The sequence below is a fragment of the Pan troglodytes genome, chromosome 4, assembly GCF_028858775.2.
Source record: "Pan troglodytes isolate AG18354 chromosome 4, NHGRI_mPanTro3-v2.0_pri, whole genome shotgun sequence".
Taxonomy (NCBI): domain Eukaryota; kingdom Metazoa; phylum Chordata; class Mammalia; order Primates; family Hominidae; genus Pan; species Pan troglodytes.
The window spans coordinates 124022651-124304811 of record NC_072402.2 but is presented as its reverse complement, the minus strand read 5'-3'; the positions used below and the strand labels follow the sequence as shown (position 1 = coordinate 124304811).

Below are 282161 nucleotides of genomic sequence, written 5' to 3'. Positions count from 1 at the left end.
CTACTTTCTCTTTCAGGGTGGGAATCTGTTAGGCCTCCTCTCTCTCTTGCTCTGCAACCACAGAACACTTCTTTTTTTTTGGTGTCTCAGTTTTGCCCACACTGGAGTGCAGTGGTGCAATAGTGGCTCACTGCAGCCTCCAACTCCTGGGCTCAATCTATCCTTCCACCTCATGCTCCCCAGTAGCTGGGACTACAGGTGCATGCCACTGTGCCCAGCTAATTATTATTATTTTTTTTGTAAAGATTGGGTCATACTACATTGCTCATGCTCGTGTTGAACTTGTGGCCTCAAGCGATCCTCCCACCTCAGCCTCTTGAGTTGTTGGGATTACAGGAGTGTGCCACCATGCCCAGCTCTGTGGAAAATTCTCTGTGGCATTCTGTCTCCTGAAAATGCTGAAGGGACGAAGAGGGCTCTGTGTCCTTCCTCTTCTCTTCCCTGGCACTTTCAGACCATTTTCTTGTTGCCTTCATTCTAACAAAGGTTGCAGATTGGAAAGCTGATTTGGAATGTTTTTTAAGTGTTTTCAGTTTCAATATTTTAATGAAATTCCTATGGTCTCCAACAAACTTTTTTTTGTTTGTTTGTTTTTTTACACCTGGAGCTTATCCTGCAGAAGCTTCCTGCCAATGATTGTTTTGGAGGAAATTAAAAGAAAACCAAACCAAACCTCTCCTATCCAAGGGGAAGAACTTTATCCCCATATTGATTGAATGTAGGATTCTAGATTTAAAATGTTGTAGGCAGTTAGAGTTTGCTCTTTTTTTTTTTTCTATTGGAAAGGTCCACAAATGTTTTATTGACATTTTTGTCTTTAATCCATTTGGATTTGGGGTACATGTTATGATTTGTCTACGTTAATTTCCCTTTTAAAAATAAAAATAATTCCTCAACTCCAATTAGACAATTGGGTTGTCCTTTTCACACTGATACCTCTTTTATAGTACACTGCATTCTTACATATAACAGGATCTGTTTTTAGCTGTGTATCCTGATTCAGTAATTGGTATATGTGTGTGTGTATATAGATAAATAGAATGCCATTTCCATGTGCAGACTGAAGGGCGAGCTTATTCCTTTTTCTGCGACTACATCTCCTGTCAGGTGTCCCCTCTGCTGTGGCTCTATAGGATTCTGTTAGATAGTGGTGGTCATTGCACAACTCTACAGATATACTAAATGCTACTCAATTGCTCATTTTAAAATGGTTAAAATGGTGAGTTTTATGTTGTATTTTACAATAAGAGAAAAAAACATACAAAGCAAATTAAGCAATAAAAAGGGCAGTTACTAACTCCAGGGAAAATAACATTTAATTCTATTATCTTTTAAATTTCTTCTACTTAAATTGTTTTAGAGTTCTACATATATTAGCCATGTGACCTGCAAAAAGTAACCTAATCTCTTTGAACTTCATTTTCTTGTCTGTAACGTGGGTTGTATCAGTTCGGTTTCTTTGTGGCAAGCTGCGGAAACCAATTATGGCTTTAGCAAACATGGTCTGTTTTGGAAAGCCCAGATCCAATTTGCGTCTCCAGAACCACTCTCTGACATTCTCCTGCAGTGTGTCCTTAGGGACTGATCTCTACGGTCCGCTTCATCTGGGCTTGCTTTATCCTCTGGCTTCTGATTGTGTTTGGCCAGTGGTAGAAAATCAGAGCAGAAAAAAAAATGTCAGAGTATTAATTTTCCCACTCCTTCCCTGCCAGTCTGTGGTAGTTACTGTCTTTTTTTTTTTTTTTTTTTTTTAAGGAAAATGTACACAGCATGTTTATTGGGATGATTTCTCATTCATCCTGATTCACGGTTGCTGCTTCCTCCTAAGGAACATTCTTCTGTAAGCTTTGCTTGTCCTTCTGTAGGCTGATAGGACAGTGGAACAGCCAACACACACAACTTTGGGCATGGCGAAAGAGCATGGTGACTTGATAGCATTCTGGTCATTTCACATCCATGAAGAAGGAATTGGTTCGTCACCAGAAGCTTCTCATGTTTTCTCTTCTGGAGAGGCATGAAGGAGATCCTTCTCTAGAGACATCTCGCTGGAAAGCTTATTCCTTTTTCTGTGTCTACATCTCCTGTTAGATGGCCCCTCTGCTATGGCTCTGTAGATTCTACTAACATGACTCCTTTTTTTTATTCTTTAGTCTGCAAGTGGAGATGGAATTCTGTTGCTATTTTCTGAGTTTGTCTCCTTACCTCTAGGGACCTAGCTAGGTAACAGGTAAAAATCAACTGTCTTGTGGAAACGCCGCTGCTAGAATGAGTGAACTTCAACTGTTTTTAGGCTTTTTGTTTCTCAAAATTAAAACTGCAGGAAAGGACCAAGCAATTTGCCTAGCATGGATCATTTACCTTTAAGGTAATTTACCTGCCCCTTGGCAAGGGGAGAGCAAAACACCTGGATTAATAGTCCTAATGCTGAAATCAAGGACAGATAATTCCCCTAAAAGAAATGAGAGTTGTTATCCTAGGTAAGACACACAGATGCTGCTAAGCTTAAATAATCTATTTCCACTGTATGAGGATACTGATAATATCTGTCCCATACAATTATTAGGATTAAAGCGTAAAATTATAAAAGTTAACAGTGCCTGGTAAGTTCATGATAAGGGCTCAATAAATGTTGGGTACTGTTATTAAGATGTTTTCCACATTCGTTTTCAGCTTTTAATATTTTAATTATTTTCCTAAATAAAATTTAGAAACATTTTCCAGGTTTTTAAAAAAGAAATTTCTTTGGGATTTTTATTGGACTCAAATTTATAAGTTAGGAAGAACTAATATATAATACTCAGATCTTAAAAACATCAATGATACGTATTTTGATCACATTTTTATGGTTCCTAGCAAAATTCTGCGGTTTAATTCATGCAATGTCTTAACAACTTTTACATTTATTCCTATGTATTTTATGTTTTTGGATTTTTTTTTTTAAGTCTCTGTTGCCCAGTCTGGAGTGCAGTGGTGCTATCTCAGCTGACTGCAACCTCTGCCTCCCGGGTTCAAGTGATTCTCATACCTCAGCTTCTCGAGTAGCTGGGATTACAGGTGCGCACCACCATGCCTGGCTAATTTTTGTATTTTTAGTAGAGACAGTGTTTTGCCATGTTGGCCAGGCTGGTTTCGAACTCCTGGCCTCAAGTGATCCACCTGCCTTGGCCTCCCAAAGTGCTGGGATTACAGGTGTGAGCCACCGTGCCCGGCTCAGTTGTTACGGTGAATGGGATTCCCCATCTTATGCATAAATTACTGCAGAGACCAGTTACTTCCTAAGGTAGATTAGGTTTGAAAATAGAAATATAGATCCAACAACTACTCAATGTTTGCCATTTGCTTGTTGAGAATCCTTATAGCCTGGCAATTCCAGGGTTATAGAAATCTGGCCCACATTCAGATATAATCGAATTGTCTTTACAGTGTTGACCTGTAGGTGTCACTGTTGGTCAAAGCAAACGTCTGTTTAGCAGGGAAGTGAGTTGTGTTGACTTTGTATCCAGGAGGTCACCATGGAAAAGTTTTTGCAGTCAACAGACAATGCCCCACATTTATGAGCTGCTTTACTTTCCAGCACCATTGGTAACTTGCCTTTCCTACTGCCTATAATTGCAGGTTTGTATCTTTTAAGTTAAAAATGTGGCTGGACGTAATGGCTTATCCCTGTAATCCCAACATTTGGGGAGGCTGAGGAGGGAGGGTTGCTTGAGCCCAGAAATTTGAGACAAGCCTAGGCAACATAGTGAGACCCCGTCCTAACAAAACAAAACAAAACAAAACATTTTTTAAAAAAATTTTCCATCCATTCTTCTTTCCCTGCAGTGAGCATATGTGTGAGGTTATTCCATTTTGAATAACTCCATGGGTCATTCGTTTTATTTACACTTAAATGATGCTTACTGTGTTCCAGGCACTTTTAAAAGCACTTGGCAAATATAAAACCATGGAATTCTCATAACCCTAGGAAATAGATACTATTATGATTTTCACTTTATTGATTTGGAAACTGAGGCACAGAGAGGTTGAGTAACTTTCCCCAAGTCACACAGCTGATAAATGATGGGGCTGAGATTTGAATCCAAGTAGCCTGGCCTCAGAGTTAGTATTCTTGTGAATGTGAATAGTGTCCCTGAAATAGCAGAGTTCTTATTTGCTCGCCTTCCCTGTCTGACTCTTAATTGTTGACTTTTCCTTTTTTTTTGCAGTGTCTTTTATTGTGACATAATCGTAACTTAAAGAAAAGTTGCAAGTACATAGAACTTTTCCCCCTAAATTATTTGAGAATGTTGTTGATCTGATGCCCTGGTACTCCCAAATGCTTTAGTGTATATTTCCCACAGACAAGGACATTTTCCTGCATAACTACATTACAACCATCAAAATCAGGAAATTAGGATTGATGTGTGTATTAGTCTGTTCTCACAGTGCTATAAAGAACTACCTGAGACTGGGTAATTTATGAGAAAAGAGGTTTAATTGACTCACAGTTCCACAGGCTGTACAGGAGGTGTGGCTGGGGAGGCCTCACGAAACTTATCATGGCGGAAGGCGAAGGGAAGCAGGCATGGTCTTCACATGGTCGGAGCCGGAGGAAGAGAGTGAGGGGGGAAGAGCTACACACTATTTTTTTTTTTTTTTTTTTTGAGACGGAATCTCACTCTGTCCTCCAGGATGGAGTCCAGTGGCGCGATCTCTGCTCAGTGGTGCGATCTCCGCTCACTGCAAGCTCCGCCTCCCCTCCTGGGTTCACGCCATTGTCCTGCCTCAGCCTCCCGAGTAGCTGGGACTACAGGCGCGTGCCACCATGCCCGGCTAATTTTTTTGTACTTTTAGTAGAGACAAGGTTTCACCGTGTTAGCCACGATGGTCTGGATCTCCTGACCTCGTGATCCACCCACCTTGGCCTCCCAAAGTGCTGGGATTACAGGCGTAAGCCACCGCGCCCGGCGGCGCTACACACTTTTAAACCACCAGGTCTCTTGAGAACTCTATCACAAGACAGCGCTATGGGGATGGTGCTAAACCATTAGAAACCACCCATATGATCCAATCACCTTCCACCAGGCTCCACCTCCAACAATGGGGATCACAATATGTAAGATTCGGGTGGAGACACATAGCCGAATCCTATCAACGTGTTACTAATATCTAATCCTCAGATCCCGTTCAACTTTTGCCCCTTGTATGTTGTCATATCTCTTTAGTCTCTTTTAGTCTTCTCTTGACTTTCATGCTTTTGGAATTACACGCCACTTATTTCATAGATCATCCCTCAACTTGACGTTTCCTCATAATGTAATTCAGGTTGTGCATCTTAAGCCCTACACTCACAGAAGAACACCGTATTCTCACCTGCATCCTATCAGGCAGTGTGTGATGTGATTTCCGTTTGTCCATACCAATGATATTAACTTTGATTCTTGATTAAGGTGGTGTCTGCCAGCGTTCTCCCCTGTGAAACATCTCTTTTACCCTTTGTAAATTAATAGGTCTTTGTGAGGGGAGATACTTTGAAACTATGTAACCTGTCCTGCTCGCCATCAAACTTTCCATTGATTCACTTATTTATATTTGTATGTACTTAAATTTTTCTATTTTATCCAATGAGTTATAATCCATTTATTACATTACTTACTTTGATGCTCGAAATAAATTTTTATATCCCTGATTTGGCCAGCAGGACTCCCTTCAAGCTGGCTTCACTGTCCTTTGAACACGTTCCTGTCCTTCTCTGAGCACTTCCTTTCTTTTTGGCACAAAATGTTCCAGGTTCAGTTTGTACTTTTCCTGCCCAAGCCCTAGAATCAGCCGTTTCTTCAAGGAGCCCAGGTCTTTTTTGGTAAAGCATCATGTTCATAAGCCAGGGTCTACTGTAGGGATGCCTGTTGATGTGGGCATGTCACTGCTCCCAGGCCCTTGCAGCTGGCAGACATTTACATCTACATTTATTTATAAATCTGTTTATATGGACAAGTGTGAGTTTACATAAAACTTCTGAATCCTATCCAACACCACAGCGTTCCTTTTTAGTTTTTCCTTTCACTATCTGCAACTCTTGTCTCTGATGAGAAACTTGCCTCACTACCCTTGATGCATTTTTTTGTAGATCACTCCTTGTGTATCACTTATCTCCCATCTCATAAGGACACCCTCCCCACCTCTCTCCGGTTCTGATGGTGCTGGACTTGTCCTTACATGAGTGCCCTCATCACCTAGTTGAGGCTCTGACACCCATGTACAGCTCCTCTACGTGGAGGCACTCTTCTCACCCATCTAATGGCTTCAGGACTGAATTGTTTGGGAAGAGAAGAGGTAGAGAAAGAAGAACTGATCTTTCCTTAAATGCAGAATTTTGAGTCAGAATCAAAATAGTACTTGACTGTCCCATGCTTGCTCTGGGGCAGAAAGGAGAGATGCCTGGATTTAAGCTAGAAGAGTGGAATAGGCAGGGTGGGCACAGGTCCCGGAGGTAGAGCACCTGCATTCCAGGCACAGCTCTGTTTCTAAGGGGCCAAATGATCTTAGAGAAGTAATTTGATCTCTTTGTGCCCCAGCTCTTCAAATAATGAATTGGACCAAATCTAAGTCAAAGACTGGTGCCCTATGGCCAAAATTGGCCTAAGTGCTTTTTTTGTTTGGGAGTCAACTTCCTTTCTTTTTTTTTTTTTTTTTTTTTTTTTTGAGACAGGATCTCCCACTGTTGCCCAGGCTGGAGTGCAGTGTTGTGGTCATGGCTCACTGCAGCCTTGACTGCCTGGGCTCAAGTAATCCTCCCACTTCAACCTCTCAAGTAGCTGGTACCACAGGCGCATGCCACCATGCCTGGTGAATTTTTGTATTTCTTGTAGAGATAGGGTTTTGCTATGTTTCCTAGGCTGGTCTCAAAATCCTGAGCTCAAGCAATCCACCCACCTCAGCCTCCCAATGTGCTGGGAGTGATACAGAGAGGAGGCAGGGAGATACTGCGTAGAAGAGGGTGGTTCCCTGGCAAAGTCCCCACCCTGAAGCTTGGAAACCCACGGCCCTAAATGGGAACAAGCATTCCTGTTTTTGTGCCCAAATGTTGCTTTTTGGCCCACCATGCCCCCCGTCCTGTACCCATATAAATCCCAAACCTCAGGCTCCACGAGCAGAAGAGCAGAGGAGCAGAAGAGCAGTGCAGCAGAGAAGGAGAGAAGGGAAGGAGCATCTGAATGTTGAGAGGAGTTTGCCTGGGGATGGTTGGAGAGGAGATTGGCTGTGGGTCTGCCTAACTCCAGGGGAAGATCATCTTCCCACTCCATCCCCTCGCCAGGTCCCCATCCATCCCGCTGAGAGCCACCTCCATCTGGCAATAAAATCCCCCTCATTTACCATCCTTCAATTTGTCCGTGTGACCTGATTCTTCCTGGATGCCGGACAAGGACCCGGGTACCAAGAGGGCACTGAGCTAGTTAACACTTAAGCCATCTGTGATGGCAGAGCTAAAAAAGTACTGTAATATGCCCACTGGGGCTTCAGAAGTTACAGGCACCCACCCCTAGATGCTACTGTGGGGTCAGAGCCCAAAAGCGCTTGCCCCAGCTCCTGCGTGCTCCCCCCTGCTCTAACGGGTTTGAGTGCACAGTGGCCGAACAGATGAGCCACATTCGGTCACACGTCTCTGAGCGGGGTCAGGGAACTCTCCCATTTCAGGATTATAGGCGTTAGCCACTGCACCAGGCCAGGAGACAACTTTCAAAAAAATCAAATTTAAGTTTCTTTAGTTGGAGGTTGTGCACTCCAATTAGCCCCAGATGGGTGACAGCTCAGACCATCTTTCCCAACTTTATAAATTTCTCTCTCCGGGCTAAGTTACATTTCAAGCCTCTTCTAGCTCAGCATGGCCTCTTCTCCATTTGCTATGCTCTGGCTCAGCAGATTCTTAATCTATGGCACCAGGCCTGTCAAGAGACCTGCATTTGATTCCCAACTTTTAGCCAGGAAACACTGGGAAGGCCACATCTGAGTGGGTTGCTGCTGCTGGCTTGGGTGGCCAGGTTTTATTCCCTCATTTGGCCCTGCCCACATCCTGCTGATTGGTCCATTTTACAGAGTGCTGATTGGTCCATTTTAGAGTGCTGATTAGTCCATTTACAATCCTTTAGCTAGACACAGAACACTGATTGGTGAATTTACAATCCTCTAGCTAGACAGAAAAGTTCTCTAAGTCCCCACTCCACCCAGGAAGTACAGCTGGCTTCACCTCTCAGTGTTATTGATGGAAGCGCTTAGAGCTCCCTGCTTTCTGTGTGGAGCTGGTCTAGGCCTGGACCATCCTTGGGGCACTCGTTTAATTAAGCAAGGCTGAGAGGTCTGGACTGATGGGTCACCCTGATTCAAAGAGTATTTCTTCAGTAAACAGGGTCTAGAGGAAACCACATAGTCTGGGGGCTAGGCCCCCGTTTGGCAGGTCCAGGGATTGAGCAAGAATGAGCAGAGAAAGGAGATGGGGCTGTGTCTTGAGTCTATAGGCTGGGTCACTGGAGGTATGGTAGGATCTCTAGAGCTGCCTCTAATGACAGCGGAGTCTCTTCAAGAAACTTTTGAAAGGGACCAAATTCTTTTTCTGATTACCTTTCTAGCCTCTCTGGCTGAGCCCCTATGCATTGGATTGACATAGACAGATTAACAAAAGAAAGCAATCAGAATTTTATTAGTATGTGCACTGCAATTACAAGCGGGAACACTCAGAGATGAATAAACTCAAAGGTTTGGTTGGAACATGGGCTTATAGCATTTTAGCAAAGGACCAATACATTTTTTTTTTCTTTTTTTTGAGACAGAGTTTCACTCTTGTTGTCCAGGCTGGAGTGCAATGGCACAATCTCAGCTCACCACAACCTCTGCCTCCCGGGTTCAAGCCATTCTCCTGCTTCAGCCTCCTGAGTAGCTGGGATTACAGGTGTGTGCCACCTCACCCGGCTAAGTTTTGTATTGTTGGTAGAGACGGGGTTTCATCATGTTGGCCAGGCTGGTCTTGAACTCCTGACCTCAGGTGATCTGCCTGCCTCGGCCACCCAAAGTGCTGGGATTACGGGCGTGATCTTCTCAATTGCCTTTAGCTCAAAATAATCCTTATGTCAAACTGTCATATTTTGAGGTGGCATATTCTGCCAGCCTACAGACCCAAGAACCTTGGCTAGAATGGATTGGTCTTGGATTGCAGTGAGTTGAACCACTGTACAGAAGTGTAGAAGAAGGAAACATCTTCTAGTTGAGTTTTAACTTCTGTCTGTTTTGAGCTGGTGAACTCAAATTGTTCACTGAATATTTAAATTCTTTGACTTTCACCTGTGAAAATCTCCTGAATGAAATGAGATATTTGATCCTATTTAGTGGGTCACTGAACATGCTTCTAACATGAAAACATTCAGCTTTGAGCTAGGAAGGTGAGCTGTGCTCACAATCTCAAACAGGGTCGGGGAGAAAAGATTTACATGTTCTGTGCCCTGTGCCCTTTCTTGGGGCCTAGAGGACACATTGACTTATCTTTTCTGGGGATAGTATAAAGGAACATCAACTTGCTCCTATTTTGTACTAGAGAAGCTTAGAGAATCAGATGCTAGTTTTATACTACATCCCTCAGTATTAAAAGCTTTAATTTAAAAAAGAAAAAATAACAGCTGGGCACAGTGGCTTATGCTTGTAATCCCAACACTTTGGGAGGCTGATGTGGGAGAATCGCTTGAGGTCAGGAGTTGGTGACTAGCTTGGGCAACATAGCAAGACCCTGAATCTACAAAAACTAAACAAATTAGCCAGACGTGGTGGTGCGTGCCTGTAGTCCCAGCTACTTGGGAGGCTGAGGCGGGAGGATAGCTTGAGCTCAGGAATTCAAGGTTGCAGTGAGCTATGATTGTACCATTGCACTCCAGCCTGGGTGACAGAGTGAGATGCTATCTCTGAAAATAAGTGAATAAATAGATAAAAATAAAAAAGGAAAAAAGTTCATCTTTGGCCCAATGTCAAAAAAGAAAATAAAAGGAGAAAAAAAGAATTAACGCTTCACTGAAGATTTTTTTTCCTTCCTTGAAGAAACAATTTGTTCCAACCTAAAAAATTATGCAAAATCATTGTAATGTTTCCCCGGTGCTTTAAATCCAGATTTCAGGTGCCCCAAAGAGAGAGATAAAGTGATTTTAACCACCTGAAATGAAAAAATAATAATAATAATAATAAAAAAGAGGCCGGGCACAGTGGCTCACGCCTATAATCCCAGCACTTTGAGAGGCCGAGGTGGGTGGATCACCTGAGGTCAGGAGTTCTAGACCAGCTGGCCAACATAGTGAAACCCCGTCTCTACTAAAAATACTAAAACAAAAATTAGCCGGGTGTGGTGGTGCACATCTGTCTGAGGCCGGAGAATCGCTTGAACCTGGGATATGGCAGCGAGCTGAGATCACACACTGCACTCCAGCCTGGGAGACAGAGTGAGACTCCGTCTCAAAGAAAACAAAAAACATAAATAAAAAGCATCAGACAATTTTCTATAGCTTTTAGACCATAGAACCTGCAGCAATAACTCAATGAGTTTTTATTTTCATGTTTGCCCTGTGCAAGGAGCAGACCAAGAGAAGGGATTTGCTTGCCCTTGACTTTCTCTGCCATCCACCCCAGCTGCCAGGTAAATCACAAATCATGTAGTATTTTCTGTGAACGCAGGTAAGCTTAGCACCCCTGGCCTCATTCCCTTCCTTTTATTTTTTGACCTCTACATTTAACTATGACTTTTCTGGCGAACACATTGCCTTCTTTCCTCCTCAAGGGATTTCATTTTATTCTTGCTCACCGGAAGCACAGAACCACCCCAGCTGTGGCTAGTTTAGCCTTCCCAGGGCTCTCTCCACTGTGGCCTCCCAGAACTTCTAATCTACACAAGAAGCCTGCCCTACTGTTGACATTTTATAACCTATGTGCCTCTGTGACTAAATGGCTAGAGTTATCACATCCGCTCAGTCCTGCATCTTTATAAAAAAACCTGGGCAATGTGCCATCCTCTCTGTCCACCAACAAGAGTTTTCTCTGTGAAACGCTTTCTTTAAAGTCTGTGCACAAAAGCATAATTGTTCCCTCAGAGTTGCTAAAATGACTTGAAGGGCTTGAGTTTCTTAGTAGCTTTCAGAAACAAAAGGAGCTTTCTAACTGGACAAGCTATTCCCTCCAGCAAAGGATCCTTGGCTGAACTTTGTTTACCATATTAAGCAGCATAGCGCAAGCTGCACTGTGGCTTATGGTTAAATAGTCACTACAGAAAATTCACTTCAGGGTTATTTCTGGTTTGTTATAACATGTATTTCTTTTTTCTTGTCTGTATCACTTAATAACAGTAAGGAAGGTTACAGAAAGCTTTTTATGACTGTCCTCACCCCAAAGTCAAATTAACTTCTCCCTCTTTTTATCCCCAACAGATGCAGTGCACCCTGATTTTTTCATGTCTGTTTCACTCACTCAGTGGACGCTCTGTGAGGGCAGGACCTTGTCTAGTTTGTTCACGCTCTCTTGCTTTCCTGTGTTCATTGAGCAAGATGCCTGGCATATAGTGTGAAATTAGTTAACATTTGTGAATAAGCAAATAAATGGATGAATTTGTGGAGGTATTGGCTTCTTTTTATATGTTTGGTAGAATTTGGTGATGGTAGAGACAGCTATTTCCTACCCCATATCCATCCCCTCTGTTCTAGGGTGGGCACAAAGCTGCTTGGAATAAAGTCAGCCTCTTCTGCCTTCTGACTGGAGGTATGGCCAGGTGAAAAAGTAGACAGGGTTCCTGAGGACTTCTAGGCATCGCCAGACCAGCTCCGAATTGCCTACCTGTAGGCTCTTAAACTTCCATTTTGTTCATTTTTTAAAAAATCACTTGCAGCCAAATCTAGTCATAACAGGTATGTTGGTTTAACATGTGTGTCTGTGAAGACCAGGGAGAGATTGGGATAAAAAAATCTAAATCCAAGGATGGATACAATGGTCCATGCCTGTAATCACAGCATTTTGGGAGGCCAAGGAGGGAGGATAGCTTGAGCCCAGGAGTTCAAGACCAGCCTGGGTAACATAGTGAGATCCTGTTTCTATGAAAAATGAAACAAAAAAAAAATTAGCTGGGCATGTGGTGTGTGCCTGTAGTCCCAGCTACTTGGGAGGTGGAGGCAGGAGGATCGTTTGAGCTCAGGTGGCCTAAGCTGCAGTGAGCCATAGTCACGTCAACTGTACTCCACCCTGAGCGACAGATAGAGACCCTGTCTCAATCAATCAATCAACATAAATAAAAATAAATAAAATGAAAATAAAAATCTAGATCTAGCTAGGATGACCATAGAAAACCATGCCAGTTTAGAGGTGTTTAGAATTAACTAAGCTTATATTCTTTAATTTATTTCATATCTATTCAGTTACAAATGTGGGGCATTTCCCCTTTTTATCTTCTTACTCATTGGTTTAGGAATAGTAATAATATTATTAGTACATTAAAATGTTGATATATTTGAATGCATCATGCTAGGCTCAAAATATCTATGTAAGTGCAACTGGCAACAAAGCAGGAAGTTTGATACACCCACCTTGGTATTTTTTTCACTCTCAGACATAAGGGGAAGGCAGCCAATTGTGATTTTTTTATAAGTTTTTCTCCTATTATTTTTATGTCACAGAAGCCAATTTCTATTTTATCTTAAAGAATTTTATTATTATTATTATTATACTTTAAGTTTTAGGGTACATGTGCACAATGTGCAGGTTAGTTACATGTGTATACATGTGATATGCTGGTGCGCTACACCCACTAACTCGTCATCTAGCATTAGGTATATCTCCTAATGCTATCCCTCCCCCCTTCTCCCACCCCACAACAGTCCCCAGAGTGTGATGTTCCCCTTCCTGTGTCCATGTGTTCTCATTGTTCAGTTCCCACCTATGAGTGAGAATATGCGGTGTTTGGTTTTTTGTTCTTGCGATAGTTTACTGAGAATGATGATTTCCAATTTCATCCATGTCCCTACAAAGGACATGAACTCATCATTTTTTATGGCTGCATAGTATTCCATGGTGTATATGTGCCACATTTTCTTAATCCAGTCTATCATTGTTGGACATTTGGGTTGGTTCCAAGTCTTTGCTATTGTGAATAGTGCCGCAATAAACATACATGTGCATGTGTCTTTATAGCAGCATGATTTATAATCCTTTGGGTATATACCCAGTAATGGGATGGCTGGGTCAAATGGTATTTCTAGTTCTAGATCCCTGAGGAATCGCCACACTGACTTCCACAATGGTTGAACTAGTTTACAGTCCCACCAACAGTGTAAAAGTGTTCCTATTTCTCCACATCCTCTCCAGCACCTGTTGTTTCCTGACTTTTTAATGATTGCCATTCTAACTGGTGTGAGATGGTATCTCATTGTGGTTTTGATTTGCATTTCTCTGATGGCCAGTGATGGTGAGCATTTTTTCATGTGTTTTTTGGCTGCATAAATGTCTTCTTTTGAAAAGTGTCTGTTCATGTCCTTCGCCCACTTTTTGATGGGGTTGTTTGTTTTTTTCTTGTAAATTTGTTTGAGTTCATTGTAGATTCTGGATATTAGCCCTTTGTCAGATGAGTAGGTTGCGAAAATTTTCTCCCATTTTTTGGGTTGCCTGTTGACTCTGATGGTAGTTTCTTTTGCTGTGCAGAAGCTCTTTAGTTTAATTAGATCCCATTTGTCAATTTTGGCTTTTGTTGCCATTGCTTTTGGTGTTTTAGACATGAAGTCCTTGCCCATGCCTACGTCCTGAATGGTAATGCCTAGGTTTTCTTCTAGGGTTTTTATGGTTTTAGGTCTAACGTTTAAGTCTTTAATCCATCTTGAATTGATTTTTGTATAAGGTGTAAGGAAGGGATCCAGTTTCAGCTTTCTACATATGGCTAGCCAGTTTTCCCAGCACCATTTATTAAATAGGGAATCCTTTCCCCATTGCTTGTTTTTGTCAGGTTTGTCAAAGATCAGATAGTTGTAGATATGCGGCGTTATTTCTGAGGGCTCTGTTCTGTTCCATTGATCTATATCTCTGTTTTGGTACCAGTACCATGCTGTTTTGGTTACTGTAGCCTTGTAGTATAGTTTGAAGTCAGGTAGCGTGATGCCTCCAGCTTTGTTCTTTTGGCTTAGGATCGACTTGGTGATGCGGGCTCTTTTTTGGTTCCATATGAACTTTAAAGTAGTTATTATTATTATTTTTAGATGATGTCTCATTCTGTCACCTAGGCTGGAGTGCAGTGGCACAATCTGGGCTCACTGCAACCTCCACCTCCTGGATTCAAGCAATTCTGTCTCAGTCTCCCCAGTAGCTGGGATTACAGGCACTAGCCACCATGCCCAGCTAATTTTTGTATTTTTAGTAGAGACAGGGTTTCACTATGTTGGCCAGGCTGGTCTTGAACTCCTTACCTCAAGTAATCTGCCTGCCTCAGCCTGGGATTACAGGTGTGAGCCATTGCACTCGGCCAAATTTTTATTACTTCACTTAACTTAGCTCATATAAATATGAGCTTCCTTATTTGGAAGGAAAAACACTGGAATGTTCCTATATTTCTTTAACTGGTGCTTTCCCATATATACTCATTGTCTAAACTATGCTTTACTTACCGTCTTAGCAATAAAGGAACAAGGAAATTCTATCTTTTTAAAAGGGGTGATAACTGTGGGTGGCTGTGGCAATATGAGCAGACAGTGGGGAGGTGGTGATCTATGAGCTAAGATAAACAGATTTGTGAACCATGGCTTTATGGGAAAATTCTTTTTCTTCAATTTTAAGTGAGTCATACTTTTTTTTTCTCTTCTTATAGAAATTCTCATGAAGCACAGACAGTCATGAAGTTGGGAACTTATCAATCTAGCTGGAGCCATGGGACATTAAAATAATGTTTTCTCCTCAGTGCCCCTGGACCTTGAACTAGTAGGAAGCAAAAAGCAGAGGTTTCCATTGAGTTGGGCTATTTGGGGAACTTCCATTGACTTGGACAATGGAGGTTCAGCTATCCATCAAACTATTTGCAGAGTCCAAATTTTTATGCTTCCCACTGAACCCCCAAGTCAAAAAAACCATAAATTATGTTGTACCATATCAAATTGTCATTTTAAAAAAAGTTTAAAAATAATCAAATATTGGCAGTTTTATTTGGTTCAAAGGATAGATGAGTTTTCAATTTTCATGATTTTTTGAAGAGTTAACTTCTAAAAATAGCAAGCAAGAATATTACCAGTAACAAAATGTTAAATATAGAGCAATAGTTGAAAATTGATATTTAAAAAATAATTTATATATAAGAACACTAAGGCTTGGAGAGTTTAGATGTTTGCCCACATGCACACAGCTGGGAGCTGGAAGGGTCATAATGAGAACCTGGATCTGGCTGAACCTGAAACCCAGGCTGGAGTGCAGTTGTGTGATCATGGCTCACTCCAGCCTTGACCTCTCAGGCTCAAGTGATTCTCCTGTCTCAGCCTCCAGAGTAGCTGAGACAACTACAGGCCTGTGCCAACACACCCAGCTAATGTGTTTTTATTTTTTGTAGAGATGAGATCTCACTATGTTGCCCGGGCTGATCTTAAACTCCTGGGCTCAAGTGAGCCTCAAGCCTTGGCCACCCAAAGGGCTAGGATTATAGGCATGAGCCACTGTGCCCAGCCTCAGCATGTTGTTAACATTAACAACCATCTTATCTTATTTTCTTGTTATGAAACAGGGCATTTGAAAAAAACCTAGAAAATATAGGTAGGCAAAAGGAAAGAAATTTGGAGAATAAGCAGATATCAGTTTTTGCCCTCAGTCTAGAGAAGGGGAAAATCAATAAACAAGTAAATCAGCAAATATATTGACCACAAATTGAGATATTTGAAACAAAATGTCATTAAAAAGAGAAAAGACTTTTAGAATATAGAATAATGGGGTCAGGGAGGTGTGGGGGAATATCCTAACTTAAGGAGGTCAGCAAAGCCCTTGTTGAGGAGATGACATTTCAGCTGAGATGAGAATGGAAGGAGTGATGCAAGCAGCTGAGTGTCCAGGCAAGGGTCAGTCAGGGCAGTGTAAAGGATTAGAATGTACCATCTCAAAATATGCTGCTTTGGCATATTCATTATTTTCAGATGAAGGCAGTTGAGAAACAGCATATGCAGGAAGGGCTCTCTGCCCTCCCCTTTTCTACCTAAAAGCAGAGCATTAATTTCCCATAAGAAAAGTACCCTCCCCGTACCAGGAAGAAGAGTAGAACATTCTTATCATTGGAGATGGAGAGTTGATACTGAGATGAATCTATAAAAACAAATCTTACTAAAATAACTTATATCTTCCATTAGTTTCTTTATACTCACTTTATACTCACTTTATACTCACTTAGTTTCTTTATGATCACTTTTCCACAATTCACTACCCCTAGCCCAAGCCTTTTTTTCCTTTGTCTTGCCACATCTTTACAATTTATTGCCCTTTGTTAAAATGGTCTATGAGCCCCTAGGTCTAACGGTCCTTTGGATTTTCATTTTTTTCTATGAAGCCTCTCATGTTATATAAAAATATTAATTAATATCAAATAAAATGTGTATATTTTTCCTCCTGTTAGTCCGTTTTTTGTCCGTTCAAGCTATCATCTCCAGACTCAGAACCTAAGGGGGTGGAGGAAAAGTCTTTCCTCTTCTACAGCAGGAAGGAGGTTGGCATATTTGATATTCTTTCCAGGAAGAGGAAAAAGAGGAGGAAGCCAGTGGGGCTGGCTTGGAGTGAAAGAGGGGATGTGGGTGTGTGCAGGATCCCTGCTGTTGTAGGACTTTCTCCTTAGTTCAGCTAACAACGGGGTTCTTGTCACACAACCATGAGAGATTAGGCTTGCAGACACTTCGAAGGTTTGAGAAAAATTGAATTTATTAGGCAAAAAAGGGAAAAAACAGGAAACAGGGACTCTCAGCAAAGCAGAAGTCCTGCTAGTTGGCTTCCTGCCTCACGGACTGAATCCCGGGTTCCACCCTGGAACAGGAGAGGCCAGGCTCCTCCCACCTGCAAATGACATGAACTTCCTGAGGCTCCACCCCATCCTCCCAGTGTGCAGGCTGGTTGAAGTTTCTGCCAGGGGGCCCTTTTTACTTGGCTGTCTCACTGCCACACACTTTTGTAGATTTTGGAAGACAGTTGAAATTCTGTCTTATGAGGAAATTAATTATTTATGTAATTAAAAAAAATGGAGGCCCAGCGTGATGGCTCATACCTGTAATCCTGGAACTTTGGGAAGTTGAGATGGGAGGATCACTTGAGCTCAGGAGTTCAAGAACAGCCTGGGAAACATAGTGAGACCTTGTCTCTACTATTATTTTAAAGAAAAAAAAATATTTAAAATGGAATAATTCTAGGTACATGGTGATTTGTAACTTTTCTTAATTGCCAATACATGTATATTGGGTACTTAGTCCTTTTGATATGTCAAGTGCCCTTACCAGCTGACCCTATTATAGATAAAACTGTTAAATAAACAATAACTGGGTTTTGTTTTGTTTTGTTTTTTTGAGAGAGTCTCCCTCTGTTGCCTAGGCTGGCGTGCAATGGCGCAATCTTGGCTCACTGCAACCTCTGCCTACTGATTTCAAATAATTCTCCTGCCTCAACCTCCTGAGTAGCTGGGGTTACAGGCATGCACCACCACACCGGGCTAATTTTTTTTTTTTTTTTAATTTTTAGTAGAGGCCGGGTTTCACCATGTTGGCCAAGCTGGTCTGGACTCCTGACCTCAGGTGATCTGCCTGCCTTGGCCTCCCAAAGTGCTGGGATTACAGGCGTGAGCCACTGCACCTGGTCCAACAATAACTGTTTATTGTTAATTATTCTCTTACTGCCTTTGTAGGACAGAACTAGACTTTCTATTCCTACTACATGAGGTAAATTGGAAACAGAAAAACTGCCACTTCTCTATATATGCATCTTTAAAAGCAGTTCCCCTGGGACTGAGTAAAAAAAATGCCAGAAATGGGCATTTCTGTGGCAGGAAAAGATTCTTTCTTGTTACTGGCTTGTCTGCTGTTCTTTCTGAAGCCCTGGCAGAAGATAAAATCTAATTTGTACACAATGTTAATGTCATTAATTAAACTATGACACCTTACAAATCACATTATGTACCTACTCTTATTTTCTCCAGAATCTGACATAACTTAGCTCAGTATTTAGCCAGAATGATACTTTGGTTTCTCCAAGCGCTGATGTTGATGTGCCTCTCTGCCCTGCAGCTGGTGGATGAGGGGGATCTGGGGAAGATACTTTGTTTCCTGCCTCACTATATGCTCTTTTTGGTCACTATCGCTGTTTTCAGTTGACATTTCTGAATGACCACAGGGAGTGTAGCACATCCCAGTGCTGAGACATGAGTTGCTTTTAGAGTTTTAACATTGAGAATCACAATATCCAGTCCTGCCAAGTCAAACTTCATAGGCTCAAGTGAGAAATTAACGTTTTGAGAGTCAAGTACAGCAAGAATGCTTTGGCATATTTTCAGTGGTGCTTGATGACAGGCTTACCCAAGACAGAGCAAATAAACAGAACAAGCCAGGGACCACTTTAGACATGATGGGTAATTTTCCATGGCTTATAGAGGTCTCGGAGAAATTCTTTTCAGATTTGTGTACTGAAAAGCTTCACTCGATTAAGCGTGAGCAGACACCTCCAGAGTCTCACCCAATCTGAGGGAAAAACCACCTCAATCCGCACCCAGCTTGAATTCCCCACTTGATGCACTTCACCGTAAAACCTAAGATCTGGGATGTGACAGCTGGCTATAGCCGCAGTCCCATGAGCCCAGAACATTCTATGTTTGTGGTGTGTGTGTGTGTGTGTGTGTTGTTGTTATCGGTGGTGGTAGCAGCCTTTCTATCCACTGCAAAATTATGCCAGTCTGAGATTTAGAAGATTTGGGACTGTTACACTGGGCAGTTGGTTTTCTGAAATATAAAACAAGGAATCAATGGAATGCAAATAGGCTGGGCGCAGCGGCCTGTAATCCCAGCACTTTGAGAGGCCGAGGCGGGTGGATCACCTGGGGTCAGGAGTTTGAGACCAGCCTGGCCAACATGGTGAAACCTTATCTGTACGAAAAATACAAAAATTAGCTGGTGGTGCATACCTGTAATCCCTGCTACTCTGGAAGCTGAGGCAGGAGAATTGCTTGAACCCGGGAGGCAGAGGTTGCAGTGAGCCAAGATGGCTCCACTGTCTTCCAGCCCTCCAGCCTGAGTGGCAGAGTGGAAAAAAAAAAAAAAAGAATACAAATAGATATTACTTTTAATAGATTTTCTTTAAATAAACATAGTTGTCACATGTAGAGGGAGAAAGACACATGAAATATATTTTACTTACGCAAGTCTGATGCACAGAGAGAGGATGGAAAAACTGCCATATGTGAATCAGGATCTACGGAGGCTGCAAGTAAACATAGGTGTTCTTGGGTACAGCATTTGAATGAATGGATGGAAGTCAGGGCTTAGATTTTCTCCACAGAATGGCTTCCAAAAGCACGGGAGATTTTATTTAATTGCACTAACTTCGAAACAATGCTCACTGGCACAAAAGTAAAGTTGTCATTAAAAAAAAATCCTTGGGGCCAGGCATGGTGGCTCATGCCTGTGATCCCAGCACTTTGGGAGGCCGAGGTGGGCGGATCACCTGAGGTCGGGAGTTTGAGACCAGCCTGACCAACATGGAGAAACCCCGTCTCTACTAAAAATACAAAATTAGCTGGGTGTGGTGGTGCATGCCTGTAATCCCAGCTACTTGGGAGGCTGAGGCAGGAGAATCGCTTGAACCTGGGAGGCGGAGGTTGCGGTGAGTCGAGATCACGCCACTGCACTCTAGCCTGGGCAATAAGAGTGAAACTCAGTCTAAAAAAAAAAAAAAAATCCTTGGAGTTTTTACTGACCTTTGGAATCTTAAGCACTTTAATACATTTACTCTCAGGTGATTATTAAGCAATTGAAAGTTTGGACCCCTAAAACTGCTTTGTGCGAGGTTCAAATGATAACTGATTTGAAATGGTCCCTGATATCTTTGGTTCCAGGGCAATGGGTGCTAGCTGGGCAGGTCCTGGCTTGAGACAGAATTAGATGAAGGTCACTGTGCTGCTGGGGCTAACAGTGCCTATGCTGTCCTCAAGAGCTGGGGCCAGAGGCAAGTGGTAGAAGGACCTGGTCCAGCCTCTGAGGCCTATTGAAAGGTCCTGGGCAGCCTTGTGCGAGCTTTTGTTCCTAGGAATTTCAATTTTCTATTCCCTTCTCTGAAAAGGAAACTTTTTCTGTGAATGTTTATCTTTAGGAAGCAAATTAATGGTATTAGGACATGATTCCCAGCCTAATAAGAAATGCCCCCCAGTATTATTTACCTGGTTTCTCATTTTGATTTTGGCCTCCCTTGGTTCCAGATGGTGAAAATACATTTCAGGTATTATAAGATTGGAGGGACCTGATGAAATAGTAGAGTTTACTGATGTTGTGCTATTAAAAAGAAACAATAATAATCTCAATTATCCCACATTCTGAGCTCAGAACTCAGTCTGGGCTAGGTGTGGTGGCTCATGGCTGTAATCCCAGTACTTTAGGAGGCTGGAGTGGGAGGATCACTTGAGGCCAAGAGTTCAAGACCAGCTTGGACAACATAGAGAAACTCCCATCTCTACAAAAAATTGAAAAAAATAAAAAATTAGCCAGGCCTGGTGGCATGCACCTGTAGTCCCCACTACTTGAGAGGCTGAGGTGGGAGGATTTACCTTGAGAAGCTGAGGTGGGAGGATTTTGCTTGAGCTGAGAAGTTCGAGGGTGCAGTGAGTTAGGATTGAGCCACTGCATTCCTGTCTGGGTGACAGAGAAAGACCCTGTCTCTTTAAATAAATAAATAAATAGAAGTCAGTCTGGATATGTAATTTTTTTCAGAGTGCTTTGTAGTTACTAGACTTGGAAATTGATCTAATTTTGGTCATCTGTAAACACGTTGCAGACTTCCTTTTCTTACACACTGTATACCAAGTGTAGCACTTTGTTAAGGACACTTCTGTGAACTTCAGTTTCTGGAGGTGCAGAAGATGTGGGTTTAGACAGGACACAGCTTAGCATAGTGGTCAGAAGCAAGGCTTCTGGAACCAAAGCACCAAATCCTGGTTCTGCTATTGACTAGCCCTGACTTTTGATAAGTTACTTTATTTCTCTGTGACTCAGTTCCACCACCTACAAAATGGGAATGTGTGGTGGTCACTAGAATGTGCTTTGCAAATCTTCAACTACAGGGAGTATAATTGACTAAGGGCCCCAGCTGCTGTGCTCTAAATCTATCACTGTGTGGAAGGGCCTGCCTGGCTGCTTCTGGCCAACTGAGTGCATCAAGGATACTAAGGCACACCCAATCCTGGGCCACACAGAGCTCCTTTGATTGCCACTTTGGCTTGTGGACTCCTTGATGGCTTTTCTAACAAAAGCTTTATCTTGTTTCCACCCTACCTTCTCTCCCTGTCTCCTCACTGGGATTAGACTTGCATCATGGCCTGAGGGCTCTCCAAGCCTAGCCAGCTCTTTCCCTATTTTCTCTCACTCAAGGATTTCTCCTAAGACAGAGTTGTCAGTTTAGAAACAAACAAGCATCAGGATGTCCAGTGAAATTTGAATTTCAGATAAACAACAAATAATTTTTTATTATAAATATATTTATACTTTCATTTTACTTATTTTCCATCTGGAAAAAAATTCAGACATCTTTATTCTCATCTAGGCATTTGCTTCTTGGAGGACCTAATCTAACAGTGGGTGCTAATAATTGTACCTACCCCATAGGTAGAATTAAATGAGTAAAAGATATAAAGTAATTAGAGCTGGACTTGGCACTTAATAAGTGCTCAACAAATTTTAGTTACTATCAAAGACACAGGATGTGATCAGTACTGAATGGCTCTCCTTGGGTTGTTGTGCCTTTCCCCTAGAGGGGAAGGAAAAAAATCTCTGTCTTCTACTCTCCTAGATTTAGTGTCTGGGGTCTTGCAAATTGAACCAACAAAAGACAGATTAACAGGAGAAAAAGATTTATTTAATATGCATAATGGGGCCTCACAGAAATTAAATGAAAACCCCAAAGAGGTGACCAAAGACTTATATAGCATTTTAACAAAGGATGATAAATTTGTGGAGAAGTTGGATCTCCTAGGCACCGTACCTTGTGGGAAGGTAAATATATGGGTAATGAAAGATAAGGGTTATTTCAGCAAGGTTTATTTATGCAGATTCAAGCCAGTGCATCTCCAGTGATAAGAATTGTTTCTTTTTCCCGGTATGGGAGAGGAGAGAAAAGTGCCTTCACAAAGAGAAATTTATGTCCTGCTTTTAGGCAGATGGGGGAGGGTAGAGAGCTTTTTCAGCAGTCTGTTATTTCTCAATTGCCTTCAACTCAACACAATCCTTTGCCAAAGTGGCATATTTTGGGGTGGCATATTCTGATCCTGATCATTCCCAAAGGTGTCAGTGGGACTAGTTGGCCTCCAGGCCTTGTGCCAGCTTCAGGGCAGCCCCCACACGGAGTGGTCTTGTGTTGGTGCTTGCAGGGTGGGTAGAAGTGAGAATGATCCCTCAGGAAAGCAGCTCTGTTCTCTTTTCTGCTGTCTAAATGAACGCTGCTGGGCTCCCTGCCTGTCAGTGTTTTTCCTCTGCACGGCAGCAGCTGTTTCTTACCTCTTCTGCTGTTTTTCTCTTATGATCTTGTTTCTCCTTTGCTTTAGTAGCCTTCATACAAAGAATCAGGCTTGGTCATCAGAAAAGCAGAATGCTTTTTTTTTTTTGGCAAATCTCCAAAAGTTGTGTTTCTAGTTAGTCTTTCTGGCACTTCTCTTTATAGTTGTTTGATTTACTTTTGCCTTACAAGTTCCTTTATCACCAATGATGTTTTCTTCTTTTTCCCTTGACTATCAGGTTCTGCAGGAGTCTGGTTGCTTGAGAATCCTGGAGGGTTGAAATCTCGATATTTGAGGTGACGTGAATAAATTGTATAGAAGTGGGTGGACACTAATGGAACAAAGGAGGAATTTCATGGCTACCTGGGAGAATTAAAAATGTTAAAGCTCGGCCAGGCATGGTGGCTCACACCTGTAACCCCAGTACTTTGGGAGGCTGAGGTGAGCAGATCACCTGAGGTCAGGAGTTCAAGACCAGCCTGACCAACATGAAGAAACCCTGTCTCTACTAAAAATACAAAATTAGCCAGGTGTGGTGGCACATGCTTGTAATCCTATCTACTTGGCAGGCTGAGGCAGGAGAATCACTTGAACCTGGGAGGCGGGGCGGAGGTTGCGGTGAGCTGAGATCATGCCATTGCATTCCAGCCCGGACAACAAGAGCAAAACTCTGTCTAAAAAAAAAAAAAAAAAAAAAAAGTTAAAGCTCAAAACAAAATGCCTTGGGTGTTTCAAATAGATTCTGGAAGTTTGACTCTTATGTGTTAGGACCAGAGGCATTTGAGAAATTCAATAGCAGTAATACATTATTGATTTACATTTTCCTAAAATCCAGAAAAACAGTTATTTCAAAATACCATGTGGACATCAATTAATTTTTATCAGTTAACTTTGCGATAAATTTTTTTCCCCCTTAATAGCAGCCTTACCTTGTCAACAGAGTCAAACACTGCAAAATATTTGAAAAGATTTATTCTGGGCCAAATATGAGTGACCAGTGGCCTGCGACACAATCCCAGGAGACCCTGAGAACATGTGCCCAAGGTGGTTGGGCTACAGCTTGTTTTTTTTTGTTTGTTTTTTGAGACGGAGTCTCGCTCTGCCACCCAGGCTGGAGTGAAGTGGCACAATCTAAGCTCACTGCAAACTCCACCTCCTGGATTCAAACAATTCTCCTGCCTCAGCCTCTCAAGTAGCTGGGATTACAGGCGCTCATCACCATACCTGGCTAATTTTTGTATTTTTAATAGAGACAGCGTTCCGCCATGTTGGCCAGGCTGGTCTCAAACTCCTGACCTCAGGTGATATGCCTGCCTCAGCCTCCCAAAGTGTTGGGATTACAGGCGTGAGCCACCACACCCGGCCTACAGCTTGGTTTTATACATTTTAGGGAGACATAAGACATCAATCAATACAGGTAGGATGTACATTGGTTCAGTCCAGAGAGGTGGGACAACTTGAAGTGGGGGCTTCTAGGTCACAGGTGGATTTAAAGATTTTTTGATTAAAGACCTGGAATCAATAGAAGGGAGTGTCTGGGTTGAGATAAGGGGCTGTGAAGACCAAGGTTCTTATTATGTAGATGAAGCTTCCAGGTAGCAGGCTTCAGAGAGAATAGATTGTAGCTATTTCTTTTCAGGCTTAAAAAGGTACCAGACTCTTAGTTAATTTTGTCCTGGATTAGGAAAAAGACCTAGAAAGGGAAAAGGATTCTCTTCAGAAAGTGGATATTCTCCACAAGAGACAGCTTTGCAGGACCATTTCAAAATATGTCAAAGAAATATATTTTGGGGTAAAATACTTTGATTTCTTTCAGAGCCTATCTGTCATGTTGATATCTTATTGCTACAAAGACTCTGTTTTGTCAGTGTTAAGGTCTATTTTAATATTAATACTGGTCAGCTATGCCTGAATTCCAGTGGGAGGAGGGCATAATGAGGCATGTCGGACAACTCACTCACGTCATGGCATGAACTACGTTTCGGGTTTACTTTTTATTTTTTATTTTCGAGATGGAGTTTTGCTCTTGTTGCTCAGGCTGGAGTGCAATGGCATGATCTCAGCTCACTGCAACCTCCGCCTCCTGGGTTCAAGTGATTCTCCTGCCTCAGCCTCCCAAGTAGCTTAGATTACAGGTGCCTGCCATCATACCTGGCTAACTTTTGTATTTTTAGTAGAGACAGGATATAATTATGTTGGCCAGGCTGGTCTCGAACACCTGACCTCAGGTGATCCACCTGTCTCGTCCTCCCAAAGTGCTGGTATTACAGGCATGAGCCACCACACCCAGCCCAGACCGACTTCTGAGCTCAGAATGTGGGATAATTGAGATTATTATTGTTTCTTTTTAATAGCACTGGGCCCGGGGGTTTACTTTAGAGTGCCCTTAGCAGGTCAGGCGTGGTGGCTCATGCCTGTAATCCCAGCACTTTGGGAGGCCGAGGCGGGTGGATCATGAGGTCAGGAGTTCAAGACCAGCCTGGCCAAGATGGTGAAACCCCGTCTCTACTGAAAATACAAAATTTAGCCCAATGTGGTGGCAGGCACCTGTAATCCCAGCTACTCGGGAGGCTGATGCAGAGAATTGCTTGAACCTGGGAGGTAGAGGTTGCAGTAAGCCGAGATTGCACCACTGCACTCCAGCTTGGGCGGCAGAGCGAGACTCCATCTCAAAAAAAAAAAAAAAAAAAAAATAGAGAATGCCCTCAGCTGACAGGAGGAGTCCATTCAGTTGGTTGGGGGGGGTCTCAGAATTTTATTTTTGTTTTACAACATGTTGATTAAAGCTCTTCATACTGATGCAAGTTATTAGTGGCAAAATTGTAATCACAAATGCTGGTCTTAAAACTAATTTCAATTTTAGGTGTCATTAAAAGTCATAGAATCATAGAATAAAAACTGATTTTGAAAGGCTGTTGAGTCCAAAGCTTTGCCCTTAAGCAAAGGCAAGTCATTCCAAACAAGATAAAAATCAATCTTATTTCAAAGTTCCCAGAGCAGGCTTTGCATAACCTAAGGCAAAATTTAAATTCTTGAGCTATGATATACTTAACAAAAAAAGCAAACTGAGTTATTTAAAGAAGTATTGTGCCAATAATGTCTATGTAATAGCTTGTTTGTGATGTTTGCTGGTTAATGGAATATAACATGTAATCTACAATTATTTTAATTTCGGGAGTCTTTGGAATTAATATTTTCTTCTACTAGTTATAAGGTTCCTCAAAGGATTACACTGTATTTAGGACATTCATGAGGTATATAGTAGGAAGGTGCTGGGATTTTGAATCAGAACACCTGGATTTAAGTGTGTTCCCCTACAGTTTAGTCCCTTGGGAAAGTCATTTAGCTTTTCGGAATTTATCTTCTTCATCTGTAAAATGTTAATACAAATTTGTGTCTGGACTTTTTTTTTGACCAGATTTTTTTGTGCCTTGAAGGTGGGGTTGTATAAACAAGGCTTTGTAACAAGTTCTTGTTACCATTTGTATGAATAACATAATGTTCATATAATTTGTCAATCATTAGAAGAAACTGCAGGTTTGTTGTTAATTCCATTCAATTATGAGGTGCTCATCTCCAACACAAGTGATCCTTAACCAAGTAAGAAATCCCCCTAAAGAGGGAATGTGTATGTGTATAATATTCATTGTAAGTGCAGTTCTGGCCCTCTTCCAGTGATGCTACCAGCAGCAGCTGCCCTGGGCACATAACAACACTGTTACTGCATCACTGTGCTCTACTGTGTTTATTATCTCATTCAATTATCCCAACAAGCCTGCAGAATTTTAAGTCATTATTCTCATTGCAGGTGATGTGACTAATGCTTAAAAACTTAGGAAACTTTGTCAAACCTCACTATTAGTAAGTCACAGAAAAAAAAAAAATTGAATCCAGAGACTTGGGCTCCAGAATCCATGCTCTCAAACTTGAAAAATTTGCCTTCCAGCTTACAAAAGTCATTGGGTTTGGGAGCATCGTCTTCACTGGTATATTTCTTCTTTCAGGACTTCTGGAAATATCAAGAATATCAAGGTTCTTTGGCTTGGCCAGATCTGACCTAAGAATACAAAATTCTTTTTTATTTCTTATGTTTTTGGAAATTTTCATAAAATGTATGAGTCAAAGAAAATGCAAAATTCTTCTCGTTGTTCTAAAAGGTGAATGGCACAAATGGTTCACATTTCCACAAACTTAGTATTGTAAAAAAGAAGAAACTGTTCCTCTATTCTCTTAAGTTTAGTGGCTGGGGCCTGTGAGTTAAACTGACAAAAGACAGATTAGCAGGAGAAAACATATATCGATTTTACTGATGTTAATTTTATGTGCACAGAGGGCCTTATAGAAAAAAGTAAAAAGCTCATATAAGTGGTTAGATGTGGGGGCTTATACATACCTATCTTAGTAGAGAAAAGGGAAGGGGAGAAAGGGCACTTGGGGAAAAACAAATGACTTTTTGGAAAGATAAGTGGGCTCTTGGGAGAATAGATGGGAGATACAATAGTCTTGTGAAAGTGTCCCAATCCTCTAATCATGCCTCTGTCTGGACTTCTTATCTCAGAAAAGATTAAAATTGCTCCCAGGGGAGGAGATTTGAGATTGAGTTCTTTTGAGATGCTCTTAGGGAGATCAGGGATTTCAGCAGCTCAAATGCTTTTAGCTCAAAATAGTTTTTATGCCAAAGTAGTATATTTTGGGATGGTATATCATGATCCCTGAGATATGAAATATATGTATAGGTTTTGTCCATGGTACCTGGCTCCCAGCACCCATAATCCTTGTAATTTCTTAAATGATTAGAGAAATAGGAGTATCTTTAATTAAAATATTTAGCCTTTGGTTCTTGGTTCTTGAAACAGCTCCAGAACACCTCCAGAGTGATAAAGGTCAACGATGTTGTAGTGAATGCTTATAATTCTATGTTGCCTCTGCATCCATTTCGAATGTAGTTTGGCTTTCTTGTGCCCGAGACAGGGCTCAGTCACCTGTGATGCAGTTTCCAGTTTTATATCATGTCCAAATGCCTCAAGCTGGTGGCCAGAGATAAGAACATAGAGGCATCTCTCCTGCCTAGCAGACTGGGCTCCCCATGATCCCTCCTCTTCCTTTAAAGGGACCATTCAGACATTTATTTGTCTGTCAAGTTAAAGTGACCCACACCCTATTCCCTTATATACATTGCTGGTTGCCACCACTTTGTTTTCTCTTCTCTCTTCCTGTCTATGCTCCCTAAGGCTTTCTTCCGTGTGGCCTCCAGGAGTGCCATGTTCCTTCCTGGGTCTGTAAGCACTAAAATCTCTTAGACTTTCACATTGTGATTATGCAATTGAAGCCCACAATCCAACCCTTGTAGACCATCCATACAGGTGGATTCCTTCCTGATGCTTTTTGGTCAGTCAGGGTTGGGGACGGTAACTACCAGCTAAGTTGACAGAGAAACTCAAAGACTTTCATTGAAAATGTCAGAGACGTCTGAACAAGAGCAACTCCACCTTGAATAGGGGCTGGGTAAAATAAGGCTGAGACCTGCTGGGCTGCATCCCCAGGAAGTTAGACATTCTTAGTCACAGGGTGAGATAGGAGGTCGGCACAAGTACAGGTCACAAACGCCTTGCTGATAAAACAGGTTGCGATAAAGAGGCTGGCCAAAACCCACCAAAACCAAGAGGATGAGGAAAGTGACCTTTGGTCATCCTGACTGCTCATTATATGCTAAAAATAATGCATTAGCGTGCTAAAAGACACTCCCACCAGTGCCATGACATTTTACAAATGCCATGGCAACGACAGGAAGTTCCTCCATATGGTCTACAAGGGGAGGAACTCTCAATTCCAGGAATTGCCCACCCCTTTTCCTGAAAACTCATGAATAATCCACCCCTTGTTTAGCATATAATCAAGAAATAAGTATATGTATACTTAGGCAGCCCATTTCAATGCTCTGCCTATGGAGTAGCCATTCTTTTATTCCTTTACTTTCTTAAAAAACTTGCTTTCACTTTATGGACTTGCCTCGAATTCTTTCTTGTGTGAGGTCCAAGAACCCTTTCTTGGGGTCAGGATCAGGACCCCTTTCTGATAACAAAAACAGACATGTTATTCATAACAAGGCTGTTTTGGAAAAAACTCCAACAGTGTTTTCTTCCCCTCTCTCTCACACAACATCAACGCAAAAGACTTCTGTGACCCTAAAAATATGTGGGGATTTCTCTGCACCAGTGAGCAAGCAATCAATTCGGCAGCGGATACCAGCTGGGTGTCCTTCAATTCAATTCCAACACTGTCTACTCGGAGATAGCTTCAGACTGTTTCCCCCTCAGACACCAGTCCCAAGTCTGAGCCTCTGGAACTTCTGACCAACTGCCTTCAAATTGGAGTTCCCTAGGCCCTTCTTTGTGTTCGATTAATTTGCTGGAGTGGCTCGCAGAACTCAGGGAAATACTTATGCTTACTGGTTTATTATAAAGAATATGACAAAGTATACGATGAAGAGATTCATAGGGTGAGGTATGGGGGAGAGGGCGTGGAGTTTTCATGCCCTCCCTGCTTGTTCCCCTCCCCCCATCCAGGAGCCTCCATGTGTTCAGCTATCCAGAAGCTCTCTGAACCCTGTCCTCTTGGGTTTTTATGGAGGCTTCATTACATAAGCATGATTGGTTAAAACATTGGCCATTAGTGACAAGCATGGCCTTCAACTCCTTTCTTCTCCCTGGAGGTTGGGGATGGGGTTGAAAGTCTCAACCCTCTAATTATGCCTTCGTCTTTCCCCTGACCAGCCCCATCCTGAAGCTGTCAGTCAACATTAGCATACAAAAAGACAGCACTTTGGAGATTCCAAAGATTTTAGGAGTTATAGCCAGGAAAAAGGGATGAAGACCAAATGTATATTTCATAATATCACAAAGCTCCTTTCAACTACATCTGAGTTTATGTTAATAAGGTGATTTGGGAAAGTTCCTAATCACAGGATGGGAGCTGGTTGCCAGGGGAACCAAAAGTATGATTGGAGGGTTCCAACTCACAGCCCCAACCCTGAGAAAGGGAGAGGAGCTGAAGGTTAGGAGATCTCCAATGGCCAGTGGTTGAATCAGTCATACCTACATAATGAAGCCTGCCTGAAAATCTGGAACGACCAGGTTTGAGGAGCTTCCAGGTTGGTGAACAAAAATATATCCACTTGCTGGGAGGGTGGCATACCCCAACTCACGGGGACAGAAGCTCTGGCCCTTGGGACACTTCCAGACCTCATCCTATGTATCTCTTCATCTGGCTGTTCAATATGCTTTGTAATGAATGGGTAAATGTAAGCAAAGTGTTTTCCTGAGTTCTGTGAGCTGCTCTAACGTAATCAAACCTGATGAGGGAAGCATGGAAACCCTGATTTATAGCTGGTCAGTCAGAACCACAGGTCACAACCTGGGATTTGTCATTGGCATCTGAAGTGGGGGGCAGTCTTGTGGAACCGAGGCCTCAACTTGTGGGATCTAATGCTATCTCCAGGTAGACAAGAGTTGGAATTGGATTGAATTGAATTGAATTGAATTGAATTGAATTGAATTGAATTGAATAAGAGGACATCAAGCTGGTGTCTGCTGGAGACTCTGATATCAGAAGTGTTGTGTTGAGTAACAGTGAGAATAGGACAATACAGCTTGGTTTTTACACTTTGCTTTTTTCCTATATATCTCTACAAATCCCCTTCAGCATGTTTGAGAACTACCTACAAGTTACCTAGTAAGTGTGATATTTAGTTACTATCATTTGATACAGTCTATGAAGACAATCTTACTCACTTTGCAGCTGGTAAGCAAATTCCTTGCAGGGAGGGCTGCCTCTTTCGGGGAGGCTATGCACGGACAAGCCCCATCAGGGATGAAGGTGGCCCCCAAGGTAGGGGGTGCTGACTGGCTGGAGGGGCTGCTACCTGTGGTGCATGCTCAGGAAAGCTCAAATGGTATGGGTAAGGACCTTGGCAAAGGGCAGACTCTGAGAGATCAGGGTGAGGAGGAGGAAGAGCAATGTGATAGGTGTGATAGCCCAAGGCTAGGTGAAGCATGGTGAGTGCTCTCCCCAGGACCCCTCATATCACTAGTCAATTTATACATTCAGGAACCTGCACCACATCTTTTGAAAACTGATGAAGATGGTGGTATACAGGTCACCAGCACCTACAGACACAGAAGTGGCAACATGGCCACCAGGAGGATGTAAAAAGTGGGCGCGGTAAATGCTTTCTTTCTTTTTCTTTTTTTTTTTTTTTTTGAGACAGGGTCTCACTCTGTCACCCAGCTTGGAGTGCAGTGGTACGATCTGGGCTCACTGCAACCTCCACCTCCCTGGTTCAAGAAATTCTCCTGCCTCAGCCTCCCAAGTAGCTGGGATTACAGACATACACTACCACGCCCAGCTAATTTCTGTATTTTTAGTAGAGACAGGTTTTCACCATGTTGGCCAGGCTGGTCTCGAACTCCTAGCCTCAAATGATCTGCTTGCCTTGGCCTCCCAAAGTGCTGAGATAACAGGTGTGAACCACTGTGTCCAGCTGATGCTTTCTTATTGAGCAAAAACTAAATACTAAAATATATAAAATATATAGATATATACATATATGTGTACACACACACTAGGCCACATAGAATTCCTCAATAAATTCCAAAAGGAACAATATCATTATATCATCTAGACTATGTTCTCTGACCATAATTGTCAAAAAAATTAGAAATCAATAACAGAAAACAGTCATTATGTATGGAGTATGAAGGTCCCTCAAAAAATTAAAAATAGAACTACCATATTATCTATGAATCCCACTTCTGGGTATATATTCAAAAGAAATAAAATCAGTATGTTAAAGAGACATATGTGCCCTCAGGCTTATTACAGCACTATTCACAATGGCCAAGATATGGGACCAACCTATGTCCATCAATGGATGAATGGATAAAGAAAATATGGTACATATACATGATGAAGTATTATTCAGCCTTCAAAAATAAGGAAATTCTGTCATTGGAACAACATGAATGACCTTGGAGGATTTTATGTTGAGTGAAATAAGCCAAACACAGAAAGATAAATACCACATTATCTCACTTATATATGCAGCCAAAAAAAAAGTCAAACTCATAGAAATAGAATAGAATGGTGGTGACCAGAGACTGGGGATAGTGGGGATTGGGGAGATGTTATGATTTGGCTCTTCATCTCCACCCAAATCTCATGTTGAATTGTAATCCCTAGTGTTGGAAGTGGGGCCTGGTGGGAGGTGATTAAATCATGAGGGTGGACATCCCCCTTGCTGTTCTCATGATAGTGAGTGAGTTCTCCTGAGATCTGGTTGTTTAAAAGTGTGTAGCACTTACTCTTTCTCTCTTCCTCTCCTGCTCCACCATGTGAAGATGTGCCTGCTTCCCCTTCACCCTTCTAACATGATTGTAGGTTTCCTGAGACTTCCCCAGCCATGCTTCCTGTACAGCCTGTGGAAGCGTGAGTCAATTAAACCTCCTTTCTCAAAAATTACACAGTCTCAGGTAGTTCCTTACAGCAATGTGAGAATGGACTAATATAGGAGATGTTGGCCAAAGGGCACAAAATTTCAATTACACAAGAGGAGTAAATCCAAGAGATTTATTGTACATCATGGTGACTATAGTTAATAACAATATATTGTATATTTAAAAATCACTAAGAGAGTAGATTTGAAGTGTTCTCACAAAGAAACAAGTCAGTGAGGTGATGCATCTGTTAATTTGCTTGATTTAGCTGTTCCACAATGTATACATATTTCAAAACATAATGTCGTATACCCTAAATATATATAATTTGTAGTTGTCAATTAAAAAATAAAGAATGAAGGAAATCAATAACAGAAGAATAGCTTAAACATCTTATATGTTGGAAATCAAATAATGTTACTAAAGAAATTTTGGGCAGAGTGCAGTGGCTCACGCCTGTAATCCCAGCACTTTGGGAGACTGAGGTGAGTGGATCACTTGAGACCAGGAGTTTGAGAACAGCCTGGATTACATGGAGAAACCTCATCCCTACAAAAAACAAAAAAGCCCCAGAACATAAAAATTAGCCAGGTGTGGTGGTGCATACCTGTAGTCTCAGCTACTTGGGAGGCTGAGGTGGAGGATCCATTGAGTTTGGGAGGTTGAGGCTGCAGTGAGCCATGATTGCACCACCGCACGCCAGCCTGGGCAACAGAATGAGACTCGGTCTCAAAACAACAACAAAAGAAGTCTTGGAGTTAAAAAGAAGTCATACAAAATTTTTAAATATTTTGAACTGAATTAGAGGTGAGGCAGTCCCAGATGTGGATCCTAATGGACTGAAGTCAGGTTGACCTAAATCTCTGAGATACAGAAAGTCCACAGCTGTCAGGAGTGTCTGCGCACTAGAATTAGTGGGTTGCTAGATAATCCTGAGGCTACGTTCTCAGAATTTTACTGCCAATAATGTTGCAAAGTTCTTACTGAGCAAGTGCGTATCTAGATGCTTGGAATTCCCACACTTTTCTTGAAGGATGTGTTGTTTGTGAATTATCGCTTGGGTGACCATATGTACTAGATTGCCTGGGACAGTTCTGGTTCACGTTGGCTGTCCTGATAAAATTATTAAGGGCACCACCTTTTACTTTCAGAAGTGTCCTGGTATGAGTGATACATTATGTCATCACCCTAATTATCAGTTTTAACTTAAGTTGGCCATGATCTTAAAGGGTTGATATTTTTGCATTAAATAATGTATTTGTAAATATCATCACAGTATTCTTTTGGTCATTGTTTTTTTTCTTGTATAATTACTGCATTACTACCATTTTGATTGATTTGTTCCTCTCCTCTAATTCTTTGTTATGATGCTTTTTGTCCCATGGGAAAGTTAGAATGGATGAGATGGGCAAGCTGTGGGGAACATTGTGTCCCCAAGTGGAGCACATTCAAAAGACTATGTGTCACATTTCTTTGAGGTCTGCTTCCTGCTGTGAAGCTGACTTCCTGTTTCAGTACATTCTCATTTCTGATCCAGAAGTAAACACATTTCAGGACACTTAACATTTAAATTCTATCAAGAAATTTATTTTCTTTGATGTGGATGCAGCCAATTTAAATTTCATCACAGGTGCAGAAGAACCAGAAGCAATAGAAAGAGGAGCGAATCGATCATCATCTAGTGTCTGTGAGCTGGATTTGGGTCACCTGGGTGCCTCCCTGCTTCGAGAGCCAACAGTGTGGTGGTTTCAAGGACCTCGGCTTCTGGTTTGGGACCACAAATATTTCCTAATCTCTAGAAATGCTCTCAGTTTATGATCTGCTTTAGACACGCACTACTAAGTTTATATCAAAGGACACTCTGGTTTGAAATGTGCTCTGGTATCCATCAGTGAACATTTTTCTTCATGCTCAGTAGCAATGATGGTTTAAAACTGTTATTGCCATTAATAAATCTGGAATAGGGGCGAGGTGCGGTGGCTCACACCTGTAATCCCAGCATTTTGGGAGGCCAAGGCAGGCAGAATACTGGAGATCAGGAGTTTCAGACCAGCCTGGTCAACATGGTGAAACCCTGTCTCTGCTAAAAATACAAAAATTAGCTGGGTGTGGTGGCAGGTGCCTGTAATCCCAGCTACTCAGGAGGCTAAGGCAGGAGAATTGCTTGAACCTGGGAGGTGGACGTTGCAGTGAGCCGAGAACGCACACCTGCACTCCAGCCTGGGCGGCAGAGCAAGACTCCATCTCAAAACATAAGTAAGTAAGTAAATAAATTTATCTGGAATAGGCATAACCAACATATTTTGCAACCATAAAGACAGTCCTAAGTTATGTCCCCAGGGCCGAAAAGAAATCTGGGGTGGCATAAAGCAATTCAAAACAAGCAGAAAATAATGTGAGTTGCTTCTTCCTATTTCCTTTTCTGCTTGGGTCTCACAAAATTCACAGCATGTCTGCTGTATGGCTTTTTGTTCTTTAAGGTTCCTGCAGGGGAAAGGACAACCTATGGGCAAGATGTGTGGAGGCCAGGCTTGGTTGCTCATGCCTGTAATCCCAGCATTTTGGGAGGCCGAGGCAGGCAGATCACATGAGACTAGGAGTTCTAGACCAGCCTGGCCAACATGATGAAACCCCATCTCTACTAAAAATACAAAAATTAGCCAGGCATGGTGGTGCACATCTGTCGTCTCAGCTACTCGGGAGGCTGAGGCAGGAGAATCGCTTGAACCCGGGAGGTGGAGGTTGCAGTGAGCCGAGATTGTGCCACTGCACTCCAGCCTGGGAGACAGAGCAGGACTCTATCTCAAAAAATAAAAAAATTAAAAAAGATGGATGGAACATGTATGAAGTTTTAGGGTATGTATGTTGATACACTACTTTGCTAGAGGGTAGACTTATAGCAGTCTGGAATATTTAGAAACATGGGTAGAAACTGGAGGTTACTGGAAAGGATCTTTGAACTCTGGAAATTAGTGCTATGAAGCACAGTACCAAAAAGCCACCAACTCTCCTCCTAGGAAAGACCCTTCGGTCATTTTCTCATAACACCTTGATATGGTTTGGATGTGTGTCCCCTCCAAATCTCATGTTGAAATGTGATCCCAGGTGCTGGAGGTGCGGCCTCATGGGAGGTGTTTGGTTGTGGAGGTGGATCCTCATGAAGCTTGGTGCTATCCTCTTGGTAATGAGTGAGTTCTCGCTCTGGGTTTATGTGAGATATGGTTGTTTAAAAGTGTGTGGCATCTCCCCCACCTCCTCTTGCTCCCTGTCTCACCATGCGCTGCTTCCCCCTTCGCCTTCAGTCATGATTGTAAGCTCCCTGAGGCCCTCACCAGAAGTAAATGCTGGCATCACACTTCCTGTACAGCCTGCAGAACTATGAATCCATTAAACCTCTTTTCTTTATAAATTACCTAATCTCAGGTATTCATTTATAGCAACACAAAAAATGGACTAATACATACCTAAACTCGAATTTTGCTCATAAGTTTCCCTTACACTTTTAAAGGGCCTGACAGTTTATAACCAGGGACTAGTGAACCAGTTTGAATTCAACCATTTTACTTTCTTCTGATGTACACTCTCCTAAGTGGGTGGCATTACAATCCCAAACCCACCACTAGAGATTTTAATTCAGGAAATCTGATGGAGGGGTGGGTCTAAGGATCAGTTTCAGCAAACATCTACCTCCCTTGGATTCTCTGGTGGGTGTTCCTAGGACCACACCGTTGTGGCGGGAAGGCCACGTTCTGTGGGACAGCTGGGGAAGCACAGGGTACCAACTGGAAGAGCCCAAGCTGGGATCCTCCTCAGGCTGAGTCCACGGTCTCGGATTTGTGAGATTCAGAGTCCAGGGCAGATCTGTTGCAGCAGGTCTGTGTTTTCTCCACGGCCAAAGCAAGTCAGGTGAGCAGTGCACCTGTGACAGCTGGCAAGGCAGGTGAAACTTGCATACCTAGGAAAATGAGCACTTATACCTTCAAGTGTTTCAACCTTGGGAAGGTTGTATGATGGCTGCTTAAATTAGGATGTCTTTGGATTATTGCAGTGTCCAGTTATTGTTGGGTGCTGTATTCATTATTGGTGCCAAATACCAAGAAATAAATAATATTCTCAAACATGAAATAAAAATGTTTATGTGATTCTAAATACTTAATACAAACCAAATTCATGGGAGGAAAAAACTAAGTCCCGTGCTTTTTCATTTCCTCAAACCAGTCTAAATAGCATGGGTATGTAGGAGGATAAACATCCTCATGACACGCTTCCAGGTTGAAAGGAAGCAGAATGGCCTAAAGTCAGTCCCCATTGTTCTATCGTGGCTGCTTGGCCTCTGGAAAATTACTTAATCTTGCTGTCTCAGGTATTGTTTGTGAAGTTGGAAGCAGGGGATGGGAGTGACATATTTTGTCCTTTATAAACATCATGGGCTGATTTATTAAAATTTACCCAAGTGACAGGATGTCTTTCAAATGTACAAAGCATGAAGGTATTAGAACAAAAGGCTAGAAAAATATTGATTTAGAAATGGTTGAACTTCCTATGTTTCCAGGAAGACCATGTGCCTGGTTCTACACATTCACTTGAGTAGCTGGTGTGGTCACGTGGAAATATTTACCAGGAGGAGAACCAAGTAGAAAGCTGACACTTTTCACACAAATCTACCTAAGCCATTGTGCCTACATGTATTGGAGAAAATGCAGTTCCAGCTCTCTAGGTGCCATCGTCAGAATATGGTTTTATGCTTTAAGTGTTTATGGTTGTCCTCATTTCATATTCATCACTACTTCCTCAGACAAAATTTAGCAAACTTTAATCTTTATTAAGGTTTCATATAAAAATGGAGGCCAGGTACAGTGGCTCATGCCTGTAATCCCAATACTTTGGGAGGCTGAGGCGGGAGGATTGCTTGAGCCCAGGAGTTCAAGAATAGCCTGGGCAAAATAATTAGATCCTGTCTCTACCAAACAAAAAGAAAAACAAAAACAAAACCCGAAATTTGCTGGGCATGGTAGCATGGACTTGAGGTGGGAGGATCTCTTGGGCGTATAGGGAGAGTCTGCAGTGAGCCAAGATTGAGCCACTGCACACCAGCCTGGTAAAAAAATAAAATAAAATAAAAATACATAAAAAATAAAAAAAGTAATGGGACCAGGCTTTGTCGCTCACGCCTGTGATCCCAGCACTTTGGGATGCCAAGGCACGCAGATTACCTGAGATCAGCAGTTCAAGACCAGCCTGGCCAACATGGTGAAACTCCATCTCTAATAAAAATACAAAATTAGCCAGGCATAGTGGTGCACGCCTGTAGTCCCAGCTACCTGGGAGGCTGAGGCAGGGGAATTGCTTGAACCCGGGAGGTGGAGGTTGCAGTGAGCAGAGATCGTGCCATTGCACTCCAGCCTGGGTGACAAGAGTGAAACTCCATCTTAAAAAAAAAAAAAAAAAGGAAGATTCTAGTTCTGAGTGAACCCAGCCATTTTCTTTCCTTCCCTGACTACATCATGAGAGAACATATTTCCAAGATCCTTTTTTTTTTGAGACTGCACCTGATGTAGAGTTTGAATTCCCACCTAATTTAATACTTTGCCCCTCAAAAGGAGAAATGACCCAATTGTTCAAGGCTTTATAGTTATTCCAAATGACCACCAAATTCATGTCATTTTGGAGACCTGCTTTCATGTCATTTTTCTTTGAAATTAAGATTATTCTAGACATTGAAAATAGAAGGAAAAAGATAAGTAACCTAAGGGAGCTGAAGCCCCTCCAAGCATCCATATATACTCATTTTTTTAATAAACCTTAATTCAAAAATCTGTTTGGGCAGTAGGATCAATGCAGTCACAAGCCTATGAGACAGAACTGCCTTGGGCTTAATTTGTTGCAGTGTTAGAGAAAATAATGTTAGGGGAAAGTATCAACATTCTATACTACACACTGATTATACAAAAGGGTATAAAATACAACTGACAGTATCTTTTAAGGTTTCCCAGGAGTTAAAAAAAACAATGACAGCAAAAGGATATGTATGTCGACCCAAAGCTTATTCACTTCTTTTACCGAGACTGCCAAAAGGATTCTGTTCCTGGGGAGTCGTTTGAGCCAGGATGGAGACCGATTTATTGGGTTTGGCACACTAGGTCACTGGTGGACCAGGAGAGGCAGATAGGAAGGTAGGAATCACCTTGTGTTTCATTGCTGAGTGAATCCCTTTTCCTCCCTGTTATTTAATTTTTTTTTCTAGGGTGACTTTAGGATTTATATAACATTTTATTTGGTTCAGCAGCCACTTGGCTTTGATTGTGCAATCAGTACTCTGCCGTCAATTTTCTTCTATCAGTAAACTACTTCTCTGGAACAACTGCCTGGCAAACAAATTGGGTCACAATATGCTTGTCTGTAAAGCTGACAGCACATCACATCCTCCACGCAACGTTACCCAGATCAACTGTGTCAGAGTCCCAGCATTATCACGTGACTGTTGTTCTTCTCAGTTTAGCAAGAAATGACTTAATTTTCTATAGATGAGCTTAACCCTTGAATGGAACTTTGCCAGTCTTAAACGTGAAAGAATGTGCAGTGGAGGAAATGCAGATTTCTCATTCACCACTGTCCTCTCCTGAAGTAGTCAGCATAACCATTTAACACCAAGCAATCCAGGAAATATTTTCACACCTTCCAGACTGCTGACTGGCTCTTATGACTTCCTAACTGAGCAATCACTAAATAAATAACTTTTAAACAAGTCCAATTTTGACAGGCAGACTGTGAATATCTTAAATTTTTTGGAAATGTGGCTATAAGAGATAGAGTCTTTGCTTTGTCTTCAATCTAAAATAACTCAATCAAATGTCAATTTTCTGGTGTTTTTTTTTTAGACGGAGTCTCACTCTGTCACCCAGGCTGGAGTGCAATGGTGATCTTGGCTCACTGCAACCTCTGCCTCCCAGGTTCAAGCGATCCTCCCATCTCAGTCTCCCTAGTAGCTGGACTATAGGTCTGTGCCACCACATATTCTAGTTTTTGTATTTTTAGTAGAGACGGGGTTTCACCATGTTGGCCAGGCTGGTCTCAAACCCCTGACCTTAGGTGATCTGCCCACCTCGGCCTCCCAAAGTGCTGGGATTATAGGCATGAGCCATTGCACCTGGCTTTTTTTTTTTTTTTTTTTTTTTTTTTTTGAGACAGGGTCTCACTCTGTTGCTCAGGCTGGAGTGTAGTGGCATGATCATGGCTCACTGCAGCCTCAACCTCCTTGGCTCAAGCAATCTTCCCACCTCAGCCTCCTGAGTAGCTGGGACTACAGGCGTGTGTCACCATGCCCGGCTAATATTTGTGTTTTTTGTAGAGATGGGTTTTTTCTTTGTCTAGGCTGACCTGTAACTCCTGGGCTCAAGTGATTCTCCTGCCTTGGCCTCTCAAAGTGCTGGGATTACAGGTGTGAGTCACTGGGCTCAGCCCAAATGTTAATCTTTAAATAGAGAATAAATATGATTTTTACCAAGTTTTGTTCTGGATTCACCCATACAGACTTCCCCTAAGGAAGGCTGACTCGACTGAGTGCCTAATATGGCAACAGCAGGCACTGTCACTGAGCCCGGATTTGGTGCCACTTCCCTGCAAATCAACAAGCCATGTGGTGGCAAGGTGATTACATTGGACCTTTCCCCATTGGGGAAATAAATTTGTCTTATTTGGGATAGACCTATGTTCTTGGTATTGATCTGCCTTCCTTGACTGTAATGTTTCTGCTTTACTCGCTATCAATAGTGACTTCATATTCCACATCATATTGCTTCTAATCAAGAAAGTCATTTCACAGCAAAAGAAGTGTAGCAGTGGGCTTGTGCCTACTTGCAACCACTGTTTTTACCACATTCTCCATTACCCAGAAGCTGCTGGCTTAGGGCAGTGGCATGACCTCCTGAAGACGCTGTCAGGCCATGAGGGTATGCACCCCAGACGCATGGAATTCTATCTTAGAGGATGCAGTAGGTGCTATGAAGCAGAAACCAATATTTGTGTGCCCTTTATCTAGCCAGAATGTATGGACCCAGGAGTCAAGTTTGGAGGTAGGAACGGCTTCTCTCACTATGGATAGGGACAGGAGGCAGAGAAATTCGAGGCAGAACAGGGTGGGGTGCCTAGCGAGGGCCCCACCCTCAAGCCTGGAACCGCGGTCCACAGTGAGAACTTTACATCCTTGTTTTCCTGTTCAAATGTTGCCTTTTCCGAAACCACTCCTGGCCTGCCCCACCCCTCATCCTGTACCCGTAAAGACCCCAGGCTCCACTGGCAGAGAGTAGAGAAGGGGAGAAGAGAAGAAACGGCTGAACGTCCGAGAGAAGCAGCTTGACTTCAGAGCGATGGCTTGATGGCGGAGCAGGACTTCGGAGAAGAGCTGTCTGGAGGTGGCTGGACTTCAGGGGAGGAATATCCTCCCGCTCCATCCCCTTTCCAGCTGAGAGCCACTTCCATCAGCAATAAAATCCTCTGCATTCACCTCCCTTCAATTTGTTTGTGTGACCTGATTTTTCCTGGACACTGAACAAGAGCTCGGGTGCCACAGTACAGATGTTAAAGGCTGTCACACTGACCCTCTGTCCTCGCTGGTGGAGAGCAACCACCTCATGAAAAGGCAGAAGGCCCACTGAGCTGTTTAACACCTAAGCCATCTGCAGACAGCAAAGCTAAGTGATTCACTGTAACGCATGCCCTCTGGGGCTTTGGGGGTCACAGGTACTCCCCCACTGGTCATTGTCCTGGGCCCCACATGGAGTTTTGCTCCTGTCAACACCCAGAAGCACTTGCTCTGGCTCCTGCACCCACTCACCCGTATGCTCCCCCTCCCACGAGGGATTGAGAGCTGTGGGCCTAGTAAGCGAGGCAGTCCTGTCGTGAGGCCTGCAAAAGGGTCAGGGAAGACTCCCTGTTTCACTATTACAACTAAAAACCCATTTGCAGAATTCTTGCTTCCCATCTGTACAATTCCGAGCTCTGCTGGTTTGGAGGTTTTCATTTCCAAGGGAAGAATGCTTCCATGAGGGGACATAAATGTTTCCATTGAATTGGAAGCTGAGACTTCCAAATATCCATTTTGGTCTACTTATGCTCTTGAACCAACGGAAAACCAAATACTAGAAGAAGAAAAGAAAGAAAGAGAGGAAAGAAAGAAAAAGACAGAACTGCTGAGAATCCATACCCTTCAGGAATAAAGATTTGGGTCATCCTTGTCAGGTAAAGAATTGTGACAAGCTGAGCTGTCTGAGGGCAAAGAAAAGATGAAATGAGTAATGGAAGAATAAAGATGGAAGAAGAAACATTTTGTGATGAGTTACAGAAATAAGAATTATAGTGGCTATGCATATTCTCTTGCTTTGTGTGTGTGTGCACATGTGTGCACAAGCATGTGTATGTATGGTATATAGATCCTCAATGAATGTATGTTAGCTATTTTCTCTTTTCCTTCCCTTTAGTGTTTTATACAAGTTTTATTGATGGCTAACTTTACAATTTAATCATTAGACTACAGAATATTCGATGGCATTATACCAAATTTGAAGAATAACTAATATAGCTGAGAGATGAATGGTATGACTGCCTTCCAGAGACGGATACAATGTATGTTGGGACTTTGCATATCTTCTTTAGGAAAATGTGAGAATGTCTTCTTGCTCTGCTGCCCAGGCTGGAGGGCAGTGGCATGATCTTGGCTCACTGCAATATCTGCCTTCTGGGTTCAAGTGATTCTCCTGCCTCAGCCTCCTGAGTAGCTGCCATTACAGGCGCCCGCCACCACACCCAGCTAATTTTTTTTTTTTTTTGTATTTTTAGTAGAGACAGGTTTTCACCATGTTGGGCAGGCTGGTCTCAAACTCCTGACTTCAGGTGACTTGCCCTCCTCAGCCTCCCAAAGTGTTGGGATTACAGGCATGAGCCACTGCGCCAGAGTTGTGTTTCTTGTTGCATGAGAGTTCAAATATTTGTAGAAGGGTGTGTGTGTGGATGCTGAATAGTCAAAGGGGTGGGTAATAGCCAGTTAACTAAGCTGTTATTATCTCTGCTTGAAGCCCGCCTTTCTACATTCTGTTTTGTGATGCTAATGCTGAATCTTCAAACTGTATTTTCATTTTGCTAGTAGCTCTGTTAGATTCTGCCAATAGGGGGCACTAGAGAGAGAGAGAGAGAGACCTGGCACCTGTGAGGCTGGAGGGGAAGAAGGGGTTGCTCTTGTTCTCTGCTTAAGAACTTTTTGACTTCTTCCTGTTCTGGTGAGTTTGTCAGTCTGGCAATGGCAGCTTATTTCTGTAAGCTGAATCCAGTTTGCAGTCTCCCCAACATTTGCAGAACCAGCCTCATTATGCCTCCTCTGCGACTTTAACACCACCTGGCTGTGCCCCTTCTTCAGAGGTCTGAGCTTCAGCTGCAGGAAGCCCCTCCGCTGAGCTTCTAAACTGTTGTAGTTTCAACCACTTCTCTCTTGTTCCCCCAAACCTAGATTTGCCACTTCCATGCTTTCTTCGTGTTCTGTTTCCCTTTTCTGTTACCAAGTTAACAATCTTTTCTACTTGGTTCACAATTCTGGATGTTGAGTTTTCTGTGATGTGGGACTTCCATCTCCACTCAACATGGAGTAGCAGGTGCTAGATTTGACTTCTTATCTGAAACAACCAAAAAACCCAGACAAAATATATGAAACAAATGGTGTACAGGACACTGGAAATTAGCTAGTGAAGGACAGTGATGCCTGAGAGAAGGAAAATAGTGGAGATGAGCCTATGATTGCCTGGCTTACTGCCTTGAGGGCTTTCAGGCTGCAGTGTAGGGAGGGGAACCCAGGCAGAGCCCAGGGATCTCCTTGAGCTCCAGAAATGGTGCTGGGAGTTGGCCAGGTGGTGGAGTTTGCATGATAGAACATCAGAAAGAACTTCTCTTCGAAAGACATAAAGGGAATAAAAATACAAGCCAAGGTCTGGGAGAAAATATTTGCAAATTGAATATCTGATAAAGGACTTTAGTCCAAAATATATAAAGAACTTTCAAAGCTCAATAATTAGAGAATAGTCCAGTAAAAAATGGGCAAAAGATTTAAACAGACCCTTTACCAAAGAAAATATACAGATAGCAGATAAGTCCATGAAGAGGTGCTCAACATCAACAGTCTTTAGAAAAATGCAAATTAAAACTACAATGAGATACCAGAACACACCTATATCATTATGTCTAAAATTTAAAAGACTGATTATATCACATGTTGGTGAGGATGTTGAGGAACTGGTGCCCTCACCCTGCTTGTGGAAATGTTAAATGGTATACTTTGGAAAAACAGTTTGGCAGTTTTCTCTGAAGTTAAACATATACTTTTTTTTTTTTTGAGACCGAGTCTCCCTCTGTCACCCAGGCTGGAGTATAATGACACGATTTCTTGGCTCACTGCAACCTCTGGCAATCAGGTTCAAGTGATTCCCGTGCCTCGGCCTAGCAACTGGCTGGGACTACAGGTGCGTGCCACCATGCCCTGCTAATTTTTGTATTTTTAGTAGAAATGGGGTTTTGCCATGTTGGCCAGGCTGGTCTCAAACTCCTGACCTCAAGCAATCTGCCCGCCCAAAGTGCTGGGATTACAGACATAAGCCACTGAGCCCAGCCTTGAAGCTAAACATATACTTACCATATGACCCAGCAACTCCACTCCCAAGAGAAATGAAAGTGCATATCCTTACAAAGACTGGTGCCAAATGTTCACAGCAGCTTTATTGGTAACAACAACAACAACAACAACAACAACAACAACAACAACAACAAAACTAGAAACAACCCAAATATCCATCTACAGGCAAATGGATAAACAGTCTGTGGTATATACATACAACGGAATACTGTTGAGCAATAAAAAGGCATAAACTATTGAAACGTGCAAAAAATGGATAAATCTCAAAATAATTATGTTGATGGAAAGAATCCAGACCAAAAAAAGAGTACATATTATATGGCTCCATTTATATAAAATTCTAGAAAATGCAAACTAATCTACAGAGACAGAAAGAAGATCAGCAGTTCCTTAGAATGGAGAATGTAGGTAGGGGCACAAGAGAGGGATTGCAACGTGATTTCTCCAAGGGGTGATGGATGTTTATTATCTTGATAGTGGTGATGGTTTCTCGAGTACACATGTACATAAAAACTTATAATATTGTATACATTAAGTGTGTAGTTTACTGTATGTAAATTACACATCAACAAAGGTATTAAAAATGGAAAATAAAACAAATCAGAATGCTGTTAGGATGGTGCTGTTAGACAAAACTGTACAAATATTCCTTTTAGGAGCCAACAAATCTACTTCTCTCCTGCATCTATGGCCTTGAACTGCATTTTCACTAGAGAACTTTCAGCTTGGGGCAAAAAATATTTAGCTCTGGGTGTGGGGGAAGATTTTTGTTACTTCCTCCTGTAGCCTATATAGGTGCAGAGAGGAAGAAATACAGTTCACAGTCACAGTCCTCAAATGAAGGAGCAAAGGAGTAATAGGGTCACAGCCTGGACAGAGCCCAAGAATAAACGGGCAAGAGCTTACATAGGCAGATGGACATCCTTCTGTCTATAATATGCTTAGCATAGGTGCAGTGGTGGCAGGGCAGAGGGATGCATGCTTCTCTGTACAACATGTTCTCTCACTTCCGTGTTTCAGAAGATGTCTTATAATCATGGTTGTTTTCAGAAAGAAGAAAATGAAACTTTCTGGTGGCATTCATAAAGACATAAAAATAATGGTTTGCGTAGCTCATCAAGATCCATTGAGGCGGGGCGCTGTGGCTCATGCCTGTAATTTCAGCACTTTGGGAGGCCGAGGCGGGCAGATCACTTGAGGTCAGGAGTTCGAGACCAGCCTGGCCAACATGGTGAAACCCCGTCTCTACTAAAAAAACAAAAATTAGCAGGGCATGGTGGCAGGTGCCGTAATCCCAGCTACTCAGGAGGCTGAGGCAGGAGAATTGCTTGAACCCAGGGGCAGAGGTTGTAGTGAGCTAAGGTTGCACTACTGCACTCCAGCCTGCGCAACAGAGTGAGACTGTCTCAAAAACAAAACAAAACAAAAAAACAAAAATGATCCATTGAGATAGTGAGTTTGTCTGTGAGAAGCAAGGGCCATTTTTCCCTTCCACTTTTCATTACCACATACTGTGATTATTGGTATGGTGGATGCTCCGTGTGTGTGTAGACAGAAAAAAAGAGGCACTACATAGAGTGGTTAGAAACAGAGATAAGAGAAACTACAAGAGATAAACAGAATCAGGTCTCCAGTTTTTTGTTTTTTTTTTTTTCAAATTAGAAAAGGGCTTAGCATCTAGACACAACAAAGAAGTGCTGGAAATTCAGTGATCAAAGATACTTCATGTAATGACTCTGGTGTTTTTTTTTTTTTGGCAAGAATATGGTAACATGATGGTAATTAGCAGGGAGAGGTGTAAAAGAAGCATATGAAAATATTATATCACTGGGCTTCTTTGTCAGTGGGTCAGGTTATGACCTCAAATGGCAGTATAACTATTACTGATGTGTAGAATTTTGACTTAAAAAAATGCTTGAGAGTAAAATCACCTGAGCTATCCATAATGCATTAGTGTCCATATCCTTTAGATCACCAGAAACAGAAAAATAAGAAAGCATCACCTGAATTTTACTATTGTTAGGATATACAAATCAAAATAGCATAAAAGATAACTCATATTTAAGTCAGAATTTTTGTTTTGGCCTGACTCCATGAATTTATGAAATTGTGTAAGACAAGGAAAAGGCATTTAAAAAATGTCTCTGGGCTGGGCAAGGTGGCTCACGTTTGTAGGTGGATTGTTTGAGCCCAGGAGTTCAACACCAGCCTGGGCAACATGGAAAAACCTGTCTCTACTAAAAATACAAAAAATTAGCTGGGTGTGGTGGTGTGCACCTGTAGTCCCAGCTACTTGGGAGGCTGAGGCGAGAGGATAGGTTGGGAGATAGAGGTTCCAGTGAGCCGAGATTGCGCCACTGTACTCCAGCCTGGGCGATGATAGAGTGAGACCCTATCTGAAAAAAAAAAAAAAGTCTCTTGGTTGGTTTCAAGGAATTGCATAAATGAATACCTGGGAAATGCTTTGGAGTATTGTGGAGTATATATAGGAAGGTATCTTAAATGTTTACAAAGTTTGAGAGGGCAACAATAATAATAATAGCATTTCCAGCTTATGGAAGATTGGTAATTTCTATTCACCAAAATAGTATGTATTTAACTATATTATAAAATATTAGAGTGCATAGAAATAGTATTACAACTGATAATCTTTTTAAGATTACACGTTTTGAAGGGCTAAATATATGGTGGACATTTGCTATTACTTTGGCCATTCAGCAGCATCTGAAACCCCTATGTTAGAATTCCCATTTATAACCTAGTTGGTAGAGGCATAAAAATCCCAGATGCTTGCTTTCCCTCGCTTTGTAGTTAGTATGCAGGCTTATAACCTGGATTTCACCATTCGGATCTAGCTGCACCAGATTTTCACTTGGAAGCTAGTAAAGGAAAACCAAACAAACAATAGTATCCGCAAAGAAACAATAACTAAATCTAGGAATGGTGGAGCTGTCTTTCGCTTTGGATGAGTCAACTGTAGTGGTTGATGGAAAATAAAGTTTCAGTTAAAGAACTAGCAGCCATGTTGTGGGGGGTGGGAGTTGTGAGTTCTGATTCCTTGCAGAGAGCCACCTAATCTTGTAAATTAACTTATCTGATTAAAAAAAGGTAATGACTTCATTATACAAAACCTGTAGGATGCAGAAAAGGTGTGTGGGCTTCTGTGTGTATGTATGTATGCATATATATATATATATACACATACATATATATATATATACACATACATATATATATATATACACATATATATATATATACACATACACACACATTGAGGGTTTTCTTCTTAAAGTTGGGATCATACCCTATAGTTTTATGTCTTTTAATGCAATTTTCGATATTTTCTATGCCTTTCTTTGACAATGCAATTTTAAATAACTACATCATTTAACTGTTCTTCTATTGAATATTTAGACTCTCTAATATTTTGCTGTCAGAGGTTTCAAAGAATATTCTTGTATATAAACTTTACTATACTTCTGATTGTTGCTTTAGGATAAATTCCTAGATGGCAGATTACTAAAACTGAGTGAAATCTGAGGCTTTTTAAAGCTCTTGATATGGTTATAAAGTTGTTCTCCAGAGGTGGCTGACCCACTCTTGAATCACTAATGGGTTTTGAATAGAAAGTGCTGACACTGAACTTTAATAAAACTGTAATGTCAGACATAATTTTTTTTTTTTTTTTGAGACAGAGTCTCGCTCTGTCGCCCAGGCTGGAGTGGCAGTGGCATGATCTAGGCTCACTGCAACCTCTACCTCCTGGGTTCAAGTGATTCTCCTGCCTCGGCCTCCCAAGTAGCTGGTACTACAGGTGTGCAAAAATATTTTTTAAAATAATGACTATTGTAGCTGTTATGAAAGCATACTACTTGCCTGACATGGCTATGTGCTTTAGAGACATCATCACATTGACTGATTGATTGACTGAGACAAGGTCTTGCTTTGTCACTCAGGCTAGAGTGCAATGGTGTGATCGTGGCTCACTGCAGCCTCAGTCTCCCAGACTTCAGCAATTCTCCTGAGTAGCTGGGACTATAGGCATGCATCACCACACCTGGCTAATTTATTTTTATTTTTAGTAGAAATGGGATCTTGCTGCATTGTCCAGGCTGATCACAACCTCCTGAGCTCAAGCAGTCCTCCTGCCTTGGCCTCCCAGAATGCTGGGATTATAGGCATGAGCCACTGCACCTGGCTGACATTATCACATTTAATCCTCACACTGATACTTTTTACTGGTACTTTCAACCTCATCAATAAAATGGGTGGATATGGCCAAATATTTTGCTAAAGGTCACATAACACATAAATGTGGACTGAGGAATGAAGCATTGTCTTTTTTTTTTTCTTTTTTTTGACTTCAAAGTTCATTTTCTTTCCTTTAAACCATTGTAACCCAAGAACTTAAATCCTTTTTTAGTTTTGAAATGATTACTTGGGAGGAAGGAAGTATCAGTGAGTTGGTAGTAGTAGATGGCAGGTGGAAAAAGAGTTAAAAAGCATAGTTAAGTCTTGGTTAAAGGAATTTACGAACTGACAAAACACAGTGTTAGCAGGGTGTTTCAACCAATGAGTATTTATTAAAAGCCAGAGGTGCACCAGGCACAGCTGTCCACTAGGCCAATAGGTACAAACAATGTAACCAATTCGCTTATTAGCTTATCTGATTAAATAAAATACATTTCATAGAAATGATTATCAAATGCATTGCAGATAGAAACAGAATATCCTTTGTACTTACAGATCTTATGATACCCTAAACAATTATTAATAAAAACCAGCCAACCCATATGGTAAATAGTTAGCAAACCACCAGTTATTTTATTTTAGTCAGCAAAGGATAAAAACATACAAATTTCATGCTGAAAGGGATTTTAGCATTATTGAATGCTGAATACAGACATCCTGCTTGAAAACTACTAACATAGTCCACCTATAGTCTTAAAAATTCAGTGTTTTTCATCCTGTATTAAATCACTATTACACCTTTTGGCTTAAAAATTAGGTTTGGTTTCAAAATAAGTTTAATTTAGTACTTCAGTCACATGCCTTACAGATTCTTGACCAGGGCTGGGTAAGAATCAGTCCAATTAACTATTAGTTACAGCAACAAAACAAAACATAAACATAATGTTAAATCCACCTTGCTTGATATTCTTGCCAAAAAGGAATTGAGAAATTAAGACACACAGGTGATTTAAACCAGAACATAAGAGGAGAACTAAAAAAAAAAAAGACAAAATGTAGATGTTACTTGTTTGAAGCAAACCTGTCCACTTAGAGCCATTTATTGCCTTTTTGAGACTCATGGCTAATTCTTGAAAGGACCACATTGAGTTTGTCAGTATATGATGTATCCTTTAGTTTGAAAGTCGTTAAGAGGGGTGTAAGGGAGAGGCAGGAGGGCGGGAAGGACTAAAAAGGCACAGGGTGGAGTGTTTGCTGACGCCATCATGGTAATTATCCAAGAGAGTGTGTTCGCTGGGCCCTTCCTGAGACCTCCGGAGATGGGTCTGTTTTCTTCAGGCAAAAGCAGCAAAATCTTCCTCAGAGAGTCAAGGTCAACTTTTATTGCACAAGAACCAAAATTATTTCCCTCCCCACTTTCCTGAGCTGGAGTCCTCCACATGCAATGTCTGGATTCTCATCTGCTTGCGCCTCTGACCAGCAGGGTGCACTCAAACAAAACGCCTCAGGAAGCACCTTCTTCAAAGGGAAACATGAGGTATTCCGATGGCCCGAGCAATCTGGTCGATCAGTCACCATTCTCAAGCAACTTCTGTAAGTTATTTTGTATCTTGAAATAAAAGAAAAGAAGTTCCTATTATTAAATAGAATGGAGTATATTAAGGGCATATTTGTTATAGTCTATATAGCGTTCTAGATTATTCCACCTTGAATAAAAAGCTACAAAAGGGTTAAATTTAGGTGAGGCAAATAGATGCTTTTTCATAAACTAGAACTCTGACAATCCACTTTTTCTTTGGGACAGGGTCTCACTCTGTCACCCAGGCTGTAGCAGCTGGGACTTCAGGCGTGCACCATCATGCCTGGCTAATTTTTGCACTTTTTGTATACACGGAGTTTCATCATGTTTCTCAGGCTGATCTAGAACTCCTGGGCTCAAGTGATCCTCCTGTCTCAGCCTCCCAAAGTGTTGAGATTACAAGTGTGAGCCACCATGTCCAGCTGACAATCCACTTTAAAATAAGGGAATATAGGGCTTAAAAAAAAAAAAGAGAATGGCAGAAAGATGAAAATGTCAGTAGAGAGTGAGATAAATGAGATGGAAGAAAAAGAACAAGGAACTGGCAACACCAGTGTGACCCAAATGCATTAGAAGACAATGGGAAATTGGTCTTTATACAACCCATTTGATGGTTTTAATCAGAAAAATGCCACGTAATAATGTTTAACACTCCTGTTACTCCAATTAGATATTATTATTTAACATTTCCAAGAAGGTTGTGGATTTCACAGGGACAGAGACCAACCACGTCAGATGTTTGGATCTTAAGACGGGTCCGATGTTGGACATCAAAAATGTTCTCAGTAGATGACTGTTGAATAAAGGAACTTGTAAGAATTCATAGCGGCCAGGTGCTGTGGCTTATGCCTGTAATCCCAGCACTTTGGGAGGATGAGGTGGGCAGATCATGAGGTCAGGAGTTCCAGACCAGCCTGGCCAACATGGTGAAACTCTGTCTCTACTAAAAAAATATACAAATTAGCTGGGTGTGGTGGCAGATGCCTGTAATCCCAGCTACTTGGGAGGCTGAGGCAGGAGAATTGCTTGAACCCGGAAGGTGGGGGTTGCAGTGAGCCAAGATTGCGGCACTGCACTCCAGCCTGGGTGACAGAGCAAGACTCTGTCTTGGGAAAAAAAACAAAGAAGGAAAAAAAAAAGAATTCAGAGCAAGGAATTCTGAACAACCAGCACTGTGATGGGAGTAGAAACCTTGCAGATGAAAAGAAAGAACATATTGTTTTTTAGAGGAACAGTCTGTGATGTCCTATGGGTGTTCTCAGGTGAGTGAGGAGGAAGGGGATCTGATACGTAAGTGCCAGCAAAGGCATGCCTGCTCCTGAGCCATACAACACCACACAAAGACAGGCTTTACACATGAAACCAAGGGCCAGGGAGCTGAAGCAGCAGGATGAGTTATGTGGGTAGTAAGCGGTGGAGCAGGGATAAGAACAAAGGCCTGACTCCAACATTTATGCTCTTTCTACTATACTGTTCCACCATTAATTCCACTTTCAGAACTAAGAAAATAAGTGTTTACTTCAGTTCCCGTAAGAGACATTGCTTTCTTCCCCAACTTTCTTGCTTTGTTTCTTCCTCATGTATCCCTCAGGACCAAAGATAAATGGAAAAACAGGAGTGGGAGGTAGAAAAAGGAATAAAACAAAGAACTGACATCCCAAATCCACAAAGTTACCTACGATGACACACACACAAAACCCAAAATTAAAACAAAGGAGAGAATTAAGCAATTTACAGAGGAAAACCCAAATGGCCAGTAAATATATGAGATGTTCAGCCTCAGTAATAATTAGGAAAATACAAGCAAAAACCACAATGAGATCCAGCTTCACACTATCTGACTGGTAGTGGGAAGGCTGAATGGACTAGGATGGTACCTGTGGGAAGAAACTTTGAGGAGACATTTGAAGACAGACTTCACTGGATTTGCCAACTAGTCAACCAGCGGCAGGTGGAAAGAGGGAGTTAAAAATTATTCTTAGATTTCCAGTGAGGATGACTGAAAGAGCAGTGATGCCATGAACAGAAATAGGGAGGTTATAAGCAGAGAAAGATCATGAGGCTTAGACATCACCGGCCCCCGAAGGCGAGAAGAAGGAATTGCTGGTATGGAGTATAAGACCTTCAACGGCATGGAGCTGCTATTTCACCGGCAGGCTGTGCTGCGCTAGTGCCCAGCTGCCTCTGAGGAAAGGTGCAGATGAATCAAAAAGAGCACGGGTGTGGCCTGGTACCTCTTTTTTAATACTTAGTTTCTTTTGAGCAATGTGTGCAACTTCTAACTTTTTAGAACATCAACACGTGCATTTTGACCCCAAATCCACTTTTTACTGAATCAGTTTCTGCTTTGAGACAAAGGTGGTCTCCACTGGTGCTCCTGTAAACCTCCCCGGCCTCCCTGCTAAGCTGTCTGAACCCTGCACAAGACCCGAGGCTGTTTGCCTGCTGTGAACAAGCCTTTCTGTTTTCAGTTCCCTGGTTACAGAATGTGGTGTCCCGGCCAGGCCCAGCGGGAGAGTGGGAAGAAACACAAAAGAAGGCGGCAGGATCCCATGTGTTTCTAATCCAAAGAATATCACTGGTATGTAAGAGTGAACAAAATTGAAAATTAATACCACTCCATTCTCTGGGTTGCATGAAAGCCAAACATTTATAAGCATTTCATTAAAAAAAATCGTTTATCTTCAATTCTCAGAAACTAATGTTTTAGAAAGGAAAAAAGCTAACCCATAACTTCTCTAGGTTGATTCTCGATGTAAAGAACTTTCTACATTTGCCCATAAATAGAATGATTTAATATGAATTCTCTGACCTGACTTGGTTTAGAACATAAGTTTGGAAACTCCTTTGCTCTTAATACTTTAGCTGTTAAATACTAACTAACACTGAGTGTAGGAAAACAAAGATAATTTTATTAATTTGTATTTAATATGAAATTTTACTAATTTGTATTTAATATGAAGAAATATGTCTTCCCAAGTAAGCATAACTGTACTATGATGTAAAGCTACCAGATACTGGGCATTTGTGACAGCAGTTGTAACTGAACACTGAATTCTTCTCTCTAAGCCTTTCCTGAAGGATTAGGGTAAAAACAAAGTAGTTATCAGATAAAGGAGAAGAAAATAAGACATGTAAATCAGGTTTATTTCTGGGATATTTCTGGCATGCCTATCTTCTTCTCCAGCTCACCCTCCTGCTGCCTTCTAAGAATGCCACAGGCTAAGGACAGATTTGCCCTAGCGTTGTTTGTACTGTAGATACTTTGAGGTAAAGGTACATCTGTGGCCTTATCAACAAAGCCTAAAGCTGAATTCTGAGGAACAGTAAAGCAGAGAGCTTCTAAGCACAACTTTGCAGTCAGACAGGCCTGGTTCAGGTTCCAGATCTGCTGACTTTATTTATATATTTTTCTTCTAATGCTCTCTCAGCAGACTCACGTCTGCTGCCTTTCTAGGTGTGTCACCTTCAGCAAGCTAATTTGAAACTCTTGATTCTTCCCCTATCAGATAGGAAACAATGACGTCTATCTTCCATGGTTCTAATAGGACTTACATGCAATATTTTACCTATGGGAACAGTCAGCCTTGGTGGAGTTAGGGCTGTACTTTCTGGCCAAGCCAGTGGTTGGTCTCCAGTTCACTCCCTACTATGTCCCTACATTGAGCTCCGATGTCAGTGGTCACTTACCATTGGGCCCTGTGCTATTAAGTAATATGTCTAATCAAGGAGGAAAAACAAAAGACCTACAAGACTATGTATTTCAAGGAAAATGAGATTAAAACCTATTTCTTTGTGGAAATAAAAAATATTCTTCCACATTTACTATAAAAAGCCCCTAGCCAGGGTTGTTCATGTAGGTTTATTGCGGCACACTAACGGCGTCTGAGTGTGTAATCCCTGACCTGACCTAGGGCAACCAACAGGCACTACTGTGACCTCCCCCATACACAGGAAAGAAATAGGTCACCTTTTCTAATTTCACTATGTTAGCTGTAAGCTCTTGACAGAGAACCTCCACATTGAATTGTACTTGTGACCTCAGGCCAGATGGTGCTGCCTGTCTGTAAGGAAAAAGAGAAAAATTATTATGGGCAGGGATGACAAGGAAAGAAGTGGAATGAACACATTTAAAATTTATTTGAACAGAAAATTGGTTTATAATAGAAGAGAATGAACATTTCATTTGTTAATATTAGACAAAGCCCTGCAGTAATCCGCAACTCCAGGCTAGAAGTTTAGGGAACTAATTCTTAAAAGCTCAGCTGGAAATCTCTTAAGCTATTTTTGTTTAAGTGGATATGGTGTGTTTCGGCTTCTAAACAAAAATCAGGCAATTATTTTCAAGCACGTGGTTTCTTAGAACCTTTTTATTAACCCCTAATATCCTTTCTGTCTCCACCAGAGCATAAACTTACAAGAATTATTGTACTTTTGAGCTATTTATACTAGAACTTTAAAAGTTTAGGAATGTCCTTATCTAGTTAATCAAATGTCCCTTGAAATACGAGACTTTTGCAGTTTCTTCTTTGAGATTTATCATACAACTATAATTGCCCTTGTCTCATAATCAGGCATGAGCCACTGTGCCTGGCCTGGAATCACTTCTTATCTCTATGCCAATATTAACTTTTTGAACAAGATGGGAGAAACTAAGGGCAGAGTATGAATCCATACCAAACTGTTTATTAGGCTTTTGTATTTTATTAGTTCAAGTGTATATTTATGGGTCAAAAAGAACCTATATACCTGCATACATGTAAGCCACCTAAAGGTAATTCCTATGGAGTAAAGAAAGGTCCTAGAATGGTATAACACAGTATTTCTCAAAGTATAGAGCTCAGACCATTGCCATCAGCACCACCTGGGAACTTGCTGGAAATGCAAATTCTCAGGCCTCATCCCAGACCTACTATATCAGGCACTCTGGAGATGAGCCCTGAAATCTGTTTAAACAATTCTAGATAATTCTGATGCAAATTAAAATTTGAGAGCCACTGGTAGACTGAGGAGCCCATGGTCTTTGTAGTTATATAGACCTGCAGCTGAATCTGCAAACTGTAAGACATTAAACTAATTATTACTCTGAGTCTCAGTTTCTTCATCTGTAAAATGGGAACAGTTCTATTCTAAGGTTATGGTGAAAATATAATGAGGAAAAATCATCTGTATTTGTATGTGTATGTATCCATTCTAATAGAGCCTTCAGCATGTGGTGAATACTCAGTCAGGAAATATCTCTACTTCAAAAACTTGGGCTAAATGTACACTTTCTAACATGGCATAAATTATTTCACTTTTTAGGCAATGTGTCAAAAGCCTCTTGTAAATAGGTTTAAAGAAAAGAGCTCTATGTCTGAAAAGGTTTAATTAGGCCAGGCATGTTAAAAAAAAGACTGATGGAAAATCTTCACAGACACATTCAATTAATTACTAGTCACATTGATCTTGACAGTGGTCAAGAGTTTTGCAAATAAGTGAGTTAATATAAAAAGTTATACATGATAAAATGTGCTGAGTTTCTTGAATTGCTTCTTTCTCTGAGTGTCTTGATTTATTGCCATTTTACTAAGGTAAACTTGTGTAGTTTAATAAATGGGGCAAGGTCACAACTGCATCTTAGCATATTCGAGCAAGATAATGTAAAATTAGGCTTGTTTCTTGCCTTATTACTAGCAACATTACAACAACTCCAAAATAGTACAGGGTTAGGTCATTCATTTCTAGACCCTCCTACCTTTTTACTTTCCACATATACACTTAACAAAATGTCACATACAGAATGTATCTCCAATTAATGTTTACTAAGAAGGATGCTAAGTTCAGGTCAATTATTATATTAAGCAGAATGGCAAGCAGATGACAGCTAGAGGCAATCGTCTTACTCAGTATTATGGGTGTCCACAATGGAGGTTAGTAACCCCAGCTGCTCCTCCAGAGTATTAATTCTGTATCTCATGTAGAAGGTCGAGATGATTAGTGCACAGACACTGGAAACGGATGAAAGAGAAACTTTCATTAGGTTAACGGCCAGGATCTGATGTTCATAAAACAACTCAGTGCCAATGTGGTACACTCGATGCAAGGTATTTTCCAAAATAACTTGGTAAAAAGATTTTAAAAACATCCTTTTTAAACAGGCTGATGCTTGTTATAAAACTTACAGCTAGAAGAGACTTAAAATCTTCTAGCCCAAGTCCCTTAATTTGCAAATAATGGCCCTTCTAATAGCACTGGTCAGAGCCAGACCCAAGTTGGAGTACCAAGCCAGTGTTCCTCCTCCCTGCGGTACTACCATCCTCTGCCAGAAGAGCCTGGGCAGATCTTAGCCATGTTCTCTGGTGACTCCCTCCTTTATCTGGAAACCAGACTGGGCATATTTTCCTTGGTTGGGAGGAACAGCCTAGAACTGGGTCAGGCTATTTTCAGAAGAACAATTGGTTACACGCTAGAAGTTAAAAAAGTCTATGCCTACATTTTTGATAAAGGGGATGAGGACAACATTTTCAAGTTGTGTTGGCCCCTGTTCAGGGGACATGGGACAGATGGCAAAACAAAATTATAGCTAGATAGAAGGAATAGGTTCTGGTGTTGAATACCACTGTAGAATGACTAAAGTTAACAATGATAGAGTTTCAAATAGCTAAAAGAAGGATATTGAATGTTCTCAACACAAATAGATGATAAGGGTGATGGATATGCTAATTACCCGGATCTGATCAGTATACATTATATGTATCAAAACATCACTATGTAGTCCATAAATACCTACAATGATTATATGTCAATTAAAAAAATAAAGTAAAAAAAATAACAAGGGTAAAGATGCTTCATAATTCACAGAGCAATTTCCCAACTAATGGTACCCACTCAGAACTTAGTCCTCTGCAGGGTTTGGCACAACCATGAAAATGTGACCTAAGCCTAAGGAAAAAAAGCTGAAGTAGGAGACAGAAATTGTCAAAGTAAAGATGTAGGTCACATTTCAGACAATTGAGATTTACAGTAGGTCTCGGCAGTGTGAAGAGATTATTCCTTTAGCGAATGGAATCATTTTCTTAGTCACTCACAGTAAATTCATGTACTTACACAATTGCATAGAATATAAGAATATGGTGAAGCATCGGACATTTCTGAGACTTGACTTTATGTAAGATTCCAACAGTTTCTGACAGACCTGTTGGGAGGAAAACAAAAAACAACTGTTTAAAACCATAACACACTTCTTTTATCCAGCAATATCCCTATGGGGTACTTGAGAGAGGTAATTATTCCCAGGTAAAAGAAATCAGAGAAAATATCAAGTCTCCCAGTTGTCATTTTAACCAGTGGTTACAATTCCTTCCAACACATTCCATTGATTACATACCTATCCACAGCCTTCTTTGTGTCAAGCACTGTACTGGAATCAATGATGGACAATATAACAATATCCTCGCTCCCTTACCAGTATAGCTAGTTATTAGAATAATTAGTAAATAAGAAATTTGAGTTTTACTGGAAAATTTTTTATTTTTTTGAGATAGTCTCACTCTGTTGCCCAGGTGACAGTGGCGTGATCACAGCTCATTGCAGCCTTGACCTCCTGGGCTCAAGCAATCCTCCTGCCTCAGCCTCCCAAGTAGCTGGAACTACAAACATGTACCACACCCAGCTGATTTTTAACTTTTTTGTAGAGATAGGGTCTCACTATGTTGCCCAGGCTGGTCTTGAACTCCTTGGACTCAAGCAATCCTCCCACCTCAGCCTCCCAAAGTGCTGGGGTTACAGTAACAGAAATTTTTGAAAGATAATCTCATGTATTCAGAATCATGAAGTGACCTCCATGAAGGCTATTCACTTTTGTATCCCCCACTGTAAGCACGGAACTGGGTACTGTTTGCTAAATGAATAAGTGAATTAATATGCAAAGACCTATAATACAAAGGGAGGAAAGGGAATATGAAAAGCAGTCATAAGGTGAAACACAGGGACCCTTTAAAAGTTACAAATATGCCGGGCATGGTGGCTCAAGCCTATAATCTCAGCATTTTGGGAGGCTGAGGCGGGTGGATCACTAGAGGTCAGGAGTTCGAGACTAGCCTGACCAAAATGGTGAAACCCTGTCTCTACTAAAAATACAAAAATTAGCTAGGCATTGTGGCATGCGTCTGTAATCCCAGCCACTCAGGAGGCTGAGGTACGAAAATCGCTTGAATCCAAGAGGCAGAGGTTGCAGTGAGCCAAGATCATGTTATTGCACTACAGCAGCCTGGGTGATAGAGCAAGATGCTGTCTAAAAAAAAAAAAAAAAGTTACAAACAGACATCTCCAATCCTTCTAAACCCACCCCCCTAAGACATCCATTCCTTACCCTGTACAGGGAGACTCTTGGCTTTTCCTTCAGGTACTCTGTTCACATGGGCATCTGCCCGAGTTGGCTTTGCTTCTCCCTTGGAGACATTCAGAACTGTCTGGGATTCTGTCACATGGAAATCTACTAAGCCAAAATGGAGCTGGGTAAGTGTTCTCTCCAATGTATTTAAAAACAGGATTAATCTCCAAGTAAATCAATCCCTTAACATGCATAATGGTCAAGAATGTGAATGGATGGTCTCACAAGTTAGTTGTGGTGGCTGGGGCTGAAATTGAATGCTTAAGCAAATAAGTAATAAAGTGATATAAGGATAGTCTTTCATTTTCCAACCAACTCACATGGATAATTCAGCTGTAACAATTAAAAATATTATTGAAATAAGAGGGAAGAAAATAGGCCGGTGCGGTGGCTCACGCCTGTAATCCCAGCACTTTGGGAGGCCAAAGTGGGTGGATCACAAGGTCAGGAGTTTGAGACCAGCCTGACCAACATGGTGAAACCCCATCTCCACTTAAAATAACAAAAATTAGCCGGGCTTGGTGGCGCATGCCTGTAATCCCAGCTACTCAGGAGGCTGAGACAGGAGAATTGCTTGAACCCGGGGGGTGGAGGTTGCAGGAGCCGAGATCGTGCCATTGCACTCCAGCCTCAAAAACAAAAACAAAAACAAAATTGTATGTTTTTTTCTCTCAACCACCCCAACGTTAGGTCTATTTAAAAGACCTCTGTTAAATGTGCATAAAAGGAAATGAATTTTTACCACATAGGCAATTCTTTTCCCTCCAACTCTCAAGGCATCCTTTCTCCAGATTCCATTCCTGATTTTTAACTAGGAAGACAATGTGGGTTTTTTTCTTTCTTTTCTTTTTTTTTTAAGGGGGTGGGGTGAGGATGTTTTGAGGGGAATTAAATTTTAGTCAAAATACAACAATTTCCCAAACCTCGAGAGTTCTCAGATTCAGGAGTTTGAGAACCAGAACTGCTGTATCCTTCCATGTCTTGCCTTCTTTGTTGAACCACTCCATCCAGATCTGAGAATTCATCATTGAAATCCTGAAAGGAAACAGTGAAATGAAGACAGGCTGATATTCCCTTAGTAAACAGGCCGGCCTTTGTAACTCCCAGCCCTTTCACCTAGGCCTGACCTAGAAAACATAGAATAGAAGGAAGGATTACTCCATACGACTGGGATTTTCCCAACAGATGACTGAGTATCTGGTTACTGAAACAGATTTTTCAGGCAGTTAAAATTCTGTCAACAAACACTGGCCAACTTGTTCGAAACAACAAATGTCTAGAAAAACACCCAGAATGCCAATAATTGAGAAGCTTCCAGTGTGAAGCTGAAGGTTTCATTAGCACTTCGTAATGAGAAAACCTGATTACTACAGACATATATAAGAGAAAAAAATAGAAAGCTTTAAATCCAAGTTCAAATATGTAGACAGAGAGAAAGATATTACTAACTTATAATTTTTTTAAAAAAGTATTGGAAACAGAAAAGGAAAAATGGCTTTAGCCAATTAGACCTTGAAAGTAAAGTTTAAGCTTTTTTTCTCCCCTCAACTAAATCAAAACAGGGTTAGTGATAGTACATTTAAATTTTAGAAAGATGATGTAGGAGTAAGGTAAAAAGCACAGACGTTCTACTTTGTATTCTACTGGTTCCCCAAAGTGCTTAAGAACTGAAGAGACAAATGGTGTCATTAAAATGTCCTGGCAAAGGTACGATTAGGCTGAGCTTTTAACAATTTAGTCAGCTGCCAAATGAAGAAGAGACTCATCTTGTAAGCAAATTACCAAACTTTCACCTTGAACTAGCTGTCTTTTGTTCATCTCAACACTCATTTCGATTTCATACAAGGATTTATAGGAGAAGGAAAATTGAAAATTTCTTCAATTTAATGATTTCTTGAATGCCTATCTCATATCAGGCAGTATGCAAAGCTCCTTACATACATGATTGCATTTAATCTTCACAGCCACATCATGACGCTGGCATTTTAATGGATGAAGAAACTGAGTCAAAGCAGTTAAAGAGCTTGCCTGATGCTATAACATAGCTGGGTGGAGCCCAGATTTAAAACCAGGTTTCTTGGATTCCAAATCATATGTGTTACATTATATTCTGTACTGCTTCCCACTACTGTTTTTCAAGGCAGATTTTTAAGAAATTGAGATAAAATTCAGGTAACATAAAATCCACCATTTAAAAGTATACAATTCAGTGGTGTTTAGAATATTCACAATGTTGTACAGCCATGGCTACAATCTTGTTCCGGAATATTTCCATCACCCCCCAAAGAAAGCCCATACCCATTAGCAGTCACTCTCAATTTCTCCCTCACCCCATTCTCTGGCAACCACTAGTTGACTTTCTGTGCCTGTGGATTTTCCTGTTCAAGATATTTCACATAAAGGGAATCATACAGTATGTAGCCTTTTGAGTCTGGGTTCTTTCGTAGCATACTGCTTTCAAGGTCCATCTATACTGCTATATTGTAGCAGGTATCAGTACTTCATTTCCTTTTTTTTTTTTTGAGATGGAGTCTCATTGCACTGTCTCCCAGGCTGGAGTACAGTGGCGTGATCTTGGCTCACTGCAACCTCCACCTCCCAGGTTCAAGCAATTCTCCTGCCTCAGCCTCCTGAGTAGCTGGGATTACAGGCATGCATCACCAGGCCTGGCTAATTTTTTGTATTTTTTAGTAGAGACAGGGTTTCAATATGTTGGCCAGGCTGGTCTTGAACTCCTGACCTTGTGATCCACCCGCCTCGGCCTCCCAAAGTGCTGGGATTACAGGCGTGAGCCACCGCGCCCGGCCCTTAATTTCCTTTTTATGGTTGAATAATATCCCATTGTACAGGTATACCACATTTAAAAAATCCATTAATCAGTTGATGGACATTAGGGTTTTCCCCACCTTTTGGCTATGATGGATAATGCTATTAACATTCTTGTACAAGTGTTTGTGTGAACACGCTTTCAATCCCATTACTTTTAAACTGTTCTCAAAAAAAAGGTTTGTGGGAGATGTTGAAACCATGGGCTCATATTGCTTCACTAATGTTGAATATTTATAATCATTTGAATGATATGGTTGGAACTCTCTTGGGAAAACATTATAACCATTATGGGTACAAATCTTACACAAACAGAGGGAGCTACTTCCCATTGGAGATTTACTCTACAGTTTACAAAGTCTAAGGGAATGAATCAATCTTTACCTGTCACTTGGGTGTTACAGCTTTCTTTTCTTTTCTTTTCTTTTCTTTTCTTTCTTTCTTTCTTTTTTTTTTTTTACCGTTAATTCTGAGCATATTCGTTTCTCTTCTAAGTTGTGAAGTCTCTGAAGGCATAAATTAGTTTTAATTTTTCCTGGTATCCTACAGTGTGCACTAGCATGGTGCCTTGAACACAGAAGACATTTAAGGATTTGTGGGATGACTCAGTCCTACCTCAAATAGATTTGTGAATCCCTCCAAGCCAATATTGACAAGCAAACAGAGCAAGATTTTATGAATGCATTCACTGACCAGTAACTCACCAAGATAGTCTACTAGGTGTTTCTTTCTTTTTGCAGGACAACTCTTCAATTACTTGGAAAAAGTTTATGGCTACTATGGTTTCCTCTTCTTCAAGGAAGATATGCCCTGTTTCTTCAACTGTACCTCAAATATTTTGGTCCTAAGCTCTTCCCACACCCTGGTCATGGTGTAAGCACAAGTGTAATTGTGGGACATATTCCCTTTCTTTTGCATTTAGATAGTTATGTAGGCAACTTACCAGAGGCAGAGATGAAGGGCGGTCTGCTCGGAAACTGTTTTCAGCAGAAGATGGATTGGGACTGTTACCAACACTTGTATTCTGAAATTATTGGAACAAAATGAAAAGCCAGATTAACTATGAAACCATAAGAAATACAGAAGAGAGACAGTAATTGAGGCTCAGGGACATCATACTCACTTCTAAGTGTCCACACACAGATTTTAGTAGTTTGTAAGTTGAATCTCTGGAGAGTAAGGAGACAAATATGTACTGAAAAACAAAACAGGATAATTATGAATAGATATTGCCGGATGAGAAGTGAGAGTTGAGAGTTCAGAAAAGTATCTGTATACAGCTTTTTCATTTTCAAACAACATGGACCTCTCTTTGATCTATATTCTCATTCCTCTCACTCAAACATTCCATTTTTATTCCATTCCTGTAATAAAGCAAACATTCTCCCATAAAGGCAACAAAATCTTCAAACCCAATTTAAGAGTAATAAATACATGTAGGGCAAAATGAAGGCTCCAAAAGCCTGTCACTGGTGCCTCAAAAAAGCCCAGAGAAGAAAAGGCCTGGACATTAAGAAAAGGCTGGTGACATTCACTAGATCCCCTTTAAAATCTCTCTCCCTCTGTTTTTGTTTTTAAGGGTATTTAACAATTCCCGAGGGTCCGCCTTCTCTGCTCTGACCTAGATTTCCACTGAAAACTTCCCAGTGGCTCTAATAGGCTAGCTCTCTTTCTTGCCACTTCCAGATTCTTCCTTGTACAAATATGGAGATTTTCTAGTGGAGACTTATAAGTGAGCCATGGGAAAGGAGTAAAATCAAAGCTAGACAAATCATGTGAAGACAAATGACATGAGGAAAAATGATTTTACCATAAACAATATGTTCAGAAAATATAAAAATTTACTTTTTTTCCTTCTATTTATGCCATAGAATGTTTTCAGACCTCCTTTCCATGAGTTTGTGATTATCCTTCTCATTCACCAATGAGGGAACTTGAATTATTTCCGAGCAAGTACTATATTCCAAAGTAATTAATATTGTGGGTTCTGGCATCAGGCAGATCCAGTTGCAAATTCTGGCTCTTACACTTACTAAGTGGGTGACATTGGGAAAATTGCTTAACCCCTCTAACTTTCAGTTTTCTTAATAACAGTTATCCATTACAGGGTGGTAGCAAGAAAATATAAGAAAAGCATTAGTGCATGGCCTGACAAGGAGGAAATACTGATGCCTGTTGGCTATTAGTATTTCTAAAAAATCCCCAAATAGATATTAACATATTTTCTAGCTTATCAGAATGGTCTCTTTTATCTTTCCTTCTTTCTTCTTCTCTCTACAAGTTTTCTAGTATGGTTAGAAAGGAAATCTATAGCCAGTCATGGTGGTTCATGCCTGTCATCCCAGCACTTTGGGAGGCTGAGGTAAGAGGATCACTTGAGCCCAGGAATTTGAGACCAGCTCTTGGCAACATAGCAAGACCCCATCTCTATTGAAAAAAGAAAAAACAAAAAAGGAAAAAGGAGAAATGAAATCTATAGAATGTAGAGTTTATGCTTTCATAGAAATAATTCATAAAAGATTAAAAAAATTCATGTGAAAAGTAACCAGACCACTCCACTCCCTCTTTCTTGCCAAGCTGAAATAGACACCACTTTAATGTAAATTTTTCTGATTGTGCATGTCTGCGGTAGCCCAATAGTCAATTCAGCTCTGGAATTTCTATATAGAAGGTAGTTTAGGCAAGCTGTTAGTAAAGCAGGTCTAAAAACTGATCCTGTACCTGCAGTTGCAGAGCAGGTGCGAGTTTTATTTATCTGGAATGGCTCTAGGGAGGTATTGATTGAGGTTATGGGGAGGCTGGCCACCCCCACACCAGGAACTCCTCACTATCAACCTGCCTGCCTCACCCTGTCAGTAAGGTGGTGGTTTTGTTGTTCTTGTTCTTTATATATATTTATTACTTTTTTGAGACAGGGTCTCGCTTTGTCACCCAGGCTGGAGTGCAGTGGTGCTCGATCTCAGCTCACTGCAACCTCTGTCTCCCAGGCTCAAGCAATCCTCCCACCTCAGCCTCCCCAGTAGCTGAGACCACAGGTGTGTGCCACCAAACCCGGCTAATTTTTGTATTTTTTGAAGACAGAGGGTTTCGCCATGTTGCGCAGGTTAGTCTTGAACTCCTGGACTCAAGCGATCCGCCCATTTGGGCCTCCCAAAGTGCTGGGATTACAGGTGTGAGCCCCCATGCCTGGCCTTGTCCTTTTTCTTTTTCTTTGAGACAGGGTCTTGCTCTGTTGCCCAGGCTGGAGTGCAGTGGCACAGTCATGGCTCACTGCAGCCTTTACCTCCTGGGCTCAAGTGATTCTCCTACCTCAGCTTCCCAAGTAGCTGGGATCACAGGCACATACCACCACACCTGGCTAATTTTTATATTTTTTGTAGAGACGGGGTTTCACCATGTTGCCCAGGCTGGTTCCCAACTCCTGGGCTCAAGCAATTCTCCCACCTCAGCCCTCAGCCTCCCAAAGTGCTGGAATTAAAGGCCTGACCTCCTTGTTTTTTTTTTTTTTTTTTTCCTTTAAGACTATTATTAAAGGAACTGAATGTATCAGTTTAGCCTGACCTAGCAGAAGTTGAGAAAGAATTTTATTTTTTTGACCTTGGTCAGGCAAGTATAATTAAGTCAGCAGGAAATTCAAAATTGGCAACACTTCTATGAGAATAAATCACCTTGTGAAGGGAAACAGCACTACATGAATGTCTACAGGCTATAATTTTTAAAATTAGTCTTATGGAATTTTCCTGATTCACCACAGGAGATGATATTTATGGTTTGGAGTCTTGGTCCTTGGCAAGAGACCCCTTAGGCAGCAGAGCCCAGAGCAGGGGGACAAAGCAAAGACGCCCTCACTTGGCTGCATACTCACCCTGTCTGTGACTGTTGCTATGATCAGGGCGTTTGGCACTAGAAGAGCAGTTTTGGTTTTCTTTATTAGGGTTACCGAGAAAGCTGGAATAGAGATCTGAAACAGAATCAGCAAGTTAATGCCAGTTCAGACTTGACAGAACAGCACTTCAAATCTTCACATTAAAGGAAAAAAGAAAAAAAAGGTAAACAGAAATCAAAACCAGCAGCAAGCTCTCCAGCCTCCATGAAAAAAAGCCAGTCTTACAGAGTGGCAGGGATGTATCACTGAGCTCCTCAAAGTGGGGCTTACTAAGCCAGAGGATAAATCTTAATCATCAATTGGACTGAAGATCTTGGTGGGAAACGTTTATCTTCAGACATGGAAATAGAATGCAAAATATGTATTCATTTTAAAGATAAGCCCAAGGCTCTAAAGAAATTTCAAGCTTGTGGTCATCCACTTTGGGCTAACTTCCACATGCCCCACTCTCCTCTGTCTCTAGGTGCATGTTAAAAAGAACTGGTATAATAGGACCATCACTGGATAGAAAATCTGGGACCTGAATTCTTGGCTCAGTTCTGTTACTACAGGTTGAGCATCCTTAATCTGAAAATCATAAATCCAAACTATTCCAAAATCTAAAAGTTTTTGAATGCTGATATTGATGGTCAAAGGAAATGCTCATTGGAGCATTTCAGATTTTGGATTTTTGGATTAGGAATGCTCAGCCAGTTATATGTTGGCAGATATTGCAAAAATCTGAAATCCAAAACACTTCTGGTCCCAAGCATTTTGGATAGGGGATTCTCAACCTGTATCTACATGACCCACTCCCCCGTGTAAGCTATCCATTCTAGGCCTCGGTTTTTTGATTTATAAATTGGAGCTAGCCTCGTCTGCTTCTCAGGATTTTCTGTGGATTAAGTGAGATAATATATGCAAAATGCCCAGTGATGAATAAAAATTTCATTCGCCTCCTCACTTGTTTCATGAAATCAGGATGGGTGACATAAAAGAATTCTAAATACTTTTCTGGTTCAACAAAGAATAACAACAACAGTAACTATAGAAGCTACCATTATTGATACCTATTTACCAGATAGAATTTAATTTAATTATGATCATACATAGTCAATATTATGAGAAATAAAGAAATTTATTTAGAGAGGTGCATGTCATACATAAGAAGTTACAAAGATGGAATTCAAGCCAATCTGATTCCAAATGTGGGTTCTTTTCAATACAATGTGCTATAAGAATGTATCAAATGGCACAAAGAACAGAAGTTCATGATAATTTATGTTATACCTCTCCAACCAAGTTTGGTCTCAAAGGAAAATGGATCACATCACTTCAATCCCTGAAAATAGAGTCGCACACAGCCATGGTAAAATGATCTGACTTCCCCCTTCCCTAGGAACTCACACTCACTTGAACATCTACTTCTTGAAAATGCCTCACATATTCTCAAAGAGATGGGCTTTATGTAAGTACTGCCAGCTTGAAGGAAGCAAATGAGCTTTTTTTTTTGAGACAGAGTTTTGCTCTTGTTGCCCAGGCTGGAGTGCAATGGTGCAATCTTGGCTCACGGCAACCTCCTTCTCCCAGGTTCAAGTGATTCTCCTGCCTCAGCCTCCTGAGTAGCTGGGATTACAGGCATGTACCACCATGCCTGGCTGATTTTGTATTTTAAGTAGAGAAGGGGTTTCTCTATGTTGTTCAGGCTGGTCTCAAACTCCTGACCTCAGGTAATCCGCCTGCCTCGGCCTCCCAAAGTGCTGAGATTACAGGTGTGAACCACCACGCCCGGCCACATCCAGCTAATTTTGTATTTTTAGTAGAGATGAGATTTCTCCATGTTGGTCAGGCTGGTCTTGAACTCCCAACCTCAGGTGATCCGCCCGCCTCGGCCTCCCAAAGTGCTGGGATTACAGGCGTGAGCCACTGTGCCTGGCCACAAAATGAGCCTTTAATTTTGAATATTTGCATTCACATCTGGGTTTATGAGATGGGCTTATTTATTGCCCTCAATGATCTAGGCTGGAAGACTATGGAAGAACAAGGGGCTAAACCAATCAAGACATTTTCTAAAAACTGTTTGCCAAAGAACTCCACTCACAACATTTTTCAAAGGCAGGAGGCAATTCAGAACTTACAAGTTGGGATAAATTTGGAAAAAAAGAATTTGAGATCTACTTAGATGATGATTTTTTTAAAATGAGTCTAATTTTGTTTCTGAGCAACAATACAAACATGCAGTGACAAAGGGCTAGAAGTTTAGATTTTTCATAATCTAAGGCATGGAACACCCTTAAGAAGGAGTTTTCAAGCAATTGCTTCATGAGTATAAAATTACAACCAGATAACATTTGTAAAATAAAGCTTAAATCACTTTTCAGTTTGAGCTTAGACAGAATGTGATACATGCATGTTAATTTTACTGGCATCTGAAAATACCAACAGGCTGACTAAAAAGGTCCGGATTAAATTAAGGCTATACTTTATTAATATTTTTCCAGGGTAAATGATAATATTTTTCCAGGGTAATGGTAACATTTTTCCAGGGTAAACTGCTTTAGAAGGGGAACTTGATTAGAAAGTTCCCATTGTAGAGCAATTGTTTGGGTGCCTTCAGCTCATATTGGACCATGTTGGACTGAGGTCCATTGGCAGTGAGGAAATTCTGCAACATCTCTGAAGTCCAAATCTCCTTTGACACCATCCTTAGAAGGGATGGAACATACAAGTCACTATCATGGTTCTTATTCCCATGCCCTGCTAATTTTCAGTCTCCTGCCTCTGTAGATTACACATTGTAAAAGCAATCTCAGTATATCCATGTCTTCAAAAAACCAGGGTCACTCCTTCTAACTTCTTTTTATCAGTTCCTAGGTAGAAGTAGAACTTTAAAACCATTGCTAGAGTCATATTAGCTTGAAAGTGCACTGACTGCCTTTGTGAATCCCCCATCCCTTAACAAAGACTAATACTTTGTTCATTAGTATCTTCAGTCCCTGCTGCTCTGCTCAGAGATGTTGGCTCTCTATGAATTCCTGAGAACTATATCACATTGATCAGTACTACCCAATCCCCTTCCCCATTCCATGAACAAGACCTTTAATCCAGAAATGTAGAAATATATGAAATACTGCTTCATATTGCTTTGTATTATACTGATTCAGATAATACTGTCGATCAAATAATGCTTAGCTAAACATAGCTCTATATGATAAAAAATCAATAAAAAAGAATATGTTTTACCTAAAGAATAGTATGTTAGCCTCTAGCTCCAACACCAACAAAAGAAAATATTCCTATTAGATTTGTTAAGTGGTCTTTATGCAATTGCCAGTGGTTTTAGAGAGAATATTTAAATAAGGCACATCTACTACTCAAAAAGAAGTTTTAATCAGCGACTTCATGAGTATGAAAGTTGCTTCTTCATAATCATGAATCAGAATGACTGAAAACTCACTAAGGTCATGCAAACCCAAGAAGGTGTTTCTCTGGTGTTATTCTGGAGGCCTGAATGAACTGTGATGTGACATCATAGCTCAAAGGTAAAAAAATGTCAGTGGGATAGAATTATCTTTTCCTTGATAGGCCATAGTCCCACGGTCCCCAGTTTAGAGGGCAGTGCCAATTCCTTTAGGCTGTTCTCCTTAATGCCTCAGGATGTCATGTGTCTCTGCTCCCCCAAATCTATATTTAATAATAATGAAAAGATGTAATATCAGAGTACACTTGGGATTGAGGGTGTCTGACTTACCCAGGCTAGGCCTTAACTGCTCTACTTCCTGCTCATTTTGTGCTGGTGAGGGTACAAAGGGAGTGCTAATAAGTAGCTTATTTATAGGCCTGTTGTCCTAGATATCACTGGTAACTGGTATAAATATGGTATAAAAATTGATGTTTCTTAAAAGAAATGATTTTGGTTTAAATGTATGTCTTTGAAAATCATGGCATACCCTCCATATAAACAACTTTGAGTGCTCTCTGGTGACATCTGAGTAAAAAGGATTTAGGGTATGGTTATGGGTGAGGTACATGTGTATATATGAGGTATATGTGTATAAACAAATGAGTGAGAAAATAATGTTTAGGGAAAAAGGGAAGTTAGTGTCTTCTGGAGGCATTTAGAATGCATAGTATTTGGAATTACAACAAAAGAAACTTGACATAAAAGAATAACCATGATACAAATATCTATAAATATAGCTAAATTTAAGATGATTAATATTTACCATATATAATAAAGTATAGGGTTAGCATTTTTTTTTTTTAATTATACCAACCTTTGTGTCTTTTCCAAAGACTTTGGAATGAAAACAAATCCAGTTTTCTGATACAAAGAGCTTTCCTTGGTATAGTATTTCTTTCTGTAGAGCACAGGTAAAGCCTGGGAAAATATACACAGGCACAGCATCATTTAGAATTTCCACTTAAAATAAAAACCGTGTATATATTTTGGTGACTCAAGGATGGGCAGAGATAATACATTCACACTCAAAAGTTTTATTACCTCTTCTTCTGTCATCTTTATGGAAAGAAAGCTGTGGCAACCAGTTTGCTTTTAAGTTCAAAGTCTTACCAACTTCAGTATAAATATCAGAGTGAAAAGGCAAATCTACCATTGTACCTGAGAGACCAAGAATGGGGTCTTACAAGTCTCCTCTATTTAGCCTGGTGTGTCACCATGTGCTGATATTAGTACACCTGTTCCCCTTTTCCCCAGTATTTTCAGTAATGACTGTTTTCAAAATACATGGCCTCACTAGGGGAAGAGCACATAACCCACACCTCCTGTTTGAAGGTCATGGCAGGAACCCAGCATCTTGCCTCAACTTTTGCACATCAAGAGAGGCTAGAATGGAACTTTGGGCCCCTTGATGAACCACTGCAGAGCCTAGTAGGCGTGCTTAACTAGCATGCTGGGCAAGATATTTAGGTGACTATCTCACCCTTCATAGTGGCATCAGCACATGTCTGTCCATGTCTAAGGATATGAGTTTTCTTTTAGCCTTCTTCTAGTGGCCTCTCTTGCCCCAGGCTTGTTATCCTAAATCTTAAAGCAATGTAACCATGTGCATTTCAGCAATAAATAAAGAAGGGAAGGGTATCACGGAACCATCTTGGGTGACTCCATACCCCATGGAGAACTGTTTCTTTTTCTCCTCTGTGATCTTTTCACGCTGCCTGGTGAAAGCTGACTGAAGCTGATGTTATTGTTATGTTATGACTTTCAGAAACCTGATCCCCTTGGTGACTCAGTCCATGGACTATGCCCTTTTTCTTCCCCAAAACTAATGATCAACTTTTCAAATATGTAGCTTAAAAAGTCAAACAGGTCAGAACTTACTTTGCTTCAGTGGTTCCTCCGTTGGGACACTAAGAAACAACTTGTGAAAGTGCATATTGGCCTTGTACTACAATGAGAACAAAATACAAGCATCACCATTCTCACTTTCTTGTGAAACATCACAAATTCAACTTCAACAACAAATTTTCCCTCCCTTAATAGTATCTTTAGGAATTCCTTCTCACTGATCTTACAGTCTCTGACACAAGCCTTCAGTAAAACACAGTGAAAGTCTGGGCACACAGTTTCATTTTCTAACAAGTTTAATGCTTTGCTGGTTGGATATAATGATGCAGCTGCTGGTCAGCCTACTGCCGAGGTAACAGGGCTGGACAAGGATGTCCCTGATGAGAAATGGGATGAAATTCTAAGGAATCTCATTAGGGAAGGTACTGGATCCCAGGTACTAAAGGTACCAGTGAGTACTCTCAGAAGAGTACAGTGGTTCAAAGCTTTGTAGTCAGGTAAACCTGAGTTGAAGTCTTGGCTGTAATGGCTCTAGCTCTTGGTGTGTGACCATGGCTTAGTCACTTAATCTCCCTGGGCCTTGGTTTCCTCTTCTGTACCAGAGGGCAAAAACAGTACCTGCCTCAAGGGATGCCATGAGGCTTAAATGGGATAATACATGTAAAGGACCTATAGTCTAAGGCAACATATGGCCACTCTTCCTACTGTATTATTGTGAAGGCATTTCCTTAGCCAGTGACAGGAGTAGGATGCAGTAGTAGGCTACTGACAAGACAAGTAGGATTTCATACAAAGACTTCACTCTCCAGGGCAGCAGAAGGCCCAAGACCATGAAAGCTGTAAATCACTTCATCTTCAAGGGATCTGTTTTCAGAACTGTGACAATAACAATGGATAGCCAGCAATTTACAGCTTGTAAAACACTTTCACCTGCATCATATAGCTATTAAGAGTAGAACTGTTAGCTGGATGTGGTGGCATGTGCCTGTAGTCCTAGCTACTCGGGAGGCTGAGGCAGGAGGATCTCTTGAGCCCAGGAGTTCAAGCCTGCAGCGAACTATGGGGTAGAACTCGATCCTCCCTCCACAGGATCAATCTGCCTCATAGGATGCTTCTGAAGAAAAATTCTTATAAGGAGAATGGGTAGGAGGCCCTGGATGGCTTTGTTATCCAAACCAAGAGTGGTCTCAATGGCAAAACTGGCCCTGTTTTGCCATAAAGAACTACAGACCAGGTCATCAAGATGATAGATGGTCCCTGCAAGTCAACTATTTTACAGATAAACTCCTTATAGAGAGATACCTTGATTAAAGCTAGGTGTTCTATGGCTTCACTGAGCTTTTGTTTTCAATGGCTACAGTGAGCAGTGGTTGCACGCTTGATTTAAAATATGCTAGGCCATAAACTCTTCAAAAATGTCAACATAATAAATGGCAAAAAAGGTAGTGGGGCTGCTTTCAATTAAAAGGGACATAGCAGGCTGAGCGCGGTGGCTCATGCTCGTAACCGCAGCATTTTGGGATGCAGAGGTGGGTGGATCGCCTGAGGCCAGGAGTTTGAGATGAGCCTGGCTAACACGGCAACACCCTGTCTGTATTAAAAATACAAAAATTAGCTGGGTGTGGTGGTGCACATCTGTAATCCCAGCTACTCAGATGGTTGAGTCATGAGAATCACTTAAACCCGGGAGGTGGAGGTTGCAGTGAGCCAAGATTGTGGCACTGCACTCCAGCCTGGGCAACAGAGCAAGACTCTGTCTCGAAAAAAAAAAGAAAAGACATAGCAGTTACATGCAGTATGTGACTCTTGACTGGATCCTGGAGAGGAAAAAAAACACCTTTATAAAGGATATTTATTACTGGGACTACTATGGAAATTCAAAAGTGAATTTTGTATTAATAATATTTTAATACATTTCATATTTAAATTTCTTGGGTGTGCCGATGGTTTTTGGTTTAGCTCTTAGGAAACACATATTCAAGTATTTAGAGGGGTGAAGAATTAAGAAAAACCCCAAACTCCTGTCCCCAGCACATGCATCACACTCTCTGATGACATAGAACTAGGCTTTGTTTCCTATCTGGGTATATTTTAAAGCAGAACCAAAATTAGTTCTGGAGAAGAATCCTGACCCTGTTCAAAGGTCTAACTCCTCTGTGTGCAGTTGGCTGGCCTACTACTATTCAGGCAGGTGCCTTATCAGACTCTTCAATTTCAGTACAAGGATGTCACAACTCCCCTTGTCCTGCCAATTATTGGATAAGCACATGACTTTGTGTTGGTCCCTGATCTCTGGGTATCTGTCAGAGTTCGAGGCCACAGCATGGAACTCACCACCATGCAATGTGCTGAAAAATGAGTTGTGGAATATAACGTTGCTGAAAAATGGACTGGAGGAACTGCTGCCTGTTTGTTCTTCTAAATTCTCTAAACTCTATACCTATATTAGTCTTGACCAGCAGGAAGGTGCATACTTGGGTTCCTTCTTGTCACTGGCTTCAATAGCCCTGTCACCCTCTAAGACAATACAAATTCCATTCTCAAATTACCTGGCTGGAAGATGAAGACTTTTTTCTTTCAGTCTTAGGGTCATTTTTGCTTTCTGTTTTACAGTCGTTCTTATCACTTGCTAAAGAGGCACCATCAAAACTGGATTTTGACCTAAAGAAAGAAAGTCCAGGGTTTTCTATAAGATAATTTTTTTTTTTTTGAGACAGTTTTGCTCTGTTGCCCAGGCTGAAGTGCAGCAGCATGATCACGGTTCACTGCAACCTCCCCATCCAGGACTCAAGCGATCCTCCCACCTCAGCCTCCTGAGTAGCTGGGACTACAGGTGCGTGCCACCATGCCCAGCTCATTTTTTTGTAGAGATGGGATTTCACCACGTTGCCCAGACTGGTCTTGAACTCCCGGACTTAAGCAATCTACCTGCCTTGGCTTCCCAAAGTGCTGGGATTACAGCACTTTGAGATACATTTTTCATTAATTTATTGTAATAAATCTTGATTATTATACTATCTTCTAAGAAAACCTGACATTTGTTTTTCTTTTCTGGATATCAAAAATCATTCATGATACTCTGAGAGCATTTACACAGCACATGCTTTAGGACACTGCAATGATTTCATCAGGCTGTAATCAAAAACTAGAAATAGTAACTTACAGAGGGTGAAATAACAATCAAGTTGTGAAAATAATTACATCGTTTTAAAACTAAACTATTTTAATCAGTATTTAAAAAGGAATACTTGAGGCAAATTACTAAATAGTATTGCAGCTATAGTTCAAAGAATATTTTTGTTTCAGAATTCCACTAATATTTAACAGGTATTAACTGAGTGGGGCATTGTGTTAAATGTCTTGGGGCCCATAACACAGTTTGTATCCTTAAGGCGCCTGTGTACGCATGCATCAAACACTTTTTTAAAAAGGCAGTACATGATTTAGCACCAAAAAAAATACATATTATAGGAGTTAGGAGAAGCTATGGAGCCAATAAGTCTAACAGGAGGTAAGAGAAGAGGAAAACAGGCCGGGCACAGTGGCTCATGCGTGTAATCACAGCACTTTGGGAGGTCAAGGTGGGCGGACCACCTGAGGTCAGGAGTTTGAGACCGGCCTGGCCAACATAGCGAAATCCCATCTCTATTAAAAATACAAAAATTAGCTGGGCATGATGGTGGGCGCCTGTAGTCCCAGCTACTCGGGAGGCTGAGGCAGAAGAATCGCTTGAACCCGGGAGGCAGAGGTTGCAGTGAGCTGATATTGCACCACTGCACTCCAGCCTGGGGGACAGAGCAATATTCTGTCTCAAAAAAGAAAAATAAAGTTAAATTTAAAAAAGTAAATAAATAGAAGAGGAAAACAATAGAATATGTGGGCTTAAAATGCTGGGCCTAACAGGATAAGCAAGAATTGGGTATGAGGAAAAGAGACAAAACATCCCAGAGTGGGAACACAATAAAAGTGAAATCAGAATAAAAAAAATGAAACCACAAAACATGTTTGAAGCCAAGTCTTCCTTTTTCCTGTTAAGCACAGAGGTCAGAGCTCCAGAGTTTCCTTCTAAGATGATTCTAGTCCTGATTTTCCATTTTAGTGGATGTGTACATTTGTACATATCTTCAACCCTATGGCTAAACGCAGTCATTTCAAAGTAGAATGCATGGATGATTTTTGGAGTTATATATATGAATAAGTTTTATGATTATGAAATTGCTTTAATGTTTACTGGGAGGAAATGACACATAAAATCCATGATTTCACAATATTATTCCTTAAAATGAGGTTCAGTTAAAAAAATTGGTTCAAAGTGGATTTAAGAACAATCTGAAATAACTCAGGTGGTACATGGGTGTCACAGAGAAACAGAAAGGACTGAAGTTAGAGAATTATGCTCTGGTTTTCTCAGCTGTGAAAAGATGGACTATATGACGTCCTAGGCCTCTTCTAGCCACTACAGTGTATGATTCCACAATGCTGAAATCACAGGGCAAATACCCCTCAGCAGTTCAAGGTAAATGAGTTTAATTTCAGATACAGGCCATTGAAGCTATTCACAGACATAAATTCCCTGGGAATTCTAGGGATTACATTTTTTTGGAAGCTATGAAAAAACATTTGTTCTCTATTTGAAAATAAAATTATCTGTACAAATGTAACTTGCCTTTTATTTATATTATTCACAGATTTGAATTCATCACCTCTACTGATTCCCATTAATAAATGTTAATGGAATGGGCAAGGAAATGATCCGACCTTTTGAAGATCCATGGACTGCAAGCAAATATGACAGGTAGGGTGGCTCTACCCTTGATAATTTCAAAAGGCACAAGCAATAAGGGGGTTCATCTGCATGACACTGGCCCCTGTGGACAGGGTATGTATGTATATAATATGGATTTCTTTGGGTCTTTTCAACCCTGTTATTCTCACTTCCTACAGGTGACAAGAAGCCCAGTGCAAAATGAAAATGTGGGGTCCTTTATATAAAAATTATTAATTAATTAATAAAAACAAAGTAAAAATTATTAATTAATAATTTTTATATAGAGACAAAGTCTCACACTGTTGCTGAGGCTGGAGTGGCACAATCTCGGCTTACTGCAACCTCCACTTTCCGGGTTCAAGCGATTCTCCTGCCTCAGCCTCCTGAGTGCATGCACTACCACACCCGGCTAATTTTTTATTTTTAGTAGAGATGGGGTTTCACCATGTTAGCCAGGCTGGTCTCGAACTCCTGGCCTCAAGTTATCCACCCACCTCAGCCTCTCAAAGTGCTAGGATTACAGGTGTGAGCCACCATGCCCGGCCCCCTTACATAAAAATTATTAAGCATTTCTGGATAGCAAGAGGGGAACATTAAACCAAGTGTGGGCCCTTTCCAACTGCAGGAACCGCATGCCCATGAAGTTTAGCAAGCATGCCCTGTGAGAGTGTATTATTGTTACTGAAGCCTGGGGAAGTTGGAGTAAAACCAACAGTGTTTTTAAGGTGCCTGTTGTAGTCAGCCAACAGTGGTAAAAGACATGAGAAATAATGTGCCTTGTGCCTTTGTGAAGAGAAGCATTAGGTGAGGCTTTGAGGGGAAACAACTAGAGGAAAAAGAATTGTTAAAGTGAGATGCTGGCCCTTTGGGAGGCCGAGGCTGGTGGATCACCTGAGGTCAGGAGTTCAAGACCAACCTGGTCAACATGGTGAAACCCTGTCTCTACTAAAAGTACAAAAATTAGGTGGGCATGGTGGTGCATGCCTGTAGGCCCAGCTACCAGGGTGGCTGAGGGAGGAGAATCGCTTGAACCTGGGAGGCGGAGGTTGCTGTGAGCTGAGAATGTGCCACTGCACTCCAGCCTGGATGACAGAGCGAGACTCCGACTGGAAAAAAAAAAAGTGAGATGCCACAAAACAGCATGCAGGAAAGATGGAGAGATAATTGGGAATTAGAGTCAGAAGAGGAAAATTTCGGGAGGAGTTAAGACTTACTCTTGGTCCTGAATGAAGCATAGATTTGGAGAGAAGATATGGGCTGGGAAGCCAGGAAGGAAGCAAAAAGCGGAGTTAATAATCTTTTAGCAGAGACCAAAAGAAGTAGAAGGTAGCAGTTCTCAAAGTTCTAATAATGGTGAAGGACCACAATGATTTCTGTACTCAGTTTAGATAAACTGCACTCACCCATCACACACTGTTGGTTTAACCGCTATCTTTTAAGTGCCCCAAAGCAACTTTAGTCTCTACCAACTTTAGTCTCTACCAACTTTAGTCTCTACCAAATGGTAGTTGGTGCCTCTGAGAAAGATGAGGTTACAGCTACACATCTCAAAACCACCTCTCCCCTCCGGCCCCACAACCAAACCAACCCTCCCTCTTAGTCTGTCACAGGAAACTGGTGGCCTGGTGGGTCCCCGGGATGGGGATTCTTTTCCTCGGCTTTTTTCACGGCCCCTAGGAAAGTGAGACACCAGGTGTGCACACCCAAGGCCGGGCAGACACTCCAACCTGGCCAGCCTTCCCAGCTTTCTAAACATATGCCTGAGAGGGGTCCACCCTGGCCTCATCACTCAGCAAAATCAGCGCTTTCAGAAAGGTGCAGATGCTCTGCTGAAGGCTGGGGCAGGAGGGAGAAAAAGATGCTGCCTGGGTATCAAGGAAAAATGCTCATTCTTTCTCAGGAGTATTATTTGTCTATGGTATTAATACATCCTCACTCTTAACAAAAAACCCCTGCTCCTCCTGTAACGCCCTCTCCCCAAAAGACAAAAGAGAACAAAGAGAGTCAACGGAGGACTTACCATAGGCTAATGATTTTCTTCTGGTCTGGGGAGTCCGCCTCCACAGATGGGGTAGGGGATTGGGCTGTTGGCGACCTGCAGGCTTTCTTTTTCTCCTCCACACCATTCTCAGCCTCTGAGCTGAAGAAGAAAGGAAACCGCTTCACTTTAGACATTCAGAGAGAGGTAGCTGGAAGGAAAACGATGAAGTAACATGGTTTTCTAGAGAATGGAATGATTTTCATTCCTCACTGATAGGCTAGTTAACTTTGACAGCGAGGCCCTTTCCCAATCTCCATTCTAACCCCTTGCCTGGTGTCCCAACGGCAGTAGCTGCAGGTCACACCTGTTTCACTTGTAAATGCCAGACTGTGTGGACTTGCTGGCTCCCAGGTCTGTGCTGCCCAGCTCTGCTCTGCATGGGCTGTGCTGGGGCAGCAGATCACCAGGAGGCTGGGAGCGCCCTGCACACGCACACACGCACATGTACACACGCTCACGTGTGGCCTCCTGCAGGTGTGAGCCTTCCTGCTGGGAACCCCCACCCCTTTTGTTTGCATTTCTCTTATGTCACTTACACGTTGTTTAACCAAGCAGTTCCCTAAGCAATTTACAGTCTCTAGTCTTTACAACCACCCAGACTAGGTAGGAATTACTACCCTCATTTTACAGGTGAGGAATCTGAGGCTCTTGCTATCTTGCCTAAGTTCAGAGAGCTAGCATCTATCTTACTTGAGATTCAAACTTAGTATGTCTGTCTGCAAAACCTTTGTGTTATCTCTCTCCATTCATCCCCCCAACCACCTACTCATCCATTTATCCTCATAATTAACTCTTCAGTGTGAGAGCTCCAGGGAGGAGTGGGAATCTTACTCATCTTTGTCTTAACCACGGGGTCTAGGATAGTGTTGACTTACAGTCATGATCAATAGGCTTTGGAAAAACTAGGTCTGACCTTGGTAAAAGAGAAGGTGGAAGGGAGTAGAGGGGAAGGTGAGTCAAGAAGGTTTGTCCATAGAACCAACAAACAGAGGACAACCAGCTTGGGGGATGCAGAGGTGAGTTCCCTCAGTCGGCCAGTGAAGATCTCTTGGGAAGCAGGGGAAACCACTTCCAATGGGAAAGTGGGAAAGGAAGGGATGTTGAAGGAAGAATACAAAATGTTATTTATGGATCAGAACTTCTTTGGTGTGTCAGCTCAGTAAAACACAAACGATACTTCTGAGGATGTGAGGACTCCATGGAGACTGAGCCTAAAGAAAGACATGTTAAGATGGCATTGCTATGAGAGATTAGCTAATCTTCACTTTCATTTACCACCTATTTGGTAGTCTCACCTGCATATGACTGTGCAGGCAGGAAATGCCACTGGATAGTTTAAGCTGTGTGGTTGCTTTGCTGATCACTTTTCACAGCATATGAAAATTGCAGCCTAGGCGAGGAGTCCTATTGTAGTGTCAGAATCAAGACCAGTATATCTGACAAGGGTATCTAACTAACAACACCCACAGATGGTTGATGCTCTTTTTTTTTTTTTTTTGAGATGGAGTTTCACTCTGGTTGCCCAGGATGGAGTGCAGTGGCACGATCTCGGCTCACTGCAACCACTGCCTCCTAGGTTCAAGAGATTCTCCTGCCTCAGCCTCCCGAGTAGCTGGGATTACAGGCGCACGCCACCATGCCTGGCTAATTTTTGTATTTTTAGTAGAGACGGGGTTTTGCTATGTTGGCCAGGCTGGTCTCGAACTCCTGACCTCAGGTGATCTGCCCACCTTGGCCTCCCAAAGTGCTGGGATTACAGGCGTGAGCCATTGCACCTGGCCAAATGGTTGACGCTCTTAATTTTGTGGTAAGCATTTCTCTTTTCCTAGTAGATACATATCTGAGGACAGAGGTCCAACCTTCTATTTCTTCAATTCTTCTCCAAGTACTTAAAACAGTTACATACATTAAAAGGGCTCAGTCCATAACAGAACTGCATTATGTGACAAAGGTACATGGAAGGCTGAGGCATTGAAATATTATTAGGAAAACCCTGTTTTGGTTTAAAATAATAATTGGACTTTATTAAACTTAGCACCAAGTTTAATTTGTGGACTCAAAGAATTTTAGAATAGTTAAGAGGCCTTAAAGCACATCTCTGCCTTTTTTCGCTTCCCCCAAGACACAAACACATTATCTCTTTTCTTCAACAGATTCAGGCAGAAATCTACTTGAGAAGCCCTCTTTAAGTAGAGACTGGGTATAGAACTTCAATAATCCATCTCAACATTTATTCAGATATTTACTGGATTTTATGCAGGATCAGATGAAGACTTAGAGGGAGAGCTGGAGCTGTCCTATACAGCATCTTTGTGTACAGAGAGCCACTCTGAAAAAGGTGCTCCTGGCAGAGATAAGGTGCTTCTTGCTCTGGGCAGAAACAGCCCAGCACCAAGGTCAGAAGGCAGCAAAACTGAGGCTAGATTTCAGCTCCTCTTTGACCCTGACCCATCTTGGTCAGGCATTTGTGTGCAGTGCAGGTGACTTAAGTGCTTAACCACATAAGGTGGTCCTGTTTCGGGACCCCTAGCTTAGCACTGAAAAGATTACAGTGCATGCCTCTATATTGTTCTACTCAAACAATGTCTTTCAAGGATGGAACATACAGTGTACTCAAAGTAGCTTTTTTCTACATCCTCTACACTTCACTTCTCCTTCAACTTGTGTCTTGTCTTCAGCACTGGTTCTCTCCTTGAAGGCCCTAGCCAGGGGACACATCCTCCACACTGCTTAAAAGTCTCTATGCTGCCTGCTGATTTTATAACTCACTAGGCATCTAATTAATTAATACCTTGTACTGGTACCTTTTGTCCCAAAAATCTTAGTTATCCAGCACTAAACCAAGTTCCTTAAAGGCAGGGAATGTCTGGTTTTTTTCCACAGCACTCAGCTCAGCATTTGCTCACAGTGGTCATTTATACGTTCAATGATATGGATTAATTATGTAGTATCTCAAAGAGGAAGTGAAATTCATCTACGAGTCAATTTGATCTTAGGTTTTTGCTTAAAGATGCTACAGGCTCAAGCAAGTTAATTCCTCACACAGGCAAGATTATTCCTGCAAGTGTCCCTTACCTTGGAGGTCTTGTCAGCAGCAGACTGAAACTATGTAGAATTCAAGCAGCAGAGGCTAGCGTGTGTTTGAGTGAGCAGCGTGGGAGGGGAAATGGAATGCTTCCTCAAGGCCTTTTGGAAACTTTTAAGTTACTGTCAATGAAGCTGAACCAGGCCACTTAGTAACTTTAAAGTTACGGTCAACGAAGCTGAACAGGTTTCATTTAAATCATGAAAATAAGGAAATCAGTTTTTATTTATTTTTTAACCAGAAGACAAAACCCTGTTACGGACTTTGACTAAAAGAGTCAACTGAAAAAACAAACCAAAAAACCAATCCTCCTTTTTCAACAAATATTTACTGGACTCGTCCCTGCTGTCAGGGTGCTCAGAGCTTTGTAGGTGAGACAGGTAAGTGAGCTGGCAGGTGTAAGTATCCACAGAAGCAGTAGAAAATGCTGGAGACACAGGACCAACCTTTACTTGGCCTTGGCAGGTTATTTCTCCTCCCATCTCCAACCCACTTTAAGCATCAGTTATGGTCCCTGCCTGAAAGGTTTTTAGTAGAAATTTCAAAGTAGTGAGACAGTCATGCTTATAACAACTAAACCTGACTTCACCTATTAGGGGACAGCATTTTTATTTTTATTTATTTATTTATTTTTTTGAGATGGAGTTTCACTCTTGTCACCTCGGCTGGAGTGCAGTGGCGTGATCTCTGCTCACTGCAACCTTCACCTCCCAGGTTCAAGTGATTCTCCTGCCTCAGCCTCCCGAGTAGCTGGGATTACAGGCGCCTGCCACCATGTCTGGCTAATTTTTGTATTTTTAGTAGAGACAGGGTTTCGCTATGTTGGCCAGTCTGGTCCCAAACTCCTGGCCTCAAGTAATCCACCTGCTTCGGCCTCCCAAAGTGCTGGGATTACAAAGCATAAACCACCACGCCCAGCCAGGGAACAGCATTTTTATTACTGGCTAGGAAAATCTTGTTTCAATAAAACACTGCCACACACTGTTACACAATTTATACATACAAAAACAGGTTGTACGATCCCTATCAGCCATCTAATATTTGTCACTTCCCAGACCTCATTAGTTTGATGATGACTTAAATTCTCATTTCACAATTTTTCAGAATTAGAACTCTTATGTGGAGTCAAGTATCATTCCTGCTGGAGATAGTCTCTGTGAGTTTCAGCTAAACTCAATACACCTTTCTCTTGTCACATCACTGGCCCTTTGCCGCTCCTGCTGGGAATGTATTGTATTCAGGCACATCACATGCAAGTCCAAATAAATAAGTAGCTGAGGGTAGAAGCTATGATTAAGCTGTGTCTCAGGTGAAGGAAAACAAGTGTTTCACTGTGGTTCAGTCCAAGAAGGTGTGTTCCCTTCTAATTACAGTGATGAGTCCCTGTGTTTGAGTCTACCCACATGTTAATCTAAGCTAAAGGCATAAAAAAAATCACTAAGCTTCCTTATGGTAGTAGAAGTAGAGGTAGTTTTACATCTACAATTATTTTTTAAAAAGTCTCTGATCATTTTAAAGCCACAGTCTTGATCAACAAAGGTTTAGAAGTGTCTTGAAGATAGGATATGTTTCATCAGAGGGTCTTCATAGAATAAATGCCTGGCAATGGGATTGTTGTGGTCATGGGTGGGTCTGTGAAAGTAGAGTGTTCCTGAAACTGTAGTGAAAACCATGTTGGCACCTGGATTCACCAAGATCTGGGGCCTCACAGACGCTTGTTTTTGGAGTGCTGCCTATTCAGTGGCTCCGTGGCTGGCAGACACAGGCCACGATACTTGGGAAGCAAAGAGTTGGGCTATAGAGATGGAAGAGGGCTGGACAGCAGCCATAGTACAAATAAAGAGAGGCCTCACAGTGACCAAAAGAAGGAAATAGAATGGAGTGCGGAAGTGCAGGAGTAAGCAATGGAGACAGGATGGCTGGGAAACCCTTTAGCTTTTCCAATTTCATAAACTCAGAATCTCCCAAATTAGATTTTTACAAGTCAAGAAGAATGATCTTCCATTTACAATTCTGATACATATATTTTTGTTTGGACAACTATAAATTTCATTTATCTATCTACATATTTATTTCTGAATAGGCACTATAAGCATAAGTATAAAATTTAAAAGTTACAAATGGAAAAACAAATTTTCTTTTTACCCCTGTTTCATGGTGACCCAGTTTCTCTCCACAAAGGCACCTACTCTTCCCAGCAACTTGTGTGTCCTTCCTGGGAGAGACTGCATATGTAAATGTGTGCATTTTTGAACCACAAATGATAGACAGCATGCTATTCTACACCTTGCTTTTTTTTTTACTTATTGTATCTTGGTGTTCTTTCAGTACCCATAGATCTTCCTCATACTTTTTAATGACTGCATAAAGTTCCATTGTAAGGATGAAATGTTATTTAACCAGTTCCTTACTGATGGGGCATGTAGGTGTATTTCAGTCTTTTGCAAATATTAACAACATTGCAACAAATGTCCTTACATGTTTACTACATGTGTGAATAATTTTCTGGAAATGGAACTGCTGCATCAAAAGGTATATGATAGAAAAAATGTTACAGCTATTGCCAAATTGCCCTCAGTAGACATTTTGTGATGCGCACCCAAATATTCAACAGTGTTTATATCTTCTCACTAATAAAGTATTAGCCTTAAAAATATATATATTTTGAAGTACGTAGCATAATAGCTGGCACACAAAATAACAATCATCATTTTAATCATGACTAGTGCTAAACTTTTTGATCTTTGCAAATGTAAAAGCTTAAAAAATATTCCACTACAGTTTCATTTGCATTTTCTTCTTAAGAGTAAGAGTGTATTTCCATATATCTAAGTGCTTATTAAAATTTTCTTGTTTTGTGAAACATAGCTGTTTGTATGTACATTTTGCCAATTTATCTAATGGGTTGTTGATTGAAACATTTAGTATAAACGATTCTTACCATAATTGCATCACAGATTCTTAGTAAAATCCTACAGTTGACTTTTAAAATAAATAATCTTAAACATTTAGAAAAGTTAAGTGGAAGCCAGGTATGGTGGCATGTGTCTATAGTTCCAGCTACTCTGGAGGCTAATGTGGGAGGACGGACTGAGGCCAGGAGTTTGAAACCAGCTTGGGCAACATAGAGAGACCCCATCTCAAAAAAAAGTTAAGTGGATATTAGCGGTTGGCATGACATTAAAATAAAACATTAATGACAAACTAGTTTTGTTGTTGATAGATTTATTAGCAGACAGATAAAAGAGTGTCAAAAATATAGTATTCTCTAATTTCAGCAAAACCTTCAATGAAATGTGACACGCTTTCAGTTCAGGATGGAGAATGGGAGCACAAATGTTTGCTTCTCCTTTCTTTCTAAGGCCTTTAAAATGAATATCTACAAAAGAAGTGATAATCCTGCTATAATGGAGGGAAACCATCAACAGAAGACTGATTTCTGAAACTTTCTGAAATATGGAAAAATGCAAAGCAGAAAGTAAAGTACAATATTTACTCATGCAGCAAAGCAAGGGAAGCCATAATCTTGAATATAGGCATCAACAGAGGATAAGAAAACACCGACCCGTTTGTCAGAAGTCCAGTGAGGTGCTATAGGAGGAGTGGGTGAGAAGTTTCCGAAAACACTAGATTTAATTAAAGACGTGGCTGTGAGAAATCTTGACACTTCCTCCTCACTCTCCCTGGCTCAGACCCAAATTACAGGCAGTTAAGAGGGAAAAGCATCAGAGGGGTCATTGCTAAAATAACTGAACAACTTGGGTGCAGGAAACTGTGGTAACTAGTTATATATAACCATGGCAGCTAGTTATATATAACCGTGGTAGCTAGTTATGGAGCCCCAGAGTAAATCCTCATCCTTCCATTTTGAATATGGTAGTCCCAGGAAAAGTGCCAACTCCCTATCCATGAACGTACAAAGATGAGGAGCAGCTACTCCAGTCCCTTATTATTTTTTCTCTAGTCCCTCATTCTTTTTTTTTTGTTTGTTTTGAGATGGAGCCTCACTCTGTCGCTCAGGCTGGAGTGCAGTGCAGTAACGCAATCTTGGCTCACTGCAACCTCTGCCTCCGAGGTTCAAGTGATTCTCTTGTCTCAGCCTCCTAAGTAGCTGGGATTACAGGCGCACAACACCATGCCTGGCTAATTTTTATATTTTTCTTAGAGACAGGGTTTCACCATGTTGGCCAGGCTGGTCTTGAACTCCTGACCTCAAGTGATCCACCTGCCTTTACCTCTCAAAGTGCTAAGATCATAGGCACAAGCCACTGTGCCCGGCCCAGTCCCTCATTCTTAAACATGAAATAACAACCAAGGATTGCCATTTCTTTGAAGAAAACTTGAAGTCTGAAAGAAAAGACCAAGATGAACCAACAAGAAAGTAAAATCCCAGGGAAACTGGCTTTAGTGAACAGATGAAAACAAAAGACAAATATGCAAACAAGAAAAACAAAATCTAAATCCTACGAATTAATGTCTTCAGAGAAAGAAGGTAGCACCCATGAAAAAGAATCACAATGTTATGGAGAAGGAAACCCTACTTATCCCCCAATTTTTTCAGAGTCCAAATCCTTGCAATAGCCTATCAGGCACTTCAGGACCTGACCCACACACCTCCCCGATCCTCTCTTCTCCTTCCCTCACCCTAGTCCAGCCCTACTCCAAGCCCCCATGAGAAACCTGTGCCCTAGTGTTCCCTCTGCCTGGGATGCTGTACCCCAGTTAGCCAAGTGACTCTCTCCCTTTAAGATTTAACTTGAATGTCACCTTCTCAATGATATATATACAATTTTTTTCCCCCCAAGACAGAGTCTTGCTGTATTGCCCAGGCTGGAGTGCAGTGGTGCAATCTTGGCTCACTGCAACCTCCGCTTCCCAGGTTCAAGTGATTCTTCTGCCTCAGTCTCCTAAGTAGCTGGGATTACAGGCACGTGTCACCATGCCTGGTTAATTTTTGTATTTTTAGAGGCAGGGTTTCACTATGTTGGCCAAGCTGGTCTCGAACTCCTGAGCTCAGGTGATCTACCTGCCTGGGCCTCCCAAAGTGCTGGGATTACAGGTGTGAGCCACAGTGCCTGGCCAAGACCTATATATTTAACCAAAAGAGATAAAGCATTAAGGGACCAAAGTAAGATAGCATCAAGATACCAAAATTCAAAAACAGAATAGGTATAAGAGGGAAAAACATGACATGTGTCAGCCAGGTACTTCTTTTTTTTTTTTTTTTTTTTTTTTTTTTGAGATGGAGTCTCACACTGTCGCCTCTGCCGGAGTGCAGTGGCACGATCTTGGCTCACTGCAAGCTCCACCTCCCAGGTTCATGCCATTCTCTCGCCTCAGCCTCCCGAGTAGCTGGGACTACAGGCGCCTGCCACCATGCCCAGCTAATTTTTTGTATTTTTAGTAGAGACGGGGTTTCACCGTGTTAGCCAGGATGGTCTCGATCTCCTGACCTTGTGATCTGCCTGCCTCGGCCTCCCAAAGTGCTGGGATTACAGGCGTGAGCCACTGTGCCCGGCCTCAGCCAGGTACTTCTATATCAAATGGATAGGCATTCTAAACTGAAAAAGAGAGAAGACATTATTAAAGAAAAAACAAAGGGGGAGGTAAAATGGCAGCGGTTACTAATTTCTTACCCTAAAAAGTGGGGAGTCAAAATGATTTCATTAGAAATTTATGTTGCTGTATTACTTAAAAGAGGCAATAAACAAATGCATGAAAATAGGAACTAGAAAGATACGCCTGTTAAAAGGAAGAGAGGGAAGGAGGGAGTTAGTATAAGGGAGTTGATTCTTTTCCATCAAAACAGGAAGTTGAGAGATAAGGTTTAATACTGATAAACAAAAAGAGCAAGATACACACATTTTTACAGATAATGAAGTAACCACTACACTAAAACTGGGTACAGTTAAAAGTGGTAGGCTGGGTGTGGTGGCTCACTCCTGTAATCGAGCACTTTGGGAGGCTGAGGTGGGAGGATCACTTGAGCCGCAGTTTGACACCAGCCTGGACAACATAGGGAGATCCCATCTCTACAAAAAAAACAAAAAATTTAGCCGGGTATGGTGGTGTGCACCTGTGGTTCCAGCTGCTCAGGAGGCTGAGGTGGGAGGATCACTTGAGCTCAGGGCTTCGAGGCTGCAGTGAGCCGTGATTGTGCCACTGCACTTTACCCTGGGTGACAGAGTGAGACCCTGTCTCAACAACAAAAAAAGTGGTAGCTACTGAGGGGGCAGAGAGGGGATGGGAGAGGTGGGATTGAGCTCATTATACAATTTTAATGAATTATATTATTTTGGTAAGCATTTAAACAATTTTAAAAGTTTTATTCATATCCTTGTAGCAAAGATGTGAGATACAGAGTGGATAATAAAAATCAGTGGATTTACTATCTTCAAATGTTTGAGCTGTTACTATGTGTAAAACCTAATACCAGATTTTATGTTCTCAAAGGATTTAGGCTTTATTGGGAACTTAAGTTCAGTACATAAACACAGAACAATACATGTCGTAAAGGATATTGTGTCATAAAGAAGGTGTCTAAGGAATTCAGAAACCTCTTCTAATTGTAAAGAGGAGACTCAGAGAAGTTGTGTGGAAGAAATAAGCATGACACCCTTGTGTATGGGGAGGGCACTATGTCTTTTCTAGTTAAGTAGAAAAATATTATAGCTGTCAGAAATATATTTCAGTACGAGAAACTAGAAATGTAAATTATATTTCTATTTGTTATATAAAACAGTATAAATAAAACAGTCCTTTGGATTGGAGAAATCAAAACTTTCATTACTGCATCACAGCCATCGGTGCTACCTCTCTGTCCAAAGAAACGCTGTAGTTATACAATGATTATTGTGGAAGGATTGAGATTTGTGCTGGATACATACAATTTGGAGTCAGAGATGCCATAAGGTCATGAGAAACACAAGGAAAGGCAGAAGCACAATATGCAGACAAGGAAAAGTCACTCTCACAAGGAAATCCAACAGTTTTTTTTTTTTCTGAAGTACAGGCAGCAGGAAGAAGCAGAAATTAAGTTGTGAAGTTTGACTCCTAATGAGGGAAGGCTACTTTTAGACTTCATTTGACTGGTGGTAGGTATTAATTGAAGATTTTTAAACAGAAGGAATAAAATGACAAGATATTAAATGCCCACCTTTTATACATCATGGACCTGATGAGCTATGGGCTTCTGGAGGACTATATTCCTATTTGTACAAGAACAAGGGAGGGTGGAAGCTGGAGACGAGAGAAAACAGAAAGGCAGGTAGGGAGTGAATCTGAAGGCAAGAAGCAGACACTGCATTGGAGGGAAAATCCAGAGACAACATTGGAATGATTAGGGAGAGCACGCAATGGAGAGGAACATCCAAGAACACCAAGGTTATCTGGGGGATGGAGAGGATGGCATTGCCACTAACAGTTACAGGGAACACAAGAGAAATTGTAGTTTGGTGGGAAGGATTTTGTAAATTTAGTTTTAGACATAATAGATGTATATTGATAGCAGGTAGAAAACTGTATCTAAAAAAACCAAAAGAGCCCCAAATAGGTCAACAATAAAAAGAATATCAGACTTTGCAGAGGAGGGGTTCCGCCAGTTTGGAAACTAATTCCATTGAGTCTCAAGCACACTGCTGTAGCAAAAATGAATACCTAAACACCAGCAGCAATAGCAGGGCTAGAGAAATGGTTTAGCAAAGGCCACCATCTGGCTCCAGTAACCTCTTTAATATGGTCTCAAAGAAGACCCCTCTGTTCTCATGAAAGTGGACAAGTCATTGTCCCATGAACAATCATGTGATTCATTCCTGCCTCTATATCTACTCCTAATTCTGTTTTCCTAAAATATTATTTCTCTTTGAAAGCCTAAGGCAACTCATATAACTCCAAAAAGCAATTAATTGTTAAGATTCTGATTTTGGAGAGACAGAAACCCAACTCAAACTAGCTTGATTTTTTAAAAAAGCAACCAAACAGCTCCCAAGGGCTTTTGTCACTGCTTTAAGACAAAGTCAACAGTGGACAGTGGGTGCAGCTGCAGTGATTTCCCTTCCACCCTTGGAACGCACAGCAATGATCTCTAGGATCTTCCTCTCCAAGATTCTGGGACATCAATGTGCGATTCATCCTCCTGAGACACGGCCTCCATTATGTCATGCCACTGCTCCAGAGTTAACAATGGCTTTCTATTGAGCACCAGATCGAGGCATCTGGACACGAACCAAGACCCTCCAGTTTTGCAATCTCCCTCTGCTTTTCAAAAGGAATTCTCTGTTCCAGCCATGTTGGTCGTCTTACCTTGGCCGCACTTATATCATGTTCTGTCCTTCCTCTATGTGTTGATTCTCAGTTCTCTGCTCCCTCCTCTCTACACACAGGAACCCATCATACCAGACTCTGAACAAATCTAATTACATTCCCACTTTTATACTGACTTCCATCTCTTTATTATCAATAATATAAGAAATTATGCAATTAATACTTATTGCCTAGACATCTATTTGCAATACAGGAAAACAATTAGCATTTTAAAAAGGGCTTGGGCTTAAATTTTATCTCAAAACCTACCTCATGAACTCCTTCCCAAGTGTGGCTGACAAGTTTTGGAAGAGGGGGTGGGAGCAAGAGAAAAAGGCCAGTCTTTTAATTTTCCCCACTGCTGAATTGGCATTGTGTGCAAACTTATTTTTTCAAACTGATTATTAGTTAGATGAGTAATAATTTGAAACCATATGGAAACTTGAAAAGACTGTTTTCATCAAACTAACTTCACAGCAGTAGCATTTTGAGGCCAAGCACAGTTGGAAAATAACAAAGTAAATTATAAAATGCAGCAAGGAGGTAGCAATGGACTTTTCTAGTTTCCAGCCAAGGAAGATTGATGCTGCTGATAGTGAATTCTCCTTTGCTATTTACAGCCTCAGTGCATGAATGCTATTTTGCATTGCATAATAAACTTCCTAAAAACATATACTGAATATATCTCCTCCAAACTAGACTATAACCTTTTTAGGGGCAGGGACTTTAAGCATTTTTTTGAATTTCTGTCTTCATTCCTTTTTTTTTTTTTTTTTTCTTTTAAGATGGAGAAGATGGAGTCTTGCTCTGTTGCCCAGGCTAGAGTGCAGTGGCATGATCTTGGCTCATTGCAACCTCCACCTCCTGGGTTCAAACAATTCTCCTGCCTCAGCCTCCTAAGTAGCTGGGATTACAGGCATGTGCCATCATGCCCAGTTAATTTTTGTATTTTTAATAGAGACAGAATTTCACCATGTTGGCCAGGCTGGTCTTGAACTCCTGACCTCAGGTGATCCGCCCACCTTGGCCTCATATCTTCGTTCCTTTTTGGAGCTCTTCTCCACCAGCAATTGGATGTCACAATGAGCCACTTTTCATATACCTAAGATATATTAGAGGACATCTATTTGATTAAGGTTTTTTGTTCTGAAGACTGTGTTTAGGAAAGAACTAGTTTTTAACTAGAATGAAAAGCTTACCCAAACAAAAAGATAGAAATGCAAAAGAATAGGGCATAAAGTCCAGAAAAACATACTTAGAGAAACTGAAATTTTTCATTACTTAGTGAGGTCTATCATAAAGGAAACCAATTTGGAACCTCATGTTAAAGGAACAGAAGATCAAAGAGAGAACAAAACTGTGAGGATGAGAACTTCAGGCAAGAGTCATAAAAGGTTCTACTACTAGTATACAAAGGAGGAGAAAGGAAAGAACTGACTTATATATCAGGAATGCCAAGGAGAAGTGGTGTCTGTAGTATGAGAACTGCCAGGAGAGTAGAATGATAAGGAATAGAGTGGCTGAGGGGCTAGACTTACTGATGGACGGATAAGGGTGCTTCTGAATTTAGGAGGGAATAAAAGGCCCTGCCATGGTTTCCTGAGATGTGACAGTTTATGAACCTGATACTCAGGAGAAAAGTATTGTCTATTTTTTGATAGATGGGTATTGCAAGAGAGTAATGTCAGGGAAACCAGGTGCTATGGTCTGAATGTTTGTGTCCACCAAACATTTACATGTTGAAATTCTAACCCCCGAGGTGAAGGCATTAGGATGTGGGGCTTTTGGGAGGTGATTAGATTATGAGGGTAGAGCCCTCATGAATGGGATTAATGCCCTTGTAAGGAGCTCATTAGTCCCTTCCACCACATGAGGATCCAACAAAATACAGCCATCCATGAAACAGCAAATGTGCCCTCACCAGACACTGAATTTGTTGATGACTTGATCTTGAACTTCCAGCCTCCAAAACCATGAGAAATAAATTTCTGTTGTTTACAAGAATGTCAGTCCATTTGCATTGCTATAGAGAAATACCCAAGACTGGGTAATTTATAAAGAAAAGAGGTTTAATTGGTTCACAGTTCTGCAGGCTGTCTAGGAAGCATAGTGCCGGCATCTGCTTCTGGTCAGGGCCTCAGGGAGCTTACAATCGTGGTGGAAGGCTAAGGGGGAGCAGGCACATCCCATGGTGAGAGTGGAAGCAAGAGAGAGAGAAGGGGATGTCCAAGACTCTTTCAAAAAACCAGGTCTCATATTAACTAACTGAGTGAGAATTCACTCATCACCAAGGGGATGGTGCAAACCCATTTGTGAAGGATCCACTGCTGTGATCCAATCATCTTCTACCAGGTCCCGCCTCTGACACTGGGAATCACATTGGAACATGAGATTTGGAGGGGACAAATATCCAAACCATATCATTCTGCCCCTGGCCCCCCACATCTCGTCCTCACATTGCAAAATACAATCATACTTTCCCCAAAGTCCCCAAAAGTCTTAACTTGTTCCAGCATCAAGTCTAAAGTCCTAAGTCTCAAAAGAGACTCATCTCCTACCACTAATGAGCCTATAAAATAAAAAAAGTTATTTACTTCCAAGATACAATGGTGGTACAGGCACTGGATAAACATTCCCATTCCAGAAAGGAGAAGTCGGCCAAAAGAAAGGGGAAGCAGGCCCCACACAGGTCTGAAACCCAGCAAGGCAGTCATTAAGTCTTAAAGCTCCAAAACATTCTCTTTTGAGATTGTTTACACCATGCTTCCTGTATAGCCTGCAGAACTGTGAACCAATTAAACCTCTTTTCTTTATAAATCACCCAGTGTCAGGTATTCTTTTATAGCAATGCAAATTGACTAACATACTTGTAAACAACAGAAATTTATTCCTCATGGTTTTGGAGGCTGGAAGTTCAAGATCAAGTTATGGAGCTCACTGGTGCAAGGAGTGGGCTCCCAAGGCCTTGGACAGTTCTGCCTCTGTGGCTTTGCAGGGTGCAGCCTCGCTGGCTGCTCTCACGGGTTGGAGTTGAATGCCTGTGGGTTTTCCAGATGTAGGGTGCAAGCTGCCAGAGGCTCTACCATTTTGGGGTCTGGAGGATAGTGGCCCCCTTCCTACAGTTCCACTAGGCAGTGCCCTGTTGGGCACTCTGTGTGGGGGCACAACCCCATATTTCCCCTCAGCACTGCCCTAGTAGAATTTTTGTGTTGGCTACGCCACGCGACAGGCTTCTGCCTGGGCATGTAGGCTTTCTGGAATATCCTCTGAAATCTAGGTGGAAGTTGTCAAGACTTCTTCACTCTTGCATTCTGTGTGTCTGCAGGATTAGCACCCCATGGAAGCCACCAAGGCTTACAGCTTGCACCCTATGGAGTGGCAGCCCGAGCTGTACCTGGGCCCCTTTGAGCTGACGCTAGAGCCAGACTGGCTGGGACAGAGTGAGCAACATTTTTTTTTTTTTTTTTTAACAGCAGGCTGAATGGACTGACACTGGTTTTAGAGGCTCTCTTCTAGGACAGAGAATGAATGAGGGCCAGGTGACGGGTGAGAAAAGAAATGGGAGGAGTCAGAAATGATAACCCAGAGTGTGGCATTGCTAGTAAACTTCACAGCAGAATGTTTCATTACGTTAATACAAATTCCCCTTGAATTACACTTCAAATCTCTTGTCTGACCTTACAAAAATTATGTTTATGCTAATATGCTAATAAATTTTATCCAGAGAGAGAGAGAGAGAGAATATATTATGCTAGAAATACATGTATTTGGTCAGAAGAGAATTTTTTACCTGTTAATAGTGCAATAACCTTTTAGGTTAAAACAGACAAAAACCAGGGCCATTAGAAGCCGACTTAGAAAAGAGAAATGTTTGCTTTTGTTTTGAGGCACCCCTCTCCACCCCCGTGGAGACGAGCTGTACTACTCTGGCCCTCAGCTAAGCCCCTGAAAGAAGAGCTGCCTCTTACCACTCTGGCATCTACGATAACTACAGCTCTTTCTTTCCTCCTATACCCTTCATTTCCTGTAACTCTGTCTTCTGTTTCATGTAGGAGGAAAAAAAAAAAGAGATCAAAAGCCAGAGAGAGCTTAAAAGACCAAGTACATGGGCATTGTAGCAGAGTTAAAAGTTACTACGGGAGTCCAAAATAGTTCCAGAAACCTGTCCCTTTGTTTCTCCCTCACTCAAACTCTGCATTGCTACTTCCTCAGTCTCCTGTGTTCTGATCTTACAGTGCAGAGCCACACACATATGAGGACAGAGTAGGGTGTTCACAGGATGTGACACACAGGACTCTCCCAGAGGCCAGGTTTCGGTCTCATGCCATATCCCACCAAGTGAATCAACACGGGCATCAGCAGCACACGTGAAAATTCTCTTTGCTTAAATGCCAAGTATTATTAAAGCTCAGGATTCTTTTTCTAAAAAAAATTAATGGGACTCAACTTCTAGAGAAGAAAGACACTGTCACTTTAAAAAAGTGGAATATATCTATATATTGGTGAAAGCAGTTTTATGTTAAAGGCTTTGATTTAACCAAAACACCCTCATATTAGACATACGTAAGGAAAAAGAAGTTCATGATATCCCATGGTGAAAAATAAGAGAGTATAGTTTTAGTATTTCAGATTGTGAAGTTTCAAAGGTGTTAATCTACCTAAGGATGTAAATGTCTCTTATCTGTATTTGGCTTTCCTTAGAAGTTATCCATGTGGTTTGTCATGTTAGTGTCAACAATATAGAATTATTCCATATTGTTATTATGTAAAAATATACATGATTTTAATTACAACTATCAAGATATGGAATAATTGTGGAACTAGTGATAGCTCCTCACTGCTGTTAAAATGTTTACCCCAATATTTTAAATATAACTAACTTTTACGGGATAGAAGAATTAGATTGAATATAATTTGTACATGACAGTACCACTTTCAAGGAAATAAGCAGTGGATCTAAAAGATTTTAATTTTATATTTGACATCTTTATTTACTGTCCTTAATTTCTCCCACCACAAATAATGCATTTTCTCTATCTGGACTTTAAACGCATCGCTTTGGAAAACACATCTCTGCCTCTTCCCTCTTCCTTGCCACTCCTTTCTACTGGATTTCCCAGATGACTTTATATTTGCATGGTGCTTTGCCGTTCAAAAAGCATTCATACCCGTGACACCATGATACCACACTAACCCTCATGCAGGCATGAAAGACAGGTGTGTTAGACAGGTGTTTGAGGCCGGCATGTAAGACAGGTGTTATCCACATTTCACAAATAAGGAAACAAAGATGAGTTCGCTGAGGGCCCACACAACTCCAATCTTGGTGACTGAAGCCTCTATTACTCTCATACTATGACTAGCCTTCTCTTTCCAAGCCCGGTCAGACACCAAGACCTGTAGACTTTACCTCCTTAATATTTTCCAGTTAAGTCCCCTCTTTTTCTTTCCCTCATTTGGTTGGCTTAGCTAGGGTCCTTAATGCCTCCTGCCTGGACCACTATACCTCCCTACCTCATTTGAGTTATATGTGACCCCTCCTCCTTCCATCTATATGGAAGATCACTGTGCTCTGTGATCTTTGTAAAGCCCAAATATGATCATATCATTCCTTCTCCTCCTTTAAAACCCCTTTGGTTCTCTGTTGCCTACAGGATAAAGCTGAAGATGAGTACAGAAAACAGGTCCTCTGCAATGTGAAGCCTCCCTTTCTGGCTTTGAACCTCTTGTCATGCTGCCCCCAAGCACCCTCCTCCTGGGCTGCCATGCCTTCTCTGTGGTCCCTTGCAAGCACTGTTTATCTTTCAAGATTTAGCTCTTGATGGGGTCACCTCCTACCTGGCAACTTCCCCAACCCCTTCTAGGTCCTAAGGACTGACCTCTTCTTCTTTGTGCTCCTTTCCAGTACCCTGTGACTGTCATGGCAACTGTATCACTTTAGTATGTGGTTTATTTAAAAATTATAAATGGGGTCAGGTGCTGTGGCTCACACCTGTAATCCCAGCACTTTGGGAGGCTGAGGCGGGTGGGTTACTTGAGGTCAGGAGTTTGAGACCAGCCTGGTCAGTGAAACCCTCTCTCTACTAAAAATACAAAAATTAGCTGGATGTGGTGGTACATGCCTGTAATCCCACCTACTTGGGAGGCTGAGGCAGAAGAATTGCTTGAACCTGGGAGGCGGAGGTTGCAGTAAGCCGAGATCATGCCACACTGTGCTCCAAACTGGGCAACAGAGTGAGACTCTTTTTCAAAAAAAAAAAAAATTATAAATGGGCTACTGTTTACTTGTCTTTGCCCTGCGTTGACCATATGCCTCTGGAGGGCAGGATCCTGGTCTTTTCACATCTCTGTATCCCCACAAAAGGGTTCAATTCATTTACCTTAAGGACTTCATGTTCCTTAAATCAGCTCTAAAGGCCAGGCTTTCTGATCTCTTTCTTTTTTTTTTTTTTTTTTCTTTTTTTGAGACGGAGTCTTGCTCTGTCGCCCAGGCTGGAGTGCAGTGGCACAATCTTGGCTCACTGCAAGCTCCGCCTCCCGGGTTCACGCCATTCTCCTGCCTCAGCCTCCTGAGTAGCTGGGACTACAGGCGCCTGCCACCACGCCCGGCTAATTTTTTGTATTTTTTTAGTAGAGACGGGGTTTCACCGTGTTATCGAGAATGGTCTCAATCTTCTGACCTCGTGATCTGCCCGCCTTGGCCTCCCAAAGTGCTGGGATTACAGGCGTGAGCCACTGCGCCCGGCCTAGGCTTTCTGATTTCTAGCCCAGGGCCCATTTTGGCTACACCAGACAGTATAAATAGCAATAGGAATGGATGTACTTCACTTGGAATTCCTGGGCTTGGGAAAACTGGCATGGGAAAGGCCAGGAGTTTTCTGCTGGGGTTTGGATCCTCTTCTGGAACAACCCCCCATAATTCAGTAGACTAAAGTACTGAGGGTGCTTTTGGTGAGGCAACCGCCTGCCCTTCCAATTCCTTCAGACAAAGATTAGACAGATGGATCCTGTGAAGGTTATGGCGAAAGAAGGAACATTTCCATCGAGGGAGCTTTACCATTTCTTCCCACGAAACTAGGTGAAAGGTAGTGGAGTCTGCCTAGTTACTGAGGCCAAATGATCTCATAATTACTGCTGGGAGGGGCCGTCATGCCTTAGTTTGCTTTACTTTGCTAGAGTGTAAAGGGTAATGCTTAGATATTAGATTCCAAGAAACGGAAAGGAAAGAGGATTGCTTTCCTTCATTTTATGCCTTCTTGGAAATGGAGAAGTTTCCAGGAGAAGAATCTGTATTCCATGGTCTGTGGCTTCCTAAGAGTAGCTCAAGTCCCAGTTTCTGGGAGTGGCATCTTCATAAGGATGTTTATCATATTTCAGTGTCTTAGTAAGGGCCCCAGTTTCCTCGCCTCCACACCAAATCCTCCTCCCACAGCCTGTGTCACAGAGCTGCTCTCCGTCACACCTTACTCAAATTGAGAACACATAGGTTTTTTTTTTTTTTTTTAATTTTTAAAAACTTGGGGAATGTATGCATTTTCTACATGACTAATGAAGCTAGGCATTGTAGATAAGAGAAGCAGTGAATGTTTTAAAATCAGTCACGGTTACTGCTGGATTTTATTAGAAACACTCAGACTGGTCTAGTTTTGGGGGGTTAATATGAAATTTATAGCACAGCTGAGTAAATAAGGGTATCCACTTATTTTCAGAAATGATTTTTGAAGTTTAAACCACTTACTATGAACATTTTATAACATAGAAAACAGGTACAAAGTAGATAGAATAGTATAAACAAGGCAATCTTGTTTCATCTGTATACCTGTAGCCCACCACTCCTACCTCCTACTGGTTTTGAGACAAATCCCAGACCACACTATCTTTTCATCTGTAACTATTGCAGTGTATAACTCTAGAAGATAAAGATTCTTTGAAAAAATAAACACAATACCAATATCAAACCTTAAGGCTAAAAATTGTAATTGATTTTTAAAAAATGAGTGAAATATGGCTGTTTTTCAGGGCAACTATTAGCACAATGTAGTAGTATTTAGGATTGGAGTGGACTAAAGCATCTCTAGGCACACTGTTGGGTATCTGGTTACCCAGTAGGGGACTTGGGAGAGTTCCTGTTCTCACACTAGTCCACATGGCTCTTGCTAGCACAGCAGTAGGAGCTGCCTACTTTGACATCACCAGGTACCAGGACCCCTTTTCTCTTGCCCTTCCTGCTCTGGCTATACTGGAGAGAGGAAGAAATGGAAATGCCATTCCCCAATCTCAACACCTGAGTCAGATTCGGCTCTCTTGAAGCTGAAGAAGAGAGATTCCCAATGACACGAATCAGCATGAAAGGAATTATGGTTGTGAACAGAATGTATCAAAGTGGGTGGTGTCCATGACTCTAGGTGGGATGATGGAGTCACTCTGCATCCTGTCTGTGCCTCAGGCTGCAGCTGCTTCTCTTTAATCTGCCCTCCCACCCCCTCCTCACCCCCCACTCCCCACCACATACCCAAGAGACAGTGAGAGAAACCTGAGCAGCAGCAGACATGGGGTGATGTGTTATCCAGGCTGCCCACTTCCTCTGGCCCGTCAATACTTTGTGTCAGCAAGTCCTCAGGCTGTGCTGGCCCTCAAGATTGTCTGGATTTTTCATATGAAAAAAAGCTCAACATCACTGATCATTAGAGAAATACAAATCAAAACCACAATGAGATACCATCTCACATCAGTCAGAATGGTGATTATTAAAAAGTGAAGAAAAAACAGATGCTGGCAAGGCTGCAGAGAAAAAGGAACACTTTTACATTGTTGGTGGGAGTGTAAATTAGTTCAATTATTGTGGAAGAGAGTGTGGCAATTCCTTAAAGACCCAGAGGCAAAAATACCATTTGACCCAGTAATCCCATTACTGGGTATGTACCCAAAGGAACAGAAATCATTCTGTTATAAAGATACAGGCACAAGTATGTTCACTGCAGCATTATTCACAATAGCAAAGTCATGGAATCAACCCAAATGCCCATCAATTATAGAGTGGATAAAGAAAATGTGGTAAATACACACCATGGAATACTACGCATCCATAAAAAAGACTGAGATCATGTCCTTTGCAGGAACGTGGATGGAGCTGGAAGCCATCATTCTCGGCCAACTAATGCAGGAAAAGAAAATCAAACACCATATGTTCTCACTCTTAAGTGGAGGTTGAACGATGAGAACACACGCACACAGGGAGGGGAACAACACACACTAAGCCCTGTCAGGAGAGGTGGGAGGGAGAGCACCAGGAAGAATAGCTAATGGATGCTGGACTTAATACCTAGGCAATGGGTTGATCTGTGCAGCAAACCACCATGGCACCCGTTTACCTATGTAACAAACCTGCACATCCTGCACATATACCCTGGAACTAAAAATAAAAGTTGAAGAGGAGAAGAAAAGAAAAGATTGTCTGGGTTTTCATATGAACATCCTCATTTATCTTGGAGACTTTACAAGGTTTGTAACAATTCTGTATAGATCTAAAAAATGAGCAGTATGTTTGAAACAAAATATGGAATTCTAGGTACAAAAATCAGCTCTCAAAAGTATTAGATTCTCTGAATTGATCAATCATAAACATATACTTCGAAGGGCACCTGTCCCCTTATCTTTGCAAAAGGTTCTTGCCAATTCTTAGAACAAAAAATCTACGCAATTCGGTTCATAAAAAATGGCTTTTACAAAACAATAATTCATAACATCTCCTTGAATGGCTTCAGATACCAAATAGGCAAGTTACCTTAGAGAGGGCACGGAAGAAAGGTCTTTTCTAAGCTAGAAGGCCAGCTTGTTCTTAAGGCAGACAGACATCTGCACAGTATGGTTTGCTCAGTAGTGGGGGATAATGGGAAGGGCTCTTGTCCTTAAATTCCATAAATTCTCTTGCCACCACCCTGGCCCCTACCACAGTGTGCTCCACCTGTTTTTTCTTGGAATAATCTTCTTTGGAAAAGGTAGGCCAGGACTGGTGGTGGTGGTGGTATTAGTGGTGGTGGAGTGCTGGAAGGCCTCTCTCTTTTTTTTTTTTGAGATGGAGTTTCACTCTTCTTGCCCAGGCTGGAGGGCAATGGTGTGATCTTGGCTCACTGCAACCTCTGCCTCCTGGGTTCAAGTGATTCTCCTGCCTCAGCCTCCCTAGTAGCTGGGATTACAGGCGCCCACCACCATGTCCAGCTAATTTTTGGTATTTTTTAGTAGAGACAGCGTTTCACTATGTTGGCCAGGCTGGTCTCGAACTCTTGACCTCAGGCGATCCACCTGCTTCAGCCTCCCAAAGTGCTGGGATTACAGGCATGACCCACAGCACCCAGCTGGCCTCTGTATGTTTTACAGCTCATTGTTTTCTGTTATGGATATAACAACATGCATGCATGAAGTCACTGATGGAGTCTTTCCATCACAGCTGAGAGAAAGCCAGTTTTACTGAGAAAAGACAGAAAACTATTGTGCAGGAAAGTTCAATGTCAACATCTCTGTGGGGAGAGCAGAAGGTGACTGGGCAAAGATGTCTTTGAAGAGACAAAGGAAGGGAGACATGAAAGAGGATGTGGGAGGACTCTGAAGCCTCAGGGTTTTGTCTGCAGGGGCCCTGTTTTCTTTTAACTAGTTAATAGGACACTGGCTCTGCAGAGAAATACACAGACTGAAACAACACTTACTAAAACTAGAAGTGAGAATATAAATAAGGCTGAATAATTTTCCTCTCTTCCATTAAAAGTCATTTCAGGTGCGCCTGAGCCATACAGTTTCTGAAAGATCAGTCTGTGAATTCCATAAACTAGAGGTTCTCAAACTGTGGCCTAAGAACTTTCTATGTCAGAACGATTTAGGCATGGGGCTTGTAAAAATGCACTTCTTAGGTCTACTTCAGACCTTTTAAAAACTTAAATCTTATACCCACCAAAATCTTGGAACTACTGAGCTGAGTGTCAACCAAGCCAAGACTACTGGGCCAACTGGGAAGCGAGTCAATTACTATTGTTACTTTCATCCAGCAATCTTCTAAGGAGGGCTGGGAGAGAGTGGTAAATTTATCAGTACTACTGATAGATAATGGGGAAAAACAATCCCCATTAATGATCAATCTGTAATGCTACTTCAGGAAAGAAGTTTCCAAATACTTAGTAATTTCGGATTTTGGATGATTCGTTAGATACATTATCCAAAATCAAAATATGGGTCACATCTGAGTTTTCTTTGGGAAATGAAATTACTGGTTTTTTTTAATTTTATTTTTTGCTATGATCTGTGTTTGTCAAGGTTTCTACAATGAGCTTTGTAGAATCATAGATTTTAATTAAAAAAAATCTTTAAAGAAGAGAAGTAATAGAGACCACATTTAATTTTGAGACACCAGTTGTACGTGGTACCTTAAACTAGACCAGATTTCAAGGAAATATTTACAGACGGATTTTAAGCAGGGGGCTCACAGAAAAATCTAGAAGTTTTATAATGCATACATGTAAATACACATTAGGAAAAGCATTTTAGGCCAGGTGCGGTCGCTCACGCCTGTAATCCCAGCACTTTGGGAGGCCAAGGCGGGTGGATCATTTGAGGTTGGGAGTTTGAGACTAGCCTGGCCAACATGGTGAAACCCCATCTCTACTAAAAATACAAAAACTAGCTGGGTGTGGTGGTGGGCGCCTGTAATCCCAGGCTACTAGGGAGGCTGAGGCAGGAGAATTGCTTGAACCTGAGAGGCAGAGGTTGCAGTGAGCCGAGATCACACCATTACACTCCAGCCTGGGTGGCAGAGTGAGACTCCATCTCACAAAAAAAAAAAAAAGAAAAAAAAGAAAAGAAAAAGCATTTTAGGGAGGGGTTTGAATGAGTTTGCTTCAAAATTATGACTGATGTAAATATTCAGGTGAAGAACGCAAAGATGAGATTAGGAGTTAGTGGGTGAATGTGCTGAATTCAAATCCTATCTGTTTTTGCTTTTGTTTTGTCTAGTATTCAGTGGGATAGTTAGCCTTCTTGTTGAAGTATCTTCATAGGCCTATTAGGAATAATAATTCCTTCTTAGGACATTGTGAGACTTTAGTAACATTCATAGATTTTTTACATAAAAAGGTATGCATAAATACACTAAGACAAGGCTTAAAAATGTGTTTTAGCCAGAAAAAAAGTGTTTTGATTTGATTTGAAAATTTTTAATGCGAGGAAACAGAGATTTCAGCAGATATAATCCTATGACCATCTAAGGTTGTCACAATTATCAGGTAGGTTCTGTCTCCTGTTTACCATTGAAATGCCTGCAATTCAGAAGTATATTTTATCAAGAACCTCTAACGAGCTGGTTCCTATATTCCTAAAAAAATCCTCATTGGGGGAGCTCTGCTTATTAGAATTAAAACTATATTATCTGTTTTAGCAAAAAAAAAACTTATACCAGGACTAGCCATTGCAGTGGTAATTGTGAAATGTTGCTGTGTGCCAGCATTATTATTTATAGTTCTCCCTTGTATGGCATGATCAAATGGCCTAAATAAAGAGAAGGAGTATGGGAAGAAGAGGAGAAAGGCTGGAAGCCTACTGATTGTCCTTTGAGCACCTGCATACTTTTCAGGCTATAAAAGGCAAGGAAGATAACCACTGAAACAGTGTGAAGGTGACAAAGTAGAGGAGGGGGGCCCTGAGTCAATCCTGAAAGCAGTTGCAAACAGCCTGCTTTCCTCTGCAGCGCCAATGAGGACCCAGTCTGTAGTTTGGAGCAATCCATAGCCCAGAGCCTACATGCATCTGTGTACCTAATTTCACAGTTTGATGTGAGACTTAATTTGAGGGACAATGATTACAACATTACAAAGTTGTCTTCATGCTGTTACATTTCAGATAAACCCAGCTAACAGTATTTTAATGTCTAAAAGGTATCTATCTCCTCTACAAAGTAGGGGATCTTAAGCTTAAGAAAAAAATATATAATTATGTTCTTTATATTTTTTCCTCTGCCATAATACACGCTCATTCTAGAAAATTCAAACATTACCAACACCATGAAAAAAAAGACACAAAAAATAAGAAAACATAATTTAGAGAATTTAGAGAATATCATCATTTTTAACATTTTAGGGAACATTTTTCCAGGCCTATTTCAATAAATAGAAATGTCAATATAGAATTTTGTATAATAGGATCATTTTATACATGTTTTATGCAATTAAAAAAAGGTCAAAGATAGTCCTGAGACTATTCTATCCCCATGATTAGAGATAAGTGCCACCTTTCATGAATGCTATAAAATATACCATTGTGTTAATGTGTAGTTCATTAATCTAATACAGAACGATGGTCCTTTGTAATGCCTTATTTTATTATGTCACACAATTTTTTCATTTTGGTTAAATTTATCCATCTTTCCCTTTATAACTTCTGAATTTAATTCCATGCATTGTAAGACTTCCTACTTCCATATTATATAGTAGTTTTTGTTTTCTTCTAGTACTTTTATGGTTTCTTTTTTTCTGTGTTTAAATACTTGATTGATCAGGGGCTTATTTTAATTATGAAATGGAGTAGATTTCCAGCTCTAGTTTTTCCCAAATGGCTAACCAGTTGTTCCATCTTTTCCCCATGGATTTGAAAGTACCTCCAGATATATTTGGATTTCCTTCTGAACCTTCATTAGGATAGCTTCATCATGATAAGCTATGGGTCTATCTTTTTATTACTCAGATTTGACTTGGCTATTTCTGAATGCTTCAATCTTTCAGAATACGTTTAGAATCATTCTGAAATGTTTTCTCAAGAGAGTCACTGAGATTTTGTTTGGAGTTGCAGTGAACTTATACATTTAAGAAATACTTCATAAGTTTTCCATTTGAGGAAGGTAAACTCCATTTATTCAAGTTTTCTCCTTTAGTAGGTGTGTTGTTTTACTTGAAGTCTTATTAAATCGATTTCTGGGTATTTTATATTTTTTGATGCTAGTCTGTAACTCTTTCTCCAATTTATTTTATTAACTTTTTATTGTTAGTTAAGAAAGGTAATTGACTGTATTAGTCCATTTTCATACTGCTATGAAGAAACACCGGAGACTGGGTAATTTATAAAAAAAAAAAGAGTTTTAATGGAGTCACTGTTCCACATGACTGCGGAGGCCTCACAATCACGGTGGAAGGTGAAGGAGGAGCAAAGGCACGTCTTACATGGTGGCAGACAAGAGAGCGTGTGCAGGGGAACTGCCCTTTATAAAACCATCAGTTCTCATGAGACTTATTCACTACCATGAGAACAGCATGGGAAAAACCTGCTCCCATGATTCAATTACCTCCCACTGGCTCCCTCCCATGACACGTGGGGATTATGGGAGCTCCAGTCAAGATGAGATTTGGGTGGGGACTCAGCCAAACCGTACCATTGACTTTTATAATTTTTCTGATAATCAGTTAACTTACTAAGTACTATTATTTCTAATTGCTTTTGTGTTTGTTCCCTTGAGTTTTAAAAATACAATCAATTTTGGCCAGGTGCGGTGTCTGTAATCCCAGCACTTTGGGAAGCTGAGGTGGGATGATCACTTGAGGTCAGGAGTTCAAGATCAGCCTGGTGAACATGGTGAAACCCTGTCTCTACAAAAATATAAAAATTTTTTGGGCATGGTGGCACGTGCCTGTAATCCCAGCTACTCAGGTGACTGATGCACGAGAATCACTTGAGTCCAGGAGGTGGAGGTTGCAGTGAGCTGAGGTCATGCCACTGCACTTCAGCCTGGGCAACAGAGTGACTCTGTCTCCAAAAAAAAAAAAAAAAAAAAAGCAAAACCAAAAAACAAAGAAACAATCAATTTTATCTATATTCAACATATAGACATATATGAAATATCTATATATTTCAACATATGGAAAGTCCAACCTCTTGCAGGTTACTTTTGATCCGCTGTCTTTAGTGTTCCTATTGCATTCAACCTCTGACATACTTCTTTCTTGAGGACTTTGGCACATGGAATCTTCAATGGCCATGTGGGTGGAATGGCATCCAGTAATAATGGCCTTATCACCAGCAACCTTTACTGACATTTCACATAATCCCTCGTGGTCAATACCAGGCTTGCATCATGGCTCAGACGGTTGTGTACAGGAATGTTTTGTCAATATGTCATCTCTAATATCCCCATATCTGCCTGTAATCTCCTATCCTTCCAATTCTCATCCCTTGCCATTCTCACCACCTGTGTGTTTCAGCCTCAGAGAAAAGCATCAGCTATTGATGTTTCCATATTCTCCTCATCAATCAACCTCTTCTGGACTTATTTCCGGAGGCAGCTCAGGCCATATATGTGATTGTTCACTCCCAATTTCCAATCATGCTAATCGTTCTGCCATGCCCACTCAGATAAAATCCCCAAATCCGCCTTTTAAACTTCTAATACCAAGATTCTGACCACATTGTAGGGAAAAAAATACCAGTCTTTATTGTGGATCAGTCCTTTTGCTGGGCCCTCAACGGTGCCTAGACATCCTGTTTTATTTCGTCAGCTCGTATTTCACACTCTCCATGTTCCTCAAGCCCCTGATGAAACACAACTCATCTTTCTTGGTGAAAGGGGCCTTGTCATGACTTCACTAAGAAAACTGAAACTTGAAGTCATTATACAAGAGCACCCACATTTCTTTCCCAGATCTCTAATTACTTATATCTGCATAGACTGCATCTATTCATTCCTCCACTTTCAGAAGGCAAGGTCTCTCTCTTACTCATGTTCAAGCCCATTTCTGACACCTCTGGGCTTGTTCTGTCACTTATTGGGTGTGCCCCTTCATATTCTCCCTCTCTGCAGGCTGTTTCTCCGAGGTTATGTACAGGCTCACAAGGCTCTCTCTCACCTAAAAAACAAAACTTTTCATTGACTTCGCTCCTCCATTTACCTTTCTCTCTTTTCTTCACTTCTCAGACAAACTTCTTAAAGCCTACGTAGCTTCCTGAGCCACCTAGGAAATAAGTCCAGAAGGGGCTGATGGGCTAGGAGAACATGGAAACATCAAGAGCTTATGCTTCTCTCTGAGGCTGAAAAGCACAGGTGATGAGAATGGCAAGGGATGGATAGGAGATTACAGGCAGACATGGGGACATGAGGATGCCATATTGACAAAGAAGATTCCAGTATGCACCAGTCTGAGCTGTGATGCAAGCCAGGCACTGACAGTGAGGGATTACGTGAAATGGCAGTAAAGTCTACACAGGCTATGCTGGCTTCCTCATTTCCCATTTACCCAGCCCACAGAGTCGGGCCCTCATGCTCATCGTGCTACTAAAATTTATTTGGAAAGGTTCTCTGGTGATTTCTCTATTTCCAAATGCCAAGGGCAGTTTAGTAGCTGCTCTTGGTTGTACTTGCCACTGGTGACTATCTTTTGGGATTCTCCTTTCCTTGTTTGTTTTTTCATGATTCTGTTCCTCTGTTTTATTTTGTTTGGTTGTTTTTGTTTTGTTTTATTCTCTGCCATGCTGTTTATTTCCCATCACCTTTTGTGGCCTCTTCCTTTTTTGATCTTCATCCCAACACAGAATCATTCTCAGGTTCTCTCCTCAGTTTCCTACTCTTGTTAGTGGGAAATTGGATCCACTCTCATGATTTTAACTCTTACCTATAGGCCAACAATTGCCAAATCTATCTGCCAGCTCTAAACTCTATCCCACAACTATTAAAAAAGGGAACTCATTTTTAATACCCCAAATCCCCTTCCATGGCATAATGCAATGGCATCATAATCCACACAGCCTTTCTGAAGAGAAAAACTAAGTCATTCTGGCTTTCTCGCTCTGTCAATCCATTCCGTCACCTGGTCCTTCCAATTTTATTTCCTCAAAATTTCTCAAACTCATTCTCCCCTCTCCCCTACCAGAACAATCTCACCTGGATTGTTTCACAGCCAGCTAATTCCTGCTTCCTGCTTTGTTCTCCAACAAATCTATCTTCAACTGTCACTAGCAATATCTCGAAAAAACTCAAACCTGGCTATATCACATCCCTGGGTAAACCCTGTCAGTGGCCCCTGTGCCTTATAGATAAACCAGACCTCCTTCTCATCACAAAAACATGTCCTCTGGGACCTTCCTCCATCCTACTGCTTCTGCCTTATGTGCTGCCCTTTAAGTTTATACATTTTATCTTCTAGTAATATTAATTCTTAATAGTCACCTGGCTGTTTCACATCACTGTGTCTTACTTTAGGCTACTTTTTCCAGTTAGAATGATTTCTGTCTTTTTTTGGCAGAGTAGGCAACTGACTCCTATTCCTCCTTCAAAACTTCTCTCAGATATCATCATTTCTTCCAAGAGGCCTTCATTCAATCCCCATGCTGGGCTAGTTTCTTCCCCACTGTTCTTTTAAAAATGCCTGTACATAACACAGTAGATTGAAATTCATAGTTAATGTCATAGTAAGACATTGCTCAAATTATAGTGAACCTGACCTAATTATTATTATTATTTTTTAAATTAAGAGACAGGGTCCTCAGGCTGAAGTGCAGTGGCATGATAAGAGCTCACAACAGCTTTGAACTCCTGGGCTCAAGCGATCCTCCCACCTCAGCCTTCCAAGTAGCTGGAACTATAGGCTTGTACCACTGCACCCGTCTAATTTCTATATTATTTGTGGTAGAGGCAGGGTCTTGTTATGTTGCCCAGGCTGGCCTCCAACTCCTGGCCTCAAGTGATCCTCCCATCTCGGCCTCCCAAAGTGCTGGGATTATAGGTGTGAGTCACCGCACCGGGCCTAATGTTCTAGGGGGCACAGTTCATGCCTAATACTTGCTAATAACTATAACACAGTATAATGTCTAAAAATAGTAGGTCCTCAAAAAATGTGCATTAAATTCAATTATTATGTAAATATAAGTACTTAAATGAATATAAAGTAAATTACAATGCTAGTATAATTATTAAGTTGAAATGGGAAACTGGTACCTCTTAGGTATTCCCCAATTTCATTTCTGAGGAAAAGGGCTTTTTAACCTAAAATTGTATTCTCTATTTAAGTACAATCTTTGATTATTTTCAGACATTAAATATATCAGAGAAGCTTGCAACTCCAGTGATAATGAATTTGGTCTCCATTTGTATTATAGGTTTAAATTATGTTACCCCATTAGGCATCTCTGCTATGACCAGTCCAGAAGGCACTGTGGCAAAGCAGGGTTGTCTGATGCAATGTGAATGCTGATATGTGTCTATAAACGTGTAAGAGGATAGTTTAGGTATGTTCCAGCGGCAGTCCTGCCTTAAACAGGTATATGTTTACCTAGGGAAAGAAAAGGAAATAAAAAAATAAAGAGGCCAAACCACATAAGAAAGCAAGGACTCTATTCATATTAAAAAGGCTTTCCTTGGTTTGTTCAGTCTAATAGAATTCTTTATACAAAAACTACAGAAGCGTGCAGAGAAGTAGGGCAGTTTCTTCAAAGACTCTTCAGGTTGGAAGGGATCTAATAAATCAGGTCATTCAGCCCTCTCTCTTTACAGAGGAGGAAACTGAAGACCAAAGAGGAGAACGACTTCCCTAAAGTTTCAAAGAGTCGGCAGTAGAGCCAAAGCCGGAAAAGAAGGAAAGAGCAAAGCAAGAGGGGACACCTAACCGGGGGCTCTGAGTCCTTCCCCCTTCTGCTCTCCCTGCGAGTCCTGCCAGCCCCAGCCAGTCACGCCACAGGAGACCCCTAAGTGCCCATCAAAAACATGCATTTGAACTTTCAAGTATCCTATCCTTGTTCTTCCCTCTGCCTGAAATAATTTTCTCCCTCCAGTTAAAGACACATTCTTCCTTGTCCATCAACCTCGCTTCAAACAGCGCCTCTAATCTCACCCCACAAAACACAAATTGGCTACATCTCTATCCTCACAGCATTTAATTACTGTGAAATTCTTATCACATGGTATTAGTTATGTGGGTATGCATCCCATTCCCCTCTCCCCAGACTGGACGCTCTTAAAGGGCAACACTCATACCTCATTTAGCCTTGTATTCCCGGCACAGAGTAAGCATTAGGTAACTGCTTGCTGAATTACTTACTTTGGATTAGAGAAGAGCGAAGATATAGCACATAAAAGTTACTGAACAGTACAGTGTCAAACTCAGATCTTAGATAAAATGGTTGTGTAACACTGCTGTGCTAATGAGTCCATTCTGACCCAAAGTCAAGAACAGGAGAATATGCTTGTCCATAGGTATGCTCAGGAACTTCTCAGGGAGTAAACCAATCAGCTAACAGAGGTTAACGCTCAGGTGCCAGACAAAAATGGAAAGCTTAATGCTAAAAATTGATAATTATCGGCTGGGCACGGTGGCTCATGCCCCTAAGCCCAGCACTTTGGGAGGCCGAGGCGGGTGGATCACAAGGTCAGGAGATTGAGACCATCCTGGCTAACACGGTCAAACCCCGTCTCTACTAAAAACACAAAAAATTAGCCGGGCGTGGTGGCGGGCACCTGTAGTCCCAGCTACTCGGGAGGCTGAGGCAGGTGAATGGTGTGAACCCGGGAGGCGGAGCTTGCAGTGAGCCAAGATCGCACCACTGCACTCCAGCCTGGGTGACAGAGTGAGACTCCATCTCAAAAAAAATAAAAAATAAAAAATAAAAATAAAAAAAAGGATAATTGTCATGTGGGAAAGTCAAGAGTAGTGTCTTGTAGACAGTGAAAGAAAGGCCAATTGGAATATGGGGAGGGGGTTTGAAAAAGTGTGATGTCTATACAAATTACCATAATGTACAATAGAGTAGAAGCTAGAATAAGAAGATTGTGATAGCTGAACTTTCACTGCCTAAGCTCATGGACATTTAAAAAAATAATTTTTAATTTAAAAGTAATTTTTAATACTTATGACATACCAACACCTACCTGAGTACATTATAAACACTGACAAATGCATTTAGGACAGAATAATAACTATAAAATTTTACTATTTTCATAATATGGTTACAAAGTAATAAATGTTGAATTGGATGTATAGAAATTAGTTTGTTAAGTATTGCCAGAAACTCAGTCTTATTATTTTATAGTCACATCTTGTTTTTGATAAAAAATGATCTAATCCAGAGTGGTTTAAAGATATTTAAACTATTCTTACTCACCAAATTTGGCTTCGAGTAACTCCAGGTTGTTTTTCAAAACCTGAATTCACTCTCAAAAGAAGAAGATTTGCCAACCTTATGACTATTCCAAGAATTGGCTCCAGGCTTTGAAAGTAACACTACAAGAAGAATTTCAAAAAGATTTTGTGCAATTGCCGCATTGTTGGAAAAGTTCTTGGGTTCCTTTGGTGACTACTTTTAAAGACACAACATTCACATGCTTTTAAAACACATCAGTCACATCACTTTATAGAAACACTCTGTACTTGTGCAAAGAAGAACCCATCTATGGTTTTTAAAAATTGGAATCCATGAATGACTGCTGTGCCAATTACGACATAGAGCTTCAACTGAAAAAATGAACTTCTCTACTGCTAAGCTGGAGCACAGATAAATATGCAAGTATCCAAAGAGGTACCTGTGTTTAACAATACAGAGAAAGCACAAGTGCTTAATTGACAGCTAATCTTGTCTTCTACAGAACATTAGAAATTCTTTCAATGTTAGAATTGTAGAATGGAAATAAATCTTCCTTTTATGATTAGAAAACACACGTACAAAAGTTAAGAGAGCTACGCAGGGATGCACAGACTTTAATGGGAGTTACTTTGTCTTCTGCATCTTTGCCCTTCGTAAATCTAGTGAGGTTGTATAATCAGTGATTTTAGGAAGCTGGTTCAGTTTAGACTGCCTGCCTTTCTATTTTGGCTTCAACACTTTAACAGCTGTTATGACTTGGGCAAGTCACTGTGTTCCTCCTACATATAAAATGTGATGGAAATAGTACCTACCTTATTATATGTATATCTGTAAAAGCACTTTGAATAGTGTCTAATGAATAGCAATGATATTACTTCATCTTGTCTAAGCTTTGATATATTTTCTGGAGCTACTTAGTTTCTTCTTTGAAAGAAGATCGAATCTCAAAACAAAACATTCCTTTCCTCTCTATTCCATTTTCCTTATGGCAAAGGCTTTATGTGTTTCATCCTGGTGATATTCAAGACACTTAGCATGGTACCCATGGTGCAAAAGTACTTGTAAATGTCAGTTGAGTACTCAATCAAATCCCTCTGTTCATCATCAACTGTCAAATACTGCTTTTCTCTTATAGCTCATATGCCATTTATTATTCTGATGCAAGGTCTGATATTTTGTGATTTTAGAATTTGAGAAAAGGTGCTGTCATTCTTTCTAAAATTTTCAGAAAAGATCCTGATCAAATCGAGAACATACCTAAGAAATCTACCAACTTCACATCAAAACAAGTCCAACTTTATATACTATGGAACTTTGTTATTAAGGGAGGAAGGGAGAGCGGGAGGAAAAGAAATATATTCTTAACAATAAATGTAGGCTCTTTGAGGACCACACTGTATATTACACAGAGTATCCTGCATAATATTTAAGGATTAAATAGATCTAATGAGGTGTTATTTTCTAATGAATTATAGAAACAATGTAGTGATAATAAAAGTTGTCATGATGAATTGATAGTTTTTCATCACTATCGATATATAGCAATTCAACTCACAATACACATTTCACAGCAATACACACTAAAGCTTTCAGAATCATTTGTAGAAACACAACTGCTTTCAGATGATAATTCTTAATTATTATAAAGGACACAAAAATTAGCATACTGTTTTTCTGAGGTTCTTCCTGGTTTTTAACTTACTGCACAAGTTGGGCATAATGTGAAAGACAACAAATATGGATATAATCATACACCTGATATATATGGACTTTAAGAAAACACCAACATGTATACACAGATCAACATCTCCACTAGGGCTGGTCATGGTGTCTCACGCCTGTAATCCCAGCACTTTGGGAGGCTGAGGTGGGCAAATCTCTTGAAGCCAGGAGTTCAAGACCAGTCTGAGTAACATGGTGAAACCCTGTCTCAACAAAAAATAAGAAAAATAGCCGGGCCCGGTGGTGCACGCCTGTAGTCCCAGCTACTCTGGAGGCTGAGGTGGGAGGACCACCTGAGCCCAGAGAGGTTGAGACTGCAGTGAGCTGTGATCACGCCACTGCACTCCTGGGTGATAGAATGAGACCCTGTCTTGAAAAACAAAACAAAACAAAACAAAAATCCCCATTAGGGAAGAAGAGGCATGTCAAAACCTCATCTCATTGCTTGAGACAAGACACGGAATAGAATACAGAGAGAAAAGAAGGAATATCTTCCAGGGCAGAAGAGGAAGATTATGCAGGTTAATGGTAAATTAGCCAATTTTTTTTCTTTCTCCTTTCAATATAACTCAGTATTATTTCCCTCTCTCTTTTCCCAACTCTCTTCTATTTTCTCCTCATCTCTTTACTCACTTTCTCCAACTTCACATTTCCACTTCTCTTACCTTGGTCTCTTCCCTTTTAAAACAGGTCTTATCACCATTGTGCCCTCTATTGAATTGTTCAGAGGGTGGCCCAGATATCACTACCTCATCTAATTAGGGGGTCTGTCTAGGATCATCCAGACTAGAAGAGAGGAACAGAAGAGATTAAGAAAATGAATTGGCAGGATGGCTCAGTCACAATTCCTCTGTTTAACACTGGGGGTCTACCTTGCTAAGGTCATCACCATAAGATCGTATTCTAATGGGTTTGTTTACTAGTGTTAAAACTATGAATTCATTTTATGGGTGGATAACTATTCTGCAAAGAAGCTTGGAAAAAATAGTATTTGAGAGTAATGCCTGCCATTTATTGAGCTCTCCTATGGTGTGCAGATACTGTGTGATCACACTTAATCATAACAATCTCACGAGATGCTTCAAGTCGCCAAGTTCAACACATTTATAGTCAGCTAAAGTTGGATAGTCTAAAAACAAAGAAAACTAATCAACAAAAAACTTGATTCTGGCCTTAAAATGACAATAGCATAAGAAAAAAAGACCAAAACGTTGGGAAGTGTTAACTTTGAGACAAGGAACTATAAGGTGGGAGACAGGATGAAGGCCTCCATTTTTCATTTTGTATCTATCTATATTGTTTTAATTTCTGACTTTATACATGTATTGCTTTAAAAAATATCAACCCCTATGGGAAGATTATGTTCCAATTCTGTCACTTAAAAAAACCAGTAATAAATATTAGATGCAAAATTTTAAGAGGTCATAAAAAAAAGTACCCAAGTATCACAGCCTGAGTTCTCTTTGATGTTGTGGTTTGGGAAGTTTTCAAAATCTTAAGTACGAATGTCACTTAGTCAACATTCAACAGATGTTTATTGTTACAAAGTATAAGGCACTGACCTGTCTTTAAGATGCTTACAATCTTGTTTCTCTTGCTACATGAAAGCCCTTTATTTTCTTTTTCTTTTTTTTTTTTTGTGAAAAGACATATATTTATAGAGTAAAAGCCTTAGTAAAAGATCTAATCTAATTGTCTTTAAATCAAGCCTATGGAAAAAAGATTTCTATGAAATACCCAGAAAAGGCAGATTTATAGAGATAGGGAGTAGGTAGTGATTGCCTAGGGCTGGGGTTGGGAATTGAAATAAGGATTAAGAATAAATGTACCTGAGGGATCTCATTGGAGGGATGAAAATGTTCTTAAACTGGGTTATGGTGACGGTGCATCACTTGGTAATGTTACTAAGAGTCATGGAATTACACCTGGAAATGGGTAAATTTTATGAGGTAAAAACTCAGTAAAGTTCTTACAAATACTATGCATCTTGGGACATCATGTCCATTATAAATACAGAAACCTTTGACACACATGGAGTGACCAATGACGGCTACATATGTCTATCTTAGGGAATGTAAATTAGTCTACTTAAGGAAATGTAGTTTAAGTTGGTTCTGCTTCTCTTCTCAAGGTAACGAATCAAACTTCGCATAAAACACTCCTCTTTAAGGATAAAGAAGCAGTCATTAAGGTGGCTGAGGAGGAACCTCTCTCAAGGATCTTTGCTTTATTACATTTGAAAATGTGCAAAGTGGCTAAAGCTGAACATTTAAAAAATTAGAAAGGTGTTAAAGGACAGTTCTGTTGAAGTTTAGCAAGTGGAAACCGTTTAAAGCTGAGAGTCCATGAGTAAAAAGCTCAGTGCCAGGAAGCAGAATGTGGAATCAGTGGATGATGGATAGAAGTATTGGACAACAGATGTATAACACCAAATCAGTAAGCAATATTTAAATTCGCTGGAAGGTCACAAAATACTCATGGCATGAGATCCTTTTAGCATAAAGTAAAAACCAACACACCTGGTTAGATTCAAAGAAATGCTCAGGTGCTGTCACAAGAGTCCTCACGGTCACTTTATAGAACATTGTTGCAGGCTACTGTAAGCATTTGACCTCTTTGAAGTTTGACCATTTAGTTTAATTACATTTCATGCCATCCTCCCACCTCCACCCCATAGCATGTCCCAGATGTTAAAAAGTGAGGACTAATACAGCTACAGTTTATGGAGAGCTGATAATATGTAGGCACTAGGTGAAGTACATTTCTTTTTTATTTTACTTTTTTCTTTAACATTGATTTTAAGTTCAGGGGTACATATGCAGGTTTGTCATATAGGTAAACTTGTATCATGGGGGTTTGTTATACAGATTATTTTGTCACTCAGGTATTAAACCTAGTACCCATTAGTTATTTTTCCTGATTTCTCCCTCCTCCCACCCTCCACACTCCAATAGATCCCAGTGTGTGTGTTTCCCCTCTGTGTGTCCATGTGTTCTCATCATTTAGCTCCCGCTTATAAGTGACAACATGCGGTATTTGGTTTTTTGTTCCTGCATTTGTTTGCTAAAGATAATGGCCTCCAGCTCCATTCATGTCCCTGCAAAGGATGTGATCTCGTTTTTATGGCTGGATAGTATTCCATGGTGTATATATACCATATTTTCTTTATGCAGTCTACCATTGATGGGCATTTAGGTTGATTCCATGTCTTTGCTATTGTGAATAGTGCTGCAGTGAACATACACATGCATGTGTCTTTATAAAAGAACAATTTATATTCCTCTGGGTATATACCCAGTAAAGGGATTGCTGAGTTGAATGGTATTTCTGTCTTTGGGTATTTGAGGAATTGCCACACTGTCTTCCACGATGGTCAAACTAATTTACACCCCCACCAACAGTGAATAAGCATTCTTTTTTCTCTGCAACCTTGCCAGCATCTGTTATTTTTTTGACTTTCTAATAATTGCCATCCTGACTGGTGTGAGATGGAATTTCATTGTAGTTTTGATTTGCGTTTCGCTAATGATTAGTGATGTTGAGCTTTTTTTCATGATTGTTGGCTGTATATATGTCTTCTTTTGAAAAGTGTGTGTTCTTACATTTCCCATTTAAACTTCAAAGCAAGCCTGTATCAAATAGCTGACTTAAGTACTCCCCATTATAGATGATGAAACAGAGACTTAGAGGTGCTGAGTAACTTGCCAGAGTCACACCTGTAGGAGACAGGAAAGCCAGAATTCAAATACTAGTTTCCTAGAGCCTGCATTCTTAACTACTTCATGTACTGCCCAGATAAATCAGCATTTTCTGTGATATTAACCTCCAGTCATAGAGCTGATTTGGTTCACTATATATTTTTTTCAAAACCTTTCAAACTAGAACACACACTGTTTATTTTTCTCCATTTTTTAAAACTCCTCTATTGGGTGTTATACTTTAATATAATTTGTTTAATATAATTTATAAATATAATATGTATACCATTTTACAATATGAGTTTTCATACATTGAAGGCCCATATTTAGTGGATTAGTGGGTGAATATATGTTAAAACATGTTATACATCATTCTTTCCTACCCCAAAGTTTATAATGAAAAGTGAACTGGATCTTGTTATGTTGCCCAGGCTGGAGTGCAGTGACATGATCCATGATCTTGGCTCACTGCAACCTCTGCCTCCCAGGTCTCTCACCTCAGCCTCCCTAGTAGTTGGGATTACAGGCATGAGCCATCACGCCTGGTTAATTTTTGTATTTATAGTAGAGACGGGGTTTCACCATGTTGGCCAGGCTGGTCTCAAACTCTTGGCCTCAAGTGATCCACCTGCCTCGGCCTCCCAAAATGCTGGATTATAGTGAGCTACCACGCCCAGCCTGTCAGATCTGATGACCTGGAAATTAAAAAAAAAAAAATTATATGCACACACATACATAGATAGAGAGAGAATCTTCTTTTGCTAAATGGGAGCTTTCAAAGTTTGGAATTAAGTAAGCACTAAGAAACTGAGTTAGGTCCAACAATTATTTGCCTTTATTTCTCTCGCTTCTAATTCAAGATCAGTTCCCAACTTCAATCTGTGTTCTGTTTGTCAAGTACTCCAACATGCCATGCACAAAGATGGATAGTTTAGATGAGAGATGTTGCCACTGCGGTCATTTATTTTTACTTGAATTCACTATTTTAAGTAAAAATATATACTAAAAATAACCAACCTTTATTGATAATACCAGAGCGCTTCCTTTTAAGGTAAATGTTCTTGTTGCCCACATCTATCCTTTTCCTACGTACATATGGAGTTGGACATATTTCTAAAATTCTTACACCTCAAGTTATTAAAGTTCAAATGTTAAAAATTCAAATTGCAATTTGAATGATATTACCTGTAATTTAATTCGTTATTTGAAACATGAATCAAGGTAACTTTTGCTCAGAATATATCAGCATTCATTTTGGGTATTTGGGTACTTGTTGAAATTCATTAAAAGTAACCTGGATATTACTAAATGAGATCCAGAAGAAACTTTAAGAAATAAAGGTGTGTTTCATAAAATGTGTGTCAAGTGTAGGGGTTTGGGGGAGGGATAGCATTAGGAGAAATACCTAACGTAAATGATGGGTTGATGGGTGCAGCAAACCAACATGGCACATGTATTCCTATGTAATAAACCTGCACCTTGTGCACAGGTACCCCAGAACTTAAATAACAAACAAACAAACAAAAGTTAGAGCAAGGGTATTCTGGCCTCTCGAAGGAAAACAAAAATGTGTGTCAAAAAAAAGTCTGGCTATGCTACGACTATTAAAGTACTGGGAACATAAAATTCAGAATGAAAAAGGTAATACAAGTGGAGAAAATTAGGATCTCAAAAGGAAATATACAGCTAAAGTACTTATTCTTGGTCAGAAAGGGGTTCATTGTATTTTTTAATCAAATATGCAGTTCGGTGATGAGTGTATCAGCAGCTTCACCTTCTAGCACAAAGATGAACAAATTAGCCACAGCTCTCGGGCAAGTAAATCTACCTAGAAATTCTAACCACTACTGATAGGAAATGTGATTAAGAAACATTTTAAACGTAGAATTTCCCCTGACATAGTCAAGCTGAATGTCAGCTACAAGCGTATTACAGTATATATCTTAATTACTGGGTCTGGGGTCTTAGCTTCCCCAGCTCACCAACAGATGGTACTTGAAAGTGACTGTTGGTTGGGCCCTCTGAGAAATTCAATAAGGAAAAATGTAATCTGAGTCTGCAACCTATTTAGAGGAAAGATAACTAATACAACTGGATTAGTGGGTGAATTAATATATGTTAACAACTTGAAACAGTACTTTGTACAAACTAAACTGTCAATAAACATTAATTGTTAATTAATCGTCATAATAACAGCAGATAAATTCTATGAGGTGGAAGCCACATATGTACAAGGTGAGCACTGGTAAAGAAGAGATGAGTATGGCCAGTAATGAAGGAAGGCTTCACATGAAGGAAAACTTGAGTTGATTTCTAGAAGTAGATGAAGAGAGAGGAGAGAGGGGAAAGGAATAGCAGTAAGGAAAAGTGAAGACAGAAGGGGATTCATTCGCTCCTATGTTTGGCATACCAGTTCCTTATTCCTTCTGCATATCACTTCTTTTTTTGAATTTTATAAGAAATATATTTTTAAATTATTTTAAAATTAATATTATTTTTAATTGACAAATCATAATTGTTTACATTTATGGGGTACAAGGTAATGTTTTGGTATATGTATACAATGTGGCATGATTAAATCAAGCAACATACCTATGGTCTTGCTTACCTATCATTTTTTATGGTGAGACATTTGAAATTTACTCTTAGTTATTTTGAAATATACAACATATTATTATTCACTAATCTCCTTGCTGTGCAATAGATCTCAAAACTTATTACTCCTAACTGAAACTTCGTACCCTCTGATCAACTCCCTATTCCCTCCTTCCCCACCCTTTCTACCTTCCAGCGCCTGGCAACCACCATTCTACTGTCTATTTCTATGAATCCAACTTCTAAATTTATTTTTAAATTAAATTAAATTTTAGTTTTGAGACAGGGTCTCACTCTGTGTCCAGGCTGGAATGCAGTGGCATGAACATGGCTCACTGTAGCCTCAACTGCCTGGGCTCAAGAGATTCTCCCACCTCAGCCTCCCGAGCAGCTGGGACCACAGGTGTGCGCCATCATGCTTAACTTATTTTTTTTTTTTTCTGTAGAGACAGGGTCTCACTTTGTTGCCCAGGCTGGTTTTAAATTCCTGGGCTCAAGTGATCCTCCAGCCTCGGCCTCCCAAAGTGTTGGGATTATGGGCATGAGCCACAGTCCCTGCCTGGCCTGAGTCAACTTTTTCAGATGTCACACTTAAGTGAGATCATGCAGTGTTTGTTTTTCTATTCCTGGCTTATTTTGTCTAACGTACGTCCTCTAGGTTCATCCATGTCACAAATGATCTTTCTTTTTAAAGGCTGAATGATATTGTGTATATATACTACATTTTCTTATCCCTTTATCCATTGATAGACACTTAGATTGATTTCGTATCTTGTGTATATAGCACATTTTCTTATCCATTCATCTGTTGATGGACACTTAGGTTGATTTCATATCTTGGCTATTGTGAGTAATGTGCAATGAACATGGGAGTGCTGCCTATCACCCCTTTAAGTATAGGGCTGCTAGTATGATTGTTTGGCTATAAAAGATGTGCATGCTGACTAGTATTAGGAAGTGAGGTTGCAATGGTCTGTGTGGGTCCAGATCATGAAGGATCTTAAAATCTTGGCAGAGGAGCCTATTTTTAAGAGTAGGCCATGGAAGGCCATCATAGATTCTGGAACAGAGGAACCGGTGTACAGCATAGTGGTTCTAAGTTCATGCTGTAAAGTTAGGAGACCTGGGCTTGAATCCTGGCTGCTCTTTTATTAACTTTGTGACTCTGCCTAGCTGCTTAGCTTCTCAGAGCTTCAGTGCTTTTATCTGCAACATGGAAATAATAGCACCTGCCTCATTCTTTGTGAGAATGCATTTAAAGTATTGAGCACACTCCCTGTCACATAGTAAGCATTCTCAGTAAGTGCCAGCTACTATTATTAAGGAGGCTAAGGCTCTAGGTGATGAGGCCTACATGGGTGCAGTTACAGACGCAGGGAAATTGTGAGGAGCAAGTCATTCTAACCCTCTTAGAAGAAATGTCCATGGGGACACCCAGACTTCAACAAGACTTTGAGTCTAGTGATAATTAATGTAAGTTATGAAGTCCAAAACAGAAGTTAGACCGGGTTTCTAAGCACAAAAATTTGGCAACTTAAAATGATTTCAAAGTGGAATTATCACATCAGTATAACCTTATGATAATACATATCCCTCTTTCCTAAATTACTCATATCCTGATACCAGAACAAGAGTTTTAGAGCTCAGAAGGGTTAGTGTCTAAAATCATAGACTGAATTAGAAGTGACTTCAGTAGGCTTAGAAAATACCACTTTGTAGGAAAAAAACAACCTCTCCTCCCAAACCAATTTTACCAAAGACTGCAAAATAGATAAATATTTTAAAAGTAGAGAAGACTCAATTATAGGCTAAACTCTTTATCATACCTTGTCTGTGTGTTTAATGTGGCAATGGTCACCAAAGTCCCTTGAAGTACAGTAATATTCATTTGTGCTTCCCCCATCCCCACTCTGCTCTTGAAGTTCCAGAAGGGCAGATCCAAAATAACATTTATCCTTGTATTGCCCATCGTTATTGAACAAGTAGATACTCAATTATTTGCTGAACTAAAATGAATTTGTGAAAATGGTCATTCTAAACGAAGGGCTGTGTTGGGACTCTGAGCTTCAATGTGGTTAGGCTTATTTTCTACAAAATTATTTTCCCAACATCCAGTGAGTTTTGAATTAAGAGAATTTGTTTAAATCCTACAGTAGACTTTTCAATCAATCTAAACCATCTCCTTAACTGAATATCTAGACAGAGAGAGAGAGTGAGAGAGAGAGAGAGAGCCACAAGATTGTCCATATAGAAACTCCAGAAATCCGCATCCACCCAAAATGCGTCCCGGGGCAGAGAAGTTTAGGCTGCGCTCCTCCCACCTCCTTGGATGGGTCCCAGCTGAGAATACTCACTGGGCTGAGCCAAGTTTGCTCTCCCTCTTCCCGAGCACTTTCGCAGGCTTTGTGTCTTCCACATCTTGCTGTAGTTCAGTCATCGGGGCCGTGTCTGGAGGGCACCTTCAGACTTCCGCACGCCTGGCTCTGCCCCGGCTCGTCCCGGCTTCTAGGTCCGGGTGCGCAGGCCAAGCAAGCGGCGCCGTGCCCTCCCCTGCACCCTCTGCCCAGCGCCTCCAGGCCGGGCCGCGCCAAGCTCCCGGGGCCGCGGACCTGGACACGTCGGAGCGGGCGCGATTGGTCCGACCCACTGTGGAAAAGCCGAGAGGGAGGGAAGGGGAGGGTCGAAGCGAAGTGACAGCCTCTTTCCCCAACCCAGGAGGCAGAGAAGAGAAAAAGGAAACCTGTTGAACGAGTCTTTCGGGAGAGGAAGCTAATTGGCCAAGCAGGTGGAACATTTGCCTAAGAAGGCACAATCGGTTTAGCCTCCTGGTAAATTAGGCTTTTTGTTTTCTATCCCGACTGTAACAGGGGGATTTTTAGAGGGCAGCCGGCTCTAGATACCGGAAATGGAGACGTCTGAGTGGGACGCCCTGTCACACAAATGCGCTGTGTGGGCTGGCCTATGCCCCATCCTAAATTATTCAAACAGGATATTGCTTCATTGAGGGACTGCCTCTTCTGCTTAAACAATAGGTCTGCTCAATTTTTTATGTGGGAATAACAAAGGTAATAAGTAGTTGCCTTTGGTGGTGTTTTGGTTAACCCTTCATCGTTCTGGGGTGGGGGGGGGCGCGGTTAGAGGGGAAAAGAAGAAGCAACCATCAAAATCTTCAAATATTGGGTTATGACTGTTCTCATCAAAATCAAAATTGGTGTTTGATAATTCCCAAGCCGTCTCTTTGTTGCCCATAGTTGTGCAAGTACCTTATTTACTATGCACTCAACCAGTACCGTGAATGCCTCTTCTTCCCACCTTTTGGTGACATTTTGACTTGCCTGTTCTAAGGTTTTGTATTGGAAGCATTCGCTCATTCATTCATTGAACAAACTTTTGAGAGTTACAAAGTTCCAGGCATTGTTCTCAATCAGGGGTGTCCAATCTTTTGGCTTCCCTGGGTCACACTGGAAGAAGACGAACTGTCTTGGGCCACACATAAAATATACTAACACTAAGGATAGATGATGAGCTTTAAAAAAGGTCTGTGCAGGGGCCAGGCACGGTGGCTTACGCCTGTAATCCCAGCAGTTTGGGAGGCCAAGGCGGTGGATCATTTGAGGTCAGGAGTTCGAGACTAGCATGGCCAACCTAGTGAAACCCCATCTCTACTAAAAATACAAAAATTAGCTGGGTGAGGTGGCGCAGGTGCCTGTAATCCCAGCTATTTGGGAGGCTGAGGCAGGAGAATCACTTGAGCCTGGGAGATGGAGGTTGTGGTGGGCCAAGATGCACCGCTGCACTCCAGTCTGGGCAACAGAGTGAGACCCTGTCTCAAAAAAAAAAAAAAAATCCGTGCATAAATGTCACCATGTTATAAGACAGTTTATGAATTTGTATTGGGCTATATTCACAGCTGTTCTGGGCTGCAGGTTGGGCAAGCTTGTATAAACATTGACTTGTTATAGCAAATGACATTTGTGTTGGTGGTTTTCTAATTTGCTATGGAGTAGTTGACAATTAGAATAATTAATATAAACGTTATTATTGGAAGCCTGACTTGACTTCAAAACAATTACAAGTGGCAACAGTAGAGCATGACATGCCTGGGAAAAAACGACTAACTATGTTCTGGGGCTGCAAGTCCTTCATTTTTCTCTTAAAATAAAGTTTAGATTTAAGAGTATTACAAAGACTATACAACCATAGTATGTACATGTATGTATGTAGTTTGTAGGGTGTATGTGTGTGTAAAACACCTAACCTTCTAAATAACTTCAAACATTTTGGAGGTGCAAGTTCTTTCCAAAGTTTTCTTATTCCTTCTCTTTTTACTCATATATCATTAGGCTGAGAGAACAAAAGCATCTTTTTGTAGGCTGCTTGCTCCAAAATTGATGTTTGTGACATTTGAAAAATAAGTGAAAGAAAAAAGCTTACATAAATTCCAGAAGAGTTGGCTTAGTCAGGCCTCTCTCTCTTTTTTCTTCCTGACCACTGACTGCTTTGCTATAGGAGCTGTGCTAGGTGGGATGGGGAAAACTCTGGGTGACCTGAAAGCTTGAAGGCTGTCTCCTTGGTGCCCATAGTTGCCTCTTCCTGGGGACATTCCTGATGCCTTCACCTCTAGATCTTTGCTTGAGATCCCCACCCTCCTCAGGATAGGGATAGGTTTGGAACAGAGATGAGGTTGTCAATTTCCCAAACTCTGGATGAGGACTCTCTGATCTCAGGTGCACTCCAACTTCTCATACAGAGCTCAGATCAGACTGACTTTTCCCCCCTAAGTAATTTGTTTATTGTGGTAAAATATACATAACATTACTATTTATCATTTTAATAAGTGTATAATTCAGTGGCATTCAACACTTCCACAATGTTATTTAACTATCACCACTTATCTGTACCCAAAACTTTTTTTTATCATCCTTGGCATAAACTCCCATTAAATACATTAAACAATAACTCTTTCTTTCTCACCTCCTCCCAGCCTCTGGTAGCCTCTAGTTTACTTTCTGTCTCTATAAATTTGTCTGTTTTAGGTACCTGACATAAGTGGAATCATACAATATTTTTCCTTTTGTGTCTGGCTTGTTTCACTCAGTGTAATGTTTTCAAGGTCAATCCATGTCATAGCATATATCCAAATTTCATTTTTTTTTGGCTGGATGATATTCCATTGCATGTATATACCACATTTGGGTTGCCCGTTTATCTGTTGATGGACCCTTGGGTTGTTTCTAGCTTTTGTCTATTGTGAATGATGCTGCTATGAACATGGGTGTGCAAATGTTTGTCTGAGTCCCTGATTTCATTTCTTTTGGATATATACCTAGGAGTAGACTTGCTGGGTCATATGGTAGTCTATGTTTACCCTTTTGAGAAATCATGGTCAGCCCTCTTTTAATGCATGAGTAAGGGCAAGTATTCAAAGCAGTCTTAGCATGGGCTTATGGCTCAAATAAAGAGCTCTCAGTTACTCTAAAATAGCTTAAAGTTCTTTAGTGCATGGTATGAAGACTTCCAATGGTGTGGTTTTAAGTGAGAAGGAGCAGGTGAGGTTGAAGTGGAAGGCAGGGCTGGTAGGGAAAATATCAGTCTTTTCCTAGAGTGGAAGAATTAGAAAGGAGCAAGTAAGCTACAATATTTTACCTACTGACGTTTGCTTACGTTTAAAAGGCATTGTTAAACAACTGCCTAATTTGTTTATTCTTGGGGCTATTCTACAGTAATATATGGAATATAGTATTAAAGAGGCACGGCAGATAAACAATAAAGGAAATGTCATTGCCATGTGACAAAATAGAGATGTAAGATTATGCCTATGATATGTGAGAGGAGACAAGATAAAAAGATTATGCCTAAAATATGTTTTAGGATGCCCTTTGATATTGTACCAATAAGAGACATTATTTTTCTTCCTCTAAGTCTCTGGGAATCTAAATTCTTGTTTTTAAAAGCAAAGAAGATTTCATTTCTTTTCTTTCTTTCTTTTTTTTTTTTTTTGAGAAAGAGTCTCACTCTGTTGCCCAGGCTGGAGTGCAGTGGCACGATCTCAGCTCACTGTAACCTCTGCCTCCTGGGTTCAAGCAATTCTCCTGCCTCAGCCTCTTGAGTAGCTGGGACTACAGGCACACACCACCACGCCCAGCTAATTTTTGTATTTTTAGTGGAGACGGGGTTTCACCATATTGGCCAGGCTGGTCTCGAACTCCTGACCTGGTGATCTGCCCACCTTGGCCTCCCAAAGTGCTGGGATTACAGGCGTGAGCCACCATGCCTGGCAAAAGCAAAGAAGATTTCTAGCTGATACTTTTTCTAGTTTTTAAAACCACTTTGGTAGAAGATGCCAGACATAACACCTTAGGTGGGTGGGAGCTTCTATGCAAACAGCTTTGATGTTTGATATTGGTCAGATATTGGCCTTCCTTAACATTGAGCACATACACTGTGCATCTGTTCATACTCTTGGGGGCAGAGTACAAATAATGCGTTTGGAGACTTGAGTGGAGATTTGGTTGCAAGGTGATACGGTTTGGCTCTGTGTCCCCACCCAAATCTCATGTTGAATTGGGATCCCGAGTGTTGGAGATGGGAAGTGATTGGATCATAGTGGTGGTTTCTAATGGTGTAGCACCACCCTCCTAGTGCTGTCTTGTGATAGAGTTCTCATGAGATCTGGTTGTTTGAAAGTGTGTAGCACCTCCCCCTTTGCACTCTCTCTCGCTCTCTCTCTCTCTCTTGCCTCTCTCTCGCTTCACCATGTGAAGATGGTGCTTGCTTCCCCTTTGCCTTTCACTATGATTGTAAGTTTCCTGAGGCCTCCCCAGAAGCAGAAGTCTGCACTGCCCACAGAACCGTGAGCTGATTAAACCTCTTTTCTTTATAAATTACCCAATCTCAGGTAATTCCTTATAGCAGTGTGAGAATGGACTAATACACAATGTATGGTCAAATATTATAGTTACCTAACTTAAAACATGTGGTGGGGTATTTATTAACCAATATAAGTATAGGTAAGTATCATCACATGCCTGTAATTTTTTGCATATTGTCTGATGCTAGGTTTTAGAAGATGTTAATGACCTTATCAAGATGAAACCTGGAAGCTCTGTGATAACTTAACTATGCATGATATTTTATAAGTAAAAGAATTCCAGGAACACTTCTCAGACCATTCCTGTTTTCAATTAAAGCCAGTATCCAAAGAAGAAAATAGGAAAAATGGAGCGAGTTCAGAAGAGAAACACACAGTGACAATTAAGAACTTAATTCTAAGACTTTCAAAAAAATTGTAAGAATGAAAGTTGAGAAGCATTATCTGAATGGGTACCTTTGTTGAATGATTTATGTCAATACGAAGAAAAGGTTCCCAATGAATATAACCATGAAACATTGGAATGGAACTCTGTAGTAGATTATGGAATCTTCTATGCTGGAGGGCTTTGAAAATAAGATTTAAAAATTTAGTAGAGTAGTTTTAAGCCAATATTTCCAAAGCCAAGTAACACTGCAGATTGAGATATTTGAAATCTTCTATTTCTCTTCCTAGAGATGAAGCAACCACTATGCTTAGCACTCATGCTCAGAGGAATAGGCAAGATGGCAAGGGCTTACTGGTCCAGGGGCCAGAGTGTAGTTTTGTAACACTAATTTAAATCTGGTTAATTGAGAAAGCAGAAGCAGTAAAAAAAACTCTTCCAGTTCATGTTATTTTTTAAGAATTAAAATAAATGATGCCACAGAAACAATACATTAATATCTATCTCAGAGTTTTAAAGTACATGCCTATTTTGTATATGGCAAATATTACAGATCACCATGTGTGAATTGGGAGGGTCCCTGCGATCATCCAGCATGGTGGTTTTCATGCTGGGTTCTGTAGGAGGCCAGGGCTCTTTGGTCTAGTGAGGGGAGGACCCAGCACTTGAACTCAGGTGTTCTGACTCCTGGGCCTATTTCCTGCTGCTATTTCAATGCAGTCTCTCCTGCTTCAATTAAAACACTTCTACTTGTATCTGTTTAATATATTTGTGTTCTTTCTTAATTTCTATTTGGCCTGCCACACACTGAACACAATTTAAAAATAAAATTCCACCATCATTTTTCAGAGAAAAGCCCAAGCTTTCACGGAGTTCAGTGACTTGGCCAAAATTACAGTCGTCTCATGAGAACAAAGATCCAGTTTTCCTGACTTGCAGGGGGGTACTTTTAGGGTTGTAGGAGAGTGAATGTGCCAAACAAATTTTGTTAGTGGCAAAGACACATATCTTTTAGGAGAGCGTGTTGGAGAGAAAGCCCAAGGACCTTCAGGTGTGAATATAATGTTTGTGGGGGAAAGAAATGTTTGAATCTAGAGTTATCTTTGGTGGCTGCATTTTGCAGTTATCTGTTGCTGTATAACTAACCACCTCAAAACCTGGTGGCTTAAAACAATAATTTATTATTACCTCTCATGGTTCTGTGGATTGACTGGGCTCAGCTGAATGGTTGTCACTTGTGATCACTCATGCATTTGCACTCAGATAAAGGCCGGGTTTGAAGTCATTTGAAGACTCAGCTAAGCTGGATGTGCAAGATGGAATTTTCATTCCCAGGTCTGGTGCTTCAGCTGGGATGGCTGGAAGAGCTGAAGGCTAGCTGAGCATTTCAGTGTCTGTGCAGTGCTCCACGTGGCTAGCTTTGGCTGCCCTACAGCATGGCCATCTCAGTACAGTTGGATTTTTTTTTAACTTGTTCTCTGGCATCCTCCAGACCATGTGTCCTATAACACCAAGGTAGAATCTCCAAGGCTTCCTATGAGACAGTTGGAGGTCTTGCAGCTTTTCCTATGCTGCATTCTCTTGGTCAAAGGTAAGCCATAGGGCTAGCCCAGATTCAAGGTGAGAGAACTACACAAGATGTGAATACCAACTCACTAGGGGCCATCTAGAGAGACCAGATATCACAGTGCAGATAATAGATTAGGCCCTCTGACTATAGATACTTTGTCATTAGGCATGTGGGTAAATGGACATTTCTAACAGTACTGTTGTAAATGCATGAGATATAGAAGTGAACAAACCAGGTAAAACCCATGCTGTTGTGGCTCTGACATTCTAGTGGGAGAGACTGAGAATTTAACAAGTCAGTACATAAATAGCACAGTTTCAATGAGTAAGAGATGTAAAGGAAATAAAATAGAAAAGGATAGAGCTTGAGGGAGGCCTATTTTAGGGGATGATCAGGGAGGCTTCTTTGAGAGGTGACATCTCGGCTGAGCCTTCAGTGAGGAGGAGGAAGCAATGTGAAGATCCGGTTGCAGAGCTTGCCAGCCAGAGGGAAGAGCGAAGGTACAGACCCTGAGCCAGGACTGGGCTTGGCATATTTTAAGAATGGAAAGAAGGCCAGTGTTCTCCACTGTGCCTGGAGTATAAGGGAGGAGGAGAAGGTTGGCGGGAGAAGGATGGAATCTCACAGAAGATGTTTTCTGTCCCTTGGTTTATTATCTGTCCTCTCCCACAACAATGGAATCTTCTCAAAGACAAGAACCTTGTTGGTCATGTTCGTTCCTGTGTTCACAGAGTCTAGTTCATGTTAGATGCTCAATAAATATTTGTTGAGTGAATGAATCATTGAGTGGTTTTTTCTAACCACTGAGTTTCAACCATACTCCTGTGGAACTCTTACTGACCTGAGATGTTCTAATGCTGAATAATTACTCTTTTTTTTCACTTTGCAGGAAGAAAAGAAGTAAGCAAAAAAGAAATATGACAATAATTTCCTCCCCATAACAAAAAGGAAAATCTTTGGTTCATGCTACTTACCAAATGACTCCTAGTGGAGTGCAAGTGCCTCTACCAGATTAGAAAGGTCCCATGAATCTCAGATGGTTTAGACCCGGAGCAAGTCCAAGAATCACTGTTTATAATCCACAGGCAACAATTTAGGGTTATGGAATCTCTCATATGTTCTCAGAGAAACATTCATACAGCTACTTCCTTTCCTTGTTTTGGGAACTAATGATCACACCATCAATATTAGTCCTGGCCTTTCTCTTTCCTCCTGCCATGATTGGCATGTTCTTTTTCTTCGTGTGAAATGTTTTGACAATGCAATCCATGCATTGCAACTGACAGATCATTTTGAAGTAGTTAATATTGAATCATGGTTAGTGTCTGTATATTACATATTTTCTATCACTTGTATACTTTTTATTGCTTATTCTAACTTTTCGTCTTTTTAAATATATTTTCTTTTTCTTTTTTGACAACTTCTATTATTACAGCATTTCGTTATCTTTTCTCCAGTCTTTTCTCTATGTAGCATTATTCATTTTTAAAAATCATTTGAAACTAGTAAGTTGAAACAAGGAAGGAAAGGGGGAACAAAAGAGAAGGGAATGCAGAGGACTTCTACTCCTCAGGCAAATAAGAAAGTTTTTCTACTTTTCTCAAGTAGCCACAGATTTATTTTACTTTCACTTTTTGGTTGAATCTTTTAAATAGAACCTTCATTTGAGGCAAATTGTGTAGCCCTCCCTCTTTCCCTCCTTCCCACCCTTCCTTCCTTCCTGGCTTCCTTCCTCCCAAAAACATTTTTTTTGCATGCCTTTTACATGTCAGGCCATATTCTGGGTGATGGAGATATAAAAATAAATAAGCACCATGATTGCTATAAGTGAGTTCACAGTCCAGTAGAAGAAACATATCAATAAACAGATATTTACAGAACATACGTGCACACACAGAACCTTACTCAGAAACCATCATGTTCTTATATCACAACCAGATACAGTGCCAGGTAACATCATGGTGTTAAATGGAGAGAAAGGAAAAGGGCTGACCATTTGATGCTTCGTGTTCTTTTGTTTTGGGTCACACAGAAACCACTCATTCCCAGTTGTCCACCCCCTGCATCCCCCATGCATCTGAACAACTTTTAGAACAGGCTCTAGGCTGGAAGTCAGGAGAACTGGGCTCTATTCCAAGCTCTGTGCTTTGTACTGGAATGTGATTCTATTAATGGAATACAGCACTGAAGTAATAGAACTACTGGCCTTAAGGAAAGGGCCCTAGATTGCATAATTATAGCAGTATCTCTTCTTTCTGTCTTTATATAGACAAACTACAGAAATGGGGTAGGGGAGACTTTTTACATAGAAATGTTGTATAAACCAATTGCAAAACCTTAAAAAAATTTTCATGAGGAGAGGGTAGTTATTGAAGTCTATTCACCTGAGAAGATAAGTGCATTTACCATCTTCCTATAGGGCTCTGTGATTTGCATTAGCTTCTACATTTAAAAGCATACCAGGTGGGGCATGGTGACTCATGCCTGTAATCCCAGCACTTTGGGAGGCTGAGGTAGGAAGATCACTTGAGCTCAGGAGTTTGAGCTCAGCCTGGGCAGCATAGTGAGACACTGTCTCTACAAAAAAAGAAATTAAAACAATTAGCCAAGCATGGTGGCATGTGCCTGTAGTCCCAGCTATTTGGGAGGCTGAGATAGGAGGATCACTTGAATCTAGGAGATCAAAGCTAGAGTGAGCCATGACTGACTGAGCCATTACACTGCAACCTGGGTGATGAGTGAGACCCTGTCTCAACAACATACGAGAATACCAGATGAAAACAGAACATTTCCCTGTGTGTTAAAATCCCAGACTAATTCAAGTCAGAATTTAGTTTTTATTTTTAGTAGTAGTTGAGGAAATCAAATTAAAGAGTTATCTTTATTCCATATCAACAAATATATGATAAATTCCCTAATAAGACACCTATCAGAGGGTGATTCAGACATTGGAAATAGACAGACATTGGTCTTATAGAAACCGAAGCCCCCAGATTTTGAAAAAATATTGTATAAATTTGCAGTAGACACTACAAAGAATCAGGTGATGAGAGCTGGTGGGAATAGTCTTGATTCCTGGCTTCTTAGCTGTATTTCCCAGGTGGTCCTACAGTATTTACTTTTCTGCACTGGATGTCTAAGGGATTGTCGATGGTATTTTTTTAGTAAACAACTCTCCTTGTTTGAGCTAGTTGAGGGAGTTGTCCTGGAGATAAGAGAGTCCTGAATGGGGGTAGAATAAGGGAATGGTTAAGAGTCAGATTAATCTGAGAATCCTAATATGCACTTTACTACGTTGGACAAGTGACTTGCCTTCTCTAAGCCACAATTTTTCTTATCTATGGGGAAAAATGGGAATAGTAGTAGCAACTGTTTTATAGAATCATTAGGGATAAAAGGTTCAATTCAATGAGAAATCTTAACTATCCTAAATATATACCCACACAGCATTGGAGCACCCAGATTCATAAAACAAGTACTTCTAGGCCTACAAAAAGACATAGACAGTCACACAATAATAGTGGGGGACTTCAATACCCCACTGATAGCCTTAGACAGATCATCAAGGCAGAAAACTAACAAAGACATTTCTGGACTTAAATTCGACACTTGACTAATTGGACCTAAGAGACATCTACAGAACATTCCACCCATCTACCACAGAATATATATTCTCATCTGCACATGGAACATACTTCAGGATTGATCACATGTTCAATCTCATGTTCAGTCTCAATAAATTAAAAAAAATTGAAATCATACCAGCCATAGTCAAAATGTGGTAGAATAAAAATGAAAATCGATTCCAAGAAGATCTCTCAAAACTACAAAATTACATGGAAATTTAAAAACTTGCTTCTGAATTACTTTTGGATAAACAACAAAATTAAGGCAGAAATCAAGAAATTATTTGAAATAAATGAAAACAGAGACACAACATACCAAAATCTCTGGGATGCAGCAAAAGCAATGTTAAAAGGAAAGTTTATAGTGCTAAATGTCCCCCTCAAAAAGTTAGAAAGATCTCAAATTCATGATCTAACATCACCCCCAGGGAAACTAGAAAAACAAGAACAAACCCCTAAGTTACTAGAAGAAAATAAATAACTAAAATCAGATGAGAACTGAACAAAATGGAGACTCTGAATTCCATTCAAAGAATCAATGAAACCAAAAGTTGGCTTTTTGAAAGGATAAACAAGATCAGCAAACTGCTAGCTAGATTAATAAAGAAAAAAGAGAGAAGATCTAAATAAGCACAATCAGAAATGACAAAGGTGACATTACAATCTATCCCACAGAAATGCAGAAGATCCTCAGAGACTATTATAAACACCTCCATACATATAAACTAAACTCTAGAGGATATGGCTGAATTCCTGGAAACACATAGTCCCCAAGATTGAATCAGGAAGAAATTGAAACCCTGAATAGACCAATATCAAATTCTGAAATTGAAATCAGTAATAAAAAACCTACCAATCAGAAAAAGCCCTGGATCAGATGGAGTTATAGCCAAATTCTACCAGAAGTACAACGAAGAGCTGGTACCAATCCTACTGAAACTATTCCAAAAAATTGAGGAGAAAGGACTCTTCTCTAACTCATTCTATAAAGCCAGCATCACCCTGATACCAAAACCTGGTAAAGACACAACAAAAACAGAAAACTATAGGCCAATATCCCTGATGAACATAGATGCAAAAATTTTTAAGACAATACTAGCAAACTGAATCCAGCTGCACATCCAAAAGGTAATTCTTCATAAACAAATAGGCTTCATTCCTGGGATGCAAGGTTGCTTCATTATATGCAAATCAATAAATGTGATTCATCACACAAACGGAATTTAAAACAAAAACCATATGATTATCTCAATAGATGCAGCAAAAGCTTTTGATAAAATCCAACATTATTTCATGATAAAAACTCTTAAGAAACTAGGCATCAAAGGAACATACCTCAAAATAGTAAGAGCCATCTATGACAAAGCCACAGCCAACATCAGATTGAACAGGCAAAAACTGAAAGCATTTTCCTTGAGAAGTGGAACAAACAAGGATTCTCAGTGTCACTACTCCTATTCAACATAGTTCTGGAAGTCCTCGTCAGAGCAATCAGGCAAGAGAAAGAAATAAAAGGCATCCAAATAGGAAAAGATGAAGTCAACTTATCTCTCTTTGCTGATGATATAATTCTATACTTAGAAAACCCTAAAGACTCTGCCTAAAGACTCCTGGAACTTAAAAATGACTTAGTAAAGTTTCAGGATACAAAATCAATGTACAAAAATCAGTAGCATTTCTATACACAAATGATGTTCAAGTTGAGAGCCAAATCAAGAATGCAATCCCATTTAAAATAGACACACACACACACACACACACACACACACACACACCAGAAATATATCTAACCAATGTGGTGAAAGATCTCTACAAGGAGAACTATAAAACACTGCAACAAGAAATCATAAATGACACAAACAAATGGAAAAACACTCCATGTTCATGGATTGGAAAAATCAATATTGTTAAAATGGCCATACTACCCAACGCAATCTACAGATTCATTGCTATTCCTATCAAGCTATCAACATCATTTTTAACAGAATAAGAAAAAATACTCTAAAATTCACATGGAACCAAAAAAGAGGCTAAATAGCCAAGGGAATTGTGAGCAAAAAGAACAAAGCTGGAGACATCAAATCACCTAATTTCAAACTATACTATAATGCTACAGTAACTGAAACAGCATGGTACTGGTACAGAAACAGACACGTAGACCAACAGAACAGAATAGAGAACCCACAAATCAAGCCACATGCCTACAGTCATCTGACCTTTGACAAAGTTGTCAAAAATAAGCAATGGGGAAAGGACTCCCTTTTCAATAAATGGTGCTGGGATAGCTAGCTAGCCATATGCAGAAGAATGAAACTGGACCCCTGCCTTTCACCATATACACAAATTAACTCAAGATGGATAAAAGATTTTAATGTAAGACCTCAGACTGTAAGAATCCTAGAAGAAAACCTAGGAAACACCATTTTGGACATTGGCCTTGGGAAATAATTTATGATTATCCTCAAAAGCAACTGCAACACAAACAAAAATTGACAAGAGGGACCTAATTAAAGAGCTCTGCACAGCAAAAGAAACTATTAACAGAGTACACAGACAACTTACAGAATGGGAGAAAATGCTCACAAACTATGCATCTGACAAAGATCTAATATGCAGAATCTAGAAGGAACTTAAACAATTGAACAAGCAAAAAACAAATAACCCTATTTAAAAATGAGCAAAAGACATGACCAGATACTTCTCAAAAGAAGACATACAAACAGTCAACAAACATATGAAAAACGTTCCACATCACTGACATCAAAGAAATGCAAATCAAAACCACAAGAAGATACCGTATCATACCAGTTGGAATGGTTATTATGAAAAAGTCAAAAAACAACAGATGCTGGTGAGGCTGTGGAGAAATAGGAATGTTGTTGTGTATAAAAACAACAGTTGTTATACTGTTAGTGGGAATGTAAATTAGTTCAGACACTGTGGAAAGAAGTTTGGAGACTTTTCAAAGAACTTAAAACAGAACTACCAGATAACATGATTGTATATCTAGAAAACCCCATTGTCTCAGCCCAAAATCTCCTTCAGCTGATAAGCAACTGCAGCAAAGTCTCAGGATACAAAATCAATGTACAAAAATCACAAGCATTCTTATACACCAATAACAGACAAACAGAGAGCCAAATCATGAGTGAACTCCCATTCACAATTGCTTCAAAGAGAATAAAATACCTAGGAATCCAACTTACAAGGGACGTGAAGGACCTCTTCAAGGAGAACTACAAACCACTGCTCAATGAAATAAAAGAGGATACAAACAAATGGAAGAACATTCCATGCTCATGGGTAGGAAGAATCAATATCGTGAAAATGGCCATACTGCCCAAGGTAATTTATAGATTCAATGCCATCCCCATCAAGCTACCAATGACTTTCTTCACAGAATTGGAAAAAACTACTTTAAAGTTCATATGGAACCAAAAAAGAGCCCGCATCGCCAAGTCAATCCTAAGCCAAAAGAACAAAGCTGGAGGCATCATGCTACCTGACTTCAAACTATACTACAAGGCTACAGTAACCAAAACAGCATGGTACTGGTACCAAAACAGAGATATAGATCAATGGAACAGAACAGAGCCCTCAGAAATAAAGCCGCATATCTACAACTATCTGATCTTTGACAAACCTGAGAAAAACAAGCAATGGGGAAAGGATTCCCTATTTAATAAATGGTGCTGGGAAAACTGGCTAGCCATATGTAGAAAGCTGAAACTGGATCCCTTCCTTACACCTTATACAAAAATTAATTCAAGATGGATTACAGACTTAAACATTAGACCTAAAACCATAAAAACTCTAGAAGAAAACCTAGGCATTACCATTCAGGACATAGGCATGGGCAAGGACTTCATGTCTAAAACACCAAAAGCAACGGCAACAAAAGCCAAAATTGACAAATGGGATCTAGTTAAACTAAAGAGCTTCTGCACAGCAAAAGAAACTACCATCAGAGTGAACAGGCAACCTACAAAATGGGAGAAAATTTTCGCAACCTACTCATCTTACAAAGGGCTAATATCCAGAACCTACAATGAACTCAAACAAATTTACAAGAAAAAAACAAACAACCCCATCAAAAAGTGGGCGAAGGACATGAGCAGACACTTCTCAAAAGAAGACATTTATGCAGCCAAAAAACACATGAAAAAATGCTCACCATCACTGGCCATCAGAGAAATGCAAATCAAAACCACAGTGAGATACCATCTCATACCAGTTAGAATGGCAATCATTAAAAAGTCAGGAAACAACAGGTGCTGGAGAGGATGTGGAGAAATAGGAACACTTTTACACTGTTGGTGGGACTGTAAACTAGTTCAAACATTGTGGAAGTCAGTGTGGCGATTCCTCAGGGATCTAGAACTAGAAATACCATTTGACCTAGCCATCCCATTACTGGGTGTATACCCAAAGGACTATAAATCATGCTGCTATAAAGACACATGCACACGTGTTTATTGCGGCACTATTCACAATAGCAAAGACTTGGAACCAACCCAAATGTCCAACAATGATAGACTGGATTAAGAAAATGTGGCACATATACACCATGGAATACTATGCAGCCATAAAAAAGGATGAGTTCATGTCTTTGTAGGGACATGGATGAAATTGGAAATCATCATTCTCAGTAAACTATCGCAGGAACAAAAGGCCAAACACCGCATATTCTCACTCATAGGTGGGAATTGAACAATGAGAACACATGGACACAGGAAGGGGAACATCACACTCTGGGGACTGTTGTGGGGTGGGGGTAGGGGGGAGGGATAGCATTAGGAGATATACCTAATGCTAAATGATGAGTTAATGGGTGCAGCACAACAGCATGGCACATGTATACATATGTAACTAACCTGCACATTGTGCACATGTACCCTAAAACTTAAAGTATAACAAAAAAAAAAAAAAAAAGAGTCGTAGGCAGAAGCTGCAAGGACTTCTTAGGAGCTAACTTCAGAAGTCACACAGCATGATTTTAGTAGTATTCTGTTGAGCAAAGCAGTCACAAATCAGGCCACATTCAAGGGAGCAAAGGAATAAACTGCAACCCTGGCTTGTGTGGAAAAAAAATAAAAAACAACCGACCAAAAAAAAAAAACAGAACTACCATTTTGACTCAGCAATCCCATTACTGAGTACATATCAAAAAGAAAATTAATCATTGTACCAAAAAGACACATGCACTTGTATGTTCCTTGCAGCACTATTCACAATAACAAAAAAATGGAATCAACCTATGTGCCCATTAATGGTGGATTGGATAAAGAAAATGTGGCACATATATACCATAGAATACTATGCAGCCATAAAAAGTATGAAATCATGTCCTTTGCAGCAATACGAATGCAGCTTGAAGCCATTATCCTAAGTGAATTAACACAGGAACAGAAAACCAAATATCACATGTTTTCACTTATACATGGGAGCTTAACATCAGTTACTTATGGACATAAAGATGGCAACAGTGGACACTGGGGACTAATAGAGCAGGGAAGGAGGAGAGCAAGGGTTGAAAAACAAACCTCTGGGTACTGTGCTCAGGACCTAGGTGATGAGATCGATCGTACCCCAAACCTCTGCATCAGGCAATGTGCAGGTAACAAGCCTGCACATGTACCCCAAGTCTAAAATAAAAGTTGAAATTATAAAAAATAAAAAGATACTTGTTAAAACAAAACAAAAATAATATAGAATCATTAAGGAATATAAAGAGATAATATATACAAAGGACTTAGCACAGTATACCAGGCACATAGCACACAATTCATATCCATTATTGGTTATCACCATCATCACATCATTATTAGTCAGAGTAGTAGTTTTACAAATTGAGAATATTGCCCTCCTTTAGTTCATCAGCCTTCTTAATGGCAACCCATGGTGTGTGGAGTATTATGACACGTGCTAGAGGAAGTTACTAAAGATATACAAGATGTGACCTCTGTCCCCATTTGAATCCTATTTGAACCCTATTTATGCTGAATCCTTGTCAGAAGTTAAGCCTGTATATTTGGATCAGAGCCATTTTTACGTTTAACTCACTAGATCTCAGCCATAATCTCTCTTGCCTATTTGCTTTTTCTTCCTCTTGTGAGTGGAAGGAAAGGAAGATGCTTTTGCCACCCCGAAAGCTCTAGCTTAAGTAGTAAAAGAGTCATTGGAATTAAGAGTTAATCAATATGAACTCTGATGGAATAGAGGCTTACAAGAGCTAGGGTGACTGTATGTCTTGGTTTGCTTAGGACAGTCTTGATTTAGTCCTGCTGTTTTGGCATGTTTATAATAGAGACTCTTTTCAATCTTAACAGGTGTCCCTGTCTGTAACATTTGTTGATAGTCAATCTATAGTAGGGACCTAACTAAAATATCATATTAGCTCAGTTGTTTAGACTAGGCACCTAATGAACCAAAACCTTGGATCTGACTGCATTGCTGTCCAAGTAGGCTACTTACCTCTGTCACTCACTGTACTCCCTACTCCTATTAAATGGCTTGAAATTTATCAGAAAGGTGGGGTGAAAGCAAATGTAGCAAGAATGTCAAATTATCACAATTACTTGAAAAACACTAAAGCTCCTGCTCCATTGATGTCAATTCAGAAGCATTTCTTTATGCACAGAGCAGATAGCTTTATGACCCAATACAGACTTTGTTACTGTTATTACTTATCTTGGCTTTCAGAACCACAAAACAGAATTTGTGTTCAAACTTCATTGAAAATCATATTTCTGTTGACAGTGAGGTTGAAAGCAATCTGGCTTACTTCCCCAGATGCTTTCTTTATCTATTTTTCTCTAGAAGAAAGAAATCATCAGTAATCTGACTCTTTCACAGTAAAAACCTAAAGGCTGCCTCTTTGAAGCCCCCAGGTATGATTTTTCAGTTTATCACCCAGTGAACAAATTCTTTAAGCCTTGGGTATCCAGGGGTTACTAAACCTCCAATAAGTAAGCTCTGTAAATAGTACACAGCAGAAAACGTAACAAAATCAAATTTAGGATTTCTTTTTCATTTTATGTTTTTGTTATCTTCTCTATTTAAAAGTTTAGATAGGGATTGCCTTGGGGCTGTAGACTGAGAAGGTGGTAGAGGACTTTTAGGGGCATTGGAAATATTCTACATATTGATCTAGGTGGTGGTTAGTTACATGGGTATATGCATATATAAAAATTGAGTGTATGCTTGAGATTTTTGCACTTTAATATATATAAGTTAAATCTCAATTTTATTTTTATTTATTTATTTTTATTATACTTTAAGTTTTAGGGTACATGCGCACAATGTGCAGGTTAGTTACATATGTATACATGTGCCATGTTGGTGTGCTGCACCCAGTAACTCGTCATTTAACATTAGATATATCAATTTTAAAAGGTAAAAAGAAAAGCCTCAAACTTCTTTAGCCAGAGCTGGTAAAAAATGTATTCCGAGTTAGTAAAATAATAGAATGAAGGACAAAACAACAACATAAATATCTTTTTTCTTTTAGACACGAATATGATCTTTGTCTCTATATTTCCTTTTTTTCTGTGGATAAATGCCTCCTTTTCTCTGCCTTTACTTAGTCTTTGACAATAAAGCTTCAAATTATGACAAATGAGTTTTTAGGTAGGACTTTTTCTGCCTACTTTTATTCAAATATTTATTTTAGTATGTAACACTAGAACATTTTAAACTCTTAACTACACTTTTCTTTGGCTTTATAAAATCTATGTAATGTCTATTGAAAACCTCCTAGGCCATATCAGTCATGGTTTATGAATGGTATGCAACTTTACTACTTGGTTCCTAGCTTATTGTGTGGCTGTTAACTAAGTTTGTTGAGTTGCATAATCAAAAGAACCAAGAAAAGCAAACGGTGTTTTAATATAAAATAGCAGGATGGCAACTTAGAAATTTCTAGATTAAAAAAAAAAAGGATATCCTCAAGGAGACTGTCTTTTGCCATCTACTGCCAAAGGGTATTCTAATAATGTGTAGCTAATCAAGTAATGATCTGGTTCACTAGACTTAGGTGAATTCAAGGACTGAGATTATATGCAATTAAAGAAAAAGAAAGGGAGTGGGGAGAGTAAAATTAATTGAGTGCTTCCTCTGTGCCAGGCACTGTGCCTCGCACAGATTATTTAATCTTTACAACTCTGTGAGGATTGTCTTATTGTACCATTGAGGAAGCTTAGGTTCAGGAATGGCAAATAACTCACCCAAATCACACAACTGATAATTTAGTTGTGTTGGTTTTCAAAGGTTGCTCTTTTCCCACAGTGTACTATCTCTGGTGATGTCACAGATGAATTAAGAAGTACTTAAAAGAGCCAAAGGGATTTGAGATAATGTCATCAATCCCATTTGTTTGGAGATAAACAGCATCCAGGGAGGTTATATTGGGTCCAAATGGGCAATACAGAACTCAACTACCAGTTCTTCCCAGACGCTTCCTCTACTCCTCTTCCTACCTCCTCACCTTATTCTGCATCCCCAGTCATAGTCAGGATTAAAATATTTTGCATGTTTCATTATGGGTGGTTAAGAGTAAGCAGCCTCTGGAACCTGGGTTTAAATCCATGATCTACCACTTATAAGTTGTGTGACCTTGAGTAAGTAACTTGACCTCTCTGAGCTTTGGTTTCCTCAGTGTAGAAAATGAAAGAGTGGTTGTGATAATTAAAATATGGAGAGTCTTTAGAATGGGATGTGACCTGTAGAAAGTGTCCTATGAGTATTCATGATTTATTTTTTGTTATTATGTTGTATAATTCTTCTTCTGTGATTTATTGTTACATGTGTACAGGGTTGTCTACTTGTTGACATGGAGATGGTGTCTTATACACCTTTGTAATGCACTCCTCTTCCTCTCCTCCTCTTAGTGCCAAGATCAATGCTTAATCATTCTAGACATGGAACAAAGGCCTATTGGATGAATTTGGTTTTCCCAGTTAATGACTTTCCAAATTTTCCCAGTTAACGACTCTATCAAGTATAGAATCCAAGACTCCCCTGTCATAATCTGCTACTCTTGAGGATCCTGATTGTTGATTTCCAGGCTGGCATTTTCTCCCTATATTCCTCATTTCTTTTAGGAATCCGAAAATATAGGAGTAGCTGCATATGACCATGATTTCACTTAGGAATTGGTTATTTGTTTGTTGTTCCTTTTGGGGGTTAACATCAAGCATGGACTGACTTTCTATTCTTGGCATCATGTCCTTGATGCAAACTGGTCTAAGGTAACAAGTAATCCTAATATGTGCTTTTTACCCACAGCTTCCTATTTCTGTTGACACTGGTACTTTTAACTCCCTCTGCTAGCTACCACAAAGAAAAAAAGGGGCTTAACTTTTTTTGCTTTCCTTGACATTTTCCCTCTCTACCAAATATTACAATCACAAAAAGGGTTTCATTTCCGTGGGTTGTGTTGAGACTGCACAATCCTGGGATTTCCTGATTTCAGGGGAGGTAGCTATTGTATTTTGATTTCCACTCAGAGAATTTAACATTAGCATTTCCATAGCACCACAATTGTTTTCAAAAGTATGGTATGTAGAACTTTGTGACAAACCTTCTAAAAATGTGGACAATAGCTATCAGACTTTAGCATTCCATCCTTTTTTGGCAAAGTGGTGGATTTTTTTTGAAACAACAAATTTCATCTGTATTAAGATTTAAATACTGCTCAACATCTAATGCTTGAAAAAATGATGCTATTATTCCACTGTGAACTTTATAAGTTGGTTTGTTCCAGATAGCCTCTTCCTTATTAGCAGAACTTGGGGGATAATTATATGTATTTAGAAAATCTTTCTGACCTTTGTGAAAGTTTAGAGACTTTTATGTTCCTCTATGTAAGTCTGTCAGTGTGTGGAGATATAAGTTGCCTTAAGTAAGAGGAAACTCAGTATAGGAAGGTTTTGAATAAAATTACAACAAAATATGTAACTGTATTAAACACTTAATTTTACATTAAGATGAGTTTATTTTAAACTGTTAAAACTTTTTTTTCCCCTGCTCTTTTTTCCCCTAGAGCCTAAACTTTGTAAAGGATGGTTCATTTTCTTTTCTGTTGAGCCCTTTATTCCTAGTACCTATTACGAGTGCTCAATAAATATTTCTGAGTAACAAGTGATGACTTAATTAATCAGAAAAACACTCTGCATAGTACAGGCAACAGCCAACGTAGAAGTGCATTGTGTTCCACATGGCATTTTGTAATTCATTATTAGGATGCCAAATATATTTTCCTACATAAACAGTAATGTGGAAAGAACTCAGATTCCTAGGTTTGCTCATAAAATGAGTTTATCACATATTGCAAATTCTACTGTTTTAACTACTCCAGTAGCAAACTTTTCTGGGTTAGCTTGGGAATCAAATCATTTTTTAAAAACTTATTTATGTGGAGAAGGTACTTCTTATCCCAAGGTGACCTCTACACTGAATTAAGAAATATATTTCTTTCTGTGTGAATATTAGTCAAATGGTATTCAGAGAGATGGAGAACTGGCTGCCAAGGAGGAAATGGCATCTTCTTCATTGCTTTGGAAAGACTTGATCCTAACTCCTGGCTCTATAAAAATACTTGCCTCCTACTAAATTCCCCATTACATTATGAAGATTTCTAATTCCTTATGTGACCTTCTCCTTTTAGCCTCACATTCTACATAATTATCTCAGCCCCTATGGAAAAGAGAAGGAATATTCTAGAACAAATTCTGAATTTACTACAGATTCCTAGGCCTTTATCCAAAACTCATGGGGCCAGATGTGTTTTGGAGTTCAGAGATATTTTTGGATCTTAGAAAGGTAATATGACACATATGCTGTATATTACATAATATCCTTGGCCTGTAATTCAACACAATAATATTTCTTTGGCTAAATGTAAGACTATTCCCACAAAGTGAGATAAATAGATACTGCTTATAGCCTTACATCACATAAATTGAGGTTCTGCTTGTAAAATTATAAAAGTTGTTTGGTGTTCAGTACCCCTTCTATCTCAGAATTGTGGGTAAGTGATTGTGGACCTGTCAAAGAGATAATGTATCAAATAAGAAAATTATAAAGGTGGTTCCAGTCTTCAGACTGAGTTCTGAGCTGCAGGGACCCTACTCAGAGACAGAGCAGAATTACATTCTTTGAAGAGGTTGGTGTTGTCCTGGAATGAAGGCTCAGTTTATAATTCAAGGTGGTATTTACCAAGGTAGTATTTGCTTCCTAGGTTAGCCAACCCTTGGGTTCATTAGCCTTAAGTGTTATTATTAATGAGCTTATTTCTTAGTAAGCCAGGCTTTCTGCATTGGCTAAAAGAATGGTACACTTGGAGAGAAAACTCTTCCACTTTTCCTTTTTCCACTTAGGGTGGGGTGACAGGAAACCATAGTGATGGCCTGGAGTCCCAGCAAGGATGCTGGTAGAAGCCCTACAGATACATAAAAAGGAAGGATGCTATTGAAGGCACTGGATGTGAGTGCTGATACTAGAACAGGATGGAGGCTGAAAACCAATTCAGCTGGGCCTCCCTACCTAGGCTTTTGATTTTCCCTGTGGCTAATTCAGCAGTCACAAAATAGACTCTCAGCTATATATGACCAGTAAGTTTGTTTTGTTAGAATTTGAAAGCCTACCAGTGAACCAGGCACTTTCCAATTTGCTGTGTCACTTGCTGGGATTAGAGTGACCCCTGTATATGACCTGGGATGACAGGGTTACCTCAATATTTAATTGTCTGAGTCAATCAGCAACAGTGATATCTTGACTAAGCTGAGTAGATATGGTCTACTCAAGATACAGTATTTAATGTCTACCCAAAACACTGTGTAATAATGTAAGCTATCATTTTTCTATATGGTAGTAAACTTTTCTAAGTGCTAGGTAAAGCAGATCTATATTCAGATGTTTCCATAAAACACTCCTTGTTGGAACAAGAGAAGTGGAGCAGGTGCATCCACAGAAAAGATTTAAGAGGCCCTGCAAATTTCTAGCTTGGATGACTGGTATAGGTCTTTCTCTCTTGAAGCCAGTCAGTAAAGACTGGAGGAGCTGACTGATTCTTCAAATGTGAAGATAGCAATGAAAGACTTCAAAAAACATGAAAAAAAATCAAGGAAACATGATTCCACCAAAGGAACACAGTAATATTCCAGTAACTGAACCCAAAGAAATGGAGACCTATGAATTTCTGACAAAGAATTAAAAATAATTATTTTAAGAAAGCTCAGTGAGCTATAAAACAGCACAGATAGACAACTTACTGACTCAGAAAAACAATACATGAACAAAATCAGAAGTTTAACAACAAGATAGAAATAATAAAAAAGAACCAAACAAATTCTGGAGCTGAACACAATTACTGGACTGAAAAATTCAATAGAGAGCTTAAGCAACAAACTTGATCAAGCATGAGAAAGAATCTGTGAACTCAAAGACACATCATATGCTATTTTTCAATCCAGGGAGATTGAAAGAAGAAAGAAAAAAGAATTTTAAAAAATAAAGAAAGCCTAAGAGATTTATAAAACACCATCAACCAAACCTATATATGCATTACGAGAGCCTCTGAAAGAAAAGAGAAATGGGAAGAAAGCTTATTTTTAAAAAATTGGCTGAAAACTTCCCAAATCTTGGGGAGGGATATGGACATCACGTTCATGAAGCTCAAAAGTTTCCAAACGGGATCAACCTGAAGAAGATTATATGGAGACACATTATGATCAAAAGTCGATGACAGAGTGTTTTGAAAACAGCAAGAGAAAAGTTACCTGTCACATACAAGGGAATGTATATAAGACTATCAGAAGATTTACCAGCAGAAACTAGCATGCCAGGAGAGAGTAGGATGATATTTTCAAAGCGCTGAAAGAAAAAACTGCCAACCAAGAATACCATACCTGATAAAGCTGTCCTTCAGAAATAAAGGAGAGACAGACTTTCCCAGACAAACAAAACTGGGAATTCATCACCATTAGACCTGCCTTATAAGAAAAGTAAAGGGCATTCTTCATGTTGAATGAAAGATGCTAATTAGTAACATGAAAACATATGAAAATGTGTAACTCACTGGTAAAGATAAGTATATGGTAAAATTCAGAATACTCTAATCTTGTGATTGGCAGTGTGTACATCACTTCTAACTCTAGTATAAAAAGATAATAGACAAAAGTATTAAAAATAACTACAGCTATAATAATTTGTTAATAGATACTTGATATTAATAGATATAAATTGTGACATTAATAACATAAACTGTATGTGTGAGAAATAAAAGTGTAGAGTTTTTGTATGAAATTGGAGTTATTATCAGCTTACAATAAGCTAACTGTTATAACATAATTATAAGATGTTCCTTGTGATTACCATGAAGTTTAGATTTAAAATCTCTATAGTCACTCCTGCTTTCTTTTGGTTATCATTTGCATGAAGTATCTTTTTTTATCTTTTCACTTTCATGTGTGTCTTTAAATCTAAGAAAAACCTCTAGTAGACATACAGAAGATAAAGAGAGAGGATTCAAAACATATCGCTATCAAAAAAAAAAAAATCAAATCACAAAGAAAGGAACAAAGGAACCATAAAACAGAAAATAATTAACAAAATGGCAATAATGAGTCCTGTATTATTGATAATTACTATGAATGTAAATGGATTAAACTCATCAATAAAAAGACATAGAGTGGCTGAATGGATTAAGAAAATGGGATCCAGTAATATTCTGTCTACAAGAGATTCACTTTAGATTTAAAGACATACATGAAAGTGAATGGCTAAAAAAAGATATTTCATGCAAATGGTAACCAAAAGAAAGCAGGAATGACAATAGAAGAAAAAAATAGATTTTAAATGTAAAACTGTCTCGAGTGAAAGATCACTGTATAATGTTAAAAGGGTCAATTCAACAGAAAGATATAGCAACTATAAATATATTGTATTAGCCCATTTTCACACTGCTATAAAGAACTGCCTGAGACTGGATAATTTATAAACAAAAGAGGTTTAATTAACTCACAGTTCTTTATGTCTGGGGAGGCCTCAGGCAACTTACAATCATGGTGGAAGGCGAAGGGGAAGGAAGACATGTCTTACATGGTGGGAGGAGAGAGCAAAAGGGAGGAACTGCCAAACACTTTTAAACTTGTGAGAACTCACACACTATTACAAGAACAGCACGGGGGAAACTGCCTCCATGATCCAATTGGGGAAACTGCCTCCATGATCCAATTACCTCCCACTAGATGCCTCCCTTGACATGTGGGGATTACAATTCAAGGTGAGATTTGGATGGAGACACAGAGCTAAACCATATCATATATACAAAATATCAGAGGACCTAAATATATTATATAAAGCAAATATTGACAGATCTAAAGACAGAAATTAAGAGCAATACTATAATAGTAGGATACCTCAATACCCCACTTACACTAATGGATAGAGCACCCAAACAGAAAATTGATAATGAAACATCTGACTTGAAAAACACTGTAGACCAAATGTACCTCACAGACTTACATAGAACTTTCCACTCAACAGTACCAGAATACTCATTTTTCACAAGTGCACATGGAATATTCTCCAGGATAGATCACATATTAGGTCACAAAATAAGTCTTAACAAATTCAATAAAGTCAAAATCATTCCAAGAATCTTTTCCAACCACAATGGAATGAAACTAGAGATAACAGCAAGAAAACTGTAAAATTCACAAATATGTGGAAATTAAAGTACACACTCCTAAATAATCATTGGGTGTAAAAGAAACTCAAAAGATAACTTAAGAAGTATCTCCAGACAAAGCAAAATGAAACACAACATACCAAAACCTATGAGATACAGAAAAAGCAGTTCTAAAAGGAAAGTTTGTAGTGATGAATGCCTACTTTAAAGAAGAAGAAAGATTTTGCATAAACAGTCTAACTTTATACCTTAAGAAACTAGAAAAAAACCTCAACTAATTAAGCCCAAAGTTAGCAGAAGGAAGGAAATCATAAAGATTAGTCAATGTAAATCAAATAGAGAATAAAAAGGAGAAAAAAAATCAATGAAACCAAGAGTTGGTTTTTTAAAAAGTTAAACAAAATTGACAAAGTAGAGTAACCAAGAAAAAAAGACAGAAGACTCAAATAATTAAAATCAGAATTGGGAGAGGAGACATTACAACAAATATCTAAGAAATAATAGGGACCATAAAAGATTATTATGAATGATCATATGCCAAAAAACTGGGTAAATTAGAAGAAATTCCTAGAAACATAAAACCTACCAAAACTGAATCATGAAGATACAGAAAACCTGAGCAGACCACTAGCAAATAAGGAGATTGAATCAGTATTAAGAAATCTTCCACTGAGATGGGAGGATTGCTTGAGCTCAGGAGTTCAGGACCAGCCTGGGCAACATAGAGAGAACTTTCTCTACAATAATAAAAAAATTAGTTGGCATGGTGGTGCATGCCTGTGATCCCTGAAACTTGGAAGGCTGGGGTGAGAAGATCACTTGAGCCTGGAAGGTTGATGCTGCAGTGAGCTATGGTCATACCACTGCACTCCATCCTGGGTGACAGAGCAAGACCCCATCTCCAAAAAAAAAAAAAATCTCCCAACAACGAAAAAACATTCAAGGACCAATGACTTCATAGGTAATTCTACTGAACACTCAAAGAAGACTTAATAGCAGTCCATCTTAAATTTTTCCAAAAAAATAGAAGAGGGAACACTTCCAAATTTTTTCTATGAGGCCATCATCATCTTGCTACCAAACCCAGACAATGACACCGTATGAAAATAATCCTACAGGCCAACATTACTGATGAACACAGATACAAAAATTTTCAACTAGCAAACTAAATTTTATAGTATATTAAAAGGATCATATGTCATGATTAAGTGGGATTTATTCCTGGGATGCAAGGTTAGTTCAACATATGCAAATCAATAAATGTGTTACAACACATTAACAAAATGAAAGAAGAAAACCACATGATCGTCTCAATAGGCACAGAAAAAGCATTTGACACAGTTCGACATCCTTTCATGATTAAAACTGTCAATAAAATATATATAGAAGGAACTTAAGAAAATAAACATCAAAGCCAGGTGTGGAGGCTCATACCTATAATCCCAGCACTTTGGGAGGCTGAGTTGAGTGGATTACTTGAACTCTGGAGTGAAGACCAGCCTGGGCAACATGGAAAAACTCCATTTCAACAAAAAATACAAAAGTTAGCCAGGCGTGGTAGTGCATGCCTGCAGTCCCAGCTACGCAAGAGGCTGAGATGGGAGCATGGCTTGAGCCTGGAAGGTGAAGGTTGCAGTGAGCCAAGATCACACCACTCTGTTTCAGCCTGGATGACAGAGCCAGACTCTGTCTCAAAAATAAATAAATAAAATAAAAGTCCATATGAAAACCACACAGCTAACATCCTAAACAATGGGGAAAAACGGAACGCTTTCCCTTTAAGAAACTATCAACAGAATGAACAGACAACCTACAGAATGGGATAAAATTTTGCAAACTATGCATCTGACAAAGGTCTAATATCCAGCACCTACAAGGAACTTAAATTTACAAGAAACAAACAACAAACAAACAACCCCATTAAAAAGTGGGCGGAGGACATGAACTGACACTTTTCAAAAGAAGACAAACTTGTGGCCAAGAATCATGTGAAAAAAAGGTCAACATCACTGATCATAAGAGAAATGCAAATCAAAACCACAGTGAGATACCATCTCACACCAGTCAGAATGGCTATTATAAAAAGTCAAAAAATAACAGATGCTGGTGAGTTTGCTGAGAAAAAGGACTGCTTAGACACTGTTGGTGGTAGTGTAAATTAGTTCAACCATTGAGGAAGACGTGTGGCAATTCCTCAAAGACCTAAAGACAGAAATACCATTCGACCTACCAATCCATTACTGGGTATATACCAAAAGGAATATTAATTATTCTATTACAAAGATACATGCACATGTATGTTCATTGCAGCACTATTCAAAATAGCAAAGACATAGAATCAACATAAATGCCCATCAACAATAAACTGCATAAAGAAAATGTGGTACATATACACCATGCAATACTATGCAGTAATAAAAAAGAATGAGATCATGTCCGTTGCAGGAACATGGATGGAGCTGGAGGCCATTATCCTTAGCAAACTAACGCAGGAACAGAAAACCAAATACTGCATTTTCTTACTTATAACTGGGAGCTAAATGATGAGAACACATGGACACATAGAGGGGAAACACACACACCGGGGCTTATTGGTAGATGGAAGGTGGGAGTAGGGAGAGGATCAGGAAAAATAACTAATGAGTACTAGGCTTAATACCTGGGTGACAACATAATTGTACAACAAACCCCCATGACATAGGTTTACCTATGTAACAAGGCTACACATGTATCCCTGAACTTAAAATAAAAGTTAAATTAAAAAAAAGAAAGAAAATTTGCTCAACATCACTAATCATCAAGGAAATGCAAATAAAACCATGATGAGATATTACCTAACACCTGTTAGGATGGCTTTTATAAAAATGACAAAATATAAGTGTTGGTGAGGATGTGGCGAAAAGGGAACCCTTTTACACTGCTGGTATATTGTATACTTCACATTTGCTAAGATAGTGGACTTAAGTGTTCTTATCACACACCCACAAATCAAAGGTAACTATGTGAGGTAATGGATATGTTAATTAACTCAATTGTGGTAATCATTTCACAATGTATGTGTATATCAAAACATCACATCATACACCTTATACATATGTACAATTTAATTTGTCAACTATACCTCAATAAAACTGAAACACATATACATGTGCATGTGCACACACACACGCACACACACACAGACACTCCCTCCCTCTTGTTCTGGAAACTGAGTAGCAGGCTCTCTCTTGCTGCTTTTGAATTTTCAGTCCCCGACATTTGTTCTTTTTCTCTTTTAAACTTCTGGCATTCTAAAATTGATTAATACAGAGTTTACTAATAGATTTTTTTGGATTCATCTTAGCAATTTAAAAAAGCATAAAAAATAAAGTGAATGTTTGTGAATGCAAGTTCATTTCCCATCAAGACATGTTTGTGAATTCTGTGTTGCCTGGAGCCATGCTGGGAGGTTCAGTGAGAGTCACCTCTGGAATTTCCCCATTGCTTCTCTCCCCAGCCTTGTGTCAGACCAGGCAAACTATGAGGGCTTTCATCCATAAGACAGCATAATTCCAAACCAGCCGGGGACTTCAGGCTCAGACCATAGTTGTTTAATTCAGATTAAAGCGATCTTATCTTGAAATATGCTGACTAAGAGATGGTTAAAAAATGAACTTCATGATTATAACTAATAGGCAAGAATAGATTGTACTTAAGCAGTTTTGTGTATTAATTTAATTCTGAGACTTAAATGTTAACTGTATTTTAAAAATCCCTTTTCATGTGTTTTTAACCAGTCTTATGTTTCTTTCCTAATTATAAAACATTATTATTCTATTTTTCTGAAGGAAAAGTATCTTCTAACAAAAAAAAGTGTAACTCTAAGTTATAAGAACTGCAACCAAAAGCAAAAGGCTGACAATAACTGGCTCACTTTAAGAGAATGGTTTTGAGTCTTCTTCATTAATATACTTTGGAGACCCACAGTTATAACTTTAATGCCCAAATTTCAATAGTATCCAAAATAATCTCTGAGCTAGCCTTAGGATGTTTCTTAGCTAAGCATTATTAGTTTGGCTGGCTCACTCTTGGAAAGAAAAAAAACATATTTATGGTACTCCAAATGTAGAAAAACCCATAGCTTTTATTTAATACATTTACAGTTTCTTGAGATTACAAAACATTTCACAGTTTCGATCTGTATGTATATTTAAATTTCCTCTAAATATCTGAAATCACACCATCAGAATCTAAGTTAGATGAGAGCAGGAACCCTGACTATTTCACTCACGTGTGTAGAGCCAATGTCCCGTCTCCAGAGTAAAGATGGGATGGAATGCAGAATATTGAAATGGAAGGCAGAATATTGAAATGGAATGCAGAATATTGAAATGGAATGTAGAATATTGAATGAATCAATCAAAGACGTTAACACTTCCAGCTACAGGCAGCTCATTATGGCTTAAAGCAGCCAGGCCTCAGAGTTCTTTTTTACAATGATTGGACTGTCATCTCTTCCCACTTGTTTGTTCCAGTTTTAGCTCGTCAGGTCATGTAGATTTGCTCTACCATATAACAAACCTTTAAATACCTGAACTGATACTCATGCCCTACTTTCTCCACCTGACCTCTGAGGTTTGCCTCTGCAGACTAATATCCCTAGTTTTCTTTTTTTTTTCTTTTTTTTTGAGACAGAGTCTTGCTCTGTCGCCCAGGCTGGACTGCAGTGGCGCCATCTCGCCTCACTGCAAGCTCTGCCTCCTGGGTTCACTCCATTCTCCTGCCTCAGCCTCCCGAGTAGCTGGGACTACAGGCACCCACCACCACTCCCGGCTAATTTTTTTGTATTTTTAGTAGAGACAGGGTTTCACCGTGTTGGCCAGGATGGTCTCGATCTCCTCACCTCGTGATCTGCCCGCCTTGGCCTCCCGAAGTGCTGGGATAACAGGTGTGAGCCACCGCGCCTGGCCTAATATTCCTAGTTTTTTAACAACTGACATAGTTATGAGTGTCTTGTGATACTCTCATACGGTCCCTTCTGAGCACATACCAGATAGTTACCTTTACATGGTACTCAGGATGGTTCATGGAAGGCCTGGTCTGCGTGGGATTATGATCTTATGCTTTCTAGAGTCTGTTCATGCTCTTTGCTATCAAATTAACTTTTTCATTTTTTTCGAGGAAACATTGTTTTTTTCCAGTGCTTTAGGGAGAACCATTTTATTCTTAGTAAAACCCTGCCTCAGTGGAAGGCAATTGAAGTGGGAGATAATTATCTTGGGGCTGGTATGGTCTGCAAATGGTTCCATATGTTGTGTCTTGCTTCCAGGTTGACTTATTTGGAGGTTCAAGATAATTGACCACCAAGTCTGGTTCTGGAGAAGTTGGGTTTCCACATGCCTTACAGGTAAGGTGGAACTTTGAAGATTTTTGAAATGTTGTAGTATTTAAATGCTGCTGCTAAATAAGAATTTACTATATATTTTTGTCAAAGGGCTGAAGTTGCAATTTGGCAAAAAATGTTATTTATTTCCATGAACTTTGATATTTTCTGAAGATAATTTTTAAATCAAGTTATTAATTTGGAAGATGCAGCTATATGTATAGGCAAACATGTAAAAATTTTTATGAGAATTCATCTATTAGTGAGATAATATTTTACACTTGGAAGACCTGTGAAATAAAATTGTAAAAGGAAACAATTTTTACAGTGATTTGAATGTTTTGAAATTACAGTCAGTTTATAATTGGGGAGATGGTCGTGATGGAAAAGGGAAAGTGAAGGGGATGAAGCTGATGGGTGAAAGCAGGGAAGGGAAACAGAGGAAGGGGAGAAAAAAGGGAAAAGGTAGTGAAGGTAGGTTGTCTAAGAAATTCCAAGGACCCACTCAGTCCTTAAACTATTTTCTTGCGTGAACTTTGAGTCCTGCGGTGTAATTATGTATTTTGTAACAAACTGTTCAGAAGTTAAATAATTCCTATGAAACAGAAATTTATTGTTCTGTAAGAAAGATGACCTTCCACTTTATTTTTCAAATAGATTCTAATTCAGGGGTTCTCAACCTGTTTCCTGTCAGATCAGTGGTGGCATTAGATTCTCATAGGAGCACAAACCCTATTGCGAACTGCACATGCGAGAGATCTAGGGTGAGTGCTCCTTATGAGAATCTAACTAATGCCTGATGATCTGAGGTGGAACAGTTTTATCCTGAAACCGTTTCCCATCCCGCACCCCCTGCCCCCACCTCACCCTCCCATGAAAGAAGAATAATTTTAAAAAAGAAAAAGAATTTTTCTTTCATGGAAGAAAAATTGTTTTCCCTGAAACCAATCCCTGGTGCCAAAAAGGTTGCGGACCACTTGTCTAAACTATGCAAATAATAGGATTTATGTTGAACCCCTGCTTTCATTCTGGGAGCTCAAATTTGAGGTATGTATTGGTTAGAGAGTGCCTGTGTGACCAGCCTCCAATAAAAATCTTTGGTTCTGAGTTGCTAATAGGCATCTCTGGGCAGAAATATTGCACACATATTGCTACATTTTTGTTGCTGGTGCAAAAGTGTGCTCTCTGTGCCCTATCACGGGAGGGAAAGAGCCTAAGGAAGCCTGTACATGGATTCCTGCAGACTCCACTTGTGTCTTTCCCCCTGTGATCCACCTTACTATGTCACTGTAAGAAATCTTAGCCATGAGTCGAATAATGGTGAGTTCTATGAGTCCTTCTAATGAATCTCTGAGTGTGGCTGGTCTTGGGGAACACAACCCCTTTTCTTGCAGTACTCATCCTGATACATCCGTTTTGTAGCGTTACACAATTTTAGTGAAAAGAGAAAAGGGAAGTGTTTTGGAAAACTTAAATGTCAGATAAAATACTGATCCAGAAGATATAGTTTAGCAAAGGCATGTCAGTCTTTCTGAAAATCATCAAGCCAATTTAGTCATGGAAAAATTATTTACTTACTTTGTACTTACAGAATATGAACTTCCAAGAAAGAAATGCCTTTTAAGGATCTTTCTTACCTTTTAAAAAATAATAGTTTTATTGAGATATAATTCACTATACTACAAAATTCACCCTTTTGAAGGGTAAAATTCGGTGATTTTAGTACCACAAACAGAATTGTGTAACTTTCCCCACCAATTCTAGAACATTTTCATCACCCTCCCCAAAAAACCCTGTACCCATTAGTAATCAATCCCCATCATTCCTTCCCTGCAGTCCCTGGGAACTAATTGACTTGCCATCACTATAGATTTGCCTATTTTTCATATAAATGGAATCATGTGGCCTTTTATGACTAGCTTCTTTCATTTGTGTTGTGGCATATAATAGTACTTCATTCCTTTTTATTGCCAAATAATATTCCGTTGCATGGACATACCACATTTTATTTTATCTATTCATCAGTAGATGACATTTGAGTTGTCTCCATTTTTTGGCTATTATAAATAATACTGCTGTGGATATCCATGTACAAGTGTTATTGTTATTTGGACAGGTTTTATTTCAGCATTATAAATAATACTGCTGTGGATATCCATGTACAAGCATTATTGTTATTTGGACAGGTTTTGTTTCAGCTTTGTTGAGCTATAACTGACAAATAACAATGTACAAGTTTTTTTTTTTTTTTTTTTTTTTTTTGAGATGGAGTCTCCCTCTCTTGCCCAGGCTGGAGTGCAGTGGCGCAATCCTCCTGGGTTCAAGCGATTCTCCTGCCTCAGCCTCCCGAGTAGCTGGGAATACAGATGTGTGCCATTATGCCTGGCTAATTTTTGTATTTTTAGTAGAAATGGGGTTTTACCCTGTTGGCCAGGCTGGTCTCAAACTCCTGACCTCAACTGATTCATTTTTTTGTCACTCATGATTTTGGTGCCACATCTAACTCCTGTACCAGATTTTAAATCATCCCACTAACATTAGGAGGTCTACATCTTTAAGCCCAATCTGTTACTATATGATGGATGGAAATTAAAGGTGGGAGGAGTTGGAGTACAGCAAAGTGGCTAGAGTATGGAATTTAGAATTTTCACATAGAGTCCAAGTCTTTTATTATGGGAATTAGGCAGAATATTTTTAAGCCTCAGTTTCCTACATGGAAAATGAAGTAATAATAGTTCCTATTTCATAAGGTTATTGTGAAGTTTAAATTAGCCTATTTGTGAAAAGAGTTTAGGAGGAGACGTCTGGCACACAGAAGACATCTAGTAAATGTTAGGTTGTTATCATTTTATCAAGAGATTATGGAACTGGCTGGACCAACTCAAGAATTGCCTAGCAGAATTAAAGTTATCACTCTTCCAGCTGCATTTATGAAAGGCTGCTGAAATTACTTTACTTATGGTTATATAGCTTTCTGGCAGCATAAAAAATCCTGACAGATATACAGCAGAATGATTTTATTTCTTCTGGTTTCAGCAATAAACAATGATATTCCTCTTTGGGGTCTAAAGAAGAATCCTAGGCCAAAAAACTGCAGTGTCAGCCTAACTGAACATTTCATCATGATGTGTGATTATTATTTATCATTAATTAATGGCCATTTATATAACTACATAGAAAATAACAAACAAAACTCCTTTCCTGTCAGTTGGATATAAGTAGGAAAGGTCACTTGACATTTCAGTTAACTATTTACCATGCTTTACAGCATGACTTCAGAACTTTTATATACATGTCTCAATCATTTGGTGTTCATGGGTACAGAAGCAGGTTAGGGCTGTAATAAACATATTCTTTTTTATTATTATCAACCTAGATGTCAGTGAAAGTTCAAAGTCAAGTCATCTCAGTTCAGCCTATTTCTTTGTGGCATGTAGACTAATAAATGAGGAGGCACCTTCCAGTAGAGATATGGTTATTTATATGTACTATAAAGACATCTTTCAGTCATTTTTATATAAACAACTCAACCTAAAATTTTACTATTTTATTCATCTTCAAAAGTAAAACCCTTTGTTAGCAATTGGCATAGTTATATTTCCCAATGTGGACAATTTAACAATTCTTTTTTTTTTTGAGACAGAGTCTCACTCTGTTGCGCAGGTTGGAGTGCAGTGGCATGATCTTGGCTCACTGCAACCTCCACCTCCCAGGTTCAAGCAATTCTCTTGCCTCAGCCTCCCAAGTAGCTGGGACTACAAGCACGCACCACCACATCCAGCTAATTTTTGTATTTTCAGTAGGAACGAGGTTTTACTATGTTGGCCAGGCTGGTCTTGAACTCCTGACTTCAGGTGATCCACCCACCTCAGCCTCCCAAAGTGCTGGGATTACAGGTGTGAGCCACGGTGCCCAGCGCAGTTTAACAAATATTAAAACATCTTTTGAAAAAACACATAATAATCTTATGCTGTGAAACATTTATTTTAAGCACACAGTTTTCTATTTTAGTTTTTCCTGTATTAACTTGCAATAATAATAATAAAAAAACCATTCAGGGGCTCTTACTAAGAATAGCAGACTATAAAACAATAGCTTAGGAGGATACAGGGATGAGTAATATAATTTCTTCCAGTACAAGTGTGGCAATTCAGGAGGTGATCTAGAAGCAAGGTGTCCTTGCTCACGGAAGAATGACAGCGGGAGAGAAGATCGAAATCACTGCCCAGGTTAATAAAGCAATATGTGAGATGACAGTCCAAGTTAGAAACCAGCCAAAGGTATTTCAAGTAACACTTTTATAGTGCTTATATGTGGTAGGTAGTTTTCTAAGCACTTCACAGATGAGGTGATTCATTTAATCCTTACAATAACCCTATGAGGGGTAAGCTTTCACCCCTCCTTTAACAGGAGAGCAAACTAAAGTGCAACATGATAAGTTATGTAGACGACATTAGAGCTCAGGCAGTCTGGCTAAGAAGTTGGGGCTCTTAACTACTATCCTATGCTACTTCTCCATGCAAATAAGAATTATTGTTAGTAAAGTCACTTTGCGGTTTTTTGTATTTTTAGATTTTTATCGATTTAGGAGGTACCAGTCAGGTTTCTTGCATGCATATATTGCCAAGTGGAGATGTCTGGGCTTCTGGTATGCCCATCAGCCTAATAGTAAATATTGTACCTAATAGATAATTTTTCAATTCTCACCCCCACCCCACCCACCCTCTTTGGTAACTTTGGGATTTTTGGAAGCTTTAGTTCTTCAAACCCCCCCAAATGTGATATATAATAATGTAGATAACTAAAAGATTCAATAGGTTTTTTTTCTCTTAAGGAAAATAAAGATACATTTATCCATAATTTACTCTAAAATAAAATTCTACATTACAAATATGTTGTATAATCTAGTGTGCTGAATTACATGGCTTATACAATGTGATCGTCTTATATTAAGATGAATATTCCCAAAAATGTGATGATTGTGTAGGGAATAAATTTCATATTCATATTTTCCAGGAATCAATGATTGATTCCACAATGGAATAAACCTTTCATAGCATAATGATAGCTTCTCGTATAGGTTTGTTAAACTACATGTTAGTAACTAATATCTCACTTACTGGCATAAAATCTTCATTATAATATTTAGAAAATTTGTCTTGGTTGAAAACAGCATCTTTATTTAATTAATTTATTTGTTTGTTTATTTTTTGAGATAAGATCTCACTTTGTCACCCAGGCTGGAGTGCAGTGGCATGAATATGGCTCACTGCAGCCTCAGTCTCCTGGGTTCAAGCGATACTCCTGCCTCAACTCCCTAAGCAGCTGGGACCACAGGCAGGAGCCACCACACCTGGCTAATTTTTGTATTTTTTGTAGAGATGGAATTTCGCCATGTTGGTCAGGCTGGTCTCAAACTCCTGGGCTCAAGTGAATCACCCGCCTTGGCCTCCTAAAATGCTGAGATTATAGGTGTGGGCCACTGTGCCAGGCCAGAAAATTGCATCTTTAAGTTAACAGCAGCAACAACTGGGACAGATTCAGTTTTGTAGGGCCTGAAGCTAATATAGTATAGGGGGTTTCTTTAATAAAAAACCCCCAAAATTAGGTGCAAACATTGAATATTGAATTAGAAGAAGTTCATTCAAGTGACAGACTCTGAAGTTTCAGCTTCATTAGCTTTGTAGTAAATGTAGCACTTCAGATAGTGACTAAATTTTTTTTAAATGCCAAAAGAATGAACTAGTCCCTAAAGACAATTCTTCATTTTTTCCCCAGAAGGAGCTTATAAATTTATGTGTATATATAGTCTCTGTTGAGTTTTTTCTCTCTTCTTTCTGTTCCTCCATTGTCTGGCAAAATTCTGTTTACAATTTGTTCTCCATTTGTGAGATGAGAAAAAAGAGAGACTTAGTGCTTTGCCACAGGAAACAAAAGCCTGCCAGGGCCAGGTCTGGGCCCTTTCCACTTATACTCTCAGCATATGAATTTGGAGAAATTATATACATATATATAATTATAAATACATAAATATATATATTTCTTGTTATAGCAGCAATAAGAGAGAAATAATATTTTGAGTATACAGATGGAGAACCATCTTCTCTTAGTGTCTTTATTCTTATATTTCCAGAAAATAAACTAAGCCCAGAGACATTTAAAACCAAGCCAAAGCACAGTTCTCAAATTCCTGAGTACAGAACATTTGTTTAGCCTCATAAACCAGTAGCAATGTTGGGAAAAAAAGTTTTATTTTGACTTGAGACAGAACTTGTCTTTTTATAAAAAGAGATAATCCTTTTTTTTTTTCAGAAGAGTTAAAATTTTAAGAAACCCACTTAGCTCAGTATTGGTGGTTTTTCTTTCCCCTTCTATTTTCTTTATTATTATTTATTTATTTCCATGTTTACTTAAGGTCATCAAAATATGGACTTCAGTCATATGGGAGAACTGAAATAGCTTGACAGTTTTTTGACTCTTCAAGTTTGGCCCTTAAAATTCTTATGGTTTTTACATGTATTCAAATACATAAGAGTAAATAATTTTTTAAAGCCTCATGTACCTTTCGTTTTCCTTTTGTTTGGCTCTCACTAGGTTATAAAAGAATATATGGTGATAATAAAACAAATAGGTAAAACAAAACCTTAGAATTTGACATAAGGTTTTGTGGATAATGACTTCTAACTGTGTTTTTACAGTGACAATTCACCTATGTTGTAGCTATAGTGATAACAATTCTTCAGTGCCTCCAACTTGCCAGCCTCCAAAATTATCTGTACCTAATCCTCAGAATAGTCCAATAAGCTAGATGCTATTAGCCCCATCTGACAAATGAGAAAACTGGAATTTAGAAAGATTAGTTAATGGGGCTAAGGTGGCGCAGTAAGTGGCAGAGTTGTGATTCAAATACAGATCCAAGTAACTCCAAGGCTAATGTCCTTTCACCAAATACTGCCTTTCAGATTAGAAATATTCAGAGTTTTTGTGGTGGCCAGCCTCCAAGATGGTCCCCAGTGATCACCCTTCTTGGTATTCTCAGCCTTGGATTGTCCACCTCATGAAAGTCCCTGAGCCAGAGCTACCTAGCCAATTTACTTCCAGATTCGGAACCCACAGATACTGTGTAAGATAATACATGCTCATTGTTTAAGAGGCTAGGATTTGGCATAATATGCTGTGAAGTAATTGACAACTCATCTAACCCTTATCATTCTTACTCAGCTTGGAACGTGCTTCCTTGGGGATTTCATGTTCATATCAATGACTGATTTGGAATTCGGATTTGCCTTTGAATGTTGGAGAGCATGGAATCATGCAAGGATCAGCAGACAGATCCTGGGTGGTGATCGTGATGTACAGCTACACAAAAGAAATGAATGTCTTTTTTTCCCCAAAAGATGATGTATTACAAGAGTCACTACTAAATCAGCATCTACGTCAACCAAATACAATCTCTAAAAGAAAAACAAATAGGATGATATTAATCCTGGAGAGTTTTATTTTGTTTATAATTTGGGATAATTAAGCTTTGAAGTTTCATGTTTACTCTTTGAGGAAAGTGTGTCTGGGCTTTACCTCATTTCCTCCAACCCTCTCTCCCTTTCTGCTCCAGAGACCCAGTGTTCTTTCAGCAACTTGAAATGTGTTTTCTCTTCCACAGAGAATAGCAAATGCTATTTCTACAAATGGGATTCTACCTCTCCCTCTCCCTCTCTTCCAGTCTCATGTTCTGTTTCATTTCCTCAGGGACTGCTGCTTTACGACTCCATGGACTGGGTTGCACCCCCCATTGCTCCCTCTGCCTTCTACTCTACCTTCCCAGTATGCAAGACACTCAGAATCCTCTTTAATGCCTGTCTTTTTCTGATTATAAGCAACATAAGAACCTGCCACACTGGTTTTATTCACCAATGGATCTCTAGTGCCTTATTACACAATAAATACTTTTTGACTAAGTATTGTTTGAGGAAAATGTTATTTCCGGCACAGAGAAAATAAGAGCAGAGGCATGAAGATATGAAAGTGTGTGGCATGTGTAAGGGAATATTAAATTAAAAATGGATGTTTTCTTTAAGTAAATGCTTATCTCTTTCCTATGTAACTTAATTCAACTTTACCATAATTAATTTTTAAACAAATGAATTCAATGTGAAATTAAGCTAAAATTAACTTACATTTATATTTATGGAGGTAAAAATTTAAGCCTATATTGCTCATGGTATCCTTTTTGTTGTGTAATTTTCCCCTCTCTTTTCCCAGTTGCAAGAATAAAATATTTGGGATTGCTGAGAGTCAAATCTGAATTTAGATCTATTAATAAATCCCTGTGGAGTAGTGGAAAGTTCCTGGACTATGAATCAGAAGGCCTGCGGTATAATTTTATCTGCCACTTGTTATTCTCCCTATATTGAGCATATTAGTGACTTGTGTGCCCTGAATGTTCTGCTGAGCTTCAGCCCTCCTGGGGTGAAGTCAGCAGCACTCCCAGCAAGGGTCAGCCTTGCTTGTCAAACAGGGAAGGTCTTCATTCATCCATAACCTACCTGAAATTTATTCATCCGTCTAGCATTTATCATTGTCTACTTTATGCCAGGAACTGTGCTCAGTGATTGGTTAGAAACAAAAGGCAGCACAGTGAGAAAGAAGGACAAATATAACAAGTATAATTTAATGTATAATGAATGTTATACCGAAGATAAATAAAAGGCACAATGTGAGCACAGAGAAAGGGAGATTGGTGCCAGGGCAGGCTTTCTGAAGGCAGTGATACCTGGCCCAGTTTTGAAGGACAGCTCAGAATTTACCCTGCCAGAGTATTGTAGGCAAAGAAGGTGCAAAGGCCCTGAACCAGAGTGCGTGCATAGAGTGCGGACTTCTTGGGCACAAGGAAGGGCAACAGATATGACTGGGGAAGCTGACCAGGGTCACAGATAATTCTCCTTAACAGGCCAAAGGACAACTCTGTGAGACCACTGAAGATACCTGTTCTACTTCCCCATTCCTGCTTCCAGATTTCTTTTCCCTCCAAACAGGAGCATGTTTGAAGTGAGACCTCCTCATGGAATATTAACCTGCCCTTATGGGGCTATTTGAAGGAATAAATAGAAACTTTCCCTTTCTCCGGGATTATACTGGCAGCTGTTAGTTTTTTACATTAGGCAAGGTTTATTTTGTTGCACTAAGCATTGGAAATGTGCAGTTTATTTCTAGATCTAAACACAGCAATATGAGGATGAGCAAGAGACATGTTGCGGAAAATGATAGTTTGGAGAGTTAGGCTCATAATTTAATTTTCAAACTGCATGTACATTGTCTGCCTTCTATAGTATCCTGGATCTGTGTCAGTCACCAACAGAGATTTCAGCTCCTGGAAGCAGGATCTGAGCCTTATTTACTCAAGAAGAATCTATTCTTCTTGAAGAATAGATTTAAGATCTATTGAAGAATAGACTCAAGATTCTGCTTTAGTAAAGTAGAGTTTTTTCTATGTGCTAAGTGCTAGGACTAGAGAGGAAAGAATGTATTTGCTAGCTTCTAGGAGCTCTGGGTGATGAGTAAATATACCATTATTTCTCTGTGGATCTCCCTCGTTGTCCTATAACAGTCACAACCAGCATTAGAACATTTAAGCCCACAGAATCATATAATGAGTCAGTGTAGAACTGGGAATCTCACGTAGTTCTCTCTGACCTTCTCTTTCAAAGAGTATTGTGTCTACTTCTGAAATCTTTATATGCTCTGGGGCTCTAGAAATCACCCTGGGTGAGATAAAGAAATGGAATTAAATGACCCTCAAAAGTGGGTTTGATTTTTGAAAATAGCCCAAATAATTTGAAGCCAAGCTGGGTGAATAAATTGGTCCATGAACTTGGATAATGCCATTTTGGTCATGTATCTGGCTGTACATACACTACTTGGACTAATTTGTTCGCATAGTTTTGCCATACAGCAACAACAGAAAACTTTTTTTTTTTCTGTTACCTGCTTACTTCATCTAAGTAATGCAGAGAAAAACTGTAATCCATCTACCACAGTGAAAGGCCAGCAAGGTTTATAAAGTAATGCCTATAAAAAGTTCCCATGAGTAAGGCACTGTGCAAATAGAAGAGATGATTATTGTTACTGCTGGGCTATATATAAGCACTCATTCATCACTTATGTGCTTCTTGGCAGGGCTTCCCAATTTGCCCCGTGTAGCTCCATGCTAGGTCTTCCACATAATTACACAAGGAGGCAACTCCTAGAACCTTCAATTCAATTACATTTGCCTGGTTTTGTTTTTATGAAACATGAAGCCTAAATAAATAATAAACATCTTTAGAGGTGAAAGCATATAAATGAACCTGATTGAATTTTTTATCTGTTCAAAAATCAAAAGCTTTTAATGAAAGTGAGGACTTTAAGCTAAATTCATCCAAAATAAATTTCCATGAAATTTAAAACTTCATTTAAAAAATAAGTCACGGAGTTTACTTCACTCTCCGGCTACCTCCACTGGGGAAGGTGCTGGTATCCATGGCTGAGAGACCTGAAGACGGATCACAACACAGGACACTTTGCAGACATTCCTCAGTATCGGCCCAGAGCCTGGTAGCTCTGCTGAGTGGCTACATCCGGAAGAGAAATAATAATCACTGCAGTTTGGCTCTCAGGAAGCCCCATCCCTAGGGGAAGGGGGAGAGTACCACATCAAGGAATCGCCCTGTGGGACAAAAGAATCTGAACAGCAGCCCTTGAGCCCCAGATCTTCCCTCTGACATTGTCTACCCAAATGAGAAGGAACCAGAAAAACAATTCCGGTAATATGACAAAACAAGATTTTTTAACACCCCCAAAAGATCATATTAGCTTACCAGCAATGGATCCAAACCAGGAAGAAATCTCTGAATTGCCAGAAAAATAATTCAGAAGGTTGATTATTAAGCAAATCAAGGAGCCTCCAGAGAAAGGTACATACCAATTTAAAGAAATTTTTAAAATGTTACAGGATATGGTCAGAAAAATCTCCAGAGAAACAGATAGCATAAATAAAAAACAATCACAACTTCTGGAAATGAAGGACACACTTAGAGAAACGCAAAATACACTGGAATGTCTCAACAATAGAATCAAACAAGTAGAAGAAAGAGCTTCAGAACGTGAAGACAAGTTTTTGAATTAATCCAGTCCAACAAAGACAAAGAAAAAAGAATTTAAAAAGTGAACAAAGCCTCCAGGAAGTTTGGGATTATGTTAAACAACCAAACCTAACAACAGTCTGTGTTCCCGAGGAAGAAGAGAAATTTAAAAGTTTGGAAAACATATTTGAGGGAATAACTGAGGAAAACTTCCCTGGCCTTGCTAGAGGCCTAGACACCCAAATACAGGAAGCTCAAAGAACATGTGGGAAATTCATCACAAAAAGATAATCGACTAGGCACATAGTCATCAGATTATCTAAATTCAAGATGAAGGAAAGAATCTTAAGAGCTGTGAGTCAAAAGCATCAGGTAACCTAATAAAGGAAAACCTTTCAGATTAACAGCAGATTTCTCAACATAAAACCTACAAGGTAGAAGGGAGTCCTATCTTTAGCCTCCTTAAACAAGACAATTATCAGCAAAGATTTTTGTACCCAGCAAAACTAAGCTTCATAAATGAAGGAAAGATAAAGACTTTTTCAGACAAACAAATGCTGAGGGAATTTACCAGTACCAAGCCAACACTACAAGAGCAGCTAAAGGAGCTCTAAATCGTGAAACAAATCCTCAAAATATGCCAAAATAGAACCTCATTAAAGCATAAATCTCACAGGACCTATAAAACAATAACACAATGAAAAAAAACCCCAAGGTATTCAGGCAACAAATAGCACAATGAATAGAATACTACCTCACATCGCAATACTAATGTTGAATGTAAATGGCCTAAATGCTCCAGTTAAAAGATACAGAATGGCAGAATGGATAAGATGTCACTAACCAAGTATCTGCTGTCTTTAAGAGACTCACCTAACACATAAGGACTCACATAAACCCAAGGTAAAGGGATGGAAAAAGATATTCCATGCAAATGGACACCAAAAGTAAGCAGGAGTAGCTATTCACATATCAGACAAAACTAACTTTAAAGCAACAACAGTTAAAATAGACAAAGAGGGACATTATACAATGATAAAAGGACTAGTTGAACAGGAAAATACCACTCCAGTACCAAAACCAGGAAAGGACATAACAAAAAAGAAAACTACAGACCAATATCCCTGATGAACATAGATGAGAAAATCCTCAATAAAATACTAGCTGACTGAATCCAATAGTATATCAAAAAGATAATTTACCATGATCAAGTGGGTTTTATACCAGGGATGCAGGGATGGTTTAACATCCCCAAGTCAATAAACGTGATATACCACATAAACAGAATTAAAAACAAAAATCACATGATCATCTCCATAGATGCAGAAAAAGCATTTGACAAAATCTAGCATCGCTTTATGATTAAAACCCTCAGCAAAATTAGCATACAAGGGACATAGTTTAAGATAATAAAAGCCATCTATGACAAACACCAGCCAACATTATACTGAATGGTGAAAAGTTGAAAGCATTCCCCTTGAGAACTGGGACAGCACAAGGATGTCCACTCTCACCACTTCTATTCAACATAGTATTGAAAGTCCCAGCCAGAGCAATCAGAAAATAGAAAGAAATAAAAAGCATCCAAATGGGTAAAGAGGAAGTCAAACTGTCACTGTTTGCCCGTGATATGATGGTATACCTAGAAAACCCTAAAAACTCATCCAAAAAGCTCCTAACACAGATAAATGAATTCAGCAAAGTTTCTGGATACAAAATTAATGTACACAAATCAGTAGCTTTGCTATACACCAACAGCGACCAAGCTGAGAATCACATCAATAACTCAACCCCTTTTACAATAGCTGCAAAAAAAATAAAATACTTAGGAATATAACTAACCAAGGAGGTGAAAGACGTCTACAAGGAAAACTACAAAACACTGCTGAAAAAGATCATAGACAACACAAACAAATGGAAATACATCCCATGCTCATGGATAGGTAGAATGAATATTGTGAAAATGACCATAATGCCAAAAGCAAGTTACAAATTCAGTGCAATTTCCATCAAAATACCACTATCATTCTTCACAGAACTAGAAAAAAAAAATCCTAAAATTCATATGGAATCAGCCCACATAGCCAAAGCAAGACTAAGCAAAAGGAACAATTATGGAGGCATCACATTACCTGACTTCAAACTATACCATAAGCCATAGTCACCAAAACAGCATGGTACTGGTATAAAAACAGGCACATAGACCAATGGAGCAGAATAAAAAATGCAGAAATAAAGCCAAATGCTTACAGCCAACTGATCTTTGACAAGGCAAACAAAACAAAAAGTGGGGAAAGGACACCCTACTCAACAAATGATGCTGGGATAATTGGTAAGCCACATGCAGAAGAATGAAACTGTATCATCATCTCCCACCTTATATAAAAATCTCCTCAAGATGGAACAAAGGCTTTACTCTAAGACCTGAAACCATAAAAATTCTAGAATATAACATCAGAAAAACCCTTCTAGACATTGGCTTAGGCAAAGGCTTCATGACTAAGAACCCAAAAGCCAATGCAACAAAAACAAAGATAAATAGGTGTGACTTAAGTAAACTAAAAAGCTTCTGAAAAGCAAAAGAAATAATCAGCAGAGTAAACAGACAACCCACAGAGTGGGAGAAAATCTTCACAATCTATACATCTGACAAAGGACTGATATCCAGAATGTACAAGGAAATCAATCAAATAAGCAAGAAAAAACCAAACAATCCCATCAAAAAGTGGGCTAAGGACATGAATAGACACTTCTCAAAAGAAGATATATAAATGGTTAACAAACATATGAAAAAATGCTCAGCATTACTAATGATCAGGGAAATGTGAATCAAAACCACAATGCGATACCACCTTACTCCTGCAAGAATGGCCATAATCAAAAAATAAAAAAATAATAGATGTTGGTGTGGATGTGGTGAAAAGGGAACACTTTTACACTGTTGGTGGGAATGTAAATCAGTACCACCACTATGGCAAACAGTGTGGAGATTCCTTAAAGAACTAAAAATAGATCTACCATTTGATCCAGCAGTCCCACTCCTGGGTATCTACCCAGAGGAAAAGAAGTCATTACATGAAAAAGATACTTGCACATACATGTTTATAGCAACACAATTCACAATTGCAAAAATATGGAACCAGCCCAAATGCCCATCAATCAATGAGTGGATACAGAAAATGTAGTATATATATACCATGGGATACTACTCAGCCACAAAAAGGAATGAAATAATGGCATTTGCAGCAACCTGGATGGAATTGGAGACTATTATTCTAAGTGAAATAACTCGGAATGGAAAATCAAATATTGTATGTTCTCACTCATAAGTGGGAGCTAAGATATGAGGACACAAAGGCTTAAGAATGATACAATGGACTCTGGGGACTTGGGGGAAAGGGTGGGAGGGGGGTGAGGGATAAAGGACTACACATTGGGTACAGTGCACACTACTTGGGTGATGGGTGCACCAAAATCTCAGAAATCACCACTAAGGAACTTATCATTGTAACCAAACATTACCTGTTTCCCAAAAACCTACTGAAATAAAAAAAGTGAGTCAAATACTTCAGAATGGGTAATTGAATAGTGTGTATTTTTTAAAATAACAATTTTTGGTGGTCTGAAAAAAATGGCAAAGTAAAAACTACTCAAAACCATTTGTGTAAAATTAGTTTTCCTACCAATATTTTCAAAATTTCCAAAAATGAGGGGCTGATAACAGGCAGTCACAAGCCAACATGCATTCCTGTTGGGAGTTCATTCCCCTAGCTGGGAGTTCATTCCCCTAGCTGGGAAAACCACATCCATTCCTTCACTCAGTGCTGCAAAGTATACAGTGTGTATCAAGTTCTACGAATAGAAAAAACAGATCTGTTGGAGACCATGGGCATAGAAGAAGTTATAATCAGAGGGCAGATCCAGGTTTTATGGGCCTGAAGCTTATACAATTTTAGAGTCTTCTTTAAGAAAAGTACGAACAAGGAATTAGGCATGACAGTGATTATACATTTAAATGAGGAAAAAAATCAAATTATGAATTGGAAAGAGTTTACAGATTCCATAAACATCTCCAAATCCAGAAAAGTAATATAGTGCTCTTATGAACTAACTGTCTGACATATTCTACAATTTTTTTTATAATTTATAGCTGATACTCATTGATCTCTTCATATGGCAACAACCTCATAATATTTTCAGTAAACAGAAAAGAAGGTGGTTTAGTTTTTTTCTCTAGAAAAAAACTTACCTTTTTATTGATAGGCTAAAGATTTATTTCAAATTCAAACCCAGTTTTGATAATGTGATGATAATCTACTATGTGACACATACACAAATGCAGTGGGTGTTTTTAGTATTACTTCAGGTTTGTGCCTTATAAACACAAGAATTCTGATAAAGTCTATTATGCACAAATATCACCAAAAAAGAAAGAAAAAGAATAAGGTTGGTATAATTATATTAGCTGCATTATCGAGTATATAGTCCGAATAGGAGAGAACTGTCTTGACTAGGCAATAAAAAGAATAGAATCTACCACTTTATATATTTATGTATCTTATGATTTATATATCTGATGATTGGAAAAATTTGTCAGAAACTAGTTTCTGGCTCTGTACATTTCAAACTTATTTTCTTTTCCACTACCCACACACTTCTGATGCATGACACCATGTTCATATCATGATCCCATCTCTGACTCTGCCCCATATTGGCTTAGAGGGTGGTAGGAGTATTCCTGGAAGCCATTCTAATACCATACAGCCAGTGATAACTTATGTGCACAAAGAAATGAAGGCAAATCACACAAATAGATTCCACGAATACCAAACTAAATGTATCTCTGAACAACTTTCCCTTAGTTCAGAATGCCAAAAATGCCTTTGGCTACATATCTGACTTGAGGAAAAGTATGAAAGAGGAAAAATAGGAGTGGAAAGAGACAGAAATTATACTTGCAGTTAAAATACTATCTGCAAATTTTTCAGGAATGTAGGACTATCTGCGCACCTTACCAGTGGCCCTCCCAGGGCCTTGGACAGTAGAAGCTGTCTTATAAGTGAGGGTAGAAGCTTAAGCTGCATTGGCTTTGTAATAAATACATCCTGACGGCAATACATTCTGATAAATGGTTAATATAGGATATAGTGCCAACAATTAAAAGGTTGCTAGTTCTGAGGGATGAGAGTGGGGGTGTGGGTGGCAAAGGGAAGTTACCCAGAGCTTAAACTAGACCTTCCAGGTGCATTTTGAAAGGGCATAGGAATTTTTGAGGCCATCAAAGAGGACTTCCAGCATGTTCAACAGCCTGGCAACTAGATAGAGCATGTGCATTGAGAAAATATTGAATGTGCGGAAGTATCTGGTGAAGTCTGGGAAAGAGACCAGAGGTCCTTTCGCTCCTTGCAATGACACTGCTGGCGAGTTTTATTCTTTCCTGCTGGGAAAATTCTAACTCTCCTAAGAGAGCCTAGTCCTCTGACATAACCTCCTCATTTTAACTTCCATAGCCATGTCTCACTATATCCTGGTGCAATTTGTTCTTTCTCTGCCTCCTGTCTTAGCCTGCCCCTCACTCTCCTCTGTGAAGCTCTGCAGAGTTCATAGGTCCTCCTGCCCTGACCTTGCCCATTTGCTGAAATACCTGCTCCACACCCAGAAAACTAATGCCATTATATATCCCCTTAAAACAGTGCTGCTTCCTTTGAATGCTTCCATCTCATCCCTGCACTTGGAGAAGTAACCTCATTTTCCAGGACTTGGCCCCACTCCAGCCTCTACATAGCAGTCTTGTGAACAGGCGCTGAGCCCATGGGCTTGACTAGTGAAAATGGGTCATGGCACAGTGTCTGCTGTGTTCCTGTTCATCTGGTGCCATAGAGTGCTCCTGTCCTTTTTGTAACAGCAGGAGAAGTGGGGTTGGCTAAGAAAAGACAAAGCTCTTGAGAGAAGAGGGCAGAAGGAAAGAAGGGCAAACATTTTCTTTCCTACCCACTGGTGGCAGCTAGAATAGAGGAGAAGACACAGATGCATTGGAGCCACTAAATGGAGGCATAATGAGTGTGACTGTGGGGCTGCCTTGGACACCAAGGTTATCGTTGACTGCAGCCTGGAGTGGACCTCATCCCAGAACACAGAAGGACTTTGAGCACCCTCCTAACATTTCCGATTAGTTCTGCCTCATTTTTGTCCTCTTCAGTTCCCATCTTGGGCCTTGTTTGTACTCCCAAAGGCCATGGTGTCCTATTCTACACACTAACTCCACTGAGCAACTTTCACTTTTGCCTAATGGCTAATTTGCATAATAAATCTCCAAAAGCTTCTTGATCCAATAGAGTTTTTTGATTTCTTAAATTTCTGGAGTGATAATTTATGAAACTCTTAATTCACCAAAGCCTTTCCCAGTCAACTACCTATAGACGTTACAGCAATTCATGTTTTTCCAAGTCTGCTTAATGTTCTGTATATTTTGAGAAATGATGATTTCTGCAAATTTTGAATTTTGAGGTACTGTGCACATTATCAATGTCAAAGATTTTCAAATGGGGATTAACTATTGGAGGCTGGGAAAGCACTGAATAACTTTAACAACCTCTTGGAAAACTTTAACTAGAAGGAAACTTTTAATCTGAAAACAGCTGATAAATCCTGAAATATTAAAAGCATTCCCTTTAAAATCAGGAACAATACAAGGATATCTAGAATTATTGCATCTACTCAACATTATACTGGTGTTCCTTGCTTGTGTAATAAAGCAAAAGAAGATTTAAAGGAGTGGCCGGGCGCGGTGGCTCATGCCTGTAATCTCAGCACTTTGGGAGGCCGAGAAGGGTGGATCACGAGGTCAGGAGATCGAGACCATCCTGGCTAACATGGTGAAACCCTGTCTCTATTAAAAATACAAAAAAATTAGCCAGGCGTGGTGGCGGGCGCCTGTAGTCCCAGCCACTCGGGAGGCTGAGGCAGGAGAATGGTGTGAACCCAGGAGGGCAGAGCTTGCAGTGAGCCGAGATCGCGCCACTGCACTCCAGCCTGGGTGACTGAGCGAGACTCCATCTCGAAAAAAAAAAACAAAAAGATTTCAAGGAGTAAATTTTGGAAAGGTAAAAATAAAATTTTTATTATTTCAAATATTATTGTCTACAAAGAAAATCTCTTAGTGTCTACAGATTTATTATTAAAAGTTTAGCAAGGATGTTGAACATAAGATCAATTTAGAAATCTAATTATATTTCTGTACATTGACAAAAGAAAATACAATGTAAAATATATTTACAGTAACAACAAAGGTGTAAAATATCTAGGAATAAATCTAACATGATGTGTAAGATCTTTATGCAGAATATTCTAAAACTTTATTGAAGGACATTAAAGAAAACCTAAATAAATGGAAAGCTATACCATGTTTATGAATTGGTATATTTAACATCTTAAAGATGTTGAATTTTCTCAAGTTGAACAATAGGCTTAATGTAATTTCATTTTAAAAAAGTTTTACTTGATAAGCTAATTCTAAAATTTAAGTGGAAGAACAAAGGGTCAACGTAATGAAACACTTCTGAACTGGGTAAGGAGTCTTGTCTTAGCAGATTTTTTATTATAAAGTGATGGTAATTAAGACAGTGATATATGACAGAGCTGGCATTACAGATTAGTGATGAAAGGACAGTCTATTCAATAAATAATGTGGGACAATTTATTATCTCTACAAATAATTTAGAATGATGCCCTAATTCACACCAGAAAAGGAAATACGTTCTAAACACAGAAAGAATCCTAGTTTGAAAGGAAAACACACTTCTAGCAGAAAATACATATGTTCTTATGACTTCAGGGTATGGAAGGATTTCTTAAGTCATAAACAAATCATAAAGAAAATAATTAATAAACTAACAAATTAAAATAAGAACTCAGACATAGTAGAGAGTGTAAACAGACAAGTCATATGTTGGAATAAAATACTTGCAACACATAACAAAAGATCAGCGTCTGGAGTATTTTAAAAAACTATCTCAAAAGAAGAAAACGATAGTGACCTCTTTCCTCCAAAAGGGATATAAATTCATAAGCAGGCATTTTATAGAAGAGAAAACAAAAAAAGACCACTAAACATGTTGAAAAGATGTTTCTCCTCTTAGTTTAACATATATTAAACCCACGTTGAGTTACCATTTCACACCTTGCAGATTGAAAACGGTAAAAAAATCAGACAATTCCAGTGTTGCTGAGGCAGCAGAATAACTGCTGGTGGTAGCGCAAAGATACAGAACTTTGGAACACAGAATGACATTGGCAAAAAAAGTTAATCATGTTCATAATCTATGATGAGCATTTCCTCTAGGTATGTGCCTTAGAGACACCCTTCCACAATGTACCAGGGGAAACAGGCAAGATGTAGCATTGCTTGAATGCTCAGACAACTGGAAATCAACCACAAGTAGGCCAGAGTGCTCTTTTAAAGTGAATGTCACATTATGACACTCTTCTATTCTAAACCCTCAGTGGCTTCCGGCCACAATTAGAATAGAACTCTAATCCCCCTTATCATCTGTTTATCTGTCTGATTTCATGGGTGCCACTCTTCGCAGTTTCCTCTAGACTTCTTCCCTATCTTCCCTATGCAGGGCAACCACGCTCCTTCTCAGTCTTATGATGACTGGTTCTAAGTCAGCCTAAATATCACTTCCTTGGAGAGTCCTTTACTTACCACCCCATCTAAAGTAGTTTTCTCTATCTTACTGTCTGCCTCAGCTTTGTTTCCTATAAAACATATTACTTTTTGAATTATGTATTTGTGTATGCACATATGCATTCATTCATATTTTTGGCCTGTCTTAAACATTAAACTAAATCTCCATGAGAGCAGGGACTAAGTCTATCTCACTCATGATTGTAACCTCTGTGCCTTGTACATAGCCTGGCATATAATAATTACTCAATAAACTTTTGCTGAATTGAGTGATTGAATACAAACACTGTGTAAATTGTATCTGTGCCTATTTGAAGTGGCTTGTTGATCTGCAAGTACATTTTATTAGCTCTAGTTCATTGAAAGGATAATGTGATACTAAAACAGCCACATAAATTCTCAATACTTATTTAGAAGGTAAAGGAAAGTGTTTACCTGGTCTTATTTTTTATCTCAAAGATTTAACCAATGTGTGCCTGAATGCTTCCACAAATTATTTTCAGTGATTTTCTACACAATACATTAAATAGATCTTTCAACTAGACTAAAAGTCCTTCAATGCCTGACCTATTTAGAGATATGTTAAATTTTTTTAGGTCAGTTCTAATACACATTTAAAAAAACCACTTATAGATGCTAACATAGAAATTTGATATTGAATACTCAAATATGCGGGTGACATAGGCTGGAGCTTTTTTTGCAAGAGGCTTGAATTTAAGTTGATATGGGTTTTATTTTACTTTTATTCTATTTATCTATAATTATGAAAACATTTATTTTGTTTCAATTATACTTTATGTATTTTGTATTTGTTTTAATATTTATTTGTTTGTTGATACATTTTGATTTAATTTTTTTCCTGGTTAGAGCTTGAGCTCCAAAGAAGAATTTGCATGACAGTCTACTTAAGAGATGGATTCCACAGACAAAGCAATTCAAGAGGCACTTGAAGCTCAGCAAAATATGGAAATAATGGATGAGTTTTACATTTTATTTTATTTTTATTTTTTCTCTTTGTTTGCCTAAGTTTTACATTTTAAATCACAGAATTATACCCTTGCTCAACTACTAATACAAGTAAGATAGATTCATTTTAATAATGGATAGAAAAATTAAGTAACTTGAAAATAGATATATTACGAAACAATTTGCACACATTCACTTTTTTGGTCTCTAAAACTTCTTTTTAAAAGTGTTTAATTTATTTTCATAACCTGGCATTCTGATATGTGAATGCAATTAAATAAAATAGAACGTCTTTGTTTTCTATTAAATTTTTGAAAGCTATAATTTAAAGTACTTTTTGTGTAAATGATTTAAAACAATTTAAAAAAGAAAACAATGATCATATTTAACTCTTGAATTTCTGGATATGGTGCTGTCAAAAAGTAAAGTTTGGGTGTGGGGGTTATTCTGAGAAGTTTACATGAATGCTACGTTAAAGTTTACATGAAAGTTGGATGAAAAACTTTCTTTTGAATATGTGATTTCCACTTATACTAAATTTCTACATTCTATAAATTGCTAGATAAATATAATGAGACAAAATGAATAAAGAATTTGAAAAATAAATTTTCATGAAAAATATGTAGTTATTAGAGTGGTGTTGATGTGGATATTAATGCGCTGATTTGGATATTGATGAGTTTATAGCAAAAATGAATATGTTCTGAAATTGGCCAAAACTGCTATAAATCACTATGCAGTAAATACTTGAACCAGAGAACAGTTGGTACTATTTTAAATTTAAATTGGAAAGGCAAAAAGAAGGCAATTATCTTAATATTTTAATAATTATTATTTTAATAATAGTTCATGTAATTTTGATACCAAAGTCGATTTGGGGTTCAACGATTTGTTTTCACTTCTTATGAACCTGAGAGTGAGTCAAGAATTGATGAATTGCATAGTGACCAGTTATCCAGTACTAAGAAAGTACTAAAGAAGGCACTAAAAATTATTTTTCCTTCATAGTAATAATAGTTCTATTTGCTCAGAAGAGCCCATCCCTTATTATATACCCCCTTCGAATCCACTGGTCAGGATGCCTAGGCTGCACCTTCTCTTCCCATGGCTGATCCCTACCTCCAGGAATGAAAAAGGAGCTCTCCAAGGGTCACCAGTTGGGTAGCTGAGGCCACCAGGGGGACAGACGTGGATGGCCAGGCCCAGGCTGTACCCACCTGAGGAACACCGAGCTGGGGCTGTCTGTGGAGCTGCGTGAGGCCTCCACGTTGGCCTTCCTTGGGCTGCCCGGAGTCTCAAACCGGAACACTGTGTCACTAGAAGGCAGCCTTTTCTTCACCATTGTGCGCTTATTGATCCGCAAGTCAAGGAACAACCTTAAAAGCTCATTTCTCAGTCTCCCAAATAATATGAAAATCTCTGCGTTTCAGCTTTGTACAGTCCTTGAATTGCAGGAAGCTCTTTCTTCATGTGACTCAATCTAGCTGAGGCTATGTTTTTAAAAGTCAGTTAATGATTAACATATCAGTGTGACACAGGGCGGTTTTCATCCTATCTATGTTTGCTGTAAAGAAATAAATGTGTTTGGGAAATTCAACTTTTAGTTCACTAAGATGAACACCAATGTATCTGAATTTAGTCAGAAAAGCATGGAAAAGTAAACACCTAAACAAAACAAAACAATGAGGTGCAGAGACTGGCAGCATCTAAACATTAAAAGCAGGATGCTTTTTCTAACCACCTGAGCCTGACCAACAGGGTGAGCAATGTGGATGTGCTTTATGCCTGTACTCACACAGGCAATGACCAGCACACTGTGTGTGTTGCAGCCAATGTTTGGCAGATGCACAGCAGTTTTAAGGCTGCATTCCTTGGTCCTTGGGACCTGAAGAGTTCTGGAGTTCTTATGGAAGTGATATACACAAAGTCAAGGGAGTCTCAATATTCAGGTTGCATATTTTGCTGGGTTACAGGAGGCTGTGACTTGTACCCAAACAGTAACAACAAATACAAACAAATAAACAGTAGGAAGCGAGAGTTCGAATGTGTCTCTTGCTTGCTGGCTGGGCAACTGCAGGTGATCCCAATTCTGCTCTGTTTGATATCTGTTATGCTGATTTCACAGGATTAGAATGAAATACGTAGGAGAATATGCAGTAGAGATTTGCAATTATGTGTCATTATTGTTACCTAGATATGCATTTTACTAACAAATAAGTTCAGAAAATGAGTTTCTTCATGCGACAAATGTTCATGCACAAGGAAAACATCAGTGTCCCTCCACCCTCGTTACTAGCACCAGTGAAAGATTTGTTCCACAGTAGCTATGCTCTCTCTCCTTGTTCCCCTTGTGATTAGTCAGTGACATTGCAGAATGGCTGGCTTAAGAGAAGTACACAGTTTCTGATTGTGGAAGAGAGCAAAGTTTCCTGGGAAATCAAAGCAAACCTTTAGCCTTGGCCTCATTAGCATTTTGCTCTAACCAACTGCTAACCTGGCAGGGACAGGTCTGTGCTGCTCTACATGCTGTATTGACCCTAAGAACACTTTTGAAGTGAGTCTTTCAGTGATATTACATTATTTTGGACAATATTTTCCTGCTGAGTTTTCTTGGTTTTAGCACTGAGTGCCCTAAATTCCAGGAAATCTTTAGTGCTGGGCAAACTGGGGCAGGTGGTCACCTTAGTACTGCTGAGCGCCCTCATGCTACAGTTCTGAAAGTGCACCGCCCCCAGCTTTCCTCCCTGTCCTTCCTTGACAGAGCACGGTCTATATTTCTCTTTCCTCTCTTATCTCTGTGCTGAAATTGAGTTGAAATGTTGGAGACATTAAATAAGCTGTTATATTAAATTGCTGAATTAAACCAGTCACCATGCCTCATACAATAGCAACAACCTGCATGGGAGTTTCTGCTCCTTGTAAACAAAAAACAACTCTTACTGGCACAGATGTTAATGGTCAATGAAATGTAGTCTGTTACTCTCTGTCTCATGCAGGTTTGGATTAAACAGGGGCAATTCCTAACTTAGAACAAAATGTCTCTAAAGGAGGAAATTCCAGTGTCAGTGAACAGTCTTTGAACTTATTTTTCAATAGATAAGTTTTCCTCGTACTCACTCAATCAACTGATATATATTTATTAGCAAAGCTCTTTGCTAGCTGCAGCGAGTGATATAAAAAGTTTTAAAAAATGGGTCCTTGCTTCAACAATGAAGCTAGGAAAAAACAGTCTACATAACTGAAAAGTTAACTAAAAATAAAAGCGATAGAAAGGCAGTGAATTAGGCTAATATTTATTGAGTCTCTGTACTAACTAATATCTTTTGAGTCAATATAGCATCTCTACTACATAATTTCATATATAACATCTCATTTAATCGTTGCCCAAATTACATTTTTATAGATTAAAAAAACTATATCTTTAAAAGGTTAAACCACTTGGCCATAATTAAATAGTAAGCATGTGGTCATGCTGGAATTCATTCATTCATTCATTCATTCATTCAACAAGTATTTATTGAGCATTTACAGTTAAAAGGAGGCAAATCAATTGAGACTGGTATAACTTATAAAAGTCTAATGGAAAATGTGGGGTTTGAGTTTCAATGTGGGGTCATGGGGAAGGCAGAAAGGGAAAGGAGTAGTGCTCATGAACAAATAAATGGGCATGGACCAGGTATGTGTGTGAGAGTGGAGAGTGGAGAGTTTGTTGGTGAAGTAGAGGAATAGGGAACATTTATCTGGAGGCTGAATTATGAAGGAACCTTGATGCCAGTGTGGTTAGTTCAAGCTTTATCCTGTAGGTAATGGAAATAAAATGATGAAAGATGAGCTCGATGGCCATATGCACGATGCTTTGGAAGCAGAATGAGATGAGTTGGTCCCATTACTCCAGTCAGCTGGGTGTTACGGTTATTTCAGTTACGCAGCAATTTACTAGCCTATGGGAAGCATACTGACGTAGTTAAACAGTATTGGCTGAACTCTTATGTAAGATGTTGAGTTAATCCTTATTATAAGAAATTGTGTCAAAGGTGAGATTTTCTGAAAGTCTAGAGCAGGGGTCACAAACTCAAAGGCCTTTAGGAACCAGAAAGGTAAGTAAAACCCTGGGGGAGGGACAGAAGCCAGCAGAGAGTGGTAAACAAAGGAATGCTTTTGCCTCCCTCAGGGCATTCAAGTTTTAACACAACAGATTCTGGTGGGAGGAGGCATCCTAAACCTGTCTGAGGGCTGGAGCCAGCTGGGGCTTGCCCGGTGAATTTCACTTCTTGATATGAGCTGCCTGTGATAAAGCTGACAAAATGTGCAAGTAGTTATAGCTGGACTTTATGTTTAAATAGGAATAAGGTTTTGATAGTACATGATCATTGAAAGAAAATGTGAATTCTGACAGCTTTATTTTCAAGATTAATGGCAGTTGACTGCTGTGCAGCCATCCACAGCTACTGCCTGAGCCCTTTGACTGTTTAGACATGGCCTCTGCCCAAGCCCTCCTAGCCTGTGCCACAGCTTTCATTTGTGTGTGTGCAAATTAAAACAAAGACCAGGTGGTCAAAGATAAACAACTGGAATAGGACGTTTATGTAAATATAACTATAAAAGGAACATGCACAGTGGCCAAAATGAATAATATATGATAATAAATAAAATACAACTAAAATAAAAATCACAGAGACTCTTTTATATCCTTCCATGGGAATTGAGAAATAATGTTGAAAGTCTTCTCGGCCGGGCGCGGTGGCTCACGCCTGTAATCCCAGCACTTTGGGAGGCCGACGTGGGCAGATCACGAGGTCAGGAGATCGAAACCATCTTGGCTAACACGGTGAAACCCCGTCTCTACTAAAAATACAAACAATTAGCCGGGCGTGGTGGCGGGAGCCTGTAGTCCCAGCTACTCGGGAGGCTGAGGCAGGAGAATGGCATGAACCGGGGAGGTGGAGCTCGCAGTGAGACGAGATGGAGCCACTGCAGTCCAGCCTGGGCGACAGAGTGAGAATCCAAATCAAAAAAAGAAAAGAAAAGAAAAGAAAATCTTCTCAAGCTCTAGTTTTCTTTGCTTAAGCCCTACAAATTAAAGTTTGGCCATAAGAGTTTTTTCTTTCTTCAATGAAACAAGGTCCATAATTCAAAGAATGTAGTCTTGTGCAATGATGATAATAATCTTTGGTTATTATATCCAAGCATTCTGGATTCCATAAATAAGAAACTAATATGCCTACTGATGCTAGGCCCGATGGATAGGAGGTGGGGAATTCATGCCTGTATATTCCCCTTTTCCTCCTCTCCCTCCTTTTCCTCTACTGCCTCCTCCTCCTCCTCCTCCAGTTTTTACAGGTGTAGGATTTGGATATTGAGACATAAGATCAAACCAGAACCACCAGATTAACAGAGCTTCAAAATGGAGTTTTCCAGAGCCATGGAATATAAATTTACACTTAGAAAGAAACGAGATTTTCTCTACAAATAAGCAAAGTTAGAAATATTTGTGCCTTAAGATTTATTTGATAAATTATGCTGTGTTTAGGCTATTATTAATACAATAAGCTTATATACTCTAAGCACATAGTACTGTGATTTGGATAAAAAAAGCCTTGGTCTGGGCCGGGTGTGGTGCCTCACGCCTGTAATCCCAGCACTTTGTGAGGCCGAAGTGGGTGGATCACCTGAGATAAAGAGTTCGAGACCAGCCTGGCCAACATGGTGAAACCACCGTCTCTACTAAAAATACAAAAATTAGCCAGGTGTGGTGGTGCGTGGCCTGTAATCCCAGCTACTCTGGAGGCTGAGGCACAAGAATCTCTTGGATCCGGAAGGCGGAGGTTTTTGTGAGCCGAGATCACGCCACTGAACCCCAGCTTGGGTGACAGAGCGAGACTCCATCTCAAAAAGAAAAAAAAGAAAAAAAAAGCCTTGGTCTGGTAAAATCACCTTGAATTTCAGATGTCACCATATTTCCATACATGGAATAACCATGTATGGAAAACCGGTGTGTGGGTGTAAATTAAATATATCCACATTCCTGGGGTTGGCTGTTTGATTTCATGGTTTAGAGTGTTAGTTTAGGGGTCAGGTTGCCTGGAAAAAGGTGGCTTGATTATTTCATTGCTTTGTTACTTTAGAAAGGGATTTAACTACTCTGAGCTTTTGTAAAAATGGGAAAAACAATAATATCTATCTCAAAAAATTGTTTGGAGGACTTGATATAATATGTGTAAACTTCAAGTATGAAGCCTGTACATAGTAAGCATTCAGAAAATACTACTGATGGTAATGACAATGAAGATTATGATCTTTGAGTTGGTCATACTTTCACTCATGTTGAGTGGAGTCATATGATATAAGTGAAAGATATGATTTGCTTTTCTCAATGGGACAACAGCTGTGTGTTTGCACGTGGTTTGTGGAAGACCTAATCCTGGAGGGAGGGCAAGCATTGACAGTCTGGGCCCGTGGAGTGTTGACATTGGTGATAATGACCCTGCCAAGCAGCTTGGAATATTCCAGTCTAATTCATGGGCTAAAGCATATCTTAAGGCCCTTCCTCTCTCCTTCAAACTTCTTTATTCTGCGGTTTTTATGATAAAGAGGGGAGGGGGTTGATTTCTCTCCCAAAGTTGTGAACCCTTTGAGAGGATGCAGAGAAAGGATATATGTTATCCCCTTGTCAGAGAACTATTACTATCTGCCATAGCTCATGACTTAAGAGGGAGTTTGCCCCCAGAAGATTAGAAAATTGATCTTGCAGCTTCAGTAAACATGTAAGTAGACATGGCAAGATTGGACTTTAGATAATCTTTCTTTTTTTGTGTGCATTTGGGGCTTTAAGATATAAAGGTAAGAAATTTGAAAACCCAAGTTCCTATTCTAGTTTATCTACCAGCTTGGGTAAGTCTTTTTAGTGCTTTTAACAATATTTGCTTAAATTTATAAAATGATTTGAGATAGTTGATTTTAAAAATTTTGTTTGCAGAACTTTCTGTTGATTGATATGTTTATTATTTAAACAGTGATGCATTGGTAAACCGGTTTTCCAGGAAAAAAAAAAAAGCTCTGATTTGTAGCACTGGCCAATTTCCACAGTGTAAATACTCCTACCACAGCTGATTTCAAGCTGCTGACATGATACACTGAACGTGACTTTGGGAATTGAGCCTATAATGAGCGACAGTTGAGCAAGCATGAGCTAACTCTCTTACACCGCTGTAAACATTTAAACATTCACATTTGGGTGTTTGATAAAACATATACATTTGACCTCAGAGTTACCAGATTTTAAAAAGCAGCATTCTTGATTTCAATAGCATTATTATCTGTCAAATTGCATAGTGGTTATTGCATATTCTGCCTTTGTTTGATTTTATGCAAATTGATAATTATTTTCAGAGAAATACTTCTGAAGATAGTATGATTATTAGTGTCCCCCATAAGGTTATTTTTTGTATTAATTTTACTGGCCTAAGGGATACATAACATAAATTTACTATTTTAATCATTTTGAAGTATATAGTTCAGTGGCATGAACTACATTCACAACTTTGTGCCACTAAGGTTTTTAAAATATACTGCTTTTTTTAGTTTACAAAACAAAATGTATACTCATTACAAACATTTTGAAAATAAAATATAAAGAAGAAAAATATCATCTGTAATCCTCAGCCACCAGAGATAATCACAATGAACATTTTATCATCATCAAAATTATGTTTTACTCTAAAGGATTATCAAAATCATTTGGTAATTCTGAAAGTATATCCAATATTCACTAAATACAGTCATTATTTTCAAGAGGCCTTACCCTTCAAAGTGAGAAACAGACACATCTTCTCTGTTCCCTCCCACACCTGGAGCACCAGGGGCCAGAGTAGTGGAAACAGAATCAAAGACATGTTTGGAGAATTCTATGAAACATCTCAGAAAGATTTGTTTGGGAATGAACATACCACTGGCAAGATGTTTTTGAGATTAGTCTAGAAACTAGATGATAGAGGATCTAGAGGGAGAGGTTTTAGAGCCAATAGGAACCTTAGAATGCATGTACTTAAAATACTTCCTGTTATAGATCTATCACTAGTGGGGTTAGGTCACTTGAATAGTTGGTGGCAGAGCTAGGGCTGCCTCCTGATTCATGTTCCACTCCTGACCTGGTAATCTAGATCCTCTTCACATCATGCTGCTTTGTAGAATTCCTCCCTGTTGTGACTCTTGAGAGAATGAAAACGTACCAGCAACAGACCATCTGTGTTAAATATTGTCTTTGTACGGGACAAGAGCGGGAAGCGATCCTACAACCTACACTTTCATTTTCCACTGCTATTGTGTGAAGTAATTAGATAGATATTTACTCTGAGGCATTAGCTGTGTTAGGTTCCATCATTAATTATAATATTTCAAAATTTCCACAATTTTCTGAATTTCAGGAATTTCCTCCCTATAGTTTGCAATTAGATCCAGACTCAGTACATACTTTGTTTAAAAAATGCAGACTCTTTCTGTTTGTATTCTTACTGTGCTACTTAATAGCTGGGGAATTTGAAAATCTCTATATTTTAGTTTCCTAATCTGTAAAATGGGAATAATAGTACCTACCAAATAGGTTTGTTAAGAAAGTACATTAGCTAGTATTTGTAAAGACTTTAAATATTGCCTTGAACATAATAAGGATTTAGCAAATTTTATATTTATTTTGATCAACATTTATAATAAAATCATAAGGTCTTATTTAAAGTAACTATCATTTTAGAGTTTTTAAAAAGTCTTATTAAGATATAATTTACATAATACAAAGTTCACTTGTTCAAAGTGTATAATTCAGCAGCTTTAGTACATTTACTAAATTGTGAATTTAGTAAATTCACAACCATCACCACCATCTAATTTTAGAACATTTTCATGACTCAAAAGAAACCTTGTACCCAAGAGCAGTCCCTGCCCATTCTCCCTATTTTCCTCTTCCACTCTGCCCTAAGCAACCACTAACCTACTAATTTACTTTCTCTCTTTAGAGATGATACATTCATATCTCATCTGTATATATAGAAAAAGTACCTATTCTGGATCTTTCATATATAGATGGGATCATACTATCTGTGATCTTTTGTAACTGTCTTCTTTCACCTACAATGTTTTCAAAGTTCATCTCATTTTGTGACCAAAAATATTCTATTGTATGGATATACCACATTGTATTTATCCATTATTTAGTTGATGGAGACTTGGATTGTTTCTACTTTTTGGCTATTAAAAATAATGCTATTATGGATATTTGTATACAAGTTTTTATGCAAACACATGTTTTCAATTCCCTTGATTATATACCTAGGAATGAAATTGCTATATTTAACTTTCTGAGGAACTGACAAACTTTTTTTCCAAAATGGTCGTAACATTTTACATTTCTGACCAGCAGTGGATGAGAGTTCCAGTTTCTCCACATGCTTGCCAACACTTCTTTTTTTTTTGTTTTTGATATAGCCATTCGAGTGGGTATGAAGTGGTGTTGCATTGAGGTCTTGATTTGCATTTTCCTAATGACTAATGATGCTGAGCATCTTTGCAGGTCCTTATTGGCCATTTGTGTATTCTCTTTGGAGAAAAATCCATTCAAATCCTTTGCCCTGTTTTAAAATTGGGTTATTTGTCTTTTTATTATTGACTCGTATGCTTTATATATTGTGGCTACACGTTCCTTAAAATATATGATTTGTAAATATTTTCTATCATTTCATAGGATGTCTCTGCCCTTTCTTCATGGTGTCCTTTGAAGCACCAAAGAAAGTTTTCCATTTTGGTAGAGTCCAAGTTATCAATTTTCTCTTTTATCACTTGCGATTTTGGTGTTGGGCCTAAGAAATAATTGCCCAAGCCAATGATTATTTACTCATATGTTTATTAAGATTTTTATAGTTTTAGCTCTTATATAAGGTCTGTGATCTACTTTGAATTAATATTTGTGTATGTTGTAAGGTAGGGGTCCAACTTCATTCTTTAGAATATTGTCCTGGCACTATTGTTGAAAAGGCTATTCTTTTCCCATTGGATTATCTTGCCCATTTTGTTGAAAATTAATTAACCATAAATGTTAGTGTTTATTTCTTGGTAACTATTTTAAACAATATACATAGAAATGTATTCAGAATTAATGAATTTGAGTATCTCTGTTCCTTTTGAAGATCTTGTGTTTTTATTCTTTTTTATGTATGCCTACATAAGTCCAAGGCCAGGACTTTTGGTACTTTTCCTTAATTCTTCCTGATAATCCTGAAATCATAATTTTCTAGGTAGTTGTTTACTTCACCTGTTTGTAATAATGGCAATAACAAAGAACACTAATAATGATGATTGTCAACAAAATCTTAAGTTATTTAGAAAGCATGAAATTAAAGACAGGTAAAGTGAAAGGCTCATATACTATTATATAATAGTTTGTATCTATGTTGCTGTTGATTATACATATTTCTTCAATTTAGCATTCATCCTGCAATTTTTTAAAACAGTGAAGTGTAGCAAGTCCAGGCCAAATTCAGAAGAGGTGACTGAAATGGTGCTGCCCGATCAAAAAATCGTTTGATCTTCAGAACTGAGCTCATAGGATCTTTTAACACGTGAGTCAGGTCATAAACATGCAATTTATAGCTGAAGAAATGCATGTGGCTAATAACAAATGAAAAAATATTCTCCACTAGTAATAAGAAACAAAGGAGGAGACCCAACTGGGTAACAAACTGGCAAGGAGTTTTTGAAAGGTCACCACATTTGGGGTGATGGTGGTAGGCTTAACATGCTTGTGTGCATTGCTGGGAATGCTTCTGGGAGGTAGGTATTACACTGATTTTGCAGAGGAAGAACTGAGGCTCAGAGTGCCTATCGAACTGGTGTCATGTCCCACAGTTTGTGACACTCAAACACAGATATAGAGGCTTACCAACTCCTCCACAGCCACAGTGAGCAATTAACCCAGACAGGAAAGACATCATTTTGAGATTTTTGGTAAATTAGAGTTAGAATGGGACCTCTGCCCAAAGCACCTGTGAAAACTCTATAGCGTGAGGTAGGGTTTGGTGACTGGGCTGGGCCATCATGAGAACTGCAGAGCCCTGGGCAGTTTATCTGAGATACCTTGTTTCAGTGTTTCTTGTTAGATTTTCAGAAATGGAAGATGAGCAGCAGAGGGAATTTATTCATTGTGTAATTTCTATATGCCTGCCATTTTACATATGGAAACTTACTCAATCCTCTTAGCAATGCTAGGAAACAGATTTTTTTTTTTTTTTTTTTTTTTTTTTTTTTTTTTTTACCATTTCGGAAATAAGAAAACTGAAACTCGAGAAACTGTCTCTTTTCCTAGTCGACACATTCAGTTAAATGGCAGCAGAGTTGGGATTCAAATGCAGGTTTGTAGAATCCAAAGCCCAGTCTGAAAGGAAACTAGAGATCCTAATCCTCCCACCCATTTATATTTTATGTTATGTTTTCAGTTCCCATCATGCCTCACAGACAGTGTTTTTCTTCACAGTGTTTATGTGTACCCTTCACATGTCTTTCTGAAGACATTCTATTTATTGCCCTAGCTCTGGGCTAAGCCTAACAACCCTTCAATACAATTATTTATTCTTTGAAGATAGGATTATTTGAGGGATTTTAAAGCAATTATAGTCAGAATAATAGAGGAATTTTTAAACAAATTAAATATCTCTACATATACTTGTTACTCTGCTAGCAGTTGTACAAAATTTAAAGTAAAAAGCAAAGCAAAACCTAAAAAACCAAAAAGCTAACCCATAGTGCCTGCTTACAAGGAGCTCATAAAACCTAACCCAAACCCAAACCTACCTTTCTAGATTAAAAGGAACCTAAAACCAAAATGTAGAGAGTTGACATGGCAAGTGTGACTTCATGCAAATATCTTATAATCCTAGTTTTCCTGAGCTGAAATGGCAAATACTGAGTTCTCCCGAACACATAGAGTCTTAGATTGCAACTGTATCTTTCAAGCCACTCCTAGCATTGCTCACTGCTGTCTCCACTTGAATTCCCCTTTCAGCTTGAGTGACATGACAAACCTCAAACTTCCAGTTTTGTGCAATACACCTATAAGCAAAATGTACTTGTATCAGGGGTTTCTGAGGACATTACAGTACGTGGGATAATTCTTGCTTTTACTCAAGACCCTGATGATAAACAAGGAAAACTCCCCCAGTGGGCAATCAAAGACATTCTCCATGTGGAGACACTCTGTCCTTAAGATACCAAAAAGGCCTTTTAAACCACAGAAGCCACACTCCACTCCCAAATGGTTTTTCCAGGTCTGAGACCTGTCACTTACAGTTCCAGGTCTGGACCCACTGGCTTCACTTCTCTCCCGTGGAACATACTCTTCCAGGGCATAAGCTGTGCTTGGAATGTTTGCTGAATGCTCCTTTTTGCTTGTAGGACTTGCTGTCTCCTTGTCATCTTCTAGAGGCCAGGTGATCTTCAAGAAACTCTGGGAAATGTCAGGAAGGAACTTTGTATTTACACCAGATCTGCCCAACCACAGCTCTTTGAGCCAGTTGGTGTGCTTTTCGCTCACAAGTGCTATCTCAGAAGTTTTCTCTTTCAGCGTCTGCTCAGAGGGATGGGACCAGCCGCACTTGAAACCCACATGTGTGAGAAAGCAAATGACCACAGAAACATTCAATGTGACCTTTAAGATAATGTTACGTCTTTGCCTTAAGAGCTTCATCTTATCTTGATGTTGACTTGGAGTCACATCACTGACCCTTTACTCATGATGACGTATGTCTTTCCGCAATCCTGATGCCTTTCTTCACTTTAGAAGACAGTGATTGTTTGTTACCTCAAAGGCTCTACCATAATTCACCCCAAATGGTCCTCAGTTGTCCTACAAGTTCATGCCTATTCATTACATAAATTAAACAAACCTAACACAACTTTGATATTCACTATTGAATGGCATGATCAATGTCTTATCACCCGTGTCTCATATGTGCATTCTGTAATCGGAATATATATTTCTCTTTAGAATATGTTTTGTGTCATACTCATCATGATTCTTTTCTCACTGTGGGGACTCAATGAATATTTACTGATGATAAACCTGTCATGCTGGAAAGCAAATTCACAGAGAAGCTGAACTTTCTCAAACTTCCTTCTTTTTAGCTGTTCTACCGTGTCACTAATGCAGACAGTAAAGTTGCTCATTAATTAGAATAATAATGAAATGGCATTAAAGTTTTTCTTTCTTTTTTTTCACTCTGTATCAGACAAAAATCTGATTGGCTGAACTCAAATAATTAAATAGTTTTAGGTACTTAATTCACTTTAATCTAAGACCATTGCAAAACAAAGTGTACATTTGGAGATGATTTACTTGCATAGGATATACTAAGATGAAGATTTACAAATAAGAAAGAAGAGTACAATTTGCTTGAGTTCAAAACTAGGTAATAGAACAAGAGAGATCTATGCAAGAGATTATTTAGAATGCAAACAACTTATATTCTCTATCCTTTCCTTTCCTTCCTTTTTTTTTTCTTTGAGACGGAGTCCTGTTCTGTCACCTAGCTGGAGTGCAGTGGCACAATCTCGGCTCACTGCAACCTCTGCCTCAGACTCCCGAGTAGCTGAAATTACAGGCATGGACCACCACACCTGGCTAATTTTTGTATTTTTAGTAGAGATGGGGTTTTGCCATGTTGGCCAGGCTGGTCTCGAACTCCTGACCTCAAGAAATCCGCCCACCTCAGCCTCCCAAAGTGCTGGGATTACAGGTGTGAACCACTACGTCCAGCCCCTTTCCTATTCTTTCAATTAAAATTTGCCCTCAGGTTGTGTTAGATTGAATGCATTGATAATCCCAGCTACATTAATGGCCTCTATATATCCATAGCCTTTGCCTTATAGCTTTGTAATTTCTACCTACTCTAACTTGGACTGGTCTTGTTACTTGCTTTGGCTAATAAAATGTGGCAGAAGTGATACTGTGACAGTTCTGAGTCTAGACCTCAAGAAGCTTCGTGGGTTTCTACTCCTTCCCTGTGGTCACTATGACTTACACGACTGAATTAGAGGTATCCTCCACATGAGACCACATGGCACAGAGCTGAGTCATTCAGGCTGTCGTAGACCACCCGGCTCCCCAGTGACCTGCCAAGTCCCCACAGACACAATAGTGAGCCCAGCCAAAATCTAACTGATCTAGATCAGCAGAACTACCTGAACACCTGTAGACTCATAAAAAATAATAAATAATTGTTTCCAACTGAGGTTTTGAGATGGATTTCTACACAGCAATAGCTAACTGCTTCAGATCCTATATTCATATCACTAATGCAGTAAGATGATAATAGCTCCAGGGGCAACTATGTTTTAACTGTTGCCAACCACTTGAGCTAAATGAGGGTAATTTTGAGAGGGTCTTCAGGTTCAGTAGGTCAGCAGGAGGAACTTAGGCAATACAGTGGATCTTCCTGGGATCAAAGTCTGATATGCTTTAGAGGTCTGCTATCATGAGAATAGGAAAGGTAGCTTTAGGGTAGGGTAGATGACATCTATTAAAGATCTAAAAATTGTATTGTTAGTCCTACAAACTGTTGCCACTACAATCCCACTTCATCTCCCACTTCCCCTTCCGTACTTCCACTTCCCTCCGTGGTCACCAGGCAAAGTTTAGAGTAGTACTCACCACCCAACTCTTCTCAGGTCTATGGGAAGCCCTTCTTCTCACCATTCTAATGACTGCACTCCAGGTTTTTTCACTGAAGGGGCAATACACCTTTAATGTGAGACAAACCTGGCTTCCAATCTTGCCTTTTGCCTAACATGTTAAGGGCCCTTGGACATGCTGAGGGTTTACTGCCTGTGTAATCCAGTTTTCTTCTCGGCGAAATGGTGATGAGAAAAGACACTTGGCAAAGCTCTGTTTCTTCTCTTTCCTGCTTAACTCTACAAAGATACTTTCTGCTGATTTAGAAACTGCATTATAGGTCAAAGGTTTAGCAAATATTAACTTCCATTTTACTGCCTTTCTTAATAACAGGCAGACAAATGAAAGTTCAGAGATTTTACCTCAGGTGAATGGATCCAAGGTCCCATGTATTATTGGAGATGAGGCCATAAATACGGTAACAGTTTGATTACTCAGTTTGTGCTTTTTTTTCCCAAAAAAAAAGGAAAAACTCTACCTCTTACTCCATATTATGAATATGTAACAAAGTCATTCTTATGTAGGCAACTCTTCATAAACCACAGGGGTTCTATTTCAGACAAACAGAGGCACTTGGCTGCTTTCTCTAGGCATCTTATCTACCTGAAAGCCCCATATAGATGCCTCATAAACTCAGCTTTTAGGAAAAGAGCTGAAGTAGGCTACTCAGACGGAAAGGCTGTTGGAAAGTTGGGGTAATGTTAGTAATAATAAGCGACATCATAGTGATGGAATATTCTAGAAAAAAGAGCTCCAAGTTTGGTGTCAGAACACTTTACTAGTGGTAGAACTTTATTCAAGTTACCTTATCTCCCTTGGCCTCAGTTTTCTCTTATGTAAAATAGGAGCTTGGAGTAAATCAATGCTTTCCTAAATTGTGGTCTGTGGACAATTTCTCTAGCTTGTGTGGAAGCTGGCAAATACGGCACACAATTTTTGTCCCTTAGAGGTCTCTATGAAGGTCTGCATTTAATAAATCTATTCAACTTTATTAACTCAGGCTCAACCAAATAGAAATGGAAAACTGTTAATATCCTATAGGAAGAATCTCCTTTTGGAAATGCAGAGGCAGATGATTCTTAAGACTTTCTCTGTGTAAAGACATCTGAGCCAATAGAGAGATTTTAGTTCCATTGCAATTTACTGCAGAGTCCACTCTTACCAAGGAAGGAAATAGGGGGAAAAAAAGTCATATTTTATCGATTTCCTACTCCGCCAGGCAATGTCTTAGATATTTTACATATTCCTCATTTACTCCTTGCAATAACTGTATGCAGTATTATTATTCTCACCTTACCAATATCGATTTTAACTACATTACTTAAACAAAAATAACCACTGACCCAGCTACTTGGGAGGCTGAGGTGGGAGGATTGCTTGAGCCCAGGAGTTCAAGGCTGCAGTAAGCTATGATCACACCATTGCACTCTAGGCTGGGCACCAGGGTGAGCCCTTTCTCAAATAAATAAATAAACAAGGAAAATCACTGAAGGCTTATTGAGAGAGTAACAATACAACATCAATGTAGAGTCAGTGGGATCAGTCCTAGATACTCTTCTCTATTGACACATTCTCTCAGTAATATTATTCATCCTATGACTTTAAATGCTATTTATATGCTGATGATGTCCAAGTCTTATAATTCCCCTCTTACTTCTCCCTATTAAATAAACATCTCAAACTTACTGTGACCAAAGTAGAATTTTTATTTACAGCTCTCCTCCAGAATTTTTCTTGTCTCATTTTACTGTTCTGGTATGGTTTGGCTGTGTCTCCACCCAAATCTTACATTGAATTGTAATAATCCCCACATATCAAGGGCAGGGCCAGGTGGAGATAATTGAATCTTGGTGGCTGTTTCACTCATGCCATTCTCGTGGCAGTGAATAAGTCTCGCGAGATCTGATGGTTTTATAAATGGGAGTTCCCGTGCACACGCTGTCTTGCCTGCCGCCAGGTAAGACTTTACTTTGTTCCTCATTCGCCTTCCACCATGATTATGAGGCATCCCCAGCCGTGTGGAACTGTGAGTCAATTAAAACTCTTTCCTTTATAAATTACCCAGCCTCGGGTATGTGTTTATTAGCAGTGTAAGGACAGACCAGTAAAGGGCTTCCTCATCCACCTGGTTGATCTAACAGCAATTTAGGTGTTGTTGATTTCTCTCATGCCCTTGTTCCCCACATGCAGTTCATCAACAAATCTTATCAACTGTGCCTTCAGAACACATCCAGAATTTCACTGCTTCTCTCCACTGGTATTCCTATTACTAGTCCAAGCTGCCATCTGTTATCTAGACTATTGCAGCAGTATTCCAATTGCTCTCTTCCCACTTGTATCACCTCTACAATCAGGATCCAGGATGATTTTAAAATTTAAAAATAAGAAAAAAACCATGTTACTCTTCCCTTTAAAATCTCCTAATTTTCTATTTCACTAAATTGCAACCTCTGGCCCTGCTCAGGTGTTTGCCCATATCTCCAGCCTCATTTAGCTCATGCTTCCTTTCATTGGTTTTCTTCCTAATCTGCAATATACCACACTTGTTTCTACCCCTGGATCTTTGCACCTGCTCTGCCCACTGACTATATAGCTTCCTTTCTGGCTCTTCTTGTCATCATTCAATTTCAACTCAAATGTCACCTTCTCAGGGAGCCTCCCCTGACTACAATGTCAAAAATAATCCTGGCTTGTGCAGAAACTATTACACTTCTCTGCTTTATTAAGTAAAAGAGTTGTCACTCTATCATTATCTTGTTATTTTTTTCCTCTGTACGTTTCTCACAGCTAGAATGCAAATTCATGAGAGCTTATATTTTTTTGCTTTGTTCAACCCTGTGTCCCTACACCAATGTGTATCACAGTGCCTGGTACATATTGTTGCTCAATAGATACTTGTAGGACTGCTATGGTTTGAATGTGTTCCCTCCAAAATTCAAAGGTTGCCAGTGTGATAACAGGTGAGGCTTTTAAGAGATGATTAGGCCATGAGGGCTTCTCCCTTGTTAGTGGGATTAAGGTCCTTATAAAAGAGGCTTCGTGAACTGTTTAGTTAGTTTGCCCCGTTCCTCCTTCCGTGTGAGGATGTGGCCAAAAAACCCACATCAGAAGCCAGTGCCCCGATCTTTCCCAGCCTCGAGAATGGTAAGAAAATACATTTTTTGTTTTTTTTTTTCATGAATTACCCAGTCTCAGGTACTTTGTTATAGCAGCCCAAAGAGACTAAGACAAGGATTAATAAAATGTTATTTGTTTTGCTCGGCTTTCTAGCCATTTCTATTCAATACACATTTAAAAATAAACATTCATGAGGATAAACACAATGCCTTGGAGCAGATTCCAAACACATAAACTCATCAGAAAAACTGAAATGAGATTATCATCTGCACAGGATTTTTTAATTGCAAAAATCCTGAGGATAAAGAAAGGATAAAACAGTTTAAGAAATTGTCAAATGCTTTTCCATTGAGGCAGTGGTAGCTTAAGAGTAATCTGATATTTAATAATATGACTTATTATTTAACTGATATAACATACCAAATAGTTGTGGTACGTTCTTGAAGTCATTGTTTCCGGGAAAGGACAGGGATCAAAACCACAAACGGCTAAATATGGCTTATTAGGAACTGGTCAGACCATTCTTTCTTATCCAATCACTCATTGCCAATGAGGCCACCTCTTACAGTGGATTTTCCTCTTCTAAATATCTGCACTGAGAAAGTAAAAGGCTAAGGGAAGAGTACTCACACAACTTCCTCTCAATATCCCTTCAGAACGAGCCTGTCTGTTATAACCAAAATCCAAGGAGAAGCTGCTAAACTGATATTGAACAAAATATCTATTTTGGTGTGATGTAACCCTTTCCTAGAAGTTGGGGAGAGGTGGAAGAGAAAGTGGGTAAGAAGGAAAATGAACACACTGTATACTCAAAGGAAAATAGACATTGTACCACAAAGTTCCATCTTTGAATTCTTGGCACCATCTAGTGGATAACGAATCCTAATTTAGAGACCAGTTATCTTCTTAAATGGTGGTTCTCAAACTTTCTTAGTATGCCTCACAATTGCACAGAACTTGTACAAATACCCCACACCTATACATTCTGATTTTATAGGTTTGGTGTGAGACTTGGGCATCAGAGTTTTTTTTTAAACAAGCTTCCCAGGTGATTCTGTTTTAACTGATTGTGAAACTCAACTATCTCTTTGGAAGTTAGCCTTTTGTTTGTATGATATTCCCTCTTTCTTTTCCCCTTGTAAAAATATTTATATGTATATTTTACATTGTAAAATCAAAGTGAACTGTGAGCAACACTATTCTGAAGTTTCTCTAAGAATTAAGTGACATATTCAAGTAAAAATAGCTGAGTGTGAACTTGGGGGTGTAGTGGGATAGCTCCAAACACATGTTGCAAATCAGTGCTCAAGTCAACCAATATCCAACTAAATATGACAAACGTCATTTGTTATCTGCCTATTTCAGGTATCATCTTCCAATTGCTCATTATCTGCTATCCACTGATTTTAACAACTTAAACTTTTTAACTTCTCATTTTGAACTCTTACAAGAGCTGCTTCATCATTTCATCCAGATCAAACTATAATACAATTAATCAAAATTAGAAAACTAACACTGACACAATACTACTTCATACACAGGCCTTATTCAAAATTTTCAACTGTCTTTCTAGGCTGCAGTCCAACCCAGGGGCCATGTTGTATTTTATAAGCATGTTTCCTTAGTCTCTCCAATCAAACAGTTCCTTGGTCTTTTTTTTTTTTTTCCCCTGTCAATAAATTTGAGGAGTACGGGACGGTTTTTTTTGTTTGTTTGTTTTTTTTAAGAATATTCCTCAGTTTGGGTTTTCTGATGCTTCTTTCTGATTAAATTCAGGTTTTGTATCTTTGGTAAGATCGCCACAATGATAATCTTTGTGTTCTTCTCAGTGCATCAGATCAAGAAGCACACGATGTCAATTTCTTATTGATTTAAATTTTGATCACTTGGGGTTATAGAGGCTCCTTGGGTTGTTCTCTTACAAAATAATCCTATATCAGGTGGTTCTAGAGGAGATGTTTCTGATTGTCTTGTAAGTTTTTCCTGGGAAGACACAGTCCACGGATAAATTTAACTGAGATAACATTGTCTGAAAAGATGATTTATGGAGGTTCAGGGTTTGCATAAACAGCTTAGGAGGTCCAGGATATCTGTGCACTTCCTAGGAGACCTTTTACATCAGACTTTCTGTGGCTTCCTAAAGAAATGGATATTGATGTTATGACCTCAGACAGGGAGCAGCAGGTACAGCTGGCACATGGATTCACAAATGCTTGACTGGCCCTCTGATTTCAGCTGTGACTATACTGGACAATTCTCTGCAGGCTTCCACTTATTTCTAGCTGAGATTATCTGACTTCAAGTGTTTCATCTAATACCTCAGGTATTAGATTAATTTATTAATCTAAAGAAAATATAAAGAAATTAGATTTTTGGTGCTGTAAGGAACTTTCTAGGCCATGGCACATGCCCAGAGGTCAGGGGAACAACCTTTGATCTGTGGGGTCTGGGGGTCAATGGTTAAATACTCCTCTACCTCTCGTAAGTCAGGCAAAGCCTCATTATGAAGGTTATGAATACTGGGCCCAGGGTTTTATCCCACGGACAGGGTTTTATCCACAGCTTGAGCGGAAGAGTGACGGCAGGGAGAATGTTAATTAGGATCCTAGCCACTTGAATAACGTGGAAGTTAGATTGATGTGGGAAGTAAATAGGGGCAGGAACAGATAAGCAGGAGTCAACTACAGTTGTCTTGATTGGAAATAAATTGTGACCAAACTAGGCAGAGCAGTGCTGTAGAAATTTGAAGGTGGAGACCTGATAGTAAAACCCCAACTATGCTAGTACCTTTCCCTTACTGACTTGGTGTGTTTGGTAGCCAATGAAATGGGCTAGGTCTCAGTTATCTCTTGCTGTATAACAAACCTCTCCCAAATGTAGTGGCTTAAATTGGCAATTTGTTCACGAAGTTGGGCAGGGCTCAATTAGGCAGTTATGTTGCTGCTCTTTCTGGGGGTATATTCAAATAATTAACTGTTATCAGGAGGTTGTCCTATGGTCTGAATGTGTCCCCCAAAATTCATCTGTTAGAAACTTAACCCCCAATGCAACAGTGCTGGGAGGTGGGGCTTTTGGGATGTGTTTGGCTGAGCCCTGATGAATTAATGCTGTTATAGGAAGAGCTTGTGGGAGTAGACTTGCTCTTTGTCCTTCTGCTAAGGGAGGACACAGCATTTCTCCTCTCTGGGGATGCATTATCCACAGCACCATCTTGGAAGCAGTGAGCAGCCCTCATCAGATGCTGGCCCCCTGATCTTTGTCTTCCCAGCCTCCAGAACTGAGACACTTCTGTTCTTGATACTCAGTCTGGGTATTCTGTGATAGCAGCACAAATGGACTAAGACAGGTTTGTTGGGGCCTTCAGAGTGTGTTCCGCCTGGTCTCTCCCTGCAGTGGCCTCTCTCACTTTTCTTACACGGAGACCTCAAGTCCAGAAGACAAGAGCAAAATTGCAAGCTTCTTGAAGCTCAAGCTCAAAAGTCACAGAACATCACTTCTGACTTATTCTATCAGTCCAAGCAGTCATGAGTCATCCAACTTAGATTCACATGGTGGGGAAATAATCTATCTCTTGATGGGAGGAGCTAATACAATTTATGACCACTTTAAATTTTTCAGTGTATCTTGGTAGCTGATGAAATGAACTTTTGGTGTCCTCTTATCTGGGTTTGGATTTAGAGCTAGAATTCAAATAACCATGTGCTGACAAACCACTCCTTCCTCTTACTAATACCCTGGTAAATATTCCAACACCTCTACTCTTGTTCCTGTTAAATATTTAAAGCCAGGACACTTGAACTCTATCATAGACTTAATCTCACGTAAGTAGAAGAATGTAGGAAAAAGCTTAGATTCTTGGAATATTTTCCAGAGCCACTGAAACTAATATCTTTTAAAAAACTACTGAATGTACTTCAAATGAGTTTTATGAAACTAAAGTTTTTTGTGAATTTGGGCTTTTTTTTCTTTCAAGGAAGAAAAAAAGAATAAAGGGTAATTATATTTTCAGAATATGGTCTCAATGTTTATGGGACCATTTTGATAATTGCTTTAATTAACATCTTCATAACAGAATAAAAATTTGTCTTAAGTGCTAGTATTATGAAATATTGGTAAAAATGTTAGTGCCTTAAATATCAGTTAGCTAGTAACAATAGTAACTTAGAAAGTTTCATAAAGTGGCAGCACTGAAGTATCAAACTTACAAAGTATCAAACTTACAATTTTATCCTTAAGGTATTCCCTGCATATTTGGGATGTTACCCTCAATCTGGAGGGCTTTTGATAATAAATCTTTTTTTTTTTTTTTGAAACAGAGTCTCGCCCTGTCACCCAGGCTGGAGTGCAGTGGCACGATATCGGCTTACTGCAAGCTCTGCCTCCCGGGTTTACGCCATTCTCCTGCCTCAGCCTCCCAAGTAGCTGGGACTACAGGTGCCCACCACCACGCCCAGCTAATTTTTTGTATTTTTAGTAGAGACAGGTTTCACTGTGTTAGCCAGGATGGTCTCGATCTCCTGACCTCGTGATCCGCCCGCCTCGGCCTCCCAAAGTGCTGGGATTACAGGCGTGAGCCACTGCGCCCAGCCAAGGAATTGTGTTTTAAAGAGGTAGCAACAGAATGCTAATATTCTTTCCCATGAGGAATGGTTAGGTCATGTATATACAGTGTGTGGAAAGCTGTGGCAAAACCTGATCCCTAAGTGGGGTATTGGCTTCAGAACAGTTTGGGCTCTAAAGTCTGAACTGGAGAGGCAAAAAAGAGGTTTTGCTGAAGAGATGAGAACAAAGACAGCCTAAATCAAAACCTTTTTGGAAGGCTGTCTTATTTCCCTTTAAGCCAAGATCCCTGACTCAGTTCTGGGTATTTCTAAGATGGCCTTTCTGATTTATCTGAGAGCTCTCTTTAGTTGTATTTTTGATAAATAATAATTGTACATATTCATGGGGGACAATGTGATGTTTTGATACACTTATTCATTGTAGAATGATCAAATCAGGCAAATTAACATATCCATAGAGCTTTTTACCATTCTACTTCTCTCCTGAAACAGCTGCTTCTTAACAATTGACTTCAGGCTGTTTCGAGAGGTGGTCTTATTTACTTTTTGCTCTTTTGATTAAAGCTTTTATATTCTAACACTGGGATCCATGTATCTCAAAGCGTTTTCCTCAGAATACTTGTTTGCTTAGATGCTCTTGAAACAAAAATTCTATATAGCCATGACAATGCACAAATCATTGACACATGCAAAAACAAAGATGGATCTCACACATATAATGTATGGAAAATAAATCGACATGAAAGTACACACTGAACGAGTCCATTTATGTAAAGCTCAAAACAGGCAAAACTAATCTCTAGTTAAAGCAGGATAGAGGTTGTTTTGGGTGGGGGGTATTTTGAGGAGTGAGCACAAATGGGGCTTTTGTGTGCTGATTATGGTCTGAGCACTCGTTGCTTTGGTAGGCTTGCTTTGTCAAAGTTTATTGAGCTGTACGCTGATTTGAGCACTTCTCTACTTCTTTGTTAAGCTCATTAAGGAGTAGGACAATACAGAACAAATGGTTCTTCTCATTGACTTTCAAGTGAAATATGAGACTGGGTATCTCTAGTGGTTTGTTAAGGAAAGAATTGTTAGGCTGGCAACTTTTTTTTTTTCTGCATCCACTGTATTGCAGTGTTGATTTGGATTTTATTGGGTTTCAGTCTCCATATAAACCAATAAGGGGTCAAACATCCAACAGATCAGTGGCAATCAGCAACAGAACAAAAACAACAAACAGCAAAGCAAAACACCATCAACACTGCAGTGCTATAGGACTGCATTTGATTGAAAAAAGAATCCTCATGCTCCACTAAGCCAGAAAAAGCTACCAGTATAAGGCATTGTTTCCAAGAAAACTTAAGAGGAAAGTGAAAGCTAAACATTGCTATCACTGAAGCCAATGTTATCTAGACATGTTCTTTATTTTCCCCGGAAATACCATCTAGGATTATGTCACGAGGTATCACTTGGAGAAAAGTTTTCAGCAGAAAAATTGTATATTTATTAGAAGGGGGTGGGAAAATGAAAGTCATATAGACTGGTAAAAATAATATTTCATATTTGCCAAAATTCACATTTAAATGTTATATGTTTGTGGCCTTGAAACAGCCAATAGATTTGTCTCTGCCCAGGAGGCTGCACTGGGCAGACGTATTATCTTCAATACAGCACTGACTGCTCTCACAGTTGGTGTCTCTGCCAGGAGGTTTGTAGACTGTAATAGAAGGTAGGACATGATACCTGAAGTCGTCATTCTTTTCTTTCAGTAGAAAGAGTTGAAATAGTGTCAATGATGCTATCCTTAAGCTGTTCCCTGCATATTTGGGATGTTACCCTCAATCTGGAAGTTAGAAGAGGAAAGATTAGCATTTTCAATTTCTGCTGACTTATCAGAGACACAATTGTGATGGGTGAAAATGGAGCTCATCTTTGGGACACAAAATTTAAGCTGACCTAAATACCTTATCTCATCTTGTTGTTAATGTGGTCCATGGGCTGAGAGATTGAATTCACTTCAGCATTTTTTGAGTGCCATTCACCATGCAAAACACGAGGGATGAAAAGGCATGGGTCTCCCAGAATTGTGGGAGGGACAAATATGCACACAAAGTTATAATCAATGGTAAATGTCATTGCATAAAAATATAGAAATGGTGTTACACACAGAGAAAGCAACTCTACTGGTGGCAGGGAAGCCTACAGAGAAGAAAATCTTAAAAGCTGAGTGGGAATTTGTCAGACAATGCGGGGAAAGGACATTATAGGAAATATGAAAAGCAAGGGGGGAGGGATGAAGCTTGGATTTCCATGGAGGGGCCAGAGAGTGGTGAGGACTCTGGGATGTTAGGATTTAGAGAAGAAGGGGAGGCTGGGCCAGGAACGGTGGTGGCTCATGCCTTTAATCCTAGCACTTTGGGAGACTGAGGCAGGCAGATGGCTTCAGGCCAGGAGTTCAAGACCAGTCTGGGCAACATGGTGAAACCCCATCTCTACTAAAAATACAAAAATTAGTTGGGCATGGTGGCATGTACCTGTAGTCCCAGCTACTTGGGAGGCTGAGGTGGGAAGATCACTTGAGCCTGGGAGGTTGAGGCTGCATTGAGCTGAGATTGTGGCACTGCACTTCAGCCTGAGTGACAGAGTGAGACCTTATTGTAATCCAAGCTAGAGCTAGATTTTGGAGGATGTTGAATGCCATGGGAAGGAATTTGGATCTTAACCTAAAGAGCAGTGGAAGAATTGTGAAAAGGGAGAAATGTGATCCTCCCTGTGTTTTAGAAAGGTAAGATCAGCAACCATTTGGATAATGGCTTATAGAGGGAAAAGCAAACAAGGAGATCGGTTAGGAAATTACTAGAACAATCAAGAACACCCTGAATGAGACTAAAGATGAACAACTTGGAAGGCAGAATCTATCCTGGATCTAAATGCTGTTGTAGGCATATAATGGGTTAGTATAAAAGCATGAAAACAATGTTGACCTATTTTAACAACCCAGAAAGATTTCCAAAATATGTTGTTGAATAAGTTTACAAAAACATGAGCAATAATATTCTAAATCTGTATCTACACAGAAAAAACTGGGAATATATGTAGTATACTAAAATGTTAATAATAATATTTATTTGCTAATAGACTTTTGGGTAATTTTTGAAGAAAAGCAACTCACATGTCCAGTTAAGAATATAGGGCTGGGCGTGGTGGCTCATGCCTGTATTCCCAGCACACTCGGAGTCTGAGGCCAGTAGATCACTTGAGGCCAGGAATTTGAGACCACCCTGGCCAACATGGCAAAGTCCCATCTCTACTAAAAATACAAAAATTAGCCAGGTATGGTGGCACATAACTGTAGTCCCAGCTACTCGGGAGGCTGAGGTGTGAGAATTGCTTGAGCCTGGGAGGCAGAGGTTGCAGTGAGCTGAGATCATGCCACTGCACTCTAGCCTCGGCAACAGAGTAGACTGTCTCAAAAAAGCAGTATGTAAGGGCTTAGAAAAAGTCTTTTATATTCAGACCGTTTTTAAAACCTAGTAAATAGTCTGGCACTTCAAGGTAAGTGGGATATGCAGAATCAAGAGGAGTACAGAAAAGAATCAAAAGATAAACGGAAAATAAAAATATGATAGAATGTAGAAATGGAATTATTGAACTGAGAAGAGATGGCTGGGGAACAATTTTAAGGGTGTTTTAAAACTTATCTCTGGATGCCTTTCAAGTTGATCCCATTGGTAGAGTCTAAGAATGTTGCTCTATGAAGGTGGTAGAGGCTTACATGATCTATTAAGGACCCTCCCAACTATACGATTCCTTTTATCATCTGGTTTCATTGAATCAGCCTATGAAGGGAACCAAGTCTTATATTATCTCTTATAGTATTTCAAGTACTTTTTTCCTTAAAATATATATTTAAATATTAATATATATTTAAAGTATTTCATTCTAATTTCATAAAACAACGCTGGCCACAGATGTAAGATTGAACTGATACTGTTGGATAATACAATTTACATGTAATTGTGTGGGACCAAACTGACTTTACCAATTCAGAATAAAATCCTATAGAAGGGTTGAGGGTTGAAGAGATAGCCAAGGAAAAGAGTTTGGAATTGAAAGAGAAGAAAAAGAATGACTAAGGTTAATTTTTAGGAAGATAAATATATTTATGATGAAAGATCAATAGTTGCGCTGCTATCTATTATGAGAAAATGAGGTGCATTTCAAAGAGGGAATCAATATTAAAGTCCATCTTGAGGGGTTTGTATGATGTACTTTTGAGGAACCACCTCTTGTAAGCACCCATCCTTTTGGGTCCTAGGTAAACATGTCCTTCTCCTCTTTAGACCCTGGGCTCTGGCTGCCTGCTTTAGATATTGATTTCCACCCTCATTGTTTCACCTGTACTTTTCTTTGATTCTCTTTGCTTCCATTTCTTCATTCTTAAAGGGTTAGGATTAGCCTAGGTTGTTTAAAAATGTCTATGTATTAAAATCATGGGCCCCTTTAAGAAGATACATTTAGAGCTTTTCTGGGGAAGTTGAGGTAGAATGGCAGGGTTCCTTCTGGCTCTTCTCACTCCCTAAAGGGGTTCTATGGAGCCAGGCTTGAAAACTACTCAACTTGAATCTGTGCTTCCAAGAGTCAAGAGATTAGTGTGGCCTGGAGTATCCTGAGGACAATGAAGACCCTGGTGAAGATATTTTGCTTTCTCACATTGTTTTCTAAAAAAAAAAACTTCTGTTGCTGTGCCATCTGGTAGTGGCACCCAGGATCAATTCCCGTGATGGAGAAAATGAAGTGTAGCTATCATAAGTGGGAAAACTTTTTTTTTTCTCATCTGCCACGGTCTTACTGAGTGGTCTTCTGAAAATCTCTCAGGAGTGCCAAACATCATTTCCTCCTCACTGCTCCGTAAAGACACAGTGAAGACCTCTGACTGAGATATACACCACTTTGAGGCTCTGGGAGAAAAGAGGGAACTAGTATCTGTCCTCCAAAGCAGTATCTTCCCTTTTACTTGACTTAGCAGAGGTTTGAGCTCTTCTGGACCTTGATGTTTCTGAGTATCTCCTTGTTCAGCAGAATACTTTTAGCCACTTGCCATCCGATGGCTTGAGTAAATGAGAGTTGTTGTTACATCTTTTGTTGAAAGTATTTCCTGCTGCCATTTTGGTCTTCCCATCTAAACACACTGTATGAAAGGAGTGTAGAACAATCTCATCTTTTAAGGGAAGAAAAATCATTTGTTCTGTTGCTGTCTCAGATGCAAGTCATTTCCAATGGATAACCCTTCCTCGACCTGGCAAGGCTGGTTAGCACAGACTGCAGAGAGCTTGGAACACGCTAAAGGATTGATTCAAGGCAGCAGAAACCTCTTATCTACGACCTTACTGACCTTTCTCAGGATTCACTCAAAAGCTGTATCTGGGACCTCTATTCTGCGGCTTTTGAACTAATATATCTTCATTAGGACTTAGAAGTTAACAATTTTTAAGCTCTAGGAAAGCAGTTTGTTTTGAACACAGTGGATTTGATCTTTAGAGAGAGGTGAACAGTTAACTGTTTTTTTCAGCAAATGCTAAAGATGATGAATGAAATGCCCACGGCTCAGAAGACCTCTTTACAACAGGGAGAGTTATTTTGGAAGGATTTTAAATCATTCACACATAGTTACCAGGCTAGGATCACTTGGCTAGCTCTGATTGGTGACTTTTTCATCGGAGGTTTCACAAACAAAAAACAAACAACAAATAAACAAAAACTTAACACTTTATCTTGCAAACCTGAGTCAATATCCAGAATACCAAAGGATTATATCTTGCAAATTATCCTTGTTTAGGGTTTTGTCAAAAGGGTAAGCTCTCCTGATATGCCTGACAGCTTTTTTGTTTGTTTGTTTGTTTTTTTGAGACAGAGCCTCGGAGCCTCGCTCTCTGGCCCAGGCTGGAGTGCAGTGGCACGATCTCAGCTCACTGCAAACTCCGCCTCATGGATTCAAGTGATTCTCCTACCTCAACCTCCTGAATAGCTGGGACTACAGGCATGCATCACCATGCCTGGCTAATTTTTTGGTATTTTTAGTAGATGGGGTTTCACATACTGGCCAGGCTGATCTGGAACTCCTGACCTCAGTGATCTGCCCACCTCAACCTCCAAAGTGCTGGGATTACAGGTGTGAGCCACCATGCCCGACCCTGACAAACTCTTTATAAAATATGAGGCTTGCCCTCTGGAAATATGCAAGTGAAGGCATGCAGAATTACTTGATTTTTCCTCTATGTGAGTCTTTAGTTTAGACACTCTTAGGGGAAAACATATATGGGCATTGTCATCTAAAGAGGATGTGTATTGGTGTTAAATTCTTCTTAAATGAAGTCTTAATTACCTACGGAAATAGATTTGCCTGGGGTAGTTATATAGAATTTGAGTCATATTACTATTTTGATTAATTACAAAGGTTTACACCTGCCCTCCTTTTGTTTCTGTAGCACTTTGCTATTCTAGCCATGAGTGATTTGATATCAGTCTCTGGTCAAACCCAAAACACTTATGTAGTTATGCACATAACTATATAAGTATATGATATTTTCTTATAGAGGAGTAGGAGAAAACATGACTCACTTTAGAAAGGTCTGCTTTATGACTTGAGTTCTTGGGTTTCCAACAAATGGCCTATATTTGCGTCATACACTTCTCCATGTGCTTGATATATATTGTCATTTAATCCTTTAAACAACCCTTGTGTGATAGGTATTATTATGACCCCTTCCTACAGATGAGGAAACAAAGGCACAGAGAACACAAACAATTTGTGGAAGGTCACCCTGTTAGTAAGTAACTGAGCTGGTATTCAAACCCAGCCCCCAGAGTGCAGAGCTCATGTCCCTGATGGCATTTTCTGGTGCTGCTACCATCACAAGGAAAAGACAGAATGGCTGTATTTATCATTCATCTATTACAGTGTGGTTGGAAGGAGAAAAGGGGTACAAAAATGTCATAATAAGAGAATAGTGTTAGCCCTGGGATATAATGCATGTGGGAAAGTGGCATACATACCAGTGTGACTTAAAGACAAATACGTGCTAAATATACATTAATTACACTCCAGAATAATTTAGAATCACTGAAAAGTAAAAAAAAAAAAAAATTATGAGTTGAATAAAAGTGAGCTAAAAGGCACAAAAAGATCTGGGAAAAACACTTGGGTAAGGGAAATAATAACTAGTTACAGAATGTATGAAATAATTTTTCCCTTCTTAGGTAGAGTCTTTCACTTACTGAATTTATTAGACTTGGATAGAACACTTAATGTTTGGTTTGGGGAAAATATTTGGATTGGCCTAAAGTTGAAGTTACAGCTTCCCAGATTTGACTCACTTTATTAGGGTTCTCTTGGCGTGCCTCAACACATGGAAGTGTGGGATCCTCTCAGCCGTTGGGGCAGCTGTGTGCAGCCTGGGGGACACCTGTATGAATGCTGATACAAGAACCAGGGGGACCCCCTCATAAGGTGTTGGCTTTATATAACCCCCCCAAACGTAGATATAACCAATGAAAAAGAAGGAAATCCAAATTTACTAAAATCAAGTACCTTAGTAAAATGGGAACTCAAAAAATAAAGTCAGATTACTGTACCCCTATCTTTGACACGGAATTTTTGGCCACAGCTATTGTTACAAGGGATAGACTTTAAGTCATGCAAATGGGGATTATTAAATTTTTAAAAAGAGTTTCATTGATAAGGTTTGTGGGTCATCCCTGCAGGGTGCTGCTTTGGGAGTCTTGGATCCCTTTAGCTTATTGTGGAAAGGCAGACAGCCTGGAAACACAGCTTATAGAAGAAAAATCAATTGAGGCTGTAAATCCAAGAAACCTATTCTGATTTTTAACTTGTGTCTGAGTTAAATGTGCTCAGACTTACAAAAGAAGTTCAAATATTCTTACATGAAACAAAGTCCCTTTGTAAAAAGCACAATTGACAGAAAAGCTGGCACCTGCTATTAATCTTTTCTAGGAAAGGGCTGAGTTTTCTCTTCCACACATGTGGCAGTTTTTTTCTGGACTATGGCAGGGATACGCATTTGAAAATAAAAATCTTTCCCACAGGCTAGGCTTTTGGAACCACTATTTATGAAGCTATAGAGACTTGGATTTATTTCATTATCAGCTTTATATAAAAGTTTCATATATAAAGAATCCCTTTAGTAGGAGAAAATGGGGAACTGAGCCAGGTGTCAATATCAGTCACCACCTCACCTGTCTATCAGCAGATTTTCTAGTCCCTGTCATGGCTTAGTCACCCTGCTGAAGGCTCTGATTCTTCCTTCCTGGAATTGGTCTTTTCCTTGAAACTCTTTGCCACAATAGGTGTTGTCTTGATTTCTTAATTTTGTTGTTGATGCTCATTTTTGACATCTCTGGCTTTCCAAATTTCCTGCTGCTTCTGGCCTTGACCTTGGTGAGCAAGGATTCTCAGAATGCACTTATGCCTCAAGCTGACATTAGCTTTTTTTTTTTATTATTACGCAGAACTATACACTTATTATAGAAAAATACACATGAGAAAAATAATCAAAGGAAGAAAGGGAGAATACATAAAATCAACCCTAATTCTATAACCTAGAGGTGTCACTCTTAGCCATTTGGCATGTATCATTCCAGGATATATAATCAAAATAGATATTATTCCAGGATATATAATCAAAATAATGATCTCTGTATAGCACAGATTATTCTAGAATCTGCTTTTTCCATGTAATATATCAAACACTTCAGTACAATAACCTTTACCAAGCCGTTATAAAAGCCTGCATATTATTTTCTTTAATGGATGTACCATAGTTGATTTAACATCGCCAGCATTGTTAGACACCTTATTTCTAATTTGTCAGTATTTTAAAAAACACTGTAGTGAATGTTCTTTGCTACATCACTGGTGCGGTCACAATGATTTCTTTAGAATACATTTCTAGAAGGAAAATCACCAGGTCGGTCAAGGCATGTGCAGAACTTGAAGCCTCCAGGTAGATGACCAAACTGCCCGCAGAATGTCTACTCCCTTTTCACCAACCCCCAAAACCTGTGAGGCTGGCACCTTCACTTGGCTTTTCAGGAGATGTTTTTTTGCTCATCTCTCAGATGCTCTGGTCTGGAGAAAACAAAAAATACAAAACTGACAAACGAACAACTTACTAGGAAGTAGATACTTAGGTTGAAGAGAACGATTGTAGGTCACATTCTGCTTGACTTCATGTGCTGTTATACTGTCCTATGTGCACAGCACAGCTCTTGCAGGAAACAGGTTGATGGTGCCAAAGGTTCTCTTCTTGGAAGCTAAGTGTGGGTCCCCAATTCCCAAGTCCTCTGAAAATGTGTACTCTTTTACAGTGCAGGTGACTTTTTTCTTTTCTTTTTGGTGGAGAGAGTGTCCATAACTTCTTTTAGATGTTCTAAGGGTCTGTAGGGCAGATAGGTATCCTTAAGAACCTGAATGATCCACTGTATCAGCTTCTTAGCTTCTTGTCTCATTAAATTAAAAGAATAAAAAACTTTTTTTTTTTTACAATTAATATTACTAAGCTTATATTAGATGCTCTGAGAATTGGCTTTATTTCTGAACTCATGTTTGCTGGAATCAGAGAAAAATGGCTATTCCGATATTGCCAGAAATTTGCTTCTGTGCCACCTCTAAGAATGGAGATGGGGCAGATTTGCCCTCCATTTTGGGAGGGGTTACTGTGAGGATGAGCCATAAGGGTCAGTGAAGTCAAAATCCCCAGCTCCTGGGCTTCAGCACTGCTTCTCCCAATGATGAATTTCCAAGTCCAAATGTGGACTTCTGCCAAATTAATTGTATAAGCAGGGAGGGGCCAGGAAGAGCAAAAGGTATGGAAAGTTTTGTTTTCTTAAATGAGGACATTTGCTATGGTCAATGTGTCCCCTCAAAATTCATATGTTGAAACTTAATCACTAATGCGATAATATTAATATTAGGAGGTGATTAAGTCATGAGGTTGGGCCCATCGTGAATGGGTCTAGCATCCTTATGTAAGAGGTGTGAGGATGCTGTTTGCACTGCATCCATACGAGGATGCTCTAAGAGGTGCCATCTTGGAAGTGGAGAGTGGTACTCACCAGACCTGCCAGTGCCTTAATCTTGGACTTCAGCCTCTAGAAATGAGACACAAATTTGTTCTTTATAAATTACCCAGCCTAAGGTATTTTGTTAGGGTGGGTAATTTATAAAGAACAAATTTGTCTATAGCAGTAGGCTTGGACTAAGACAACATTCGAAACAATTAAGAATTAGAACCCTTTCTGAATATATGGTGATACTAAGAAATTCTTTTTAGGTAGAAAATGATATGGATATGTGTGTGTATGTGTGTGTGTGTATACATGTATATATATTCAGTGGTAAAATACATTTTGCTTTGTCTTGAATTGCGAGGAGATGGCAGTTACCCATGGCTGACTAAAGACAAAATTGATGTATGAGTGAGTGAAAGTGAGGATGAGAGAAGAAACTGATTCTTAGTTGGTTGGGGTCTGGTTGTTAGGCATTATAGTTGAGATCTGAATTTAGGTTTATTTCCAGAGTACACAGAAGTGCACTTCCTGTATTCCAAAAGATTCTTTGCTTATTATCTAGGTTGTCTCCTGAGCTAGTATACAGTACTCCTGGGGTTCCAGAACATAAATCTTACCATCTAGGGTTTCTCTTACAAAATGCGGCATCTTTTATTCCCAGGACCCTGTAAGACAAGCAGATTAATAATCAGCAAGGTATTGGCAACTCCGAACATTTAACAAATTTAAAGCTGATTTCAGGGTGAATGGCTGTAGCCACAATAATGTCAAATAATATTCAAAACTGATTGAAAATAAGAAAGAAATCTAGAAGTCATATAGATTGACTAGACGATGCCAAAACAATTTTTATAAACATACCTCAAGTTCAAGGTCTGAGCTTCTTCAATGATATAATGCTGCCACCTGGTGGTTATGCCTTTTTACTGCAGTAAGATTGTGTAGCTGACTAATGCTTCAGTGAAAAGTTAAGACTTTTCTGGGCAGTAACTATTTGCAATTTTATCTGAGACTAAGTTGAATCTAACTTGTTCAAAACACAAACTTCAATGAATCACAGAGGCCTTGAATTCCCTTTATGCTCAAATTTCGTTGGTAGCGTCACGAATAATTAAGGAGAGATGAGGCATCTGTCGACATTGGTTACATTCTGATAATTTTTGTCATTAGAAACAAAGCCACCTTGACAATCGTGATGTTGTGGGTTGATCTAACAACCAACGTTTTAATGTAAATCATGTTTGGAGCTCAGGAAGGAAACTTTAGAAGTAATAATTTAAAATGAAGACAGTATGGGAGTGTGGGAGAGGTCAGACAATTCTGAATGGGGTGGCGGTGGCGGCAGCGGTGGCGGCTGGGAGGGGGACCACTTGGAGGACAGTGTTGGAGTGCTCCAGAGCTATAATCTATCTAAAGCAATCCATGTCATACCCTGGGTGAGTTTTGGGTAGCTCACAAATGTTCTTATAAATTGCTTCAGATGTCAACAATAAAAATTCCTGAGGTCTCTTTGAAAATCAGAATATTGAAATGAACTGATGTTCCCAGCTGTATAATTGCCTCGAGCATGCGTTTTCCGGTTTGCTCCAGTCCTCACCTGGCAAGTTTTACTCATTTGCCAGACTGGACTCTGTAGCCATTTATATTTACAACCTCTGTTTCACAGCTCCTAGATTTTAATGGGATAAAAATTAAAACTGTGGCTGTTAGAGGTGGAAGAGAGAACCCCAGGGCATGCAGTCTAGTCCCCTTCTTTTCAAGAAGGAGAAAACTGGATTTGCCAAAGGTCACACACCTGTGGAAAGAAGAGCTAAAGTCTGGGACTTCCTGGAGCTTGTGTATTTGCTCGGGCATGGTTTAGATTTTGGGTGACCTAATGCCAGTCAACTAGCTACAAGGTTTCTCAGCCACATTTGTACAGTTGGTACAGAGTGCTAATAACATTCTCAGAAACATATTTGTTTAGCCTTTAACACTTCACATTGATGGAATACATGAGTGTAGAAGTGTGTAGAAGCCAGACAGAACCCCCAAAAGAATTTCTAGGATATTATATCTCTTCTGCACTGTCCAAGATGGTAGCTACTGCCAACATTTGGCTATTTGAACTTGTACTTAGATTAGCTGAAGTTAAATAAATTCAGTTCCTCAGTTGCACTAGCCACATATGGCTAGTAACTACCATACTGGATGGCCCAGACATAGAACATTTCTACTATTGCAGGAAATTCTACTGGGCAGCACTAATGTGATTGAAAATGCCTTTTTTTGGGAGATACTTTTTATAGCTATATCTTGGTCTTTGTGATAAAATTAATCAGAATTATTTAACGGGCAAGAGTGGAGATTCATCTTAGTAACCTAATTTGGGCTATAAAGTACTATAAATGGGAACTTATAAACAACAGAAACTTATTTGTCAGTTCTGGACACTGGGAAGTCTAACATTAGGGTCGCTGCTTGGTTGGGTTCTGGTGAGGGCCCTCTTGTGAGTTGCAGACTGCTGACTTGTCACTGTGTCCTCACATGGTGGAAGAGGCAGACAGGTTCCCTGGGGTCTCTTTTATAAGGGCACTAATCTCATTCATGAAGGTTCTGCCCTGACGATCTAATCACTTCCCAAAGGCCCTACCTCTGAATACCACGACACTGGGGATTTGTTTAACATATGAACTTTGGAGGGACACAAATGTTCAGACCATGGCAGGAATTAAAGCCTGGTGACAGTTCACTGTGAAAGCTACATACTGAAATGAGAAATTTCTATGTTAAAGGAAGGAATGAAATGTATCAAATGCACTGTTAGAAGAGGATGTATTTAGACATAAAGTGAAGAGCAGTTGGATAAACTTGTATTTTAGGAGCTGAGCCTGACATGTAGTTTCTTTGAGCTTCATCCCATTGCTTCATGTATATGTTGGGTGTGGTTGTGGGGGATGGTCAAGGGCAGTGCCTGCCCAGCACCCAGCCTACCTTCTGCCACCAGCACTGGGGACCTTCCCCTTGCCAACTCCACACAGCCTCCATGGGAATCTCAATCTGAGGGCCCAGCCCTAGTCTGCCCAAGGGTAGGCACATAACCCCACCTAGGAATTTGAATCCTGAGCAGAATAACATCAACAAGACTCCAAATGGTTGGATTTGACTCATCCTTTTGGTGATTTTGAAGAGGCTGTCCATCATTTCTCTAGTGTTACCCTGGTTTTCATCTTTCCTTATACCTGGCTACTCATCTTGCCTTTCCAGTTAATCTATTTCTCCATTTCCGCTGCCTGTTTTTTTCTTCTTTTTTTCTCTCTCTCTCTCTTTTTTTTTTTTTTTTTGCTAAAGTTAGAACTCATTTATGTTGCATTCAATCAAATAATCGAAACCAATATGATGTTACTTGAATGCCATGAGGGATGGGAATGAGAACATAAGGTGAAGGAGAAAGGAGGGATCTTCCAGGAGTAAAACAAAAGGAATGAAAAGCTATAATAACACAATGACTTCGAGTAGGTCATATCCAATTGATTGTACTCAGTGAGCTGTTGTGAGAAAGGAAAAGGCATCATCGCAAGGTCCACAATGTTTGTTTTTCCCAAGGAACCCGAAGCAAATAACTGCCCCACACTTAGCACTCTGTTTTCAACACAGTCTCCCACCCCTGGGAACAGTCTTCCAATTTTTATTGACCTTAATTTAGCTTGGGACCTTATCCCCTTGTGCCTGTGGAGGTCCTGCAATGAATGGTCTGATTGCCTGCCTTTCAGTCCGGCCCTTCTCTAAGTTTGCCTACTCACAGCACCAACTTAACTATTTCCCAGCATTTGCTTGTAATTTTAAAACATATCCTCTCCCATGTACTCTGGGAAACTGAGTATTTATAAGGCTGCTTTGAATAGTGAGGTGAACAGGTAGTATAAAAGTGGATTACTCCTCTTGAGGTTGAGGTAGTTAGGTGGTGAAAGGGTAGAGTCTGAACCTGTAAGGTTATGGGGAAACAACTGGGTATAGAAAATGGAAACCTTTTAATGAAGGCTCTGCAACCACAAATGGCCAATCCTACAACGTGGCTGAGAGGGTTTTATTTATTTTCCCAAAGCCCTTCACTGTCTTTTCCTGCTTCCTGAAGCTCTCCAAGTTTTACTGTGTTTCTGTTGACTGCCAGCATATTTTCTAATGGGGGCAGGGGGTCTGCTGCAGGATTGGCTAGACATTTTCAATAAGCCGTTAGTGGCTGCAGCAGATGTTTCTGCATTTGCACAATAGTGCAATAGTGTTGCCTGTTAGGAGCCAGCACACACAGTGGAGACTTTCAAGTTCATAGCATACCAGGGCTAGAGAAGGACATTTCTAGAGTTTCTTTGAAAGGCTACTCAATCAAACTGCAGGGAGTTTTAGAGGACATTGACAAGTATGAATGCATTCATATGGAATTTTCATGGGCCAAAAATATTAGGTTATATACTAGAATCTCATGGTTAGTGACTCTCCAATTTTATAACTAGTCATGCTTCTCCATTATAACTCCCATTGATCACCACCAAAAAAACAAAAATTAGAACAAAACTCAAACAGATCTGACAAAAAGCCTCACCAATTTCAGCATTAGTTTCTAAGCCCAAACCACACCATTAGACTTTTGCTGCTGTATTCTTACTAAATTGTTACTCTCCTTTGCTTTACTAATTTGAGGAACAAATCAGGCAAACATGTTTTAACTTGTGCTATATGAATGAACAGTGAAACCAGGGTCAAGAACACCAGTAAATATATAAGTCAATAAAAACTGAAGGATTACTTGTAAAGGGCCACTTTATGAGGATTTAATCATTTGATATTTCCAAAATGAGAGAGTGCACCCAAATACATAGGGAATACCCCCAAGTAACACGTACACGGTAATATATCATTTTGAAGTATCAGTATGTATGATTCAGCTCTAATCACTACTTGAATTCACTACTTGGAAAAAAAAATGAGAAACATAGTGTTGGGTGGAAAACCTGATTCTATTACAGAGAACCATCCCTTGGGACAGGATTGTTCATGTCATCAGGCTCTGGCCTTCTAAAACCCAAATCCTTACCTCTAGTAAGTTGTATTTCTTAGATGTCAAATCTGTGACTAGAAGACAGCTGATCATAGGCTGTAGTTATATTAATTCTTAGTGCTGAGAATGTCTAATGGCATTGGACAAGGACAGCTGCAATATAACGTAATGTTTCTGTCTTCCATTTCATGCTGTACCTGACTTTTTTTCCCCCACTCCCTGGAACATTGATTGATTCGGTAACGTAGAATGTTTGCTTTCCAGCTGGCAGATCTAATTGTAAATAAACAGCTGCTAGCTGCATTTAGACAGTGGATGATGTTGGCCGGTACAAGAGCAGGGTGTGTAGGGATGATTTAAGGCCTGTGCAGTGGAGTGTGTGGGCGGCTGGGGAGAGACCTAGGCAGAAGATGTTCAGGTACAAAGTCCATTATGGCTCAGTATAATCTCAGGGCTAAGTCTTAAAAATTTTAATTTAAAATAAGGGCCAGTACATGGATTGTAAGGGCCTATGATGGCCAAGACTATGGACTAAATATGAGAGAAATATAAATTCTCTATTATGCAGGAGTCTATTTTTTGTTTTTGAAAAATAGAATCAAATATTGGGCTAATTCTTGAGAATTATTTCTGTAAACAAGGTAGCTTTGAGAATTCTGAATGAAAGCAAGAAGATGAATGTGTGGAGGGGAATTTTTCCAAGTCTAGAGATGATGTGAGTGCAGTAACAGTAGCAACAAAAATGCCAGGACCTCAGTACATGTCACTGCCCTAGTTATATAAGGATTGGGTGGTTCAATCCTGACATCCTCAGTAATGGGACACTTAATACAGAACAGAATATTTCCAGAGTTGCTTGTGTTTGAGTCTGGACAACCATCTTGGTAAGCCTAGGGAAGAACACTGCAAGTATCAGCCATTATCATTGGTGTCAGCTAAAACTGTGGCATCACACGTAACCTGAGCCAAAGATCTACATTATTCTCTTGGCTCTCGGGAGAGGACCTCATGTGGACAGCAGCCTGTCCACCAGTACGGGCATCAATCTGTGCCCCCAGCTGATCTTCCTGGAGTGGAGATGCCCCTTTCCATGGCTCAGCACAATCGTAAGCACCTCTCATTCTATCTGCCTTTATACCTGTGTGGGAAATAGGATCCTGGACAGCTCAAAGATAGATGTTGGCATGGCAGAGGAAATGTCCCTGGCTAGCTAAGGTGGGGGACTAAAGAGGGACTGGATGGAGCCAGTCAAAATGTCCCTCTGACCAGGGACAGTGGTGAGATCATCCCTCATCCTCTACCTTCCCCATTAAAGAACTAAGGATGAGAATTTTGCTTTAAAGCAAGAAAAATCTCAGCCATATGACTGGACCAGCAGTGTGAATGAGTGACGAGACAGGCATGAGGCACCTGGTGGTATCAGAATGTTTACAGCATCTCCCAGTACCAATCTTCATCAGTACCCTGTCCACCTGGTATAAAGCCAGGTTCTGTGCTTGAATAGCACCAAAGCCATGGATAAAAGTGGAGGCAGGACCTGGAGGTTAGAAGGTGACCTGAGAGCACTTCAGTTTTCTCAGAGTTCTTGTTTTCTATCATAGACTGTCTTAGAAGCTGTGGCTTGTTCTTGCTTTGTATGTCCTGAATGCTTTATATTCTTTCTCTTCCATCTTCCCTCCATGGCCTTTTCTATTTTTTCTTACAAACAACATTCTTCACAAACTTTTCTCTATTTTATTTCATTGTTACCTGTCTCAGCAGAAGGTCTCCTCCTCTAGGTTGGAGTGCAGTGGTGTGATCTCGTTTCACTGCAACCTCTACTTCTTGGGTTTAAGAGATTCTCCTGCCTCAGCCTCCTGAGTAGCTGGGATTACAGGCACACGCCACCATGACTAGCTAATTTTTGTATTTTTAGTAGAGATGGGGTTTCACTATATTGATCAGGCTGGTCTCGAACTCCTGACCTTGTGATCCGCTTGCCTCGGCCTCCCAAAGTACTGGGATTACAGGCGTGAGGCACCACACCTGGCCCCTCCTTCTTTATGTCTGTTTTCCTGCTCACATGCCCTCTCAGCCATTCACAAAACACACTGGTATGTTGAAAGCCAAGCGGCACTTTTCCCTGGAAATAACTGTTTTGTTCCCTAAAACATTTTATATTGGGAAAGGGAAAGGCAAGGGAGGTGATCGGTTATCTTATTTAATCATCACAACCCCTCAATGGGGCAGTTACCTTTGTCTGAAACCTGGATTGATTTCAATCTGCTGGGCTCCAAAGGCCACATTCACTCCACTACTGTGGGGAAGAGGTTCAGACGCTTTCTAGAGGCAGGTTATCTTGCTGCATCTAGTCTTCTTAGAGTAGCTGTATGCTAAGTATGGAGAAGGAAGACACTTTAAACTACAAACTGTGTGTCATATTCTAGCATATGAAAAGCTGCTGGCCTGGGCTGAATTCATATTCCTTAAACAGCCTGATCTATAAAGACACGGACTCGAATCTATAATCTGAGTTTACTTAACAAGATAATAAAATATTTAAAGTCAGTTCATTTAGAGGCTAGCAGGAATTAGATAGCACACTCACAGTATTTCCGACCCTATATTAGTATGCACAGCAGCACATTCTTAATTTTGGTTATAGCTGTTTTTCAGTTCTCATATCTCTGCATTTGCCATGGCTATTAGGACTGGAGGGAGCTTGTGGTGTCCTTGGAACTAAGGGAGAAGAGAAAATTATGACACTAAATAATACAAAATGGGTCTAGTCCTCATTGCAGTGGAAACCACTCAGAAAAGTTAATTAAACTCAGGAAATAGGCTGCAAGATAATTAAGTTTAGGCCTAATTTTACACTGCAGGCATTCTATATTGCTTTTGCAAGGGTCCAAAGGAACATGAGATAGAAAATCTCCAGGTTGGGGGCTTGATTCATAAAGGATCATTACCTGTAGTTCAACGGCCAGATAAAATGGTAATGTGTGGGTGGCAAATTATATATTGTAAAGTAAGTGATTATTATGCTATATATATAAGACAATCATAATTTCCTTTAATTATCAGTAGGACTGAAAGTTATCAGTATATCTGGTATAGGAAATAATAAATGTATATACTTCAAATCAAGATATAAGACATTTTCTAAGTTAATAGTTGATAATTTCTTATTGAGCTTGGGTGTATGGTTTACTCTGATCTCTCTTAAATGATCTTTAATTGACAAATCATTGTATACAATTATGGGGTACAGTGTGATGTTATATATACAATACAGAATGATTAAGGCCAGTGTGGTGGCTCACACCTATAATCCCAGCACTTTGGGAAGCCAGGGTGGGCAGATCATTTGAGGTCAGTTTTGAGACCAGCCTGACTAACATGGTGAAACCCTGTCCCTACTAAAAATACAGAAATTAGCCGGGTTTGGTGGGCATGCCTGTTATCTCAGCTACTCGGGAGGCTGAGGCAGGAGAATTGCTTGAGCCCAGGAGGTGGAGGTTGCAGTGAGCCGAGATTGTGTCACTGCACTCCAGCTAGGGTAACAGCATGAGACTCGGTCTCGAAAAAAAAACAAACAAAAAACAATACACACACACACACACACACACATATAGAATGATTAAATCAAGCTAATTAACATATCTATCATCTTGCTAATATATGATTTTTTATGGTAAGACATTTGAAATTCTTATCTGGAAATATACATTTTATTTCTCACTTTTATAGACTTGGGGTACAAGCACAATTGTTACGTGGACATACTGCATAGTGCTGAAGTCTGGGCTTTGAGTGTACCCATCACCTGAACAGTGTACATTGGACCCTATCCAATAGATAGTATTTCATCCCTAACCACTCCCCAACCTACTGGAGTCTCCAATGTCTACTATCTGTTCTGTTGAAATATACATTTTAAATGTTCCCCATGCATGAAGACATTTAATCCTCACAACTCTATGCAGGAGGATTATTATTAACTCTTTTTTTTATAGAGGCTTAGAGAAGTTTAAGTAACTTATATAAGGATATTGACCTGGCAAGGAAAGAAACTGTTCCAAAAAACCCAATGTCTAGCTTGAAATTTCATGCGTGCGAGCAAGTTCTTTACTTGACGATAGTCATCCTGCAGGGCAACAAATCTCAAAATGACTGCTCCTGTCTGTCTGAAACTTTGTACCCTTCGACCAACATCTCCTCATTCCTTCCCTTGCTTTCCCCCCACCCATGCCACCTCTGGGGCTTGGGTATATTGTAAAATCCTAAGGAGGTGTCAGTCTTGATCACTGTCTTACTGCCTTGTGTGTGGTAGAATAAAAATCCTATCCCAAGTCAAAAGCAAATCCTACATCTCTCCTTGGTCTGTCTCCATTAGAGGAGGGGGGTGTCTGCGTTCTGACTGAATTTACTTTTCACAAAGCTTTTATGGCTGCTACTCAGTACCATGTGGCCTTCAAGGACAGAGACAATCACACTTTCAACTGTCTGGTGTTTACTCTGGTTTTCTTGTGCTTGATGTGAACTTGGCACTGCTTTTGGACAAAACAGAATTTATTTAAAATTGACCTAGGATTAGCCCTATTCCTTTAAACATTTTTTTTGCTTAAAAAATATTCTGTAGGATATGAAAAAACAAAAAAACAAAAAACAACAACAAAAAAAAAAGAACACACCAAAGTCTGTTTGCTACCCAAATGAATTAAGTTGATTTTATTTCTCTTTCTGGAAAGTTTTGAGTCAAGGCAACTTGCCTTTGGTTAAATTTGATCAAGGGCCATTGTTAAGACTCAATGCTATACGATTTCCCATGCTGTCTGACATCAAAATGGACTCTTCAAGGTTCTTTCTTTCACTATATGTAGTTTTACTGACATTTTGCAGGTGACTTGAAGTTTCCAAATGCATTCCCAGGTAAAGAAGTCACCAGGCCCAAACAAACATGAATGTAAGCAGGGATGTTAAATTGACATTTCCTATTGTCTTATAATTTTGGTCTAAAAACCCAATGCAGAGGACAGTTGGCACTGAGTGCCCCATGATCTACAGAGAGTAACAAGGAATAACCAGATTGCAGCCTCTCTAGTACCTATTAAGAAGGGGCTTTGACCCTACTGCTCAGCCAGGCTTCGGAAGCGAACACTGAAGTTCACCGAAGGAGGGAATCTACTTGCATCATGAGCTGACTTAATGAGGAGTGTGTGGCATTTTTATCCCATCCATCCAAGCTGCTTATCTAGATAATGAGGGCAAAGAGAATGGCCACCACAGTTAGAAAACTGGTGAATCTCCTCATTCTTAAAAAAACATCTAGGATGGAATTAGAGAAGTTACTAAGGAGGAAATCCATGTTGTATCTTACCTGATCTGTTGGGTTGGGTACCTTGACTGCCCTGCCATATACCTGCTGCCTCTTTCAGTGAGATCCCAAGTTAGGGACCATACTGTCTTATCGAAGAGACCTCTTGGCATTCGTCCCTTAGAATGTCAACGTGAGCCAGGAAATGTGTCCTGTGGTGTGGCCCTGGACATCTAAAGAACCAAGAGTAATGTAATGATAGCTAATTACACTTAACACATTTATTGAGTAGTTGCTTTGTTAGGGACTTTTCTAAGTACTTAAATGTATGAATTCATTTAGTGCTCCAAAAAAAACTTGTGAGTTAGGTATTCTTCTTCTTTAATTGAGAAAACGGTGAGCACAAAAGTCTACACAGCTGGCAGACAACAGACTGAAGCAGTCTGTTGCTCTAGTGTCTAACCCTGACACCGTTCTACCTTTTGTTCTTCCAAAAGCATTCTGATTGCCTCAGTTACACACTCTGCGGCCAGAGAGGCCAGCCCCTGCCTGCTCAGTCACAGCATCCTGACCCTCAACTGACAGCTTACTAACTGCCTCCTATTGCTGATGAAGCAATGGCTTTATCTTAACCCCACATTTGACTCCAAGTGACCTTGTCCTTGCCCATCTTTGCTAGGACACTGAACTTTGTACCCATGTTTGGGTTAAAACCATCTGAAAGATATCAGGAAAGCCCCATGGATTCTGAGAACTATCACTAAGCACTTCTACTTGGAGGGTAGGTGGGGTGATGAGCCCAGGAAGATAGGTACTTTGAATCCCTGAAGTAGGAAAAACAGAGCCAGCAGTTTTCTTGACATAAGTATCTTTTCATCTGTTCAAGTCATGGAGAATGCCAGCTTCCAAGGAATGGTGGGTACAAATGCCAACAGAGCAGTACTAGCATTTGGATTACTTGCCATTAGAGTTATCTGGAGAGGTAATACAGAAGAGTAGAGAGTGCTGGAGGTAATCCCAGGGACTGCTAATATCAGGAAAGATCATGTAGGCAACTATTTTGCCCTTTAACCTCCACTGTGGTCTTTTAAAATGATTTTGAGAGAGAAACTATGGATTGTTCTGATACAATGAAATTGTTCCTACCATTGTTAACACAGGACTTGAGACAGTTTTAATTCTGGAAAAGATATCCACTATGTCCTGTTAACATTTAGGAACTGATTTGGCCAATTTGAGATTTATTTCTAAATCTGTTTTTAAAAATCACCAGCAATTTGTAACTATGTGCACAGGTCAGTACTGTAACATATTTTCACTGTCTTGCCCCTGGGATGTATAAATTTTCTTGTTCGTTGTCACATTGTTGATAAAAGAATTTTATATCATATGGAAACTTGAAGGCTTTGCTTTCAGCTATTACAGAGATGTTTCAATTAGGAAAAACAGAAGTTGTTTTCTGTTTTCTTTATTGAGCTTATGACTTTTAGCCTTGGTGATTGAATAAAAGAAGGCTCATGAACTCTCCCAGATAGTCAACTTCTTGAACATTTAACTATTTGGAGCCTATAGAGAAATACTCTGAGACTGAACCAAAACTAATAGGGTTTGAACCTCTCCTATAACTACAAATTTCTGTGTCTTTTACAAAGGGAGTTTTATTGTTAGCAGTGGATTTGGAAAAGGGGGAACAAGTAGAGTTTCGCCTCTTGTTAAACAGAGGCATTGTCTTCCTCCTCCACAATGTGGCAAAGCAAGATTCAAATACTGTATAGAAAATAAGGCCTACCTTCATTGACGTGAAGTCCTTTCTGTCTTGTTTTATATATTCTTGACGGTACCTGAAATGGTCTGTTACTGTGTTAACGGTGCTTGGGTGGATAAGGGAAGAGGGGGCCAGTTCCCAAGCCCATGGCAGTGATCATCAGTAAGGGATGAAGGCTGAGAATACAGCATGCGTAGATGTATGGCAACAGTCCAGAAGTGGCTTTCTGGTGGCCTGATAATCCAGGCAACTTAAGTTATGTGATAGGTTTGGATTTTAAAAGAAAACGTAGAGCTGGTTAACATCCATATCTCCTGATTACTGATCTAATACATCTCTGGTGGTTCTGTTTGAATGTCATCTATAAAGTCTTATAAGATAATGTCACTGGAAAAATTACTTTTGTTATAAGTATTTTGACTGTCAAGAGTGAATAATAGCAACTGTGTCTCCTAACAAGTGGCATTATTAATGTTTAGTTGCCAGGTGGCAATGCATCTGACTTGGACCACCTGGGGTAATATTTCAGTTCCATCCCTTACTTCTGGGAGGACTTCAGCTGGTTCTTAGCCTTCCTGGGCCTCAGTGTCCTCATCTGTAAAATATATGAATTAAATAATATGTAAAGCAGTAGAGTGTCTAGCACAGGGCAAGTTACTCTTAAGTATTAGCCAGTATCATTATTTTATACTATCTAATTTAATTAATACATTAACGTAGGTTGAACATCAGAAGTTACAGAAGTATACATAGTGAAACGTCCACCACCCAGTCTGTCCCAGACATCTGGTTTTGCCTTCCACTGGCAATTATATTCTTTTGTCTCCTTTTAGTAATTTTATGTATATACAAGCAAATATAAATATATCCTCCTCCTTTTTAAACCAGTGGTAGCATACTATATGATGTTCTGCCCTTGCTGTTTAAAGTTTAATAATGTGTCTTTGAACTCATAAACATGCATGTAAAGAGGCTCTTATTTACTTTAATAGCTGCAACATACTAAATGGACCGGATTTACCATAATTTATTTTACTTGACTCCTATTAAAGGACATTTAGGTTGACATCAATTTCCACTATTATTTACTATACTGCAATAAATAACCCTGACCATATGTTATTTGCATATATCTGTAGGATAAATTTCTAGAAGTGGAATTGCTGGGTCAAAGAGTACATACATTTTTAATTTGGTAGATATTGCCAAATGGCCTTCCACAAAGGTTATATCGATTTACCATCTTAGCAGCAGTGAATGAAAGTGATATTTCCTCCTGCTAAGACAGTGTGTTCTCAAACTTTAGGGTGTTTGCCAATTTGATAAGTTAAAGATGGTATCTCTACCTAGTTTTAATTTATGTTACTCTTGTGAGGTTGAATGTTTTAAATGTTTACAAAGTATTTTTACTCACTTTTTCTGAGAACTATCTTTCCATATTCTTTGCTCATTTTTTATTGGATTGTTTTTATTTTTGTATTGTTGCATTTATTTTCTTTGAACAAAAGAAAATATATGATTATAAAAATGAAAACATGCATATGAGATTCAAAAGTTATAGAAGGGAATAAAAAGATAGATAAAATTTTGCTTTTCTCATCACCAGCTTGACCCTTTCCCTAAGATAACTATTCCTTGGAGTTTCTTTTATAGTAGAATATAAATTTTATGGGTGTGTAAAAGCATATATGTGTGTTTTCTTTACAAAGACGGGATATGCTTACACACATTGTTCAGTATTTTGCTTTTTTAATGGCTGCTTATATTTCAGTAATCTCTTAACTGAGTACACTCACCTCAGGGGTCTTCAGATGATTCATTAGGGTATGGGAAGAAAATATAGATCTTCCAGTCATGTTTATTTTTTATCTCATTTAAAACTTTAAAAATTTGTATGTTTTATAACACACATTATATTAGTCAAGTGCATGGGCATATAATTAAAAATGTTTATATTTTCATACTAGGTTTCAGTTCAATTTTTTTTTAGCTGAAGGGGGGTATGCTATTAGAAATGTTTAGAGACAATTGCTAAACTTTAACCAGTCCTTTGTTAATGAATACTTAAGCTTTTCCTATAGTGACTAAAAAATGTGTGCAAATTCTTCGACATATTTTTTTCAAAAGGTGGAGCCTAATTTATTTTCCCTTGAGTATGGGCAAGACTTAGTGATTTGCTTCTAGAATATGGTAGAAATGTCAGTGTGTGACTTCTGAAAATAAGACAGTGTATTGTGGCATTTACCTTGGTACTTCTATTTTTTGAGAACATCTCAAGTGTGTGATCTCTTTGGAATTATCTTAAACTAAATAGTGAGGTAGCTGTCTAGCTTACAATTTTTTTCCCTTTCAAATAAGTTATCTTAACACTATTTGTTGTCTAGTCTTTTCTAAAGGAAACATATCTTTTATCAGATAATAAATGAACAGTCATACCAGGGTCTTTTAAAAATTCTGTTTCATGGCTCCATTTTTCTCTTGTGGAAAGTCATATTTTATTTACTGTAGTTTTATATATTTATATTTGGCAAGGCTAATTCCTTGTCATTATACATAGTTTACATTATACATACATTATACATTAATCTTTTACCTGGCCATTTTTAAATCTTTAGTCTTTCAAGTAAACTTTAGGATGATATTCTCATGAAGTTGAAAAATGAAATAAAAAGTAGAAAGGAAGGAAGAAAAGAAAATTTCTCCAGGAATTTCAGTTATATTACATTGAAACTTAGATTAATTTCAGATTTCCTAATCCCTTAATCTCTCCTAAAAATAAGTCTTTCCTTGTAAGACTTTTTATGTGCCCTCCCTCCCAATTAAGCCTTTTTAAAAAATACAGTTCCTACCCATTTGACTTATACCTGTTTTTTCTTTCTGAAAGTCCTTTTTGCATTACGTCTTACTTTTTCTATGTAGAAAACATGCTTTTTATGTGATTGATTTTGTAATCAGTTTAGTTTCATATGTTAATATGTAGCTTTTGAAAAGAATATCTGCATTTTCACATATACAATCATACCATCTACAAATACTGCCTTTAATAGTCTTCTAATATTAAACATCTTTTATTCCTGATAAGAAACTTATTTGGTTATGGCATAATATTCTTTTAGTAAAACTCCTTGGGTCTATATGCTAATATTTTATTTAGCCTCTGTGCATATAAAGCCATAAAACAATTATAGTTTATTTTTATGCTGTATTAAGTTTTATATCATTCTTATGTTCATTTGAGAAGTTTTCTTTTGACATGGAAATGTATAAATAGATTAAAATTTTAAAGGTTTGAAAAAATTTAACATGAAAAGCTACTGTTGGCTATTTCTTTTATAACTTCTTCCAGTTTTCCAATGTTTAAATTTCTATTTGTGTAATAAAATATATGCTTTAATCAGGATTTTGCCATTGCAAACTTATGTGATGAAACATCATATTTTTAATATTGATTACATAATAGAATTAAGTTGCCAGTAACTGCTGTATATCAAATCTAGGGAACTAGAAAAAATAAGGAATTTGGGGATAGTAGCAGCAAGAGAGCTTTCTGACAGGTGCTATTTCCATTGATTGAAAATTAGAAACGATTAATAAATGGAAATGTTTTCTGTGCTTCTGAGAATGTAGAACAATGTTTATATTGAATAAAAAGGGATAGCCTTTCTTGATTTATAACTAAGGTAAAATAGGTTTTGGAATCAGATATTCAAAGGGGGAAATTAAACTATTTTAAAAATAACTGGAGAATTTTATTTAAATTATGATCTTAATGTATGATTAAAGCATGTTATTACAGGTGTTACATTTTATAATGCAAACTCTATAAATTCTTTGAAGTCCTCACTTGAATATTCAACTTTCTAATATTTCTAATATTTTTTCTTCTAATATGAATACAATGCTAAAAAACATGGGGCATTTAATACTTTCTTTGGGGGAAACTTTATACTCAATGGGCATAACAGTCTCAAATGGGCCAGTACTCTGACACATGGCTGCATACCAGTGAAAAATGTGGCTTGATCTTTGTAAGTGGTTTGTGTTATACCTGGTGTTCCCCCCTCGCCCAAATCATATATAAGTATATACTCACAATCCAAGACTTCTCCTTCTCTCTTTCATTGTCTTAAAAAATATCATTTCTGGCTGGGCACAGTAGCTCACACCTGTAATCCCAATACTTTGGGAGGCTGAGGTGGGTGGATCCCGAGGTCAGGAGTTTGAGACCAGCCTGGCTAAGATGGTGAAACCCCGTCTCTACTAAAAATACAAAAATTAGCTGGGCGCAGTGGCGGGTGCCTGTAATCTCAGCTGTTTGGGAGGCTGAGGCAAGAGAATCGCTTGAACCTGGGAGGCAGAGGTTGCAGTGAGCCCAAGATTGTGCCAGTGGACTCTAGCCTGGGCAATAGAGCAAGACTCTGTCTTAAAAAAAAATCATTTCTGTGGAAAACAGTCTAATTTCTAAGTTTTTAAATGTATTTCATATTGTTGGACAACTAGAAAAACTAGAATCCTATTATAAAAGCCAAGAGAACAAAAATGGAAAACATCTTTTGTATTTTGTTCTGTTGTTTTGTTGTTTTTTGGATAGCCGTATTAACCCTAGGAAACCTTTATGATATTTTTGCAATCTGTGATATATAATAAACCATGTATATCTTCCTCTGTTTCAGAACCCTAAAGCCCATACTTTGAAATTTTGAGTAGGCAATTTCTGCAACAGCAGTGTATTTTTTTTTTTTCTGGACTAGTTATATTGAAAACTGGCTTTTCTCTGTCCTCAGAAGTATTGCTACCAAACTTCATGAATTAAATTTAACACTACAAGTCAAAATGTTTTACCACTTTCTGAAACCACAAAAATATTACTGGTGGAGCTACTTTGTGAATCAAGCCTTAGGCTCTGGATGTCACTGTGTTTCTTCACGTTGGAGATTTTTCATTTTCAATTAGACTGAAGCACAGACACAATAAAGGCAGAAGAGCTTATTCAAAAGTAAAAATGTAATTACAGCCTTTCTCTTCATGATATGGAAAACTCTTTTTTGCTGGGCTCTTCCACTGATGTTGTTTTACATAAGAAATTGGAAAGCCTCTTCATTTTTTGAATTTTTTTGTTTAGTTTAAAATATGTCCTCTATATTCTATAGGACATTAAAATAAATCTCTGTACTAATATTGTGTCCAACTTATTGAGACAATTGTGCAAAAGATTTGAGCTTTTATATCTATTTGTTTCACTGCTACCTCATTGTACAATGACAGGAAATTCATTTTATTCTCTGTATCTAAATCTGTTTTGTAGAGTAGAAAAATTCGTCCCAGGGAAGAATTTTTCACAAAGAATGATAATATTCATGACTTGAAACAGTTTTGAATTCTTCTTACATATGACAGTTCACATGTGGAAATAGTAGTTATACTTTAATGCAGTTCATCTTCAGGTACTCTGACCTTGAAATTAACAACTTTAGTAATTAAGAGGGATAGGATGTGAGAACAGTAGTGAAGATAGATTAAGCAACAGTGGTTTTACATTTTAAGTAGTAGGACAATAATAATCTTGACAGAATCTTGGCCTTGCTAATTGCAGAAGTTTGAACTTTCAGGTACGGTTTTCCTGTTTTCTGTGGCTGCAATCTAATATGCAAATTTATTATGCATATTATAAAGGGGATTTTACCAAAAATCAGTCTTATATTAAATAAGAAAACAATTTCAATGGACAATTTAAAGAGAAGAATTATTTTTCCTGCATCTTAGCAGAGATAAGTGGATCAAAACAATCAAGAGGAATAAAATTGTTAGCCAGGGATATACCTGGTGCCTAGGGTACCCTAGTATTCTTTATTATGAATATCAACAAATTACATTTTATTGAAAGTTATATAATTTTTTTCCATATATTGAAAATGAGATTTGGTATGTGGACTAAATATAATATTTTAACTTATTTCAGAACTGCCTTTCAATCATGACTGAAACTACACATAACTAGGTAGCATAGTGTTAACATCTATTTTCTTCCCACAGGAAAATGTATGGGAAGAGTTGGGAGGCTTCAATCCTTTAAATGTTTGATCAAAGAGCTTTTGAAATAATCTACTTCTTAATGTGTTATTTTGCTCAGCCAATGGGAGAGATTTATTTGAGGCAAAAAAATGCTTACCTATTAAGGTAAAATAGAGATAGTAGTTGGTGTTGGACTGAAAATAAGTGTGTTCAAGGTCCTTGAATGTACGAAAACCACTACCATTCCTATACACCAACAATAAATAGCTAAGCTGAGTGCCAAATCAGGAAGGCAATCCCATTCACAATTTCCACAAATGATGAAATACCTAGGAATACAGCTAACCAGGTAGGTGAAAGATCTCTACAAAGAGAATTACAAAACACTGCTCAAAGAAAGCAGATGACACAAACAAATGGAAAAATATCCCACACTTATGGATAGGAAGAATCAATATTATTAAAATGGCCATACTTCCTAAAACAATTTACAGATTCAATGCTGTTCCTATCAAACCACCAACATTCTTCACAGAACTAGAAAAAAATATTTTAAAATTCACATGGAACCAAAAAAAGAGCCTGAATAGCCAAGGCAATCCTAAGCAAAAAGCAAAGCTGGAGCCATCATGTTACCCAACTTCAAACTATACTACGTGGCTACAGCAATCAAAACAGCATGGTACTTGGACAAAAATAGGCACATCAACCAATGGAATAGAATACAGACCCAGAAACAAGGCCACATACCTAGGATCAACTGATCTTCGACAAAGCCGACAGAAGCAAGCAGTGGGGAAAAGACTCCTATTCCATAAATGGTGCTGGAATAACTGGCTAGCCATGTGCAGAAGATTGAAGCTGTTTCCTTTCCTTGTATCATAAACAAAAATCAGCTCAAGGTGGATAAAAAACTTAAATGTAAAACCCAAAACTATAAAAACCCTGGAAGATAACCTAGGCAATACCATCTTGGACATAGGAGTGGGCAAAGATTTCATGACAAAAACACCAAAAGCAATCACAACAAAAGCAAAAATTGACAAATGAGATCTAGTTAAACTTATGAGCTTCTGCACATCAAAAACTGTCAACAGAGTAAAGAGACAACCTACAGAATGGGAGAAAATATTTGCAAACTATGCATCTGACAAAGGTCTAATATTGAGTGTCTATAAGGAACATAAATTTACGAGAGAACTCCATTAAAAAGTGGGCAAAGGACACAGACACTTCTCCAAAGAAGACATACAGGTGTCCAAAAGCATATGAAAACTCAGTATTGCCGATCATTAGAGAAATGCAAATCAAAACCATGAGATACCATCTCTCACCAGTCACAATGACTACTAAAAAGTCAAAAAATAACAGATGCTGGCAAGGTTATGGAGAAAAAGGAACACTTACACGTTGTTGGGAGTGCAAATTAGTTCAACTATTGTGGAAAGCAGTGTGGCGATTCCTCAAAGAGCTAATTGCAGAGCTGCCATTCAACCCAGCCATCCCATTACTGAATGTATACCAGGAGGAACAGAAATCATTCTACCATAAAGACACATGCATGCGAATGTTCATTGCAGCACTATTCACTATAGCAAACACATGGAATCAACCTAAATGTCCATCAGTGACAGACTGGATAAAGAAAATGTGGCACATACACACCATTGAATACTATGCAACCATAAAGAATGAGATCATGTCTTTCGCGGGAACATGGATGGAGCCGGAGGCCATTATCCTCAGCAAACTAATGCAGGAACGGAAAACCAAATACCACATGTTCTCACTTATAAGTGGGATGAACTCCAGAACACAAAGAAGGGAACAACAGACACTGGAGTCTATTTGATGGTGGAGGAGGGAGAGGAGCAGAAAAAATAACTATTGGTTACTTTGCTTAATACTTGTGATGAAATAATCTGTACAACAAACCCTTGTGACTAGAGTTTGTTTATATAACAAACATTCACATTTACTCCCAAACTTAAAAGTTAAAAAAAGAATAAAGGACAACCAACTACTTTTACATGACTCTTTTGGTTTCCTCATGTTCTGAAACTTTTGTCTCATTCTTCAACTTTTTAAAACTGTGTTGTTTGTTTAAAAAAATCAGTTAGTTCTAGCTCAATGGACAGAACCACCTTGGATGTAAGTGCCTAAACCCCTTTCATCCCAGTCACATGGGATGGCTCTTCTGTTGGTTGCTTATTGTGGGATCTTTGTGCTGCTGGTGTGAGCATGGGCTATGTACTTTACATGGGATAGACCTGAGTTCTGTGTCCTGCAGGAGATTCTGCTTCTTCCCCAGCTACAACTGCAGACAGATAGGCAGAATTATTTTTGGACAAGCAGCTCATATCTGGCTCCTAGCTTTAATTGCAGACCCTGATTTTGAGTCATGTGACTTGTATCAGCTTTGTTTGCTAGCAATTCCATCAGACCATTAAGGCCCTGGTCTCAACCTCCCATAGGTAGACCCAGATTCCTTTGAGCCATTAGACTTAAGTATTCATTATTACTGAGTTCCTTTCTATTTCTAATCCATGGAGATTTTTTTCTTGTCTTCAACTACACACGTATGTTTACACATCTATACCTATACATACTTTCTACATCTATACCTATATCCATTGTATTTAATCTATCATTTTAAGTGCTAGCTGCTGGAAAGGGGAGGTTTTCACATGCTCTCAATATGCCATCTTGATCTGGGTACTCTCTTAATGCTGGCAAAATGCATTCTACTTTCCGGTAATGCAGTTTACTTGTTAGGTTTTTAAAAAGGCTTTTCCCCACCTTTATAATCAACTTCTTAGGAAGCATAGAATTTAAAATTTAGATAATAAAATCTCCTTTTTTTCTGTAGACAGTTGTGCATCATATGTTCTTTTAGTGTTGAAATTTTGCTTGGCCGTAACTGCTAACTTTAGGTGACAATCAGCTGGCTGTTTTCAGGTTTGGTGCAAGGAATTGTAGTTGTCCCCAAGTTTCCTGACTGTGCATATGTACATCACAAAATATTCAATGGAAAGAGGTGAGCACTAGGACAAAGTATTTATATTTTTCATTAGAACTGTCTAATTCACTGGGAGTGGAACCGATTTACATTTTACCCATTACGTAAAGAGTTTCATGTGGAAACATGAGTTAATTGGCACCATATTTCTGATGTCTTCCAGCCGTGTTTAAGGGCCCTTTATAGATTGTATCTCTAGCAGCTGCCCTGTGACCCATCTTTTAAATCTGGCTCTACTTTCTTCTTCTGGTTTTAAGTCATTTTGCTATGAAGTCTACAGTTTAATGAAAGCAAAATATCATCAGTAACTTTTGCCAAAATGGATGTGAAGAGTCTTTGAACTGTGGGACTGTCCTTGTAGTTTTTTCTGGGTATCAGTTGGTGTAATGCAATCTTTTCATTCTATTAATAATATGTTATGCATGGTCACCTCCCTGGTTAATTAGACTTACAGTTTTCAATTAACAGCATTTTTTGATGATACATTATTATCCTTATTAGTGAGGTCATAGACTATATTATAACAAAGACTGAAGATTCTATTGTCAGCATAATCTTGAAAGAACCATTTAACTTTATGAAATGTGTCTGGCGAAGGAACTTCATACTTTGTTTGATGTATAATTTGACCCCCATAAAGAACTGAAATGATTCTCTTTTCCCTCCCCTTCTTAGAATAAAATGTCCAGGACTTTAGATAGTGTGACTATTTCTCAGTTAAAATGAATAACATTGTCAGAACTTGAAATCTGAATTTTAAAATGTTGAGGAGATGAGCAGATATTCAACAGTTTATCATGTCTTTGGATGAAATTTATAGTTTTGTGTGAAACTGATTAACTCCATTAGATTTTAATTATTGTTCCAAAATCAATACTCTTATGTGCATCAGGCAATTTCATTCACTTTTCTGAATATAAAGGTGGAGTTGGGCTGGACAGATTCTTTTAGTTGACATTAAAAATACTCTATTTGGTTTAGATTGTTTTAGTTTACTTTTTTTCCTACTATTTAAATACAAAAGTTATAGGAATCAGAAGATTTCTAAAGGCTTTTATCTGAACTGTCCAGCAGCTATTGGACAGTTGATTTTACCCGCTTTGGTTTTCCCAACTTGGAAGGCTGTAGATTGATCTGATGCTCTGAGAAATTTGCCAGTGGCCTCCATGGTGTGATGGGGAGGTAGAGTCAGGTGTGGGTACTTCTCTATCGTTCCACTTGCTTCTTCCCTATGCTAAATGCTGTGGTCAACTTCACAGTGAATAATCAGGTGAGTTGTTGCTTTTCCTAGTTATTACGTTCCCCAAACTGTAACCACAATTCTGACTTCTATGACCTCTATCTTTTTAAGTCCTGTGAAGTAGGTTGTATTATTATCTCTAGTTACAGTTGAGAAAACTCAGACTGAGATAGGTTAACGGTTTTGCTCCAAGTCGTATTGTCTGTAGGTGACAGATTATAGGTGCTAGAATCTCTGCCTTCTACAGCACGCTTTCTGTTCTTATCTTAATTCCCAGATAATAGGCTAGACAACAAAGCTACAAATTAAAACAGCCCTTAATCTCAAGGTGTTCCAACTTTGGCACATTGTATCCCATTGTTTTCCAGAAAATGTTTTCAAAAACACCAAATCCAAAATATTCTCAAACTTCAGCAAAATCTGGAAAATAAATATGATAAAAAAAGATATGAACATAATAGGAAGAAATATTCATCCAACTGAAAGTCTGGGGAAGGTAGATCCAGGGTTGGTTCTATTTATATTTTTATAGAATGATGATTCCTAGGTTGGCTTTGGGAGAAATGGGACCAATAATGCCTATTTTCCATGGGACCAATAATGCCTATTTTCCGTGAGAATTCTCTTCTGTGTAACTTTTTGCAATTCAGGGAAACCTGTGTTATTCTGAAATTTTTCAATTTTCTTAAGGCTAATGTGTTTTCCTGTTAATTTATGTGTCTTGGGAAAATGTTTTTAACTGAGAATGAGTCTCATTGCCTTTATTAGGTGAGTTGCATCTCGAAAAGCATAAACTGGGTTAGAAGAGACTCAGCCTTTGACCACAACAGACCTGCTCATGTGCATTGCTACAGAGTGACATTAGGGCTTGTCTGTGTCTGCCTGGGGACATAGTCTCCCTAGGTGTTTTTGGAAATATGGAAGCATGCATTCAGTTGTCACTGATCCAGAAGGGGGTTATTATTGGCATTGAGATCCTCAGGGCCTAGAAGTGGAGGGTCTTGCATGCCATGTTAAAGAGTTTTGTATTTCACTCTACCAGCAGTGGTGAGTAATTGGAGGCTGAAATTATTTTGGGGAGAAGCTTAATCTGATGGTGATGGAGGGCAACTTTCAGAGGCAAAGGCCAGGGACTAGGCATCAGGTTAAAGGTGTATATAATAACTGACACAAGCAGAAACAAGTTGTGTTTAGAATTTGGGAATGAAGAAGGACAGTTGGCTACATCTGCCTCAAATCCATCTTAAATATTGCTGAAAGAACAAAGTGATGTGTTTCATATTTTGGGATATGAAAGAATGGGGTGCTGAGGCAAAGGAGAAGCTTTCTTAACACCAGGCATAGCACAGAGGTAAGAAGTCTCTCCAATCCCACCCTGTCTACACTCATTCAGCTCTTGTTCTGACAGTCATGGAAACATTCTGTTCTTTCATCAGTGCCTAAAAGTGATCTGAACATTACTCAAATGCTTCCCTTCTTCAGGCCAAAGCAAATCAAATGTTCGTCCCCAATGCAAGAATAAAATGTATTAGTGACTTCTCTTCAGGCAGGAGTGTTAACAGAGCTACACAGAGAAGACAAACAGATGCTTCAAATGTCTCGGGAACTAATTTGGAGTTCAGCTATTTCAGGTCACAATATGAGAACACTATGTTTTTTTTAAAACAGAACTTCTATGAATTCTGGCAATTTAGTGAACAATATATGTGATAGAAAAATCTGGAAATCTTAATTCCAAATTACTTCTCTCAGGGATTTAGATGGATTAGTGAACAATTCAGCTCAGTTTTAAGAGGAGGTCCAGTAATATTTTCTATATGAGATGTCTTCTAGATAGTAACTTCCCTCAGAATAGGAGAGAAGTCTTAATCATTTTGTGCATCTTAGAGTCTATCCTTGTACCTTGCTAATAGTAGGTGCTCAATAAGTATTTATTGATTGAATTGGTGAAGCTTGAGAAGTATATCCAGAAGCAATAGTTTTCACTGTGGAATACATTATTTATGAACTGACATGTTTCTTATTCAGCCAGACAAATCTCTTAATTACACAACGGTCTCTTGTTTTAATCTGTATTTTTTTGTTATTTTAACAGGTGTGCTTCAGCAGGGCACAGCGTTTAGCAATTTAAATTAATTTAAATTACTACCATATTCAGTATTTGTGGCAAAGGAAGTCTCATCATTCTGACAAGGGCTGGAGCTGACAGTGTTTTGAGTTTAAAATCCTTCTTAGAGAAGGATAATGTACACAAATGCCTTGCTTATATTCCAAAAGAGGGTGGGTAGAACTGGGACCATAGCCACATTCAACAGAAGCCCTCTATGTGCACATTGGTTGATTTCTAATTGTGAAGCTCTTTATTAGCTTAGTGATAATACACACAAGTATATCTGTATGTAAGGTAAGATGTGTTTAGCACTACCTGTATAATTGCACAGGTGGTCAGTATCGCTTAATAATTTGGGGAAATCTCTAGTTTCATCATTACTAGCTTACAGTATTGCTATCAATTCCTAACCATAACTTCAGTGTCCACAATAGAAATTCTGAACACAAAATGAGCTTGGTGCATTACAAAAAGCATCACTTAGACTTTGTCAATTTTCCTTCCTTCTGATTAGAGGTTAACTCTTGAAGGTAGTGCCTGGATTATAAACAACCAGCATGTAGTTGTTGGGGGAGGCCCTCTGGTACTATTCTGAGTTTAGTGTCATGAGAGCTCAATGCATTTTGATGACACCTCTGATTTTTGTCCCAATGAGGTGGACTTGCTTCTGAGGTTTCCATTTCAACAGTGTCACTAAGTGCAGGGCTTTTATTATACTTTTGTTTGGATCTGTATAATTTTAGAATGTTGATTATTCAGATTCTGGGAAATGAATGTCTAAGAGCATGCACTTCCAAGTTTAAGTCTTGTTTCCACCAATGAGGAGCCTATGATACTGGGCAAGTTAAATAACCTCAGTAAGGCTTGGTTTCCTCACTTAAAAACATGAGAGTAGTTAATAATGGTAGCTGCCTCATCAGGCTGCCTGAAGGTTAAAGGATAGATTAAAATGCTTGAGCAGCACTTAGTTTAGGATCTGGCAGTTCATAATTGCTCAATAAATGTTAGCTATTATTATTTACTTCTAGTAAGTCTACCAGCTCTTATGCCATTTATCTCCAATGGCAGAGATGTCAAATACTTTTGTAGATAACATTTTCAAGAGATAAGTTACATAGGGTTGGCTCAACCTTAGAAATGCTGCATAAGACTTGACCGATCACTCTCTTCAGCTGAGAACTGGAAGGAGCAAAGCATGTGACAGAGGGGTAGGCTGGGTGTGCAATACTGTATTTCTCAACTAGAAGTTGAGCCCATTCTAATGTGAGCAGAAAAGATAACCTGTGCATTGATGAAATGACATTGATTCAGCATAGATATGTGAACAGCTACTAAATGTAATCAGATCTTATGCAAATCAAATTCCTGGAGCAGCATTTTAATGACAACTCTCCTACAAGTAACACTTATTTCAGTATCCAATTTATGCTCATTAAATGAGCCCAAGTTTTTTTGCTATCTCTAAAGAAAAACTGTTAATAGGAACTCCAAGTCAGGTTTCATACATCTATACCTCTTTCTGTGATTCATATTTGAATAGCAAATATATAAATATCTTGTAAACCAAAAATAAAATTCTAAGGCCCTCCAACCATCTGAATGGCCCCTCTCCTCTCAGCCAAGGGCATTCCAAAGTTAACCTGAAAAAGTAGTTCAGGCCGTGATGGGAAGGCAGGGGTTGGACATACTTCATTATACCCTCCTCCCTCTTGGAATCCAGGAAAGCTGACCACCACTAACATCAACACAAACCATCAGTCTTATAGGAAACATTTATAATCTATTCTCTCTGAAGCATGCTACCCGGAGGCTTCCTCTGCAGGATAAAACCTTGGTTTCTACCACCCCTTCTCTTAACCCAGACATTCCTTTCTGTTGATAATAACTCTTTCAACCAATTGCCAATCAGAAAAATTTTAAATCTACCTGTAATCTGGAAGCCCCCACTTCAAGTTGTCCCATCCACCCTTCCAGATGGAACCGATGTAAATCTCACATTCATTGACTGATGTATTATGTCTCCCTAAAATATATACAAGAAAGCTATACCCTGACCACCTTAGGCACACGTCATCAGGACCTCCTGAGGCTTTGTCACGCGCATTTCCTTAACCTTGACAAACTTTCTAAATTGACTGAGACTTGTCTCAGATACTTCTAGGTTCACAATATACATACACACACATATGTTAACCAGAGAGATTTTGAGTTTTCAATAAATGAGTTAAGTCCTCCTCCTTCAATTACATTGAAATAACAGTTCAAACTTATTTGTAAAGAGCAGTTTAGATGAGGTCAAGATGTTAGTGCCAATTTCTAAGCTAGACCCAGAATTTCATTGGGTGAGATTTTGTATTAGAGGAAATATATTGAGAGAGTTTAAACCAAAAGTATTTTGATTTTGCTTTGGACATATAGTCATGAAATATTTTTCTTAGGTTTTTAGTGAGCTTCAAAATATTTAAGTTTTAATCTTCCAGTTTTATTTAGATACCAGAAACTGGCGTATACATGGGTATGTCTACATTTGAAGCAGGAAGTTGAGTTATTCACACCATGTCTCTGTTGTTCTCAACTCAGGCAAATTACTATTTACTAAAGGAAATTTGAGTTGAACTTTACATCAAGAGAAATCCTGTATTGTCTGCCTAGAAAGCCTCTTTGTGCAAACACACTCTTTCAGAGTTTGGAAACTCTGTATCATCTTTGGCCACTTGAAATAAAAGTGGTTATTTTGATCTAGAATTCTGAAATCTAAAGGTTGATGCTTTGAACACCTTTGTAATACACTTACAAACTACCTTGAAAAAAGTGAATGTTTCAGTGGGAATAGGTGAGTACTCTGATTCAGGAGCCATTATTCCTGCTGCAGAAATGCATTTTGGTAGGAGAGAAATGAGTGACACTTTCTATTTCTCATGTGAGATTAACCAAGAGTCAGTGTGAAAAATGGCTTCTGAGGAGTAGTTTCATGGGAAGCAGAACAACTTAGTTTCTGAATATTCAAGGTGATATGCTGCAAAGGAAAGAAAATTCTACCCTTTCAGAAGGAATGTGAGGTCACTCTCTTAACCTTGGTGAACTGTAGCATATCAGGGGCAAGGTAATAATTAAAAACTCATTTCACAGCAGCTGATTAAGCTTTGATTCATAATTATACTGTCTTTCAAAAGTCTCCTCTATCTGAGCATTTTGAAAATATGATGGCTTCATTATTTGTTATATTTCCAAAGTTAGAGCTTCAAAGGTGCTGCAAAAACTTTCTCCATCATGTAGAAAATCATGAATAAAACATGCATATCCAGAATTTTAAATTAAAGTAATTAGAGCACATTAGAATCTCAAAAAAAAAAAAAAAAGATTTAACATCCGTGTCAATGTGGAAAAAGATGCCTTTCATTAAATTACATCTCCTTCCTGTCCAACATTTTAAGCTGTCACTTTTAATGTAATGTTAGAAAAATAATTACTGTGATCAAGATAATTTTAAAAAGTAAATGTTAGAAAACTCAGACCACAACATTTTCAGAGTATCTCATTTCAATAATATTTTATTCTATAAATTATTTGGAATTAGCTAAGCAATATCCTGCAATTTATAGCAGCTTTCTGGGTCCAAGTTATGTAAGCAGAAGGCTGATGCTTAACCAAAGACCCAGATGGTTCTGGGATGGCCAGCAGATACGTACAATCTGCAGACTCTCACTTGTCTGTGAGATAAAAACATTTAAGGATTGGGTGTTGACATGCAGTACAGCTCAGAGGCAGCTCTCCATATGAAAGTGCAAAGCTAAATTTGAGACTTGAGAGTGTGCATTCAAAAGACTCCCAAATTTAGAGAAAATGCTAGCAAACCAAGGAAGATCAAGGTGTGTCCAGTGCAGAACCATGGAGATAGGTAGAGAGGTGGTCCTGTGGCACAAGTATCACACAGTCATATGTCTATTTTAATTAAGCATGTTCTATATACATACTATGTTAAATTTTTCTTTCCAAATCCCACTTCTTCTGGGAGGCTGGGAAACTCTCCAATGTCCTGGAGAGTTCCCTTGATGTTTTGTTGTAGTAGTTTCATGGGTTAGGATCATAGATTTAAGTCTTTAACCCATTTTGATTTGACTTTTGTATATGACAAGAGATAATGGTCTAGTTTCATTGTTCTTCCAGTTTTCTCAGCACCATTTATTATAGAAAATCTCTATGTCATTTTCTCATGGACTGAGACACTTCTATTGCTACTGTGGAAATCAAGGGAAACACAGTTAATTTTATCCACTAACATAATTTTGTCTGTTAGCATAAAAACAAACTGCCAGTGATGCTGGTCCAGGAGCAGTACCTTGAGGCTCACTGTGTTAGAGCAATGGTTTTTAATCCTGGCTGCACATTAGATTCACCTGGGCCTTACTTTGGACACTCTGGTTTAATTGGTGTGGGGCAGGGTCAGGTCAACTGCAGGTTTAAAATCTTCACAGGTGATTCTAATGATCAGAGAGTGTTGAGAACTACTGAGCCTCAGTAATTGCATTATAATCCCACCTGCTGACCTTGAGGAAACATACTCATTAGACTAGAGGCTCCATGTCAACTTGCTTCTGCATAAGGTGGGTATCCAGGATGCTTTTGGGGGATAATCTGTTTCTCCAGAACACCAAATGGCTGATGTTTGGACTTGTCTGGGTGTATAGAATTTTTGGCATTGGGTCTGCCAGTTTGTCTGGAGTAGTCAGGGTTTCTGGAGAAGTCAGACTTTCCCTTGATGTGTCTGAAGGGGTTGGGTGACCTGGTCAATCAGGGGATTGGGTAAAATGTTGTATCTCTCCAGCTTCTGACAACCCTGTAAAGACCTAGATAATGTTCTGCTTTGCCTGTTGGAAGTGAGAGCAGAGATATCTAGCTGGTATTCATTTTCCCATCAAAGTTCTCAAAACTTGGCTGTTAGGCTTCTGAGAGATGACAACCTAAGTTCAGGGAGAAGATGCCTCCAGTTAGGGGTTGAGAATAGGGCTAGATGCAGGGGAGACTTCATCCAGCTCACACCCTGTGGGGGCCTGTCCTGCAGACCCTGACCGAACGACGGATGAATAATGTACACTGACAGATAATCTTGCCTGTCAGTCCTGCTGAGGGTCCGGGCCCCCTCACAGACACCAAGGAAAGTGATGTAAAGAGTCAGCAGCCAGGCCTTGACTAGCTGGCCCTGCCGGCATTTAATTCAGCACATATTAAATGACAAAGGCTTTGAGTCAACATACCTGTGGGTAATTAATCTTGTCGTGCCCCCACCCCCCCAAAGCCATCCTGCCCACGAATAATTAAAGTTAGTCTTAGGACCACACGAATAAACAAGCTATTTAGATAAACTACTCTACATTCCTTTGTATTTGTACCCTAAGCTCTCTGGCTCCTGAAAAGAGAATCTGGCTGCCTTCAGCCAAACTATCTGAAGTTATACAAAACTCCCTGGCCTTCCAAGAGGGTTTGCTTCTTTCTATTCCTATAATTTCTTCTGCCACTCTGACTGATCTTCCACAACACCCAGTCTGGACTTCCTACCCTTCCTCTCAGTAGCTCACTCTGACATGGCTCTGCCCAGGACTGGGTCATGTTAGGCTGTGTGGGTGGAGAAACTCCTGACTGTTAGACCACACCTCCCACCTCTGAGCTTTTGGTAGTGAGGAATGGACTGAGAATGTTCATGAGGGAGGATGGGGTCTGTGAATAGAGTGACAGAGCAAACTCTGGTTTGCTCAGACTCTCCTAGTTTTAGTACTGAAAGTCCTGCATCCAGGAGACCCCTCACCCTGAGCAAATCAGGTCTGTCAGTCACCTCATATGTAAGCCTAATTCTGAGTCCCTGGCCTGCACTTAGCATTTCTTTTTCTGTAAAGTGGGAATAGTAATATGGGTTACTATAATAACTAAATGACAATATGTAGAGACCTAACAGTTCCTGGTACAGTCATCACTTAATAAATGGTGTTTCTTTTTCATTTTTAATTTTTGCGGGTACATAGTAGGTATATATACTTATACTCATATCCATGAGATACTTTGATATAAGCATCATAGAAAATGGGGTATCCATTCCCTCAAGCATTTGTCCTATGTGTTATAAACAATCCAATTACACTCTTTTAATTATTTCAAAATGTATAATTAAATCATTATTGACTACAGTTGCCCTGTTGTGCTATCGAATACTAGATCTTATTCTACCTATTTTTTTTGTACCTGTTAACCATCCCCATCTCTCCCCCAATGCCCCATTACCCTTGCCAGCCTCCAATAACCATCCTTCTGCTCTCTATCTCCATGAGTTCAAATGTTTTGATTTTTAGCTCCCACAAACAAGTGAAAACATGTGAACTTTGTCTTTCTGTGCCTGACTTTTTTCACAATGACCTCCAGTTCCATCAGTATTGTTGCAAATGACTGTAACTCATTTTTTATGGCAGAATAGTACTCCATTGTGTATATGTACCACATTTTCTTTATCCATTTATCTGCTGATGGACACTTGGGTTGCTTCCAAATTTTGGATATTGTGAACAATGCTGCAACAAACATGGGAGCGCAGACATCTTTTTGATATACTGATTTCCTTGCTTTTGGGTATATTCCCAGTAGTGGGATTGTTGGATCGTATGGTAACTCTATTTTTAGTATTTTTTGGGAAGCTCCAAACTGTTTTTCATAATGGTTTTACTAATTTACATCCCCACCAACAGTGTATAAGAGTCCCATTTCTCCACATCCTTGCCCAGTGTTTGTTATTGCCTGTCTTTTGGAAAAAAGCCAATTAGCTGGGGATGAGATGATATCTCATCGTAGTTTTGATTTGCATTTGTGTGATAATCAATGATGTTGAGCACATTTTCATATGCCCATTTGCCATTTGTATGTCTTTTGAGAAATGTCTATTCAAATCTTTTCCCACTTTTAAATTGGATTACTAGTTTTTTTCCCTAAAGGATTTTTTGGGGTCCTTATGTATTCTGCTTATTAATCAGATGGGTAGTTGCATATATTTTCTCTCATCCTGTGGGTTGTCTCTTCACTTCATTGATTGTTGCCTTTGCTGTGCAGAAGCTTTTTAACTTGATGTGATCTCATTTGTCCATTTTGGCTTTGGTTGCCTGTGCTTGTAGGGCTTATTCAAGATATTTTTGCCCAGACCAGTGTCCTGGAGAGTTTCCTTGATGTTTTCCTCTAGTAGTTTCATAGGCTGAGATCATAGATTTAAGTCTTTAATCCATTTTGATTTCACTTTTGTATATGACAAGAGATAATGGTCTAGTTTCATTCTTCTTTCAGTTTTCCCAGCACCATTTGTTATAGAGACCATCTTTTTCCCAGTGTATGTTCTTGACACCTTCATCAAAAGTGAGTTCACTGTAGGTGTATGGATTTGTTTCTGGGTTCTCTATTCTGTTTGATTGGTCTGTGTGTCTGTTTTTATGCCAGTATCATGATGTTTTTGTTCCCATAGCTCTGTAGTATGATTTGAAGTCAAATAATGTGATTCTTCCAGTTTTGTTCTTTTTGCTCAGGAAAATTTTGGCTCTTCTGGGTCTTTGTGGTTCCATATAAATTTTAAGATTGGTTTTTCTATGTCTGCAGAGAATGTCATTGGTATTTTGATAGAGATTGCATTGAATCTGTAGATTGCTTTGGGTAGTATGGACATTTTAACAATATTGATTCTTCCAATCCGTGAACATGGAATATTTTTTCATTTTTTTGTGTATTTCTTTTATATACATCAGTGTTTTATAGCTTTTATTGTAGATGTATTCCTCTTCTTTGGTTAAGCTAATTTCTAGGTATTTTTATTTGTGGCTGTTATAAATGGGATTACTTTTAAATTTTTTTCACATGTTCACTGTTGGCATATAGAAATGCTACTGATTTTCACATGTTGGTTTTGTATCCTGCAAACTTAATTTATCAGTTCTACTTTTTTTGTGTGGAATCTTTGGGTTTTTCTAAATATAAGATCATAACATCTGCAAACAGGAAAAATTTGACTTCTTCCTTTCTAACTTGGATGCACTTTATTTCTTTCTCTTGTCTGATTCCTCTAGCTAGGACTTCCAATGCTATATTGAATAATAATAGTGAAAGTGGGCATCCTTGACTTATTCCAGATCTTAGAGGAAAGGCTTTCAGTTTTTCCCCATTCAGTAGGATACTAGCTGTGGGTCTGTTGTATATGGATTTTATTATGTTGAGGTACATTCCTTCTATACCTAGTTTTGTGAAGGTTTTTTACCATGAAGGGATATAGAATTTTATCAAATGCTTTTTAGCATCAGTGAAAATAATCATATGGTTTTTGTCCTTCATTCTGTTGATATGATGTGTCAAGTTGATTGATTTTTTTCATATGTTGAACCATCCTTACATCCCTGGGATAAATGCCACTTAGTCATGATGAATGACTTTTCAATGTATTGTTGAATTTGGTTTGCTCATATTATGTTGAAGATTTTCACATCAATATTCATCAGAGATATTCACCTGTAATTTTCTTTTTCAGACATGTCATTGCCTGGTTTCGGTATCCCAGTAAAACTGGCCTCATAGAATGACTGGAAGTATTCCCTCCTCTTCCCCTTCTATCTTTCAGAATAGTTTGAGTAGGATTGATACTAGTTCTTTAAATGTTTGGTAGAATGTAGCAGTGAAGCCATTGGGTTCCAGGCTTTTTACTGGTACAGCTTCAATCTTGTTAGTTGTTATTGGTTGGTTCAGGTTTTGGATTTCTTCATGGTTCAATCTTGGTAGATTGTATGTGTCTAGGAATTTGTTCATTTCTTCTATACTTTCCAATGTATTGGCATATAGTTGCTCATAGTAGCCATTAATGACCCTTTAAATTTCTATGGTGTCAATTGTAACATCACTGTTTTCATCTCTGATTTTGACTTTTCTTTTTTTTTTTTTTCTTAGTCTGGCTAAATGTTAATTCTGTTTTCAAAAAACCAATTTTTTGTTGATCTTTTGCACTGTTTTGTATTGCATTTATTTCTGCTCTGATCTTTATTTCCTTTCTTCTAATTTTGGTTTTGGTTTGCTCTTGCTTTTCTGGTTCTTCAAGATGCATCATCAGGTTATATATTTGAGGCTTTTCTTCTTGATATAGGCACTTACAGCTATAAGTTTCTCTCTTAGTACTGCTTTCTCTGTATCCCATAGGTTTTGATATACTGTGTTTCCATTATTTGTTTTGAGAAAATTTTCAATTTCTTTATTAATTTCTTCATTGACCCACTGGTCATTTAGAAACATATTAATTTCCTTGTGCTTATATAATTTCCAAAATTCCTCTTGTTTTGATTTCTGGTTTTGGTGTGTGCTTTTTCAATATAGCAGGCAGCTGAAACTATTTAAAGAATTCCTCAGTATTTCATATAGTAAGTCAGATAAGAACCCTAGGAAGCCTTGCTAAACATCAGAAGTTTAAGGTGGGAGAGCTCATATGAAGATCATAGATACTGAAACATTTGAGAGTGTCCTCAAAAATGAGTAGAATCATGACAAGCAAAGGATGTAGGGAGATGTTCCAGGTATAGGGAACAGCAAGACAAAATAGAGGTAAGGAAACATGAATTGTGTTTAGGGATTATAGAACTCAGGTGATTTGGCTGGAACAAATAATTGTAGAAACAGATAAATTAAAAAGGGTAAACTGGGAGACTTTAAAGTCAAGGTGAACGGCTGGTTAATTTAGTACACAGTTTAGAAATGTTGAAGTATGAGTGTTTTAAAATTTTTTTTAGCAATAAGAGAATACAATAAGCAGAAAAAATAGAACGTGAACTAAGTCTGAAAGAATTTAAAAGCATTCCTTCAAGTAAATACTAATTCTAAGAACAGGTGCCAAGTGATTTTTCAAACATTTTCCAAGTAAATTTTTTTTGTTTTTTAAGTTCTGGGGTACATGTACAGGATGTGCAGGTTTGTTACATAGGTAAATGGGTGCCATGGTGGTTTGCTGCACAGATCAACCCATCACCTAGGTGTTAAGCCCAGCATGCATTAGCTATTTATCCTGGTGCTCTCCTTGCCCAACCCCACGACAGGCCCCAGTGTGTGTTGTTTCCCTCCCTGTGTCCATGTCTTCTCATTGTTCAGCTCCCACTTATGAGTGAGAACATACAATGTTTGGTTTCCTGTTCCTGTGTTAGTTAGCTGAGGATAATGGCTCCCAGCTCCATCCATGTGTCTGTAAAGGACATGATCTTGTTCCTTTTTATGGCTGCATAGTATTCCATGGTGTACATGTACTACATTTTTTTTTATCCAGTCTATCATCGATGGATATTTGGGTTGATTCCATGTCTTTGCTATTGTGAATAGTGCTGTAATGAACATATGTATGTATGTATGTATCTTTATAATAGAATGATTTATATTCCCTTAGGTATATACCCAGTAATGGGATTGTTGGGTTGAATGGTATTCCTGGTTCTAGGTCTTTGAGGAATTGCCACACTTGTCTTCTACAATGGTTGAACTAATTTACATTCCTACCAACTATGTAAAAGCATTCCTATTTCTCCACAGCCTCACCAGCATCTGTTGGGTTTTGACTTTTTAGTAATAGCCATTCTGATTGGCATGAGATGGTGTCTCATTGTGGTTTCGATTTGTATTTCTCTAATGATCAGTGATATTGAGCTTTTTTTCATGTTTGTTGGCCACACGTAAGTCATCTTTGGAGAAGTGTCTGTTCATGTCCTTTGCCCACTTTTTAATGTCTTTTTTTTTTCTTGTAAATTTAAGTTATTTGTTGACTCTGGATGTTTGACCTTTGCCAGATGGACAGATTGTAAATTTTTTTTCCCATTCTGTAGGTTGTTGTTCACTCTGATAGTTTCTTTTGCTGTCCAGAAGCTCTTAGTTTAATAAGATTTTATTTGTCAATTTTTCTTGTGTTGCAATTGCTTTTGATGTTTCTGTCATGAAATCCTTGTCTGTGCCTATGTCATGAATGATATAGCCTAGATTTTCTTCTATGATTTTTATAGTTTTGGGTTTTACATTTCAGTGTTTAATCCATCTTGAGTTAATTTTTGTATAAGGTATAAGGAAGGGGTCCAGTTTCAATTTTCTGCATATGGCTAGCCAGTTCTCCCAGCACCATTTATTAAATAGGGAATCCTTTCCCTGTTGGTTGTTTTGTCAAGTTTGTTAAAGATCAGATGCTTGTAGGTGTGTGGTCTTGTTTAGGAGTTCTCTATTCTGTTCCATTGATGTATGTGCCTGTTTTTGTATCAGTACCATGCTGTTTTGGTTATTGTAGCCTTGCAGTATAGTTTGAAGTCAAGTAGTGTGATGCCTCCAGCTTTGTTTTCGCTTAGGGTTGTCTTGGCTATATGGGCTCTCTTTTGGTTCCACATTAATTTTAGAATAGTTTTTTCTAATTCTGTGAAGAATTTCAGTGGTAGTTTAATGGAAATAGCATTGAATCTATAAGTTACTTTGGGCAGTATGGCCATTTTCACAATATTGATTTTTCATATCCATGAGCAAGGAATGTTTTTCCATTTGTTTGTATCCATTTGTTTGTATCCTCTCTTATTTCCTTGAGCAGTAGTTTGTAGTTCTCCTTGAAAAGGTCCTTCACTTTCCTTGTTAGCTGTATTCCTAGGTATTTTATTCATTCATGATTTGGCTCTGTGCTTGTCTGTTGTTGGTGTACAGGAATGCTTGTGATTTTTGCATTGATTTTTATATCCCAAGACTTGGCTGAAGTTGCTTATCAGCTTAAGAAGCTTTCAGGCTGAGATGATTGGGTTTTCTAGATACAGGATCATGTTATCTACAAACAAGGACAATTTGACTTCCTCTCTTCCTATTTGAATACCCTTTATTTCTTTCTCTTGCTTGATTTCCCTGGCCAGAACTTCCAATACTATGTTGAATAGGAGTGGTGAGAGAGGGCATCCTTGTCTTCTGCTGGTTTTCAAGGGGAATGCTTCTAGCTTTTTCCCATTCAGTGTGATGTTGTCTGTGAGTTTGTCATAAATGGCTTTTATTTTGAGATATGTTCCTTCAATACCTAGTTTATGGAGAGGTTTTAACATGAAGGGATGTTGAATTTTATTGAAGGCCTTTTCCGCATCTATTGAAGTAATCATGTGGTTTTTGTCATTAGTTCTGTTTATGTGATGAATTATGTTTATTGATTTGTGTTTGTTGAACCAGACTTGCATCCCAGGAATGAAGCTGACTTGATCGTGGTGGTTCCAAGTGATGTTCAAAGAGGAAAGAAATGCCCTTAAGAGGCTGTCTTATTAAATGTGTGCTTATAAATACTGGGAATCAAGGATACTCTATCCTTATCTCTTTAGTAATTCCTGGAAGGGCTCACTCTTCTAAAATAGCTATCAACTTATGAGGTATCAGTCAATCATTCGAATTGTAGTCATTGTATTCCAACAATGAGCCCAGAAGCACATCATGCACTGAAGATGGAAAATAATGCCTAAAAGGACTATTTCCTGCCCTCAAGTAACCAGTCGACTGGGTTGGAGAGGAAAAACTGCTAAGATAGAAATTATAAAGTGGATCCCAATAGAACAGTATGTGGCCAGCCAAATGATTTACTTTTTAGATCCTACAAAACCAGGTACATTCTAGTCCTAAGACCTACTATTACTGTTTTCTTTATTGCTCTACCTCAGTTGTATACCTCACATTTGAATAGCACATAAAATGGAATGCAAATTTCTCTGACAGCAAATGCATCAGGCTGTCTTTATTTTGATCACAAATACATAAATCATAAGATGCCTCTTAAAGTTCATCTTAGGGAACAATATAACTCAGTCTATGAGCAATTTAGAATGATTTACAATCATCTTCTCATTTAAAAACAGTCCTACTCTAAAGGAAGTAAAAAAAATAGCTTTTTTTGGGGGATTGAAGTAAGTTATTTGCTTTTTTTTTTTTTTTTTTAAACTGACTCAGGTGGTTAATTTGCACAGTTTTGAAAGCTGGCTTCTTGCCAATCAACTTAAAAAAATTAAACAGGGATATAAAATTCAGTTTATTTAAAACCTAAGAAAGGAGGAAAATATACTTTTTGATATGATTGTTGCAGTAACTTGGAATCAAAGTTTTTAGAGCTTTTAAAAACTTTTTTTTTAAAAAGCTTTGTTTTAACTGTTTCTGATATGAAAGTAAAAGCATGTGTAAAATGCTTTCAATTGAATATTGATACATTTCATAAGGTCCTCCAAAGTATATGACCCTGTCTCTGCCTTCTAAGACTTTCCAGTAAAGTGATGATTTATGTGAATGAAAATCAAATATCAGGCAGCCTATAGAAAGTGCTCACTAAATTGAATAGAAAGTAAATATATTAATGCGGGTCAGATACTATAGCTTATACCTAAAATCCCAGCACTTTTGGAGGCCAAAGTTAGGAGAATTGCTTGAGCCCTGAAGGTTGATACCAGCCTGGGCAACATAGTGAGAACCCATCTATACAAAAAATTAAAAAATTAAAAAGTAGGTTGGTGTGGTGGTGCATGCCTCTAGTTCTATCTACTCAGGAGTCCGAGACAGGAAGGTTACTTGAGCCTAGGAGGTCAAGGCTGCAGTGAGTTACGATCTCGCCACTGTACTCAGCCTGGGCAACAGACTGAGACCCTGTCCCTTAAAGAAATGCTTGTGGCCAGGCGCGGTGGCTCAAGCCTGTAATCCCAGCACTTTGGGAAGCCAAGGCGGGCGGATCACGAGGTCAGGAGATCGAGACCATCCTGGCTAACACGGTGAAACCGCGTCTTTACTAAAAATACAAGAAAATTAGCCAGGCGTGGTGGTGGGCGCCTGTAGTCCCAGCCACTTGGGAGGCTGAGGCAGGAGAATGGCGTGAACCTGGGAGGCGGAGCCTACAGTGAGCTGAGATTGTGCCACTGCATTCCAGCCTGGGCGACAGGGCGAGACTCCGTCTCAAAAAAAAAAAAAAAAAAAAAAAAGCAAGCTTGTTAGTGTGTGCGTTTAATTATTGAAATCAAATTAACAGTTTACATCTAATATATACCAGATATCAAAGTAGTTCCAATTGAGGCAGAGTGACGGCAACTAGCAGAGAGAAGTTTCTCTTTAGATATAATGGAAGTTTTTTAAAATTTTTATTTTTTGTAGAGATGGGGGTCTTGCTGTGTTGCCCAGGCTGGCCTCGAACTCCTGACTTTAAACAATCTTCCCATCTTGACCTCCTAAAGTGCTGGGATTACAGATGTGAGTCACCTTCCCGCCCACTGAAATGTATTTTTATTGAACTGACTTAGATGCTTTTCAATTAGAAAAGTGTTTTACTGCAACAGAAGTAAACTCTACTTGAGTCCAATAACAGAAGGGGTTTGTTTCTCTTTCTGTTTTTGTGTTTAATCAGAGGTCCAGAGAGAGGCAGGCCAAGATTATTGCAGCTGCTTTGTGATGTCAACGTGCGTCAAGGACTCAGGCATCTCTATTGCCACGGTTCCTCATAGTTGGAAGTTGGCTACTGTGCCTCTAGTCATCATATTTGAATACAAAAAAGGGGAAAAATGAAGGGCCCCAGAGCTGAAAGGACATGCCAGTCTGCCTCTTTCCAGATTGTTCCATAGTCTTGTCTAGTAGTATGTGAGACCCACGGGCAGTGTGTTGGTGATGTATTGGCGATGTAACCAATATTTGACTTTCAAGACCAGCGTGCAGGGTGCTGAATGATAAAAATGAAGTGTCCTTGTTAGTAACTAGGGACAGCTAACTCTTTCCAGTTTTGGATAATGATGGGAGAAATATTTGGTAGTACTGCCTCTTCGGAACACTCATGTACTAGCTAGGTGTGCATGGCCCGTGCTTCAGCCTGAAACACAGAAAGTCACCAGTGTGGCTATCAGTGGAAAATTGTTAGTCAGATGTATATGAAACAGGTGCTAGAAATAGAAGTACATACAGAGAATAGGCTAAATGCACTTGAATAGTGATTTTGTTGTTCATTGTATGGTGTAAATCTACAAATGTTAATTTGATAATGTTTTAAGAAATTTGGTGGCAAACTCTTTAGTTATCAATGAGCTCAAATGAATGGAAATACAGGCATAATAAACTTTAAATACTAAAACATTTTTAAAGAAACTTGATAATGAATGGATAACATTTGCTACCCACCGCCTGCAGGGGCCATAGTGGTACCATTGACCACATGAAAACTGGAAGACACCAATCTGCGGAAGCATCATCGGTAGCTACTCCAAAAGTTAGTAATTCTAAAAGACTGTGCCCAAAGGCAGCGATTTAATATGTGTAGCTGCAGAAGGTGTGTTTATGAAATATGATTTTTGTTTAGATCAAATGAGTCTTCTAAATTAATTTTTCTTATTTTCAATTCCAAGTTTTCTGGTGCACATACAAAAGTGAAGCAATAGGTATTACACTGCTGGCTCCAATAGTAGAAGAACTTTGCAAACAGAAGAAAAAATAATTTTTTATTTTTTTGAACAGAACATATTTTTTTTTTGTTCTGGCAATCTGAATGTAAATGTTAGTGGTGCACAGATTTGAAGTAAAATAATCTTACAAAATTAGAAAACCCGTGAAGCTGGAATATACTTGGAATTGGTTGGTTGTGGTACGCATAATGCATAATGGTATCCAAAGAAGCTATACAGTTATATATATACACAACAGAAATGTGTAGTTGTGTACAACAGCAGGCTTGTTCATTCTTTTTCATAGCACCACAATTTGCAATAGACAAAGAGTGGAAACTACCCAAATACTCAATGATGGTAGAATGAACAAATGAATTTGAGTATATTGATCCAATGGAATCACAAACAATAGGAATGAACAACCAATGACGTGCAACAGTGTGAGGAATCTTCTAGACAAGCTGACACACAGTCAATTTGATTCCACCTACTAGAAAGTTTAAAAACAGACAAAGCTGGTCTAAGGTGTCAAAACAAACTTGTCCAACCCAAGGGCCATGGGTCGCATGTGGCCCAGGATGGCTTTGAATGTGGCCCAACACAAATTGGTAAGCTTTCTTAAACATTATGAGATTTTTTGCATTTTTAAAGGCACATCAGCTATGATTAGTGTTAATGTATTTTATGTGTGGTGGAAGACACATTCTTCTTCCAATGAGGCCAAGGGAAGCCAAAAGTTTGGACACCCCTGTAAAAGTTAGGTTAGTAGTTACTCTGGGTGCAGAGCAGAGGGGAGGAAAGAATGTAATCACTGTAAAAAGTGTAAGGGATCATTTCCAGGGTGCTGGTAATATTCTGTTTCTAGATCTGGTGCTGGCTACAAGTGTGTTTAGTTTGTGACAGTTCATCAAACTGTATATTTATGGCATGTGCGCTTTGCATATTTCTATATTTCAACAATGGTATACTTCAAAAAGAATAGTGACTGGAAAACAGTCTGCAAGCAAATACCAATAAGGAAAGATCTTAATGAGCAGATGTATGAAGAGAGCAACCTCCAGTTTGTAAAGTTTGTCAAATATCTCCTTCAAGATTAGAGCGACGCTCTGGTAGAGCACTGTGCTTTATATTGTGTGGCAATATTATTTTTTAATTGCAGGAAAACTCAATGTTGAATTTCTTGAATAATTTCCTAAACAAAATAATGAACTTAAGAAAATCTGTAGTTATCACACAGAAAGTAAGAAGAACAAATTTTTCCTTGTGAGAAAGCCTGAGATACAGAAAACAAAACAAAATAAAATATTAGACTATCAGTGAGCACTTTCTTTACTGCCCATGATCAACCAGCTTGTGGAAATGTTTGAGCTTTTGAACATAAGCTTTTAAATCAACATAAGTGTCTTACAGTGGCATTAAACGTTTTAAAAACAAATACTCCAAGGCTTGTTGTATATTCAAAATTAAGAATCTTTAAGCAAAAAATTCAACAAAACACTACAACTCCAGCTTTTTAGCAAATTTCAATTACTGAAAACAACATGTACCAACAGGAGCACATTGAAAGTTCTCGCTAAAAAGCAAGAGAATAAACAACTTGGTCAAAGCTAAATGGTTTCAAATTTTAATTTAAAAATTTTATACTAGTGATTGGCAATATCTCAATTTCTTGAATCTTTTCATGGAGTTTCATTTTCAATAGAATAAACTTATATATTGGATTAGAATGAAATTGAGAAGCCCCAAGGTTTTACAACATTAAAATTTAGTGTAACATTTAAAATAATCAGAGACAGAGATATTTGACAAGTTGTGCTTGTACCCTGTAGGGAAGTAAAAAGATAATACCTGTGAAATATATTTGGGCTAAAATGTTTATGCAATGACTTTCAATAAGAAAAAATTGGAGTTTAGACTATTCTCTATTTAGCAGTTTGCATTCAGCTTACCTTAGCCTCTTTAGAGACAATATACTCTCAATTAAAAACTACGGTGTGTATGAGTCATTTGAAGATGTCAACAAGTTCAAATTTATTAGCTATAAATGCAAATTTAATAAATATTACAGATAATTTAATGAAAATCCAAAACAACTCAATTAAAAGAAAATGCATTTTTAGAAAAAAAGTAACATGGTATTATGGACAGATGTGGCCAGTAAGTTGAATAATTTTATTTTTGAAAAAGTTTTAATAACATTATTCTGTAGGACCATTAACACAATAAAACCATTTTGTTGCCCAATAAAGACCTATTAAAATTATATAATTATTTTTAGTACCCCTTTGACTATCAACAGTATCCTAGTCTTGACATTCATTGCATTGTCAACTTAGTTACGTTTTTTCCCTAAAAAGCCTAGTGTTGAGAATATGAGTTTCTCATCCAGTAGTATCTTACCTACTCTGCAGTGATTATGGGTAATGAGTTACAATCATATACCATTCCATTATATTGCTTCTTTAATTAAGACTTTTTTTTCAGATAAGCAAGAAATACGAGGTTCTGTATTTTATTATCTTGAAGTTCAAGTTTCTGATTCATAATTCTAACACCTGTGCTATCTTAGGGTTCAATTGATTATTTTCTCTCTTCACGATGGGCTCTATTTTCTTATTTTCATCATGTATATAAGGAGAGACTCAGTAAATAATGCTTACTTTCTGGAATGAGCACACCTTCTATCATGCCATTGACGTGGTGGGTTGGGCCAGTCCAGGGTCTTGTGAGCTGGGTTGGGTTTGAGCTTTAGTTATAATTGGCACTCCATGGGCTTCAGTCAGCCAGAAGTCGAATGCAGTTTCCTATTCAGTGTGAGGTGTGGAGTCCCAGAACATTTTTTCCAGTGGTCCTGCCCTCAGACTTCAAAAGGCCCAGTGTGCCTGTGCCTCAGTGGTAAGTCTCTCTCAGTATTCCTGTCCCTTCCCTAGTGGTAGATTGCTGTTGTCAAGTACTCTTGAAGAATTCTGAGTGCTGGAGGGTTCCTCTCATTCGCCTGTTTTACCTTCAGACTTAGGCAAGCCCAGTATATCAGTGCTACAGAGGAGATCTCTCTTCATTAACCTGCTTTACTCTAATCTTTTTCATGACCCCCCCTTGAGTTAGGTCTGTGAAAGAGTTGTTGGATGGGTGTAGGCTCTGTTGAGGACAGAGTTTGGGAAGATGGGGAAGGGGGTTGGGAAAATAGGGGAATGTGGTTCCCAGGGATCTTAAACTATTATATCAACCCTTATTCAGCTTTCAAACCTTTGTCAAAATTCAGGTTTTTTTTTTTTTCTTACTTGCATCTATGGCATCTTCCTCTTCCTCCTGCTGCTCTACCAGAGGTGAAATAGTTAATGGGTCTTGTCTCTTCTTTGAAGAACTTGTCACTCTTCAAGTTAGTTAATTAGTTTACCTAGTGACCTTAGTTCTGTAATAGCCTTGAACCATATTATTTGTATTTATTCAGCCTGTTCTCATTGTTGGGGGTGACAGTAATGTTCACTTGTGACTTTCTACGTTAAGTGTTGGCAAACTTTGGTCTATGGGCCAAATCTTGCCCATCACCTGTTTCTGTAAATAGTTTTATTGGAACACAGCCATACCCATTTTGCAGCCTTATTTTATTTATTTATTTATTATTATTATACTTTAAGTTTTAGGGTACATGTGCACAACGTGCAGGTTTGTTACATATGTATACATGTGCCATGTTGGTGTGCTGCACCCATTAACTTGTCATTTAGCATTAGGTATATCTCCTAATGCTATCCCTCCCCGCTTCCCCCACCCCACAACAGTCCCCAGTGTGTGATGTTCCCCTTCCTGTGTCCATGTGTTCTCATTGTTCAGTTCCCACCTATGAGTGAGAACATGTGGTGTTTGGTTTTTTGTCCTTGCGATAGTTTGCTGAGAATGATGGTTTCCAGCTTCATCCATGTCCCTACAAAGGACATGAACTCATCATTTTTTATGGCTGCATAGTATTCCATGGTGTATATGTGCCACATTTTCTTAATCCAGTCTATAATTGTTGGACATTTGGCTTGGTTCCAAGTTTTTGCTATTGTGAATAGTGCTGCAATAAACATACGTGTGCATGTGTCTTTATAGCAGCATGATTTATAATCCTTTGGGTATATACCCAGTAATGGGATGGCTGGGTCAAATGGTATTTCTAGTTCTAGATCCTTGAGGAATCGCCACACTGTCGTCCACAATGGTTGAACTAGTTTACAGTCCCACCAACAGTGTAAAAGTGTTCCTATTTCTCCACATCCTCTCCAGCACCTGTTGTTTCCTGACATTTTAATGATTGCCATTCTAACTGGTGTGAGCTGATATCTCACTGTTGCTTTAATTTGCATTTCTCTGACCATTGATGATGAGCATTTTTTCCTGTGTCTTTTGGCTGCATAAATGTCTTCTTTTGAAAAGTGTTCATATCCTTTGCCCACTTTTTGATGGGGTTGTTTGTTTTTTTTTCTTGTAAATTTGTTTGAGTCCTTGTAGATTCTGGATATTAGCCCTTTGTCAGATAGGTAGATTGTAAAAATTTTCTCCCATTTTGTAGGTTGCCTGTTCACTCTGATGGTAGTTTCTTGTGCTGTGCGGAAGCTCTTTAGTTTAATTAGATCCCATTTGTCTATTTTGGCTTTTGTTGCCATTGCCTTTGGTGTTTTAGTCATGAAGTCCTTGCCCATGCCTATGTCCTGAATGGCATCGCCTAGGTTTTCTTCTAGGGTTTTTATGATTTTATGTCTAACATTTAAGTCTTTAATCCATCTTGAATTAATTTTTGTATAAGGTGTAAGGAAGGGATCCAGTTTCAGCTTTCTACATATGGCTAGCCAGTTTTCCCAGCACCATTTATTAAATAGGGAATCCTTTCCCCATTGCTTGTTTTTGTCAGGTTTGCCAAAGATCAGATGGTTTTAGATGTGTGGTGTTATTTCTGAGGCCTCTGTTCTGCTCCATTGGTCTATATATCTGTTTTGGTGCCGATACCAAACTGTTATGGTTACTGTAGACTTGTAGTATAGTTTGAAGTCAGGTAGCGTGATGCCTCCAGCTTTGTTCTTTTTGCTTAGGATTGACTTGGCAATGTGGGCTTTTTTTGCGTTCCATATGAGCTTTAAAATAGTTTTTTCCAGTTCTGTGAAGAAAGTCATTGGTAGCTTGATGGGGATGGCATTGAATCTATAAATTACCTTGGGCAGTATGGCCATTTTCACAATATTGATTATTCCTATCCATGAGCATGGAATGTTCTTCTGTTTGTGTCCTCCTCTATTTCGTTGAACAGTGGTTTGTAGTTCTCCTTGAAGAGGTCCTTCACATCCCTTGTAAGCTGGATTTCTAGGTATTTTATTCTCTTTGTAGCAATTGTGAATGGGAGTTCACTCATGATTTGGCTCTCTTTCTGTTATTGGTGTATAGGAATGCTTGTGATTTTTGTACATCGATTTTGTATCCTGAGACTGCTGAAGTTGCTTATCAGCTTAAGGAGATTTGGGGCTGAGACGATGGGGTTTTCTAAATGCACAATCATGTCATCTGCAAACAGGGACAATTCGACTTCCTCTTCCTAATTGAATACCCTTTATTTCTTTCTCTTGCCTGATTGCCCTGGCCAGAACTTCCAACACTATGTTGAAAAGAAGTGGTGAGAGAGGGCATCCCTATCTTGTGCCAGTTTTCAAAGGGAATGCTTCCAGTTTTTGCTCATTCAGTATGATATTGGCGGTGGGTTTGTCATGAATAGCTCTTATTATTTTGAGATATGTTTCATCAATACCTAGTTTATTGAGAGTTTTTAGCAGGAAGGGCTGTTGAATTTTGTTGAGGGCCTTTTCTGCATCTATTGAGATAATCATGTGGTTTTTGTCATTGGTTCTGTTTATGTGATGGATTACATTTATTGATTTGCATATGTTGAACCAGCCTTGCATCCCAGGGATGAAGCCCACTTGATCATGGTGGATAAGCTTTTTGATGTGCTGCTGAATTCAGTTTGCCAGTATTCTATTGAGGATTTTTGCATCGAAGTTCATCAGGGATATTGGTCTAAAATTCTCTTTTTTTGTTGTGTCTCTGCCAGGCTTTGGTATCAGGATGATGCTGGCGTCACAAAGTGAGTAAGGTAGGATTCCCTCTTTTTCTGTTGATTGGAATTGTTTCAGAATCAATGGTACCAGCTCCTCTTGATACCTCTGGTAGAATTTGGCTGTGAATCCTTCTGGTCCTGGACTTTCTTTGGTTGGTAAGTTATTAATTGTTGCCTCAATTTCAGAGCCTGTTATTGGTCTATTCAGAGATTCAACTTCTTCCTGGTTTAGTCTTGGGAGGGTGTATGTGTCCAGGAATTTATCCATTTCTTCTAGATTTTCTACTTAATTTGCATAGAGATGTTTGTAGTATTCTCTGATGGTAGTTTGTATTTCTGTGGGATTGGTGGTGATATCCCCTTCATTAGTTTTTATTGCATCTATTTGATTTTTCTCTCCTCTTCATTAGTCTTGCTAGTGGTCTATCAATTTTGTTGATCTTTTCGAAAAACCACCTCCTGGATTCATTGATTTTTTTTTTTGAAGAGTTTTTTGTTTATCTATCTCCTGCAGTTCTGCTCTGATTTTAGTTATTTCTTGCCTTCTGCTAGCTTTTGAATGTGTTCGCTCTTGCTTCTCTAGTTCTTTTAATTGTGATGTTAGGGTGTCAATTTTAGATCTTTCCTGCTTTCTCTTGTGGGCATTTAGTGCTATACATTTCCCTCTACCCACTATTTTAAATGTGTCCCAGAGATTCTGGTGTGTTGTGTCTTTGTTCTCGTTGGTTTCAAAGAACATCTTTATTTCTGCCTTCATTTCGTTATACACCCAGTAGTCATTCAGGAGCAGGTTGTTCAGTTTCCATGTAGTTGTGCGGTTTTGAGTGAGTTTCTTAATCCTGAGTTCTAATTTGATTGCACTGTGGTCTGAGAGACAGTTTGTTGTGATTTCTGTTCTTTTACATCTGCTGAGGAGTGCTTTACTTCCAACTATGTGGTCAATTTTGGAATAAGTGGGATATGGTGCTGAAAGGAATGTATATTCTGTTGATTTGGTGTGGAGAGTTCTGTAGATATCTATTAGGTCCGCTTGGTGCAGAGCTGAGTTCAAATCCTGGATATCCTTCTTAACTTTCTGTCTCAATCAGTCTAATATTGACAGTGGGGTGTTAAAATCTGCCATTATTGTGTGGGAGTCTAAGTCACTTTGTAGGTCTCTAAGGACTTGCTTTATGAATCTGGGTGCTCCTGTATTGGGTGCATATATATTTAGGATAGTTAGCTCTTCTCGTTGAATTGATCCCTTTACCATTATGTAATGGCCTTCTTTGTCTCTTTTGATCTTTGTTGGTTTAAAGTCTGTTTTATCAGAGACTAGGATTGCAACCCCTGGTTTTTTTTTTTTTGCTTTCCATTTGCTTGGTAGATCTTCCTCCATGCCTTTATTTTGAGCTTCTGTGTGTGTCTGCATGTGAGATGTTTCTCCTGAATACAGCACACTGATGGTTCTTGACTCTATCCAATTTGCCAGTCTGTGTCTTTTAATTGGGGCATTTAGCCCATTTACATTTAAGGTTAATATTGTTATGTGTTGATTTGATCCCATCGTTATGATGTTAGCTGGTTATTTTGCCCGTTGATTGATGCAGTTTCTTCATAGCATCGATGGTCTCTACAATTTGACATGTTTTTGCAGTGGCTGGTACCGGTTCTTCCTTTCCATGTTTAGTGCTTCCTTCAGGAGCTCTTGTAAGGCAGGCCTGGTGGTGACAAAATCTCTCAGCATTTGCTTGTCTGTAAAGTATTTTATTTCTCCTTCACTTATGAAGCTTAGTTTGACTGGATATGAAATTCTGGGTTGAAAATTCTTTTCTTTAAGAATGTTGAATATTGGCCCCCACTCTCTTCTGGCTTGTAGAGTTTCTGCTGAGATATCTGCTGTTAGTCTGATGGGCTTCCCTTTGTGGGTAACCCGACTTTTTCTCTCTGGCTGCCCTTAACATTTTTTCCTTCATTTCAACCTTGGTGAATCTTACAATTATTTGTCTTGGGGTTGCTCCTCTTGAGGAGTATCTTTGTTGTGTTCTCTGTATTTCCTGAATTTGAATGTTGGCCTGCCTTTCTAGGTTGGGGAAGTTTTCCTGGACAATATCCTGCAGAGTGTTTTCCAACTTGGTTCCATTCTCCCAGTCACTTTCAGGTACACCAGTCAGACGTAGGTTTGGTCTTTTCACATAGTCCCATATTTCTTGGAGGCTTTGTTCATTTCTTTTTACTCTTTTTTTCTCTAAACTGGCATAGAGGTATCTTTTTTTTGGTTTTTATATTTAAAAATATTCTGAATTTCTTATTTTTTAAATGAGATTTTTTTTTAACATAAATACCTGCATTGGTAGCTTCACTTGAAAATTAGGTAGATTTGATAACACTGGATCCACACTCTTGTATGGCATCCATCTCCTGTAACTGAGTACTGGCTGTTACAGACTCTATTAGGCCCTCTTTACCAAGATTGGTAGCCTGCTTAGACCTTGTAGAAATTTGAGTTTGTAATTTCTGGTGCATAAGGAATATATATTCAATATGTAACACAAAAGGCTTTTTGATTCAGAAATTTATATTCTGGTCTAATTGATTCTTTCTAAACTTCAAGAACGGTTAAGATATAGGCTGTTGATCGGGCATGACTATAAAAGTAAGCTAGTCGCAACTCGTCTCTAAGCATTTTAGCTTGAAACACTCTCCAAATTATTGATAAACTATCTTGTGTTTAAAGACCATTAAAGAAGGGACATTTTTCTTTTTGAAGATGGACATTTTCTGCTATTAGAGAAATGGGAAATCAGTGGAGATTAACTATTTCTAAGCTATTAAAAGGAAATGAGGTTCTTGTAGTTTTTGAGGTGTATGTATACTTAAGGGTTAAAAATGAATTAAAGTACCTTAGCTCTTCCATTCTCTACATTCCTAATGTGCTCTAAGATGAATCACTACCACTATCCTTTTAGAGTTGACCTGATTAATTCCTTTCTATTACTTAAGAGTAAGCATAATGAAGCATAATGAGTCTATTCTTTTTTAAAATAACAACTTTATTGAGATATAATTCACATACTATAAAATTCACCCTTTAAATTTTGAAATTACAATTCAATAATTCTTGGTATACTTAAAGAATTGTGTAGTCATCACCACTATCTGGTTTTAGAATATTTCATCCCCCCAAAACAAACCCAATAACTCCCCATTCCCTCCTGCCCCTAGCTCCAGGAAACAACTAACCTCCTTTCTATGTTACCTCTTGTATCTGACTTCTTTCGCTCAGCGTGCTTTCAAGGTTCATCTATGCTGTAGCATGTATCAGTACTTCATTCCTTTTATGGTCTAATGACGTTCCACTGTATATACCACATTTCATCTACATATTCATCAGTTGGTGGACATTTGGGTTATTTCCACTTTTTTGGCAGTTACGAATTATACTACAGTGAACACTTATGTACAAGTTACGTGGACATATGTTTTCACTTCTCTTAGGAGAATTGCTGGGTCACGGTTACTCTGTGTTTAACGTTTTAAGGAACTGCCAAACTGCTTTCCAGAGTGGCTGTACCATTTTGGAATCTCACTAGTAATGAATGAGGGAGGGCTCCAATTTGTCCACAGGCTCGCCTAAACTTGTTATTGTTTGTCTTTTGATTACAGCTATTTTTGGGAGTATGAAGTGATATCTCTTTATGGTTCTGACTATTATTTCCCCCATTGAATTACTTTGGTTCTCTTGTTAAAAATCAATTGACTATAAGGGTAAGGGAATATAACTGAACTCTTATTATATTCTATCTCTATGTCTATCCTTATGCCAATACCAAACTGTCTTGATTACAGTAGCTTTGTTGTACTGTACTATACTCTACTGTAGCTTTGGAATCTGAAAGCGTGAGTCTTTTTATCTTCTTTTTTAAGGTTGTTTTGGCTATTCTGAGTCCTTTCCATTTCCATATTAATTTTAGAATCAACTTTCCAGTTTCTTCCCAGAAGACAGCCAGGATTTTGATAGGTATTGCATTTACTCTGCAAATCAGTTTGGGGAATATTGATATCTTAGCAGTAGTAACTTCTGATGCATGAACATGAGATGTCTCTTCATTTATTTAGGTGTTTAATTTTTTAAATTTTGTTGTTTTCAATGTACAAGACTTCTACTTTTTTTTGCTAAATTTATTTCAAAGTACTTAATTCTTTTTGATGCTTTTATAAATGGAGTTTTCTTAATTCTGTTTTTGAATTATTTATTTATAGTGTTTAGAAATATAATTTTGCACATTAATCTTGTATCCTGCAATTTTGTGAACTTTATTAGTTCTAATATTTTTTGAATGCATATCTTAGAATTTTCTATATACAATATCATGTCACTTATGAATAAGATCTACTTCTTTCCAATATGGATGTCTTTTATATCTTGTCAAATTTCTTGAGCACTTTTATTATGAAAGGGTTTTGGATTGTATTAAATCACTTTTTGCCTCTAGTGAGATAATTATGTAATCTTTTTTTTGTAAATATTATTTTACATTTATTGATTTTCGTATGTTATACCTACCTTGCATTCTTGGGATAAATCCCACTTGGTCATGCTGCATAATCTTTCTTATATGCTGCTGGATTCTGTATGCTAACATTGTGTTAAAGATTTTTGTGTCTGTATAAACAATATTGTTCTATAGCATCCTTGTGATATCTCTGTCTGGTTTTGGTATCAGAGTAACAGCAGCTTCATAGAACAATTGGGGAAGTATTCCTTCCTTTACTAATTTTTGGAAGAGTTTATGAAGTGTTGATGTTTCTGCCTTTATTTTTCTTTACTTCTTTTCTTTCTGCTCTGATCTTTCCTTCTATTTGCTTATTCTGGTTTTAGTTTGTTCTCCTCTTTCTAGTTTCTTAAGGTGCATAACAAAATTATAGATCTGCAATCTTTTTTCTTATTTAATATAGGCATTTACAGCTATAAATTTGCCTTTAATGTGTTAGCTGTATGCTATACATTTTGATACTATTTTTGTTTTTATTCCTCTCAAAGTATTTTTTAACTTCTCGTGGTCTTTTAACTTATTGGTTATGAGTGTGTTAATTTCCACTTATTTGTGAGTTTCCCAAATTTCCTTCTGTTATTGAATTCTAATTTTTATTTCATCATGGTTGGAGAGTATATTTTGTATGATTTCAATCCTTGGAAATTTACTGAGGTTTGCTTTCTGACTTAAATATGGTTTATCCTGGAGAATGTTCCTTGTGCACTAGAGAAGAATGTATTCAGCTGTTTTGGTGGAATGTTTTACAGATGTGTGTTAGGTTTAGTTGTTTTATGGTGTTGTTCAATGCTTCTCTTCTTGTTGAACTTTTGCCTAGTTCTATCGATTGTTGAAAGGAGGTCTTGAAGTCTCCAACTATTATTGCCAAATTATTGATTACTCCCTTCAATTCTGTCAGCTTTTGCTTTATGTATTTTGGGCCTCTATTGTTAGGTACACATACATTTAGAATTGTTATCTCTTTTTGATGCATTGACCCTTTTATTATAAAAATCCTTACTTATCTCTTAAAAATTTTGTCTCAAAGTGTATTTTGTCTAATATTAGTATATCAACTCCAGCCCTATTTTGGTTAATGTTTGCATGGTGTATTTTTTTCCTATTCTTCTACTTTCAAGTTACTCAAGTTTTTGAATCTCAAGTATATTTCTTGTAGGTAGCAAAAGATGAATCTTTTAATAATTCCATTCCAATTTCTAGCCTTTTAATTTATGTGCTTAATACATTTATATTTAGTGATTTAGTGTAATTACTAATAAGGAATGACTTATAGCTACCATTTTTCTATTTGTCTGCATGTCTTTGCCTTTTGTTCCCTATTACCTGTCCTCTACTAATAACTTTTGTATTAAAGAAACATTTTCTAGTGCGCCATTTAAATTCCCTTGCTGTTTCTTTTGCTATAGTTTTGAAGTTATTTTCTTAGTGGTTTTTCCGGGGATTAAAATTATCATCTTAACTTAAAACAATCTAGTTTGGATTAATAACAACTTAATTTCAATAGTACACAAAACTTTTTTTCCAATATAGCATTTTCTATTTAAAGCTTATAAAGAAGCAATATATTGTTTAGGCATAATACATACGTGGTAAGGCATTAATGAAAAGCAAGGGACAATAAACATAAAAACTCACTGTAAAGCTTCACCTCCATGGGTGGCAGGGGAGTGGGATAAGATCAAAGATTTTTTTTTTTTTTTTTTTTTTTTTTTTGAGATGGAGTTTCGCTCTGTGGCCCAGGCTGGAGTGCAGTGGCGCCATCTCGGCTCACTGCAAGCTCCGCCTCCTGGGTTCACGCCATTCTCCTGCCTCAGCCTCCTGAGTAGCTGGGACTACAGGCGCCCGCCGCCACGCCTGGCTAATTTTTTGTATTTTCAGTAGAGATGGGGTTTCACCGTGTTAGCCAGGATGGTCTCGATCTCTTGAGCTCGTGATTCACCCGCCTTTGCCTCCCAAAATGCTGGGATTACAGGCGTGAGCCACCGCGCCTGGCTGACCAAAGATATTCTTAGTATTTTATTTCTTAAACGAGATAAGCATATAGGTGTTGTAGTTATAATTTTTTTTACATTAAAACAACTAAAAATTTACTTATAGTAAAAATACGGCTTTCTTTTTGGCATACAGTTCAGACAAATGCCTAGAGTTGTGTTAACAGCCATTGCAGTCAGGATACATAACTGTTCTATTTCCCGAAAATTCCTTTGTACCTGCCTCCTTTTACCCAAACCCTCATCCTATTCTCAACCCTTTCCTAGAATTTTGCATTTCCAGAATGTACAAATAGAATTATACAGTATTTATTTTTTTGATCCAGGCTTCTTTCCATCACTTAGCATGGTGGTTCTTAAACAGTAGTGATTTTTCTCCCTAGGAAACATTTGGCCGTATCTAGAAACATCCTTGGTTGATTAAATTGGCATAGTGAGGGAGATGCAACTGGCGTCCAGTGGGTAGAGGCCAGTGATGCCTGCAAATATACCTTGCAACGCTCGAGATAGCTCCCCACAATACAAATTTATCTGGCCTGAAGTCTAATAGTGCCGAGGTTTAGAAACCCTGTTAGCACAATGCATCTGAGATTTGTCTGTGTTGCTGAATGTTGTTCCTTAGGATGTACCACAGTTTGTTTTTTCATTCTTGTGTTGAAAGACAGTGGCTTATTTCCAGTTTTTCTATAAACAGTTACATAAGTTTTTTTGTGTCAACATAGGGTTTCATTTCTCTGGGTGCCTTTCTAGGAGTGAGAATCCTGGATTATATGGGTTCACTTTATAAGAAACTACCGAATTATTTTCCAGTACTCCTGCACCATTTTGCATTCTGACCAGCAATGTATGAGTTTCCAGTTGTCTGGACAACCTTGCCAACATTTGTTGTCATCTTTTTCAAATGTCGATTCAGCCTTGCATCTCTAGAGTAAACCTCAATTGCTCATGATGTATTATTCCTTTCATATATAGCTGGATTAGATTTACTAATATTTTGTTGAGGACTTTTAAAATCTATATTCATGAGGTATATGTGTCTGTAGTTTTATTGTAATACCTTTGGGTTCGAGATCAAGGTAATGCTGGCTCCACAATGAGTTGGAAAATGGTCCCTTCTATTTTCTAGTAGAGATTGTGTAGGGTTGTTATTATTTCTTCCTTACATATGTGGTAGATTTTGCTAGTGAAACTGTTTGGATCTAAAGTTTTCTTGATTTGAAAATTTTAAATAAAGAATGCAATTTGTTCATAGATACAAGATAATTTATATTATTACTACTTTAGTGAGTTTTTGTAGTTTGTATATTTCAAGGAATTGGACCATTTCACCTAAGTTGTCAAATTTATGGGCTTAGAGTTGTTCATAGTGTTTCCTTAATGCACTATTGATGTCTGTGGAGTCTCTGGTGATATCCCCTGACATCCTCTGTATCGGTAATCTGTGTTTTCTTCTTTTTATTTTATTTTTTGATCTGTGTAGCTAGAGGTTTGTTGTTTAGAAACACATACATCTGCGATAAAACTTTGAAGATAAGCAACAATAAACACAAGTTCAGTGTAAAGGTCACCTCAATAGGTATCAGGGGAGGGGAATTAAACCAGGAGGTTCTAGGGCTTCAAAGATATTTATAATATTCTAGTTCTTAAAGAAGATGATAAACATATGGGTAAATAATTATTAATCTTTAATTCACTATAATACACATATTTGTATGTGTGGCATATGATGTATTCATCCTAAAAATGACATAATACATTTCTCAAACTTGCAAATAACCTGGACTCCATAGTTTTGTGGGGATGTTGGATTTAGATTGACAAGTAAAGGATGATGGCCCTAGGAGACATGATCATTAAGACGAAAGATCAACTTTCTGCTTCCTTTACCTAACTCCAGGAGGAGTATAAAATAAATATTACTTCTTTTTGCTTTCCTGAAACCCATGCTGGAGGTGAGAATTCATTCTTACACTCTAAACATCCTTTCTCGTGACTAGTCTACAATTATTTTTAAATTCAGAGAGTATTTTGACCCTGTGAAGAGACTGTGAAAAGTAGGGTGTGCCTAGTGGCTTGTATGTGGAATGCCCCAGGCAGAGGGACTTCCTAGGAGCCAAGCTGTTGCTTTGCTATCTTTGTGTCATACGCGACTTCTGTTCGAGTTCCAGCATTAGCGGGAGAGCCTAACATATATTGCCAGCCCTCTCCCTGCCCAGAACTCTTGTGACTGGCCCTAAGGCAGATCAGGTGTTTATTCCATATCCTTGATGACAAAGAAACTGTGATCTTGTTCTGGGGAATGTCCCTTTTCCCATTCAAGTGTATGATCATATTTTCAAGCAATCACGTTTACATTCAGCCTGGAAACTTTCTGCCCAGTTCTCAAGTTCTACTGCCAGCAGCTTGGATACTACAGAATGCTGATTTAGCTCATAGGATGCATTGAACCACATTGCCATGGTAACCAGCAGACAGACCTGAGAGAAGCAAGGCTGCAGAGAAACTGTAGCCATCACCAAACAACAAATCAAAGGGAAGTGTCTCAGGAGAGATTTCTAATTATCATACATTTGTCCTTGCAGCCAAACCAGGATGCAGTGGAAAATGGTGCCTTTGGCACTAGCATCTTAGGTCACAAAATCAGGTAAACTCTCCTGGGCTCCTTTGGGAATTCCACAGAGTCTCCTGCTGCCTTAGGTGTATTGAAATAGATTCTTAGATTGACCTTTTCCTTACAGTTATCACCAAGTCCTTGGCAGTGATAACTAAAGTGCTGTACAGCTTAAGGTATTTTATGGACAGCAAGGCAATTTTAAAAAGTCTCACATCTGTGAGCCTGATATAATAGCTAATAGCATCTGAGATGATTCTGACATCTTAACGAGATTGCCTCTGTTTATTCCTTATTTTATTCTTTTTTGCATTCTCTTTAATATAAGCAAGCTTAGTTCAATAATCTTTAATGCAAGTGAAGTACTAACTGATATGTTTATATGCAAATATATACAAATCATATAGTAAGATAGGGCTTCTAGAGTAACAACTGGTAACATCCATGTTTACTTATGAAGAAAGTGCTCAAGGTTACAAAGCTATCACTAAAGATTTACTAATAATTTGCTGGGGAAATAGTTGTTGAAATCCTTTTTCTGTTTTTAAATGTGCTGAGATCAAGGCTGTCTGATTCTTGAGACAGGGAGAATGTGATAAATGAAGACACAACATCACATGAATAAAATTCGAATTGCCTGTGCTAAAAGAGTGGCTTTGAACTTCTCCTTGCAGTCGGACCAAACTGCAAAGGCATCTGCGCTAGTAGAGGTCTTTAACGCATCTGTTCTGCATTAATTCATATTTCTGAATGGCATATGCTAGAGGCTGGCCTGAATCACCTTTGTTTTATTAAAGGTGCATTTAAGGTCAACTACCACTAACTGCATTGTTAAATATTGATTTAGCCATTTGAATTAATGTAATTTTCAGTCCTTTTTCTACTTAATATACACCAGGACTCCCGTGACCCAGTCAGACAGAAGATCAATACATGGGCACTCAGCTTGTATTGAAGCTGGGGTTGACTGCTTGCTTGTTTTCCTGTGAAAACCAAAGTGTTCAAGATAATGGGCTATTGGCTTATCTACTTACCTTCTGCAAAACTTCTGAATGCTTTCATCTCTTGCAGGATGTTTTTGACCTATTTAGTGATCAGTGTTTCTCAGAGTTCTGAGTGATTAGGTTTCCTTTGTTGAGGAACAAATGGTATCAAGAAAGCAAAAACCCAAACATGAAACATTAAAATAGCCAGGTCGGCGCTACATGGATTCACATTTCAAGATTTGAAACAAGCCTTAGGTTACTTTACTCAGCACTTTCATCTTACTGGTGATGAAACAGAGTTTAAATGACTTTTCAAACTGCTAGAGTCAGAACTAGAATCCTGGACTTCTAAAGATTCTCTTTTCATTGATACTGTAGTATGTATCATTTATTTTTCTGCAAACTGAGGCAAGTAAAGGAATTTTGTGACCATATTCATTAAAAATATTGTATTGGGCTTAGAGGAGGTTGGTATTAAAAATGAAATAGTTTATTTTACTGGACGCTAAATGGAGACTCCATCCCTATGAGCTGCCATGAGAATATTGCCTCCTTGGTAAACTTTCAGCTTAGCTCTCTAATCTCTAGATAATACCAACTGGCTTCACTTACTCTGGTTTATTGAGATCAATTAATCTGTAGTTGGTGTATGTTCTTTTCCTGCCTACCCTCCAGTTAAGCCTAGAGGTGCCAGGGGGCTGTCTTTGCCACTGTGTACAAAAAGTGTGCCTAAGAATGCAGCAATCATTTGAGGAAACAGTCAAGATTCAGAGACCAAGCCCTGGCAATGTGAAGTGTCTGGATTTAGACATGCCTAAAGCTAGTGATACCCCTGAAAATTTAGATGATGTAAGTTGAGTAAATACCCTTATTTGCTTAAACTTTTTTTTTTTTTTTTGAGATGGAGTCTGGCTCTGTTTCCCAGGCTGGAGTGCAGTGGCGCGATCTCGGCTCACTGCCAGCTCCGCCTCCCGGGTTCACGCCATTCACCTGCCTCAGCCTCCCGAGTAGCTGGGACTACAGGCGCCCGCCATTGCGCCCGGCTAAATTTTTTGTATTTTTAGTAGAGACGGGTTTCACCATGTTAGCCAGGATGGTCTCGATCTCTTGACCTCGTGATCCGCCTGCCTCCGCCTCCCAAAGTGCTGGGATTACAGGCGTGAGCCACCGCGCCCAGCCTTTTTTTTTTTTTTTTAAATATAACCAAGAGTCTCAACTTCCTGATGAATACATTAGCTGCGTTGGGGTATTTGAGAAATACTTGGATCTTGATGGTGTAGTATCAAGCTTCAAAGTCATGGGGTAGTTTCACAAAGATTTCTTACAGCATTTCTAAATGTGTTACAACAGGTCAGGTAAAAGGTCTCAGGTAAACATCTATATCCAAGGTCCCTCTTTTCAATCTGTATCTGGACAAACAGATGTACAGTACGACCATTGTAAATTGCCATTTTATGTTCAAAGTCATTACATAATGTCAGTGCCTCCAGGGTTTAATAATATCTTAATGATGGTAGGGTATAGTCTTCATTGTAAAAGCTAAAGTTAACTAAGTTGGTTTTTTTGGTCAAAACTTTCACTTTAGAAAAAGTTTTCTGTTCCAAAACCGAAATTGATTATTAAGAAAGGAAAGCACAGAGACTGAAATTATAGACTTTTTAGCACTGGAAGAATAACCTTGGAGATGGTTCAAGACTCTCAATTTACAGGTAACACTGAGGCCCTGAGGGTTTAGATGACTTGGCCTCAGCTGTACAGCTCCTTTAGTGGTGGAACTGACACTAATACCCCCATTTCCAATTGGAACACTTTCCTCTGTTCTGACATTCACAGCCTGATGGACTTGCTTGTCTCCTCTTATTTGGTAGCATGCTGGGAGATACTTTCTATCACTGGGTTGCCTGGGGTCAAAAATTTCTAATGTTTAGATGATACAGGACAGTAGCACAATTTACTGACAGCTGTGGAAGTAATTTAGTTTATGTCCACATTTTCTAAGTGCAAGCAAAGGTATTGTAGCACTCCAGTCCCGGTAGAGCTTATGAATATAATTAGAAAATAGAAGTTTAAACCAGGCAAAAAGAATTAAATTAACTGGAACAAACACAATAAACAGAGTCAAATCTTTTGTCTCAGCACCTGGTTACAAAATGAGGCCCAGGGATCAGTGACGAGAACCACACAGCTTTTAGGTAGTATCTCTACCTGCAAAAGATGGTAGTGGGGGCAGATTTGTTCATTCCATTTCTCTGGGCAGTTTTTATTCACATTACATAAACCTCCTCACAAACACTCTGCAGTTATGTGCGATTAAATGAACTTATTGACGTAAAGGAGACTTGATATATTAAAAAATGTTAAATATTAATGATTTTTTCCTCTATGTATTAGATGTAGTGTTCATGGAGAAAAAATCTGTTAAGAACTATAACATCAAAATTATAAAATGTCTGGATGTGAAGTTCATAAAGCTGAAACTACTTTTTTCTTAAACAAAGGCAGATGCTTTGTGTAGATGGATATCTCTTTTTCTGTGTTCTAGGCATTTGCTTTCATTTTTGTAACCCTTTTAAGTGTTACATGAGGCACCTGGCCCTAGAGTGAAAAGAGATTAAAAACACCTTGGGGAATCTTAATTCCCTCTAAATCACTTTTTTCTCCCTTAAAAAAAGAAGTTAGTCTTGAATGAAATATGGAACCTTATCCACCTTGCGAATAATCTGCTCTCTTCTCCTCTTGCCCCAGAGTTCCAGAGCTTGCTGACAGATAGGGGGGTGATTAAAAATTCTCATCGTGCCCATGTGCTTTGTGCCCTCTCCTTTGTCATTCTGCAGTTGGGTATCAAAGCTGTAGCATCTATGTTCTTTGAAGACTAAGCAGGTTGGACATGCAATTTAGATGAAAAACAATTACTCTGTGTTAGCTTGCTTTTGGCAAGAGTGTATTAAGGCTCATCTCACTGATGGGAAACAAAAGCTGCACTTCATCTTCATGAATTTCAAATGAGGGAGAGAGAGAGGAGGAAACAGTGAGTTTTCTGGCAGGAGCTTTTCTGCAAAACCTTTCTCTGATGAGTGGGTTCCTTTCTTGATAGAATACCCTCAGTATTGGCTTGGATGATAATGTGTTTCTCTCCCATGCACAGATGGTGCAAATGATCATGTGGTTCTACTGGTGGGGAGCCTTTGAAACACAAAAAGAGGGCTAAGCAGATGAAGTACACTCTGTGGCATTTTTTTGAACTTATGAGGGGAAGAGAATTAATAGCCATATTGTACTGGTATCTTTTGTTATAAATGTGTTTGGTTTTGAGAAAACAAGCAAACAAAAGGCACATTTCCATATTTGTGAATCATCTCTGCTTTAGGTGAAATTGAACCTTAAGAAACAGCACTTTATCTCCATGAGTTCAGTTCAGATAGGTACATTAGATCACCAACTTGTGGATAACATGTCACACATTTTTTGTGATGTCAGAATGAGTTCTTGGCCTTGGCTGTTGAGGACAGAACGTCCTGAGCCAAATGGGACAGTGGCTGAGTGAGGACACCAAACCTATTCTTAGGAGGTACATATTGCCAACAATATTATCCAGATAAAAAACACAAAAGAAACACCAAAGGCAGTACTGAAAGGGAATAAAGGTCACCCCAGGCCAGCAGGCATCACATGTGTCTGCAGGAATGAGTGTTAGGGGAATAAGGCCACATTTATGGATATGAGACCTGTGCAGTTACTTGGGGCCCTGTGCTCAGAAGGCCTCATGCTTGGTTTGAGATACGGTTTGGCTCTGTGTGCCCACCCAAATTTCACCTCAAATTGTAATCCCCATAATCCCCCCATATGGAGGAAAGTGACTTGGGGGGTGACTGGATCATGGGGGCAGTTTCCCTTATGCTGTTCTCATGATAGTGAGTATGTTCTCACTAGATCTGATGGTTTTATAAGTGTTGGACAGTTCCTCCTCCACATGTTCTTTCTCTCACCTGCCACCATGTAAGACATGCCTGCTTCCCCTTCCCCCATGATGGTAAGTTTCCTGAGGCCTCCCCAGCCATGCAGAACTGTGAGTCAATTAAACCTCTTTTCTTTATAAATTGCCCAGTCTCAGGAAATTCTTTATAGCAATGTGAAAATGAACTAATATACTGAAATTGATGCTCTGTTCTAGTTGTCTTGAAATTCTTACTAACTTTTGAACGTGGAACCCTACATCTTCATTTTGTACTGGTCCCCACATATTTTATAGCTAATCTGAAGGAGGAGAGAGAGATGATGGGGGATGAAGGGTATGGGATTGTATGCTATGGCTGCCTGCTGTCAAAGTTCTCCAGGTATGACATTAGAGTACAACTTTCCTACTATAACCAGTAGAGTCAATTGCTGCTTGAGGGCAGGCAGAGTGAATGGTATCTTCTGGAGACAGCTTTGAAAGAAAGATAGCTTTTCCCCCGTGAGCTATGTGTGTCTTCACGTATTCACCTCAGCATGTCATATTCTTAGAGTCCAAACCTGTACCATACCTGAGGTTAATACTACGTGAGTCACTTCAAAAATAAGACATGTTTTGTTGACTCGTGGCTAACATGTAGAAAATCTATAATTTTTTTTCCTAGAAAGCAAGGCCTAGATTTTAGTTCAGGCTATGAACAGATTTTTATTTTTGTATGATATTTGTGGTTTTAAGTTAAATTGGAATTTTCCCTTATAGTCTGTGGTTAAATTCTAATCCCTAAACTAGTTGACATTGGAGATCTGGTAAAATTCTACTAAATTCTTCAACTTTAAATTATCCTATAATGAAAAAGTGGCTCTAGACTTGATATAGATATATTATAGGACATTTATGAGAAGGAATAGAACATAGAGAAAAGGCTTTTATTGAGAGAGAATTGGATCCAAGTTCTGGCTCTGCCACTTAAGAGCTCCATGCTGTTAGAAGAGTCATTTCATTGCATTAAGATAGTTTCCTCAATAGTAAAATCAGGATAAGAATATTACTTTTCATGGGTTATGTCAGTATTAAAAGAAATAGCAAATATAAAGTGATTATAATAGTTCATGGATGTGGGGCAGGTGTTTTTAGAAGTATATGAATTTAGACTGGGCATGGTGGTGTGCACCTATAAACCCAGCTCCTTGGGAGGCTGAGGAGGGAGAATCGCCTGAGCCCAGGCATTTGAGGCCACAGTGAGCTATGATTGTGCCACTCTTCTCTGGTCCAGCCTGGGTGACAGAGTGAGACCCTGTCTCTAAAAAACAACAACAACAAAACAATATGAATTTAGTTATTTGTAGTTACCTGGCTATTATTCACTCTTCTTAATGTTAACCCTGTTGTATGGACTAACCTCACTATTCAAAGCCCATGTTCAAATGAGATTTCATCCTAAATGCATTTAGAAAAGAAAGGAAAACAATCAGGAAAGTATAAACTAACTTAGTTTTTAAGCATATTTATTCATAAAATGTTTATAACTTTTCTATATAAAGTATGTGACTTTCTACCCAATGGGCTTAGAATTAGATCTATATAGGGTGGACATAAAATTGTTTTCAACTCTGAATCTGAATGTTTCCCTTTGTCTTTTACAGCCTCCCAAATGTCCACATAGATAGTATCAACCCTCAATGCAAATTATAAGAATGTTATATTAAAATGTAATAAAAAGTGACCAAGCTGATCTAAACCCCACAACAGCATGAATAGTTTCCATTTATCTAGCATTTAGTTCACTCCTAAATGGTAAGTATATCAGTTGTAAGTCCACCGCCATGTGTCTCCCTTGGAGAAGGCCCTGTTTCATGGTTAACATTATAGCTGTGAAATTGAAACCTCTGGTTTCCATCCTATGAGGGAGGCACTCTGTTTTGGGGGTTGGGGTAGGGTTTAAAAACATAGGATGTTTATAAATTCCTGATGAAACTTTAAAATGTAAATACAATGTATGAAAGAAACTGTAAACATCTCTAGCAAACCTATTTTGCAGAGTTTTTAACACTACACAATTCAAAAATCTAGACTAGCACAACCACCATCTTTGGTGATGCATTGTTCATTCTGATTTTCCAAGCCATTGAGAATATTCTGCACTTGGTGCTGAGTGATTTCATGAACTGCCATCTGTGAATACAATCCTAAATTTATTCAGTGTGTGGTTTTGATGAGCAGGCAGGTTTATGTAGGACCTGTTTTTTTTTTTTAAAGTCTGGGTTTTGAGAATGCAGCCAAGTAATTCATCCTGGTCTACTCATATTTTCTTAAAAGGACATCATGGATGAACCATTAACCCTTTGAAATAAAATCACCCAGGAAGAAAGCATGATAAAAAATAATAAAATTGTTATAATTTAGAGAAAAACTTCATAACATCTCAAAGTAACACCATATAAACTGTATATATATTTTACAAAAAGGATCAGTTACACTTTCCTGAGAGCACATATTGAGTAAAATCAACATTAATATTAAAAACTTTCTATTAAAATTTCAGATTGTTTGCTTTTATAAAATCACCTTATGTATACATGCATATACCCTCATCTCTAAACTTACACACATTTCACATTGCTGCATAGATCTGGTAAATGTATTTTATGCCTTCAAAGGGACATGCATTTTTAAATGAATAAATCACTTAAATGAGTCAAAGGGTTGGTACACTGTGTTAACAGAGGGAAACTTCTATCACTTCTAGAAAATATCTAGGCTCTCTTTCAGAGACCTTCTTTTCCTGTAAATTCCTGGTTAAACTAAGAGAACAAAATCCAAAGTCAATGAAATTTTTACTAGAATAGTTCTAATTTTAATATGGTATTTGGGTGTAGTGGTAAGGGGGAGCAGTTTAGGAGAACACTGCTTTCCTTTCCATAATTCTTTGAAGTTATTTATTTCTTTACCTAACTTTTTTACACCAGGAATTTTTGATTAGCTATAATGTACTTTCATCATACCATTTTATGGCTTTTAAAAATGAAGTTATAATAAGCAATATTGAGTGACTTGCATTAGGGCAGCCACTGTGGATGGACCCTTTTGGGGGGAATATGATTCAGAAAAAAAAAGGTCAGCATCACAGTCAAAAAAACGTAGGTTTGGGGCCTGCTGACTTTCTTCAGCATATGTAGCTCTAGAGCAATTGTATATATGCAATTCTTTGTCAGACTTCATGACTAAAACACCAAAAGCAATGGCAACAAAAGCCAAGATTGACAAATGGAATCTAAACTAAAGAGCTTCTGCACAGCAAAAGAAACTATCATCAGAGTGAATAGGCAGCCTACAGAATGGGAGAAAATTTTTGCATCTATCGATCTGACAAAGGGCTAACATCCAGAAGCTGCAAAGAGCTTAAACAAATTTACAAGAAAACTCCATCAAAAGGTGGGCAAAGGATATGAACAGACATTTGTCAAAAGAAGACATTTATGCAGCCAAGAAGCATATGAAAAACTCATCATCACTGGTCATTAGAGAAATTCAAATCAAAACCACAGCGAGATACCATCTCTAGCCAGTTAGAATGGTGATCATTAAAAAGTCAGGAAACAACAGGTGGAGAAGATGTGGAGAAATAGGAATGCTTTTACACTGTTGGTGGGAGTGTAAATTATTTCAACCATTGTGGAAGACAGTGTGGTGATTCCTCAAGGATCTAGAACCAGAAATACCATTTGACCCAGCAATTCCATTACTTGGGTATATATCCAAAGTAATATAAATCATTCTATAAACACATGCACATGTATGTTTATTGCAGCAGTATTCACAATAGCAAAGACTTGGAACTAACTCAAATGCCCATCAATGTTAGACTGGATAAAGAAAATATGGCACATATACATCATGGAATACTGTGCAGCCATCAAGAAAGGATTGATTCATGTCCTTTGCAGGGACATGGTTGAAGCTGGAGACCATCATTCTCAGCAAACTAACACAGGAACAGAAAACCAAATGCATATTCTCACTCATGATTGGGAATTGAACAATGAGAACACATGGACACAGGGAGGGGAACATCACACAAAATGGGCCCTTTTGGGGGGTGTGGGGCTATGGGAGGGATAGCATTAGGAGAAATACCTAATGTAGATGATGGGTTGATGGGTGCAGCAAACCACCATGGCATGTGTGTACCTATGTAACAAACCTGCATGTGTCTGCACATGTCTCCCAGAACTTAAAGTATACTAAAAGATTTCTTTGTCTTAGTTTCTTAATCTGAAAAGGTTATTGTTTAGATTGGAAGTGATGTGCAAAGCACCCAGTACACTAGATAGAATGACATAGTCGATGGCTAACAACACTAATTACAGACAGGTATGTGCGGAACCCTCCAGACTTCCTATTCTGCACACAGTGTGCATAAACCAGGGAACACAAAAACTTATGAAGTGCCCTGAACTCCTTCCTACAGAGTAGGCTTTGAAAATCTACAGTAATGGGGGAGGAGCCAAGATGGCCGAATAGGAACAGCTCCGGTCTACAGCTCCCAGCGTGAGCGACGCAGAAGACAGGTGATTTCTGCATTTCCATCTGAGGTACCGGGTTCATCTCACTAGGGAGTGCCAGACAGTGGGCGCAGGCCAGTGGGTGCGCGCACCGTGCGCGAGGCGAAGCAGGGCGAGGCATTGCCTCACCTGGGAAGCGCAAGGGGTCAGGGAGTTCCCTTTCCGAGTCAAAGAAAGGGTGACGGACGCACCTGGAAAATCGGGTCACTCCCACCCGAATATTGCGCTTTTCAGACCGGCTTAAAAAACGGCGCACCACGAGACTATATCCCACACCTGGCTCGGAGGGTCCTACGCCCACGGAGTCTCGCTGATTGCTAGCACAGCAGTCTGAGATCAAACTGCAAGGCGGCAGCGAGGCTGGGGGAGGGGCGCCCACCATTGCCCAGGCTTGCTTAGGTAAACAAAGCAGCTGGGAAGCACGAACTGGGTGGAGCCCACCACAGCTCAAGGAGGCCTGCCTGCCTCTGTAGGCTCCACCTCTGGGGGCAGGGCACAGACAAACAAAAAGACAGCAGTAACCTCTGCAGACTTAAATGTCCCTGTCTGACAGATTTGAAGAGAGCTGTGGTTCTCCCAGCACGCAGCTGGAGATCTGAGAACGGGCAGACTGCCTCCTCAAGTGGGTCCCTGACCCCTGACCCCCGAGCAGCCTAACTGGGAGGCACCCCCTAGCAGGGGCACACTGACACCTCACACGGCAGGGTATTCCAACAGACCTGCAGCTGAGGGTCCTGTCTGTTAGAAGGAAAACTAACAAACAGAAAGGACATCCACACCGAAAACCCATCTGTACATCACCATCATCAAAGATCAAAAGTAGATAAAACCACAAAGATGGGGAAAAAACAGAACAGAAAAACTGGAAACTCTACAACGCAGAGTGCCTCTCCTCCTCCAAAGGAACGCAGTTCCTCACCAGCAACGGAACAAAGCTGGATGGAGAATGATTTTGACGAGCTGAGAGAAGAAGGCTTCAGATGATCAAATTACTCTGAGCTACGGGAGGATATTCAAACCAAAGGCAAAGAAGTTGAAAACTTTGAAAAAAATTTAGAAGAATGTATAACTAGAATAACCAATACAGAGAAGTGCTTAAAGGAGCTGATGGAGCTGAAAACCAAGGCTCGAGAACTACGTGAAGAATGCAGAAGCCTCAGGAGCCGATGCGATCAACTGGAAGAAAGGGTATCAGCAATGGAAGATGAAATGAATGAAATGAAGCGAGAAGGGAAGTTTAGAGAAAAAAGAATAAAAAGAAATGAGCAAAGCCTCCAAGAAATATGGGACTATGTGAAAAGACCAAATCTACATCTGATTGGTGTACCTGAAAGTGATGGGGAGAATGGAACCAAGTTGGAAAACACTCTGCAGGATATTATCCAGGAGAACTTCCCCAGTCTAGCAAGGCAGGCCAACGTTCAGATTCAGGAAATACAGAGAACGCCACAAAGATACTCCTCGAGAAGAGCAACTCCAAGACACATAATTGTCAGATTCACCAAAGTTGAAATGAAGGAAAAAATGTTAAGGGCAGCCAGAGAGAAAGGTCGGGTTACCCTCAAAGGGAAGCCCATCAGACTAACAGCGGATCTCTCAGCAGAAACCCTACAAGCCAGAAGAGAGTGGGGGCCAATATTCAACATTCTTAAAGAAAAGAATTTTCAACCCAGAATTTCATATCCAGCCAAACTAAGCTTCATAAGTGAAGGAGAAATAAAATACTTTACAGACAAGCAAATGCTGACCGATTTTGTCACCACCAGGCCTGCCCTAAAAGAGCTCCTGAAGGAAGCACTAAACATGGAAAGGAACAACTGGTACCAGCTGCTGCAAAATCATGCCAAAATGTAAAGACCATCAAGACTAGGAAGAAACTGCATCAACTAACGAGCAAAATCACCAGCTAACATCATAATGACAGGATCAAATTCACACATAACAATATTAACTTTAAATGTAAATGGACTAAATTCTCCAATTAAAAGACACAGACTGGCAAGCTGGATAAAGAGTCAAGACACATCAGTGTGCTGTATTCAGGAAACCCATCTCACGTGCAGAGACACACATAGGCTCAAAATAAAAGGATGGAGGAAGATCTACGAAGCAAATGGAAAACAAAAAAAGGCAGGGGTTGCAATCCTAGTCTCTGATAAAACAGACTTTAAACCAACAAAGATCAAAAGAGACAAAGAAGGCCATTACATAATGGTAAAGGGATCAATTCAACAAGAGGAGCTAACTATCCTAAATATATATGCACCCAATACAGGAGCACCCAGATTCATAAAGCAAGTCCTGAGTGACCTACAAAGAGACTTAGACTCCCACACATTAATAATGGGAGACTTTAACACCCCACTGTCAACATTAGACAGATCAACGAGACAGAAAGTCAACAAGGATACCCAGGAATTGAACTCAGCTCTGCACCAAGCGGACCTAATAGACATCTACAGAACTCTCCACCCCAAATCAACAGATTATACATTTTTTTCAGCACCACACCACACTTATTCCAAAATTGACCACATACTTGGAAGTAAAGCTCTCCTCAGCAAATGTAAAAGAACAGAAATTATAACAAACTATCTCTCAGACCACAGTGCAATCAAACTAGAACTCAGGATTAAGAATCTCACTCAAAGCCGCTCAACTACATGGAAACTGAACAACCTGCTCCTGAATGACTACTGGGTACATAACTAAATGAAGGCAGAAATAAAGATGTTCTTTGAAACCAATGAGAACAAAGACACAACATACCAGAATCTCTGGGACGCATTCAAAGCAGTGTGTAGAGGGAAATTTATAGCACTAAATGCCCACAAGAGAAAGCAGGAAAGATCCAAAATTGACACCCTAACATCACAATTAAAAGAACTAGAAAAGCAAGAGCAAACACATTCAAAAGCTAGCAGAAGGCAAGAAATAACTAAAATCAGAGCAGAACTGAAGGAAATAGAGACACAAAAAACCCTTCAAAAAATCAATGAATCCAGGAGCTGGTGTTTTGAAAGGATCAACAAAATTGATAGACCGCTAGCAAGACTAATAAAAAAAGAGAAGAATCAAATAGACATAATAAAAAATGATAAAGGGGATATCACCACTGATCCCACAGAAATACAAACTACCATCAGAGAATACTACAAACACCTCTACGCAAATAAACTAGAAAATCTAGAAGAAATGGATACATTCCTCGACACATACACTCTCCCAAGACTAAACCAGGAAGAAGTTGAATCTCTGAATAGACCAATAACAGGAGCTGAAATTGTGGCAATAATCAATAGTTTACCAACCAAAAAGAGTCCAGGACCACATGGATTCACAGCCGAATTCTACCAGAGGTACAAGGAGGAACTGGTACCATTCCTTCTGAAACTCTTCCAATCAATAGAAAAAGAGGGAATCCTCCCTAACTCATTTTATGAGGCCAGCATCATTCTGATACCAAAGCTGGGCAGAGACACAACCAAAAAAGAGAATTTTAGACCAATATCCTTGATGAACATTGATGCAAAAATCCTCAATAAAATACTGGCAAACCGAATCCAGCAGCACATCAAAAAGCTTATCCACCATGATCAAGTGGGCTTCATCCCTGGGATGCAAGGCTGGTTCAATATACGCAAATCAATAAATGTAATCCAGCATATAAACAGAGCCAAAGACAAAAACCACATGATTATCTCAATAGATGCAGAAAAAGCCTTTGACAAAATTCAACAACCCTTCATGCTAAAAACTCTCAATAAATTAGGTATTGATGGGACGTATTTCAAAATAATAAGAGCTATCTATGACAAACCCACAGCCAATATCATACTGAATGGGCAAAAACTGGAAGCATTCCCTTTGAAAACTGGCACAAGACAGGGATGCCCTCTCTCACCGCTCCTATTCAACATAGTGTTGGAAGTTCTGGCCAGGGCAATCAGGCAGGAGAAGGAAATAAAGGGTATTCAATTAGGAAAAGAGGAAGTCAAATTGTCCCTGTTTGCAGATGACATGATTGTTTATCTAGAAAACCCCATTGTCTCAGCCCAAAATCTCCTTAAGCTGATAAGCAACTTCAGCAAAGTCTCAGGATACAAAATCAATGTACAAAAATCACAAGCATTCCTATACACCAACAACAGACAAACAGAGAGCCAAATCAATGGTGAACTCCCTTTCACAATTGCTTCAAAGAGAATAAAATACCTAGGAATCCAACTTACAAGGGACGTGAAGGACCTCTTCAAGGAGAACTACAAACCACTGCTCAATGAAATAAAAGAGGATACAAACAAATGGAAGAACATTCCATGCTCATGGGTAGGAAGAATCAATATCGTGAAAATGGCCATACTGCCCAAGGTAATTTACAGATTCAATGCCATCCCCATCAAGCTACCAATGACTTTCTTCACAGAATTGGAAAAAACTACTTTAAAGTTCATATGGAACCAAAAAAGAGCCCGCATCGCCAAGTCAATCCTAAGCCAAAAGAACAAAGCTGGAGGCATCACACTACCTGACTTCAAACTATACTACAAGGCTACAGTAACCAAAACTGCATGGTACTGGTACCAAAACAGAGATATAGATCAATGGAACAGAACAGAGCCCTCAGAAATAACGCCACTTACCTACAACTATCTGATCTTTGACAAACCTGAGAAAAACAAGCAATGGGGAAAGGATTCCCTATTTAATAAATGGTGCTGGGAAAACTGGCTAGCCATATGTAGAAAGCTGAAACTGGATCCCTTCCTTACACCTTATACAAAAATCAATTCAAGATGGATTAAAGATTTAAACGTTAGACCAAAACCATAAAAACCCTAGAAGAATACCTAGGCATTACCATTCAGGACATAGGCGTGGGCAAGGACTTCATGTCCAAAACACCAAAAGCAATGGCAACAAAAGCCAAAATTGACAAATGGGATCTAATTAAACTAAAGAGCTTCTGCACAGCAAAAGAAGCTACCATCAGAGTGAACAGGCAACCTACAACATGGGAGAAAATTTTCACAATCTACTCATCTGACAAAGGGCTAATATCCAGAATCTACAATGAACTCAAACAAATTTACAAGAAAAAAACAAACAACCCCATCAAAAAGTGGGCGAGGGACATGAACAGACACTTCTCAAAAGAAGACATTTATGCAGCCAAAAAACACATGAAAAAATGCTCATCATCACTGGCCATCAGAGAAATGCAAATCAAAACCACTATGAGATATCATCTCACACCAGTTAGAATGGCAATCATTAAAAAGTCAGGAAACAACAGGTGCTGGAGAGGATGTGGAGAAATAGGAACACTTTTACACTGTTGGTGGGACTGTAAACTAGTTCAACCATTGTGGAAGTCAGTGTGGCGATTCCTCAGGGATCTAGAACTAGAAATACCATTTGACCCAGCCATCCCATTACTGGGTATATACCCAAATGACTATAAATCATGCTGCTATAAAGACACATGCACACGTATGTTTATTGCAGCACTATTCACAATAGCAAAGACTTGGAACCAAGCCAAATGTCCAACAATGATAGACTGGATTAAGAAAATGTGGCACATATACACCATGGAATACTATGCAGCCATAAAAAATGATGAGTTCATGTCCTTTGTAGGGACATGGATGAAACTGGAAACCATCATTCTCAGTAAACTATCGCAAGAACAAAAAACCAAACACCGCATATTCTCACTCATAGGTGGGAATTGAACAATGAGATCACATGGACACAGGAAGGGGAATATCACACTCTGGGGACTGTGGTGGGGAGGGGGGAGGGGGGAGGGATAGCATTGGGAGATATACCTAATGCTAGATGACGAGTTAGTGGGTGCAGCACACCAGCATGGCACATGTATACATATGTAACTAACCTGCACAATGTGCACATGTACCCTAAAACTTAAAGTATAATAAAAAAAAAATAAAATAAAATAAAAGAATTTCAGGAAGAAAAGAAAAATAACAGCGAGGGTAATTTTACATTATTAGTAATTGTGTAAAACAATAAAAATGTTTTGTGTACCTATTAAAAAAAAAAGAAAATCTACAGTAACATACATCCTTATGCTACAGAATAGAGCTGTGCTCAACAATAGCCTTTTGACCTTTCTTTGATTTGGCTTATAACAGAAAATAATGGATTTTTTTTTTTTTTTAGGTCTTGGAATACAGCATCATGCTAAAATGAAGTAGTTATCTTTACCAATAAATATGAATATTGTCTTTTTTAGAAGAGTATTTTCCACTTATATTCCTTACATTATAAATACATAAAATCTAGTCATGTTTTTTTGCTTGAAATCAAGATTTTGTTTAGCTTAAATGACTGAGCAGAACTTCCAATGCTGCCGTTCTCAAATGCTGTGTGTTTTTTTTTGGCGGTGAATTTCTCTGTACTTAATTTCTCTGTACTTAAATTCAGAATTTCTCTGTACTTAAAAATTAAAACATATGTGGCATTTTTTCCTTAAAAGCAGTTCAGAGATCTATCTCTATTTTAGATTATCCCAAATTTCTACTTAAGAGACTTGAATTTTAATAATCAGCAATCAGATCTTTCTATGCATCAGGCTGTTGGCTGTAATTAAACAAAATGCCTGTAGTTTTCCAGTTGGATGGATATGACAATGAATCAGTGATCAAAAATTGTTGTCGAATGAAACAATACCAATAGGGGCCATCTGCGTTTGCTCAGAACTCATATGGTTCTGGCATGTATCTACTTTTCTATAAATCTTGAGCTTCAAAGAGGCTGAAAATTCTTTTTGTAATGATTTTTCCTGGTTGATTTTGTTTAATAAAACTAATGTACAGTTTTTGAGAACGAACACGGAAAAGGGCATTGGGAACATGTGGCTTTTGTCTAATTTCCAGGACAACAGGCTAATACCTTTGAAAACAAAATCAATTCTGAAAATGATACGGAACATATGCTAGAGTAATTTTAGAGTCTGCATTCATCTTGAACATGAAATCTTAGAACCTTTGAGATTATTCAGTGGAAATCCAGAAATCCTTTCTGGTTCTGACACATTTCTTCTTCTTTCAATAAAAACCAGACCTGGGCTGATGCCAGCATTAAGCCCTGGGGCAGCTGGAATGAAGCTGACACCAGGTGAAATTCCACAATCTATCATACCAGCTACACAGGGAACTTAAATACTTCACCCCCAACATTTTGACACAATGCAATTATTTTGTTTTTGACAGATGGCATTTGTTTGTTTGTAGAGGTTTTTGCTAAAAGTACCATCTTCAGATAAATGTACTCACATTTGTATTTTAGACGTATTTCACAGCTGCACTTTTATAAATAGGTCGAAAAATAGCCAGATACTGATTTATGTTTGACAGCTCATTTTAGTGGTATTCAGAATTTCTGCAAGGATACTTTGGCTTGTTCCCTTGAGTCTTCACAGCTCATGAAAACTCCAAACAGTATTAAAGGTAAAAAAAAAAAATCTTTAATATGATATGTTCAAATCTCAGTGGATTATCTTGCTCCAGATTTTCCAAACTAGCTTCAGTTTGGAACAATTTCCTTCAATTCTTTGTTTGAACAATTATTGCAGTTGGCTGAATATGTTCAGTGAATAATGAAAGGCTTACTCAGTGTTAATTTAGACAAGAAAATGGGCCAGGTATAGTGGCTTATGCCTGTAATCCTAGCACTTTGGGAGGCCAAAGTGGGAGGATCCCTTGAGCCCAGGGGTTTGAGTCTAGCCTGGGCAACATAGGGGGAGACTCTGTCTCTAAAAAATAAAAAAGCCAGGCATGGTGACACCACACCTGTAGTCCCAGCTTACTTGGGAGGCTGAGATGGGAGAATTACTTGAGCCGGGGAGGTTGAGGCTGCAGTGAGCTGTGATTGCACCATTGCACTCCAGCCTGAGTGACCAAGCAAGACTATCTCAAACAAACAAACAAACAAACAAAAATTGCCCAGGTCAAAGTGCTGTGTCTGTGGATAAGTGGGCTTTGTATGTATTGGTTTTTCCTGTTGGTAAAAAACATGGATTCTGGAGCCTGACTGCCTGTCTTCCAAAGGGGCTCTGAAGGGAATATTGCATTCATTTCCAAACTTCTTGTTTCAGTTGCCTCATCTGTACAGTTTGGATACTAACAGTACCCACTTCTGTCCTTGTGATAATTTGCTGAGAATGATGGTTTCAAGCTTCATCCACATCCCTACAAAGGACATGAACTCGTCCTTTTTTATGGCTGCATAGTATTCCATGGTGTATATGTGCCACATTTTCTTAATCCAGTCTATCATTAATGGACATTTGGGTTGGTTCCAAGTCTTTGCTATTGTGGGAATTGAACAATGAGAACACTTGGACACAGGAAGGGGAACATCACACACCAGGGCCTGTTGTGGGGTGGGGGGAGGGGGGAGGGATAGTGTTAGGAGATATGCCTAATGTAAATGACGAGTTAATGGGTGCAGCACACCAACATGGCACATGTATACATATGTAACAAATCTTCACATTGTGCACATGTACCCTAGAACTTAAGTTAATATACATAGAAAATTTAGAAATGCTTGACTTATGGGGGATCTGCAATTGTATATATGTGTATATGTATACATGTATGTATATGTATATATATATCTAGATGTATATGTATTATATAAACTAGTACGAATAGCAACTGGTAATAATCTTTCATCTTATTCCTATTTCCATCATTAACTATGTGAAAGTTGTACTACTAAATGTGTTGAGTAGCTTATGAAATACCGAACTAGAGTCTATCAAAGATATAAAGAAAATATATGTAGCTGTTTTGAAAAAAAATTATCATAATTTCTCTCATTTGATCCTCAAATATTTTCAAGGTCCAGAGAGGATTTAAGTTGCTGGAATAATCCACCCAGTCTTCCAGATGTGATTATATAATTGATGGTATGTGGATATCACTGATCACAAAACACAGTAAAGGACCTAAGGCAACATCTTTGTTCTTTCTCAATGTGGGGAAAATGTTTTTGTTCTACTTGGTAAATGGCCTCTGCAGTGTTTCTTGGAGACCTCAATAAATGATTATTTTCCAGCATTCCATCACATGCCAAATGTTTTACTCCCATTTCCCTGAGGTTCTCGTCTGTCAGCACTTGTCTTGCAGCTCAGTACAGACATGGCATGGGTAAAGTGCACAGTGAAGATTGGTACAGGAAAGTCTGAAGCCCTTTCTTCCTGAAGATGAAAAATCTTCTGGACTTACCCGCACCCCTCCAGATCTTAAGACTGACTCTTGTTTGAAGATGTGTGTTTTGCTTTACTTCCTCTGTGAGTGCTCAGCACAGAGCGGTATCTACTTTTCTGGTTTTACATTTTTCATTTTAAAGATCCAATTACCTCAAGTCCTTTTCTTGAATATTGCAGTGGGCCTGCTGACCTAATAATTCTCTCATCTCTAATTTCAATCATTATCTCTACTTGAAGTTGCATCACACATACGCATACCTGAATGTGTGAGAAGGACAGAGACAATTCCCCCCGCAGGAAGAAATGGCTCATATCATTTGAGAGCCAAGTCTCAAGGGCATCATCAGTGTTATTTCCTCACGTTCAGTGGCATTTTCTGGTGTGTCGTATTAGATTTAGTTATAGTATCACCAACTATAGTAGCGCAGCTGCTCTGCTCTTCAGAAATGCTGAAACAGGCACAGCCTGGAGGCGCTAGAAAAGTCCATTGCTCAGTGAGTCTAAAGGTCCAATAGTTCGGAATCTTTTCTAAGTCCATTCCTTTATCATTCTTTGTGGCTGCTGGAGCTAGCCAGTGGTTGGTTATATGTTTTTTTTAATTTGATGTAGTATTGCCAAATCTCTGATAAATTTACAATTCCTTTTTCTTGGGGATTTGGCAATGAGAAGAAGTTGCCATTTTCTTGAAGGTGTTTGAAAGGATAACTCTGAACTTCATTTCTAGAAGGTATAATGCTGTGAAATAAAGGTAATACGAAAATAACGACAGCTACCATTGTTGAGGGTCTGCTTTGCACCGAACACCATTACAAGTGTTTGAGGTATCATACATTTTTTACCTGCACAAGAATACAGTAGTCTTGCACGGTAGGTATTTGCACTGTGCCATAGGTAAGCTCAGAGAAGAGGGTTCTTGCTTAAGATGGCATAGTACGAAAGAGAGAGGAAAGCCTTCTTGTGACTCATCCTCTCTTTGCAGAGGAACTTAGCTTCTGAGATGCTCCAGTGTATCTTGTGGGTCTAGTGCATTTTGTTTTCTGGAAGAATTGCCTACTGATGGGGATGCCAAACAAAGTGCCGACCCACTGAGAAATAGTGTGAGACCTGCTTCTCGGCTGCTTTGGGTCATCTGTGAGTGTTGCAGTCCTTAGGGGAGGATGTGAGGTGGGTTGCCAGGCAAACAGTGCAGCTTGCCTTCTCCACAGTCTACTTATCACAGGGCCTGGCTGACATTCATTCATTCATTTACTTATTTTACTTGTGTGTGTATATATATACACACACAACATATAATTATATATTAAATTATATATTAAATATATATTATATATAACATATAATTATGTAATATATTTTTTATAACCAATATATATACATACCATAATTATAATTTTAGTCATTTTTGAATATACTTTCAATGACCCTAAATGCATTTACAGTGTTGTGTAACCATGACCACTGTCAATACCCAAAACTTTTTTCAACATCCCCAACCAAACCTCAATGCTTGTCAAACAATAACTCTTCCTTTCTCCCACTGTCCAGCCCCTGGTAACCTCTAGTTTATTTTTTGTCTCTAAATTTGCCTCTTCCAGGTAGCTTGTAGAAATAGAATAATATAATATTTGTCCTTTGGTGTCTGGCTTATTTCACTAAGCATAATGTTTTCTTTCATTCCTTTACTATTATTATTATTATTATTATTATTGAGACAGAATCTCACTCTGTTCCCCAGGATGGAGTGCAGTGGTGTGATCTTGGCTCACTGCCACCTCTGCGCCCAGGGTTCAAGCAATTCTTGTGCCTCAGCCTCCCAAGTAGCTGGGACTACAGGCGTGCACCACCACGTCAAGCTAATTTTTGTATTTTTAGTGGAGATGGGTTTTCACCATGTTGGCCAGACTGGTCTTGAACTCCTGGCCTTGAGTGATCCACCTGTCTTGGCCTCCCAAGGCACTGGAATTACAGATGTGAGCCGCTGTGCCCAGCCTACTAAGGCTAATGTTTTCAAGGTTCATTCATACTGCAGCATATGTTATCAACTTAATTCCTTTTTATGACTGAAAGATTTTATTGCATGCATATACCATATGTTTTTCCATTTATCTATTGATAGGTTAGTTTTTGAGAGGAAGCCATTGGATGATTTAATTCCTCAGGGGACCTCATGCCACACGTGGCACACACAAAGGTTTGTTTTGGGGCATATGTGATTTGCTGGAGTTCTAATACCTTCAGGATGAAGCACACAGAGTAAAGATTGACAGCTAAAAATCCGTTTCTACTATTTATTGAGCCCTAAGTAGACATCTGCTGCTGTATTTGACAATAGATGTCCATAAGCAGTTAAGGAGTTCAGTCTGCCCTTAGGGAAGCTCAACACAGGCCCATGTGCATGCACACACTTGCACTCCTTCATACCCCCAAACACCATCCCACTCCATACATGTATACCCATCTTCCCTTCCCAGATCCCTCCCCAAACAGTTAAGTTACCATGGAGGTATGCATCTAAATGAGTTATAGAAAAGATGGGAAGTCTCAAGGGGGAAAAATGGCTGTAATTTTGGATGATCAGGCTTGCCTTTGAAAAAAGAATTTGAACCCTTGTAGAGGATGGAGATGCTTTGTGTAGAATGAAGCCACCTTCATTCCTCTCCCACAGAGGGTACATCTAGAAGAAGAAACTACTTGAGCAAAGTCCGAGCCCAGAGATGGGGAGGTGTAACAGGTGGGAGGATGGAGATGCTTTGTGTAGAATGAAGCCACCTTCATTCCTCTCCCACAGAGGGTACATCTAGAAGAAGAAACTACTTGAGCAAAGTCTGAGCCCAGAGATGGGGAGGTGTAACAGGTGGGAGGAACAGATGGGAGAAGGCTTTTAATTCTAGGCTGAGGAAATTGACATTTATCCTGCAAGCAGCCGAGAACTTTGGTACAGACAAATGACAAAATTGCAAAAAAAAAAAAAAAAAAAAATCATAATATTTGTGTAAAAAAATCTGTAAATCATAATCTGCATTTATTGAGGGGCTCTTATGTGCAAGGAATAGTATTGGGTTAGGCACTGGGAAAGAGGACAGTAACACCAAAGATGGAACCTGGTAAGTTTGAGTAGTAGGAGAAAGGAAGCCAGAAAAGAAGGCAGAAAATAAAAATTTAAGGGGAGGGAGGAGTCAAGAGTATAATCTCAAAGTTAGCAGGAGAGGGTTTACAGGAAAGCATGGTTATCTGTGTTAAAAGCTATACTAAGATCCCAAAAAAGAAGAATGGAATCTCTGCTATTGGTTTTGACAAGTAGGAGGCAGATGGTCTCAATAGGCAGAGACTCTGGAGATCAGGGTAGTGTTGTTATAGGCATTTGAACCAGAGCAACCCCATCTTGAACAGGGGTTGGGTAAAACAAGGCTGAGACCTACTGGGTTGCATTCCCAGATGGTTAGGCATTGTAAGCCACAGGATGAGATAGGAGGTTGGCACAAGATACAGGTTGTAAAGACATTGCTGATAAAACAGGTTGCAATAAAGAAGCCAGCCAAAACCCACTAAAACCAAGATAGTTATGAGAGTGACCTGTGGTCGTCCTCACTGCTACACTCCCATCAGCACCATGGCAGTTTACCAATGCTATGGCAATATCAGGAAGTTAATTTATATGGTCTAAAAAGGGGAGGCATGAATAATCCACCTCTTTGTTTAGGATATAATCAAGAAATAACCATAAAAATGGGCAACCAGCAGCCTTTGGGGCTCCTCCACTTAGGGAATCCCTTTACTTTCATAATAAACTTGCTTTCGCTTTGTATTGTGAACTTGCCCTGAATTATTTCTTGTGCAGGAGTCAAGAACCCTCTCTTGGGGTATGGATCTGTTCTCCTTTCTGGTAACAGTGGGGCTAGAGAAGAGGTAAGTATAGCAGTAGCTGGAGAAGCCAATATGCTCAAGAGAACAGACTATTACTATGATATAGTATAAAGGGAAACCAAAGCATATTTTTGTATTAGTGGGAAAGAATGGAGAGGCACAGTTTGATTAAACAGACAGAAGAGTAATCAATGGAACAAGTTTTTTTTTAAATTTATTATTTATTTATTTATTTTTTGAGACAGTCTCGCTCTTGCCCAGGCTGGAGTACAATGGCATGATCTTGGCTCACTGCAACCTCTGCTTCCCAAGTTCAAGCGATTCTCCTGCCTCAGCCTCCTGAGTAGCTGGGATTACAGGCATACACCACCACGCTTGGCTAATTTTGTATTTTTAGTAGAGACGGGGTTTCTCCATGTTGGTCAGGCTGGTCTCGAACTCCCGACCTCAGGTGATCTGCCTGCCTTGGCCTCCCAAAGTGCTGGGATTACAGGTGTGAGCCACCACTCTCGGCCTGGAACAAGTTTTTAAAATAAATGGTGATTTACAAAGACAGATCTGGCAATGGCACACAAACTGGACTGAAGTTTGTAGGTTACCAGAGGTCAGGAGTCTGTTTGTAGAGCTGTGGCAAATAGCAGTGGAGATGTCACTGAACTGCATCCTGGACAGAAATGGAGTAAAGGGATAGAAATAGTTATCAACGAAGCTTCAGGAAAAAGAATAGGATTTGGTGTTGGCATAAAGACTGAGAAGTAAATACATCAAAGAAACCGCAAATTTGGTTTGGGTATCAGAGGCATTTAATATATGGGGTCCATTTCTGCTGCATTCTCTAAAACACTCCAGGTTCACTATGACACTGCTTGTCCAGGGCCTCTGACAGTGACCCTGAAGAAACACCAGACTCTGTTTTTCTTTGAACAGTGTCCTTTTGTATTAGGACTGGTATTACATGATCTTCCAAAACTAATTTCTCTGATTACTGTGTATGTCCTCTGTCATCTTTCTTCCCACGAGGGAGCAGCCACTGAAAACAGGCTGAGTCATTAGGGGAAGAAAGAGGCTCAAAGGCCATATCCGCAGGGACTAAATGACTGACTTGGCAGGATAAGAGCCGTGAGCTACTGCACAATATACCTACCTGTTCACATAATCATCTTGTTGTCAAAGCTGCTTTTTTGCTTCCTTCCGTTTTGCTCCTGCTTCAAACTTATTTTTGGGGCATTTTCGTGACCTTGAACATGAAATGAAATGAAATGGTGATGCCACTTCTCAAGGGAGCTGTGTTTAAGATGTGCTTGTTCATGAAAGAGAATCATCAGAGTTCCCCAAGGGCTTAACCTTCATCCGCTTTTCAAAGAGAAACGCTGCCTCCTTCCCCTCACACAGAAAGCTCTCCCCAGGTTCCTTTCCCTCTCCTCTTCCCACCGCTTTCCTGCACAACAGCCAATTTTTAAAATCTTTTGAGTCTTGTGGTGTAGATGCACCATCTATAGTTCAATAACATGGTAACTTTCTCTCTTTTTCACTTTTCTCCCCTGCCACCTCACCAGTTTCTATTGTATTCCTATAATGAAGAGCGAAATGTTGAAATTGTGTGCATGAAATGCTAATTCAACTGTTGCTCACAAGTTGGGTGCATGTTTGGGAAATCTTAGTATCTATAGCAGAATCTGGATGAGTGTTGGATGTAGTTTGATGGCAATAGAAACTTTTTTCCTTTCTGTAGGATTTCGTTAAGGAAGAATCAAAGAAGTGTTTACCCCATAAATGTATACAATTACAATTTATCGGTAAAAATATTTTAAAAAGACAAACTCAAAGAGGGGGTTATGTTTTTTCAAGACATCTTTGTACATTTCCCCTGTCCCTGCAACCTCCAACCATCCCATGGATGGGGAACTACTTTTTCATTGCTTATGATTTGAATATTTTATGGATAAGTGAAGCTCTTCCTGAAGAGTCATTCAGGCTATCATGAAAGAAAATAAAAGAACAAGACTTTTGGTGGGACTGGATAAAGAAAGTGTAGATGGGAAGCTTGCGATGCTGCAGAGGGAGGAGGAGGCTGAATGCCTGGGGCACAGAGCTGAAATTAGCAAAATGGTAGCAAGAGGGCTGAGGAAGAAACCACAGTGAAGGATGGGCTTGGTTTCACTGCTCAGAAGCTGGCCAGGGTCTAAGAAGACCAGTTTGGTTGGCAGTCATTCTTCATATCAGTGGGAACTTTGTTCCACTTGCTCCAGTTATTCTCAGTTGCAGAGTGCCCGGCAGTAATTTACAGGCCTGACTTGAGCTTCTAAATTAAGGTCACTCATTTTCTGGA

The 282161-nt window shown here is 39.2% G+C and overlaps 1 protein-coding gene and 2 long non-coding RNA genes across 22 annotated transcripts; 2 read left to right on the top strand and 1 right to left on the bottom strand.

Moving 5' to 3' along the window:
- Positions 1-48446: 48446 nt before the first annotated feature.
- GRAMD2B (GRAM domain containing 2B) lies at positions 48447-258513 on the bottom strand. Of its 20 annotated transcripts, XM_054685142.2 has the most exons (17): positions 258256-258513; positions 202700-202747; positions 201186-201450; positions 181948-182106; positions 76826-76945; positions 72587-72698; positions 70071-70137; positions 69007-69110; positions 64730-64825; positions 61988-62059; positions 61808-61888; positions 58962-59073; positions 58018-58140; positions 56754-56841; positions 55550-55654; positions 53635-53728; positions 48447-49694 (listed from the first exon to the last, which is right to left on the bottom strand). In XM_054685142.2, exons 4-17 carry the CDS (start codon positions 182073-182075, stop codon positions 49653-49655), a joined length of 1344 nt encoding a protein of 447 aa, XP_054541117.1. In that variant the 5' UTR covers positions 182076-182106; positions 201186-201450; positions 202700-202747; positions 258256-258513; the 3' UTR covers positions 48447-49652. The 20 variants fall into 20 exon arrangements, with proteins under 20 accessions (XP_054541117.1, XP_024212482.1, XP_001156379.1 ...); XM_024356714.3 differs by lacking the exons at positions 181948-182106; positions 201186-201450; positions 202700-202747; positions 258256-258513 and adding exons at positions 76020-76062; positions 118696-118976 and having other exon boundaries at positions 58018-58143; XM_001156379.8 differs by lacking the exons at positions 181948-182106; positions 201186-201450; positions 202700-202747; positions 258256-258513 and adding exons at positions 76020-76062; positions 118696-118976.
- Positions 147859-156303, top strand: LOC107974840 (uncharacterized). The gene is made up of 3 exons (XR_001717886.3): positions 147859-148871; positions 152983-153127; positions 156069-156303. It is a non-coding gene; the product is annotated as an uncharacterized LOC107974840 (long non-coding RNA).
- On the top strand, positions 257068-263953 carry LOC107974839 (uncharacterized). Its single transcript, XR_001717884.3, has 3 exons — positions 257068-257254; positions 262379-262541; positions 263803-263953. It is a non-coding gene; the product is annotated as an uncharacterized LOC107974839 (long non-coding RNA).
- Positions 263954-282161: the final 18208 nt, after the last annotated feature.

Bases quoted from the DNA above. Each gene is read 5' to 3' on its own strand.
- GRAMD2B (XM_009449572.4), bottom strand. From the start codon at position 170,961: ATGGTGAAGAAAAGGCTGCCTTCTAGTGACACAGTGTTCCGGTTTGAG. The intron at 64,826-69,006 runs GTTGGTATAATT...ATTCTGTTTCAG, and splicing joins TCTTTGGAAAAGACACAAAG to ATCTCTATTCCAGCTTTCTC. The intron at 49,695-55,549 runs GTAAGACGATTG...TTTTATTTCAAG, and splicing joins GTGGACACCCATAATACTGA to ATACAAAATAACTTACAGAA.